Here is a 213,464-nt window from a genome sequence, read left to right as displayed (position 1 = left end):
TATGTGTTTTGGGGCCTGTTTGGACCAAAGTGGGAAAAAAAAATCTGTAAATCAATTCTCTAAGGAGGTGCTGAATGGAAAGAGAAGCAAGTTAACTAAGAACACTCCAGATTCTTTATGGACTGCCATTATATCACAAGAATAAGTTAAAGATTGGGTTTCCAAACTTTAAATCATAAAAGCGGCCTAAATTTTTCCATGATTTTACAGTTTGCATAGTGTTCTCATAGAATGCTCCATTTGATCATGGGGCAAGAAGCCTAAGAACTTATAAAATCAAGGCTGTCAGATGTTTGCAACAAAAAATAACATTAAAAATAAAACTGACTTCTGATGTTATTTCAAAACCGAGTCTGGATAAGAGGTAACTAAAGGCGTCCCAAAAAGTGGGATGTAAATTTCAGCATGATCTGTTAGTGCTTTGACTTCTTTAAATCTTCATCTCAACAAGAGGTTATCTTACTGCTGTTCCTGAAACTCCCAATTCAACAAATATTTGTCGAGTCGCTAAAATGTGCAAGGACTATGCTTAGATCTAGGAATAAAAACGTGAACAAGGAAGACAATAGCCATGGAGCTATAGAGAAACAGTGTTGAATATAATTAATATATTTCTATTTTAATTTTTAAAAATGCATCATGTGTAATATCTTCTATGAGGCTTTATTTGGCGTTACCTAGAACACAGCCGGTGGAGGCGATAAGCCCTTCTGCGTCCCCACTGGACCTCGCCGTGTTTCCTTTCGAGTATCCAGCATACGGATCTGCAATTATTTGTAGATATGTCTGCAGTGGACATCTGTTACCTATGCTCCGGCCGGGATCGTTTCTTCTCAGAAACTCCTTTCTCCACTTTTTAGGGCTGTCAGTGACACGGCCTCCACTCCTCCCACACATAGGGGAGGCACCAGATGCAGGCTGACCCCACAGCCGGGCTGGATATGCGACCCAAGCAGCGCTCCCTTTGGAGGTTTGATATGGACCCTGGAAGAGAAAGAATTCATCTCTTCCCCTCAAATTACTAATACTAATATCACAGACACGTAGAACTTTGGCTCCACAGGAGAATCTAAGAACCCATTGGAGAGCAGAGTTGTGGGATGAAGAAAGACTCAATCCTGATGATACACTTGAAGCCTGAATCCAGAGGTGCCTGAAACCCCCATTCCTGAAATTCCCAATTAAAAGAACCAAATATACTATTAACTTAAGCTTGTTAGATTAGTTTTCTTATCACTTAAGCCTGGGTAAGTCCCAGCTGACACTGTATGTGTCTCCTCTATGAGAATGTGAGCTTCTAGGAGCAACTATGAGTAAGGCCTAATTGGCCCTGATGTTGACCCGCTCTCATAGCACGAGTAACGCCCAGATGAAAGTGCTCAGCTTCTAGAACAGGTGCATGTAATCCTAGGTCCACAAACTCGTAGGAGGATCCATGAGAAGATGTGTAAATGCGGATATTTCAGGTGAAAAAGTTAATACCTGTCATCAAAGTATTGCTTGGAGTATCAAAGATGCTCAAAGGAATCGCAGACCAAGAAAATTCAAGAACTCTCACTGGTGTAAAAGCTGTGCTTAGCAAACAGCCTGCTTTCACTAATAGCAGTCATCACACCTGGACACACAGAGCCAGGGGAGAAAGAGCTTTGCTAGAGCTTTCAAAGTCTAGAGGACGCAAAAGCTTTCTATATTTCAGATAAAATGGAACAAACAAAAATGGTTGGTTGGTTGGTTGGTTGGTTGGTTGGTTGGTTGGTTTTTGTATGGGAAGATGCCTTCTGGTTTGTTCTTCTGAGCCCACAGAGGGATACAGCTGGGGAATGTGAGAGAAGACAAGAAATCCAACCCCTCTGGACCCCAGCCCCTACCCCATACCACATGACAGAAAGCCTCCTGGGCTCCCTCCCAATCCAGGGGATCCCTTGAGCACTGACTAAATCTAATTCTGCTATTCATCTCTAGCTTCCATTAGTTTGTCTTTATTTCCTTTTTGTGGTGATGGTGGTGGCAGTAAAATACTCATAACATGAAATTTACCATCTTAACCATTTTCGAGTGTCCAGCGGCAGAAGTACATTCACATTGTTGCACAACCCTCCATCCCCAGAACCTGGTTTCCTGTGACTGTCATAACAAACATTACCAAAAATTTGATGGCTTACAACAACAATTTATTTGCTCACAGTTCTAGGGGCCAGAAGTCCAAAATCAAGGTGTCAGTGGGACACGCTCCCTCCAAAGACTGTAGGGCAAAATCCTTCCTTGCTTCTTCCAGCTTTTGGTGGCCCCAGGCATTCTTTGGCTCCTGGCTTTATCATTCCTATCTCTGCCTCTGTCTTCCCATGACCTTCTCTGACTCTAGGCCTTCTTTTCTTTCTCTTATAAGGACATTTGTCTTTGGATTTAGGGACCCTCCTCTGGGTAATCCAGGATGATCTCATCTTGAGATTTTTAACTTAATTACTTTTACAAAGACTCTTTTTCCAAATAGGTCATATTCACTGGTTCCGAGGGTTGGGACATGGACATAGCTTTCTGGGGGCCACAATTCAATTCACTGCAGCTGGGTTACCCCAGAAGCAAATACAATATGAGGGCAGTGACCCCAGGAAGCACCAACAGGAGAGTGGGAAGTGACAGGGAGGAGAAGGAAGCCAATACAGAATGCCCTAGTAAGCAAGTTACTACTGAGAAACCAGTAGTTATCCCTTCCATAGGGAACCTTGGGGAGATGGCACAGAACACACCTCAGGCCTATCCCACCTGCAAAGCAAGGAATCTCTTGTCATTGACTGAAGGCTGTCCCCAGGAGCATTAACTCCCTGACATTTGTCTCCCTCACACTCAGGCAAAGGGAAAGATCTCAGAGACAGTCATATATATTTATAATAAGACACCATCTTCGCATCCTAAAATGCTAGTGCCTCCCAGAAGTGGGTGGGGCACTGATAGTATCTGCCACTAGGCAAGTCGGGAAGTTTCCACTTTATCATTTAAATCAAATTTGAAGAAGGAGCTACTAGAGTTGTCCACTGATAGATCATTAAAATAATATTTGTTGGAAGATCACTAAGGGATCTGGGGCATAAAGCTGAGAAGAATGTCAAAGAATTAAGGGCATTAGCATGTAAATTACTTCCAGTCTCCTTTGCACATTTATTTGGACAAAGTCAATCATTATATATATTGATTACAGATACATACGAAGATATGATTTTAAAAATGGAGTAAGTAGGAATATGGGCTATTCCTCAGCATGAAGTATTTATCACTGAATACATGAACCAAGAGTTTATTTTATTTTATTTTATTTTATTTTATTTTATTTTATTTTTTAAAGATTTTATTTATTTATTTGACAGAGAGAGAGACAGCCAGCGAGAGAGGGAACACAAGCAGGGGGAGTGGGAGAGGAAGAAGCAGGCTCCCAGCGGAGCAGGGCTCCTGATGTGGGGCTCGATCCCAGGACCCTGGGACCATGCCCTGGGCCAAAGGCAGACACTCAATGACTGAGCCACCCAGGCACCCCGAACCAAGAGTTTAAAAGGCCAATAATATTTTACTTTACATTGAATACTTTTGAAAATACATAGCATATTTACTTGTTTTTAACACAGAGCCTTAGTGGCGCTGCAGATTTTTAAATTTCTAATTTCAATTTATGTAAGTATTTTTGTTCTAGAGAATTAAGATACTGTGATCAACACAAAATGGAGAATTTGGAACACAAACATAGGTTTAAAGAGAAAAAAAGTGATGTATAACGTCCTGCTGTTAATAAAGTATACTTGTTTACTTTTTTTTTTTTTTTAGTGGATGAATTTAGATTTCCCTGGATAAGGGTAAAAGAATGATGTTGTTTTATTTTAAAACATAAGAATTTGTAAAACCCAGGAAATAACATCCTTTGCAATTCCATATACGTACAATGAAAACTTTCATAAGTCACCCTAAAATTCTTTTAGGAAGCATATGAACTAACCTCTATATCCAAATCCCAAACTTCCAGGAGAGAGATGGCCCCATGTGGGGCAGATATTTCCTGTGGTGGAATCCACTGTGGCCAGTGAGCTGGGGTCACAGCCCTTGCTGTGCACTCACCAGCGGCCACAAGGGGTTGGGTAATACCTGATCAATAGTTTTCAGGGAAGGGGATGGTACGGTAAAAAATCTTGACTACCTAAGGAAGGTTTTTATTTAGTATGAAAATTTTTTTATGCATAGAACCCTAGTGAACTGATTTTTCTGCTTAATCCATTCTTTTATTTATTTTTTTTTAAAGATTTTATTTTTATTTATTTGACAGAGATAGAGACAGCCAGTGAGAGAGGGAACACAAGCAGGGGGAGTGGGAGAGAAAGAAGCAGGCTCATAGCGGAGGAGCCTGATGTGGGGCTCGATCCCATAACACCAGGATCACGCCCTGAGCCGAAGGCAGACGCTTAACCGCTGTGCCACCCAGGCGCCCCCTAATCCATTCTTTTAAAGAAAAAAAAATTTTTGAGGGAATGGACTGTGGCCACTCAGAAATATATTGGCACCAACTCTCTGAAAAAAAGTCTCTGAGGCACACTGATTTTCAGCAACAATCAAGGGTGCTGGATGTGCAGTCAGCCCCCACCACCTCCGTCCCCACTTAGGTTGAGAAGCAGGTCAGCGGTTTGTTCATGGAGGGAGACACTCAGAACATGAAGTACCCCATCAGCCTCCCGCATGTAATAAATTTCCATCCTTCTTCCAGGCAGCGGTCCAATGTGTATTTTAGGTTCCTTCTTGAGCATCTGTTTAGCATCGCTACCTCTTACTTCATAAGCCAACCTATATTTTGCTCTTATATTTTTAATCAGGTTGAGTAATGCAGCTACCAGTCTAGGACAAAACTGGACTGATTTGCTGGGACTATGAATAACGCAACAGGGAATAAAAAGGAAACACGTACAGACAGTGTGTCTCTGGAGAGGTTCACGAGATTCTCGGAGGCACATCGGGCTCCAATTCAGTGTTTCTCAGGATTTCAGACATTTTTGTACTCTCTTCATGAATTCTGGTGTATCCACTTACTACCTGCCCTTAAAGAAAGAAAGAAAGAAAGAAAGAAAGAAAGAAAGAAAGAAAGAAAGAAAGAAAGAAAGAAACAGCTGCATTGAGATATAATTCACCTATTTAAAGTGTACAATTCTGCATTTCTAGTATATGCACGGGGTTGTGCAACCATCACCATAATCTAATTGCAGAACATTTTCATCCCCCACAGAAGAAAGCCCATATCCATTAGCAGTAGCTCCCCATTCCCGGCACACACCTACTCCCCGGCCCTAAAGAACCATTAATCTACTCTGTGCCTCTAGGGATTTGCCTATTCTGACTTTTCATATAAGTGAAATCATAAAATTTGTGATTGGCTTTCTTCACGTACATAATGTTTTCAAGTTTCATCCATGTCGTAGCATGAATTAGTACTTCAATCCTTTTTATGGCCAAATAATATTTCATTAAATGTATATATCACTGTATTAGTCAGAGTTCCCCAGAGAAACAGAACTGACATAATATGTATATATATATATAGAGAGAGAGAGCAAGATTTATTTTTAAGGGATTGGCTCATGTTTGTGGAGGCTTGGTGAGTCCAAAATCTGATGGAGTAGGCTGACAGTCTGGAGATCCAGGGAAGAGTTGGAATTTGAGTCCAAAGGCGGTCTGCTGGCAGTATTCCTTCTTGCTCAGGGCAAGTCAATCTTTTATCTTATTTAGGCCTTCAACTGATTGGATGAGGCCCTCCTACATTTTGGGGCTTAATCTGCTTTACTCAAAATCCACCAATTTATTTTTTTTTAAGATTTTATTTATTTATTTGTCAGAGAGAGAGAGAGAGAGAGCACAAGCAGGGGGGCAGCAGGCAGAGGGAGAAGCAGGCTCCCCACCGAGCAAGGAGCTCAATGCGGAACTCCATCCCAGGACCCTGGAATCATGACCTGAGCTGAAGGCAGATGCCCAACCAACTGAGCCACCCAGGCGTCCCCACCAGTTTAAATGTTAATCGCATCCGAGGCACTGGGTGGCTCAGTCAGTTGTGGACCTGACTCTTGGTTTCAGCTCAGGTCATGGTCTCAGGGTTGTGGGATCAAGCCCCACATCAGGCTGCAGGCTGAGCACAGAGTCTGCTTGTCCCTCTCCCTCTGTTCCTCCCCCTGCTCTGTCTCTCTAAATAAATAAAATCTTTTTAAAATAAAATAAACAGAAATAAAAAACAAATGTTAATCACATCCAAAAAATACCTACACAGAAATATCCATAATAATGTTTGACCAAATATCTGAGCACCATGTCCCAGCCATGTTGACGCATCAAATTAACCATCGCAACCACGTTTTATTTATCTACGCACCAGATGATGGGAAATTTGTGTTGTTTCCACTTTTTGTCATGTACAAATGCTTGTGTGGACATATGTTTTCATTTATCTAGCAGTGAAATTGCTGGGTTAAGTGGCAACTCCGTGCTTAAGATTTTGAGGAACTGCCAAACTGTTTCCCAAAATAGTTGTGCCATTTTACATTCCCACCAGCCATGTATGAGGGTTCCAATTTCTCCGTAAGTTTGCTAATACTTGTTATTATCATTTTTTTTTAAAGATTTTATTTATTTATTTAACAGAGAGAGAGACAGCCAGCGAGAGAGGGAACACAAGCAGGGGGAGTGGGAGAGGAAGAAGCAGGCTCCCAGCGGAGGAGCCTGACGTGGGGCTCGATCCCAGAACTCTGGGATCACGCCCTGAGCCGAAGGCAGGCGCCTAATGACTGAGCCACCCAGGCGCCCCTGTTATTATCATTTTTACTATAACCATCCTAATAGGTGTGAAGTGGTATCTCATTTCCATTTCCCTCATGACTGATGATATCAAGTCTCTTTTCATATACTTATTGACTGGCCTTTTGCATGTCTTCTTCAGAGAAACAACTAATTCAGATTATTTGCCCATTTGTTAATTGGGTTATTTCTCTTTTTATTATTAAGTTGTAAGAGTTCTTTATAGATTCAGAATACAGGTCCTATATCTGATAGATAATTTTCAAATATGTTCTCCTATTCTGTGGGTTATTTTTTCATTTTCTTGATAGTATTATTTGTTGCACAGAAGTTTTTACTTTTGGTGAAATCCCATTTATTCATTTTTCCCTTTGTTGCTTATTCTCTTGGCTTCATATCTGAGAAGTGACGGCCTAACTCAAGGTCTCAAAATCTACTTTTATGTTTTCTTCCAGGAGTTTTAGAGTTTTAGCTCAGATATCTGTGTCTAATTTTGAGTTAATTTTAGTTTTTACGTGTGGTGTAAGGAAGGGACCCAACTGCATTCTTTTGCATGTGGCTGTCTGATCAACCCAGAACCTGAACTTACACACTTTTTTGCCTTAAATCAACTAATCTTTTTATGCAAATTGTCTTAAAAGAACGTGCTATATAGCACTACCGTAAGTGAAAAGCAATTAGAATTTGCCATGAAAAGAACATAAGTATAAATACTCAGAAAACAAAACTACAAAAATACTAAGAAAAAAATGAGAATTTTTGAAAACCCTATAAAATTTCACAGACACAGATGACTACTGAAGCCCTCCTTTCTCATTAGAAAGGGGGGTCAGCAAGTGAGAGGGAAGTAGTGGAGACACACTAACACCAAACCCAGATGTTCCCTGTAAGAAGGACTAATGCAAGGAATTAAAAAGGAAACCCTTGGGGCACTTGGCTGGTTCATTCCATTAAGTGTCTGCCTTCGGCTCAGGTCATGATCTCAGGGTCCTGGGATCGAGTCCCGCGTGGGGGGGGGTCCTTGCTCAGCGGGGAGCCTGCTTCTCACTCTGCCTCTGCCCCTCCCCCAGCTTCTGCTCTTTCTCACTCATGCTCTCTCTCTCATATAGATAAATAAAAAATTTTTTAAAAATTTTAAAAAGGAAACACACTGAGTGATTCGAGGTGAATTGGGCCTCCCTGTGAATGAATAGGTGAATAGGTATTCCTGAGGACCCTCAGCCCAGATCCCACCCTGTGGGAAGTGCTTCTCTGTATCACTAGCGCCGCAGGAATGGAAAGAACCGTGTTGGGGAGAGCCGGGATTTGATCCCAGGCTCCTCACTGATTCCTGACTCTCAGCAAGTTACTCAGCCCATCGCACTTTGTGGGTGAACTGTAGATAATCTCTTCCCAGGGTGGTATGAGGACTCGGTTCCACAGTACGTGCAAGGCAGTCCAACATAGGTAAGCATACGGAACAGTGAGCGCCCTCTTGGCATTCTTGCCACTTCCAGAAACACTGAGAATCCGGTACTCAAGCACTGTGTCCCAAAATGCGGCTAGAACCCCCTGGAAGAGGAGGGTGACTCCATTGCTCACAGTTTGGGGATCGCTCCCATACACCTGCCTCGGTCTCCTCACTTCTGCTCTGACAGACCGGCCTTAGTGAATGTTCCCCGCTGAATCTGAATCCGATCCATTCCTCAAGACACAGCCTCTGACAACAATTCCCAAGGTCATCGTGAGATTCGGGGAATTTGGTTTAATGAATGACAGGGAAAAAAAGCCAAAAGCCCAGAGAATCCAAACACACCGCCCGAGTTCAGCTTTCCCAAGGGCAGCGGGGGCGGCTGTGGTGCCCCGTTCTCTGCCTCTTCCCGACCGCTGGCAGCAGGTACTAAGAAGCAGAAACGAGACGCAAAGACCGTCCGTGGGCTGCAGAAGGTGACGAGGGGAGGCGGGGCTGGAAAATCCCAACTAAGAATAATCAGCCTCTGAAAAACCGCAGGCTGATTCATGCCGTGAAGGGCTGCTGAGTGCCTTCTGAGACTGCGCCAGGCACTGTGGGGTACCGATGCAGGAGGGGGTGCAGGAACCCCAAGCGAGAACCTCTCTGCCCGGGTGGGGAGACGAACTGCCCGTCATACCTGCACAGGAGAGGTCCCAAGATGTGACATCTGGTCTGAGTTCAGGGGAAGGGTAAAGAAAGAGTGGCTGGTGCGCTAATGGAGGAAAGGGAGCGGACGAGGGATGGGGGGAGGCTGGGCACGAAGGTTCACGGGGGGACTGAGGGTGGGCAGGAGGCGGGAGACGGCAGAACGGAAGCAGAACATTATGAGCTTGGTGTTTTCTTTAAAAAAAGAAAATCAATTCATTCCTTTGTCCCCCTTTGGGTCCTGTATTTCGGATTCAGGTTGGCAGATGGAATCCTAACCGTAGCCCTGAGCCTACATGGTCTTCTAATTGGCAATTGTTAATTAAGAAAGCTACTGACAGATGAGAGAAGCAGCGAATGGAGGTACAAGGAGCAGATAAAATGCTCATCAGAGCTGTTGAAAACTGACTACGCAAATCCAGGGGCTGAAAATATTCGGAAGAACAACTCCTACCGGCTTGTCCTTCTGCAGGAGCTTGCGTGAGAAATGCACCCTCGTACCCGCACTGCTGTGCATTTTGTATCCACGAAGGTGTCCCTACGGGATTGCCTGTGACAAGTCCCCTCGGAAGTGGGTGGCCTTTTCAAGTTTGCCGCTCTCTTCTGTGTTGTGTAAACTTTAATCGTTACATGCGGGGTGGTCATGGTATGGTGCTTAGAGAGGGGGAGAAAGCTGGGTGAAAGGACAGGATGTCTGGAATTTCCTTGACATGTTCCAGGAAAAAAGGGGTGCGGGAGATAAGCGCCATGTCAGATGGATGTGGACCCAATTTCTCAGTTCATTTCTCTCAGTTGAAGTGGGGCCATCAGTACATGAGGGTTGTTATCCTATTCTGTCTACTTGTGTGTGTATTTGAGAATTTCCATAATAATTTTTTAAAGATTTGTTTATTTTAGAGAGAGAAAGAGAGTGTGCACCCTTGTGAGTGGGGGGCGGGGCAGAGGGCGAGAATCTTCAAGCAGACTCCCGGCTGAGCTGGGAGCCCAATGCGGGGCTCGATCTCACGACCCTCAGATCATGATCTGAGCTGAAACCAGAACTCGGATGTTTAACCGACTGACCCACCCAGGTGCCCCTGAAAATTTCCATAATAATTGTTAAATTGCCTATCACAGAGCTAGATTTACCAAATTGTATTTAAAATGTACTTAAAAGTCATTTGTTACCCCTAAAATATTTCAAGTCTAATTTGTTCAACAGAAGACCCTTAACACTTCATCCCCTCCGCTTAGCCAAAGAAAATTAATAAACTGATTACTCTGGTACGTTCTCTGTTGGAAGCAATGAGTTGAGAGATCATTTTATCTGTCACATCTTGGAGCAGAGAACCAGAATATGGAGTGTGGAGGGGTGGGGTAGGATGTGGAAGGTTCAGGGAGAATGTGGAAGTCAGGCTGAGTTGTTTGGGTTTTATAAGTTTCCAAGAATAAATTGATGTTCTAAATTGTAAGATGATGTAACAACATTGCCAGTTTTTAAAAGGAAAAAAAAAAAGTCACCCATCATAATCCTACCGCTTCCTGCTGACACCTTCCAGACTTCAACCCGAGGTAGACATAATTTACACGGCAGCAGTCAGCATCTTTGCCTTGTGAACATTATGCTAAGTGTGTTCCAATGATTCAATACAGCCTTCATAATTGGAATTTTAATGAGGGCCTACGATTCTACTTTTTAAACCATGTTTCTACCATCAAGTATTTTAGGTTGTCTTTGGGTTCAGTTTTTGGTTTTGTTGTTGTTTTGGCTAATTCTAGAGATCATGCATGAAAAACGTTTAGCACAGTGCCTGGCGTATAGTCCTTGTGAGGGTTAATTTTAGGTGTCAGCTTGACTGGGCGAAGGGATACCCAGATGGCTGGTGAAGCGTTCTTTCTGGGTAAGAGATTAACATTTGATTCAGTAATCTGAGTGAAGAGATCGGCCCTCACCAATGTGGGTGGGCACCCCCCAATCCACTGAAGACCCACTTAGAACAAAAAGGCGAAGGAGGGAGGAATCCCGATCTCTTCACTCAGACTTCCCTCATTCGGCATGCAGATCTGGGGGATTTCTCAGCTTTCACAGCCAGGTGAGCCAGTTCCTAGAATAAATCTCCTCTTCTGTCTATCTATCATCTATCATCTATCTATCTATCTATCTATCTATCTATCTATCTATCTATCTGACTATCCATCTATCTTTCTTATTGCTTCTATTTCTCTGAGGAACCCTGACTAATACAGTGCTCTATAAACAGTTTCTATTATCGAGAATGTTAAATAAATATCTTTATGAATGCATTTTTTATAAAATAACTATTTTATAATAATAATAGTCCATGTTCACTGTAAACAAAACAATCTGGAAAAGTACAAAGAAAGTCAACATGACCCCGTGCTAACATACATAGACATGTGTACCTGCAACACTTAGAGGCATTCAAATATACGCAATATGATATAAGAGGATTGTTATATATGCTGTTACGTAAGTGGCTTATGTCCTTAAACACTATGCAGTGGAACTCCTTTCTCATCGGTATAATTGTCCCCATCATTCTTAATGGCTGTGTAATGTTCCACCACTCTGACCACAGTTATCCTACCAATTCCTTATTGACCAATATTTAGACTGCTTCCCTATTTTCAATTTTACAAAAATAAGTTTAAACAGCTCTCTTTGTTTCCAATTAGTTATTCATGATACATTCCTGGGAGTGGGATTCATGGGACTTTATGTCACAAGATCATTTTTACACAAGAGTAAAAATAGCTGGTGGGAGGGCATCCCTCTACTGAAAGAGAGTAAGCCAAGTTCTGTCCATCTTGGAGATGACAAGCCAGAAACACAACCCAACATCCGTTACTCTCTCTCTGTCTCTCTCACTTTATCTCTGTCTTTCACACACACACACACACACACACACACACACACACACACGCACAGACATGCGATGTTGGTGGAAGAAAAGCACCCTGCCCTCAGGCTGGCATATGACCTGCAGAGCAGCACTTGTGATGGGTTTCATTGTTAATTAGGACCCTCACAAGCTAGTCTTGAGTGTTTCATAATATACTTTGGGCAGCGTCAGTGGCAACTCTAAAGACCAGTAGGAAATTGGAAGTGAAAAAAGAATTATTAGCAATAGACCATTTATATTTCAAACAACAGTAACCATGGATAAGAGAGCAACAAACCAGAAACTGAGAGCCTTGAGATCTTTACCTGTCTCCATATGTCTCTGAATTTGGTTTCTTTCTTGTTTTCATCCTCTGAGCACCCAGGTGCTGTGAGAAAAATAAGGATGCAAGGTTAGAACCCATGACTTGAATTTTCCAGACTGGCTCCAATTTTAAATAATCACACACTGTGTAAAACCAGAAATCTGTGCATATTCACATTTTAAAAATATGAAATATTCCTTAAAGATATTGAATTTTTATCCTCTTATAATCTTCTTCATATAAATATTCACAACTTTTTTTTTTAAGATTTTATCCATTTATTTGACAGAGACAGCCAGCGAGAGAGGGAACACAAGCAGGGGGAGTGGGAGAGGAAGAAGCAGGCTCCCAGCAGAGGAGCCTGATGTGGGGCTCGATCCCATAACGCCGGGATCACGCCCTGAGCCGAAGGCAGACGCTTAACAACTGCGCCACCCAGGCGCCCCTAAACATTCACAACTTTTAATATGCTTTATTTATAAGGTTTCGTCTGGCTCTTTGGTTCGGGACACATGGTCACTGTATCAGGGACAGTGTTGATCCCTGGCACTTGTGGGTATGGGAGGATTGCAATCCTCACCTCATGTGCAAAGGGCTTTGAAGAAGCAATTGCCTCTTTGGGCTCAGAAGCTACCTTGCAGACAAATAAAAAAGAGGAGACTCCAACATTTACTAGACTACAGGTAACAGCTCTCATGTGCAGAATGTTGCCAGGCAGGTCACAATCACATCAGGCTCTCACCGCAGCACTGATGAGACACGGTGGATAAATGACCTGCCCCAAGTCACCCAACTTTGGGTGCATCACCATACCTGTCTTACTCCAAAGCAGGTCCTTTCCTCAATGCGTTACTCTCAGATCACGTGCCGGGAAGAGATTTGTGAAGAACCAGGAAGATGTGGCTCTCACATAAAGCAGCAGCGAATGGTCTCCCGGGAATCTCTTGCTACTTCCCTCCGGCAGGCTCATCATCTCCTATCCCACTGTTGTCCAGAGCAGAGGAACTCCACATCAAAATTGGTTGCTTTGTTTCAAAGGGAGCTTTGAAAAAGTGCCCGTGCCCAGGCCCCACCCAAATCAATGGAATTAAAATAACTGGAGGGAGGGTCCCGAGTGTGCTTTATAAGCTATCAAGTGGTGAGCAGCTGAGCGTGGAGAACAATTGTCCCAGGGCCAAACATGGTAGTTCTCTGCCCAGAATGCACAGGTTCTTCAAAGAAGTACTTCCCAGCTTCCAGCCCAGGTCAGTCAATCCGAATCTCTGAGTGTGGTCTTTAGATGAGGTCACTCAACAGTCTAATGTAGGGTATTGTTAGAATTGCCATACTTTGTAAGTCTGTTTGCATAAGTTGACTTGTGGGATATATTTAGGCCATTATTACACACTGCTAATTAAGAAAAAAGAATCTGTGTGAGGAGCCCTGGATGGGTTTCTTAAGTTCCACAGAGGATGGCCATGCGCTGCCTGGTGGGAGCTCCTGAATGCAGCATTCTGTTTCCTTCAGCGTAATATCCTTCAGCGTAATAGAACACGAAAGGCCTCAGGGGTCCCAGGAGGGCTGGGGGGCTGGTCAGAAGTTCCTATTGTCTAAAAATACATTCCTCAAGGCACAGTGAAAACCCGCCTTACTCTGCAAAACCCATGAGGAGCCCAAGTCCCGGTGGGAAGCCCTGGCAAGGTACCTCGGGAGATAGAGAGATAGTGGTCATCAGAGCACACTCTGACAGGCTTCGTCCTCACTGCAGTCCTGTGAAGAAGGTACGATTGCCCCATTGTAGAGATGAGAAAACGAAGCCAGAGAGAGGTTAACTAACTTGCCCAAAATCGTACGGCTGCTAGGCAGCACAGTCGGGACTCAGATCCAGACAGTGACGCTCACCCCTGGGCTCACGCATCTTACAGTCCAGGAGTGGTGAGGAGACTTGCATCCAGATAAGGCCCCCCTGAGGTATAAAACATGATAAACGCGGCATGAGAGGTGCTGTAAGGGGGCTCCAGGTGTATTTGGTGTAGATGAACTTCATCAGAGGAACCAGGGAAGCCTTCAGGGAGGCGGTGGCTCCGCAGAGAGCCTCGAAAGCTTAGTGGTCCTCAAACTCTGCTCCTGGGAGGTCTGGCCACATCTTCGTCTCCATACGAGTGTTCTGCCACTAAGATGGAATAATCGCAGCCTCAGACCATTGGTGGGAAAATTAAGCAACTAATGGTGTTTTTTCCATTTCAAGTTTCTCCGTTACAAATTTTCCTAAAGCTCTGATGCCTGCGAACATGTATGTGCTCATAAGTGAGAAGAAATAAAAAAAGAATATGTAACAAATGAATATTCATGAAAGTCATAGTCAATCCCCCGTTCTCCCGCCTGTTTCGTCTGCTGGTTATCAGCGGTTGCCAATGCACATTATAGAGAGAAGTCAGTTATCATTTCTGCTGATACAGCGATTCCTTCTGTTCGGGGTGGAATCAAATAAATGAGATTATTACAAGGCTCTCAAGTATTCTGACCCGGGCTGCTCGTCCCCGACTAAGGTGAGGACCTCCACTGATTAGTGCCACGTGCTGCTGACCAACTGCTTTCACCCCACAAAGACAGATGAAGACGAGGGGCAGGCATCTCAGAACCCAGGGAATACGAGTGACTCCGTCCCCCTGGTGATAGCAGCTGATGGACATCACGCTTGGAAAAGGCTGTGTTAGGTCCACATGACTCTCCGATGCCCTGGGGACCATGGGCAGCTGTGCTGTGACACATGCCTCGGGGTCTGCAGACAGGCTTTGTGGTGAGGCTTAAAGGCAGACCTGGGGGGGAAGGAGGCAACCTGGAATCTTCCCGTGCATGACAACAGGCAGCTAGATTTGCATATATAAGCCACCAGGTTATTCTTAGATGTGGAACAAGTTGGACGAGTGCATTAAAAGGCTTGGTTCACTTTTGGGCACCTGGGTGGCTCCATCGGTTCAGTGGCCCACTCTTGGTTTCAGCTCAGGTCATGATCTCAGGGTCCTGGGAGGAGTCTGCTTGTGGATTCCCCCTCTCCCTCTGCTCCCCACCCCCACTCACGCGCGAGATCACTAAAATAAATAAATAAATAAATCTTAAAAAAAAAAAGGCTTGGTTCACTTTTGTCCCACATTCAAAACTCTCATTGTCTAGACTTCTGAGCCCAGGAAGAGAGCCAAGTTCACTAAATGGTGCACAGAACCGTGGCTGCTTCCTCCCTCTAATTAGGAGAAGGCTGCCCAGCATAACTTCCCCTGGGCTCCAGGGGACTTCCTCTGCGCCAGGGGAGGTACCCGTGGGGTCGCCAAAATGGGTCTGACACAATCCTCGTCTCTGAGGGCCTTCCGGCTTGAGAATACTGAACCCTGGGGTTCTGCTCACCTTGGTAACTCTCCGCAGTGCAAAGAAGGAGAAGGGAGGGAGCGACCGGCCTGAGAGTGTGTTCTTCCACTCAGGCCAGGACCGTCTGCCACACAAAACTCCCCCGCCCCAGCAAACCGCGGAGCAGTGGGGGCTTTCCACATTAACAGAGGCTGCTTCTGGAATATGTAGTCTCTACCGAGGGCAGCTATCAGGATATATGGAATCAGAAATGTACATATTCCACAACTTCTCACACATGGAAGCCATCTAATGTCCAGGAAACAATGAAAACATAGAAAACAACTCAAGCCCTTCTAAGGTGGTTCTTGTAATTCTTAAGGAATCAGAAAAGTAAATAAAAGTGGAAAAGTTTGCCCTCCAGTGGGGAAACGATGAACTAACTGCATACTTCAAATTGTTCCAGCAACACAATGTGAGCCCTGAAACCACATGTAAGTGCGCTAACTGGGAAATAAATATGTCAGGAGACAAACAGGAGCCACCATCATGGGCTCAGTGTGGGCCCGGCCCTCAGGGAATTGGCTCTCTTGTTGAGACAACGAGCCTGTAAACACAAAAGAGCCAGACCAGTCAGTAAGACACGTGATTACTCAGCATCCTGACAGAGAGGCAGGAACATGAGGCAAAGCTGGAAGGAGTAGGTTTGAATCCTGCTCTGCTACTGAAAAGCTGTGTGGCCCTGGGAAAAGCTTGTTTCTCTATTGGCTTTAGTGTCCTGGAAAATGACGGTGCTAATGCCTCTCTCACAGGGCAACTGTGGGGGTCAAATAAGATTAGTGACAGCACTTCAGAACAGGAAGCATGATGGGTACTTACTTTGTGCTGAGCTCTGGGCTTCACACTCAGACCAGCTCGGGACCTTAAGGAGCTTACAGTGAAGCTCAGTGAATGGAGAACCCAAAGAAGTCCCCACCTGCTAGCCCGCAGAGCTGCCTTACAAAGGGATTTGAAAAAGGCATCCCTCTGGGGGGCTAACTTGCAAAAAGATGCCCCTGTGGGAAGAACTATTAGACAGATGTCACTGGTATGGTAGCTACTAGCCATCTATGGCTATTTAAATTTAAATTAAATAGAATTTAAAATCCAGTTCCTCAGACACATTAGCCATAGTCCAAGTGCTCAATAGCCACATGTGGTCAGGGCTACCAAACCAGACATTGCAGACCTGATAAATGGACAATAGATGAGAGAGACAGAGAGAGACAGACAGAGAATAGATAGGAACAGTTTCCAATTCTTTGCCCCTGTTTTGTTTGTTTTTTGTTTTGGGGCTTTTTCGGGGGGTCGTTTTGTTTTGTTTTTGATCTCCTACTCTTTTTCTGGTTTCAACTGAGCAGTTTATATGGTTTTATTTTCTCTTTTCTTAGCATATTAATTATACATCTTTTAAAAATTTTTAAGTGGCTGCCCTAGTGTTTGCTATACACATTTACAACTTATTTATTTATTTAAAGATTTTATTTATTTATTTGACAAAGAGAAACAGCCAGCGAGAGAGGGAACACAAACAGGGGGAGTGGGAGAGGAAGAAGCAGGCCCCCAGCAGAGGAGCCTGATGTGGGGCTCGATCCCAGAACGCCAGGATCACGCCCTGAGCCGAAGGCAGACAGACGCTTAATGACTACGCCACTCAGGCGCCCCTACAACTAATTTAGCGTTCTCTTTTTTCAGGTTTTATTTTAATTCCAGTTACTTAACATATAGCCATATTAGTTTCAGGTGTACAATTTAGTGATTCAACACTTCCATACATCACCCTGTGCTCATCACAAGTGCCCTCCTTCTTAATCCCCATCACCTATGTCACCCATCCCCCCACCCACCTCCCCTCTGGTAACCAGCAGATTGTTCTCTATAGTTAAGAGTCTGTTTCTGATCTCTTTCTCTCTTTTTCCTTTTGTTTCTTTGATTTGTTTCTTAAATTCGACATATGAGTGAAATCATATAGTATTTATCTTTCTCTGACTTATTCTGCTTAGCATAATACTCTCTAGCTCCATCTATGTTGTTGCAAATGGCAAGATTTCATTCTTTTTTATGGCTGAGTAATATTCCAGTGTGTGTGTGTGTGTGTGTGTGTGTGTGTGTGTGTGTGTGTGTATGTACCACATCTTCTTCATCTGTTCATCAATCCATGGACACCTGGGTTGCTTCTATATCTTGGCTATTGGAAATAATGTTGCTATAAACACAGGATGCATGTATCCCTTTGAACTAGTGTTTTTGTATTCTTTGGGACAACTAATCTAACTTTCAAGTAACACTACACCACTTCATGGGTAGTGCAGGTAGCTTATAAGAGAGTATTCCCAATTCCCCCTCCTGTCTCTTATGACACTGTTGTCATTCATACCACTTCTCCGTAAGATATAATCATCCAATATGCTGTTGCTCTTATTATTCTGAAAAACCATTATCAGATCAATTAAAGATAAGAATTAAGAAACAATTAATAAAAATTATTCAAAATAAGAAAAATAAGACACTGTATTTTACCTTCATTTATTCCATCTCTAACACTCTTCTTTTTACATAATCTAAGTCTCTAACTTATATCATTTTCCTTCTCCGAAGAATTTTTTTTTAATTTACTTATTTATTTCTTTATTTGACAGAGAGAGAGACAGCCAGAGAGGGAGGGAACACAAGCAGGGGGAGTGGGAGAGGAAAAAGCAGGCTGCCAGCAGAGGAGCCCGATGCGGGGCTTGATCCCAGGACCTTGGGATCATGCCCCAAGCCAAACGCAGACGCTCAATGACTGAGCCACCCAGGCGCCCTCCTTCTCTGAAGAAGTTTTAACACTGCATATGAGACAGGTCTACTGGTGACAAATTCCCTCAATTTTTGTTTGTCTGGGAAGTCTTTATTTCTCCTCTACCTTTGAAGGATAATTTTATTGCATACAGAATTCTTGGCTGGTGGGTTTTTTCTTTCAACACTTTAAATATTTCTTTTCTTTTTTTAAAAAAGATTTTATTTATTTATTTGACAGAGAAATAGAGAGAGAGAGAGAGAGAGAGAGGCAGGCAGGAGAGGGAGAAGCAGGCTCCCCACTGAGCAGAAAGCCCAATGTGAGACTATCCCAGGACCCTGCGATCATGACCTGAGCCAAAGGCAGACGCTTAACCGACTGAGCCACCCAGGTACCCCAAAACTTTAAATATTTTACTCCATTCTCCTCTGCTTGCATGGTTTCTAAAGGAATGTCTGATGTAATTTTTATCCTTGTTGTTTTCAAGATAAAATGGGGTTTGCTTTTCTCTGATTTTTTGTAAGATTTTCTCTTTGTCTTTTATTTTCTGCAGTTTGAATATAGTTTGGTTAAGTGTAGTTTTTTGTTATTTATCTGAATTAGTATTCTCTGAGCTTCCTGGATCTGTTGGTTAGTTGTCGGTCATTAATTTTGGAAAATTCTTAAAACAAAGAACAATGGCAATGGAAAGTTACAGATATGATACATAATAATCCAACTACATTAATAATCACTTGAAATGTGAATGGCCTAAACATACCAATTAAAAACAAACTATCAGAATGGATTTTAAAAAACAAGACCTTATTATAGGCTGTGTATAAGAAATCCACTTTAAATGTGAAGACACAGATAGATTAAAAGTTAAGAGATGGAGAAAGATATACCATGCTAACATTAATTTTTAAAAAAAAGGTGGAGTAGCTACATTAATTTCAGACAAAACAGACTTCACAACAAGAAAAATTAGCAGGGATAAAGGAAACATCACATAATGATAAAGGGGTGAATTCTCTAAGAAGATATAACAATCCTTAATTGTGTATGTGCCTAACAACAGAGCATCAATATACAGAAGCAAGAACTATAGAACTACAAGGAGAAAGAGACAAATCCACAATTATAGTTGGAGATTTCAACGCCCTTCCATCAGTAATTGTCAGATACAGCAGCCAGAAAATCAGGATATAGTTGAATCCAACAGCATCACCAGTCTGCTGGATGTGACATTTATAGATTACTTCATCCAGCAACGGGAGACTATACGTTCTTCTCAAGCTGACGTGGAATATTCACTGAGACAAACCACATTCTGGGTGATAAAACACACTTTAATAAATATTAAAAAATGGAATTCACACAAACATGCTCTCAGACTACAATGGAATAAAATTAGAAATCAATAATAGAAAGATAGTTGAACAATCTCCAAGTATTTGGAGATTAACAAGGCACTTCTAAATAACACATGAGTCAAAGAGGAAGTATCAAGAGAAATTTTAAAGTATTTTGAGCTAAATGAAAATACAATTTATTCAAGTTTGTGGGATGCAGCAAAGCAGTGCTTAGAATGAAATTTATAGCACTCTGTGCATATATTAGAGAAGAAAGATCCAAAGCAATAATCTAAGCTTCTGAGAAAACTAGAAAAAGAGCAAAAAAAAAAAAAAAAATCCAAAGTAAGAAAAAAACCAAAAACAAGACATAATAAAAATTTGAGCAGAAATCAATGTCATTGAAAATAGGAAATCAATCAATGAAACCAAAAGGTAGTTCTTAAAAAAAAAAAATCAATAAATTGATAAACTTCTAAGCTGGCTGACCAAGAAAGAGAGAAGACAGAATGTTGCTAACAGAAATAAAAGAGAGGCCATCACTACTGTTTCCATGGACATGAAAAGGATAATAAGGAATACTATGAACAACTCTACGCCCACAAACCTAATAAACTAGATGAAATGGACCAATTCCTTAAAATATGTGGATAGATGATGGGAAGATAAAGGACCCTCGTGACTACATTGAGGGCCCACTCTAGTAATCCAGAATTATCTTCCCATCTCAAGATCTTTAATCACACCTATGGAGTCCTTTTACCATAGAAAGCAACATATTCCCAGGTTTCAAGGTTTAGGACATGGCCATCTTTGGGCAGGGGGAGGGGCTATCACACGGTCCACCTACCACACCTGAGAGTGAGTGGAGAATTTTTTAAGTGGCTAAGAGACAGTATACTGGGAAACCAAGAAGGAGCTCTGTGAGCCTGGAGCCCACTAATCTACTGGCATCAGTCTATGAAATCGGATGATCCTTGTTAGCAGCCTTGGGGTGGCTGAACAAGTTGAATTCAACGAAGGTTGGGATTTTTTCTTGGCCTGTGGGATAGAGGAAAAATGGAATGGGACAGCTGTTGACAAGAGTTTTGAACTGATGGACCTATAAAGCAGAGAGAGATGGGTGGGAAAAGCTATTCAGGAGAAGCCACGGGAGGTTGCAATGAGGTGAGACAGCTATGGAAGGAGTAACCAAGTGAACGGGTTGAAAAGAACAGGAGATCGCAGTTAGCGTGACTTGTGTAAGCTATTTTAGAAGTGAAAGTTTCTACCCATGACAAGGAGGGTATGTGGCCAGGGGACTGGTTAGTTTGACTAGAATGAAGATGAAAATCACTGAAGTAAAGGGGATCAAGGAACTGAGAGGCCGGTGTCGTGTATCAAAGAGATGCTAAAACCACCCAGAAGTTCAGCATGATTGGAGAGAAGAGAAAATCTGTGAGTCAGAGAGGTGTACAAATGACAGCAATAAGCAGGGGTCTAGGATAAATCAGCTCCGTGACAGTCATCTCAAAGAAACATAGGTTTCTGTGCAATAGTAGAAGAGTAATGGGCAGAAGGAATTGTGAGTGAAGATAATGTGAACCCCCTCTCTCCAAATACATGGTGAGAAAATAAACAGCCCCCACTTGAAACGGCTGCTTAATGGAGAGCTCAAAGTTTTCAGTTAAGGTCAAAAGATAAAGGGGAAATGTTGAGAGAAGAAACTGAGGATGGATAGAACTGTGGTGACCATGGAGTGGAATATTTTCAGATTAGGATAAGTTGCAAAGAATACAAGGAAGAGACATAAGGGAAGCTTGGCTGAGGACAAGAAAACAGATGGGGATGAGAGTATGGGAGAGAACAAGCCAGAGGGGCTTATGCCTTAAGTGGTCACGAAGAGACTGGCCACAGATCTGCCAAAAGTATTAGTCCCAACAGATCCCTGGTGGATCTGCCGGGTGAAGGTGAGGGGGATAGGCTTTCAGGCTTTCAGAATTCAGCGACGGCCCAGACAGGATTCCTTTCAAAGGCAGTCCTAGTCTTTGACAATTAGAAGAACTCCAGCCAGGCTTAAATCAGCTGTGGGGTGTACTGACCATAAGGCTGTGGTTTCAGAGGTTCCCAAGAGCCAAAGGCAACACACGATCAAACGCAGGTGCTATGAAGACACTTTAGCAACTTGAAGATAACAACAGTTATCCGGAAGTGCCAAATCCCAACATACAGCCAAAATTTAAACAAAAATTTGTGTTCTAGAACTAATAGATACACATGCAGGGGAATGAGGTAGGTAGGGTTAAATAGGCACACTGCCAGTGATTAAGACAATTTTCTTTAATAAACAGTTGAGAACCAAATCTATTACTGAGACTATATAAGCAGAAATTATTTCACAGATAAAAACATATCAGACTTCACTAACGATTTCTTAGGACAGGAGTCACTAGGCGCTGAAACCTGTTATAACTCTTATACTAAGTTTCATAGTTGCTTAAATCTGCACTGTCCAAATGTTTTTATTCTATAACATATTAAAGAACTTGGGAGACACACTGCCAATCAGACATCTATTAACAATTCTTACCTCAAGACCCGGATGGACCCTTTCTAGTCCTTCCGGAATGCTCTTCACTCAAATATCTGATCTGCAAAGCCATTCGAACATCATTTCAGTAGAAATGCCTTCTTAGTCCATCCTACTTAAAAACAGTAAGCCATTCTCAATCATTCTACTTGATACACAGTTTTATATACATAATAGCTTAGGAAATTATACGATTTATCTTCAATAACTGCTCCCTGCTTTTCTTTTGTCTGCTTCAGTTTTTGAGTGGAAGACATGTGTATTAAAAACTCCAACTATAATAGTTGATATTTCTATTTCTCTCTCTAGTTTTCTGCTTTTGCTTAAGGGTATGTTAAGTGCATATAAGTCAGTAATAGATATATACTTTGTGTTTTTTTAATTGAGATATAATTGACATATATTAGTCTCAGGTGTACAATACGATTTTATATATATATAATATATATATAATATATATATATAATCACAATGTCTAATTAACACTCATCACCATAAACATTTTTACCATTAATTTTTTACAGTTTAATTTTTAGCATTAAAAATGTTTTTTTAACCAAAGTACAGTTGATCCTTAAACAATGCAGGGGTTGGGGGAATTGTCCCCATGCATGGCTGAAAATCCTGAAAAAACCCGTATAACTTCTGACTCTCCAAAAACTACTAATAGCCTACTGTTGACCAGAAGCCTTACCAAGAACATGAACAGCTGATTAACACATATTTTGTACGTTATATGTATCATACATTGTATTTCTATAATAAAGCTAGCTAGAGAAAATATTAAGAAAATCATAAATTAAATATTTACAGTACTATACTGTATTTATCAAGAAAAAAAAATCAATGTATAAGCAGACCCATGCAGTTCAAACCCATGTTATTCAAGGATCAACTGTAATAATGTCTCTTTGCCATATTTTGCATTAAATTCTATTTTATTTGGACTATTATTCTACGTTATTCTGGTTCATATTAGCCTGCTATTATCTATTTCCATCCTTTTATTTCAATTTTTCTAAATGTCTCTTGTAAACGATTAATACAATCAGAATCTTCTAATTGGTTATTTAACCCATTTATATTTATTTGTAATCAGTGCTACATTCAAATTTCTGCCACCTTATTTTCCGTTTACTATAATCTTTCTTTATTCCTTTCTGCCTCTCACTAGATAAACTAAGTTACTTCAATTTAAAAAAAAAAAAGATTTATTCATTTATTGGGGGGGAGGGCAGAGGGAAAGGGAGAATCCTGAAGCAAACTCCCCGCTGAGCACAGAGCCTGACTTGGGGCTTGATCCCAGGAGCCACTCAGGAGCTCCTTTTTTATTTATTGTATTTATAGAGTGTGCATGCACATGAGTGGGTTGGGGGGCCGGGCAGAGGGAGAGAGAGAATCTTTAGTAGGCTCCATGCTCACCAAGGAGCCCCACTCGGGACTTGCTCTCATGACCTGAGATCATGACCTGAGCCAAAATCGAGTCTGACTCTTAACGGACTGAGCCACCCATGTGCCCCACTCAAAGATATCTTTAAATACTATCACATTCTAGGCTAATTTGGTTGGATACAAAATTTTAAACTCAAAGGTATCATTCTTCAATATTGGGGAAAAAACCCGCCTTCTTCTATTCAATGATGCTTTTGGTAAATCTGATTCTCTTTCCTTTGAGAATAACCTACTCTTTTTCTCTGTAAACTTTAAGACTATTCTCTTTCTTTGATATTCTAAACTTCCACTATAATCAACACTACTCTCTATCTTCACACCATGCCTGTTTTTTCTTCATGGTAATTACCACTACCAAATATTATATCCTGTATTTGTTTCTTCCTCCTCCCCACTAGAATATAAACTCCATGAGAACAGGACTTGATTTTGTTCACTACTGTGTATGTCATACCTAGAATAGTGTCTGAAACATAATAGGTACACAATACACACTCAATTATGGTTCTTTACCCTCTAGGATTTGCCCACTAAATTCATTCAGTTCCTCAAGAAAGAAATCACAAGAAACCCAAAGCCAAATTCTTAAATTACCAGACTCTGCTTTGTATCTTTTCTTTTCCTATCTGTTCTGATAACCTTGGCAGGATTACCCAGGACAAAGGACTTCTCACTTTTCTCTTGAGACTAGAGATTTCTCTAAGTACCAAGGTTCTCAGATGCCTCTCTAAAGGAAATGTAAAGGGCCTCTGCCAAGGTTGGAGGCAGGGTGGAGGTATGAGGTGGGGGAACATGACACACCCCTGCCTCTCTTAACTAAAAAGGATCCCTGCCCCTATCCCAGGTTTATATGATATTTATACTCAAGGTGGGATGGGAGTAGGGAGAAGAGATACCACCTCTATACACTGACTCAGACACTACTGGATTTCACCCTTTGTCCTGCCTTCCAGACCTTGAACCCAACTCCTCACATTTCAAGTGTATCTACCCTATAACTCTCAGAAACTTTTAAATGATCCCAATGAGATACTTTTTAAAAGACTGCCTCTGAAAAAAATAAAAATAAAAAAAGACTGCTGCTGCCAGCATGATTTCCACATTATGATTAATGGGAATCATTTATGCAAGCGGCATCTTGCTGAAAGTAACATAATCAATTACACGTTTGCCAGGATCACTTCGCGATAAAGACTGCCAAGTTCTACAATTATTCAAACACTAAAACGAAGTCAAGCTGCTGTGGCACCAGCATTAATTGGTAGGTGTTTATTTTTTAATAACCAACTTTCTTTTTTATGAACTTGTAAGAATTAAGACGATTTTTTATTCCTTCAAAGAAATAACATATTGCAAAAATATTTTAGGTGAAATAACACAAAACAAATAAGCAACTGTGTACAAAATAATTTATTACAGCATTATATAGGATGGCATTATTTTACAGTGAGTTTTTTTTCCTCAACAATTATGAATCTAAATAGCTTAGAGTGAAGGAAAACCATTTTAATTAGAATGGCTTCTCTAGATAAAATCTCCCTTTTTGAATTCATATTTGCCTTAAAGGATAGTATTAATATTAGACATATTTACACAGTTCTCAAAGATATATACTGAATGATTCCATTACTGTTTTCTGCACAAGATAAAACAAAAACCTATACTCCCCCCAAAAATATTGCTCAACAATGTTTTATTAGTTAAACTAACAATAGTTTAAATTCTCATTTTGCTGATACAAAAACGTATTTAATAGTCAATGCATGGCTATAAGAGTAAGAATGTTTGCTTATAATCTGTATTTTTCCCTATTACTCTCCCTTGAAGCACACCACTTAGATATAAACTACTTGTTAAAACGCAAAGCAATTTAGTCAAGATAGCAGAATTCTTACCCATGGGTCTTTAAAAGACTGATCTAGGGATATGCAACAAATTTACCAGTGAATTTCCATGATGAAGAGGCAAACCAATCCCCACATTCTGAATCATCTACGTAAAACTGGAGTACCCTTACTCAATAGAAAGTACCCATTTTCATGGATATTAAAAAGGAAATGGTAAATCATTAAAAAATTAAGGTGGAAAAAAGGGCAAACTGAAATAAATTTTAAAATAAACCTCCATGTCTGCCAAAAAATAGTTTCATATTGTTTTTAACATACAGTTTACACTTTAAAACTGATGTGCTTTAATTAAAAAGCAAGCAAATAAACAATAATACAACAAACCAATAACAGATCAAAACACAGATTCTGAAACCAGGATGTAAAGAAAATAATACAGTGGAGCTGTATACAACTTAGCTTAATAAGAAATTATATTCACGATACAGAAGTGACAGCACCCATCACAATGCTGATAATCTGAAAGTTTAAGAAAACTGTACAAGTATAAACAGGTAATTTTTAACAGATGTTTATGTAAATTGGCAGAGTCAGATAAAGGACAAAATAAGTTTATAGAATACTCCATTTAAAAATTCTATCCAATTATTTCATTTCACGCCTATATTAAAATACACCCTGAAAAGGAAACCCTGACCGGAATTCAGCTCTGAGTCTTACAGGAGTCAACTTTCTATGGGATTTCAAATTTCGTTTGCCAAGACTTCATAGTTAGCTGTATGGTTGAGTGCCACACTGTGACTGTCCACCTCGTTCACACCAGGCAGGAAAGCGGAAGTGAAAGGAAGCAGGTTATGACAGGCCACCCTGTATTCTTCATACTGGGAATTACAGTGCCCAAAGCTGCCATCAAGCAGTGCCTCGGAAACCTTTAGTAAAGTCTATCAAAAAAGGTGAGAATAAAATAATTTTTAGGAAAAAAGGTTGGTTACTAATCATTGTAATAATCAAAAGATGCAATGTGTTAATTAAGGAAAAGAAAACTGGCAAGGCCTCGGTGTAAAATAACTTCTTGCTACCCGCAGAAAGTACACACCTCAAAACAGGAACATTTTATCATTTTTATTTTTTAATTTAAATTCGATTAGTTAACATGTAGTGTATTATTAGTTTCATAGTAGAGTTCAGTGATTCATCAGCTCCACACAACACCCAGTGCTCATCATATCACGTGCCCTCCCCAAGGCCCCATCACCCAGTAACCCCAACCTCCACTCACCTCCCCTCCAACAACCCTCAGTTTAAAACAGGAACATTTTAGACATCAATTCTGCAAAGTCTTAAAAAAGTAAAATTCTAATACTTGACAAAGTGACTCTCTGAAACTGATCACTAATACGAAAATGTCCTTTATTAACCACAATAGTTCCCATTTACTGAGGGCTTACTATGCACCAGGCAGGGGCTAAGCCCTTCGCAGTGTAGTGTTTAAGTCAGTCAACCCTTCCACCAAGCAGGTAAGGTAAGTGGTACAGACATACCCCGTGTTACTGCGCCTCACTCTATTGCGCTTTGCAGATACTGTGTTTCTTATAAATTGGGGCTTATGGCAACCCTGTGTCGAGCAAGTCTACTGGCACCATTTTCCCAACAGCATTTGCTCACTTTGTGTCCCTGTGTCATATTTTGGTAGTTCTTGCAAATATTTCAAACTTATTCGCTATTATTATATTTGTTATGATGATCTGTCATCAGTGATTACAACTCGCTGAAACCTCAGATGATAGCTGGCATTTTTTAGTAATAAACTATTTTTTAAATTAAGGTATATGGATTGTTTTTTTACACATAACACTACTGCACACTTAACGGACTACAGTATAGTATAAACATAACATTTATGTGCACTGGAAACCAAAAAATTCACTGGACTTTGTTGTGCTATTCACTTTATCAGCAGTGGTCTGGAGCCGAACCCACAGTATCTCCCAGGTACGCCTGTATTTTCATCCCCATCTGCCTAATGTGTGTGACACAGACCATAACCAGCAGAACTGAGATCCAAATCCAGACAGAACTCTGAAGGTCCACTCGAGAATTATGCTGTAAAGACACGTGTTTTGTCAGAGCACTCAGTATCCAAAAATTCGCACAAATCAGTCTGAAAAACCTTACCTTTACATTTTTATCTTTTATAGTTTCATCCAATCTAGTGGCAATAGCAATTGCTTTCTCTTGCCTTGACTTGTCCAGAAAATACATCATTTTAGCACCTGAAATACCAAGACACTACAAAATGAGTGAACTCCTAGATCTTAAAATTGATTTGATTGACATCGACCAATGACTTAAATTAGGGTTCCAAATGTTTAATCAGCAGTGGGTTGGAGCTGGCTCCTACCAGGACTTGGAAGCCCAACTCCCAATTCAGTGACATCCTATTGACAGACTGGGGCCACAATGGGAGTGTTTACATTATGGCAAAATACTACAAATCAGGGTTTCTTCTGTCACAAAGAGATGGTTGTCAAGCACTTACAAGGAGACCAGATTTAACAACTGCCCCTCCCCCTAGAAATGCTGAAACTCAAAATATAAATATGCGCTACCCTGTAGCATCATTCAATATTTCAGCTAAAATCATTTTTTAAATTTGATACCCTCAAATAAAACAACTAAGGAACAAATTACTGCCACAGATAAGTGTGGCAGAGGGACAAAAGGAAAATGCTTGCATGTTCACAAAGAAAATACGTAATTTAAAAAAATTTTTTATCCCTATTCCTATGTAATTTTTTTCTGCATCCACTAAAATGATCATATGGTGTTTACCCTTTCTCTCTCATTGATGCCATGTTTCACACCAATTGATTTGCAAATATTGAACCACCCTTGCAACCCAGGAAGAAATCCCCCTTGATCACAGTGAACAATTTTTTAATGTATTATTGAATTCAGTTTGCTACTATTTTGTTGAGGATTTTTGCATCTATATTCATCAGGGATATTGGCCTGTAGTTCTCTTTTTGTACTGTCTTTATCTGGTTTTGGTATCAGGGTAATACTGACCTCATAGAATGAATTTGGAAGTTTTTCTTCCTCTTCTATTTTTGGAAATAGTTTGAGAAGAATAGGTATTAACTCCTCTTTAAATATTTGGTAGAATTCACCTGTGAAGCCTTCCCTTTCACAATGGAGATAACAGGTATTCATTCAATTAATAACCTCTTTCTCCATGTCTGTGTCTCCTCTATCTCCTGGTCCATATTCTATGCTCATTTTTCTATTGGGCTTTTATCAGTTTATATTGTTTATTGTTAGTTTATGCTTTACATATATTATTAGCTTTTTATCAGTTGCATATCTGTAAATATTTTTTTCCAATTGGCCTTTTGACTTTCTTTTTTTAATTTTTATTTATTAAGTAATCTCTTCCCCCAACATGGGGCTCGAACTCACAACCCTGAGATCAAGAGTCACATGCTCTACTTACGGTGTTTTTATTTTTATGTAGCAAAAATTACCTTTTCCTTAGAATTTCATATATTTGGGAAGGCATTTCCCATAATAACAATAAAGAAATGTTTTCTTTCATTATCCTGTATTCTTGGAAGAGAAATTCTTATCTGCCCTTACTACCAAGAAGTTGTAATTTTTCATAGGAATTAATTTTTCTCCATAGACCTCAGAATCAAGAAGTTTCCCTTTAGAACAAGAAAACTTAGGTTGAAATATTTAAATATATGGCTTACTGTAGGAGCATAGTTTTTTATTATGTACTTCACTTTGTCCCCAATTCATTTTCCACAATCTTTTGTTCAGTTTAGCATCTTATCCATCCATGCCATTTTGTCATTTTATGAATTTGTATAAACTGCCTAAAATCCTTCCTGTAACAGGCAGGACAGAAATAAATCCTCAAAATACAAAATACGCAAAGTAGTAAAAATACAAGAAAAAAATAAATCACTCATAGACCCAAAATGTGAAGGCAACCACTAAAGTTTCCATATGTATTTCTTTTCAGCCTTTATCCCATGTAGGTGTTTTTGGTTTGTTTTTTTTTTTTTTTACATAGTTGAGATTATGTTGTATGTTAATTCTGTGTACGTATTACAAAATTATTTACCCGTCATTACAAATTTTTTGAATAAACATCACTTTATAGGACTGCCTGGTTTTCCATTTCATTACAAACCAAATACTATTTCCCCTCTTATTAGACATACATGAAATTTGTTTCCATTCTTTTTCCCACACTCACACACAGTATTTCAGGTAATATCTTTATAGTTAAAGCTCGATCTCTGCTTTGGATTAACTCTTTAAAATTATTTCTAAAAGTATGACCACAGCAAAAAGTCACAGATAAATGAAGCTCTTTCTTTTTTTTTTTAAGATTTATTTTATTTATTAGAGAGAGAGAGAGAGAGAATGCATGCACATGAGAGAGTGGAGGAAAGAATCTGCAGCAGATTCCCCTCAGCGCAGAGCCCTGTGTCGGACTCAATCCAGGACCCTGAGATCAAAACCTGAGCCAAAACCAGGAGTCAGACACTCAACCAAGAGCCACCCAGATGCCCGGATGTGAAGCTCTTACTAAGGATGACAGACTGCTTTCCTACATGGCTCGGCCAGTTTTACACTTCCAGCAGCAAAATACAAGCGTGCTTAGTCACCATGTCTTTACCACACTTTCATCTCCTTTTTCCAAACAAACAAAAAAACCCGTTCTTAATTTGAAAGATCAAAAATGGTATTGTGTTCATTTCTTTTTCTATGATAATTTGAAAGGCTGAATATCTTTCCAAACTTTTATTTTCATCACATTCCTACCTTTTCCATAAATGTTTAACCCTGGGAGTCACACACTGACCTGAAAGCAGATGCTGAAGAGAGGTAGCATTGTGTTTGAGAAAATCCTCATTAAAACTTTCCAAATCCTTGTTGACAAATATTTTCTGCATTTCTTGAGATAGAACTTTGCTCACAATGTCTGGAAGATTACTATGATTAGACACTATAAAAACAAAACATTTGGAATTTAAAATTTTTTAAATCTGTCCCATGAAACAAAATCAACTGAAATACATTTATATTTATTATTAAGCTTGATACATCTTACATAGTAAAATACTGCTCCTTTGGAATATAAATACATTCGAGCTTAAAAATGCACTAATTTCTAGCATACCTCTGCTAGCATGTTTAATTTATAGATGTACCATAAATATTATCCTTTTTTTGCTTTATATTATTGCAAATCTCTTTAAGATTTTGACTGCTGAAGACAGTCATATTCTGGTATGTCTGAAGACTATTGACCTGTCATATATGCTTTTACGTTAATATTACCTTTTTTATACTTACCAGATTTAGAAAATTTAATTAAACATTCATGTAACCATGGGTGATTACTGTTGATGGCGAAAGCTCGTTTGACAGACTGCAGCATTAACAGGAACTTCCCTGTGTCATAAAAAAACATAAAGGTAACAGCATCAATATTTATGTATGTTATTTTAGTCACTTTACTCTAGCCTCACTTAAATTCCAGTAACAAAACGTTACCTTTCCTGTAACATTCATGAGCAAAATTCAAAGCTGACTTTGGCTATCAAAGACAACTTTTATTTTTTAAAGAAAAGCTTGAAATGATGTAGAATTGAATGCTTCAGATAAACAATTTGTGTGACTGTTCAAACTATTCTCAAATTGGGTTTGATCATAATACTCTAACTGATTGCCCTGTCAAGTTTTGAGCAGCAAAGGAAAAAGGGATTGGGAGCCTTTATGGAAGGCTGAAACAGAACTCTAACAAACGAAAAGAAAACCGATTCAACTGATAAAGATTATACCGAATATAAGGATTAAAAACTGAATTCAAATTATTACCTTTTCTAAAATATATTTCAAATGCTAATAGATGAGTGTCAATGTTATCAGCAACAAGGTTCTTTAGAGGTATAAGGAACTTTACAGCTTCTTCTAATGGATTTTCTATCTATTTTGAAACAGAAAGGAAAATTACTACATTTAAAAACAGCTACACAAGTTAAATTTCCCCCAAACCTCAAATTAATACATATCTAAAGTAATTTACAGTTCTCTTTATATGACCAAATAAGAAAACATTTTAAAACTATCATCTGTAAGCAAATTCAAAATAGTCAATAATTTCAAAATGGAAATAGCTCTATTGTTTTTTCTGACTATAAACTCAATATAATCTCATAAAACTCCAAAAAGTCCAGGAAGTTATTCCATAGACTTAAGGAGATGGGAGACCAAATACTGACTGCCCTTATTCTTGAAACACTTCAAATAAGGAGGCAAATACAACTGCATCATGTAACTGGAAAAATGACCAATTTAAAATCCTTGTACTAGATTCCACAGTAAATAAACCTGAAAGTTAAGTATTTCCCTAAATCTGATCCCTAAATAGCTACAGAAACTTTGAGAAAATCCCAGAGATGAAATGCTTTCTCTTTGTAGCTAAAACCTATCAAGATATATAAAATGTTTCCAAACAGATAATTGTCTGGCTGCTGTTACCAAATTACCAAAAATCTAGTGTTAATAAAGCAGCACATATTTATTATCTTGGCAGGTCTGTGGGTTTAAATTCCAACATGAGTCTCACTGGGCTTAAAAATCAAGGTGCCAGAAGGACCACATGCCTTTTGGAGGCTCAGTTCCCTTTTGAGCTTCTCAAGGCTGCCCACAGTCTCCCTTTGTGGCTCCCTCCTTCCCTCTTCAGAACCAGTTAACAGAGGGCTGAGTCCTCCTCACAGCACTCCAACCCCCTCTCCAGTCTTCCTCTACTTTGAAGACCCACTGTGATTATACTGGGCTCAGCCAGGTAACTCAGGCTAACTTTCTTATTTTAAGGCTATCTGCCACATTAATTTCCCTTTGCCGTGTAATGTAACGTATTCGCAAATTCTAGGATTTGGAATGTGGCCAGATTTAAAGGGCCACTATGCTGTCCACCACCACAATTCTATGTATAATTTGCATTAACCAAAATTTCCACATTATCACTCAAAAATAATTGACTACTATCATAATGACCTTGAAATATTACAAAATGGCTTCTGATCTCTAGATTTAATTAAAACACGTTTATGACTAGAACAGAACCAAATAACACAAATCCTACAAATAAAGACAGTAAATTCATCTCACCCTTTCTAATTTTTCAGGTATAAGTTCTTCTTTGAGACCACTGGCTTCTTCTTCTTCATCATCTCTTTTTTTCTTTTGATTTTTTTGTTGACGTTCCCTTTCTGCATGCTTTCTCTCTTCTTCCAGTTTAGCCTTTTTCTGAGCTCTTCTTTGCTTACTGAGCATTTTCTTCAACTCTTTGGCTGACAGGTTTTCTATAAATATCCAAATACCCAAATGAATACAAATTCTAAATCAAGGTTTCCGTTTTCCTCACTCTCCTGCAATACACAGTATTGTATTAAAGCAATACAGCTTTAAGAGGGGAAAGGTGGAAGAGGCAAGGATACAGACGCTTTTAGAAAGTATATTCCCACTGCCTAGCACACACCCCGGCACAGAAGGCAACCGGCAAATACTACATTGACTAAAATTAATCAATTCTAAAAAAATAATAAAAATAAATTAATAATAAAATAAAATTAATCAATTTTGGCCCAGTTCCGCCTCCTACACAATACACGACTTGAGGCAAACATCTTGCTAAGTCTCAAGTCCCAATCTGCATACAGTGCGGTGAGGACACCAACGATCTTCTTGGAATATATCAAGAATAAGTGAGACAGTGCATTTACACACACTTGTGATCTGTTCAGAAATTTGCCTCCATGCTACTATTCTCAAATATTTGTAGATACGAACATTTTTGTGAATAAAAAGCTGTACAGGTGTTCTCACTGGCACTATTATTTTCAATCAACTAGGCACTAGAAGTCGTAAGAATATGTATTTTTCCCAAAGGGTCTCACAGCTATTTAAAAACAAAAGAAAAACAAAGCACCCAGACATTTCTATTCTTCCCCAATTGGCCTTACTGAAGATAAAAATAAAAATGATTGCAGGGAGTCTGGCAGGCTCAGTTGGTAGAATGTGGGCCTCTTGATCTCGGGGTTATGAGTTTGAGCCCCACGTTGGGTGTAGAGATTACTTAAAAAAAAAAAAAAACTTTAAAATAAATAAATAATTTTTTTAAAATGATTGCAATTCCTCCATTAGGGCTATTTAGAAGTATCAGCTACAGAATATGATCCTGCTGACTTTTTCTAAGCACCTCCCTCCCTCCACCCATCATTTTTTTAGCATATAAGCAATCTGATGTCTTCACATCCATTTGATAATATGCTTTTCTATATGTTGTTTACGCTAATGACATTCTTAAATGTAGTGTTCTTTTCAATTCTTTGAACGCAAGTTTCTTTTCAGTTACCTGAATTTATTTCTTGTTGTTTGCTCTCATTGGTTAAGGGGTTATCATACAATTTCAAGTATATTTCAATCGCTGATCTAGCAGCCTTGAAATAGAAGGCATGTCTTCTGAGTATATCTTCTAATCTCAAAAGGTCAACATAGGCACGGAGGGTCATCTTTCTCATGCAGTATGTATGGAAGTCAAATTGATCATCGGTTATCTCAAAAAAATGCTTTAAAAAAAACCACAAAATTATCCCTTACATATATTTCAATAATGTCCATTTTTAAAAAGAAAATCATAAAAAGCCCGAAATACAATGTAACAGTCACAATTCCACTTAGTTGCCTTCTCTACTGGGCAGTCCTTAACACTACAAAGGACATCAAACTGTTCTTTGTATTCAACTTAAGTTTCTGTTACAACAATCCTTGGCCATTCCCTATAAATCATGTTTTGTGACGATACTCAATTTCTGTGTAATAAGTTAGATGACCAGATTTTTTTAAATCCTGAAATCAGTACATATTCATTTTTTGCTCTAAGGAAATATTTCTCCTCAGTATTCCCCCAAATCAGCATGGCAGAGTAAAACAGAGCTCTGAATGAAGGTCAAATATATATAGGTTCACATTAAATGTTTACAAATCAGACTGTTCTACTCAACTGTAAGCTCTCCGAGGGTGAGCCCTGTCATCTCTAACCCCACTGCCTGGCATAGGGACTAACATTCAATAAGCACAATTTTTGCCAACTGAAGAGAGAAGATGCTTATCAGGCATGTGTGACCTCTTAATGTCCTACAGCCTGAAATATTTAATCTACGTTAGGAATAAAGAAATCTATATGGCCAATTTCATAAAGTTGTTAAGGAATCAAATAAGATATTCTAAATTTCATTGGACACAGAGCATTATGATTTTTTCTCATTCAATAAACTCCTATTAATCTACCAACGTTCCATTTTAGCAACTATTAATCTGTAGTCTATGTATAAACAAACATAGTAACATTTTCCTAAGGAGAGAGTTCAAGGCTTTCATTCAATTCTCAAAGGGTCCATGGCCCCAGAAGTTGAAGAACTAATTCCTTACATGGGAAGAAGACAATTAACATCCCTACTTCAAAACTATGTATCCTTTTATATTCTTTCCTACACGCATCTCTACATCTTCTTTCTTTTCCCCTATTTTAGCTTCTCCAAAAATACATAGAAAAATGAATGATTCAATACACAAAGCCATTAAGCTCTTCTCCTACTTCACCTGCCCTGTCCTAGGAGCCAAAGTAACTCACTGTGCAGAAGACACATGAGTATTTGTCCACATTATTTCATAATTTTAGTTGTGTTGGTAATTAGAAATACTCTATACACAGAATTACATTAAGTACCTGATATTTTAAGGGAAGAATTCTAAGATAAAAAGAATAAGAGTACACAATGTGGAGGGGGGAAAATTCGAAAAAATGAACATTTAACATTAGTTGATAACTTTAAGAATCATGCTTTAATAGGTGGTATTTGAAAACTGCATTCCTCTCATTAATAAGACAAATCAACTCTCTTATAAGAATTAACATGAACTTGTTTTTTTTAATCAAAAGATTACATATTTCATAATGCTCTTCATGGTTAACGTAAATCAAGTTATGTCTAGCACCGTAAGATCTTAAAATTCAATACAACTGAGGAAAAATGGCAGGAATACAAAACGAGATGATAACATCTAAAAGATTACAGGACTTTTTTAAAGTTGAGAAACATTTATGTGTAAAAAGGCAGACCCAAGTTTCAAGAGACACTCTAGCAGCTTTAGCAGACACAGATTCTAAGTCAAGTCTTAGAGGGAGCCGTAGGGAACCACAAACAGTTAAGCCGCCTCTTTACCAGTAACAGCCCACAGGCTGCCTCTCTCCAGTTAGTCTTCGGTACATAGGGTAACCAACTTATCCCAGCTTGCCTGGGGCTCTCTCAGTTTTTCCAATGAAGCCCTGCGTCTTAAGAACCTGCTCTGCCCCAGGCAAACCTGGATGTTGGTCACTCTATAGTAAGCTAACGACGGTAGACAGGATATGGCTAGAGTACGTTAGAAAAACAAAATAATTTTGCTTTGGGAAGAAATGCTATACGGCAGAACACTACTTAGAAACAACTAATCTTAGCTTTTCTTTTTTTTTGATTTTTAATTTTGGAATAATTATAGATTCAGAGCAAGTTACAAAGGTAACGTAGAGATATCCTGTATACTCTTCTCTCAGTTTCCCCTGTTAAGTTATATCCTATAAACAACAGTATGAGAACCAAAAAACTGACATTGGTACAATGTGGGTATATAGTTCTATGTGAGTTTACCACATGTGTAGATTAATGTAACTACCACTATAATCAAGACACAGAACTATTCCATCACTACAAAAATCTCCCTTATCTACCTTGGGGTGATTTTTTTAAGTCTCCAGATTTCTAAAACACAGAAATCTACTAGCTGACACAAACAGGTGTAGTTTCCCTATACTTTACCCAAACAATAACACAATATGGTCACCTCCCAGCTTCCTGCAGAAATTAGATACCCAAATTTTAACATATAGCTCAGGCTTTTAACCCAATTTTCCCCTCATCATAAACTACTAGTTCTTTTGGGGTAGGGGGAGGGTAATGCTGGCAGGAATTGCTTAACTTGTCAAAATTAGGCTTGAATCGAAATAAGACAAGTCAGTGGAGAATTAAGAAATGCTATTCACAGCTTAAGAGTGTGGTTTCCTTTAAGAATTCCCTATTAGTCCCTCTCATCTCACCCAGATGCTCCCACTCCATTACTTCTCAGAGTTCCTGGAGGAGACCAACAAGAGCTCATATCCAGAAAGACAACAAAAACCTCTGACTCAAAAAATAATAACCAGACCAACTAGAGCAGTATGCAACTCCATGCGCCTTATAGAAAATCGGTCATTATGAAGCATGCATCAACTGGATCAAGATTAAGATGCACTGGAAGACCAAGTTATGAACTGCCTATCGGAAGTTCTAGATCTTCTCATAAAGTTTTTGAAATATGTATTACTGCTCTGTTTCAGATATAAACCAGCACACTAAAATGATGAGAAACTAATCACCTGGAAAAAAAGGAAAAGAAAGAAATTCTTAAAAGATAAAATAGTTTAAAATTATTCTGAACACAAGTTTATATCCAATATTCTGAAGATTGTTGTTTTGTTTTGTTTTTAATAAAACTCAAGCCCTAAAGTGATTGGGCTGGACTTCATAACCTTTATATATAATCCTAAAATCCTCTGAGGGGGGCAAGATGAAAGCAAAAAAAAGTACTACACTGGACCATTCCAGAATTGTAACATTTTAAATCCAATTACTAAAAGCTCACAGAAATACATCATAGCTGAAACTGCCCTTGAAGAGAGAATTCTTGAATGAATTTTTGAAGGCAGAAGAAAGGCCTAGCCCTTATTTGAACTTCTATCTGTATTTGTTGAAGGTGAAGGTAAACTGCAAAGTTTTATTTTTGAAAGGTGCTCATTTCTTTATTAAAATACTTAAAATCCAGGCACAAAAGCAACTCATGCAGATACTTATTATAATAAATCTATGAATTCTGTAATTACTCTTAAATCCTCACAAATTATATCATTGAGAATTCTTTTAGATTACATAATTTTTATTAGAAATGAATTTTAGCATTAGTAAATATTTAATCACCCTATTTGTACTAAGCATTCACATTTCTACATACAACCACTAGAAGAGTTAAGTCTTCCTTACTTTTACTACGAATTACTCACTATAAAAGACTAGCTTACAAGTGACATAAGAATAGGCTCTTTTTTTTTTAATTTGTGTCTAGTTTCTTCTGTCCTCAAGCATTTAACAAATTTGAAATAAAAACAGTAAAGTTTCTAGCAATAATTAGTAACATGAACAGAGGGTTACAAATTCTACCATATTTTAATCTCTGATAGCCAATGATTTTCTATAATTTTTTTCTTCAAAAATGCTTTCTATCAGTCAAATCCTATTTCTTGAACTAGACATAGTTGATCTGACACTACAGAATTCTATTTCATGTTACTCAGCCCACATCACTATACATTTAAGGGAGAGCATAATCTAAATGAAAGTAATGGAAGAGCTATTCATCATATTCTAACAATCCTCAATAAATATCACAAAGGAATATGTAGTCATTAATGCTGGGAGGAGCGGGGCTGCAGCTGGAGATATAACGATCCTAAGGATGTGCAAATTTCACTTTCACAGAAAATCTGATCAATGTCTAGCTGCGGTCATGCTGGAATCACTGACGCGTAAGTACCTAGCAGCTTCTTCATTCAGGAAACAATCTACTGCTCACTGAGAACATCTGGTTTATACAAATCTCTTTCCTTAATAACGAGAAGAATGTGTCTGAAGTACTAGTCATCTAGGAGTGTTGAAACAAGCTGGTGATCTACGGTGTTATCACAGAAATAAGAGCCGGATTTAAACGAGAATGCTTGGATATTGCCTCAATATTTCACGTATCACCTGAGGGCTTTATAACCTTCAAGGACAAGATGAGGATTTTCCCCAGAGATATAGCCATGAAGCCCAGGCCTAAAAAGAAAACAGAGAAACCCAAAACCAAACAAAAACCTAGGTTATTTCTAAAAGGGCTGAGGTAGAATCCTCATTCCAGTTCCCAGCAAAAGCCACCCCCTAAGACGGAGCCTTTCTTCTGGGTCCCCTCAGAAGTTTCACACGGGGAAAAAGGCCAAAGTGACTGCGGAGTGCAGACATCAGGCTCACCTGACTGCGGCGCCTGCGGCTTTATACTGCGTCAGCATGGGAGCAGTGGCGCCGACTGAGCCCACAACTGAGGGCTGCTGAGGACTGCCTCAGGCGTGCTTTTGTGGCTCTTTTCCTCCTGTTGTCCATTTGGAAGGAGAGTGCTTCAGAGATGACAAAGAACAGGAAAACAAAATTCACACAAAGGAAAAGAAAAGTCCCCTCACTAAGGCACATCACACATAATCCTAAAAGCAAGTAATAAAATAAGCCTGCAAACGAGCCACAGACTGCTGTATGAAGTCTCGGACGTGAGAACAAGTGTCCTGGGAAGACAAACTGGAGAGAGGCTGACTACAGAGCAGATCCTGACGTAAACGGGAAAGAGGTGGCCATGAGCTTGTGTGTCCTTCTGGGCCAAGTGAGGAAATCAAACAATGGCCCGATTACGAAATGCAAATTTTGAATATATGTTAATAATAGCAATAATGGCTTGACAAGTCAATCTTTTCCTTCTTCCCTCAGACCAAATTATGCAGACGTGTCACAATCATAACCATTTGAGGATCAAAAAAAACCAATCATCTATTCACAACCTCTGAGTGTCTGAAATGCTAAAGATCCAGATTTTTTTTCACAATGAAGTTTCCAAAGTAGTTAGAACAGGTAGATGATCCCATGTAGAAATCAACCTGCCTTTTTCGTCACCTTACAGGAGAAAAATAAAGTCAAAATTCTACAACTTACCCTTTCTACTTCATGGCATTTTTTCAAGGCATCCCCGTACCTCCCCAGACGCTGGTAAGCTGAAATGCATTCAGTTTGAAACCACATACACTGCATTTCATTTAGATTTTCCATGGCAGATGTTCCTTCCTGAAAAGGAAGCATTCAGAAATATAGGAAGCAAACAATAAAAGAAATCCTAAAATCCTCATTTTCTCTTTTACAACTATGGCTACAAGTATTATTATGCCAATAAATAGCAATAAACAAATATCGCAAGGTTCTTCCAAAGGCTCCTGCTGATTCAAAATTACATAATGTCTTATTCACCCAGCTCTGTCGGGGTATTCAACACTACCAAAAAAGACCCCAGATTGCTGAAGCTAAGTTTTAAACACCAAAACTTTTATTTAAACCATTTAAGACAGGGGCTCCTGGGTGGCTCAGTCGGTTAAGCGTCTGACTCTTGATCTCAGCTCACGTCTGGATCTCAGGGCTATGAGTTCGAGCCCTGTGTTGGGCTCCACACTGGGCGTGAAGCCTACTTAATGACTGAATGAATGAACCACTTAAGACAGTAATGCTATGAGGCAGTGCCTATCTTTTTCTTTTTAAGCAAATGCTGTTTAACTTTGCCTTGCTGGCTCAAGGTCACTATGATGTACACCCATTATTGCAGAATCTGTTAGGAATAGTTCCAAGCCTGCTTTCCAGGTTCCCAGTCTCCTCCCTCCATCTTGGCCTATCGGTTGATACTTTCTTCGTGTCCATGTGTCTGCTTCCTGTTCCATGCCAACTCCTCTCATTTGCAGTGGGCTGACAAAGCCAAATAAGGGTATTTGTGAAAAATACTTGCTACCTCGGGTTCAATGAGAATTCTGAGCTGTGTAAGACCTAAAGCACCTAGTTTCAATGGAGGGCCACTGAAGCTTTGTCATAAGTTAGAAGAGTTATTTCAAACGTATTTTATGTGACCCCCAGGGAAGATGGTAAAGGTACACGTACATAAATAATTTCAGTCTTCAGTTCTTTTCACACTCATTTTTGGGTGCCCAGTTCAATTTTCAGCATTCTCATTAAAAGTGTAAAAACTGGTTCTCTCTCAGTGAATGGAATTATGGCTGTATGCTATTTCTTCCTTATGGTTGTACATATTTTCCACTTTTTGATAACTACATATTTTTGTAAGAAACCTACATTACTTTTCATTTGAAAATCTTTACTAACTAGAACTGTCCAGCTGGAATCAGCAAATCTGTACAAAACTCTAAAAAAACTGTGAGAAATCTACAAGAAGAAAATGTGCCACTTCACTGACTTACTAGCATCAGGTAGAATCCCTTATAATCAGACATAAAGTGACTGTTGAAGGTTAGCAGTCTTCCTCTCCTGGCTCAGTGGGCTATCCACCACACATTAGGACCATGCCTGGCCAAGGAACGAGGGGGCTGAACAGAAGCAGCTCTCCATTCGGCAGGACAACTTGTCAAGAGTGGATGACCAGACGAAATTCTGACAAGTCAGCTGGATCACAAATTTCAGGGACTCCTCTCCTCAAACAGCCAACCCTTCCCCTTCTTCCTCATTTTGTGGTGCCTTTTCAGACACATCCTGGCTGACTGTGGCTTGGGGTGTGTATGTGCATGCTGGCTTTTAAAATCACTGGACTTCTTCAACTTAAGAAGTTTGGTATATTCATTTTACTTGCACTTCCCTTCTAATCTCCGCTCTGGCCTTCCGGGTGGTTCTCTCCTGCACCAACACCGCTGCTTTTACATCTATTCTGGTACCATCTTCCCATCTCTAAAGCTGTGCTGCAGTGTGAAGGGCACGGAGGAGTCTGAACCCCAGCACTATGTACCATGTGATACCTTCAGAGCCTCAATCACCTTGCTGCAAAATGCCAGACACGTGGTTCAGCGCTACACGAACATAAACACTACCATGATTTTCCTCATTTTGTTATTCTTTCTCCTAACCTGATACCCATCATTCTTGCTGATGCTTTCCCCCTACATCTACCATTTTGCATCTATTGATCCCATGGCGTGTGAATCTCAGAAACATCAGTCACTGTAGTTTCTTGCTCCTATTACAATTCTAAAACATGAGTTTTAGTGTCAGAGACCCCTAAGCTGGAATCCTGGCTCCAAAATGAATGACCAGCTGGGTGATCTCCAGCTAGCACAGTACCTGATCACTCTAAATATTTTCTTAACTATAACATAGGAGTAATGATATTAGAGAACTGGTAGGATTACATGAGACTATGGATATAAACTACTTCGCTCAGTGCTTAATAATTGTTAAAGCTACTAGTTCCCCTCACAAATGGTATACAGATTATTTGCATTACTCTAAATATGAGACAGCAGAATTCAGGCAGGTTCAGATGAAAAAGCCATTTTTCTGATGAGTGAGAGACAACAAATGGTCTATAGGTAGTAGCCTTTAATGAAAATTTAAATGTGTGAGATATAGAGATATATACATACACATATTCCATACACACACACACACACACACACACATATCACACACTTAAATTTTCATAAAAGGCTACTACCTATAGGCCATAATAAATATACATATATTTCACATATGTGATATATATACATATATATGAGATATCTGTATATTTGACAGATTATTTATCAATACCTACTAACACCAGACTTACAAGATGAGACCTTATTGTTTCCCTGATTACTAATGAAAGCATCTTTTTTGGTCATTCCATTTTTCACTTCTGTGAACTAACTATTCACATCCTTTGCCCATGGTTCTCTTATCTTGTCTTTCTCTTACTAAGGTTTAGTGTGTGTGTGCATTTTTATTTCTAGGAAAGTCTTCTAAGTAGTGAAATGTTCACAATAAAAGCTCAAGCTAGTCTGTGACTTCTAAATTATAGGAGGTTTTGATAAACACCCTGACACAACCAGAATCTAGTTAACATGTACGGAAGGTGGTACACGGGGCTGCATTAGGAATACCTTAGTATCACAGGGCACAGTGGTAGCTTACTTTCATCTAAAATCACTTACTCACAGACACCAGCACTAAAGCCCTCCACTGTGTACGTAATGTGGGTTTAGAGGTAAAAATTATTTATTCCCAAGTATCTTCATTAAAAATTGGAAATTAAACTTGGAAACACGGTTTCCTCATTATGCCTCAATGTCACAATTCAATGTGTATTAAATAACTATTTCAGTGAATTCTTTGTGGAGTTCTTTATAAATTCTTATTCCATCATACGGATTGGAAATACCTTCTCCAATTCTATGGTCTACCTTCTCATTTTGCTTATGGTTATTTCTTTTTTTTTTTTTTTTTTTTAAGATTTTATTTATTTATTCGACAGAGACAGAGACAGCCAGCGTGAGAGGGAACACAAGCAGGGGGAGTGGGAGAGGAAGAAGCAGGCTCATAGCGGAGGAGCCTGATGTGGGGCTCGATCCCAGAATGCCGGGATCACGCCCCGAGCCGAAGGCAGACGCTTAACCGCTGTGCCACCCAGGTGCCCCTGCTTATGGTTATTTCTGTTATAGGTAAACTTTAATTTTAATACGGTCAAATGTATTAATTTTACTTTTACATGTGTTTTCAATGCCTTAAGAAATGCTTCCTACCTCAAACTCTAAAGATAAATTATAATACTTCTTTAATCAAACTGGAACTGATTTATGTCCAGCAAAAGAATGTCATTTTATTTTTGTCAATACAAATAACTAACTGTGCCAGCAATGTCTTTTCATCTCTGATTCTGAAAGCATCTCTGGCTATATACCAAGTTTCCAAATATGTGTGAATCTGCTACCTGGTCTATTAGTCTACATATATTTTTAACTATAAACTTATTATTTTCATAACAACACAGAAAGTTCACATGGTAAAAGATATGTAAGGATGGTGAAGGAGGGAAAGGGAAAGAATAGATGTTTAGCCCAATAATTTTGGAGAACTTAAATTCTAAAACGTCAGAGACTATAGTCTACAAATGTTAGTTCTTTTTTTTTTTTTTAAGATTTATTTGATAGAGAAAGAGGGATAGCGTGCCTGTGCGCATGAGTGGGGGGAGGGGCAGAGGCAAAGAGAATGTCAAGCAGACCCTGCACTGAGAGTGGAGCCTGATGCAGGGCTTGATCTCAGGACCCTGAGATCATAACCTGAGCCGAAACCAACAGTTGAAGGCTTAACCGACTGAGCCACCCAGGGCGCCCCCACAAATGTTAGTTCTACATAGAAAGAACTCTATGAGCAGTTCTGAAACAACTGCAAGAGAGAAATTAAAAAGTAGCCACAAATTACTGAGACAAAAGAGCTGTAAATTAAATATTACACATAAGCACCGAAGTCTGGCATATTGTTTATTTGTGCATAAAAGTATTGTGCTCCTATCTTTCAACCATCCACCACCAGAAGCGCACACACACACACACACACACACACACACACACACACACACTCAACCACAGTAAGAAACCACCTAGGACATGATCTAGATGGGATTAACACAAATAGTAACAAAAATGAATTCTTTTGAACTTTAGTGGCAAACTTCACAAATCATCATAGAACTGAAGTTTAATTTTACTAACTCAGAAAAGTATATGCTCACGTATGGTATTTCCTACCCTTGTGAACTTGGAGCACATTTCCTCTGCTTCTTTTATCATATTTGCTCGAAGCATGTACTTTGCACATTTGGAATTGATGAATCTATCAGCTGTGTCCAAAGACTGTGCTTCATCCATCCACTTTGCAGCTTCTTTGAGATTACCTATGTGCTTTAAGAAATAAAGTATTAAGGAAACCACAGTATTTATGATTAAGAGATTATGGGTGAATATAAATTTTAAAAGTTGATAAAGACAAACTAGAAATTTGGTACCATATCTATCAAATTTATCTAGAAATCTTTGGATAAATTATAATTCACATTTACTAAGATATGTATCAAGGGATTACCACTGATCATACACTGATTATACCACTATGTAACATAAAACCCTAGGATTATTAGAGTCATAGAAATAGATTATCAGGGTCCCCTAGAAGTTATTTTTCATACAGAAAAAACTCCAAGGGTTCTTAAAGTGGCCAAATTCATCAACTATTGAAAAACATGACTAAGATTTTACCTTGTAAATTTTTGCTTTCATATAGAATAATTCTATTAGAGTTGGAGTACTAGCAATTGCAGCATTAATATAATCCAAAGCCAAAGAATACTGCCCAAGTTTATCAAAGTGCTGTGCCAGGAAATACTGAACCCAGAGCAGTGTTGTTGGGGGTTCCTTCTCCCCATTCTCTGCAAGCAAACAAACATAAAATTACTATAGAGAAGAAGGCAAAGTAAAGCAAATCACATACTTTCCCCTTAATGCATGATGAAATTAATAATTGCTATAAGAATAAGCAGTAAAACCCCAGAAAAACAACCAGTTTCAACAGGGAAAGGTAGGACTTCATGCCATAAAGTTCAAATAGTAGCAGTCAGGCAGAGAAACAAGATACTGGTTTCATAGGCTTCTAACCCCTACCTCACTCCGAATAAACCGTCCTGGGGTTAAGAGGTAAATTGGTCTAACTTTATGGATTCTCTGGCTGAGAACGCAAGGCAGCAGGCCCAGGAAACTCAGGGGAAACAGCTGGGTGAAGAGAAGTCCCTAACTATCACCGTGAGACTCCACACAGGCAAGACCTCCCAGGGCTTTGCATTTCCTAGGTCTCAACTCTACATCAGGGGAAGCCAAAGTTGAAGTGTATGAAGAGACCTCCCTGACAAGGTGGAATGAACCCTACTATGTGACAAAAGCAGTCACACACAGTCAGCTGAGCTCTATTCTGTTCCCCATTCTGAACCTCGAGCTATACAAGAGTAGATAAGAAATACTAAGCTCTCAAAATGGATATCGGCAGGGAAGACATATAGATCTGAAATTAGGAAGAAAGAGGAGAAAGGAGAATTTAACAAAAACCACAGGAAAAAAAAAAAACAGGTTTCCTAGTTTCCTAGACTAGCTAATCAAATGAAAGAACAATGTGAACACAGAAATTAGCATAAATTAAAACAATAAATAAAGGAAAGAGATAAGCATTTATCTTGTTCCTTTTATATAAACCATATTTCAGGGGAACCAAATATTTGATGAGGGCAAGTTCATAAATTTATAAGAAGAATTCTAGGGGCGCCTGGGTGACTCAGTCAGTTAAGCATCTGCCTTCAGCTCAGGTCATGATCCCAGGGTCCTGGGATCAAGCCCCATATCGAGCTCCGTCTGCCGCTCCGCTCCCCCTGCTTGTGTGCTCTCTCCCTCTCTCACTCTCTGTGTGATAAATAGATAAATAAAATAGATAAATAAAATCTTAAAAAAAAAAGAATAATTCTGGTTATTAAATGCAGGGGGAAAATGATTCGAAAGAAATAAGGGATGAGGCAATGGTCCTTAGGGGCTGCCAAAATCATCAGGTAAGAGGAGCTTTTTAACTAGCAGATCAGGGTGACCACGTCTGAACCTGGATCAACATAACATCACAAAGAGAAACACCCAAAATATCTTCTGGCTCCAGATGTGAGACAACAGGAAGTACAAAGCATCACGTAAGAAGTATTCACAAGAAACCTGGATCTAATCAAGCCTATAAATCTAACTATAAGTTTACAGGAAATATGGAGAGCAAAATATATTAAATAATACCAGGAGAAAGCGATCAGCCAAATCCATAATATGGGCCATTCCGTAAGACAAATGACCTTTCAACAAATGGCATTTTTTTTTAAATGGGAGGGGAGGCTACTGCTCAAGATTAAAAGACTATCAGACTATCAGAGACATAAAGTGTAGACCTTTGTTGGAGCCAGATTCAAATAAACCAATCATACAGAGACATTTTTTGAGGTCCCTGGGGAAGCTTGCATGTGGATTGGGTGTTAGGTATTATATATGAGCGTTAATTTGTGTGAGATAGCACCATGGCTGCATCTTCTGTGTAAGTGTTTCAAACCGTTAGAGATGCACGCTAAGGTACAGACAGGTAAAACAGGATGTATGCCTTAAAAATACCCCAGAAAAGAAAGTAGACAGAATATAACTTCAGATAGGACTGGCAAAATGTTGGCCACAGGGACTGGGTGATGGGGACACAAGAGTTCATTCTGCTATATACTTCTATGTCTGTTATTTCATTATGAAGTTTGTTTCAAACTAACAAAAACGAAAGGGCAATAACATGTAAAAGACTCATGAAGAACTCAGACTAAAGTTACCATCTGCATGACTGAAAGCATTCTAGAATGTTTACTCAACTAAGATGCCTTGATTTACATATGTCCCTATAAAGAGAGAAACGAAGGACCACATCATACAAAATTTAAAGTAATAAAAGAGTAGAAAGAACAGAGAAGTAGGAACTTGGGAAAAATGGGTTTCAATATAAACTAACTGTATGATCTTAGGCAAACCCCTCAACCTCTCAAGTCTGCTTACTCATGTTAAAACAGAGTTAACTCCCACCTTAAACTAAGCAAGATTCGAAGTGCTCTTTTCATTTTATTCACTAACCCAAAACTATTTAGTAAATAGGTATCATGTAGGACATACATAAAATATAAGCTAGTTTTATCATAAGTGATTAAAAATGGATTGAAATGAGTAATCAAATTCCAATTCAATCTAATTTAAACTTACCATAAGGGCTAAAAAAGTCACATGTTTTAAGAGAGGCTTCATAATTCGTAACAAGCTCCTGGATTATAGAAATCTGTTAGAGAAACATAGTTTTAAATTTTTTAAATATTTTATTGAAGGTATTTATACATACTGTGGAGTATATTAGATTTGGAAACAACGTAGAGGTTATTTCAGGACTATAAATTAATTAAACTACTAGGGTGTCTGTTCCCCCCAGCATCCCCCATGTGAGAGGAAAGCAAGAAAAACACAGAGAATATACTGTTCTCTTCATTAAAAGTAAAAGAGAATCTCATTAATTTCTCATCTCAACAAGTAGGTTTGAGTTTTCGAAGGACAAATTATCAATAATTACTACAAAAACTTTTTTTTTGCCAATAGTTTATTTGCCTTTTGCTTCTCACTGTTATATTGTGAAGCTGTAAGCCATTATATGTTCAGATTTTCTAAAGCTACTCATAACAAAAAAGTCAAGTGAAATGATCCAAATGACACGTGATTCAATGGAAAAGGTTACGTAAACTCCTAACCAGATGTTTACACTCCCTTTACTTTAGTGATCATTTTGATGAACAGATTTGCATTTCAGTGACCCCCTCAAGTAGGACTGAAAAGCGATAAGCCACACTTGTAACGTGCTCTGCCCTGAAAGTGGCAAACAAAAAGTGACAAAAATTAGAAGTGCAAGAGAAAAAAAAAACAGCTAATATATACAATTGGTTTTAAATGCCTATTGATGTTAACTGTTCAGAATGAATTGGAAAATATAACTATCTTATTTGAGAATTTCAAAAGAGTAAAGGTCTAGGGCTCCTGGGTGGCTCAGTTGGTTAAGCTTCTGCCTTTGGCTCAGGTCATGATCCTGAAGTCCCAAGATCAAGTCCCCCATGGGGCTCCCCCACTGAGCAGGGAGCCTGCTTCTCCCTCCGACCTCCCCCCACTCCATCATGCTCTGTCTCTCTCACTCTTTCTCTCTCAAATAAATAAAATCTTTTTTTTTTAAGAGTAAAGGCTTAAAAATGAAGGAAATCCATTAAAACTTTTAATAGTATCTGACCAATGTGGTATTATTTTAATAGTGATAATTTTTAAAGTTTTCTAGTTTTAAAACATGGGATACCACTAATACTACCAGACAAAAAGAACATACCAGATGGGAATGACAGTAAGAAGCCCGTAACTGTTACAAGTGCTTTACGTGTATTAAAATAATAATTATAGTAATAGCCAACCCTACATGGCATCATTGTTTTAGCTACTTTACTTGTATTAACTCATCCTCAAAAGAACCCTATGAGGTGCACACTATTATTAACTTGATCTTACAGACGAAAGGAAAAGAAAAATAAGCTGAAAAGTGTACCATGGTGAAGCCAGAATTTAACCCAAGCAACAAGGCTCCAGAAAGTAGCTTCTAACTTCTTGCTGTATCAATGAGTGGATGAGACAAGGCACATTTATAACTAATCGGGCAATTCTCTTGGACTCACAGGGATACATTAAGACTAGAGACTAATAGTAGGACAGGAAACTTTCCCTGATCTGATCAGTTTTAGTGCACAAAACACCAAGTGGTGCCCATTAAATCAGCCAGAGCATGGAAAACATAAAATGATCTCTGTAAATGATATGACCTTACTTGTAAAACCCCTAACAATTCCATGGCACCTGGATGGCTCAGTCAGCTAAGTGTCTGATTCTTGGTTTTGGCTCAGGTCATGATCTCAGGGTCATGGGATCGAGCGCTGCGTCAGACTCTGTGCTGAGTGTGGGGCCTGCTTAAGATTCTCTCGCTCTCTGCCCTTACCCAAAAAAACAAAAACAAAACAAAACAAAAAAAACAAAACAAAAAAACCCAAAACCCTTAACAATTCCAAAAACAACAAAAACTGTTAAAACAAATGAATTCAGCAAAGTAACAGGATACAAAGTCAACACACGAAAGTAACAGGATACAAAGTCAACACACAAAACCAGTTGTATTTTTATACAGGAACAATGAAGAACCTAAAAAAAAACTACAAAAACAATTCCATTCACAATAGCATCAAAAAGAAGAAAATACTTAGGAATCAACTTAACCAAGGAAGTGAAAAACTTGTATAATGAAAACTACAAAATGTGGCTGAAAGTAGACACAAATAAATGGAAACACATCCCATGTTCATGGATTGGAACATTTAATACTATTAAAATGTCAATTCTTGTCAACTATACTTCAATAAAAAAAATTTTTAATGTCAATACTACCCAAAGAGATGTACAGATTCAATGTGATCACTATCAAAATCCCAATAACACTTTGTGTGTGTGTGGTTTTTTTTGCAGAAATAGAAAAGCCCATCCTAAAATTCACATGGACTCTCAAGGGACCCAAAATAGCCAAAACAAAGCTAAAAGAACAAAACCAGAGGACTCACACTCCAGATTTCAAAACTTACTAGAGTAAGTTATAGTACAGTAATCAAAACAGTGTGAGAATGGCATAAAGACTGACATAGGGACTACTGGAATATAACAAAGAGCCCAGAAATAAACTCCCACATATATGGTCAAATGATTTTTGACATAGATGCCAAAACAACTCATTGGGGAACAGACAGTCTTTTCCCAAATTGTGCTGGGAAAACTGGATACCCATACACAACAGAGTGAAGCTGGACCCTTACCTAATACCACATATAAAAATTAACTCAAGAACCTAAATGAAGGACCTAAGAAAATAAAACTCTTAGAGAAAACATAGGACAGAAGTTTGATGACACTGGATACAATGATTTCTTGGAGATGACACCAAAGGCATGTTACAAAAGAAAAAAGACAAACTGGACTTCATGAAAATTTAATTTTGTGCATTAAAAGGCACTACACAGAGTAAAAAATGAAAAGAAACCCACAGAATGGGAGAAAATATGTGCAAATTGGATAAGAGACTAATATCCAGAATATATAGAGAACTCCTAAAACTCAATAACAAAAACACAACACACTTCAAAAATGGGCAAAATACTTGAATAGACATTTCTTCAAAGAAGATATAAGAATGGCCAATCAGCATGTGAAAAGATGCACACCACCACTAATCATCATGGAAATGCAAACCAAAACTAAAAGGAGATACCACCTCACACCCAGGAAAATGACTACTATCAAAAACACAGAAAACAACTTTGATGGGAACACAAAATGGTACAGCCGCTCTGGAAAACAGTATGGTTACTGCCTCAAAAAACCATGACTAGAACCACCAAATGATCAGCACTCCACTTCTGGGTATATACCCAAAAGAAGGGGAAACAGGGTCTTGAAGAGATATTTGTACACTCACGTTCACAGCAACATTAGCCACAACAGCAAATGTGAAAACAACCTAAATGTTCATCGATGGATGACGGGATAAACAATATTTGGTATTTACACACAACTCAGCCTTAAAAGGGAAGGCAGTTCTGCAATATGCCACGACACGGATGAAGCTGGAGTACACTATGCTACATGAAATAAGCCAGTCACAAAAAGACAAATGCTATGATTCCACTTACATGAGGTACTCAGAGTACGCAAAATCATAGCGACAGAAAGTATAATGATGGTTGCCAGGGGCTGGGAGAAGGGGAAAATGGGAAGTTATTGTTTAATGAGTACAGAGTTTTAGTTCTAGAAGATGAAAAGAGTTCTGGGGATGGATAGTGGTGATGGCTGCATAATAATGTGAATGTATTCAATACCAATGAACTGTGCACTTAAAATAGTAAGACAGTAAACTTTATGTTTATGTTTATGTGTATTTTACCACAATAAAAAACAAACCAACCAACATGAGATTCTTGAAGTGTGCTCCTCAGAGTATTAACATCATTAATGTTTGCATTAGCAACACCTGGTAATTTGTTAGAGATACAAATTTTTTACCAAACCCCAGATTTACAGAATCAGAAACTCTGGGCCCAGCAATCTGTTTTTAGCAAGCCGTCCTGTTAATTCAGATACACACTAGAGATTGCAAACTGATATACATGTTACCCACAAAATCTACCAACTATCATTATAAGACAAAATTAAAGGTAACAGACATTTTTAGCCTACCATGACCAATCCCACCCCAACAATCTCACTTAGAATATCTGTAACTTTGAAACTTTCCAGGCTTAGACTTCAGTATTCCAGTTTAATTTACGGAGGCAGTTATTTTTTCATGAACTCACAATGCCATCTATTGGTAGCTGAAAAAACTGCAGCTAGAGCAGGTTTTAGGTAAAGGTGTAGTATCTTTGAATTTCTAGGGTAAAACATAATTTGTTTTAATAATTTAAAAAGTACAATGAAACATATACTGAAATTACACATAATTCTTTAAAAGGAATATAAAAAATACTGAACAAAACAGATCTCCAGCTTCAGGACTTCACAATAAAATCTGATTAAAGAAAAAAAATCAAGATAATCAAAGTCCACATGGAATCACCTAAATAAAAAAAGTGGAGAACACCAGCAATCCTGGTTCATTAGGCATACTTCTTTAATCTAAAAAATCTGGTTTCTAATCACTAACTTAGTAGTAAAGTGAAAATTAATTTTCCAAATTTGTCTATGAAATTAGTCTAAAGAATTTTATTGAGATATAAGGACCAATTTCAAGCTTACTTACCCTTTATATCTCAATGAGGAAGTAAACTTAACTCCTTTTTTATAAAACTTAATATGTAATGGATAATTTCTTGAAAACAGTATTTTGCCACTGCCATTAAATCAAGAAATCCAACCCACTTGAGTTCGTTATCTAAGATCACAATAAAAACTTAAAAGCCTCAAAATTGGCATTTTTTTTCTAGTTTCTTTTTTTTTTTATTTTAATGTGTTTTTATTATATTATGTTAGTCACCATACAGTACATCCCTGGTTTCTGATGTAAAGTTCGATGATTCATTAGTTGCGTCAAAATTGACATCTTAAATTATAAAGCCAAAATTTTTTATGAACTGAAAAACTTCCAAGTTCAACCCCCTTCTCTTGATTTAAATGTTTGTGATCAGGACTGAAGCAGCTTTATTTTTGCTCATAAAATCTAACTTGAGCAAATACTGTGACTACTGTAATTTCCTGAAGTATGGCCCTTGACCTGCTTTTCTTATGTGCAAGTTTAAAGAATTATTAACCTTAAAGGCAAAGTTCTAGAACGCCATATCCAATACACAATTTTGCACAATACAGATTTTTTACATACACATACAAATCACATGTCTAAAATAGTTACCGCAACACAAAAGCTACTGAAACTTTTTGGGTTTTACCCAAATTAAAAAAAACTAATAAGCACAATAATTTATCAACAAGTAACAAAACTGCTAGATTAACTTCCAATAAATGTATGATTGGTAGCGACAATTTTGGTTTTGAAGGAGCTAATCACAGAGATAAGTTGTCCAAAAACTACGACATTAAAATTAAGGAGTCTCCTGCAGAGATGAGGTGTGAGGATGGGGATGGTAAGATAAGGGAGGACCAGTTCTTGAACATCTTCTCTGAATCAACAAGCACTTTACAAATTTTATCATTTAATTAAAACACACATCAACCTTTAAGTATTGTCTTTTCCCAACTTTAAGATCCAAAAACAGACTCAGGTGATTGCTCGGACAAATAGTGATAGAATCAGGATTCCAAATCAGGCCTGGTTCCAAAACAATGCTCCTTTCCCTACACCAGTATTTCACAAAGTGTAGTGCATATAGTACAATACAAGATGATTATAATTAACTCAACAACTGAAATTTAAGTTTTATTTTTGCTTTATGTGTTTTATAAAAAATTATATTAGCACAAACCCATGGTTTTATGAAAAACAAAAAAGCAATCAAATTTAGTGAAAAATATGAAGTAAATTACACTATCAGTGTTACCTAGATTTGGTAAAAATCATGAGGGAGCTTAATAAATGCACGTCAGCAGACATTATACTATACTGTGAGGTCTTCCTAGGTAGGAAAAGCACTTGCTTTTATTTTCCTCTCCCCAAATTTAAAACTCTTTTTAAACAAAAAACTCATTCACATACATAATTATAATTATCATTAACTGTTGATCAGAATGTCTCAAAAATACCGGTTGGGGTGTTCTCTTATACTATTACCACTGCAAATAATGCCTTTTGGAATTTTTAAAGAAAGGGATTGTTTGACTCCCTTTTTTTCCTTTTAGTGAGAAATCTGTAATTCTCACAAAGATACATATATTCTTAATGTAGCTCTTCCATTACTTAGAGCATCTAAAAAAAAATTCCTTCATACTGCCCCGATGCAAATCAAATTTGCTTTCTTTAGTAATTACGCCCATATCACCTTCTAAAAACCTTCCAGTTTTCTGAAAGTAAATATGAAATAAAGCATTTTAATTTAGAATTTTACTGGACCATAACTGTGAAAGTTATTATTATACTGATGACAGAATCCTATTATTTTTATAATGTTATTCAGGTTCATTTTTTTCTAATTTACCTTCACAGCCGAAGTTAGATAGGAGATAGGTGTTAATTTTACACCTGCCTGAGTTACTTAAGAATAAAGAAAGAACCAAAGATACCTTACAGATAATGCACTCCAGGATTAAAATCCAGTATACTCACTACCCCTACCCCTACCAACAAATTATAGGTATCTCCCAGCCACAACAACCAAATGATTCAATACTTCTCATAAAAATCTTCCAATGAAGTTCATTCTCATTTTTCACCAAACAAGAGGCCAAGTTTTCTCTTCGTGCCCACTGTCTCCAGTTTCAAAAGGACACACATGGCCCCGTAAGTCTTTCAATGAGAAAGGATCTTGGACTATATTCATAGTATGGGCACATTTAACCTGAGAAAGAAAGGTCTTCTGGTAAACAGCCTGCCTTCCCTTCCTGTGTGTGGATAGCCATACACTTTTTGTTGTGACACTGAGGCTTTATCCTCTCAGAGGCTCCAGGGCACTGATACCCAGCTTCAGTGGAATCAAATGGACCTGTAACAACCTACACAAAACTTAATGATGATTCACTGTCTCCACTCAAGAGTCTGACACAGTGAATGGCTAGAGAGGAAAATGAGAAAATACTTTCCATTATAGGTGAGAAACGAAGTCCAAAATTAATCTGTACCTCCTTAGTCATTTTGGTTCCTTTAAGACACTAAACACACAAAGAATTATACAGACTATATAGCCTTGACAGCTGAACTAAAATTAAATAATAACTGATTGTATTAATAACTTTCTGTGCAAATACAGATCTTTACTGTTAGAGAAAGCCTATTTTTCTCAGTCATTAATCAGCAAAGTAAAAGACAAAAGTATAGAACACTAGAACATGTTAGGAAAAAGACACTGGAAAAAGGCAAGCAAAATAAACTTAAAACAAGCAGAAGTAAAGACATAAAAAAGATTAGAGTGAAAATCAGTGAAGTAGAAAAGGGGTCAACAAACCCAACTTGGCTCTCTGAAAAGATCAACAAAACTGGCAAACCTTTAGCAGACTGACCAAGGGAAAAAAAAAAGACTCAAATTATTAAAATTGAAAATGAAAGAGGAGACATTATTACTGACTTTACAGAAATAAAATGATAGAAGAATATGATGAACAACTGTATGCCAATATTGGATAACTGAGAGGAAATGGACAAATTTCTAGAAACACAAATTTCAGAAACCAAGTCAAAAAGAAATAGAAAATATGAATAAACCAATAACAAGTAAAGAGTTCTAATAGGTAATCAAAAACTACCCATAAAGAAAAGTCCAAGCCCCAATGGCTTCACTGGTAAATTCTGCCAAATATTTAATAACACCAATTTTTCATAAACTTTTCAAAAAGAAGAGGAAACACTTCTCAACTCATTATAAGGCCTTTATTACCTTAATACCAAAACCAGACAAAAACCTCACAAGAAAACTAAAGATCAGTACCTCTACGGAACAGACCCAAAAAATCCTCAATAAAATACTAGCAAATTGAACCCAGCAATATATAAAAAGAATTATACACCATGAGCAAGTGGGTTTTATCCCAGTAATGCAAGGTTGCTTTAACATCTGAAAATCAATTCATGTAAAACATCATAGCAAGAGAATAAAACACACACACACACAATCATCTCAATAGACAAAGAAAAAATATTTGACAAAATCCAACACGCTTTCATGATAAAAATGCTCAGTGAATTAGGAACAGAAAGGAACTTCTTCAACATTATGAAGGGCATATACACAGAATCCATGGTTAATATGATATTTTATGGAGAAAGACGATATGTTTTCTCCTAAGACCAAGAACAAGACATAGATGTCCACTCTAATCACTTCTACTGACCAGTGTACTGGAGGTTCTGAACAGGGGAATTAGTCAAGATAATGAAACTAAGGGGCACCTGGGTGGCTCAGTCATTAGGCATCTGCCTTCGGCTCAGGGCGTGATCCCAGGGTCCTGGGTTCGAGCCCCACATTGGGCTCCCTGCTCCGCTGGGAGCCTGCTTCTTCCTCTCCCACTCCCTCTGCTTGTGTTCCCTCTCTCGCTGGCTGTCTCTCTCTCTCTGTCAAATAAATAAATAAAATCTTTAAAAAAAGAAAGAAAATGAAACTAAAAGAATACAAAATGGAAAGGAAGAAATAAAACTTTCTACTTGCAGATGACATTATCTTGCACATAAAAATCCTAAGGAAAAGGAAAGGCAGGGGGCACCTGGGTAGCTCAGCCAGTTGAACGTCTGACTCTTGGTTTCAGCTCAGGTCAGAATCTCATGGGTCGTGGGATTAGGCCCCATTTACAGCTACATGCTCAGCATGGACTCTGCTTGAAGATTCTGTCCCCCTGCCCCTCCCCCATTTGTGCATGCTCACTCCCTCTCTAAAATAAATATATAAATCTTAAAAAGAAAACGCTTAGAAATCCATTACACCAACTATCAACAACGTATAATATATTAATAAGCAAGTTCAGCAAGGCTGCAGAATACTAGATCAATATAAAAAAATCAACTGTATTTTACATACTATCAATAACAATCTGAAAATAGAATTAGTAATTCCACTAGAATAGCATTAAGAACAAAATACTTAGAAGTAAATTTTACAAAAGATGTACAAGACTTGTATACTGAAATCTACAAAATATTGTTGAAAGAAATTAAAGAAGATAATGAATAAATGGAAAGACATCTAAAGTTCATAGACTGAAAAACTTAATACTGTTAAGGTGATCTACAGATTCAAAGCAATTCCTATAAAATTCCAGCTGGTTTCTTGTAGAAACTGAAAAGTTGATTCTAAAATTCAAATTAAAATAAAAGGAATCCTGAAGCATCAAAAGAATCTTGAAAAAGAACAAACTAGAAAGATTCATACTTCACTTCCTAATTTCAACCTATCCCAAAGCTATAGTAATCAAGACAATGTGGTACTAACATAAGGACAGACATATAGATTAGTGAAATAAAATTGAGAGTCCCAGAGATGAACCTTCACTGTGGTCCATTTATTTTCAACAAAACTGCCAAGACCTTTCAATAGAGAAAGAAGAGTCTTTTCAACAAAAGGTGCTGGGAAACTGGATAGTCACATGCAAAAGCAGGACTCCTGATTCACACCATATACAAAAATGACCTCAAAATGGATCAAAGACCTCAATGAAAGAACTAAAAATATAAAACTCTTAGTAGATATATATTAATCTTCATGACCCTAGATTTGAAATGGTTTCTTAGATATGACACAAAATCTCAAGCAACAAAAGGGAAAAAAGATAAACTGGACTTCATGAAAACTATAAGTTTTGTCATCAAAGGATACTTCCAAGAAAGTGAAAAGACAACCCACAGAATGGTAGAAAATATTTCCAAATCATTTCTCTGATAAGGAACATAAATTTACAATATACAAAGAACTCTTACAACTTAATAATAAAAAGACAAATAACCCAAAGGGTCTGAATGGACATTTCTCCAAAGAAGATTTACAAATGGCCAATAAGCACATGAAAAGCTGTTCAACATCATTGGTTCATCAGGGCGATGCTAACCAAATCCACAAGAGATGACTTTACACTCACTAGGATGGCTATAATCAAAAGCCAAATAATAACAAGTGGATTATTGGTGAGAATATATAGAAATCAGAATCCTCATATACTGCTTGTGGGAATGTAAAATGGTATAGTTACTTTGGAAAACAATCTGGCAGTCTTTTTAAAGTGCAAACACAGAGTTACCATTTGAACTAGCAATTCCATTCCTGGGTATATATACCTAAGAGAAATGAAAACGTACATGTAGGGGCACCTGGGTGGCTCAGTCTGTTAAGCATCTGACTTCGGCTCAGGTCATGATCTCAGAGTCTTGGGATCGAGCCCCGCATTGGGCTCCCCGCTCAGCAGGGACTCTGCTTGTCCCTCTCCCTCTGCCTGTCCCCCTGCTCATGTGTGTTCTCTCAAATAAATAAAATCTTAAAAAAAAAAAAAAAGGAAATGTACACGTAAAAACTTGCACACAAATATTCACAGCACCATTAGTCATAATAACTAAAAGGTAGAAACAATCAACGTGTCCATCGACTGCTAAAATGTGGTATAGCCACACAATGGGATATTATTTGGTGATAAAAGAGAATGAAGTAGTCATTCATGCTACCACATGGATGAAAATATCATGCTAAATAAAAAACAATAGAGTATGAAAGCTCACATATTATATTACTCCATTTGTATGAAATGCCCAGAACAGAAAAATCCATAGAAAAAAAAGTAGACTAGTGGTTACCTAATGTTAGAGGGGATGGGATTTCTTTTTGAGGTGATGAAAATTTTCTAAAATTACACTGTGGTGATGGTTACAAAACTCTGAATATATTAAAAATCACTGAATTGTACACTTCAAGTAGGTAGATATGTATCTCAATAAAGCTATTAACAACAACAAAAATACTGGGGGGAAGCTACTGGTATCTAGTTGGTAGAGGCCAAGGACACTGCTAAATATCCTATAACGCTAAGGACAGTCCCCTATGACAAATTATCTAGCCCAAGAGGTCACTAATGGAATTCTTTGCTGTGGAGCTGTCTTGCACATTGCAGAACGTTTAGCAGCATCCCTGGCCTCTATCACCACAGTGGTGATAACCAAAAATATCCCTTCAGGAACAAAATCCCCTCCCTCATTGCAACTTGAGAAATACTGCCCTAGAGAAAGAGGACCTTCCAAACTGTTTCTAAAACAATAGATGAACTTCCCTAATAGAAACAAAGATCAACAAACCTTGTTATATTACATTTTTAACCTCTTTATGTTAAAAAAAAAAAAACAACTATATCCATGGGAAAGCAAACACAAGAAGGTAAAACATTTAAGAGTACCTAACGCTGGTGAGGGTACAGTGAACCTTCCACACACACACACTGGTAGTGATAATACAAACTGGGGTCTAAAACCTCCTAGAAACCGAAGTACAACGCTTATTGAGAACCACAAAATGTACATACCTTTTACCTGTTAGTTTATTCTAAGAATTTGTGAGAAGGAAACAGTCCTGAGTAAAGCTATGTGTTCAAAGTTATTTATAATGTTTTTTTTTTTTTTAACAGTGAAAGCTTGGAAAACCAAAGGTCAACAATGGAGGTATGACTCCGATAAAAGAGCATGCAGTCATCAAAGAGGAAGATAAGACTATACAATAACACATAAAATGCTTACGAACTTGCAGGGGGAAAAAGGAAAAACAAAACTTTATGGTCAAAAATTATTACAGCTACATACAGATACCACAAATAAATTCACAGGGGAAAAACCCTGACAGGAATTACACAAAAAATGCTCTCCCTGCTTCTAAATTGCATATGCACAATTTAAAATGCTGCAGACATTTTAAAAATACTTTTTTTTACAATTGTACTACATCCTGGGCTAACTTCAAAAGATTATTTTATTTTCATGCTACCTGACTTGGATCATTCTTTAAGACTTGGAAGTTTATGAAACCATAATTGTTTATCAGCCTTAATCTCTTCTAAGTACCTCCTCCAGAGTTCAAATGCAGTGTTCAGCTAAAAGACTGGTTAGAAGTCAATTTTAAAAACACCCTTAGAAGTCACAAATACATGTGACCAAAACTATTTGAAAAGCATTTCCCATGCTTGTACATTTTTTCTTAGCATACTAAGTTCTGATAACCTGAACTCAATTTTCTGTGGTTTAATTCAGTACTCAAAAGCACTGGGTAAACATTCCTGTTTCAGGCTTAAAAATAACATTAAAGAGATGTCAAAGGTTCCTATATAAATTAATACATTCTCAGTGCCTTCTTTAAAAATGCAATTTCCATGCTGTATAAAATACCAACAAATGCTTCACATCTTTAGGATGGTAATTTGGGGTCAATACCGGAGGGATTTTAAAAAAAGAAAACTCTGGGGGCTCCTGGGTGGCAGAGCGGTTGGGCGTCTGCCTTCGGCTCAGGGCGTGATCCCGGCGTTATGGGATCGAGCCCCACATCAGGCTCTTCTGCTATGAGCCTGCTTCTTCCTCTCCCACTCCCCCTGCTTGTGTTCCCTTTCTCGCTGGCTGTCTCTATCTCTGTCAAATAAATAAATAAAATCTTTAAAAAAAAAAAAAAAAGAAAGAAAAAAGAAAATTCTGGGGCGCCTGGGTGGCTCAGTCAGTTAAGCGTCTGCCCTGAGGTCACGATCCTGGGGTCCTGGGACTGAGCCCCACATCTGGCTCCCTGCAGCAGGGAGTCTGTTCCTCTCTCTCCTATTCCCCCTGCCTGTGTGCTCTCTCTCTGTCAAATAAATAAAATCTTTCAAACAAAGAAAAGAAAAGTCTGTGCCCCTTGTGAAAACTGAGAGAGCCCGTGAATGCTCAATGGCCTAAGAGGAACAAATCCTTTAAAGAGCACTGTATTCAGAAGCTGCTGCAAGATGTTATTACAAAAGTAGTACAGGTGTCCCGGGCTTTTCAAAAGCTCACACCTCTCGTGATACCACTTCACTTTTACCAAAGACCGATGTTGGAATCTTTGCTTTCACAAAAAAAGGCAAAAAGTGAAAACAGTGCTCAGGATTTGTTTTGCAGTGAGCCCGTATAGGCATCCCGCACTCTGAACATCTAGAGGGACACCACCAAGCCCAGTCTCTCAGGAAGGACACTCAGCATCAAGTCACCATAGATGTGAACTGTGTCTGTAAGCATTTGTGCTTTATCTCAATTTATTTTGTGTATCTGTTAGCAAGATGTGTCCTAAGACATTAGAAAAGCCAAAGAAAGGTCATTTTTGGGCCTGGGAATATCAAAAAATTTTCAAATATAAATTAATGTTCAAGAGATTCTCCATATAAATTAATGCCAATTGCTCTTCAAACTTTACACCATTTCAGCTTATGAGAAATTTCATAGGAACGCTCTACTTTCAGGTGGCAGGAGAAACCTGTATTCAAACTCACACATGTAAGTTCTCTATTATTTCTGACGTCTCATCTCACCTTTCTTCTCTCACCCTTGCCCAAAAGAGTAAGGGAGGAATTTTGGCAAATGTTATTTTAAATAACTTACAGAAATTATTGGTAGGCACTGTTCCATGTTTTCACATGAATCAAACACTATTTACCAAAAAGTGACAGCAGTGCTACTACAGTCAAATAAAGCATACTACAGACATTAACGAACTAGAAACTTTTTAAAAAATATAAATGACACCTTTTACTTATGGAGCACTAAATATTATCAGTTGTCCCATTTTGTTTATGAAAACTGCTTCCCCAGAAAAGAAAGTGTCAATCAGTTATACCACCTATCATTGACCTTGTTTTCAATATTTTATATTCACGATTACTGCTAGTTTACAAATTATGGGTAAAAACTAAACTCATAATTGACAGGTTTCACTACAAATATTTTAGCACTTCTAATAAAATCTTCTCTTTATCCACTAGTAGCTTTCAGAAATTCTGACTACAGAAAAGAGCACAAGACTTTATACCTTAAGAAAGAGAAAACAATGCCTGGAAACAGAAGTATAACTTGTTTTCTATTTGTTTTTAATTTTCCAATTACCTAATTTAAGACCTATTTTCAAGTGCCTATTTTCTAATTTTAAAGGTAGAAAAATATTATTCTCCTTATGCAAGAATGAGCCAAAACTATCCTTATTTATTAAAATGTTGCTTACTAGTTAAAACTAATAATACTCTGTAGACCAAATGGCATTTTGTTGCACTAACTCAATTATCTAAGCTCTAACATTAAAAGCATGCAAAACAAACTTTAAAAATCCAAAAACTATGAAATAATACATCATGAAATACTTAAATATAGACTTCTAGTGTCAATATCAAATTTAAAAGTCTACAAGAAAAGTATACCCATTAAAAACAACAACCTTTATAATCTTAGTGCTTTTATAAAAGCCTTTATTCTGTAAATTTCACAGATTGACATTTCCTTTGATAGTATTTATCCTACATACATATATTCATCTATGATTAAACTAAGGTGAATATATTACTAGAATAGAGAAAATTATTAAATCATAGCATATTATTTACATGGAAATCTTTCTATCATAAGTTAGTAAAAAGATTATAGCAAAACTGAATAAAGACCAAATTTTACCTTTTCTGTATTGTAATATAAAGATTTCAAAGTAGTAAACAAGGGTGGGCAGCCTTTACTGAAGTTAACCCTCAGGAACTTATCCATTAGTTCTCTAAATTTTTCACCTAGAAACAAAAGTGTACTTTGTTATACTTCAGTTGATGCAAACAGTTCTCAAAATGATTTTACAAATAAAAATAAAGCTCCCTCAAAAATAATGATCCCCCATCCTATTTTTAAACCCAAAAGTCTGTCAGCATTATTACTTGATGGTTACCACCAAAAAAGGATAATACTAAATATCTTAGTTGGCAACTCTACTTTTCCCTAGATCTAGGTTTAAAATATCTTCAAAGAACACTTCAAAAGAGAAGTAAACAAAATGATTGTGCAGCTTTAAGTAGAGGAAAAAGTTACTTACTATCCATTCTGAATATAGTCCCCATAGCAAGTCTCCTTCCTAATCTCACTGACTAGCACAGACTTAGTCCTCATTTGCAGATACTTTATAAAGCACTCTGCAAACTATAAAAAGATTCTATTGTAACCAGCACTATATTCAGTTAGCAGCCAAAATATCTTTTTAAGCACGAAAGCAGAATTTGAAATGTTCTCCAAATCAACTAGTGCTTACTTCAATACTCATTCCGCAATCCTCTTTCAAGCACCCGCCATGTGTCAGGCACTGTTCTAGGTATTAAGGACAGAGCCGTAATTAAAACAATTAAAATAAAATCCTACCCTCATGGAACTTAACATTCCAGTGGGTAAGATGGATAATAAGTAAAATAAACTTTTATTAGACATTAGACTGAGCCCCAGAGCATTTTAACATTAGAATTAAAATAAATACCCTATTTGCAACATCAAGTAAATAATTCTATTATTGTTAAACCCTTACAAAAAAACTTGGCATCACTTTCTGGAAGCAGAAAAAATTGGAAAAATTTTAATTTTAAATACAACATGACCTTTAACTTAGTTAAAGCTTTAACTTTTTTGAGAGGAAGAGTTAATATATAAGGACATGGATTTGTTCACTCATTTTTAAAAAAAAAGATACATATGTCATAAATGGCTTCATCTAAAGTAAAACTACTGAAACTACCTCTTAAGGTTTTATTATGAATCACAACACTTGACAAAAAAATACCAACAAGCCTAAGTGTTTCTTTTTATTTGTTGTGACTGGTTTTATGAACAAAACATGCGTACTTGATATAATTTGATGTCATAAGAATTTGAAAAAGATTAAATTTTATTGAGGGGAAGGAAAGTTTATCAAAAACAGGTTCGACATTCGTTAACTCAAGTTACTATAAAGACTGTTTTTAGATAATCTCTAATCTTTTATTAGATCATACACAAAGTGTTAAGTGTTTTGAAAATCAGATTACCAAGACAACACAAAATTTCACTCTGGGTTAAATATATATCACTACTTCTTTAAAACTCAAAAGTAGTTCCAGAGCTCAAGTCTTTCTAGCACTTTCTCTGACATAAGGCAAAAGTTAACAATATTGTGGTGGACAGTGAGATGCAGGTACTTAGAGAAATGTGCATTCTTCCACCTCCTATGTGTGTGACCCTGGGCAAGTAACCTGTCCCCTAAAATCGTCACTTTCCCCATTGCAGGTGAGGGCAACAACGCCAGCAGCCTCAAGACTACTCCTGCGTGGCTCAAACCAGATCAGTACATAGCAGTAAAAAGAGCGTCCAGCATAAAGTAACCACTCAATAAATGTCTATCGTGAGAGGCCTTGATATCTGACAGCTACTGTATTTCTATAGTTAAGAATCTCTTCCTGGGGTGCCTGGGTGGCCTAGTCAGTTAAGTATCTGCCTTCAGCTCTGGTCATGATCCCAGGGATCCTGGAATCCTGGGATCATGCTCAGTGGGAAGTCGGCTTCTCCTTCTGCCCCTCCCCCCTGCTCGTGCTTGCTCTCTTTCTCAAATACATAAATAAAATTAAATCTTAAAAAAAAAAGAAAGAGTCTTTTCCATATTTGCTGACATCAGCTGAGAAAACAAGCATTTTATCTTCATGGCTATTCTCAACTCCTCTTCTTGGTCAACTTTCTCAGTCAATTCGGACCACCCTGGCAGACTGGAGTTAAAATACAATATACTCAACTCTCGATTATCCATAATACTGAAAGCCTCATCTCCCCTTAAACTGTTATTTAGACTGTGCGGCTACGAGAAAGAAGGAGGGAGTTCTTTCTGTGGGAATATAAGTACAGATACAGAAGAGAAAAACCAAGCGCACAGCAATCTATGCTATTACCACTTTTGAACAGAGGAGGGAGAAAAAAGGACAGCTATACACAAACCCTCACCTCATACATTTTTGCTTGTATATGCACAATTTATTTATGCAAGAATATGCTACTTACTGGTAACAATGGCAGCCTCTAGAGAAGTAAACTTGGTGGTTAGGGGATAAACAAGAAAAAACTTTGCACTTAAAAACCCTTTTATAATCTTTTATCTGGAACTGTAAGAATGCATTACCTAAACAAGAAGCCTACAGATAGCTACTCAAATGCTCCGTCACACACTATATTCCAAAACTACTTACCATTGCCCATCTCATAAATGCTTTCTTTAGGCATAAGAAAAACCCTTTCACAAAAACAATCTTCTTCCTAGTTATTTTTAAATGATTTTTAGTAGCCACACCCCCTCCCACGCCAGTCCTTCCTTTAGGGGAAAAGACCATCACTCATTATGTGCCTGTTTAGCATTACAGCTTTTTACCAAACAGGTCATCTGTCTACAGATGCTATGCTAATTCTTCTCTGGATGTACAGTGTGGATTCAAATAAAAATTGCTGTCTCAAAATCCACTGCTAAAATAATTAACACAATCAGCAAGATAAGACTGTATGATTCACTGGGAATTTATTCTAAATAATGGAGAATGTTCCCACTATAAAAAAGAAACGATAATTATGTGACCTGATGGAGGTGTTAGCTAATACGCTATGATACCACTATGGTAATATTATAATGTATAAATGTACCAAATCAACAGCTGTACACCTTAAATTTATATAATGTTATAAGTAGTATATCCGAATGGAGCAAAATTTGATTAGAAGCTTGTATTTAATACTCTGGAATCATCTCCCTCCCTCGCTCACCTGCATAATAAAACAGAAAATGATGAATTAAACTAGTTCTTTGGAAAAGTAGCTATATTCCTGCATTATTTTCACAGCACTTAGTGTTTTAGGCTGTTGGAAAATCTACCTAGGACTACTGTGTTCACTACTCAATAGTTTTAAGCCTTTTAATCTAAAAACTGAAAAACCTTTTTTTCAAAACTTTCACCTTACATTCTCAAGTTCCATCATGTTTCTTTGATAAAAATCTTATTGCTTTTGATAATGCCAAGATATCTTTCTTATTATACATAAAAATATTTCTAGAGAGGCAAAACACCATGAAGGCTTCTACACAGGTATAATTAGGTATCCGTATAATTTTATTTATGCTCACTGGTGCTTTGTAAATCCGTATGTGTTAGGACCTCACAGTGATGTCGATCTTGAAGCCCACACCATCAGACCCTTCAACTGAGCCCCATCTTGTATAAAGATACCTTTAGCATTTCAAAGACAGAATGCTCAGAGGGTCCAGGATAATTCCACTTAAACCGAAATCGCACTCTACAATCCACAGTTGGTTCCAAGCTGTCTTTCAGTAAAAATATATTTCCTATCATGTACTAAGAGCTTTCAGCAAACTTTCTGAACTATGAAAAAAATTGGGGCACTATAAATTTGAAGCTCCATGTTCCATAAAGGAACAAGAGACCTAAGATATCTTGTTAATAATCTTAAAGTTAAATGAGATTTCTTTCTTTCCTAGGAGTCAAATGAATGCATTTGAAAGCTCCAAATGAACAGAATATCCCCACTCACAATGTGACATAAGACACACACAGACTGATTTAAAAAAAGAAGCCAGACACAAAAGGCCACATATGGTATGATTCCACTTCTATGACATGTCCAAAACAGGCAAATGCACAAGTTCAGGAAGTAGATTAGTGGTTGCCTGGTACTGGGCGTGCGGGGAGTGGCCGCTAACGAGTGTGAGGTTTCTTTTGGGAGTGATGAAAATTTTCTGAAACCAGAGAGTGATAATGGTTGCACAATTCCATGAATACACTGAAACACTGAGCTGCATACTTTAAAAAGTGAATTTAATGGTATGTGAATTATATTTCAAAAGCTGTTATTTAAAAAAAGACATACAGAAACATGGGGCCAAGCATCTTCAATAAAACACTTTTACTATGGGAATGCTCCTCCTTGCACAGGAGATCCCATCTCAGAAATTCACAATGCATGTATCAAAGTTCTAACAAGTCCCCAAAGTTCTAACAAGTCAGAAACCTAACTGCTGGGTTCAACCCAAAATTTCCCCAACTCACTTGACTGAAGAGTATCTCAGCATAACAGTTACCCTCCCCACTGAGCCTGATACTATCCACTTGAGCTTAATGTTCCCTGAAAAACACCAGGGAAATCTGCTTTCAATATTTCATAAAGCGGAAACAAAAATGGGAGGATCAGAAGAATACTATTTATCATCTGAGATGCACCAGCGCACTAAGATGCACTAGTGGAACATGAACTGTTTACAACAAACTCGTACCAACTGTCTAACATAATACATTTCTAACAGGTACTTCATATATTTTTAAAGTCAATCAACTAAAAAACTTTTCAATTTCCACGAACCTTTTGATAAAGAAAATTATAACCCAATTATTTAAATATTTCCACTATAGATGAAAATTCATTAGAAAATATACTGCCTCCTCACCCCATGCCTAGAGTAGATTTTTTTCAGTTGCATTAGTTTTCTAGGGTGACTTGTATCAAAAGACATTCGAGAAGTCCCAATAAATAATAATCTATAGCACTTTCAACTAAAAATAGAGACAACTTTAAGAAAAAGGCACAATTTTCTATAAAATCATCAAAAAGATATTAACTACCTGAAGAACGAATATACTTTTACCTCCTCTACAGCCCCAAAGCGAAGGGGTTCCACTGCCTGCACCACTTGGATCCAGGTCATGAATATACTGCTCTTCAATAAAAGCGAGTCGCAATACCTGCCACAGGTATTTACATCAAGTACAAAAGCAGGGAGGGGGGTTGTTTTGTTTTTCTAGAGATACAAAATACATGGAGCTCTCTAAAAACAACAGCATGCACAGGCAAATTTCAGGACAGCGGACAACTTTGAGAGAGGGCCTTCAAGGGAATGGCGATGTTCTTCAACACTGTGGCGGCTCACCACGCTTTCTGTGAATTTATGCTCTAAAAAGAAAACCTAAAACTTCAAAACTTCTACCGCTTAAATCACAATACCTCACATGTAATTTGTCATCAATTCCAGGGCACTTAATTTATCTTCTAAATCTGGTGTTTAATATTTAAAGTCACGTAAGAAAAACAATCTTATATAGATAACTTCTGATACTTGAAACCAACATTGAGCTACACGCTAAACACTCTTATTAACACATGCACAGTAAGTTCACAACTCATCGTTCCCACCCCCAAGACTGGTGTAGATGTAAAGTAAACTCTGTACCAGAAACAAGTTTTTTAAATGTGAATGATGTTGAATAACAAATAATCAGTGTTACAAAAGATATCCTAATATTACCTGGGGCAAGATTCAAAGGTAATCTTCTAGGTGAAATTGCTCTGGGGTGCTGCTTACTAATTTCTTCATAAATCTGAAGCCTCTCTTCTAAAGTGCCTATTATCAGTAAATATGTGTGAGATTCAAAGCATCAGAATTTTATCTATGATAAAATGCTAATAAACGTTAAAAATCGTTATAAATAAAGGTTGCATTGTCAATATTAAAGCTGCGCTCAATTTTTTTAAACATTAAAAACACTGGTGGTGAAATAATATGATCAGCAAAACACCACTTTAAACCCAATCTCCACAGGAACCCAAAACTTCATCACAAGGGAGTCTACATCCAACTCAAATCATACGCATACAAGACACAAAGACTCAAGATACACAGCGCTTCTCTTACATTCCTTAGTGCACAACCCACGGAAAGAAAGTGCTCCTTTGTAACTTTTGTTACACAACTTCTCTAGCTCGGTGAAGCCTACACACATCCCCAGAAAAGGCTGTAACGCTTACTGATTAGGTTTCAGCATCAAGAATGTCAATGTTTTATAGTTTAAAAAATGAACTAAATTTTTAAGGTAGCTTTGACACTTAAAATCTTCAATGTAAATCCATTAAAAAGAACCCCACTAGTACAGATTGTTTAAAGTGGCAATTATTTCTCCCTGTAAATACAATGATATAAAATATACTTCTAAAAGAGAGTTGTGTCTTCCCTCCCAACCAACCTAATTTTATAGCACTCAATAGAGGATCTATATATAAACTACATGTTACTCTGCAATAACAACTTGCAAAGTATGATCTGGGTCTACTTCGTTATTCTAAAATAATATCCTGCATAATTTTCAAAGAGAGATTATATGCATTATTTCATATAAGCAATAAGGCAACTTACAGGATAATTTTAAGAAAAAGCAAACAAACCTGATTTTAAACTATAAAGTTTTTAATTGATTTTAATTCAGAAAACAGAAATATTATTGTAAGAACGCTTGATGCTAGCGATCAAGGTATCTCTGTACTAAGTGCAGTGTTCACTATCAAGATTATAAATACAATACTTAAAAAAGTAATGTTTGATTTTGTTTAGACTCTTTCCTTCCCCCAGTAGTATGTTTTGGAGCTCCAATGTGCTGGGATTCAAAATCTGGGATATAGGAAAGATAATTTTCATATTCTGTCAACAATTTGGAGACTTCAAGAAATATCAAGGACCCTTATACTAAAATTTACATGAACACTATATTTTTTTTACACGAAGACTATTTGCTGCATATTTTAAATAAGCAGGTCTCATATTTAGGCCTACTCTTAAGAGAATAAAAAAAAATTCTCCACTATACCAGATATAACAAGTCTTACAAATGTAGTAAAATTAAGACAAAACCAAACCATTTCAACGCCCTATTTGAAGTCACAAGTTGGAGCTCCAGAACTTACCATGGGGGAGAAAAGGTCCTAAGGAACCTAAAAAGATAAAGTAATGTAATTAGTTTTGTAATCAATACATTTTATAGTAAGCATGGATCTTGACATGGAACATATACTCATTTTACTAAACATTTAAATACCTGTGTTATAAACTACATGTCAGTAACTGATAGTTTAAAGAAAAACATTATAGTTATCTCACCTTTCCAACCTTCAAACATATGACTTTTGTCCTGATTTTTAAAAAACACAAATTATTGATCTAATTCATATTTTAATTTTCATCATTTTCTTAAAAACAATTTAAGGGAAAAAATTAATGATTTGTGATACTAAATTTTAAACACAGAAAACCTGGATTAATCTGTAACAGTGATTAGGGTACAACAAATTTTTCTCATAGCTCATACTTCTATAAATGAATATGAATAGCTACCTATTTTTACCATATTTTTTAAATTTAAAAGTTCTGCTGTTTCAACCCCCTTGAGCCATATTTTCATAATTATTTCAGCCATGTTTTTATCCAAGTAAATCTATTAGGACTATTACTGCTCTTTTCATTTAATTATGAGAAAATTTGGAAAAATACTGCAGATTTCTAAAAAGGACAGGTTACCTAATTTGAAAAGAAAATATGTAAAATGTTGCTCTACACAAATTAACCTAGTTTGAAATTAAGAGAATAATTTGCATGTTGATGCTGTACACTACATACCCTCAGCAAAATTTCTTTGGCCTAATTCTTATGTTTAAAGGCTGAGGGTAACAAACCTCTAATTCTTTAAAAAATATTAAATTTCCCAGAGAGGGAATGCTCGCTTTCTTCCCCAGTCTCAAGTTAGTATAAATTGGTAACATTTTGGGGGGTCAAGGAACTTAAAATTATCTGTGAGCATTTGTCACTTAAGTATAATCAAATATCTAAATTCCTCTTCACTGCCATGTTTAACCCATGATCTTCCTAAATGGAAAAATAAATGCTTTTTTGTCCTCAAATATTATTACAACTGTGCATTTACTTCAAATACTGGTTAAGATTAGGTAGAGGAGAAAAATCATTACATACTAAGTTGCAGAGCTCTTTCCAAGCCTTCATAATAACACCAATTTTCTGCATTCCGATCAATCAAGTTTTTGAATACTTCACTGGCTTCTTTTAATCTTCCCAATTTCAACAGCATTTCCCCTAAAATTAAGTTTAAATTCACATTCATTTTACTTAAACATTAAATACCTTTCTGATCTCACAGATTTCACTAAGCGTTATTAGCATAATAGATGTTTACGAAAGACAGAACCTTATGTGCTTCCCTTTGGGCATGTTGCATTTTATACAACTAAACACAGATTAATTCACAGCTTGTCTTCAGAAATGAACCTTCATTTACACATTCGATTATACTAACATTCATTTCTGGCTCCCTTCTGCACCCCAAATATACAGATAGGATATTAAGTTCTTAGTGAAAATATCTGTATTGTGCACATTTTTATATACTCTTTAAGATTAATTAAAGACTCCCTCCACAGATTGGTAAATAATTCTAATTGAAACATCCCTATATTCCTACTGCTAGATTTGAATGTATTCTTCCTGATCAATTCATATATTAAACAATTCTCCATTCAATTCTCATAGTTTCCTTTAGACGTCACTAAAATTGGAGAAGTTTAAATCAGTAAAACAAAAACCTAAGTACCACTTTACAGCAAGAAACCACACAAATCAGGTTCACATGTGGGTTGCCCCTAAGGTTCAAATCCTTTTACTAAGCCACACAAATTGAAAATAGGCACGGGAGGGGCACCTGAGTGGCTCAATTGGTTGAAGGGCTGACCTGACTCCCCCCAGGGAATCTGCTGAAGATTCCCTCTCTCCCCCTCTCCCCCCATACTCTGCTCGTGCAGGCGCGAGCGCACTCTCTCAAATAAATAAGTAAATCATTAAAAAAAAAAAAGAAGAAGAAGAAAAAAGAAAGTAGGCATCGGAAATGAATATTTAAACTTCTCAGATATAATGGAAAGCACATCTAATCCAAGATAAAAGGGAGATTCTCAAAAAAGGATATATCTCAACTTCCTATCGCTAAGACTTTCCCTTCCCCAAAAAATCTTTTTCAAAGAAATAACCCTTTGAAATGTCTTCAATGTATTATTTCAGGTTTTATCATCTTGGAGGAGACAATATACTGAAGTAGTTATTATATACTATTATTTTACTATTTATATATATTATTCAAGCTCTAGAGGAAGACTAACCAGATGTAATTTCCGGTTTTACCAGTTTCTCACACAAAATTCCCATGTTCACTTACCTATAAAATATCAACTATCTCAGTCTGCTTTTGTGATAAATGAATTAATTTAAAGGGGTTAGCACAGTGCTTGGTACCAAATGAATATACATAAATGTTTGCTACTTAAAACTATGAACATGCCCAACTCCTCCAAAACTAAGTTCTGGCTAGTCCAATTTTTACTCTAATTACCCTAGGTAAATAAACAAAAATGTATTTTTCAATTCTAAAAACCTTTGTTATCTGCTTCCACCACAGGCAAGTTATTACTAGAGGAATACACAGAACAAATAAGCACAATTGCATATGCATAAGTTAGTGAAAATCTCTAACAACTTTTTTAAGTTTATTGAAGAATCTTTAATATGCTAAGGACTACAAAAGACATAAATGTGTAAATATTAAAGGTCTCTGGGCCTGCAAAGTTCACTGAAAAAATTAAAATACTGTAACTTGTCTCTATAAGCAGTATAAAGCACTGGCTTTATACTCAAAATGATGACTCCCAAATTACCCTCACTAGCAACATATGGACGAATGTGGCTACATGGCAACTCGCAGACTTTTTAAACAAGAATTGATCTCATACATCATATCCACTTCTTACTCACTGCATTCTGTATTGATGTTAACTAGAGACAAAAAGCAACCTGAGCTAAGATTTAATTTAAAAAACAGCGATAAAACATCAGAACGTAAAAATAATTGTCATTTTTCTTTGCTCCTATCAATTATAAGTGATAGAAGAAAGAAACCAGAACATTAAATTATTTATCCCCATTTTACCAATAGTTTGAAAAATAGTGTTGTTTAATAGCCAAATTATGGAAAGAGTCCAAACATCCACTGACTCCAGAATGGATAAAGAAGATGTGGTCTATATACAATGATATTACTCAGCCATAAAAAAGAACGAAATCTTGCCATTTGCAATGAGATGGATGGAGCTAGAGAGTATTATGCTAAGTGAAATAAATCAGTCAGAGAAAGACAAATACTGTATGATTTCACACATCTATGGAATTTAAAAAACAAAACAGATGACATGGGGGAAAAAGGCAAACCACAAAGCCGACTCTTAACAACAGAGAACAAACTGAGGGTGGCTGCAGGGGAGGTGGGTGGAGGATGGGTTAAGGGTGATGCGGATCAAGGAGAGCACTTGTGATAAGCGCTGAGTGTTGAATCACTAAATTCTACACATGAAATTAATATTACACTGTATGTTAACTAACTGGAATTTAAAAACGGGAAAAAATAAAATATACATAAAATAAAAAGCATTGTCAATATTAGCATTATTCACAAAAATTAAATCAGTAAGTTACTATACATTATCTGGAAGAGCAGAGTATAGCAGTTACAAGTAAGAACACATAAAAAGACATGAAGAAATCTTGAATTACTAAGTGAAAGAAGCTAATCTAAAAAACCTACATACTACATGATTCCAACTATCTGACATTCTGGGAAACGCACACCTATGGAGACAGTCAAAGGATCACTGGTAGCCAGGAGTTGGGGGCAAGGAGAAACAAAGAGAGCACAGAGGGTTTTTAGGGCAGTAAAACTACTCTATATGACACTACAACAGTGGATATATTTCTCAAAACCTAGACAAGAGTGAACCTTAATGTAAACTGTAGACTTTGGGTGGTAATTACCTGTCAATGTGGGGATTCAATAATTGCAACAAATGTACCATTCCGGTAGGGGATGTTGACATGGGGTGGGGGAAGGCAAGCTGTGCATGTGCAGCGACAGAGTATACGTGAAATCTCTATACCTTCCACTCGATTTTGTTGTGAACCTAAAATTGCTCTACAAAAATAAGGACTATTTAAATAATAAAAAAAAAAAAGTAGGGGTGACTGACTGGCTCAGCTGGTAGAGCATGTGACTCTTAACCTTGGGGTCATGAGTTCAAACCCCATTTTGGGTGTGGAGTTTACTTAAATAAATAAATAATAGGGATGCCTGGGTGGCTCAGTCAGTTAAGCGCCTGCCTTCAGCTCAGGTCATGATTCCAGGGTCCTAGGATAAAGTCCCACATCAGGCTCCTTGCTCAGTGGGGGGCCTGCTTCTCCCTCTGCCTGCTGCTCCCCCTGCTTGTGCCACTCTCTGACAAATAAAATCTTTAAAAAAATAAAATAATAAAGTAAAAAAAAAAAAAAAAAAAAAAAGGACTCTGAGGCCAGGAAGATGTGTTTAGAAATTAACTTTACCACCTAAAAGGCAGGGTGACTTTGGGCAACTCCTTAACCTCTCTAAACTTTAGTTTCCTCAACTATAAATGGGGATAATCTACCCACATTAGAAGTGCTAAAAAATTAAATGAGGGGCGCCTGGGTGGCTCAGATGGTTAAGCATCTGCCTTCAGCTCAAGTCCTGATCTCAGGGTCCTGGCATTGAGCCCCACATCAGCTCCCTGCTCAGTGGGGAGCCTGCTTCTCCCTCTCCCTCTGCTACTCCCACTGCTTGTGTTCTCTCGCTCTGTCAAATAAATAAATAAAATAAAATAAAGAATCAAATGAAATAAAGCAGTTTAAGCAATTACCATACTCTGAGACACAGGAAAAGTAAATAAACATTAGGTATTATTTTTATTAAGCTTTAGAAGTCCTGCAACTATATGAAACTTTAGTTTTAAACTAATTATTACTTTAGTTGGATATTTTATATAGTACTGCTCAGAGAATGGTAACTGATAAGCAAAACTTTGTTTTAAAAAAAAAATGTGCTTGACCCATTTTTAACAAGCTATTTATCAGGATCCTGCCTTCGTACTTGGCTAGCCCATATTGAAAATAAATGAATCTTGCTTTTATGATGACCCCAGTGTCATCATTTACTATTCTCATTGTAATTTATTTATTTATTTATTTATTTATTTATTTATTTATTTATTTATTTATTTCATGGACACATATTTGGGAGAGGGGAGAGGATATGAAGGCAGTATAACATGCTGCCTAAGAAAATGGAATCTGGAGTCAAAACCCCTAGACTCAAATCTAGTACTACCAAGCTTACTTAGCTGTATGACTGTGGGCAAATCACTTAACCTCTCTGTTCCTCAGCCCCTCAACTCTAAAATGGATGTAACAACCATACATAGTATTGTTGTGAGGATTAACTTAATAAACAATGATTAAACAATAAAAATTTTTATTATATACCAAGTCTTATTTAAACGTGAGAGCAGAATAAAGTATATAATTTTTGTTCTTTTCTTTAACTGAGGCCGCTAAAAAAGAAAAAGCAGGTCAACCTACCTTTAATTTCTTCCACCAAAAGTTTATCACATATTTGTTTCTCATATGTTTCTATATGTTCCAAAGATTCCTGAAAAAGATCTGCCTCTCTCATCACTTGATTCTGGTATAATATCAGTTCACTATATTCATAGTCTATTTTGTTGGGAGGAACCTGAAAAAAAAAAAAGAACAAATTATTTTATATATATAATTATATAAAACAGTTAAAGACCTTTAGTTTCTTTCTCAGGAAAGTCATTCACACAGACTAAAAGAAGTAATTACAAATAGAAGAGTGATTAATACATTCTTTAAAACAAACATAAAGATGGCATTTCTGCCTATGGCAAAGTAAAGATTCAGGTCAGCAAATCCTATAACCACAGAAAAGTATGAAAATGGTTAAAATTCTAAAGAATCTACCAAAAAAACTACTAAAATAAAAAAGTTTAGCAGGGTGACAGAATACATGATCAAAATACAAAAATCAATTATACTTCCATATACTAGCAACCAACAACCCAAAAGTAAAACTAAAATAATTTCATTCATAATAACATCTAAAAGAAAAAATATTTAGGAATAAATTTAGGAAATAAGACCTATACACAGAAGACTGAAAGCATGCTGTGAGATATTAAAGACCCTTGTAAATGGAGAGACATTTCAAATCATGTTCATGGATCAGAATATTCAATACTGTTTTGATGGCAATTTTCTCCAAATTGATCTACAAATTCAGTGCAATCCCTATCAAACTCTCAGCAAGCTTTTTTTGCAGAAATTGACAAGCTAATCCTAAAATTCAAATGGAAATAAAAGAAACCCTGCATAGCCAAAAGAGTCTTGAAAAAGAACAATGTAGGAGGACATGCATTTCAAATTTCAAACCTACTATAAAGTAACAGCAATCAAGATAGTGTGGTATTGGCACAAGGAAAAAGTGGAATTAATAAACTACAGCTTATTTATATAATGAAATACCAAACGGCAGCTAAAAATGGATAAACTGGGGTACCTGAGTGGCTTAGTAGGTTAAGTAGCTGCCTTTAGCTCGGGTCATGATCTCAGGATCCTGGGTTCAAGCCCCCTGTCGGGCTGCTTGCTCAGTGGGGGAGTCTGCTCCTCCCTTTCCTTCCACCTCCCTCCTCTCCCCCCCACCGCTCATGCTCTGTTTCTCTCAAATAAATAACATCTTTAAAAAAAAATGGATAGGGGCGCCTGGGTGGCTCAGTGGGTTAAGTGTCTGCCTTCAGCTCAGGTCATGATCCCAGGGTACTGGGATCCAGCCCCATGTCAGGCTCTCTGCTCAGCAGGGAGCCTGCTTCTCCCTCTCCCTCCTGCTTCCCCCTGCTTGTGCTCTTGCTCAAGCTCTCTCTCTCATTCTCTGTCAAATAAATAAACAAAATCTTAAAAAAAAAAAATGGACAAACTATCCCTACATGGGTATCAACACACATATATCTCAAGACATGTTGAATGAAAAAAGTGCATATGGTTCATGTCAATTTTTAAATACACAAAATAATAGTTTGTAACTTTTATGGACTTAAACATAACCTAAACATGACTAGGAACAATCTATACCCATTTCAGATTAGTGGCTACCTCTAGGGATGTTAGAGACCTTTACAGCTACTTCTGCAATATTTCTTTAAAAAATAATAAAACTTAGAGAAATTGTGGCAAAATGTTAACATCTATTTATCTCATGATGCACAGTATATGTTTTTTTATTTTTCTATTTTGCATATGTATTAAAATATATTAACATGCTTATATAAAACATAAAGCAATATATATGAGAGAAATAATTCCCACAATCACAAAACTATTTTCATATTTTTGTATTCTTTTCTTTGTCTTTTGAATGTCATCAAAATAAGAGTATAAAAATATTCATATTATTTATTTTGTATCAAGAATTCTGTTTTAATTTTTCTAATTATTTCAAAAATTTTTCAAGTTTTTCCATAGGTCCCAAAGACTTATCTATTTTTTAAAAGATTTCGTTTATTTATTTGAGAGAGAGAGAGAATGAGCAGGAGGGAGGGGGAGAGAGAATCTGAAGCTGACTCTGTGCTGAGCAGACAGCCTGACGTGGGGCTCAATCCCATGACCCTGAGATCATGACCTGAGCTGAAATCAAGAGTTGATGCTTAAGCAACTGAGCCACCCGGGTGCTCCCATAGGTCCCAAAGACTTTAATGCACAATTGGGAATTGGGGTATATAGTAGTCAACAACTACTCAACAACTTGTGCAGGTAGGAGAAACAGTTAGAATAAAGTTCTTACTTGCTGAGTTTGTCTAAATTCTTCCAACAGTTTTAGTGCCATATCATAATCTTTTAGCAAATGGTATGCAATGGCATATCCAATCCAGGAAGCACGCTGTGTTGGACGCAACTGAAGAAGCTGATACCTAGTCTCCTAAAAAAATTTAAAAAATAATAAAATAAAAAACCGTCTTTTTACTTTAACTTTCTCTAAAATATTTATATTTTACCACAGAGCTTTAAGAAAACAATTTAATGCCTTTAATTCCTTTCTAATAAATTCAATTAACAAACACCAGTTCCCAAATAAAAAAGAAATACTTTTTATGTTAAATTACTTAAGTTCTAGAATACTCTGTAATGCTCCTTGTAAAGCTGTCACTGAAAAGCTGACCTTGGGGCCCATGCTTTTGTGCTGCTTTATAAAATTACCTTTATATAAATTACCTTTATAAAATTACCCTTATATAAAATTACCTTTATATACCAATTTCGTTTGGTAACTAAACATCTTAGAAGAGACTAAGATACCTTTTTATTTAACTAAATTCTGCTGTTTATAAAATCACTACATGAAATTATAATGTATTTATTACATTGTTACAATAGGCCCCAGAAAGAGGTTGGACGCAGCCAGGGCGGACCGGACCTTTCTAACAGAACACCACTGCTGCCACTCTAAGACAGCTTCATATCTATGACATGAGGGAGAAAACCCCAGAAATTCTACCATGGCTGCCCCAGAAGAACTCGAGTATCTTCACCAGCAGAAAATGCGCCCTCCCTACAGCGCCCCCACCTCTTCATAGCTCGTATTCGCCTCCAAGTTTTAGGCACATGCAACTGCCTGGAGGAACAAGGTCTCATGAAGAACGCTAGCTGCAATGAAGTTGTGCACATGTAGTGTTTCGTTTCTGTTGTGGGAATAGGCGCCCAGTGAGTCCTTCCACACTATATGCCACAAGGAGTAACATGATTGGATCATTTGAAGAAAAAGATATCTTTGAGAAAACAGCTTAGACAGTCTCACCCCTCTGCCTTTGTGTGCCTGGTTCTCGCAGGCCTACGACATTCAGCTGTGTCACTCCCATCTCCCTTCTACACCACTGCTTCTCTGTCACTTCCCTCCTTCATTAAAGTCTGGGTCAGTTGTTTTCTCTCTGCCAACTCCTGCCACTATCCTGTTACCAGTGCAACACTGTCGAGCAGCCATGCCACAACCCAGTATTTTAGAATCCTCTTTCTTCATCTGTAATGATCTCCCTTGCCCTGCTTCGGGGACCCACTCCCACAACCACACCCTAGATCTTACTGCCACCCAGAAATCATAAAGTCAGATAGCTCACCCTCTGGCCAACACTCTCACTCAGTGACATTTCCTACCCTGGTTCTGGGCTACCACCAGTACCTCTGGTTCCTTAGGTCCTTCGCGTCTAACCGCCAGCTCTTGTATCTTCATTTATTTCATTACCCCTCTGAGCAAGCACTGTCTTGCCAACATTCTTAATTTCCTTGCCTCATTCCTACAGATAATTATTTTAACTCCACCACACCTGGGCTAAAAGAAAAACCACACGATCTGGAAGAATGACACCATCATTAAGCTCAGCAGCACACCTGAAACCTCTGTACAAATCTAGGCACCGGGCATAAGGATTTATGTGGCAGAAGACAAAAGTAAGCAGCAAATGAAAGAACTTCACTTATTTAAAGAGAACTGTTAAGAGCTGGTGGGCTCCTTCACATGAGAAAGGGAGAGAATTCCATTGTGGACACAGTGAAGTTAGGGTACTTAGCGGAGTAAGTACATGGGGATACCCAGCAGAGTTGAAGATGCCAGTGTGAAGAGGTCGGGACCACAGAAAGACTGCATTACAGCAATCCTTCCCACATTATTTTATATTTACCAACCCATAACAGAGAAAACTACTTAATCCCAACATTTAGATTTCAGTTACAAAAGCTCTATTTACCAAATCTGTAAATGTCAAACCAGCAAAGAATCTAGTACAGCATTTACACATTGGAGATAATCTAGTTTTTAAAAAAAGCATTAAATGAATACACAGTTACCTTTTTTTATGATCAAGGATGCATTTCTACAATTATTACTGGGGAAGAAGGTCTCAGGTGATTTTCCCCTTCTACTACAGACTATAATGAACATAATTTCAGCCTATGCTCACCTCATTCTGAACTCCCACATTTTTAAATTATGCCTATTGTAAACACATGTACACTTAAGACTAAAGTACTTACTCGATAACCTTCAAGGTCTCTCATTTGGATCTGCAACAGAGAGAGATCCCTCAAAATTTGTAGATTATCTTTATCTAACTTGAGGGCATTTCGATAACACTTAATAGCTTCATCATACTTCTTATCAGAACGCTGCAAGAGTCCATACACATGCCAACCTACTAAGTTAAGGAAATAGAGACATTCAAGGATACTAGAATATACTATGCTACATACCTAATATAAAGCTTACCTTAACGACGTGGTATGTTGTCTGGAATTTACTTCAGAATAATCTGGGGTCAGAGAAAGGGGGACAGTGAGGGGGTGGTAAAAGATGAAACCAGATTAGCCCTGACTGACAGCTATTAAATTACTGAAGCTGGGTGATGGGCACATGGCGGGCGGGGGGGTGTGTGTGTGAATCACTCTATGCTCTCCACTTATACGTGTTTAGAATCTTCCATTATGTTTACATAACCTTAGAAAATTCTTGGTAAAAATTCTTCACATTCCCTACCCTTTACCCCCTCACTTTCCCACCCCAGCACCTCAACGGTCACTTATTCTTCATTATATATACAAAAATTGCAATTCTCTCTTCAAACTAGTTTATATTCAATCAATTCTAAAACAACATGTAATCATCAGTTAATTCACCAGTGATACTAAAAGACCACAAAAATGAAGTTTTTATTTACTGTAAATTAAAGTCTCAGCATACCCTGGAGCCAAAAAAACTATCATACTTACATGCCCTCTCACTTCATTCTGGGGTAAGCACTGAGATAAAGAAATAAGTATTTAGTATTTAGAGAGACTCCTAAGCTAAACATGTGAAAACACTACCTAGACTACTGATGTTCAATACCGACCAATAGCTAGATGAATGAAATGTAAAAAATTAAGAAAAGGGCAACATGTAAAAAGACTGCAAGTAAGCACACGGATAGGCAAAACGGAAATGAAAATCAATTCCGATGATCTACCTTTAACAAAGTATTTCTGTTTTTTCACAAACTGAGATACCAGCCAATGAAAAATACAATAAGTATCTAGTGAAGTAACAGCTATGTCCCTGTGCAACAGAAACCCAACTGAAGAACTAGTATCATACTTAATACCAAATAAAACCGCTTTAAAAGTTTTTTTTTTCTGAATTTTTCTTCCAAAATGTCTAAAACAAAGTTTAAGGAACACAAATTTTACTATACAAGTAAGTCATTTGGAATGACAGGAAAGTATCAGTCGGTTTATGGATATGTAAGAAAAAAATGGGTTTCAAGTCACAGATCAGTTACTTTTCTCTCACACTAAGCATAACTGAAGTAAATACATAAAGTACAAGGATTCTCTATCAACTACTGCAATAAACAAACAAGGGGTAGGGAACAGAAGAAACTATTAGAAAATGTTGATAATTATTGAAGCTGAGTAATGGTACAGAGTTCATTAAATTCTCTCTTCTATGCCAAATTTTCCATAGTAAAGGTCTGTTTTTTCCTAAATTAGAAAACCCTACTAAGTGGAAAATAAATGAAATAATAAATTTCAATTACTGCAAAAGGATACAGACATGGCTCTTCACATCATTACGAAGTCCTTTACGAACAAATTCATATGCTTCTTCTTTTTTTCCTAAACAGTTCAATGTCAATCCTTTCATAGCCAAAGTCTCTGAAAAATATTTTTTAACCTCTATTTACACACAAAGAATTCAAATTATTCTCTTAGCACTATTTTTTTAATTCTCAGTATGATTTTAATACGATATCCGCCAATGCTTGTACTATTCATCTTTTCATTCACATAGTTAGAACTTCTCCCCAAATACAGAAAGTAAAACTACACGTAAGTATCTATTAAAGCGTAGCCTGAGTCCTTTTCTGAAATCCCTAGGCTGGAACTGAGTTCCTCAAATGCCTTCTGCCCTTTAGAAGACTGTACAAAGGGGGCCGGGATTATTCTGCTGAAGGAAAGTAATACAGTAGACGCCCAAGTCCTGCTGTGTTAAATCTATTGCAGTAGCTCCAGGGCTTTCATCCAAGATCAGTTCTAATCATCATCCGATTTATACCCCATAAAAACAATCTACCTTAGCAAAGAGATGCACATAATGTAAAAATCAGGTTATTCAATATTGGAACACATTTTATTTTTGGCAATACGTTTATCCCAACTAATTCTGGTTAGGCTAATTAACATCAGTTTGCATTTCAAGAGTGTAACACTGAACTGCAGGAGTGTAATCCAAGAATATATTTAAGACAGGTAATGAAAGATGCCTTAGAATAAAATAATTCTCTGAATAAATCCACAAGAATTAGACAAGCACAATGGTTTACAAATGATCTCCGTGGGCTCTGGTTGTCAGAACATGGTGATCCAGCAGTCCAGGCCCCTATACACATCTTCATTTATCTGTTTTCATACAATGAACTTCCTTATATCCTGCCACGTGGGTAAGGATTCCATAGAGAAAAAACTTGTAAATAAGCTTTACGTTTCTCAAATTTAATGAACCGGATTTCTTTCCATTTCCTTCAAAGAATGTTTTAAATGTTATTTGAAAGCTGAGCACGGTCAGCCTACTTTCCCAATAAGATGGTCTCAAGAATTATCCATGTCTAATCTTCAGAGACCCACAAGTGGTGGTGCTCTGCTGTAGGACCATAACTAGCATGTCTGACCTTATCTGTCCTTCAGACAAGCACTGGTCACCAGCGGGAAAAGGATGAGACAGGCAAATACAGACCTAGTAACACCAGTGCTGGAAAAACAGCTCAAGATAAACAATCTAATGGTAAATCAATAGTGTCTAATTTATTTATAGATAAAGCTCAGCAGATACATTAAGAATGACATCTACCAGAGAATAAAATACATGTGACTGTATCTTCATACTACTTCTGTACTGGAGATATCCTCATTTCATACATAAGAAATAGAAGCATAAACTTAAGCTCTACCCAAAGTAATAGATGAAATGAGGTCTCTAAAAGTACTGTTATATACTCTAATTATTCCCCAACAGATCAACCAACCACTTCTCATTTAAAGTGAAGATGGTGCACCCACTAAGCATAATAAAAGGAAAGTAACCTAGAACAAGACTGATACGATGCATGACTACAAATGTTTATATGCTCTAATAGACAGCTACAAGGCCACGGAATCTGGAAAATATTCTTCTTTCACTGTTAGCAATCTTATCTAGATGTCTGATTCTGGAATTAGAGTTCCCCAAAGCAGTCTCTCACAGAAGACACAATACCTCCATGTTCAGCAAATTTTGGATTCGAAAGAATCATCTTGCAAAACTTGAGGCCATTTTTGTACTGCTTCTGTTCATAGCATTTCTGTAAAGAAATATGAACAAAAATTATTTAATAAAATGAATATACAGGAAGCAACTTTTCTTTGCATTGTATAAATTCTAAATTCAAGATCCAAAATCAGATCTAAAACATATGTGATGGGAAGGTGTTGTATCAATTTCTACCACTTATAACACAAAGTATATTTTCATTACCTACTTCTTGCCAAGCTGTTCTAGTACAAGAATTTTCACTTTTATAGAAGAAAAGGGAAAAAAGAAAAGGGAAAAAACTCACTTAATAAACAGGGAATTTAACTGTCAGCCACTACTGCTATAACTTTTTAAAATTCAAAATCCAAAAGCAAAAAATATGTGCTAACAACACAGAAAAATACTAGAAACTGCATCATGTCTTTGCTACTTCAAGAATGGAACAAAGGCATACACACACACACACACACACACACACACACACACACACACTCAGGGGCAACTACTACATGTCCAGATAAAACTGGTTATATCTCATAAGTATCCCTCAAGGTTAGTGTCATTACCTCCTCCCTGCAGATGTAGAAATTGAAATTTAAGAGTTCATAAAATTTATTTATAAATAGCTCAGCCTACTTGCAAACTCTGGTCTGATTCCAAAGACCATGATCTTTCCATAACTAGGCTAATATGAGTGTGAGCAACACCTTTCTTCCGAAATACCACCAGCCAGGCTAAGTAATCAGCACCTGTCCACCTCGGCCATTGATCACAAGAACATCTCATCATCTTCCATTTACCCTCCCACTTATGTTGCCATGGGTTTTCTTTCTAGTACTCAACATGCCAAGTTTGTGCCCACCTCGGGGCCACTGCATGTGTGTTCCTACTACTTGAAATGTTCGTCCCCAGATGTTCCTTACCAGCAGAATTTCACGTATCACCTGCCTGACCACTCTATCTAACACTGCCGGCCTCCCTCCCCCACACACATATTCTCTATCATGTTACTCCATTTTTTTTGTGGAAATTGACAAGCTAATTTTATTTTATTTTATTTTTTTAATGTTTTTTTATTATATTATGTTAGTCTCCATACAGTACATCCCTGGTTTCTGATATAAAGTTCGATGATTCATTAGTTGCGTATAACACCCAGTGCACCGTGCAATACGTGCCCTCCTTACTACCCCTTTTCTACACAGCACTATCATTCTCTGAAATTCTTATTTGATTACTTACTTAGTGTCTATCTTTCTTTTTTTTTTTAAAGATTTTATTTATTTATTCCACAGAGAGAGAGACAGCCAGTGAGAGAGGGAACACAAGCAGGGGGAGTGGGAGAGGAAGAAGCAGGCTCATAGCGGAGGAGCCTGATGTGGGGCTCGATCCCAGAACGCCGGGATCACGCCCTGAGCTGAAAGCAGACGCTTAACCGCAGTGCCACCCAGGCACCACGAGTGTCTATCTTTCTCACCATACTGTACGAGCTCCATGAGAACAGAGATCTTGTCTATTTTAGACGCTGCTGCATCCTCAGGGTCTACACAAATTAGGACTGCTCAAAAAATAGTCTACTAGGTTCAAAGCAAAACAGTACCAGCAAAGAAGGAAGAAATGATTGATTGTTGCAGAAGATGTGGAGGGGAGAATTAGAAAAGTGTTCGTAGAAAAAAATGTTTAAATTGAGGCTTCTTGACTGAATCTGGGGAAGGTAACCTAGTAGCTGGGAAACAGGATGGGAGAGAAACCTGAATTTTGAACCATCTGAATATATTCCCTATTCCTAAAATATTTAAAATAAAAATAAAGGGGTGCCTGGATGGCTTAGTCGGTTAAGCGTCTGCCTTCAGCTCAGGGTCCTGGGGTCAGAGCCCCATGTCCAGCTCCCTGCTCACTGGGGAGTCTGCTTGCCCCTCTCCCTCTGCCCCTCCCCCCACTGCTTATACACTCTCTTACTCTCTCTCTAATAAAATCTTTAAAAATAAAATAAAAATAAAAAATAGTGTTGACTATAGGGGTTCATCTGACAAATGACAAGAAGAAAAAATGAAGCAGAAGGAACCACTGGCAAACAGGAAAAGAAGAGAAATATGGTTTTTTTCTGACTTACTAAGTGATCTCAAAATACTAATTATACTACCAATAACAGTAATAATAATAGTTAATACTTTTTGGAAACATTTACTAGTTCAGGCACCACATTCACTTAATCCTTATTTAAATCCCAGGAAAGCCTGTGAAATACAGGTTATCTCCATTTCAGACGGAGAGAGTGAGGCACACAGTTACTGAGTTTACCGAGCTAGTAATTGTCAGAGCCATAATTCAAACCGGGTTGTCTGTCCCTAGCATTCAAGTACACAGGTTAAAGAAAAATGTTACGCTCAGTAAGGAATATAGTATATTCTTAGTACAAAAGATAAAAGTGTTAAGTTCAGTTAGGAATATATACTTAGTACAAAAGACAGATTCTAGTTTCAACTTTGCTACTAACCAGATAGAGAACCTTAGACACTTAGTCATTTACCATTCCTGAGTTTGATTGTTTCATTCGTAAAAGAAAGCAAGGAGTAGCTCCAAAATTCAACAAAACCTAAAGCTAATAGCCAGTTTGGAGAATAAGACAGGCACGTACAAGCCGTGCAGAACATGTAATAAGCTAACTACTAAATTTGAATGGATGCGTAAGTACATTCATAAATCATTTTAAAACATTTATTGTTGGGGGGGCGCCTGGGTGGCTCAGTTGGTTAAGCATCTTTCTGCCTTCAGTCAGGTCACTTCAGGCTCCCTGCTCAGCGGGGAGTCTCCTTCTCCTTCTCCCTATAACCCTCCCTACCCCCTCCTGCGTTCATGCACTCAAGCAAGCTCTCTCAAGTAAAATAAAATAAACACTAAAAAAAAAAAAATTATATATATATATATATATTTACTGCTGGTGGCAGAGCACTTTGGTCCACCAACCAAACTTGAAAAATAATTTTAATAAAGAGACTTTGTCAGGGAGTTATTGTAGCAAAATTCTACCCACATTTATTGTAACTGTGAGATGCTAAAATCATTCACTTTGCCAGCACCCTCCTAAATTCATGTAACCTTATAACAAATATTACATATCCAGAGAAAAACATGTTTAGCATTTCCCAATTTATTTAGGGATAAAGTTAACTCAACAGCAGCTGTAACTTTTAGTAACTAGAGTATAATAAATCATGTAATTGTTTTCTTGTAACTTACTGATAACACGATTTGAACTAGAAAATACCCAATAGAGTGAAAATAAGTGTTCTGTCATCCTTTAGGGGTAATGTCAAATGTACTTAAATTCAAACAACTTATAGATGAACCTGAAAGGGGCAAAAAGTTCACTTCTCCAAATCCACCCTGTGAAATAATAAGGGTATGGAAAAAAACAAAACTAAAATAACAAAAAATATATACAAAGCCCAATGAAGCAATCTGCCACAATGCTTTAATTAGAATTTTTTTGTTTTATACTTGTGTCTCATTATTTGCTCAACACTAAGGACCATCTAAAATTAAGACTTAAAATGTTAATCCCATCTACTATGTATCTTTTTAACATTTGGAATAGGGAGCATGAAGTTTCTACTGGCTTGAAACAGAACAGCTTCTGTGAATTCTTACCTACCGCTGATAATACTTAAAACTATTCTAAACTTAGTATTTTATTTATAGTAAAGGTAAGCATATAGTCATATAACCAACACAAGCTCAAATAATAAATTCACTCAAAATCTAAACACTTTCATTCAGATGAAATGACAGACTTTTAGAAAAGGCACTATGTACAGCAGCAGTTTAAAATCCACAATCTCCAGTGCATGCTTCGAAAAGCAAAGGCATGTTGCCTCTTCTTCCTGAAAGAACGGAACCTGGGAAACGAGGGAAGGCACCGGGGACACTGGCACACAACCTACAGAAAAACTCTCCCGGCTGGGCAGCCGTCATCTCTACCGGATCATTATTCAGGTTTCTGCTTGGAAACAAAGTAAAGGCTCCCCTCCAGAGTAAAACCAGCCAACCCGCGCGACTTTGCCGAGTCAGGGCCTGAACGAGTTCAAAGCGATCAAAGAGCTGTGTTCGACTTTGTAACTTGGAAATGCAGTTCAAGTCGCTTACTCGCTTCCTAAAGAGGGTAAGTACGGTACACCAAAAACATGCAAACTCTTGCGAAGGGAGGCTTGGCTTCCTAGGGTTTAATTTTCCCATCACCGGTGTAAGTCGGAGCCCCACTCCACCATAGGATCACCCCATCTTTAGCAGGTATCGGCGTGCGCTATGCGATGGGTTAAGCACCAAGCAGTCAATGAGCACCTGGCCGAGGGGAAAAAAAACAGACGGGAGGATTGGGGGTGGGGGGTGTGCACGGAGGTCGGGATTCTGGCCGCAGGGAGCCGCGGAGGCCACCGGGGCCACCCGCGAGCCGACGCGCCCTGGCCCAGAGGGACTGCCGAGCGCGGCGGGGGCGCGGCGAGCGGCCGCAGAGGGACGAAGCGCGCGGAGGGGCGGCCGGCCGACGCGGGGAGTTCAGGTCGCCACGGCTCGGAGGTAAACAAAGAACGGAGCCCGGGCCGAGCCCAGCCCGCGCAGGCGCCACCGCCGCCGCCAGACCGCTCGCCGCACCGGGCAGGGTCGGGAGCGCGGCCTCGGCCACTCACCAAGATGCGCTTGAAAAGGTTGCTCTCCTTGGGCGGCAGCTGCACGTTCGGCATCGCGGCCGGCGGGGAGGACGGGTGCTCGGGCGCTGCGTTTCGCTGGGGGTGGGCGCCAGGGCGGGCCGCTGCTAAGAGTCGGGCAGCGGGCGATGGGTCAGTTCATGGCCTGGAGTTGCGGCCGCTGGGCAGGGATGGCAATGGGAAGGGAACGCGACCCGGACTGGGAACTCTCCGCTCCCGCGCGGCGGACCGGCAAGCGGCGGCTGCTGCTCCCGCGCGCAGCAAGATGGCAGCCGTAGCCAGTCCCCTCGAGCGGGGCGGTGTGCGCCTGCGCCGGGCGCCCCGCGGGCAGAGGTGGCGGGGGACTCCCGGGCGGCGGGACCGCGGTGTGCAGTGTTGGGTCGCTTCTGTCACCGGCACCTCGGCGCCCCTCGTAAGTCACCGATTGTACTGTGCTCTGATTGCTAGGCTTGTGGCCCGAGAAAATGTGAGTCAGACTTTTTTGGTTTCTCGCCACTCCGGAACTTAAACAGTGCTTGGGCTCAAACTACATTTTTGATTCAGGACGAACTTGTTTTCCTTCTTTTTCCCCTCCACTTAGATACTGACTTTGAGAGGAGCCTTCTTTTTTCATTGCGGACCCAAGACAGATTCACAACGCATGTGAGGTCCTTGGATGGGCCTTGAAGTGGACTAATGTGAGACCATTTTTGAAATGTCAGGAAAAAAAAAAAAAGAAACCCGCCAGCAGTTTAGAACACCTGACATTGGCGGTGAACATTATGATGGTTTTATGGGGCCACTAAGACTCCAAGTCTACCTACCCTTTCTCCTCAGAAGGTTCCCCTTCATAAAAGCCATATAATAACGAGAGAAACAATATTCAAACCCAGGATCTTCCAGCTCTGGGACACTGTCTGTCATACCTAAAAAGAAGCTTAGTGATAGAAATGTGTGAGTCTAGAAAGACGCGCGTATACATCGATGGCAAGCATAGCCATGCATACGATGTTGGTTTAATATTAAGGAATATGTAAATATTAGGTGCATAAACTTATTTATACATGTTCTGGATCTTAGTTTGTGCATATTTGTGTGACTACAGTGGGATTGATGCGTAATTTTATTGAATGGGCTGTAATCAGAGCTGGGTTGGGGCTTATTTGAGCTTCCTTTTAGCCTGAGTTTGTTTGGAGATGGAAGAAGGTATCACAGGAGTCTTTTAAAGTAGGGAAGGGCTGGCTCTGTCGGTGGACCTGTGTGATTTTTGATCTGGGTGTTGTGAGTTCAAGCCCCACCTTGAATGTAGAGATTACATATACATACATACATACATACATACATATTTAAATTAGAAAAACAAAAGAGAGACAGGACGGTTATTAAAAGGGGGGTAGGTTCAGAGGGCCCTGTGTGTTCTGGGCAGACCCTGGGCTCCTCAAGCTACTAGAGAGGAGTTGGCGAGGAGAGCTTCATGGGAATTCAGCTGAGCTGCACCTGAACTGGTTGGTGATAGTCTTTTAGACAACAGAGCAGGACAGAGGGTGTTCTCAGCACCCTCATTCCCAACTACTTCTGTAGTTCTTACCCACTGTTTGCTCACCATGCCTTTACTGATTCCTGAAAATTCTTTGGCTCCCTACTTATCTACATTCTCAGGAGCAAAGGGTTAATTGTGGGAAAAGCTGAAGCTTCAGTACTCCAATTAGGCCATCCCATGACTCTCACTGGACATGGACTTTTCTGGAATGTACCTCATTCAGCCAGCTCAAACTATTCTACCTCACCTCAAGGCCGATTTCGAAATGACAAATTGAAAAAAAAATAAGAGTGGAAAAAAGCCTAGTGCCAACTGTAAATATTTTGGAGGCAAGTAATGTTTATCTTTTACGAAAGTTTCCGTGGGCCTAGTACAGCCTGACTCATTACAAATCATTAACTGTCCCCATTCTCTGTGGTAGCTGCTGGATCTCCACCACAGCCCTGCCACTAAATCAGGCAGCCTGCAAGGGTTCTGCATTTGCACTCAGCAGCTTCCCACCCGCTGCCAACTTCACCCCTTCCCACAGCCGCCCCAGCATCTCCCAGCAGTGCAAAGGAAACCTGCAATCCCAAACACTGAGAAGCGGGTAGTTATAAATACTCATATTTAATAGTTTCCTCATCTGCCTTGCACGCACCATGACATGGGATGCACGCATACCTGGTTGCCTACATTAGGGTGGGAGTGAGAGGAGAGGTGAAGACTTGGAAAGAATGCCAATGGTAGGGGCGCCTGAGTAGCTCAATCCCTTAAGTGTCCGACTCTTGGTTTCAGCTCAGGTTATGATCTCAGGGTGGTGAGATCAAGCCCCCCATTGGGCTCCATGCTCAGCAGGGAGTCTGCTTGAGTTTCTCTCTCCCTCTCTTTCTCCCTCTGCCCCTCCCCCTGTGCACGCGCGCACACACACACTCTCTCTCTCAAATAAATAAGTAAATCTTTAAAGAAAAAAAAAAGAATGCCAAGAGTGTTACTGGGAGTTGTCAGTGTAAGCCTTAGAGCGTGTAAAGGATGTAATGCATGCACAGTCAGAAAGCCTGGATTAGCCAGTGGCTATAATTTTATTACTGACTTCCTGTTTAGTCTGGAGCAAATCTTATTTCTACCTTTCAACAGAAAATGAGGTTATAATAACATTATTGTATTCTTTCACAGCAGGATTGTGTGAATGTAATGCCTTTTCATTTCTAAGCCCACACGGAAAAAAAAAAAAGGACACATGCATTGTAAATCTGAGTTTGCAATCTCTCAGGAAGAATACTAAAGCCCAGTTGGGGGCCTCATGGGCCTCCACCAAATGTTGCTTCCTGGTGCTTCAGGCAGGGTGTACCTCCTTTATAAAAATGCACACGGTACAATAATAGCAACAACATCTATGAAGACCTTTTTGCATATATGATATGGGCCAGTGATTCTCTTGCTCAGCTTAGTAGACCCAAGGAAAAAAGAATCTAGAAAAGGATATCCTCCACCCCATATACACAGCGTATCTTATAGAACTAGCTGACATAGTTTGCGGCTATTCCTACAACCAATTGAACCATGTAATTAAAGGCTGATGGGAAAAGAACTCATCAGGTTGCATAATGCATTACACCTCAGATTCCCTAATGTGTCTAGTTCTGGAGAAAGCAAGAGTACTTCATTCCTTCCTGGAACTCTTGATCCCATCTCTTTGGCAGTTCCTGAACTTTATTCATCAGTTGCTCCCCTTGCTGTTTGCATTTTCTCCCTCCTTAGATAGCTTGTATTTTAATGGGAGGAGACAAACAAACACATAAATCAACAAGATTCTCCCAGACTGGGAAGTTCTAGGGAGGAAATAAAACAAGGTCATGCAAGGGCAGTGGGGTTTGAGGGAAGGACTACTTCAAACCACGCACTCAGGAATGATCTCTGGGAAGGTGATACCATGTGAACAGACCTAAAGAATGAGAAGTGAATTAACAAGGAAAAAGCTGGGACAGCATATTCTAGCTGAAGGGAACCACATTCAAGTGCCCTAATGCAGGGACAGGATGGGTATGGTCAAGGCATATAAGGGACAGGTAAGAACTTCAGTTTCAAGGAGGTGACTGGATGGTGGTGTGTGAGATGAAAAGCTGTTCAGTTGAAAACTTAGGCCAGCTAGTGCAGTAATGGCCATCTCAGGCAATGTGGTTTGGTTTGGTTTGGTCCTAAGTTCAGCAGGAAGCCATCAAAGCACTTTAAGCAGAGAAGTGGCATGATCTGATTTCGTTTTTAAAAGGTCTCTCTGCGGGCACCTGGGCGGCACAGTCAGTTAAGCACCTGACTCTTGGTTTTTGCTCAAGTCATGATATCAGGGTCAAGGGATCAAGCCCCATTTCCGACTCTACGCTCAGCTTGGAGTCTGCTTGAGATTCTCTCTCTCTCCCTCTGCCCTTCCCCCTGCTCGTACGCATGCACGCACACACACATGCATTCTTTCTCAAATAAATAAATAAATAACATCTTTTAAAAATAAAAAATGTAGGGGTGCCTGGGTGGCACAGCGGCTAAGCGTCTGCCTTCGGCTCAGGGTGTGATCCCGGCGTTATGGGATCGAGCCCCACATCAGGCTCCTCCGCTATGAGCCGGCTTCTTCCTCTCCCACTCCCCCTGCTTGTGTTCCCTCTCTCGCTGGCTGTCTCTATCTCTGTCGAATAAATAAATAAAATCTTTAAAAAAATAAAATAAAATAAAAATAAAAAATATAAAGGTCACCCTGGGGGTGCCTGACTGGCTCAGTCCATAGAGCATACAACTCTTGATCTTCGGGTCATGAGTTCAAGCCCCACATTGCGCATAAAGCCTACCTAAACACAGACACAATTAAAAGGTCACTCTGACTACCTATGGAAAATGGACAAGAAAGGTAATGAGGTTTCTTCTGGAAAAGTGGTAATTCTATTTGTTCTTTAAGATTTGGCTTCTGCGTCCGACAATCTTCTGAAATGTCTGAAATCTCAAGAATGTATTTGTTCAATACTTAATTACTGAGACAATGTGACAGGCAGTCTTCTAACAAACAAAACATCTACCCTCATGAAGCTTACATGTTAAGGATCACCTAGCGGCCAACTCTAACCATTTTTTTCAGTCCGCGGTGGACCACCCTGTCCTCCTTAACTTTTCCGCCTTAGGTCATCAAGGCCCTGACGAATCCTCGGTTTTCTCCTCTTCCCAGTCACTCTGTGGGTCCTCCATCAACTCTTCTTCCTTCTCCTAAACATTGGTTGTCTAGACAACTCTGCTTTCTTTTTCAACATCAGCAATAAAATGTATTCATCGAGTACCTGCTATTCACCAGCAAAACCAGCAGAATTAATAAATCCTCCTGCTCCCATAGCTTCCATTATTAGCACCAAGCCAATTTCAAATCTGTCTCTAGTTTCAAGCCTTCTTTAGATCTCCTAGCCTCTATTCCCACTTTGTGAAAGAGCTCCATCTACAGGTCTTCCAAGCGTTTTCTACTTGGACATAAAAATAAAACTTACCTTCCCATCAAACCAGTCTAAGTCCTGACTTCTCTATTTTTGTTAATGACAGCACTCCTGTAGTTAAAATTCACCTCTGACTCTTATTCACCATTCGCCACATCCAGTTGCCTAGTCATGTAGATGCTAGATCTGTTATGTTTCTTCCTTTCCTCCCCTGCTTCCCAATCCCTCTCTACCTTAAAACTAAATACTGCTGGGGCACCTGGGTGGCTCTGCCTTTGGCTCAGGTCACGATCCCAGTGTTCTTCAGCGTTCTGGGATTGAACCCCGCATCAAGCCCTGCATTGAGCCCTGCATCGGGCCTGCATCAGGCTCCTTGCTCAGTGGGAAGCCTGCTTCTCCCTCTCCCACTCCCCCTGCTTGTGTTCCCTCTCTCGCTGCCTCTCTCTCTGTCAAATAAATAAATAAAATCTTTAAAAAAAAAACCCAAAAACTAAATACTGCAAAAACCTCCTAACTAGTGCCTCACTTTCAGTCCCTTCTCTCCATTTCATTTTGCACATTGCCTGTAGATGTGTTGATGTGTCGTTTCTTTTCTTTTCTTTTCTTTTCTTTTTAAAGATTTTATGTATTTGACAGAGAGACAGCCATCGAGAGAGGGAACACAAGCAGGGGGAGTGGGAGAGGAAGAAGCAGGCTTCCAGTGGAGCAGGGAGCCCAATGCAGGGCTTGATCCCAGGACCCTGGGATCACGCCCTGAGCCGAAGGCAGACGCTTAATGACTGAGCCACCTAGGCGCCCCTGATTTTCCATCCAAAAATCTAAATGGAGCTCTCAGTGTATCAAAGCTTTTTTTTCCATCTTAGGGTATCAAAACTTCCAGTGGCTCCCCATTATCTAGAACTCAGTTTATTCCCAGACTTTTCTTTCTCTTTGCTCCTACAGTTACCTTATATAGGAGGGGAACCAGTGGCTATAACAGGTCCAGTATTTCCAAACTCCATACTCTTGCTCAACCTGATAATTAGATATTGTTCTTTCACTGCCTGAATATGTATTTTTTTTAAATCCTTCGTCTCAAATGTCATGAGTTTCATAAAATCTTTCCAAGTCTTTCCAGTGGATCTGATCTCTCTTTTCCATGAATTTACATAGCACTTTGTCCTTCTTTTATGCCTGTCTTACTGTTTTATGTTTTATAAATTGTAAGTTGTCTGAAGGCAATGGTTGTCAACCTTGGCTGCACTTTTGTATCACATTAAGAAGCTTAAAAAACTGATGCCCGAGTCCTATCTCCGGAAATACTGATTCAGTTATGGTGGGGTGGAGGTTGGGTTTTTAAAAATCTTCCCAGATGATCGTAATGTACAACTAGAGTTGAGAACCACTGCTTCAAGGCATCCCCTCCTAATCCAGGTTTAAACATGCCTCCCGTTCATCTTGAGGTTAAATTCAGATAAGGCACAAAAACAAACAAAAAACTCTCATCACCAAAATTCAATTTGGAATAATAGGTAAAAGCCACAAATTGCTGATGGGCCCACAAACAGTAGATGTGGTCTAGAATTGGCATCATTTCAAGCCTCTGGGTCAGCACAGAAACATCATGACACAAGAGTTCTCTCAAAACCACTGTCAGATTTCCAGACATCTCACTTCTGTTGTAGTCGTGTTTATTTGTTTGTTTGGCTCTCTGCTTTCTCTACAAACTCCTCCTCCTTGGTTCTCTGTGCCATACTTTCCACTGGGCTTCATCCTCAACCGCTTTATCGAACACTCCCTTCCTTCTCGTTTGAACTGCCACCCAACCCTTCACCAAGGACCTTGTCTCTCACTTTGCATCTTCCTCTCCTCACATACCGTAAATGTTGATGGGGAGGGGAGAATCAGCATTTTCCCCATCCCACTACCTCTCCCAAATCATAAGTCTTCACCTTTATGTAAGGAAAAGGAAATTTATTTTGAGCCTATACCCACCAACTCTATCATTCTCTCTTCCTTTTCATCTTGGTCACTTTCCTCCACTCGTTCGTTTGCCCACTGACAGTAGTTGTCCTTTCAACTTCACTCATAGTATGCATCTACTATGATTTCTGTGTCCATGTGGATGATTCAAAATCCTAGGCTTTGATAAACTGTGGCACATCCAGACAATGGAATATTATTCCATTCTATATTCCATATCCATTCATTCCAATAGAATTCCATTCTAAAAAAAGAAATGAGCTATCGAGCCATGAAAAGACATGAAAGAATCTTAAATGCATTTTACTAAGTGAAAGAAGCCAGTCTATAAAGGCTGCATACTATATGATTCCAACTATATTACATTCCATAAAAGACGAAACTATTGAGACAGTAAAAAGATCCATGATTGCCAGGGGTTGGGGAAGGGAGGGATAAGTAGACAGAGCACAGAGAAGTTTTAGGGCAGTGAAAATATTCTGGACGATACTATAATGGTAGATACATGTCATTATACATTTTTCAAAACCTAGAGTGTTTTGACCAAATTTTGAGTCAGCAACACTTCCCCTACCTCTCAAATCAGAAATTCTAGGAATCTACTATCCTATTTTTCTAATTATTTTTAAATTACAAGAGATTTGCCAATATTCTCTTAACTCCAAGGAGACTTCCTACAGTAGGTGTGACATACCTGTTATTGGAGATGAGATCCCAGCTTGTGGGATTAATAGTCTGTCAGTGTAACATTGAGAGAAGTCTTCGTTTATTTATTTATTTGAGAGAGACAGAGTGTGTGGGGGGAGGAGCAGAGGGAGAGGAACAAGCAGATTCCGTGCTGAGCGTGAAGCCTGACGCAGGGCTCGATCCCATGACCCTGGGACGCTTAACCGACTGAGCCACCCAGGCGTCCCTTGAGGAGAAGTCTTTTTGCCATTGCACTGAAGCTCCAGGATCCTGCCTTCAGCATGAAGCCAAGAGTTATAGCTCTCAGAGGGTTGTTCTATATACATCTGTAATTTCTGATGACAGTGACTCCAATCAGATTCTTTTGGTGACAATCAACATTCTGATGACAATCTCCTATCGCTCTTTCAACAAACACAGTGATCGAGCACCCATCTGCACCCATTATTTTCTTCTTTCTTCTCAGCAAAAGCAGTGCCTTCTGGCCTATCCAGAATTAATTCCTCCATCTGTGCTTAGAAGGGAATACATTTCTACCTTCTTTGGAGACTACTTCTCTCTCCTTATTCTCCTTTCTCTTCTTAATTACTGTAATCATTTAGGGGCGCCTGACTCCTGATCTTGGAGTTGTGAGTTCGAGCCCCACGTTGGGGGTGGAGATTACTTAAATATATAAATTACTGTAATCATTTCATAATAACTGTTATTGAACACTTACTCTGTGCCAGGCATTTTATGTAATGTGCTATATTGTATTTAATCCTCATGAAAACCCAATGACAAAATTACTACTATCCTACTTTTACGAATGAGAACAGAAGTTTTTAAAAAAGTAAATTTACATTAAATTGCAAAACTGAGAAGTAAGGGCCACCTTGCCAAAGCTCTTGCACTTAGCCACTCTGCTAAACTGCCTCCTGCCGCTAGTTTCCATAGATTCTTGACCAACCTCCTTCAATTATTTTCAAGGCCACCTACGTTCCTGGGCTTCTGGCCCTTTTTTCCATTTTCAAAGCCAACACCATAGATTCTTTCTCCTCCGACCTCTGCTTCCTCCTCACATCTTTGCTCTGACTCTTAACTCCACCGCCTCTCTCATAAGGACTCTTGTGATTACCCTCACCAAGATAATGCAAGGTAGTCTCCCCATCTCAAGATCCCTAACTTAATCACATCTGCAAAGTCCCTTTTTGCCAGGTAAAGTAACACATTCGCTGGTTCCGGGTATTCGGATGTGAACATTTTGCCAGGAAGCGGGGCATCATTCAGCCTACCATGTGATCTTGGTAAACTATACTTCTAATGACATTTAAGGCTTAAAATCTTTCCGTGGCTTTTAGGAGAAAGCTGAGCCTCTTTACCTAGGTACGTGAAGCCCTTTATGATTTGGTTCCTGCCTGTCTTTATAACCTCATGTCTCCTCACTCAGCTAGACTGCGCTACAGGTCATTTCTCAAGTTCTCAGTATATATATCTGTGATGTCCTTCCGCTCTGTGCCTCGCTAACTCCAACTTGTCCATCAAAACTCAGATTAAACATCATCTTCCCCCAGAAGCCATCCCTGCTTGCTACTCCACTTCCTCCACATTCTCAGAACACTCAGCACTCTCCTCTCTTATAGCACTCTTCACACTGTGCTGAAGTCGTGAACTTATTGGTCCATTTCCTCCATGAGACTGAAGTTCGTCTGGATTGGACACAATGTCTTATTTGACTGTGTATTCTCTGTGCTTTACAGTTGGTGCTCAAAAGCGTCTCTGTTGAATTAATCATCTTCCTGTAGCACATAGCATCGCATCTTACAGATAGCAGAGTCAAAAACATATTAGTTAAAAAGAACTGCAGTTATTTTTACCTCCTCAATATAGAAAGATAATTTATTATCTTATACAAAAGATATTCAGAGTTTGGGATTTGTATCCTGTTCCCCAGAACTATAAAATCCAGTATGAACAATGCATTGCTAAGTATAATACAAGGAAAGATCTAGCAGCATCACAAGAGATGTCATTGAGATGACATGGGAGCTCAAAGGGAGGCAGAACTAACTGTGATTAGGTGGATGAGCTAATCTATAAAAGACAATGATAGCAGGAATGACATCTGTTCTCACCACTGAACACCTAACACTTAGCAGCATGCTTGGCACATAGTAGGTATTTGATATGTGCCGGTTTGATGAAGACTCTTCCAATGAATTGCACTCCAGACAGAGAAATTAATGTGGTGAAGAAAAACCGTGAGGCTTTGAAATGGGCAAAAAGATTATGGGACAGTTCTGCTGAGTGGACTTTTTCCCCCTGCCTTCAAGTTATTTTTTAACTCTTTTAAGTTGGAGAAAACTGCTAACAATACAAACGATTTTTGTCCCTAGCAAAGCAAATTGTGCATGATGGCAATGCCAATTGTTATTGCCTTGTATATATTGACCAACTTTTCATCTTCTTTTTTTTTTAATATTTTATTTTGGGGGCACCTGGGTGGCTCAGTCGGCAAAGCATCTGCCTTCAGCTCAGGTCATGATCTTAGGGTCCTGGGATAGAGCCCTGCATCAGGCTCTCTGCTCAGTGGGCAGCCTGCTTCTCCCTGTCCCTCTGCCACTGCCCCTGCTTGTGCTCTCTCTCTCTCTCTCACTCTGTTAAATAAATAAATATTTATGTAATCTCTATAGCCAATGTGGGGCTCCACCTTACAACCCTGAGATCAAGAGTCACATGCTCTACCAACTGAGCCAGCTAGGTGCCCCAAGTTTTTCATCTTCTAACAAATTCATTTTAGCATTCCTCATGGCATATTTATGTCTTCTCTTGGGATTTTTTCTTTAGTTATAACATCTTCATTCATCCATAATTAATTAAAATTTTTAACAGGTGTACATCTCATATCTCTACAAGGATCATAGTCTTACCTTTAAAAAATATCATTAGCAATATGAACACAAAGACGAGTTTGAAAGTGTGTTTTTGGGAAATAAGGAGTCATCTGGTTGAACTGAAGCATGAGGTTCTTGGAGGATATCACAGTGGAAGAAGGGCTAAATTAAAGTCAGATGGTGCCGAGCCGGGTGGGGGCGGGGGATGATGAGCCATTAAGTGAAACAGAAAACGGGGCAGAAACGAGGTCACAGTGCAGCCCAGCCATCTTGGTTCTTTGGCCAAGATACTGTCCCTTGGGCACAACTCAGAGCAAGTCATCTAGCCATGCTGTGCCTGTTTCCTAAACTCAGCTTTGCAACTGAATCTACTGCATAGGGATGTTGTGAAGATTGAGTGAGTCACTTAATGTAAGACATTTAGAGGATTACTTGATAAAGAATAAGTACTTGGTGATAGTTAACCAGTGTACTATTGTTACAGTTCACAGTCTCTGTCTGAAGTAGTTGGATGCACAGGTTTTCAAACTTCGGAATATTTTGGATTTAGAAAGGAAAATGTGTCCACTGTATGTGGCATAAGACTGTCAGTGGAATCTGTGCTTAGCACCCTGTAATCCAATACGTAAATATTTCTTCGGTAAAATATACGAATATTTATTCCAAGTGAGATAGATACAGATATAAATAGCCTCATAACAGTTCAAGTCAGGATTGCTTGCTAAATTGGTTTGGGTTACGGGAGGTTTGCCCATCAAATAATTTACCAAAACTTCAGTTTTCAGAGATTTTTGAATTGAAAATAAGGGTTTTCAGAGCTTTGGGGACTTGGGAATTGCAGACAACTGTTATATTACTGAAGTAAGAAAAGATCAGATTGAAATAGAATTTGGAGATCCTGGAAGTTGTTCAGAAAGCAAGCTTTTGAATTTGATCTCCTCTCCACTTTGGCAAAGTTGCATTTTTCCTTTGAAAAATGTCAAAGCAAGTGTGACCAGTAGTTGAGGAGGGCAAGTTTTATAACCAAACTCAAGGGGTTCACTGCTTAAGATGCATTAAATTGAACAGGACCCAAAGAAGTGTCAAAAGCAAAGAACTTTTTATTACTTGTTACAAGTAAGGAGACAGGGCGATAGCTCTCAAAGCACTGTCTCCCCACAGGGTTAGTACAGGAAGCTTTTACTCAGCATATCGGGGGCAGGGGTAGGGTGCTTGCAGAGGCACTATGGTTCAATTGCGCATGCCTAGCATGTCAACACACTAGGCATACACTGTTTGTTCAAAAAAATGGCAGAAAACTCCACCCATGGAAGATCTTAATATTATAATGAGCTAAAGCTACCCTCAGGACAGCTTGAGGTCATTTGAGCAGGTCCTCAGCCCCAATCCAGCTCTAACAAGCTCATGTAAGGGGCTATCAGGTTAAACACCTCGTTGGGTATCTCCTTGGCTGAAACTGTTGGTTCTGCAAAACAAAACACATTCCATCCCTGCTTTTGTCCCATCCTCCTCCTCCCTTCTGCTTTTGGCTTTCAACCTTCAGCTTTGAGTGACATCCCATTGCATCCTAGCTAACATTTTCTCTTTATAACAAATGAAGAAGGGATGATACATATCACCGTTTTGCAACCTCTAGTGAAATAATGGATCTAGGCAATGAAGAGCTTCCAGTATCATTTTCAAAACGCACAACTATGTATTTTGCACCTTCCTTTGGAAGTATCTAACCCACCTATAAAGTCCTTTTGCCTCCAAAATTGGACCCTGAATCTGATCAAGCCAGTTTATAGGAAATACAGGTAACAAAGGAACATGATAAACATTGCAACACAATGGTAGGAAAATCAGACCGTGTGAAACTCCTCAAGGCAAAAGATCTGGTTTCTTCAACAAATATATTGCAAGGGGGAAAACGGGGGCGGGGGACTGACAGATTAAAACAAACCAAAAATGTAGCAAGAAACTGCAATCTGTGGGGATGCCTGGGTGACTCAGTTAAGTGTCTGCCTTCAGCTCAAGTCATGATCCTGGAGTTTTGGGATTGAGCCCCATGTCGCGCTCCCTGCTTAGCAGGGAGTCTGCTCCCCCTGCCCCTTGTGTTCCCTCTCCCTTACTCACTCTCTTTCTCAAATAGATAAAAATCTTAAAAAAAAAAAAAAAGACTTTAATGTTTATGAAGGGTATTTGAATACTACTGTTAGGAGAAAAAGATGGGAAAATAAAATTTACTGAAACAAATATTTGAAAATATACAATTCTAAACCACAGTAAATGATTTAAGAATTATATTTAGCCTGAAATTTAGGATGATGTCTGGAAGAGATGAAATCACTAAGGAGCTTTAGGAGAGCTTGTCAAAGCTGACTTCAACCTAGGCAAGGGCCAGTTCAGGGCTGAGTAAAGGGAGTTTTCAGGATCAGTTTGTCGTTGACCTTCCTTTGCTTTTTTTTTTTTTAATAATAATAAAAAAAGAGTAGATTGACCTTCTCTTAAACGCTCTCTGAAAATGCTGAGTGGTCTAGTTTCCATATCGCCAGCAGGTGGCGCATTTTTGGCCTTTTTCCCCCCCAAGCTAAGAAAAATTTGAGAATCAGTATGAAATGTATGAAAAGAAGAAATGCTGCCTTGTCATCCTTCATATTCTGCTTCTCTCAGGGAAAATACTTTACAAGAATACAGGTAGAATCATTTTTGTTTTGCTGTTTCTTTTCCACCTTAGCGAGGGCTTGAATTTTGTATTAAATTGTCAAATAATTCCTAATTTCACTTTTTTCTGTGATAAAATACAGCTAATTAAAATCCCAAGTGGCTGCCAGTCTTCACACTGCGGGATGCCTCAGAATGTAGTCAAGACCCTAAACTCCAGTGAACCAGAAAGCCAAGGTGCCTTTCACAGTGCGCTCTGACCCATTGCGTTTTATGGCCTGTGTCCTGGGATTTTATGTTGCTTTCGGTGCCCCTGAAAGTTTCTCAGGTGGGACCAAAGGTTTCAGCTTAGCCTGGAACAATCTCTCCACCCACCCTGGTCCAGCTTCCTGAAGAATGTCCAGGGCAGAGGAAACCGTGGTGCTCTGCCTCCCTCAGGGAAAGCCCTAAGTGGATGCTTTCTGATGCGAAATCCCTGCCACGGATCAGCCTTCCTAGGATAGACACAAGGGTGTCCTCAGAATCTTTGAAACGATCTGGAGGTCTCTGAGTAGAAGCGAAGTGAAAATCCCGATTCTCTACCCCTTTGGAATTTGCTAAGTTTGCTGTAAATGATCTGAAAAATAGCTGCAAGTATTTTGTTGTTTGCTCCAAGGCAGAGGAAAGAGACATAGGTCATTTCATTTCTAAAGGAAGACCCAATTGTCAGTGCCCCTTACACACACGTTCATAATAGAAACTTTTATGAGATCAACTTTATTGTGAGAAGTATCTCAGAAGTAGGAGCTCTTGTTGCTAATTTAATCATATGCTTTTATTTTCACTGAATCAACCTTTTTATTACTACTTCTAGAAAAATGTTTCATGCAATGTATCAGACTCTTTGGAAGTAGAAGTTAACTTCATAAAACAATTCAATAATAATAATTCCCATAACGCTTTTCAAACAAACATTAAAGAATGTCCTTCTGGAGGCACCTGGGTGGCTGAGTCAGTTGAGGGTCTGACTCTTGATTTTGACTCAGGTCAGGATCTCAGGGTTGCTGAGATCAAGCCCTCTGTTGGGCTCACGCTCAGCAGGGACTCTGCTTGTCCTTCTCCCCCTGCTCTTCCCCCACTCATGCTTGCTCTCTCTCGCGCGCTCTCTCAAATAAATAAATAAAATCTTTTTTTAATGTCCTTTTTGTTTCTTTTATAGCTGTCTTGTTTACAATAATACTCATCACAAAACTTCGGGAAATCCAGAATACAACAAAAAAGAAAATAAGGATTACCTATAATTCCACTGGACCTTTAAATATATATGCATTACATATGTTTGTTTTAAAGTAGTGTTCATGCCCAGCATGGAACCCAACATGAGGCTTCAACTCATGACCCTGAGATCAAGACCTAAGCTAAGACCAAGAGTCAGATGCCTAGCCAACTGGACCACCCAGCTGCCCCATGCATCATGTTTTTAAATGGAACTCAGTTTGCTGAGTTGGGTTTTCTTTGTATCCCTCTTCCACCTCCCTAATTTTTTTGTTGTTTGCGGAGTCTTTTTTTTTTTTTTAACAATGTCTTTCATTTAATGATGGATTGTGGACATCATTGCATATTCATAGATATAGATATACCACATTATATTCTTTTTAAAAAAGCATGGAGGAGGAAGCAGTATTTATAGTACCAAGCATAAATGTTTTAGGGATTTTTTAGAAGATTTTATTTATTTGTTGGAGAAAAAGAGAAAGAACAAGCACAAGCAGGGGGAGCGGCAGGCAGAGAGAGAAGCAGGCTCCCTGCTGAGCAAGGAGCCTCATGCAGGACTTGATCTCAGGACCCTGGGATCACCACCTGAGCCAAAGGCAGACACTTAAACGACTGAGCCACCCAGGTGTTCCTTTAAGGATTTTTTTTTTCGAGAAATAAAATACATAAAGTGCATAAAGTTTCATGTGTATCATAACGTTTCATGTGTATCCCAGTAAATTTTTACATACATAAATGTGTAAGTTTGCTTGGGCTGCCATAGACTGAGTGGCTTAAACAACAGAAATTTATTTCTCACACTCTGGGAGGCTGGGAAGTCCAAGATCAAGGTGCTGCTGGCAAGGTAGGTTTCATCCTGAGGCCTCTTTGTCTTGGAGAAAGAGAGAGAAGAGAGAGCTCATACTCACAAGCTCTCTGATGTCTCTTCTTATAAGGGCACAAATACCACTCGATCAGGCCTTCACGTTTAGGACTCATTTAACCTTAAAGGCCCTGTCTCCAGTGCAGTCACACCGGGGGTTATTTTCAACATGTTAAATTGGGGGGCACACAATTCAGTCCAGAGCAGTAAGGTTATCTTTTAAGGAGAATAAAGCTTAAATACTATATTACTTAAGTTATAGATCTGCATACACAAATCAAAATAAAGAATTAAATGATGTCATTGGGTAATTTAGAAGAATGATTTTTGTGGGTCCTTTGGAACTTGTTCCCTACTGGAACATAAACTCCATGTGGGCAAAGATTTGTGTCTTTTCTATCCATTCCTGAATTCTCATGTCCAGAACACGGTGAGTAGCATATAACTGGTGCTCGTTATTGAATGAACAATGGAATGTTTTCTTTTGTCCTTTCTTTTTTTGGAGGATGGAGGCAGTATCAGAGCTTAGGAGCCATAAAACATTAAGACACACTGCCTTGATTGAATCTCAGTTCTATTATTTACCAGTTCTTTTACCTTGGACAAGTTATTTCAGCTCTCTGTGCCTTAGTTTTCTCTTCGGCAAAATGGGTATTTTAGGGTTGTTGTAGTAAGGATTAAATTAATTAATAGGTTTAAACCATTTAGTACAGGATTTAATATATCCTAGGTAGAAGTAAATACCTTGAAGTAGATAATGTTAGATATTTACATTTAGGGTTAATTGTCCTTTTTATATGCAGTCACAACCTAAGAAAATAGCCTGTGAAATCAGTTATATGGGATGAAGTTTGCCTTGGCTTTTGATGAAGAAATAGTGAGACACAGCGATTATCTGACTTGTGATATTCAAAGTAAGGCAATATGTTTGCATTTTCCTGAACTGTTTATTAGTTGGATTTTCACAATTATTTAATCAGTAGTTTACAAGTTATGAACCTAGTTTGAGCCCCTAAATTCTGTATATGCATGCAACATCTGTAAGGTCATTAATTTGTAGATTATACATATATCTTTTGGATGCTGTTATGATTTTTAAAAATACAAAGTTATATTCTTCTTTAGTTATTAGGTATTTTCTCAAGCAGTGGAAGCTGAATGTATAGCTATTAACATGCAGAATCCCATGGGGGAAGTGGAAAAAAGGAAAAGAAATAAAAAAAAAAACAAAAAAAAAAAACCATGCAGAATCCCTTAATCTGCGAATAATGAAAAGGAAGTCGTCAAAATAAAATAAAATAAAAATTGAAGAACCACTGCTTTAAAAAAACAAACAAAAAAACCCCCACTGCTTTAGTGGCTCCATTATATAATTTCCATATTTAAGTAATTCTTGTAATTTCATATTACTATATTGTAAATCTTGATCTCCTAATCAGAATTGTAGAGAATCTCTCTCCTTCGTTTGCCTGTAACTATGAAACCAAAGGTCCACTTCTGGCCCTGGGCATAAACTACAACTCCCAGGATTACCGGGGGAGAGCTCCCGGAAGTTGTAGTTCGTTCTACATTCCGCCACCGCCCACCCTACCTGCCCTGTCGCAACCCGTGCCCTGGGCTCCGACTCCGGATGAGTACAGCCCGTGGTCATCTCCTTGGATTTTCTTTATTGCTTTGTAACTTTTTTTCTTCCTCGATTTGTCATTTTTCTCTCGTGTTTCCCCTGTTAGCTGTTAGGCACACCCAAGGACGACTACTCAGGAGAGATTGAGAGCAAGTGTTAACCCGGAAAGAGTGAACCCGGAAGTGAAAATGATTCAGTGTCTGTCGGACTGAAATGTAGCAGGTCACAGAGGGTTCCGGCTTCAGAAAGGAAAGCTGTCGTCCTTTTTCTCTGGTATTCACAATTACTTTTTTCTCTTTTTTGATCTTAAAAAGTATTTTTCCGCCATTTTTTTCCCGTGATGCCTCGATAGGATAACTCCGTATACTGAGTATGTATATTCACACGGCTTACACGTGCTACTCTAGCTCAGGCTTAGTGTCACTTCTGACCTGCCCACTCTGAAAATTGTTCCCAGAGTATCAAGAGTAATGCTACTACTGCGGTGGGTGATGGAGAAGCCTGGCCGTGCTCAGGTATAGGTAACCCTAGCGATTAATCGTCTTGGTTTGGGGTTTTTTTTCTTAACATTGAGGTTCATGACCTTAAGAGTTACTCATTCTACTACTGTTTCTAGGATGGAAATTTTAGCGAGAAGTGTTGTAACAAAAATAGCATTCCTTTGGTTTTTGTCCGTTTTTTCAAATGGACACACTTCTCTGATGTGCTTGAGACTAGATGTAACGACGCACGAGAACTTCTGCTGAAGGACTGTAACATGTGGCTGCTGGGCATGGGCGCGTTCTGTCACGGTCTTTTTCCAAGTGTGCTTCAGATGTTAAAGCTCAGTGGTAGAATCCTGAAAAATCTGAATGTTTTGGAGACCATTCTGAATATTTTATTTTCTAGAATATTATGATATTCAAGTTAGCTGACTTAACAATGATCAAATGAGTTAACATATGAATGCACCTCCCAGCATAGTAGGAACACTGGAGACAATAAAGGTTGATTCTCATAAAATTTCGACCCTTATTTCAACTTTGAACCTCAGAATTTTAGGGGCAAAGTGTTTTTCCTAAAATGCTTTTATCTTTTCCCTTCCTTAATAAAACTAGTATGTGCTTTTGTTAGCTTTTGATTGTGCCTGTTAGAGGGGTGAAGAACAGGAAATTAGTGTACACAGCCAGTTTCACCTAACTTGTAATTTTTTAAAGTGACTATTTTTTCTTGATTGTGACAGTAATACATGCTGTGTGTATAGAAAAATTAAAAACACCAAGAGGTAGAAAAAATAGAAAGCAAGCAAAGGGTATCCACAATCCGACAACTAAAGAGCATCTTAACATTTTGGTAGGTTTCTTTTTTAGGTGGTTTTTTTTTTTCCCGAAAAAAATATTCTGTTTACCTTTTTTGCATGTATACCATATATCATAGAAATTTTTGAAAACCTAATTGAGGTTATATTGTTTTGCATTCTGCTTTTTTCACTTAATACAAATATTGCCACTGTCCCTTTTTACCGGATCTACTTTCTTAGTCTTTTAATATCTGAAGTTTTCCTCCTTTAGGATCTTAGCTGAAAGGGAAGCACCAGATTGCAAATTTGAGAATGGAAAGCATTGAGCTCTGAACAGGCAAACTGTATTCTAGTATGAGCTCTGTCTCTGTCTGGCTGAGTAAATAATCATGATTAAGTTACTTGACTTCCTTGGATATCTGGATACCTAAAATTAAAGAATTAAACAAGAAAACAGTTAATATTGCCTTCAAACTTTAGAAATTTATGAATATGTGAACCACTTAAAACTTGCATGATTATTTCATACCTTTCAAGTGCTTGTTCACATACTCAATTCTAGATCCTGGATACTTTCTAGAAAATAGCTGATTTAACCCAGTCTGTTGATGTATTTATTAACTATGCTCCTACTCATTTGCCATTGTTAATTATATACATTGAGTGAATAGAAAATGGTGCTATCTTCATTTTTTTTTGTATGTTATATTCAGAGGTATGAAGAATTATTTTCCTTTTATAGATTATTGAATTTTCAGACTGTGTTTGGAGCTGGCTGTGCCCATGAACTGAACAAGATTTCTTGAGGCTCCTTCCAGCTTTTGTATTTGTAGAGTTGATTTTTTTTTCAGATTGTGTTTATTATGTTTCAGATGCTGAGATGAATCGTCACCTGTGTGCTTGGCTTTTTAGACATTCATCTCTTAATGGTGCCCGCCAGTGCCACCTCCACCCCCAATCTCATCAATTTACACAGATCCATCTTGATACAAGGCTGTGGATTTTTAGACAAAACAGGACTCCCATTCTCCATCATCTGTTAAATAAGAATTGCCCCAGGAGATATTGTCATCAATCCAAGATGCTGTGGAAGCATAAAGCACTACAGAAATATATGGAGGACCTGAATAAGGAGTACCAGACGCTTGATGAGTGTTTGCAGTGTATGCATGTGAATGAAGGGGACCGGAAGTCCTTAAATCGAAGACATGCTGAGTTGGCACCACTTGCAGCCATTTACCAAGAAATTCAGGAGGCCGAGCAAGCAATTGAAGAATTAGATTCAATGTGTAAAAGTAGGTAAAAGATATGTGTGTGTAAAAGATGTGATTGATTTTATAGGTTAAAGCTTCATTGAATGCAGTCTTTTAAAAAGCCTGGAGTGGATACACTCTGTACTCGGAGAAGACAGGATTCCACTCTGGGTGTTTGATGTATTTTGGCTACTAAAAATCAACGACTAAGAGATCAAGCTTCTCGTGGTGCTTGCCAAGAAATTTTAGGGTCTAGGAGACTGAATATTGACCTTTACAGAAGCTTTAATTTATTTTGTTTTTTTTTAAGATTTTATTTTATTTATTTGACAGAAAGAGAGACAGGCAGCGAGAGAGGGAACACAAACAGGGGGAGTGGGAGAGGAAGAAGCAGGCTCCCAGCTGAAGAGTCTGATGTGGGGCTCGATCCCAGAACGATGGGATCACTCCCTGAGCCGAAGGCAGACGCTTAACGACTGAGCCACCCAGGCGCCCCAGAAGCTTTAATTTATTGAGGAGGCCTTTACTGAGCACTGTCCTATGTCCATAGTAGAAACACAGAAATACAGTTCCTACCCCATCAAAGGGCTTATAGGGTCCAGGTATTATTTCATCATCCCAGAAAGAACCCTGCACCTTGTAGGCACTTAGCCCAGTTCCCCCTTCCCTACCAAACCGAGACAACTGGTAATCTACTTTCTAGATTTACTTATTTCAGGCATTGTATATAAGTGGAGCCATATGTCCTTTGTGACTGTCTTCTTTCATTTAGCATAATATTTCCAAGTTTCATCAATGTTGTAGCATGATTTTGTACTTTATGTCTTTTTATTGTGGAGCTATATTCCATTGGATGGATCTACCACATTTTATTTTTTTTATTCATTCATCACTTAATGAATATTGAATTGTTTACACTTTTTGGTTATTATGAACGATAGTGCTACAATTGCCTATCGTAACTCTACGTTTAACCTTTTGAAGAGTTGCCAGACTGTTTTCAAAAATGGCTGCACCGTTTATACTCTGCCCTTTTGATTGTTGCTATCCTAGTGGGTGTGAAATGGTATCTGATTGTGGTTCTGATTTGCATTTCTCTGATTAATGATGTTGAGTATCTTTTCATGTGCCTGTTGGCCATTTGTATCTCATCTTTGGATAAATAAGATCCCTTGCCCATTTTTAAAATGAGTCATCTGTCTCATTATTGAGTTGTTATTATAGCCACAAATTCCTTATTAGATATATGATATACAAAACTCAAAACTTTTCTCCTATTCTGTGGGTTATCTTTTGAAGTACCATAATTTTTTAATTTTGCTGATGTCAAATTTATCTTTTTTTGTCTTGTTGCTTGTGTTTTTGGTGTCATATCTAAGAAACTGTTGTGTAACTGGAGGTTACAAGGGTACATCTGTGTTTTCTTCTGAGAGTTAAATTTTTTAACGTTACAATTAATTCTTTGATCTATTTGAATTAATTTTATATATGATATGAGAGGTGTTTATTTTTAGTTTTGGTATTTCTTAATGATGCTATTGCCTTAACATTTTTTCTCATATGAAGATTTTCCAAAATGTACAGAAGTTGAGACAAAAGCACAATGGACTAACCTGGGATTCAGCATTTATCCAGATAGTACTATAGGCTTTTGGTTTCTAAACTTTCTTCTGTGCTCCATCCTGTTCCATTACACTTGAGAGTGTTAAGCAATGTCAAGGCCAGTCACAGTCATACCTGTAAAGTTCTGGGTTTCCAGAAACTTACATTCCTACTTTCTGTTGGTGGTAGCATGAGTTTCTCACCTATGTTTAATGAGGATTTTTTTTTTTTTTGCTCTTTTGCATTATGCCACTCAAATTTGTGATTAATTAGTTTTGGGAAAGTTCTTTGCCTATTATAGGAGCTTACTAAGTGCTTTCTAAATTAAATTGACATAATCTCTTTCAGGCTTGGTTGTATCACCAGTATACAGTGGTGTATACATTGTTATCACCAGTATAATTGAGATTGGATTGGGTTGTTTCTGAAGTCTCTTCTAGTCTAAAATTCTGCTATTCTGTAGTAACAGTGATAAAAGCAACATATACTATCCTACTATGTGCCGGGCACTAAGCTAAGTATTTTACAAATATTATCTCATTTGAATATTCACAATAATCTTATGAGGTAGGAATTATTATTAATGTCCACATTTTATAGATGAAGAAACTGAGAGCCTAAAATGCCAAAGGTCACTCAGCCAATCAGGCAAGGAGCAAAGATTTGGACCAAGTCGGTGAGATTCCACAGCCTGTCTTCTTATCCACTGCGCAATGAGTCCAGTTCCAGTAGAGTCTGCCTCTGTAGTGTACCTTTCATGAGTCCCCTTGTATTCTTTCTGCTAATTTATATCTTTATTATATCTCATCCTGGATAATTACAATATATTCCTAATTTGTCGTGCCACTTCCAGGCTTTCCCAGTCCCAACTACAACCTTAATCAGATTACTCCCCTGCTCAAAATTTTCAGTAGCTGATTGCATATAAATTTAGATTTCTCAATTTGGTATTTAAGAGCCTCTGCAGAAGGGCCCCTGGGTGGCTCAGCCAGTTAAGCTCTGACTTCAGATCAGGTCATGATCCTGGGGTCCTGGGATGGATTGTGCCTCTCTCTCTCTCTCTCTGCCCCTCATCCACCCCCCTCTCATGCTCTCTCTCTCTCTCTCACATAAATAAATAAAATCTTTAAAAACAAAGAGCCTCTGCAAAGTGACACCAGCCTCTCTGTATAGTTTATTAATTCCCTTTGCATATGCTACCTTCCAAGAAAAGTAGATAACTTGCTGTTCCCTGAATATACCCATGTCATCCCATATCTGTCTTTGCACACATTGTTACCCAGAAATTTTACCTTGCTAACATTCATTTCACTTATAAAGTGTGGCTTGGATGTCATACTTTGACTTCAATCCCCTCTGTAAAACAAAAATGTTACCTTTCTTTGTTTTGAATTTTGATCCTTTATGATGTAATTGTCTTAACTTCTGCCCCTTCCCTCATTATCTGTTCCTCAAAGACAGAACCTGCATCTTACTCATTTCTGTATTTCCTGCAGCACCAAACATAGGATATAATAGACTCTCGAATCTTTCTTGATATAATGAAATTGAATTAGGTTAGATTTCACACATCAATAAATAATAAGAGGCCACAAAAATAATTTTATGTGACTGCAAATCAGGTTTTTCTGATATCTTTGACCCAACAGGTACCTCTATGGAGTAATGTCAGCCTAGTTTCCATTCCATAAGTGCATAATATGGGGCCACTAGTGATATTACAATTTTGCAACAGATGATCCATAATTAGAATTTAGTTCAGATGGCATCTGTCCAGGAAGCCTTCCTCAAGTGCTAAGGTCCGGGTTAGACCCACTTCTTTATTCCTCCATGGCACTGCTCTATCGCATACTGTAATCATGTGTACATGTCCGTCTTTCCCACCAGATTGAGCCACTTGAGGCCTGGAACGATGTTTTATTCATTCCTGTGTCCCCAACAACTAGCAGAGTGTCTGGTGTGTAGTAAGTATTAGATGCTGAAAGTATGAATGAGGCGTAGAATCCCACCAGATCTTAATGACTTCCATGACAGGGAAGAAGTTTCAAGAGCCTTCTCTGTTTTATATTTATGATTTTTTATTTCTGTTTTCTTCTTTACTATTAAGAATCAAACATTTCTACATCAGCTTGCAAGCGTCACCCTAACAAATTGAGTCTAGGTATCTAGAACAATGGAGTCAAAGGTTATGAGATCTACTGTCTCTCATTGTTAGCTTTTTTGTTGTGAGTTCCAGGATTTAACTTTTTGCTTTTGAAATGATGTTTAAAGGACCATTGTTTCCATAAAGCAGAGGTTACAAAGATGTTTTGTTTGACTAACGTGGTGTTTTTAAAAAATGTTTACTAGTTATAAATATTTCAAGAGATATCAAAATTTTAAGAGTTCTTATTTCTGACTTTGGGGGAAAAAAAAAAAAAGGAGGCTCCAGCCCTGCTGGGTTACCCACAGTGTCCTGAGTAATGGCTGCTTACCTTTAAGACAAGAAGTGGTCACTCCAGTTTACTCCAAAACCTACCTTATTTGGGTTTATGTTTGATTAACCAGTCCTTTTTCAAACTTGTTTTATTAATTAGTTCTAGACATTCAGATCATAAACTCTTTGGGGCAATGATCTTACTTCTTTCCACACTGAGTTTTTTTAGACATGCTTCACAAGTACATATTAATTAATATTCTCTATTCTAACTGTTCTTTTGTATAATCCCTCCTTCACAACTGAGATAAAACTTAGTAGACAGAGATTAGGTAGCTAGTTAAAAGTAAGTATTTAAAAACATTTATAATTTTTGTTGATGGTTTGTAGGTCTAAATAAACAAGATGAAAAGCAGTTACAAGAACTCGCATTGGAAGAGAGGCAAACCATTGCTCAAAAAATCAATATGTTATACAGTGAGGTACGTTTTAGGAGGTAAACTACTCAATTGTGTTAATATAAAAGAATACTGTTTTACTAGGCTATACTTTGGTGTTCAAAATATTTTCCAAACACCAGTTTATTAAATCTTCTTTTATGATAAATGATTAAGCTGGGTTTAGTACTGTAATTTGCTACAGATTGAGATTGAAGCCATTGGGGTGCCAAAGAATAAAACATCACCTTCCCCCTTACCTCCATGAGAAACTATATTCCAAAGCTGTTAACTTGCCAGGCAAGGAGACAGATGCTGGTAAAGAAATTTAGTTCACCAAGAGGAAGAATCAGGGGTTTTTAAGCCTTAGAAAAGGGGAGTGGTTCATAGTGATTTTGTTAATTAAGGATTGAAAATTTGCTTTCTGAATAGAATGGAGCGAATCCAAAGATATAGACACAGTTGGTTCATACAAGTCTTTAGCTCCTTGTAGTTCAGTGGATGATTTGTCTAAAAGACGATGAAAAACACAGCACTGTATAGCATCTATATAGCTTATTCCCTTCTGTCCAGTTTGCCATTGTTCTGCCTTCAGTCTCCCTACTCTGGGAATCCATAGAGGGGCTTGTTGAGGGGAATGAGGGGGAGGTATCAGTTACTGTTACCACTGATTTAACCAGCAAGTCAAAGGCAGAAGTAGGGTGTCAATCTTGGTCTGATATTCCCTCCCACAGACTATCATTCCTAACAGAGATGGAGTATTTCAAAAATTGGCGGTAGGGAGAGCCATGACACATAGGTAGTTTGATTTGAAAAACTTTTTAGTAATAAATAAAAAATAAAATTGCACCCCTTTTTTCTTTAGAGGGAAGCTAGTTACTTTATTAGGAAGCCCCTTGTTTTGTTGTCACGGCTCAGAAACTATTTGGGCCTTATCCTGGGAGTCCTCAACATATTCTTTAAGCAGAACAGCTCTACTGAGAACACAGGGCATGACCTGGGGCCCACTGTCATCTGTGGCAGGAAAGAATACACAATCATATGTAAAGAGTCCTCATTTTCTCCAAGTGAAGACTTTCAAAGCTTTACTTCATTCATTACATGAAAGAAGCTACTGTTCAGAATTAATAAGAGGCAAAATCTGAAAAAAATTGAATGGAACACTCCAGACTTTGATTTAAACTTGGGCATTTTAGAAAATTAAGATAATCTGATAACATTGTGGAGACTACCCGGACAAGTAACTCCATTGTTAGTATGAATTGATCACTTATTTTAGGTCTAATGCAGTTTACTTATTGTAGCGTTTAGTGACTAGAGCTCATGGGATGCTATATGATTTTGTTAATTATTGATTTTTTTTTAATGTTTGGAGGTCTTTTGTCTAAAATCAAGCAACAGTATACTGTGGAAAATATATAGACACACAAATGCTGATTTTTTTTCTCCCTTTTCAGCTTTTCCAGAGTCTAGTGCCAAAGGAGAAATATGACAAAAATGATGTTATTTTAGAGGTAACATCTGGAAGAACTACTGGAGGTCAGTTAAATAATTTTATTGTAAATGATCTAAAAAAATACTTAAATTTTACCTTGGTTTGACACGCTATAACTTTAAAAGTCCACTAAATGTGTTTCACTAGGGAAACAGTTACTCCTTATTTCTGAAGGGACCTGTGCCTAAGATGCCTCTCTTAAAAAAATCTGTGCTGACTGAATATTTTTTGCATTTTTTAGGTGATATCTGCCAACAGTTTACTCGGGAAATATTTGACATGTACCAGAATTATTCAAGCTATAAAAACTGGAAATTTGAACTCCTGAATTATACACCAGCTGATTATGGTAGGCATATTTGAGGATTTTGTCCATAGATGATGCTGAAAATTATTTTACCTCTGATCTTGATTAGAACCCTATTGTCCCATTTTTTAAAAGATTTTATTTATTTTTGAGAGAGAGAGAGAGAGCGTGCACACATGAGTTGGGGAAGAGGCAGAGGGAGAAGCAGACTCCCTGCTGAGCAGGGAGCCTGATGTGGCACTTGATCCCAGGACTCTGGGATCATGACCTGAGCTGAAGGCAGGAGCCCTCTGTTGTCCCATTTTTTTAAAAACATTTTATCTATATCTACTAAATGCTGTTATGCAGGCTCATCAATCTCAGCAGCTTTATTATCGTAGAGGTCTTAACTTCAAGAAGAGAGTGGGAGGTAGTGAAGGAAGGGATGTCTGAATTAGAGAAAATTTCGCTGGAGAGGATAGATATATACCTTGCCTTGAAAATCATTGTTCTCTGTATTCAAAGAAAAATACATTAAAGTTTTTTGCTCTAAAAAACTTTATCATTTATGTGATAACAATCTGAAAGTATTATCAATTAAACTAAGTGGCAAATGATATATTCGATTTTTTTTAAATTCTTAAAATTTTTTTTAGAGAGAGGGGAGGGGCAGAAGGAGAGGGAGAGAGAGAATCTCAAGCAGGTTCCACCATCAGCGCAGAGCTCGTGACCTGAGCTGAAATCAAGAGTTGGATGTTTAAGCAACTGAGCCACCCAGGCACCCAAACTTCTTAAATTTTTAAAATCTCGAAGGTTAAGTGCACATAACAGAATAATCTTTCCCAGGATCTGGTCTGCCAGTGTTCCAGCCTTATGCCTCTCCTCATCACTCTGCCAAATCCATTGAAATCATTCTTCATAAAGGATTTTATGAACTTTTTTTAAGCTCTCTTTTGAATATATTCCATCTGTCTTATATTCTTATCATTGTAATGTTGAAGTTAAAAATAACCTTCTCCCAGGGCCCCTGGGTGGCTCAGTCAGTTAAGCAGCTGACTCTTCATTTTGGCTCGGGTCATGATCTCAGGGTGTTGAGATCAAGCCCCAGTGGCGTGGAGTTGGGCTCCACATTCAGCGGGGAGTCTGCTTCTCCTTCTCCCTCTGCCCATCCCCCTGCTTGTGCTCTCTTTCTCTCTCTAAAATAAATCAATAAACCTTAAAAAAAAAAAACTTCCTATTTCATGTTATCTCATAAAATTTTTTCTCACATTTTTATTCTCTCAACTTCTTTATTCATTGTCCTTATTAGCATTTTTTTCTATCTTCCCTTTTAGCATCTTGTGTGAGTTTCCTGACTTTGCATCTATTCTCCTTTTTTTGATTTTTCAATTTTTATGGAAATGCAGAAAAAGTTAATCATTTGTCTTTATTTTTAAGACACCACTCTAGTTGGGCTGATAAAAACTTACACAGTATAAATAATAGCAAACAATACAAGTCCTTAAACTTTTATTTAATTTTTTAAAAAGATTTATTTATTTTAGAGAGAGAAAAAGAGAATGAGCAGGGGGAGGGACAGAGAGAGAGGGAGAATCCCAAGCAGACTCCCCCTGAGCACAGAGCCCAACACAGGGCTTGATCCCACAATCCTAAGATCATGACCTGAGCTGAAACCAAGAGTTGGACACTAAACTGACTGAGTCACCTAGGCACCTCAAGTCCTTAAACTTTTAAATACTCAAATTATACTAAATCAGAACATCTGATAGTAATTCTTTTTTTCCTCACTGTTTTAAGCCGCATGAAAGTTTTTTTCTTCTTGTTTATACATTGATACCCAATAATAAAGTAGGAAAAGTGGGGAAAGAGGATTAAAGTAAGTTAAACAATGCAGAAAAATGAAAGCCAGTATCTAGAATAAGTAAGCTGTGCTTGGTACAGGTTTTATTTTATTTTATTTTTTTAATTTTTCATTTTTTTTAAAGATTTTACTTATTTGACAGAGAGAGTACAAGCAGGAGGAGTGGCAGACAGATGGAGAGGAAGAAGCAGGCTCCCCACTGAGCAGGGAGCCCCATATGGGGCTCAATCCCAGGACCCTGGGATCACAACCCAAGCCAAAGGCAGATGCTTAACTGGCTGAGCCACCCAGGTGTCCCTTGGTACCAGTTTTAAATATGGCCAGTGGTCAGGGAAGAGGAATTGAGAGCAGAGGGAAGAAATAACCAGAGCAACCACGTGATGGTGGGAAAGACCTTGGTGTGTGTGTAAGACAATGAAGAAGCCAGTTTACCCAGAGCGTATTTGTGATAGGAAGACATAGTAAAAAGTGAAAGATTTATATGATCACAAGAGAAACCGGAGTATATGATGGGAAGACTAAGGAAATGAGTTCAAGGGGGTAGAGTTTGAACAGCCTTAAAAGCAGAACAGGCCCTGATTGTTGGAGAGTAGAGACCTATTGAAGATTTTATCAGTAAGCATGTGATTTGGGAGCTGGGGTAGTGCAGTCGGTTAAGTTTCCAACTCTTGGTTTCGGCTCAGGTCATGATCTCGGGGTTGTGAGACTGGGCTCCCCATGGGGCTCTGTGCTCAGTGTGGAGGCTGCTTCAGACTCTCTCTCCCTCTGCCTCCCCACCTCCCCACTCGCTTGCTCTCTCTCTCAAATAAATAAATAAATCTTTAAAACAATAAGCACAGATTTGAGAAATACATGTCTTAGGGAGATTATTTAGACAGCAGTGTGCAGAAGGGGTCAAGAGGCTAGATTTAAGGCTGCATGAGAGGTTATTAGAGTGATCCAGGTATGACTAAGACTTAACCTGCAGCCGGGGCGCCTGGGTGGCGCAGTCGTTAAGCGTCTGCCTTCGGCTCAGGGCGTGATCCCAGCGTTCTGGCTTCTCCGCTAGGAGGCTGCATCTTCCTCTCCCACTCCCCTTGCCTGTGTTCCCTCTCTCACTGGCTGTCTCTCTCTCTCTCTCTATCAAATAAAAAAATAAAATATTTAAAAAAAAAAAAGACAACCTGCAGTAGACCTGTGGCAGACCTTCAAAGGGAGAACGGACAAAAGAGAGGCCAGTGCTTGCCCCTGTGTCCTGCGTGCAGTGTAGGTGATCTGATCCTCAGCAGCCCTGTGAGATAGATAGTAGTTATCCCATTTTACAGATGAGGAGCTGGGCTCAGAGAGTAAGTGACTAATCCAAGATCACACAGTTAGTAAAGGCAGTCCTGGGATTGAACTTAAGTTTGTCAGATCCAGAGCCAACTACCTCCCAGTAGTCTGTTCTAACACAAACAAGATGAGCCACGGGGATTCTAATCTTCCTAGCCAGAAAGACTGTGGTATTCATTCAGGTTGGAAAGCAGAGCCCATTCGGGAAGAATAACGTAAGTTGTTTTTGAATTACTAATTCTGTGGTTATGGTGAACACCCATTTAGAAATATCCAGTAAATGCTGAAGTTGTGTCACCAGAGCTTTGGTGAGAGAGCAGAATGAAGGAGAGAGATTCAGTAGCCGTTAGCGCAGAGGTAATGTCTGACGCTGAGAGAATATGTGAGGGAGAGTCTAGGGAGAGGGAACATTCAGGGTGCCAAACCTTAGGGAATCCCAAATTTAGAAAGACTGACTCATTGGCAAAAGAAAGAGAGGAGTCAGATAAGCAGAGAAAGGGTGAGGACAGTATAATAGTATGGAAGCTAAAGATGAGAGAGTTTTAAGGGGAATATAATCAGGAACAGCAGCATTTTGGGGCATCTGCCTGGCTCAGTTGGTAGAGAATGTGACTCTTCATCTCAGGGTTGTAGGTTCAAGCCCCACGTTGGGTGTAGAGCTTGCTTAAAAATAATAATAAAAATCTTTAGAAACAGCAGCATTATAAAAGAATAGTGGCAAATGTCAGCAATTACCTCTCTGTTATTTTGAATCCAGTGTTTAAGAATGAAAGATGAACTCAGTAATAACAGGAAGAGATTCTATTCCAGGGACATAGAGCAGCCTAAACAATCCCTAGACAATGGTTGGGAAACCTTTTTATATAGACTTGCTTACTGGCAAAATAAAATAAAGATACTTTAAAAAGTAAAAAGGACAGGGGCACCTGGGTGGCTCAGTTGGTTGAGCATCCAACTCCTGGTCTCAGCTCAGGTCTTGATCTCAGAGTTGTGAGTTCAAGCCCTGCATTGGGCTCCACATAGTGGGCATGGAGCCTACCTCAAAAATAAAAAGATTTTTAAAAAATTTTTAAAAATCAACAGGACTGTTTTTTAAGGAAGGAAAAATTTAAATATTTTACTCTTATACCTTTAAAATTAAAGACCAGGAATAAACCTCTACTCATTAAAATTAGAAAATGATATTTAAAATTGATTTATTTATAATCAGGAGAAGAAAATGATATGAATAGGAAGACTAACATAGAGAAGGGGTGAAAAGCACCTACCTTATAAAATGTGCATACTAAATTTTAGATAGATAGATAGATACACATATATATTTTTTAATATTTAATTGAAATGGAGAGGAACTCACAGATTCACACAGCACTGAAAGCTAAGGTTGAAAAGAAACATACTTTCAGGCAAAAATTCATGCATCAGGTGACTTAAAGCCTTGTAGTTTTGTGATGGGAGGTACAGATAGGGACAGTACTCAAACATTCCATGCATAGTCCTAAATGATTACGAGATAGTTTTTGTGGCAGCAGGGGAGGGGATTAGCTCTGGGTATGTAGTATAGGTCCAACACTGTTATTCTCTGTACCTGGCATCTGATAAATTGAAATATCTTCCAAGTTAAAGGGATTCTGTGAAATGTTATGTTATCTCCTCCCTCCCAACAGATTGATGTTTATAATTATGTTTTGTTATTTTCTGCTTGCCAGTTAAAGTCAGGGAGAGGTTACTTCAAGTAATTTGGTGGTTAATTTTACGTGTCCAGAAGACATACTTCTTACCACAAGTGTGAGAAATAAATTTGGAAGGGGAGCACTGGCATCCTTGAAGAGCTCTGTGATGGCTTTTCTCTGTGGGCCAGACTTGACAGTGGGAACTCTGGTAACTGAATTGGGAAACGTAAATGCTCTGGGGGTCATTGGATTTCAGGGTGACGAGGGTCAAGGGGTAGCACTCCACAGTCAAAGGCCAGGTGGGTGTGGTTACTGCCAGGGACGGCAGGGCCAAAGCAGCAATTGGAGTGGTCTGACTTGTGCAGCCGTGTGCCATTGGCTAGTTGATCATGGTGCCCCTAGAAGTAAAATAGATAGGAAGCCTAGTAAATTCTTACCTATCTGTATGAGCAGAAAAGTTCGAGATCAAGTGAACAGAAATGTAACTTTAATCATAAAAACAAGTCATGACCCCTCAATCAGTTCTCAGACTTGAGCCAGTTTGTAGGCTGAAATCCCTTGAATATAGGGGAGGCTGGATCCCCTTGAGAAAGGACCCCAGAATATTGCCAAATATTTATACTGTTAACCCTTCTCCCAGCCTTATTCCAAAAGGTATCTGTGGCCTTTTCCCAGGGTAATTGTGCCTTGGAGAAATGGAAATAACCAGACTTTGCAGGGATGCTGGCTCTGAACTGATACTAATTCCAGGAGACCCAGAACATCTCTGTGACCCATCAGTTAGAGAAGGGGTTTGTGGAGGTCAGGTGATGAATAGAGTTTTAGCTCAGGTCCCTCTCACAGTGGGCCCAGCGGGCTCCCAAACCCATCCTGTGGCATTTTCCCCAGTTCTGGATACATAATTGGAACAGATAGCCTCAGCAGCTGGCAGAATCCCCATGTTCTTTTCCTGACCTGTGGAGTGAGGACTGTTATGGTGGGAAAGGCCAAATAGAAGCTACTAGAACTGCCTCTACCCAGGAAAATGGAAACCAAAAGCAATACTGCCTTCCTGGAGAGATTGCAGAGATAAATGCCACCATGAAGGACTTGAAAGATGCAAAGTTAGTCATTCCTACGCCATCCCCATTCTACTGGTTTTTTTGACCTATAAAGAAGGTAGATGGATCTCAGTGCATGACAGTGGATTATTATTAGCTTAACCATCTGGTGATTCTAATTACAGCTGCTATACCAGATGCGGTTTCATTGCTTGAGCGGTTCACACCCCCTGGCACCTGGGATGCAGCTGTTGATCTAACAAATGCTTTTTTCTCCATACCCATCAATGAGGACCACTGAAGGCAGTTATCCTTCAGCTGGCAAGGCCAGCAGTGCACCTCACTGTCCTCTATCTCAGAGGTCTATCAACTCTCCTGCTTCCATCATAATTTAGTTTACAGGGATCTTGATCATCATTCTCTTCCACATGATATCGAACTGGTCCAGGAGAGCCAATGATACAGTTGCAGTTACTACTGATACTTACTGATGGTAAAAGTCAACACTGCTAAACACTCTACAAGTGTTTATCTCAGTTACTCCTCACAGCAACCCTTGGAGGGAGGGGGGTTGAATTCAGGGCTATGTCGTGTACGTACACATGCCTGGAAGCACAGCTCACATGATCTGCAATGTGAGTGGCTTCTCATTCAGGTATGCAGTGCTGTAGCCCTAGTTATAATTACCATTTACAAAAAAGGAAACCAAGGCATGAACAAATGAAGTAACTTGCCTATGGACACACAACTAGGAAGAAGAGCTTAAATTTGAACCCAGGCAGCCTGAGATTGGCTCTAGTAATCTGTACAGTAAAGCTGCAGCCTTCTCCTTTTAGGTCATAGAAATTCAAGTATGTGTCCTCAACATGAAGTAGGTAAAGAGAGTAAGGGGAATAATTTTAAAAGTACAGAATGATGGTGAGATGGAAAATTTCAATTGTTGTGGCCTCCCTCTGACTCAGTTTTTGGGTATTTTTCATAATTGAACATCTTACTGTACTGAGTGTGAATGGTAAACAATTATATTTTTCATATCATCTGACCCTAAATGCTTGTCAGCTTCTTTATCTGGTATCTAAGAAGATAAACAGTAATCTGTTCTATCGCTGGAGGAAGACTGGCTCTGTTGGACTTAATTTTTTTTAAGATTTTATTTATTTATTTGACAGAGAGAGAGAGAACACAAGTAAGGGGGAGCGGCAGAGAGAGAGGGAGAAGCAGACTCCCCACTGAGCAGGGAGCTCAACGTGGGGCTCAATCCCAGGACCCTGGGATCCTGACCTGAGCTGAAGGCAGACGCTTAACCAACTGAGCCACCCAGGCATCCCTGTATTGGACTTACTAAGAGACAGTAGGTCAATCTCTGATAAGGTACCTTCCTTAGGCGTTTTCTAGGGTAATCTAAAACTATGCCCAATTTTTATCTACCATGCTGACTTTTTTTTTTTCTCAGATTGATTTATTTGAAAGAGGGAGAGAGAGCAAGTATGTGTGAGTGGGAGGAGGGAGAGAGGGAGAGGGAGAGAAGAAGACTCCCGGCTGAGCTGCGGGCCCGACGCAGAGCTCAATCTCATGACCCATGAGATCACGACCTGAGTTGAAACCAAGAGTCAGACAATGAGCTGACTGAACCACCCAGGTACCCCCACCGTGCTGACTTTAGAAACCAAGTGGGTTCGATCTGACATCATAGCACTGTGTCTTCATTAGAAGCATATTAGGAACATGACAGCAGCGGTAGCAGCATAATTAATGCAAAGAAAGGAAGTTTGAGTTAAGGATTTTATAAGCAGCAAAACTGACTTATGAGTGTAAGAGTACAAACTTATCAATATGCAAGAATTCAGGAAACACTTTTCTCGTCGTCCCTTTCTGAGGAATCTACTAGAAAACAGGACTTTAGATAGCTAAAATATGAAGTATGGACATAAGGAGTCGGGGTGAACATCAAATATGTGGCTACCTGTAGAACTAGGTCTATCTGGGTGCCTGAGTAACTCAGTCGGTTAAGTGTCTGCCTTCGGCTCAGGTCATGATCCCAGAGTCCTGGGATCTAGTGCCACATTGGGCTCCTTGCTCAGCAGGGATCCTGCTTCTCCCTCTGCCTCACCCCCCCACCCCCGCTTGTGTGTGCTCTCTCTCTCTAATGAATAAACAAAATCTAAAAAAAAAAATAGACTAGGTCTATTTGAGGAGTAAGAGGGAAGAATACAGTATATAACAACTATAAGATCTGACAGTATAGAGTTCAGCCATTTGAAAAATGGGGGAAGAACAGGAAGAGCATATGCAAAAAGTTTTAATGTTTTTAGTAATCATGTTGTGGCAGAACTCATATTGTTATTCTGAGACTGTTGTTGTGTACTGTGGAATAAAGTAGATGAGTCCTTATAAGATATTCTAATTGTAGTATCTTTGTCGCTGAGAACCAAGATTCTTGGTATAGAAGACAAGAGTGGTAAAAGAAAAAGCCGTCATCTTGAATTTACACTGGAAGTACCAATTGTCAAAAACTGCACATGGTCTGAGATTTTACCCTGCTTGCAAGCTAACAAGTTAGTGTGCCACAGTTTCATGGGTCAGAGTTGGAGGACAGTTTATTACTCATAGAAACAGTAACTAGAATATCAGCATTTTTGTGCTGGTCCCACGAGTCCCAGGTCCTACAAGGCAACTTGAAAGCCAGATGATACCCGCCTATGCAGTAGATTTCATTATATGAGAGGAATTCTGAGCTTAGGGATCTCTGATTTTTTTTTTTTTAAGATTTTTTTATTTTAAAGAAAGAGAGCGCATGAGTGGGAGGAGGGGTAAAAAAATTGAAGTATTATTTCTCTCTGAAAGGAACCAAGACTTCTTGGAGAGATCACTGATTCCAGGTCTGGGGCAAGAAATGTTCAGGATAATCCTGGAATATTTTGTTATACCATAACAAGAGGCATGTCAAAAAGAACTCAGAAATTAACCGGAAGAGGCTCCTGCTGGCCAAAGATGGATAAGTTGAGCCTCAATCCTAGTACTTGCATTGGTTTAAATGTGCTAGGTGTATTCAAATCCTTGAATTCATAATAATATTTTAAAAAATAATTGGTCATCATCAGATGATTAACCCTAATTCATTATATTGCAAAACACATATATTGGTAAAATGGGTAAGGGAACAGAATCAAGCATTTATCCTGCCTTTCCTGTATAACTCTAGTCCAGGGTAATCAACTAGTAGACAAGGAGAAATGTCTCTTTATAAATTATTTTAGCTAATAATACGTGACAAAGAAATTACAGAATTAGACCATCACTATTTTATAACCCATGGTACATTAAACATCAAAGGCTGCCAAGACCATAAAAAGAAAGAAAACAGTCATTATGCGCCTCCTGTAGTCTTGCCAAGGAGCTCAAGCTGGTGTCTGATCCGGTCTCTGGATCCATCTGCCAAATCATAGCTGGTACAGAGGGTAGTAGAAGAACACATTGAATTAATTGCACCAAGAGTATGCAGTCAGCAGATTCATACTGCTGGAAATTTTACAGGTCAACATCCAGGTTCCTCAAGAGACAATTTGTACACAACAAAAGAAGTGGGTAATGAACGTATAGATTAAAAGATTTAAAAGACATCAGACTTTAAGGGGCACCTGGTTGACTCAGTTGGAAGCACATGCGACTCTTGGTAATGGGGTCATGAGTTCGAGCCCCACATTGGATGTAGAGATTACTAAAAATAAATAAATAAACTTTAAAAAAAGAGGACGTCAAACTTTTTTAAATGGACAAGACCAAACTGTAGCACATTTGGGTAATAAAACTATAACAAAGGAATAAAAGTCAGGATCATAGTTACTTGTGAGAAAGGGAGGGGATTGTAACTGGAAAGGAGCACATGGGAGAGCTTTTGGGTGACTGGCAAAGTTCTTTTTCTTGATCTTGTGGTCATTAAACCATTTGATTCATGTGGTTTTTTTTAATGTCTGGATGTTATTTTATAATAAAAAGGTTTAAAAAAAACATGTCCGGTAAGAAGAGACTAGCCTAGGCATTAAGATTTTTTTTGTGCTTGTCTTCACACTCTACAGATAAGCAGTAGCTAAATTTCAATAGGTTCTTGACTTGGAAGGACCTATAGAGTTATCCAGCATTATTAAATTGTTACGTTGTTGAACATCCTTTTACATAGGCACCGTATCAGCCTAAGATTGCAGAGGGCAGTTCGATGCAGAAAACATCCCAGTATTTTTTCTAGTAATATTTTTATTTAAAAAAATTTGTCAATTACAGAAAATTTGGAAACAAAAAAAGTATAAAAAGTAAAACAAAAAATACATTGTTCTTCTGTTCCCCGGAAATAAGCATAAATAATGTTTTGGTATATTTCCTTTTGTATATGAATACATTGACATTGGGAAAATACAGTTTTGTACCTACTTTATGTTCTCATCTTTGGCTCTATCTTACATTCAGGCCTGAGATTAAAGGTATTTAAAATCCAGATCCCTTTCAAAGTAGAATTCATTAACATTTTTGGATTTCATGTTCCTAGGTGGGCTGCATCACGCAGCTGCCCGAATTTCTGGTGACAGTGTCTATAAGCATCTCAAGTATGAAGGTGGGATTCACCGAGTTCAGCGAATCCCTGAGGTGGGCCTGTCGTCAAGGATGCAGCGCATTCACACGGGAACCATGTCTGTTATCGTCCTCCCTCAACCAGATGAGGTAACCTCACCTGGAGGCATTGAAAACTTACTCTGACTTAATGGCTATTGTGCCGAGAAAGCTTAGCTTCTAGCAAACTGTGATTTTGAGGGTTACACATGGAACTTTGCAGTCTCTTGGGAAATCCTTAATTCTTTCCCAGGTAAAGCTGCCCTGCTGATGCCTGACCAAGGTATTTTGTTTTGTTTAAACAGAAGCCAATTCTCTTCGTAAAACAGAATTCACAAAGCTTTTAAAATGTTGTTGCTCAAGTTTTATCCTAAGAAAAATAAGATTTTCACAGATAATTTGTTGAGGTCGGTGATAGAATATCTATATTGGGTCTATGTCTTATTGAATACAGCCATATTGCCTATATTTTTTTCCTAACTTTTTAAAATTTTATTTTAAACATACAGAAAATAGAAAGAATATCACACTAAAAATTTATATAACCTTCACCTGGAGTCAACACCTGTTTACATTTTGCCACATTTGCTGGATTCCTATGTGTGTGTATATATACATTTTTTTTAGTAACTATAAAGAATATAGTAGAGGGGTGCCTGGGTGGCTTAGTTGTTAAGTGTCTGCCTTCTGCTCAGGGTGTGATCCCAGCGTTCTGAGATCGAGCCCCACATCAGGCTCCTCTGCTGGGAGCCTGCTTCTTCCTCTCCTGCTCCCCCTGCTTGTGTTCCCTCTCTCGCTGACTGTCTCTCTTCCTGTCAAATAAATAAATAAAATCTTTAAAAAAAAAATAAAGAATATAGCAGACACTGTGAGACTTTATCCCTCAAATCTTCAACTTAACATCTCCTAAGAATAGGAAATTCTTCTACCTAAACAATACCATTATCTGTCCATTGACTGATGAATGGATAAAGCAGTAGTGGTGTATATACACAATGGAATATTACTCAGCCATCAAAAAGAATGAAATTTTGCCATTTGCAACTATGTGGATGGAGCTAGAGAGTGTTAGGCTAAGCAAAATAAGTCAGTCAGGGAAAGACAAATACCGTATGATTTCACTCATATGCAGAATTTAAGAAACAAAACATGAACATAGGTAGAAAGAGAGAGAGGGGCAAACCATAAAATAGACTATTAACTATAGAGAACAAACGGACGGTTGCTGGAGGGGAGGTAGGTTGGGGGTGGGCTAAGTGGGTGATGAACATTAAGGAGGGCACTTGTGTGATAAGCACTGGGTGTTGTATGTAAGTGATGAGTCACAAAATTCTACTAAAACTAATATTACACTATATCTTAACTGAACTTAAATAACTTAAAAAATAAAGAAATAAGTAAAATGGGTATAATACCTCCAACCCCATAATTTTTCTTTTTTTTGGTGGGGGGGGGAAGGACAAAGGGAGAGGGAAAGAGAGAGAATCTTAAGCAGGCTGTACACCTAGCATAGAACCCAATGTGAGGCTTGATCTCATGATGCTGAGATCATGACCTGAGCTGAAATCAAGAGTTGGACACTTAACCACCTGAGCCATCCAAATGCCCCAACCCCATAATTTTTCTATAGGGATTAAATGAGACACTAAGGGTTATGCACTTATATCCGGGAACCAATAGATTGGAGACCTTTGTATAATATCAATAATAAGATTGAAAAATCATTTGAAAAAAAATGCCATTATCTATGAAAATCAACCATAAGCCTATAATATTATTGTCTAGGAAAAACTCCTGTGCGTCTGTGTACTCACAGAATACTTCTCCCCTGTAAATGTGTCACGTTTTTTGTCCTACCAAGCAATTTCTTCAATTCTCTGTGGACACCAAGTAGGTGTCCTACAATTTAACTCAATTCTGACACCATCTATCGGGGAATGGCATCAGACCCCACAGGCTAAGAGCTCGGCCCCACAAGACTCCGCCCCTCCCACTTCAGAGGCCAATCACAAGACCAGGTTGTCACCTGTGCTTCCATCCGAGGGCTATGAAGTGAGAGGTTTCCACAACCCCCTCCTTGGGCTCAGTAATTTACTAAAGTGGTTTATAGAAATGAGTTAGTACAAAAAGTAGTTTATTACAAAAGATACAAATCAGAAATAGCCAGATGGAAGAGACATGTAGGGCAAAGTACGTAAGAAGAAGTGTAGAGCTTCCGTACCCTCTTGGGGTGCCACCCTCCCAGCACCTCCACATGTTCACCAGCCTGAAAGCTCTTTCAACCCTGCACTTTCAGGATTTTCATGGAGGCCTCCATACATAGGCATGATTGAAGGAATCATTGGGCATATGGATTAATTTGACCTCCAGTCCTTTTCTCTTCCCTGGAAGTTGTGGGGGGGTTGGTTCCCGTGACAGCCCCTATCCTGTAGTTACTAGAGGCTTTCCAAAAATTACCTTTTATTAATACAGACTCAAAAAGGGGCTTGTTATGAATAACAAAATACCTTTATCACTCTTATCACAGGGAATTCCAAGAGTTTTAGGAGTTCTGTGCAGTTATTTTGAAGCTTTTTTTTTTTTTTTTTAATCAGGATCCCATCAAGTTTCACACATTGCCATTAATTGTTATATATCTTTAAGTCTGGGACAGTCTCCCAAATTTTTCTTTTTAAGATTTTGTTTATTTATTTTATTTTATTTTATTTATTTATTTATGAGAGAGAGAGCACACAAGTATCTGTGGGGAGGAGCAGAGAGGGAGGGACAAGCAGACTCCCCACTGGACATGGAGCCTGATGAGGCGCTCAGTCCCATGACCCTGAGATCATGACCTGAGCCAAAATCAAGAGTTGGACACTCAACCCACAGAGCCACCCAGGCACCCCACAACCTTTTTTTTTTTTTAGTGACATTAATTTTTTGAAGAGTCTGGAGCCATTGTCTTGTAGAGTGTCCCACATTCTGGATTCCTTTGTTTCCTCTTGGTACTCTTTAACTTTTCCCTTTATCTCATTGCATTCAGGTCACACGTTTTGAGCAGGAATGCTTTAAAGGTGTAGTTCTATTCATGTTGCATCTAACCAGAAAGCACATAATATCAGATCGTCTCACTCTCAGCGAAGATTAAACATGGTGACCACAAGATTATCTCCATTGTAAAAGCATATTTTTCTCTTTGCAGTTACTGAGTAATCTCTAGGATACATATAGCCTATTTCCAACAACTTTTCTTCCACGATCTTAACATCCATTAGTGATCTTTTTTGCCTGAATCAGTTATTTCGTTTGGTGTGGAAGATGGTGATTTTGTAACTCTGTCATTTCTTCTGTATTTATTAACTGGCATTCTCTTCTGTCAAGAACTTTCCTCCCTACTACCTTCTCTCCTCCTTCCTTCTTGCTTGCTTTCTCTTTCAATTCACCTCATCATAAACTCAATATTGTTTCATCTATTGAACTCATTATAGACTTACACATTTGTTTTTTAAATTCTGTGGGTTATAATCACTGTTGGTTTTGATGTTCAAATTTGTCCCTGATTTGGCCAGTATTAGCCTTTTTAGGGCAGTCGCTTTTGAAATGACCCCATCAATTTTTGAGCGTATCCTTGCTTTCTGGTATAATTCGATATCCTAAGCCCACCTTCTGCCTTTCTGCCTCAGACTTGGAGTCAGATCTCATTTCTTTCAGTGAGAAATGTATCCAGAAATCAAGATCTAGGTACTAGGTGTGCTCATTATTACTAAAATGTGCTTACATTTAGATTCTTCTGTGGACAGAGCTAGGAGATACATATGATTTTAACACTGGTTCAAATTATTATTACCTACTCAAATTTAACATTACAGGGAGTTTCCCCCCCCTCACCATCTTGCATTTTATATCTCTTTCCACTTAGAGTAAAAATTTTATTTCTTAATCACATTAATATATTTACTTTTTTTCCTTATTATATAGCATATATAAAAACTGTTTTAAAATTACTTAGTAAACTGAGTAATGTTTAAGATTTCTGTCCTTAGAATATAGTCCACCAAGAAAGCATAGTCAGGACACGATGTTCAAAGACCATCTGAAATAGTGTTTTTCTGTGTGGTTATGATATCATTATGGTAAATATTTTGATTCATAGGTTTCTTTTCCTATTGAATATTAGGATTTGATTTTTCCTTCCTCTTTTATTTAATTTCATTTTTGGTGTACGGAATCATTTACGTCATTTGGAAATCAAAGCTATTGAGTTGTCTTGCTTCTCTCCTTAATCCTTCCACTGTTCTCACCCATCCCCTTATTCTCTTCATGTGCTTGAAAATTAAACCCATGTAGTGGAGTTTGATTTTCATGAAAGAGCGAAGTCTTATTATTCTCTTAATTGACATTTAAAATTCTTTGTATATTATTAAGTCACTGTTTCTTTGTTCAGAATTTCCCAGCAGTCATTAGGTAGTTTCTATAACATTTGGGAGAATATGACATAGAATATACATATATTTGCTATAGAACTGTTTAATATACTGTAACCACAAAAAATGGGAAATTGTTCTTTATCTCTTTAGTGTTTATTGAAATTTTAAGGTAGCCGACACTGGCGTATTTTATCAAAAGCTGAATAATCTCTTTTTTTCACAGTATAGTACATATTTTAGAGAAAACGAATAACCATGCTGTACATTAGATTCTAAAACTGACCGTTATTACTATGCTTTACAAAGAGAAGAGTCATACTTGCTGTCATTCATGCAAATGAATGATAAATGTGAAATAAGATGTTAGTTCTTCCCTGAAAAAGTGTATTTTGTAACTATTTGTGTGTGTGTGTGTGTGCATGTGTACGTATACATGTTTATATACCTATGTATATTTCTGTATCTATGTATCTTACGTAGATTATAATCTTAAAAGTAACCCATCCAAATCAATCAATAAACAAAATTTAAAAACAAGTAACCCATTCTGGTAGACTCTATTTCCTTTATTTTAGAAAGAGAAAATGAGATTCAGAAGTGTTGGGTGAACTGCCTGAGGCCACTTCACTACCAGAAGCCAGAATTGGGGCTCACAAACCCGTCCAACTGACCCGAGAGCCAGAGCTTCTTGTACTATACTGCTCTGCCCCCTCCTGTCTTCATTCTCTGGTCAGACTGAAAAAAGAAAGCAAAGTGTCACCTTATTGGACATCAGCTGGGAATGAGCATGTATAGAACAACTTGGATTTTTTTGCTTCCCTGCACTTGTTTGCTAGTTACTGTGAGAATGCTGCAATAATTGATTTTAGAGAACAAATAAGGTGGGTGAATTTGCAAATACATAATCAGGGAATAATGAGGATCAACTTTATGTATACACACACACACACATGCACACATACATATATATAGAGAGAGAGAGAGTATATTTTCTATCCTGTGGCTTTGTGGGATAATGGATGATGAAACTTGAACGATTGCACAACTCAGTGATCTCCTAGCATCATAAGTCAGTGTCAAAAAATAGCATCCATTGAAATAGGGAGTTTACCGTTCTTTCATTGGTATGAGCTATTTCTTGGTCTAATGGCTATGACTTAGAACAAAAAAAGTTTATTTGAAAAATCTTGAAATAAACTTACTATTAAAGTGTTTGTTGAGTGTGGAATTGACTTCCGTTGTCCCTTTTGCTCTAGGTAGATGTGAAGGTGGACCCCAAGGATTTGCGAATAGATACATTTCGAGCCAAAGGAGCAGGAGGGCAGCATGTTAATACAACTGATAGCGCGGTCAGACTTGTCCATATCCCCACAGGTAATCAAGTCTGTTTGCGTTTGTACTTTGGACCCGTTTTTAAGTCTTATAAAACTATTCAACATTGAGAAGAAAATGGTTTTGTGTTAGTGTCTCATTTCTTGCACAGACCCTTTCAAAGGTGACACTGGAGTCATGGGTCTCAGGTCCCCAGTGTGTTCACATTCCACTTCTGTTTGCAAGAGGCACCTCTCTCAGGATGCAGACGCTGAGCGGACCTATTCAGAGAAGCGGCCCAGGTATATTGGACAGCAGTGAGCAACCAGAGGTGTCTCAACCTAAAAACAAACACGAAAGCAGTCCTGGACATGACCCTGCAATGGCACTTTTGTCCTCTTATAGACTGACCCCTGGCTCCACTAGTCTGTGATGCGTTAATACTGGTGTTTTAATATAGGTAATTTTGGTATACTATGAGGTAGATTTGCAGCCCTTTCAGTGATTTAAATACTTCTGTCATTTTTCAGATTTTAAACTAAATTTTAAGCTTTTAAAATTTCTTTCCTTTTTAAAATTAATTTTGATGTTATTAAATTTTAAATGGTTTTAAAGGCCAGTGGGAAAGTCCTATAACAAAAATCAGCAGCTCCTTGCACTTCTTTTTCTTCCCCTTCCCTCCTTCCTTGACCCTAAAGCCCCATTACCTACAGGCAATCAGTTTAAACGCTTAGCTATTTTTTCTGGTAATTACCTTGTGTATCCAAATATTAGGCATATCTTGCTCTTCTGATCGACTAGTTGTAAGATTACATACATATTGACTTCTTAATGTAGTAGATGAAGACTAGGCTCTCATAATATCCTCTTTTCCTCTTCCTAATATGTTTATATTTTGGCAAAATTAATCTTCACTACTTTCATGTAAAGAGTAAGTATATAGTGTTCACTGCTGAGCCAAGCAGCATACAGGTAACCCACCGCTTTTCAAAAATTCACATGAAGCTGCTTCACTTTTATGAAAGACCTACATTATACCTGTTCTCACCAAATCTAAATCTGAAATCTAAAAAGGATTTTCATTTTTACAAAAAAAGGTGAAAAGCAAAAATAGCGTTCAGCATTTATTTTGCAGCTAACTGTTGTAGAAGCTTGGCACACCCTGGGCAAGGAGAGCCACCCCGCCCCAGCTCCTTCCCTGGAACCATATCAGCATCTCAGCTTCAAGCTGCCACAGCTTTGAACTCTGTCTGTGAGCATCTGGGCTCTATCTCAGTTTATTTTCCCAATTTGTGCATCTGTTAGCAAGATGTGTTTTAATAACAGAGTTTTTTTTGGGGGGGTCTGGGAATGCTCAAAAATTTTTCCATATAACTTAATGGTAAGTGCTCTTCACAGTATTTCAGCCTATGAAAGATTTCATAGGACTGTTCTACTTTCTGATAGCAGGGGAGACTTACACTGTGATTTCATTTCCTAGAGTTAATCATTACTTCATTGTTTTTACATTTGCTTCTCTTAGACTCTGAGTCTTCCTTGATCTTCCAAAAGCTCTGTAAAATGAAATTAACCCGATTTTCTACAGGGCTAACGCAGGTGGCAACACCTCTGATAGAGCTCTCCCTTAATCTGCTCTCATCTAGAGCGTTTGCTCTCCAGGGCTGCAAAGCAGAGATTGTTCTGGACACTGACAGGGAATTCCCTTTGACCCTATTCTGTGTTAGATCCTCCTGTTTCTTGGATCCCATCTCATCTCTCTTAGTTTGTACCTTCATTTTAGTGAAGTCCTTTTTCAAGTGGTTTCCTGAGAAAAGATGCATGAGACATACGTATTCTGAAAATAGCTTTATTCTAACCTCAAACTTCACCAACCATGAATACTTGATTGGAAATCATTTCCACTTAGAACATTTAAGACTTTTGTCATTCATCATTTTTTCTTTCTTTAATTTTTTAAAAAATATTTTATTTATTTATTCATGAGAGACAGAGAGAGGGAGGCAGAGGGAGAAGCAGGCTCCCCATGGAGCAGGGAGCCCGATGTGGGACTCGATCCCAGGACCCTGGTATCATGACCTGAGCCAAAGGCAAGTGCTTAACCAACTGAGCCACCCAGGCACCCATATTTCTTCTTTAAGTAGGCTCCTCGCCCAGCATGGAGCCCAATGCAGTGCTTGAACTCGTGACCCTGAGATCAAGACCTGAGCTGAGATCAAGAGTTGGACGCTTAACCAACTGAGCCACCCAGGTGCCCCTGTCATTCATTGTATTTGTTGCTTTCAATATGGAGACTCATGCCTTTTGTTTTGTTTTGTTTTGTTTTGTTTTGTTTTGTTTTGTTTTGTTTTGTTAGAGCGCAAGCAGGGGGAGCAACAGGCAGAGGGAGAAGCAGGCTCCTCGCTGAGCAAGGAGCCTGATGTGGGACTCGATTCCAGGACCCTGGAATCATGACCTGAGCTGAATGCAGATGCTTAACCAACTAAGCCACCCAGACATGCCAAGTTCTGAAATATTTTCTTCAATAATTTCTTATTTACTGTTTTCTTTGTTCTTCCTGGAATTTCTGTGAGTCAGATGTTAGACCTCTTGGATTTATTGTTTGTCTTCTTTTTTTTCCTTTCACATTGTCTATCACTTTGTGTTTTAGGTTTTTCCCCCAGCACTTCTACTGAATTTTAAAAATTTGTTCTTTTTTTAAATTTTCACAAGCTCTTTTTTAATTCTCAGAATTGTCCCATTTTTATAGCATCCTTTTGTTATTATCGATTCATTTTTCTTTTTTTATTCAAATATATTAATTTTTGAAGTTTTTTTCTGCTTCCTGCAATGTCTCCATTTTCTTTGAGTTTATTTTTTTCCGTTTCACTCGTACTTTCTGGTTAGGAAGGTCTAGGAACTCTTTGTTGTCTATGTCTATACATAATAAGAGTGAGGTTCTAAAAGCTCTGAGTGCTTGGGTGCCACTTACCCGCTAGTAAGTTTCACTGTAGGGCAGTTAGACGATTAATTAGCTTTTTTATTAGGGACTACCAAATGTCAATGTTTTCCATGTTTTCACTTGGATAGTTTGTTTTCTCCTGAGTAGGACCCTGAGATGTATCCTGAGATACCTTTAAGAGTAAGGTCAGGGTCTCACCATTCAATAAATAAATTTACTTATTCCTCTTATTTTCAGTCCCAGTCTTATACTTACTCATCTTTGTACCAAGTCTCAGGTCAAACTTCCCTCATTCAGTTCTCCAAAAACTATACCTTCTGCCTCCTACAGATCAAGGGAGGGGACTTAAACATCTACTTCAAGACTTTCTGTTTTTAGCCCCCAACTTGTGAAGTACCTGGTGTCTCAATTGCTGAGCCTTTCTGGTACTCAGCAGGGCAAAGAGGCTAGTTTGTAGTCAGCTCTCCCACTACAGGGAATTGCGTTTAACCTTCCTCCCCACTGCTAGGTCATCTACCATTCTTCCATATGCTTTCCGCCTTTATATATGTTGTTTGGGGCTGTGTGCATCACCTGTTTTTATTTTGTATTTCTGTTTCTCGTTCTTGTTGTTTTAGTGTGATTTATAAATGAGGAGGCCATCTTGAAGTCAGATGTTACCTTTAAATTTTAAAATTCATTTTCAGCCAATTATTTTGGCTTGTACTGTTTATAATAGCAAATGTTAATGTAACCTAAATATCCAGCAACAGGGTAATTTTATAATCTCTCTCAAGTTTTCTTTGATTTTTATTCCATAAGAAACTGTAAAAACTGAGAATATGTACATAAGCAAAAGAACAGAAAACATCTATAACCATTCCCAATAACCACTCTTGGTATATATCTTTGGTGTATTGAATTCTTTTGAATTCTTTTCTTTGCATATAGAAATATATCCTTTCTCACTAAAAACGAGGTGATAATTTTTGTAACTTACCATAATTTACCTAAGAAATCCACAAATTTTTGGATACTTAGAATGTTTTACCTTAACCTTGTATTGCAGGATATTATTCTAAACTGTCCAGAATAGTAATAATGAGTCGAAGCTGAATTAGAAATTAAAATGCGAAAAAGTCAGGTAAAAGTGATAAAAATTCTGATAAAAATGAACCAAAATATTTTAAAACCTACACTCTTGTGCAGCCATAAATAATGACTTTACAAAAAGTGATCAATGTTTTTGTTGCCAAACTTACCTTGGGCCAAATTAGTTTTTAGCCACTTAGATCTAGTTCTTTGACTTAAAAGAGGCCTTAGAGTTTACCCTCAAACCTTCCCTTAGGCAATGCATTACAAGGGGTACTGACTCTTATGAATCCATGTTGTTATGAGCAAGTGATTTCTTGAGTCAACTGTGTACTTGGAGGTTTACTGTGATTTCAGCATCTATTGCAAAGAAAACTCAGCCTTTTTTCTATTCTGTCCACTCCACGTCTAAGGAACTATGTCCCTGCTAGACTTGAAAGTGAGAGCTGTAGGTCATTCTTCCATTCCCCTCTTACAAATGGACTCTGAAGACACATTTTTTTCTAACCTACTGCTTCAATAGAACTCCAGTTTTCAACCACTGGAAGAATGGTACCATGGGGTATGGTTAAATGTTTGTTCAGGGAAAAGTTACTTTTTTTTGGGTAAATTTATCAAATCAAGGTGAAGACATTAATATTTTGTGCTTTCAAGCAAGCTTTCTAGTTTCTTACCAGTTAGTGAAAGTGGGCCTCTGTAATTCTTACACTGTATTCCTTCATCATCATAGATTATGGATAATACCTAATTCTTCCAAATCAAATTTAATTTTTTACTTCATTTTGTACTTGTAAGATTACAGGATTTTTATTTAAGCTTTGATTATGTGTAATTTCTTTCAGCTAATCTAAGAACTCATCAACTGAAAGACCCATCACTTTTTTTTTTGCTAGGAAGAACTATAAAAAACACTACCAATTAAGCTATCATAAGCCAATGAGTGTAAGATGCATCTCAAGTTCAGAGATGTTCATCTTTTTTAATGAGCTATTCAGAATAAATATGGTATATTTGTTCTCATTTATAATTGAAAATCTTTTAAGTAATAAATGTAGTTATTTAGCAAATATATATTAAATACCCAATCAGTACTATTGCTACCTGGAATTTTGGAATCTCCTGTAGAGTACTGAAACAACACTGAGAAAAGTTTGTTTGTTTGTATTTCAAAGCCCATTTACAGTTTTTTAACAACCCCAGCATCTTATTTCAACAGCTCTTCTATTATTCAGCTTACCTCCCCCTACCCTAATCCTCTATTCCTAAGGAATACATATGATTCAATACTCCTCTATAGAAAGTATATTAAAATATATGATCAAGTGATTCCCTTGGGAATTACTGAGCTGGTGAGAGTTTCAAGCTAAAAATTCCGACCTGAGCCACTGGATAGCGCCAATGTATAAGCAAAGCTTCCTGCCAGTGGGCTGAGAAGAAGAGGAATTTTAAGGAAAGCTTATGAATGTCTAGCCGCCTTGAAATGAGTATTTTCATATCCTTTTGGGTGGTGAAAAAAAAAAAATAGCAGATCCAGGACAGCTCCAGGCAAATGCCTGAAGATGAAAGCAAGTTGGTGCCCTAGCCCAAATACAAGGCTTCAGTAAAGCAGTCAAGAATAAGCTAATAGGGGCGCCTGGGTGGCTCAGTCGTTAAGCCTCTGCCTTCAGCTCAGGGCATGATCCCAGGGTTCTGGGATCAAGCCCCGCATCGGGCTCCCTGCCCCGCTGGGAGCCTGCTTCTTCCTCTCCCACTCCCCCTGCTTGTGTTCCCTTTCTCACTGGCTGTCTCTCTCTCTGTCAAATAAATAAATAAAATCTTTAAAAAAATAAAAAATAATAAGCTAATAGACTGATGAATCACAGACCTGTACCCCTGAAACAAATAATATGCTATATGTTAATAATAGTAAAAAAAAACCAACTGTATAAAGCAGCAGTAATAGTACCTTGGAGGGTTAAAATTTAAAAATATCATTAACATTCAAAAAAGAAAGAATAATAGAGGTGAAACCTAGGTGTTTCTGCTAAAAGTATTAGCAGGTGTAGATTGTAGCTTATTTAGACAGAGTGAAAACATAATTTGGAGAGTAGAATTTTGTTTGGGGACAGTAGAATTTTATAGGAATTTTTAAAGTCTCCACCAAAATAGTTGCCACTATATCAGTTCAGCTGGCCTAAGCTAATATGGTTTTTGGGTTTTGTGATTCAGAAAGAAAAGTACTTTTCACCTCTCATGTACCTGAGAGTGGGATTGGACACAGACCTTCAGAGGGGGAGCTACAAAGTTAAAAACAGCACAGCCTGAAATTTCAAGGGTCACTATTTCAGGTCTAGATTTGGGCTAGTAAGTGGGCTACACAGTGGGTGAAACCCACCCAAATCCAGAAGTTGGCTAACAAAAACATGCATGATTAGATGTGGGTTTAGTTGAATTTAGAGCCCAGACAACCGAGAAACATTCACTCTAAACTCTTCCTTGTAAAGAGTTTTGTTTCTCTTCGTCGGTTTCTATGTACAACAACAATATATACAACATCTATATATTGATCCTTGAACAACATGGAAATTAGGGGTGCTAACCCCCCCAGCCCCTTGCAGTCAAAAATACACATATAACTTTTGATTACCTCGAAACTTGACTACTAATAGCCTACTGTTGACGAGAAAGAAACCTTACCAATATCATAAACAGTGATTAACACAGATTTTGTGTTGTATGTATTATATACTGCATTCTCTTTTTTAAAGATTTTTTTAAATTTTTATTTATTTGTTAGAGAGAGAGGGAGGTAGAGGGAGAAGCAGGCTCCCTGCTGAGCAAGGATCCCGATGCAGACTCCATCCCAGGACCCTGGGATCATGACCTGAGCTGAAGGCAGACGCTTAACTGAGCCACCCAGGTGTTCCCTATATACTGCATTCTTATAATAAATTAAGCTAGAGAAAAGGAAATGTTATTAAGAAAATCAAAAGGAAGGAAAAATACATTTATAATACTATATTGTAAAAAAAATCTGTGTATAAGTGAACTTGTGCTGTTCAAACCTGTGTTGTTCAAAGATCAACTGTACAGTCATTTTTATTTTTTTCTATTCATTTTATTATTATTTTTAAGTCCAGTGTAATTAACTTACACTGTTATATTAGTTTCAAATATATAGTGTGTGTGTGTATATATATATGTATAATATGTATACATAATTTAACAATTTTATACATTACTCAGTGCTCATTACAATAACTGTACCCTTAATCCCCGTTACCTACCTGCCCTCTGGTAACCACCATTTCATTCTATATATTTAAGAGTCTGTTTTTTCGTCTTCGTTTTTCTTTGTGTGTTTGTTTTGTTCCTTAAATTCCACATATGAATGAAATCACTGGTATTTGTCTTTCTCTAGCTGACATTTCCCTTACCATTATGCCCTCTACATCCATGTTGTTGCAAATAGCAAGATTTCATTCTTTTTTTAAATTCTTTTTTATGGCTGAGTAATGTGCCATTATGGATATGTTATATATATAAATATTTTTCTTTTTCAAATTTTTATTTAAATTCTTGTTAACATATAGTGTAATATTGGTTTCAGGAGTAGAGTTTAGTGATTCATGTCTTACATGTAACACCCGGTGCTCATCACAACAAGTGCCCTCCTTAATGCCCATCACCCATTTAGCCCATCCCCCGCCTACTTCCCCTTCATCAACCCTGTTTGTTCTCTATCATTAAGAGTCTCTTATGCTGGGGCGCCTGGGTGGCGCAGTCGTTAAAGCGTCTGCCTTCGGCTCAGGGCGTGATCCTGGCGATCGGGGATCGAGTCCCACATCAGGCTCTTCCGCTGTGAGCCTGCTTCTTCCTCTCCCACTCCCCCTGCTGTATTCCCTCTCTCGCTGGCTGTCTCTCTGTCACATAAATAAATAAAATCTTTAAAAAAAAAAAGAGTCTCTTATGCTTTGCATCCCTCTCTTTTTTTCCCCTTCCCTTATGTTTATCTCTTTTGTTTCTTAATTCCACACACGAGTGAAATCGTAAGGTATTTGTCTTTCTCTGACTGACTTATTTTGCTTAGCATAATACTCTAGCTCCATCCACGTTGTTGAAAATGGCAAGATTTCATTCTCTTTGATGGCTGAATAATAATATTCCATTGTGTATATATATATATATATATATATATATATATATATATATATGTGCCACATCTTCTTTATCCATTCATCTGTTGGTGGACAGCTGCGCTCTTTCCATTGTTTGCTTATTGTGGACATTACTGCTGTAAACATTGGGGTACGTGTACCCCTTCCACTCTGAGTTTTTGTATCCTTTGGGTAAATACCTAATAGTGCAATTGCTAGGTCATAGGGTAGTTCTGTTTTTAACTTTTTTGAGTTGTGAAAACATACTGTTTTCCAGAGTGGCTGCAGCAGCTTACATTCCCATGAACAGTATAAGAGGGTTCCCCTTTCTCTGCATCCTCACCAACATTTGTTGTTTCCTGACTTGTTAATTTTAGCCATCTGACAGGTGTGAGGTGGCATCTTATTGTGGTTTTCATTTGTATTTCCCTGATGCCGAGTGATGTTGAGCATCTTCTCATGTATCTGTTGGCCACTTGGATGTCTTCTTTGGAAAAATATCTATTCATGTCTTCTGCCCATTTCTTAACTGGATTATTTGGCTTTTTGGGTATTGAGTTTGATAAGTTCTTTATAGATTTGGGGTACTAACCCTTTATCAGATTTTTGCAAATATCCTCTCCCACTCCATAGGCTGCCTTTTAGTTGTGTTGATTGTTTCCTTTACTGTGCAGAAGCTTTTTATCGTGATGAAGTCCCAGTAGTTCATTATGCTTTTGTTTCCCTTGCCTTTGGAGACGTGTCTAGTAAGAAGTTGCTATGGCCAGGGTCAAAGAGGATGCTGCTTGTGTTCTTCTCTAGGATTTTGATGGTTCATACATTTTGAATTTATTTTTCTGTATGGTGTAGGAAAGTGGTCCAGTTTCATTCTTCTGCATGTGGCTGTTGAGTTTTCCCAACACCATTTGTTAAAGAGACTCTTTTTTCCACTGGATATTCTTTACTGCTTTGTCAAAGATTAGTTGACCATATAGTTGTGGGTCCATTTCTGGGTTTCCTATTCTGTTCCATTGATCTATGTGTCTGTTTTTGTGCCAGTACCTTACTGTCTTCATGATGACGTCTTTGTAATATAGCTTGAAGTCTGGAATCCTGATGCCTCCAGCTTTGCTTTTCTTTTTCAGGATTTCTTTGGCTGTTTGGGGTCTCTTCTGGTTCCATACAAATTTTAGGATTGTCCTAGCTCTATAAAAAATGTTGGTGTTATTTTGATAGGGATTGCATTGAATGTATAGATTGCTTTGGGTAGTATAGACATTTTAACAATGTTTGTTCTTCCAACCCATGAGCATGGAATGTTTTTTCCATTTCTTTATGTCCTCTTCAATTTCTTTCATAAGTATTCTATAGTTTTCAGAGTACAGATCTTTCACCTCTTTGGATAGGTTTATTCCTAGGTATCTTAGGGGTTTTGGTGCAAGTGTAAATTTCTTTTTGATTTCTTTTGATTGATTTCTTTTGAAATCTTCCTTGATTTCTTTTTCTGCTGCTTCATTATTGATGTGTAGAAATGAAACAGATTTCTGTGCATTGATTTTATATACTATGGCTTGCTGACTTCTCCTGTATCAGTTCTAGCAATTTTTTGGTAGAGTCTTTCAGGTTTTCTACATAAGAGTGTAACATTATCTGTAGATAATGAAAGTTTAACTTCTTCCTTGCTATTTGGATCTTTTATTTCTTTTTGTAGTCTGATTGATGAGGCTAAGATTTCCAGTATTACGTTAAATAGTAATGGTGAGAATGGATATCCCTGTCTTCTTCCTGACCATAGATGTAAACCTCTCAGTTTTTCCCCAATGAGGTTGATACTAGCTGTGGGTCTTCCATATCTGGCTTTTATGATGTTGAGGTATGTTCCTTCTATACCTACTTTGTTGAGGGTTTTTAATCAAGAATGGATGCTGTATTTTGTCAAATGCTTTTTTTTCTGCATCTATTAAGAGGATCATATAGTTCTTTATCCTTTCTTTAATGTGGTGTATCACGTTGATTGATTTGCAGATATTGAACCACCCCTGCAGCCCAGGAATAAATCCCACTTGGTCGTGGAGAGTAATCCTTTTAATGTACCTTTGGATTCAGTTTGCTAGTATCTTGTTGAGAATTTTTGCATCTGTGTTCATCAGGAATATTGACCTGTAATTGTCCTTTTTAGTGGGGACTTTGTCTGGTTTGGGGATCAAGGTAATGCTGGTCTCATAGAATGAGTTTGGAAGTTTTCCTTCCATTTCTATTTTTTGGAACACTGTCAGAAGAATAGGTATTAATTCTTCTTTAAATGCCTGGTAGAATTCCTCTGGGAAGCCATCTGGTCCTGGACTCTTATTTGTTGGGAGATTTTTATTTATTTATTTTTTAAGATTTTTATTTATTTGAGAGTGAGTGAGAGAGAGAGAGAGAGCATGAGCAGGGAGAGGGGCAGAAGGAGAGGGAGAAGCAGGCTCCCCACCAAACAGGGAGCCCAACTTGGAGCTATATGCCAGGACCCCAGGATCACAACCTGAACTGAAGGCAGATGCTTAACTGACTAAGCCACCCAGGTGCCCCTTCTTGGGAGATTTCTGATTACTGATTCAGTTTTGTTACCTGTTATAGGTCTGTTCAAATTTTCTATTTCTTCTTGTTTCAGTTTTGGTAGCTTGTATGTTTCTAGGAATTTGTCCATTTCTTCCAGATTGTCCAGTTCATTGGCATATAATTTTTCAGAATATTCTCTTATAATTGTTTATATTTCTGTGGTGTTGCTTGTGATCTTTCCTCTTTCATTCGTGATTTTATTTATTTGGGTCCCTTCTCTTTTCTTTTTCATAAGTCTAGGTTGGGGCTTATCAATTTTATTAATTCTTTCGAAGAATCAGCTCTTAGTTTCGTTGATCTGTTCTACTGTTTTTTGTTTGTTTGCTTCAATATGGATTATTTCTGCTCTAAGTTTTATTATTTCCCTCTTCTGCTGACTTTAGGCTCTATTTGCTGTTTCTTTTGTAGCTCCTTTATGTGTAAGATTAGGTTGTGTATTTGAAACTTTTCTTGCTTCTTGAGATAGGCCTGTATTACAATATATTTCCCTCTTGGGACCACCTTTGCTGCATCCCAAAGGTTTTGGACTGTCATGTTTTCATTTTCATTTGCTTCCATGTATTTTTTAAAAATTTCTTCTTTAATTTCCTGGTTAGCCCATTCATTCTTTAGAAGGATGTTCTTTAACCTACATGTATTTGTGGTCTGTCCAAATTTTTTCTTGTGGTTGACTTCAAGTTTCAAAGCATATGGTCAGAAACTATGCATGGTATGATCTCAGTTTCTTCGTACTTGTTGAGGGCTAATTTGTGACCCAGTGTGTGATCTGTTCTGGAGAATGTTCCATGTGCACTCGAAAGGAATGTGTTTTCTGCTGCTTTAGGATGGAATGTACTGAATATATCTGTTAAGTCCATCTGGTCCAGTGTATCATTCAAAGCCCTTGTTTTCTTGTTGATCTTCTGCTTAGATGACCTGTCCATTGCTGTGAGTGGAGTGTTAAAGTCTCTTACTGTTATTGTATTATTATCAATGAGTTTCTTTATGTTTGATATTCATTGATTTCTATTTGGGTGTTCCCAAGTTGGGGGCATAAATATTTACACTTGTTAGATCTTCTTGTTGGATAGACCTGTTTATTGATATGGTGTCCTCCCTCAGCTCTTGTTACAGTCTTTGATTTAAACGTTAGTTTGTACTCTGACTTTCTTTTGATGTCCGTTAGCATGATAGATGGTTCTCCACCCCCTCACTTTCAGTCTGCAAGTGTGTTTAGGTATAAAATGAGTTTCTTCTCTCTCTCTCTCACTCTTTCTTGCTCTCACATAAGTAAATAAAATCATTAAAAAGGGGAGGGCTCCTAGGTGGCTCAGTTGGTTTAAGCATCTGCCTTCAGTTCAGGTCATTATCCCAGGGTCCTTGGCTCGAGTCCCACATCGGGCTCCCTGCTCAGTGGGAAGTCTGCTTCTCCCTCTCCCTCTGCCCCTTTTCCCTGCTCGTGGTCTCTCGCTCACTCTCTGTTTCTCAAATAAATAAATAAAATCTTTAAAAAATATATAAATAAATAAATGAGTCTTTTTAGGCAGCATATAGATATGGGTCTTATTTTTTTATCCATTCTAATACCCTGTGTCTTTTGATTGGAACATCTAGTCCATTTGCATTCAGAGTGATTTTTGATGCGTACGAATTTAGTGCCCATTGTGTTACCTATAAAGTTGGTGTTTCTGGTGATGTTCTCTCTTCCTTTCTGGTCTTTGTTGCTTTTGGTCTTTTTTTCCCCACTCATAGAGTTCCCTTTAATATTTTTTGCAGGGCTGGTTTAGTGGTCACAAACTCCTTTAATTTTTGCTTGTCTTGGAAACTCTTTATTTCTCCTTTTATTGTGAATGACAGCCTTGCTGGATAAAGTATTCTTGGCTGCATATTTTTCCCATTCAGCATGGTGAATATATCATGCCAGTGCTTTCTGGCCTGCCAAGTTTCTGTGGACAGATCTGCTGGGAACCTGAGATGTCTTCCCTTGTAGGTTAAGGACATTTTTCCCTTGTTAATTTCAGGATTCTTTCCTTGTCTGTGTATTTTGTGAATTTGACTATGATATGTCTTGGTGATGGCCAGCTTTTGTTGAATTTAATAGGAGTTCTCTGTGCTTCTTGGATTTTGATGTCTGTTTCCTTCCCCACATTAGGGAAGTTTTCAGCCATAATTTGCTCACGTAAACCTTCTGTCCCTTTTTCTCTTTCTTCTTCTCTGGGACTCCTATGATATGAATGTTATTATGCTTTAAAGAGTCACTGATTTCCCTACATCTACATTCATGATCCAACACTTTCCTTACTCTCTTCTTTTCAGCTTCATTATTTTCCGTAATTTTATCATCTACATCTGTATCCTGTGCTCGTCCATCCTTGTTATCGTTATTACATCCAGTCAGTTTTGCATCTTGGTTATAGCATTTTTTACTTTAGCCTGACTAGTTTTTTTAGTTCTTTTATCTCTGCGGTAAGGGATTCTCTAGTGTCTTATATGCTTTTCTCAAGCCCAGCTAGTATCCTTATAATTGTTTTAAATTCTCGTTCAGGCATCTTACTTCTGTCTGTATGGATTAAATCCCTGGCTGTTACTTCTTCCTGTTCTTTCTTTTGGGGTGAATTCCTCTGCCTTGTCATTTTTGTCTAGGTCACTTTTTTGTGATTGTTAGGAAAGCCTGTTATATTACTGCTCCTGAGAGTAGTGGCTATATTAAGAAGAGGTTCCCACCCCCACCCCACCCCAGCAAGGAAAAGAGGTCCTATACTGTCTTGGGCCTAGTGATTCAGGAGGTGTTTCAGAGCGTGCACTCTGCTGTTGTGTTTTGTCTGCTCCTTCCCTCAGGTCAGTCCTCTGCAGTTTCTCCTTGCCTACAGTGAGGGGTGTTTGGACCTTGTCCAGTGTGTGGCAAGTTTTAACTAGCTGTGTTTTGGTCTGCTTGTTATAAGAAGCTAGATCCAGGGGTCCCTGGGTGGCTCGGTGGGTTAAGCGTGTCTGCCTTTGGCTCAGGTCATGATCCCAGGGTCCTGGGATCAGGCCCCACGTCAGGCTCCCTGCTCAGCGGGGAGCCTGCTTCTCCCTCTCCCTCACCTTCTCCCCCTGCTTGTGCTCTCTCTCTCTCTCTTTCTCTCTCCCTCTGTCAAAAAAATAAATCTTAAAAAAAAAAAAAAAGAAGGTAGATCCTATTTCCCCTAGAGCTAAAGCTTTCCAGCACTATGTGATCAGTAGACTTGGTGCTTGTAAGGGGTCCGTGCTGGTCTTCTGGGGTGGGGCCTGCTGTGCTGATTCTCAGGCCAACTTTCCCTAGTGGAGACACACATGCAGGGGGAGGTGGTGGGGTTGGGGAAGCTTGGTGTAAGCAGCTTCAGCCCCCACTGGGTGGCACTGTGTTGCTCACTGAAGTCAGTCAGTGCTGATGGACAGGGGAGAAAATTGCCTTTCCCTGCACTCTCTCTCTCCTGGAGCAGGGAGTTTGCACCAGCACTCTTCAGGAAGTCCTCACAGATGAGCAAACAATCACCCCTCCTTGTCCCTGGCGTCCGTCAGATCCCTGCCTTCACCCTGTTTGTATCCGAGCTGTTTGCGTACTAGGCAGCACAATACTGCTGTGTTTTATCGCAGGCACATGGCTGTGTTTCAGAACTCCAAATTGTAGGGATCCACACGCACAGACCCACACTGATCCTCTTGGGGAAGGTCTGGCCACACTGGCTACTGCTGGTTTGTCCCAGAAAAGCAGTCACACAGCCGCACAGGGGTTTATGGTAAAGCACAGCTGATCGCCAGCATCCAGGTTTGTTGTGCTCAGCCAGTGTCTCTGTTCCTATGGAGGGAACAGGGACACACATTGGCTCCACTAGTTCTTCTGTCCCCAGAAAGGCCATGCCACCACGCCCAGATGCACTCCAAAAAGGGGAGTTCTTTCTACCCATATGACCAGGGGATGCTCAGACCCCACTGCCCACTTCCAGGGCTCCACCCTCCTTTCCCACCAAAGTACCACTAAGCCTGCCAGCCACAACCCCATCGATGGCACAGTCTTCTAAAACTTCAGACTTTGCGCTCCGCTGCTTATACAAACGAGCAGTAGTCAGCCCCTCCACTTTTCCCTGTCACTGGTTTTGGGGAATAGGTTTTTTTTTGTGCAATCCCCTGCCTGTTGCTTCTCTCTCTCTCCCTCACTGTCTCACTCCTTTCCCCATGATCAGGGCTCCCTTCCCTCCGAAGTACCCCCAGCTTTTCTCTCCCCCAAATCAACTCTCCACTACTCCCACCTTCCATGAGGTGGCCGTTTTTCTACCTGTAGATGTGCAATTTGTGCTCTCAGTCCTCAGATCAATTCCTTGGGTGTTCAGAATGATTTGATATTTATCTAGCTGTGTTCGAGGGATGAGGCAAGCTTAGGGTCCCCCTACTCCTCTGCCATCTTAACTCCTAAATATATACCTTTATAAATCTATACCCATATCTTCTTTATCCAGTCATCTATTTTTTTAAGGTTTTATTTATTTATTTGAGAGAGTGAGAGAAGGCAAGGCTGACTCCCTGCTGAGCAGGGAGCCCCATGCCCCTGGGATCATGACCTAAGCCAAAGACAGCCGCTTCACCAACTGAGCCACCCAGGCGCCCCCTATCCATTCATCTATTGATGGACACTTGGGTTGTATAAAGTCATTTTTAAAACATCAGCTCTGTGTGAATTTGTGGCTTAAGGGGGGAAAGCTGAGTGCTCCTTGACTAAAACAGAGAGTGGAGCAGCACTGCCTGGGGGTGGGACCCTGTGTTGGGCTGTCTGTCCGAATGAGCTGGGAGGGAGAGGCAGAGCTGTGGGAATGAAAGTATGTGTAACCATCTACAGATGCTACTGCTTCCAGTCTTCGCATCTGAAATATCTCCTTCAGATCTCAGAATCGAAATAGCCATCTACTGCTTTTATCAGCATGATTCAGGTACAGTTTCTAAAGTATGTGAAGTCTGAATTGTTTTTAATCCTTTGTGAGCTTTTCCTGATTAGCCTTTCCTCCTTTAGAATGTTCCTGAGGCCTATCTCTTTTTTTTCCAGTTTTATTGAGATAACATTGGCATCTCAGTTCTATCTTAATTTGGCTTCTGGAGGCTACAGTTTACCTCTGATCCTTGTTATTTTTCAGGGCTTGTAGTAGAATGCCAACAAGAACGATCACAGATTAAAAATAAAGAAATAGCTTTGCGTGTGTTGAGAGCTAGACTGTACCAGCAGATTATTGAGAAAGACAAGTGTCAGCAACAAAGTACTAGAAAACTGCAGGTAAGATATATTGTATAATAATAGCTTTGTGGGGCACCCGGCTGGTTCAGTCAGAAGAGCATGTGACTCTTGATCTCGGCGTCATGAGTTCAAGTCCCATGTTGGGTGTAGAGATTGCTTAAAATAAAAAATAATAATAATATCCCTGCACAACAGTCATCATTTTATGTAGAAAATGTAGCATTTGTTCTTGATCAAATGGGAATATCTTATAGCATAGGGAAACATGCTTATTTGTAAATAAGCAATAATTTCATGCATATGGACTAACAGATTATGGCTACATTTGGATGTGCCAGTTTGAAAATGAACAGATGAGATATGTGTAAACTCAGAATTCTTTCCCAGTTGTTTCCCTCCAGTGTTTGTATCATGACTGTTTTGAGAGGAGATTAGATTAAAAGATAAAATAATTCTCTGGAAATTAAGAGATTTGCAGATTTTTTATTTAAAAACCTGTGCTTTTTTATTAAAACTCTGTGGGATCAAAAGTAAATGGCACTGCAAAAAACTGGTAATGATGATTGTTACTGATGGCATATGGGGAGGGGGGTAGAAGAGAGATTTATTTCCACTATATATACCTTTTGTACTTTCTGAATTTTGTACTATATATAGAAAATGTCTAGTATTATTTATTCAAATATGTAGATTAATGCTAAGCAAAATGAGTAAATGTCATTGTTTTAAGTAAACAAATGTTAGGATTTTAAATCCTAAAAAATGTAAAGTTGGTCTTTGAGAGAGGTTGGAAGAGAAAGTAAAATAAGTGCTTTTGTGTTGTTTGCAGATGGGTATGCTACACTAAATCTGGAAAACTTTGTGGCCTTTTAGGAGAATGAATTATATAAACTTAACCATTAATTATTCTTTTTTTTAATATTTTATTTATTTATTTGACAGAGACAGCCAGCGAGAGAGGGAACACAGCAGGGGGAGTGGGAGAGGAAGAAGCAGGCTCCCAGCAGAGGAGCCTGACGTGGGGCTCGATCCCGTAACACTGGGATCACGCCCTGAGCCGAAGGCAGACGCTTAACGACTGAGCCACCCAGGCGCCCCCCATTAATTATTCTTTTTGCCTAGATATCCTGATCTTCTCACGCTTTTGCCCTTCTAGCTTTTCATACCTACATTCTAACTTCCAAGTAGTGAAAGTGACAGGATTAATGGAATATTAATCCTCTGTGGTAATCCTAGGTTGTTGTCCAGCATCAGTGTATACAGTTGCAGATAGGAATGCTCATTAACAAACCATTGCTTCTTGGCACATAAGTGATAACATAAACACGAAGAACTCAGTGACATTTGAATTAATAAAAGACATTGGGATTTACTTGCTATTTGGCATTTTAGTACCAGATGTTTCACACAATAATTTTTAAAATAAGTAATTCAAGATTGGCCTGGTGAAAATTGTGTGTGTGTGTGTGTGTGTGTGTGTGTGTGTCCTCTTTAGAAATTTCTGGTTTCAAGCACCAAAAAGACCTCCATGCCTCCCAATTAACTTGTCCATCTGTGTGAAACTTTTTAGTAGGTATTTCTAATGTTTAGAGAAGTTTTTGCTTCAACTAATATGTAAAGTAGCTTTTATAAGGAAGGCATTATGCCAGGTTCTCAACGCTGGCTCCATTTATCTCCTAAAGAAATTTGTATATGCCTCAGGCCCCAGCCCCCAAGAGTCTGACATAATTGATTTGGGTGGGAACCTGGGCATTAATATGGTGCTTTGGGATAGTAGTTTCCATACCTGGCTGGTTGCAGAATGGATGGCCTGGGAAATGTTCCAAAAATCCATAATCCCTGATTTGGTATATCCGAGATTGGATTTTAAAATCTTTAATTTTAAAAAATTCTCCTGATGGCCAGCCATATTTAATTTAGTTTCATATCATTTGCCTGAGGGGTTAAGAAAATAACTTACAGAAATGTCTTTCTGTAGTGAAAGGGAGGGACACCTGGGTGGCTCAGTCAGTTAAGCGGCTGCCTTTGGCTCAGGTCATGATCCCAGGGATCGAGTCCCGGCATCAGGCTCCTTGCTTAGCAGGGAGCCTACTTCTCCCTTTGCCTGCTGCTCCCCCTGCTTGTCCTCTCTTTCTCTCTCTCTTTCTCTGGCAAATAAGTAAATAAATAACTTTTCTATTGTTTTAAATGAGAGTGAGTGAGAGAGGGTGCTGTGCTGGGGAGGTAGTAGAGATGAGGAGATTAAGAACACAAATAACCATAGCATAAGGCAAAATGTAGTGTGCTGTGAAGAAGATTCCAAGTGTAAGGGGTTTCAAAGGAGGACATTCATCTATTTCAGTTGTTGCTAGCTGGAAAGGTGGGCATGTTGGAGTTGGGGGGGGCATCCCTGGAGAGGATATCCAAGCTGAGTAAGCAGACACGCCCACAGTTGTGATATGGTAGAATAGGTGGCATGATAGCAGTTCACATAATTTTCAGAAATAATGCTGGGAAAGTTGGCTACATTGTGAAGTGCTTTGAATGCTGAGTTGTTTTTGCTTAGTAGACAAGAAGAAACGAGAGAAAAAGATTGATCAGAAAGCTGTTTTAGGCAGACTAAGCAGGGCAACAGATATAAGCAGAGAGATGGAAGATTCAGCAGGAGATTTTTACAGGAATGAAGGTGAAAAGTAATGAGCTCTTGAATGATAGAAATGAAGAGGGCAGGACATAACAGGAGACCCTTAGACCACTGGGGGTGGGCAGGTAGAGAATACAATGAACTGAAGGTGGTTCCTCCCCCAGTGTGTGTCAGAGTCTGGCACGTAGAAGTAAGCTCCTGTGAGGTGTTACTTGAGTTGTGGGATGTCAGTTTCCCACTGGGAACCAAGGACACGTGGTGGTGCCATTTATAGAAGCAGGAGGAAGAACTGCTCGGGGCGGGGGGGGGGCAAAGATAATTTCGTTTTAAATATTTGGAGTTTAAACTACCAGAGAGACATCCATTCTTATTCCATCACTTTACAAAGCTGTAGTCTTTAACATTCAGTTCTACCCATTCTTGTTCCTTGTCACTTTGTATATGTGACTTTAAAAAAAAACAAACTGAAACTGGGGGCCCTCGGTGGCTCGTTGGTTAAGTGTCTGCCTTCGGCTCAGGTCATGATTCCAGGGTGCTGCGATCAAGTCCTGCGTTGGCTCCCTGCTCAGCAGGGAGTCTGCTTCTCCCTCTCCCTTTGCCCCTCCCCCTTCTTGTGCTCTCTCACTCTAATAAATAAAACCTTTTAAAAAAACTAAAACTGTTACAATAGAAAAGTCATTTATAAGTATGTTTTCCATTGTAATAAAGGTAATTATAAAGTTAAAATATGAATTGCCTTTTTGTTATGGCACAGGTGGGAACAAGAGCCCAGTCAGAGAGAATTCGGACGTATAATTTCACCCAGGATAGAGTGACTGACCACAGGATAGCATATGAAGTTCGTGATATTAAGGTAATATAACTTAATATGCTTTATGTGCCTTTGCTTTTCAAAGAAAGCGTACTCAAATTCTAGAGGGTTGTGTCTAAAATATTACTAAGTAATTTAAAATTTTTAAGCCAGTTTAAGGTAGTACCCCCAAAGAGGCAAGCATTCATATTAGTTTGTTGGTAAGAAATGCGGTCTTAGTGCCACCTTGAAACAGTTCTCTTCGAACTCCAAATTCTTTGCTGTGCAATCACAGTGTATTAAGGTATATTCAGTGTACATATGTACACTGTATCAGATTTCTATTGCTGTGTAACAAATGACCATGAACTTCTTGGCTTAAAATAATATTTATTATCTTATTATAGTAGGTTAGAAATCTGGGCACAGCAGAGCTGAGTTCTCTGTCCTTGGGTCCTAAAGACCACCCGCAGGTTGCTTGCTAAGTGGCCCCTCCATACACCCTCTCCCACTTTGAATCTCTTGTAGGAATGGCTCAAGCCTTTTTAAGGGCTCACCTATTTAGGTCAGGCCCACCCCAGTAATATTCCTTTTGAATGACTCAACATCAACTGATTAATATCACTGGAGTGATATTCCATCATATTCACAGTTTCTGCCTCCACGTAAGAGAGGGAATTCTGCAAGGTGTGTACACCAGGGGGCATCTTAGAGCTCTACCTACTGTGAGGAATTCTTCATGAGATTCAGGAGTTGTAATTATGCTATTGGGGAAGGACCCTGTCAACATGGTTTGAACATTAACCTAACTAAATCCCATTTGGCCAGACCATTGGCACTAATACATTAATGATGAAGCACAGGAAAATTCCCCTTTTGTTTCCCCTGAAGGGGAAAATGAACTGGTTCTCATAAAGGACTGTGTACAAAAGGCAAGAGGTAGAAGGTTTTGATTTTTTTCCTTGAAGTCATGTGATACCTAGGGCTTCTTTCACTTGATTCTGTCCCATTCTGTACTCAAAATACCAATTTTACAAGGGAAATGTTTGTGTTTTTAAAATATTTAAAAATTTCTGTGTACCTTATGCTACTTCCTCTGTCTTCTTAGCAATTTAAGACTGTCTCAAATAGGAACATAATAGCCTTGTCAAAAAGGAGAAAATATTTGCTAACTTCCCTTTCCTCAGGAAACACACAGTAATAACCAAACATGTTTGGCCATATTGTTCTGATTACACCATATTCTTTCAGTTGTTTTTCTGGTAGTGGTGATGGTTTTCCCTGAGACCGCTGCATTCTTACGACCGGTAATATTATTTAGAATAGCCCTTAGGTCCCGAGTTAGTATTCAGTCTTGAAACAGAGGCAGGTTAAGTGGCTTTTATAGTTATAAAATATCTGGCTTTGGCCTGAATGCTAACATGTTATTACTAACCAAACTAACATGCCAGATTCAGAAATAATTAGGGAAATTATATTTGTGTGCTCTCATAATGACTAACCAGCCCATTGGAAAGAAAAAAAAAAATCCCGAATTAGTGAAAGGAGAAAGTTTGGAAATGTCATGAAAAAAAATGTAGTAAAACATTAAAATCTGTATGAAGGACAGTGAAGAGACTAATAGGAGTGAGTAACTTAGGAACAGAATAGTTGTAGATGAGGCACGAAAAGCGATAAGGGCCCTAACCCTGGGTGCAACAGCTACAGGACAGAATGGAAGGAGTGGAGAGGGAAGCAAGTGGATGTCTGCAGGACTCAGCGCAGCCAAGTTCAGCTCTGTGCCTTTATCTTGGAGCCTGACCTGCTCCCTACTCCATTTACATAGTTCTTGATGAAGCTGCTCTGCTCTTACAGGATCATGATTCTGACCCAAGACAATACTTGGTTTGTTGGGGAGGAAATCTGAACAAGCCCCCACCAATGAGTTCCTTCCTAGCATTTTAAAACCAGACACAAAGAGGACCATTTTCTCAGCTAAAACTGAAATATGTAAAATGTATAATAGGTTAGAAACCACATTTCCAAACCACAAGGGGAAGGCAATGTTCAGTAGGAGATGAAGCTGATAGTGAAAGGAGCAGAAATAGAACTGGATGGAAAGAATCTTGATGATATTAATCCCCACATTCATTTATTCCTGTGGCCAGCTTCATTCCCAGGGTGGTGGCAATAGCCTTTCCATTCCTATCCTTGGGTTCTATGAGATCACTTCGTATTCTTAGTTTGAGTTCTCTTGTAGGTAATTTTTAAATTTTTACTCATCTAGATCATAAGCACAGACTACCCTGTAATATATTGTTTTATGTTTTTATTATGTTTCCTAAAGTCCTTGTGCAGATTCCTTAACATTAGCCTATGTCCTGCCCTGTATTCCTCTTGCCCTGGAAATTTCCCCTTGCCCTTTATACTTGTACTTTGTTTCTCTGCCTTTCTTCATCCTGATTCTTTTGACTGAAATGCTCTGCTTGTCTGTATTTGGAGAAATAACTGTTCTTTTTTTTTTTTTTTTTTTTAAGATTTTATTTATTTATTTGACAGAGACAGCCAGCGAGAGAGGGAACACAAGCAGGGGGAGTGGGAGAGGAAGAAGCAGGCTCCCAGCAGACGAGCCTGATGCTGGGCTGGATCCCAGAACGCTGGGATCACGCCCTTAGCTGAAGGCAGATAGATGCTTAACGACTGAGCCATCCAGGCGCCCCGGGAGAAATAACTGTTCTGTTTTTAAGATCTAATGCAAACTTGTTCTTCCTTCCTAAACTCTTCCCTGATGCTACCATTCTTCTTAAAATTAACTTTACAGCCCTCACTTGTGTCTTTTTAATTTCTTGCACTGATTGTGGTGCCTAGCTCTCTCATTAGATTATGAGCTTCCGAAGATTAGGAACCCCAAGTCCTTCAACTTTGGTCTTTGTATCTCTGGCACTCTGATTAATCCAATCAAACTCTAAATGTGATGTGATTATCAGTTAAGAGTGCTAATCCTTTTAACATAATTTCCAAATGATGAAATTACCTTGGCAATACCACGATAATTTGAGCTCTGGGCATGCTGATTTTATAAGCAATTCTCCACACTATGCTCAAAGTGGTATAAATTTTAATTTTAAAACTTCATCATAGGGCTTTTGCTTTACTTTTAAAGTTTAATTGAGGCTTAAATATATGCTGGTGTTTTGTGGAATACAAAGATAGTAAAACATCTTTTCCCCTACAGTTTAACTTGAAAGATGAATGTATACACTTAACCTAAAATTCAACTTTAAGGGAGCGCCTGGGTGGCTCCGTCGGTTAAGTGTCTACCTTCAGCTCAAATCTTGATCCCAGGATCCTGGGATGGAGCCCTGCATCAGGCTTCATGCTGAGCACAGAGTCTGCTGGAGACTCTTTCTCCCTCTAGCTCTGCCCCTCCTCCCTGCTCTCTCTCTTTTTTTCTCTCTAAAATAAATAAAACCTTAAAAAAAAAAAAAAAAGATCAGCTCATGCCTAAATGTTCTGTGTTCCAGTTGCTGGCATAGAAATATTTCCATTAATCCAATGTCTAGATTTTGAACATTTCTAAAATATGAGACTGTGCTGATTCACTGTTCCCAACAACTCTGTTACACAGAATTTCTGTAACACAGGAGAGGTACTAAAAGTTATTATTTCAGTGCCTTGTAGTGGTGAACTGTAGAGAAAACTACAGGGAAGTTTGACAACACTTTTCACCCAATAGACTTACTTTGGGGTAAACATAAGAGCATTTATTTTTCTGAACTTTTTATTTAGAAATTTACAAGTATATATGTTTGAAGACTGGTTCAGTACACACCCTATCCCTAGATGCAGCAGTTGTTAACATTTGCCTTCTCTTTCTCTTCTATCTCCTGTGTTGTCAGTGAACCATTTGAAAGCAAGGTGGAGACCTCAAAACACTTGTCCGCTAAATATTTTGGCATAAATTTTTGGTCACACAGGTCTTCTAGATTTTAAAACCGCCATATTTCCAATTTAAAAAGAAAGAGAACTAGTATAAGCCACTTACAGATTAAATAAAATCTAAATTTAAAGGTTGGCATCAGAAGTGTGAGCGGGGGGGGGGGGGCGCCTGGGTGGCACAGTCGTTAAGCGTCTGCCTTCGGCTCTGGGCGTGATCCCGGCGTTATGGGATCGAGCCCCACATCAGGCTCCTCCGCTATGAGCCTGCTTCTTCCTCTCCCACTGCTCCTGCTTGTGTTCCCTCTCTCGCTGGCTGTCTCTATCTCTGTCAAATAAATAAATAAAATCTTTAAAAAAAAAAAAAGTGTGAGCGGGAGTGGTCCCAGGAGGTCCCAAGAATTTGGCGAGCAAAGATTGGCAGGGAGCGTGCATGCAGGTTAAAGTGGCAGCAAAGATGCCTGGGGTGTTGGTTGAGGCATTTCAGTCTTTTTTGCCCCTGGGATATAATGTGTTATGAATACGAAGGGTGGAATTTTCAGGACAAGAGTAACAAACCTGATCTTTTCTAGGGAACAAAAGGAGAAGGGATTCGGCAAACATATCCTCCCAAAGATGGTTTGTGATCCTAGAGCCCTGTTGTCAGGAACACCAAGCAAAGGAATTGTAAAGAGAAATTCAGATCTCCTTTGTTTTGTTGTCTCCAGAGTTGTTGGGAAGATCCAGCTCCCAGAAGATCGCTTTTTAAACAAAATGCTAATGTAAACAATTAAAGAGTAGAAGTCCATTTACTCTTTTGGATTCACTTTTTATGAGAAGCCACTATAACTGGGGATCCTCCCAAGTTAGCAAAGTTGTTCACTGTATTATGGAACCACTTTTGTAATCATTCTTGCAATTAACTAATGACTGTACAGAAACAAAGTAAATATACATTTAAATTCTTTGCTTTGTTTCTCCTTTATTTCTAGTAATCAGGTTTTTATAATAACTCTTTTACCAGGAATTTTTATGTGGGGAGAAGTGTCTGGATCAGCTAATTCAGAGACTGCTTCATTCAGCAGATGAAGAAGCCATTACTGAATTTTTGGATGAAAACCTTAAATCAGCAAAATAAATGCGGATTTATTATTTATTATTACATAAATGAAATGGACCTATAACAAGAAGCAGCTGTTCATAAAGTACAGCTAAAATTACACAGTATGTACAAATATATTTTTTAATGAATAAGTCACATCTCTTGACCTAAGAGCTTATAAAGTACAGTCCAGCTTTTCAAGCAGAAAACAAGCATGCATTGTTGAAAAGAGAAATAAAGTATTGAGAATTGATTAGGTGATACAGGTTTATAAACTTTGTAAACCCCCATTTCAAGAAAAAGTATTGTTAATCATGTTCAAATTAGGCTTTAAACTGCTACTTTTAAACAAAAAAATAAGTAAAAATTAAGGGGAATAGGACTCAATAACAGTGAGCATGTATCTCCGGGATACAGGTCGTAGTGCTCTTTGAGAATGGAACGAATTCTATACTGTATAAACCACAAGCCAATATATAAAGTGAACTGTCTGCTTGGCATTTATTTCTTGTTTGGCTTAACTTATGAGCATCAACAGATGTAGTGTAATGTGACTAATTCTCTATGCCTGGTTTTGTGCGGTGATGTACACAGAACCCAGTCCTTATCTTACAGAGTTTCCGGTTGGGTGACAGAGCCAAAACAGAAACCACCAACTCAAATACCGAGTGACATGGTGTATTTAGTACTTGTTCTCAGGAAGTTTCTTGAGTGAAAAAGCAAGGGGTTATTATTTTAGACATCACTTAGAAGGAAATTATGTGCCTAGGAAAGATGAGCTAAAATAGAGTTTTAAGACCAATGGAATTAGGAGGTAAACATAGAAGTGAAAATTTCCCCCCAATTTTTCATTTTGAAATTTTTCAAGCACATGGAGAAAGTTCTTTAAATAAGTTTTAAGAAATAGTGCAATGAACTACTAGGTATTTACCCAAAGGATACAAGAATACAGATTCGAAAGGGTACGTGCACTCCCATGATTATAGCAACATTATCAACAATAGCCAAACTATGGAGAGAACTCAAAGAATAGATAAAGAAGATGTGGTAATATATACAATGGACCATCAAATAGAATGAAATCCTGCCATTTGCAAGGACGTTGATGGAGCTAGAGAGTATTATGCTAAGCAAAATCAGTCAGAGAAAGACAAATACCACATGATCTCAGTCATATGTGGAATTTAATTTAAGAAATTAAGAAAACAGATGAACATATGGGGGGGGGGGGAGAGAGGGAAACAAACCATAAGAGACTCTTAACAATAGAGAACATTCTGAGGGTTGATGGAGGGAGGTGGGTGAGGGATGGGCTAGATGGGTGATGGGCGTTAAGGAGGGCATTTGTTATGATGGGCATTGGGTGTTGTATGTAAGTGATGAATCACTGAATTCTACTCCAGAAACCAATATTGCATTGTATGTTAACTAACTAGGATTTAAATAAAAATTTGAAAAGAAAAAAGGGAAATAGAGCCAAACCAAAAAAAAGAAAGAAAAAGTAAGAAAGCAAAGCAAGCAAGAAAGAGTGCAATGGACAGTATATACTTTGGAGTTCTACTATTACCATTTTGCTACAGTTGTTGTTTTTGCTGTCTCTGAATACATACACATACGTGTTGGTGGTTATTGGACCATTTAAAAGTTGGTTGCAGACCTTGTAACACCACACCGAAGTATCTCAGCATGTCCTAAGAATAAGGACGTTCTCCTACAAAATCGTAACTCCATTATTACACTTAACTGTATAATAACAATAATTATTATATAATATGATCTAATATCTATCACATATTAAAATTTCTTCAGCTATCCCCAGAATGTCTTTTTAGCTGTTTTTGTTTGCCAATTTTGTGTAATCCAGGATCCAACTAAGATTCACACGTTGTATTTGGTTGTGTGCCGTTAGTGTTTGGATTAACCCCCTAGCCTTTTTTTCCATATGATGTTGACCTTTTGAAGAGTCCCACAAGGTTGTTTTATAGAATGATCTACATCCACATTTGTCTGGCTGCTTCGTCAAGGTATTGGTAACTTTTATTCAGCCATTCAATGTACTATAAAGTAATACTAAATCTAAAAATTAATTCAGTTAACATATTTGGCAAGACTACTTCCTAGGTGATGTCAAATTCATAGTGTATTGTATCAGGAAGTTCCACTATTAGTGGTGCAGAGTTTGGAAACTGTCAAATCGCTCCAATATAATGGTACATGTTCTTTGTAATAATTAGTATGTAATCTATGGGGTAATATTTTGGCATTATGTGAACATTAGATGCTTCTCAGATGGCACCAGTGATCCCATTTTTGGCATTCATGCACCTGTGTAATCTGTTTCCCTTGAGCAGGAGCTGGATTTGTTGACTATCTTCTAACAAATAGGATGAGATAGAAGGGGTAGGATTGTCGCTTCCAATATTAGGTTATAAAGACTTGTCTCTGGCTCTGCCTCTCTTTTCTGGCCACACTGTTGCTGGGTGGACTGGGGAGACCCCCAGGCCCCAAGGCCTCCACCCAGCCTGTCTCCAAGTTGTCACCAGAGACTCTTGGTCTCGTCACAAGAAAGAATTCAAGGACAGACCAGACACGACGGTTGAGCAGTGCAAGTAGGAAAGTTTATTAAAGTGAGAGTACACTCTCAAGATGTGAAAACAGGGGAGCTCAAAGGAAGCTGGTGGAATATTTATTACTTGGGGAGGGGATTTGGGGGGGAGCAGGTTTTCGTGCCTTTTCTCCCTTACTTGGTCAGGATTTCTGGCCTTTGTCTTGGGCCTGCCTGGTTTGATCCAGCTGCTTCTTGTCGCTTTGTTTTTGGAATGCTGCCAGGTTTCTAATTCTCGCCCCATATCCCCATAGCTAGCCCTAACTCCCACTTGGCTGGCCTGCAGGCATCCTGTTAAAACCTAACTTAACTTCCTACTCTAACAACACTGGTGGAAGCAAGATGATGTGAGCAGCTCTGTGGAACTTGTACCGACAGTTCTCAAGGAACTAAGATCGGCCAGCTAGGACATGTATGAACTTGGAAGCAGATCGTTCAGCCCTAGTGGTGTCTTGAAATGATAGTGGTCCTGGTCAACAGCTTAACTGTAATTTCACAAGAGAGCCCTTGAGCCAGAGGCACACCACTAAGCTGCTCTAGGATACCTGACTCTAAGAAATTGGGTAAATTAATGTTCTTTGCTGCAAATTTGGGGGTAATTTGTTACACCAAGTTGTATGTAATGAATTTACCCAATGGCCTTTCATCTCATTGATTTAACATCAGTTAATGATTCTTGCTTTGCCCAAATCAGCTGTTCCACTGCTAGTTCAAAAATGGTGTTCTTGTTCTTTCTACGTTAATGGCTGGCATTCTTTAAAGAAAGCTTTCCTTTGTTTTTTCTCTCACTTTCTGTAAGTTGAGAGGTAATTTAATCCTATTTGGATCAATATCATTATTATTTCCCCAGGGGTAAGCATTGCCCTCTAAAATAATTGATGTCTCTGGAGAATCTGATTTAATTTAAAATAACATTCAATTAAATAGGGAGTTTCAGGGTAAACATTAGAAACTGATTTTTATTGTCAGGTAGTTCACGTAACAGAAACATCCTGGGGCGCCTGGCTGGCTCAGTCAGAAAAACATAAGACTCTTGATCTAGGGGTCATGAGTTAGAGCCCCACACTGGGCATAGAGATTACTTAAAAAAAATAAACTTAAAAAAATTTTTTTAAAGAAACATTTATCCAAGGAAATGTAAATTAAAACACTGCATGAATCAAGGCAAAGTGAAGATAGTCTAATTTGCTGTATGATGTCAAATGTGAGATCACGTGTCATTTTTAAATTTTTTTTTCAGAAAAAAATCACTAAATACATAAACCTCAGAACATGATGTCTGCAAGGAATTCATAATTTAAGAAAGTGAAAAATTGTAAGGGGGAAAGCAAGAAAAAGGGGCATTGATTTGTTCTATTCATTCATTTGATGGTCAGTATTAACATTCTATACCTGGCAAGGAAGGGCAGGCTCTAAGAGGCAATGAGGACACAAGGAAAAGTGCTTCTTCAGCCTAAGGGAGGCTCTGCCTTCCTGGAAGGAAGTCCAGAGCTTCCTACCACCACCAAGGTCTTTGCCCTTCCTTTGTTCTCCATCTCTGGCTTTACCTTAAAGCACACACTTTATTTGGAGGGAAAAAAATCAAAACAAAAGTTGGAACTAGGAACCTATAAAAATCTTGGGTAATGTTTTTTCTCAAACTTCTGTATATGTACAAATCACTTGGGGATCTCGCCATAATGCAGATTTTAATTCAGAAGGTCTGAGGCCTGTTGTTCTCCATTTCCACAATTCATTTCATTTCTGCAAGCTCCCAGGTGATGGTGGGTACTTCTGACTCACAAACTGCACTTGGAGTAGCAAAGATCTAGGATATCTGTTATTCAATGAGTACTTTCAGGTGTTATACATATTATTTTTGTATAGCGAGTTTCATTGTACAGATTAAACTTGTAATCCTACTTCATGCAGATAGACCAATTTATCTCTCAAACTATGAAGATAAAGTTGACATCTTTTAACTGTTGGTAGAAGAATGTTAGGAAACAACTTATAAGCCAGTGATAAATCAGGGTGCTTGTAAAAAATTTGAAAAGCCAAAGTTTATTGCCTCATATGCACAGCACCTTTAGAATACCAAAGAATAACAAAGTTTATTTAGAAAATAAACTTAGAGATACTTTTAATTGACTTTAAAATTTAGTCAAGGGATCTAAGATCAACAAACTACTAGAGTCAAGAAACTGAAAGAAACTATCTTTAAAAGCATCTTACTCTTGTGTTAGGGGTCAACAGTGATTAGGAGGATTTGGAGGGGGGTGCTTCTGGGATGCTGGTAATGTCTTATTTCTTAACCTGAGCAGTGTTACACAGGTATATTCATTTTGTGATAACTCATTGCATTCATGGGGCGCCTGAGTGGCTCAGTCAGTTCATGTCATGATCCTGGGGTCCTGGGATCAAGTGCCACACCAGGCTCCCTGCTCAGCTAAGTAAATAAACTCTTTTTTTAAAAATTCATTGCATTTACAATTTTATTTGTTCTCTTTTCTGTACGTGTGATATACTTCAAAATTTTTAAATAATAAATTTAAAATTGTTTCAATTTAAAACAGATTTGAAACAAGTTAGTTGCTACCAAATAATGTGGAACACAAGTCACGTCCAAGGCTGCTCACTCACTAGGCCCTCTCCAATTGAACAAGAGTGGACCCATCAAAAGCTCGTATAGTAGCCAATGACTAATGGCAGTGCAAGTTATTTTGGATATAGAAATAAAAGAGTGAACAGTTTGTAGACTATTTAAAAATGAGAGTGAAGGGGCGCCTGGGTGGCTCAGTCGTTAAGCATCTGCCTTTGGCCCAGGGTAGGATCCCGGGGTCCTGGGATCGAGCCCCACATTGGGCTCCCTGCTCAGCTGGGAGCCTGCTTCTTCCTCTCCCACTGCCCCTGGTTGTGTTCCCTGTCTCGCTGGCTGTCTCTCTCTCTGTCAAATAAATAAATAAAATCTTTAAAAAAAAAAATGAGAGTGAAGAACAATACAGATGGGGCCCAGAATGACAAACTAGCGGCCCCGGAGTGCACACAGGACCTGAATTAGAGGTTGTGGAGAGAAAGGGGCTATACTTTCACAGGGTGGGAGGAGGCAGCAGTGGAGACTTACTTATAAATGACGCAAAGCCTAAATTCTGGGGAGGTGAGTGAGTGCTGTGTTTGGGTGGGCTTCTTTATGAAACAAAATGTGTAAAGTTTGCCATAAAGAACAAACAAGTGAAATACTATATACAGTACAGTGGTTAGGATGAAGGGGTTCCAGAACGCAGAGTACTCAGATGCATGGAAACCAGTCTGCAGAAACAGAACTTCAAGAAGTCACACACACACACACACACACACACACACACACACACACACACACGATGTCAATCAGGAGCAACATTCAGAGGAGAAGATGAGAGGGGTTGCCCCAGGAAAGAGGATGTCTGATCTGTAAGAGGAATGTTGAAGTCATCCAGAAATGGAAATGGTGGCAGTACCAGTGAGATGCCTCAGCCTCCTCAGAGGAAAAGGGCCAGAGTAGATCCTGCTACTGGAAACATGAACAGAGTTGAAGTTAAAGATTGCTGAAGAACTAAAACCATGGATTGTTGGGGCTCCTGGGTGGCTCAGTAGGTTAAGCGGCTGCCTTCTGCTCGGGTCGTCATCTCAGGGGCCTGGGATTAAGTCCCGCGTCAGGCTCCCTGCTTGAAGGCGAGTCTGCTTCTTCCTCTCCCTTTGTGATCTCTCTTGCTGTCACTCTCTCAAATAAATAAATAAGAAATCTTTACTAAAAAATAAAAATAAAAACAAATTTTTTAATTAAAAAAAAAAAACAACCATGGATTGTTAATGACTGAGGCATAATTACCAGGCAAAAATACCTTCCTGTCAAGAAGAATATGGATTCCATTGTAAAGGATTATGCAAATTATAAGAAATCTTGAGGAAACACAAAAATAAGGACTAGGCTGTTAATGAAGTTGTGGCAGGAATCTAAAAAGTTGGAATGTAATGTTGGGCTCTCAGCTACTCTACAAATTTGGAAGACCCCAGTATATGAATTCCTCAAAGATTGCCCTGAGTCACCTTTGTCACACATATATGGAGTGCCACATTGAGAACTGGACCATTGTTGACTGATACGCCTCTAGATGAAGAGATTCTTAATGACTGAATGATCTTCACAATTTCCTGGCAAAGATTTCCGCAACTTTATTTAGTGCCAGCAATTATAAAGTGGCTCCTAAGAGAAGGTATAATTTATAGTAAATTAAATGCACAGATCTTAAGAGACAGTTGAGTTTGGCAATTGCATATGCCCATATAACCACCAACCCAAGCAAGAAGAGGACATTTGCATCACCTCTGAAACTTCCCTTGAGTTCCTTTCCAGTTGGTCCAGCTATCTGCCAAAACCCTTTCCCCAACAGTGGCAGCCTCTAATATGATTTTTTCCTTCTGATATGAATTATATTCACCATAACTTACTTTCACTATTCTGGAACTTCGCATACACTGTGCACTCTTGTATATCTGGCTTCTTCAGATCAACATAAAAGTTTTGAAACCTCACATTGGCATATATCAAAGGTTGTATCTTTTTATTTCTGAGTAGTATTACACTATATGAATATACCACAATTAATTTTTTTCATTCTCCTATAGATGCACATGTGGATTGTTTCCAGTTTTTGGCTATTACGGATAAGGTACTATGAACATTCTCACACAAGTCTTGTGGACATATGTTTTAATTTCTCTTGGGCAAATAAATGCTTAGAGAAATTGCTGAGTGTTCAACATCCGAAGAAACTACCAGTTTTCTAAAATGAGTATACCAAACTATATTCCTATTATTAGTATATGAAGGTTCCAATATCATCACCAACATTTAGCATTTTTGACCTTATTGAGTTTAGCCATTCTTGTAGGTATGCAGTGTTTTCTCATGAATTTAATTTGCATTAATCTGAGGATGAATGACATTGGGCAGCTTTCTCATGTTTTTAATGACTATTGTCATTTAAAAAAAGTATTACAAATACTTTTTAAAGTTTTATTTATTTAAGTAATCTCTTCACCCAGTGTGGGGCTTGAACTCACAATTCCAAGATTAAGAGTCACATGCCCTACAAATATTAATTAATTAATTAATTGCAGGCTATGGCTTGTCTTTTTATTTTTTTTCACTGCCTTTTGATAGGCAAAAGCTTGTAATTTTGTTGAAATTCATTTTATCATTTTTTAATGATTAGTGTTTTTTGTGTCCTAAAATGTCTGCCAACCTCAGAGTCAGAGATAGTCTTCTATATTTTCTTTTAGAAGTGTTATAGTTTTCACTTCTCTGTTTAATGTTAAGATCCATTTAGAATTATGTGTGTGTGGTATAAGCTAAGGGTCAAAGTTCTTTTTTTTTCTTTTTTTTACATTGTGAACTGGTTGTTCAACACCATTTGTTGAACAGACTTTCCTCTTCCCACTTAATTGCAGTGATACCAATGCTGGGTTTCTAAAATGTTAAATTCAATTCCTCAGTTGCACTAGCCACATCTGAAGTACTCAAGAGCTACCTGTGGCTTCCAGCTACCTTATCAGCACAGAGAGAAAAGTTTGCAGCATCACAAAGTTCGTGGCAGCACTGCTCTAGACCTTAGGGCACGGTGCCTGCTAAATACTTTGGATTGTGTAAAAAGTAATCTAAACCAACTAACAGAGGGCAGATATAAGGAAGTTAAAAATCAATCACTGAACTGATATGTATTACCTAAGGTAGTCAAATTCAGAGAAGGTAAAATTGGTGGTTACTAGGGGGTGGGGGAAAGAGGAAAGGAGAGTTACTGTGAATGAGTACAAAGCTTCAGTTCTGCAAGATGAAAAGAGCTGTGGAGATGGGTGGTGGTGATGGTTGCAAAACAACGTGAATGTAGTTAATGCCAGAAATGTACTCTCAAAGAATTGTTTAAAATGGTAACTACTGTATATTTTACCCATATAAAAAAATTGTAATTGCTTTTCCCCCAGCTGTGTTAGCGTAGGTGAGAAAGCAATCAGTGTTACTAATGACCTCATTCTCTCAAGTATATCTAAGGGATACCCAACAGCCCTAACAGAGGAGATACTGGAGCCCAGAGCCCTACTTAATGTCTCTATCCCGAAATATTTCCAGTAGAAGTTCTTCAGCTAATAGGACAAGAGAGCAAAACAATTTGAGTTATTCTCCCGGCATGTGTTATTCACCCATCAATGTAATACTGAAGATTTCATTAAGTTATGGTAATGCATGATAAGCTAGTGGCAAGAGCAACCTGCTTTTTTAAGTAAAAGTTCCCTTTAAAAAAAAAACAAAACCCAATCTCTAAGCACTTGATTTTGATGATTTAACTAAGAATATTGACCAGTACATATATAAACACTTTTGTAAAGGATAGATTGAACTATATTAATTCAAAATATTAGGGCATGCTTGAATACAGAGTTTTGAGGATCTTGTGCTTTTGTACAAGGTCTGTGTGTTTACATATTTTAAAACTCCCTTTTAAACTCCTTGATAAAGACAACTCTATAGCCTTCGATTGATTTTTGGAAAAGTAGTCAAATGAGCAGTATTAGACGACTCGAAAACACTCATATTGAGAGCTTATGAAAATAATCTTGCTCCGCTGGAGGAAGTATTGATTTGGTGAGATGTCGAGACCCACCTGTGTAATACCCCTGATCTGCTTTTTTGAGGCCACCTATAAATGCTGTTCCCTAGGACCTCATCTTTCTCTAAGACATCCTAATGAACCCATGGATATCGTTTAGTATTGAAAATATTGTAATAACCTTCAGAACCCTTCAAAAGAAGCAACATTAAAAACTGGAAGTTTTCTTGCAGAAATTGCTCATGGTCTCACATGTTGTGGGTACCTTTTTTTAAAAAAAATAAATTTAAATAATTTTAAATTTAAATAAATAAATTTAAATATTTTTTTAAAAGCTAACCAAGATTGAATCTTTATATTCTAGGCACGGTGTAACCATGTAATTATTCTAATCAACAAATACTTATTGAAGTGCCCTATGTCCTCTGCAACTTATTCCATTCTCACACAATCCCATGAAAATTATTATCCCCACTTCTTCACAAAGAGGGAAAAGTCTGAGAGAAGTCTCACAATTAACGAATACTAAGACGGCGATTTTACCCTGGAACTTCAAAGCCAATCCTCCAAACCAACAAATCCAAGAAAATTAACGCTTTCAAATTCTGTTAGCTAAAACAGTCCGCCCAGGAAACCTCGCGATATTACTCAAACTACTACTCCCAACATGCATAGCGGCTTCTGTCCGTCGGCTTATCCCCTTGAGTCTGGAGGGCCCCGGCATGCCTCGAGGCGCGAAAGGCAGCCTGGGAGTCGTAGTTCTCTTGGACGCCTACCGGTCTTGCCAGCGCGGCAGTGGCGGCTCTCTCGGTTCCGTCCAGCGGGTCCTGTAAACGAGCTGAGGCGAGAAAGGGCGCGGAACTGGAAGAGGGTGAGTCAGACACTGTCTACGCGATAAAGGGAGGCGGCACCGCGACGCAGGGCTGAGTTGAGTAAGTGCGGCCCCTGCAGTCTATTCAGGGACGCCGCGATCTAGCGTCAGCGAGAAAAGGGCGAGGAGGAGCCAGAGCCCGGTCCTTGCACCCATTCGCGCCCTCGTACCCCGCCGCCATCTCCACTATGCAGTCCCGGGAAGAAGCTCCGCGCTCTCGCCGCTTGGCCAGTCCCCGCGGCGGGAGACGACCCAAGAGAATTTCCAAGCCTTCTGTTTCGGCTTTTTTCACGGGCCCGGAGGAGCTGAAGGACACGGCTCATTCTGCAGCCCTCCTGGCACAGCTGAAGTCCTTCTACGACGCGCGGCTGTTATGTGATGTGACCATCGAGGTGGTGACGCCTGGCAGCGGGCCGGGCACTGGCCGCCTTTTTTCCTGCAACCGTAACGTGCTGGCTGCCGCGTGTCCCTACTTCAAGAGCATGTTCACCGGTGGCATGTACGAGAGCCAGCAGGCGAGTGTGACCATGCACGATGTGGATGCCGAGTCGTTCGAAGTGCTAGTCGACTACTGCTACACCGGTCGAGTGTCACTAAGTGAGGCCAACGTGCAACGCCTTTACGCGGCGTCTGACATGTTACAGCTCGAGTATGTGCGAGAAGCCTGTGCCTCCTTCCTAGCCCGCCGCCTTGACCTGGCCAACTGCACCGCCATCCTCAAGTTTGCCGACGCCTTCGACCATCACAAGCTGCGATCGCAGGCCCAGTCCTTTATAGCCCACAATTTCAAGCAGCTCAGCCGAATGGGTTCAATAAGGGAGGAGAGTCTGGCAGATTTGAGCTTGGCTCAGCTACTGGCTGTCCTGCGTCTGGATAGTCTAGACATCGAGAGTGAGCGGACCGTGTGTCATGTGGCAGTGCAGTGGTTGGAGGCAGCTCCTAAGGAGCGGGGTCCCAGCGCTGCGGAAGTCTTCAAGTGTGTCCGCTGGACGCACTTCAGAGATGAAGATCAGGATTACCTGGAAGGGCTGCTGACCAAGCCCATTGTGAAGAAGTACTGTCTGGACCTTATTGAAGGGGCCCTGCAGATGCGCTATGGTGACAAGTTGTACAAGTCTCTGGTACCAAAGCCAGATAGCAGCAACAGCTCTGTTGTACCCACAGCAGAAAATCCACCGCAGAGACTGGGTATGTGTGCCAAGGAGATGGTGATCTTCTTTGGACATCCCAGAGATCCCTTTCTCTGCTATGACCCATACTCAGGGGACATTTACACAATGCCATCCCCTTTAACCAGCTTGGCTCACACTAAGACTATCACCTCCTCAGCTGTCTGTGTGTCTCCAGACCATGACATCTACCTGGCCGCTCAGCCCAGGAAGGACCTGTGGGTGTATAAGCCAGCCCAGAATAGCTGGCAGCAGCTCGCCGACCGCCTGCTGTGTCGGGAGGGCATGGATGTGGCCTACCTCAACGGCTACATCTACATCTTGGGCGGGCGAGACCCGATCACCGGCGTTAAACTGAAGGAAGTGGAATGCTACAGTGTTCAAAGGAATCAGTGGGCATTGGTGGCTCCTGTACCCCATTCCTTCTATTCCTTTGAACTAATAGTGGTTCAGAACTATCTTTATGCTGTGAACAGTAAGCGCATGCTCTATTATGATCCTAGTCATAATACGTGGCTGAACTGTGCTTCTCTTAAACGTAGTGACTTTCAAGAAGCCTGTGTCTTCAATGATGAGATCTATTGTATCTGTGACATCCCCGTCATGAAGGTCTATAACCCAGCCAGGGGAGAATGGAGGCGGATTAGTAATATTCCCTTGGACTCAGAGACCCACAACTACCAGATTGTCAATCATGGCCAAAAGTTGCTCCTCATCACTTCTACCACCCCTCAATGGAAAAAAAACCGGGTGACTGTTTATGAATACGATACTAGGGAAGACCAGTGGATTAATATAGGTACCATGTTAGGTCTTTTGCAGTTTGACTCTGGCTTTATTTGCCTCTGTGCTCGTGTTTATCCTTCCTGCCTCGAACCTGGACAGAGTTTCATCACTGAGGAAGATGATGCACGGAGTGAGTCTAGTACTGAATGGGACTTAGATGGATTCAGTGAGCTGGACTCAGAGTCAGGAAGTTCAAGTTCTTTTTCTGATGATGAAGTCTGGGTGCAGGTGGCACCTCAGCGAAATGCACAGGATCAGCAGGGTTCTTTGTAAATATTTTGAAGCACTAAAATGTTTCTACTGCTATGGAATGTATCTTTAAAAGATTTCCTTTTCCTGAAAAAAGAAAAATGTTGATTAGGACTGCAGATTTGGTTTAGAAAGGGTAATGTTTGAATTACTAATGTAATGTTACAAAATTTAAACAGTCCATGAAATCAACCTATACAATAATTTACTGTGCTAAAAGTCGAGATTAAAATATGCAAAAATGAACTATATAATTGATTAGAATGCTTGGTGGTTTTTTTCATTGTTCAAGTATTTGTTGCACCAGTGGATTGTTTTGGTTAGATACACTCTTTATATTTTGATTATCTACTTTAGTCTTCTGTTAACTTTTTAATTCTATTTAGTGCCACAAAGAATTTAACTTTTCAATTTTTATAGTAGAAAATTGGACTAGAAATTGTTGGTAGGGTTCTGAAGGTTTATATTTTCCTTCAGAATAATGAAAGTAGTAGATTTCCCAAATTTTGAACTAGCCAGTTTTTAGTATTATAAGTTAGTGTAGTTTGTTAAATTTGGTTTGGTTTTCTCCCCTTCTGCAAAGAAAAAAATTTGGATACATATATATGATATAAAATGGGATTTCATTTTGATAATGTGCAGAATCGTCTTAAGAGCTCACTGAAAGTAAAAAAAAAAAAAATCAGGATTCTACTGCTTTAAAAGAAATTTCACTTTTAATTTTGGAATATAACGTGTAGTTGCTAAATGTGACCATTTTTCTATTTTAAAAATCATCCATTCTAGTAGTGTCACCGATTAAACACCCTTCTAAACCAAAAAAAAAAAAAAAAAAAAGTAACTTGCTTTGTAAGACCATATATTTCATCTATACCTTATACATGCTTCATTGAATCAAAGGAAAAATCCTTTTTTTCACTGGATATGATTGAGTAATGTAAATTTTTATCTATTGGTCATGCCTAGTCTTACAAAATTTATATGCTTTCCTAAAATATTTGGGCTGTATAGTTTTGGTGTTCATCTTAGAGGATTCTTCAGCAGGAAGTGGTTTATTCTTTACTGTTTTTGTGAGGTAATACTGGTTTTGAAAATAAATTTAAGCTAAAAGTGGTATTTATTGAGATCAGTAGTTACTGCGTCTATCAACTATCAAATCAAGTGCCAGCAGAGAACTTTAAAACTTCAAGCTGTGTATGGAACTGTTTTGTGTAGCATTAAAATGTTTTGTCAAGTTTTGTAAGTCACTGTCTATGATTATCATCTCAGAGTTATTTTTGTTTTTGTTTGTTTTTTGTTTTTAATAATAATATTTTTTTATTATATTATGTTAGTCACCATACAGTACATCCTTGGTTTTTGATGTAAAGTTCGATGATTCGTTAGTTGCGTGTAACACCCAGTGCACCGTGCAATACGTGCCCTCCCTACTACCCATCACCAGCCTATCCCATTCCCCCACCCCCCTCGCCCTGAAGCCCTCAGTTTGTTTCTCAGAGTCCATAGTCTTTCATGCTTCGTTCCCCCTTCTGGTTACCCCCCCTTTCTTCATCCCTTTCTTCTCCTACCGATTATCCTAGTTCTTATGTTCCATAGATGAGAGAAACCATCAGAGTTATTTTTGTATTAAAAATTGACAGTTAAAGAACCTAAGTGGATGATGGCATTTGGGGCCAATAGTGAAAGTATGTTTCCTCTAAAATATTTCCCTAGCAATGGTATACATGGTTATTTTATTAGGATATTTGTATCTGTTCTGTATTTCTCTGTGAACCATGCTCCAGTCTTTGTTTTTTGTCTTTTTTGTTTGTTTGTCACCATAAAGTAAGGGAAAGTCCAGAACTAGAAACTAAATCACACAAAATTGATATTGTTAAATACAGAGAAATGGAGGTGCTTACCTTTTAAGGGTCTGTTAATACATACGATTGTCACAATACATATCCATGATAAATGGCGTACATATACAGATGCTTATAGTCTATACGTTTTTCTATACCAGCTTAGAATCCTCTTTTTGCATCTTTGTTCAAAATGTTAATTCCTCTTATATGTTTATTCTCTAGTGACTGAATGCTAACACTTCTTACACCACATCAGAGTACCGAGGAGTGTGCCCCAGAATAGGGAACTGAATTTTGAATGAAAAAAAAGAGGGAGAGACAAAAGGATTAAACACACACACACACACACACACACACACACACACACACACACACACACATGTTTTCTTAGCCATTTTGATTGGGCATCTGAAGAGTCCATAAGACATTCCTGTTTAACATTATTTCTAATGAAATAAGATTCTTGCTCTAGCAATGTGTTCTTAAGAACGTGTTCCCTCAAAACAGTAAATACGCTTTAGTGGCCTAAGGCTAACTTTTGTTCCATTTGATATCAGGGATATTAAAAGCACTGGTCTCAACTTAGAAGGCGATTTCTTAATAGTGTTATTTTTTGGCCACCCTTTCTTCTCCAGTAACTTCTTGTCGATAGCTTTTTGTTTTGTAAGATTGAAATAGAACAGTGCTGATCTCAACCAGATTATCCATCTGCAGAATTACAGTATTTAACTGATTGATAAAAGACAAATTCTGCAATTTGTCGTTTTCATCCTTTAGTTAAGTATAAGCTAACTAACAGTAATGTCGTGGTTTAAAAAGAAGTTTTTTGGGGAAGACTTTGGTTTCATGATATATTTGTGAATTAGGGGATAGATGTTAACCATTATTTTATAGATAAGTGATTTGTATATGGTTAGTTACAAATAAAAATGGCACTGGAACCCAGGCCTTCTGACCTCTTAATTAGCATTTCTGCTAAATGTATAAAACCCTTGCTTGTGCAGTGAGTGACACAACCAGCAATGTTGAAATCCTTTCTTGACAGGAAAGCAGCTTTGTCTCAGTTTTACAATTAATTGACACACCTTTTAGCAAATACTCAATATAATATTGTTTGCGAGGCTATCTTTGTGTAGGATTTAGAAGGATCTTAATTGTTTTTTTGTATCTTTGTGCCTGTAGTCTGAAAAGCTCAGAGAACCCAAATTATTTTAAATACTTATACAATTCAAATGATAAGTGTTATTGGCATTTTCAGAAGGATGAAAGACTAATTTCGCAAATAACTTGCTTAATTTGGGTTTAGAATTAAATTTATAGTTCTCTTCTTCTGTAGTTGCAATGTTTTTTCTGTTTTGTACCTGGATCTTATTGAGAATCTGATGAAAGCTTTTGACTCATTCCCCAGAAAAATGTATATGTTCATGTTTTTATAATTTCAAGGGTGTTATGACACTTCTGAAGTTCTTCCACACACCCAGGATAAGAATACTTATGACAGAGTCCCAAGAACACTCTACAAAAAGGAATTCACCTTTTTTCACAAGGCATATTGCTCAAATGTTTATAAGAGGGAGAAGAGTGTTATTATGTCATTCCTAAAATAGAGCTAAATAAATAATATACATTTACCATCTGAAAGGGATGTGAATATGAAGGGGTACCTCAGAACTGAGACAAAGTTGACATTTTTGCAGTTCAAATTTCTCCTTGATGATTAACACAAGAATAGTTATGTAACTAAATGTGATTTAAAGAAATGAATCAAAAAAATTTATCAAATGAGCTAATCTATTTCAAATCTTTGAAACTTGAAGAGTTATGCATATGTGTAATGCATATGATTACTGTCTAGGAAGACTGTATAATGAGAATGCAAAGCAAAATACAGGTTCCAGATGTTTCAAACTGCCAACATCACAGCTGTTTGTTAGACATACACTGAAGTGGCGAGAGTTCTTTATCTCATAATGACCAGCTCAACAGGTGGTTGGAAAAGGGCATTTAACCATAAGGAATCTATTTACAATATAATCAATTTGCTGCTCACTGCTCATTAAACTAGGAACCGGTGCTTTGCCTGACGTCATTTTTGCAAATTGGGCTGACATGAGGAAAATGTATAAAACATGACAAATGAGTCGTAAACTAAAATTATTTAATTGAATTTGTTTTAATGTTCATAAGCTGGAAATATGAAAAGTTTGCAGCTCTCTATCAGTCCACTAAATTTTAAAAGAAAGTTTGTCTTTGAAATCCTAAAGTGTGGTAGCCAGAATGTGGACATCTCTAATGTGCTTACATTTGAACTGTTGGAATCATTTTAAGTTGTGTGCTTCTTAGGTGTTTTACTTTGCCTCTGTCCTCGCATCAGATCTCACACACATCTTAAACGCCTTTTCATCATTACAATTAACTTTAAGAGAATATTCATTATAGCAAATATGATAAAGCAGGAAAGTATTAAGCAAAATTGTTCCTAGAAAATGTGACTAGTGATCCTAAGAGAATTGATAAGCTATATTTAGACCCATCAAGATGGTTAAATATATACAAACCAGTTTTTTGGGTTTTTTTTATTTTTGTTTGTTTAGTGAAGAAGAAAAAACAGTGTGTACAGAAATTGCCAAGTCTTAGAGTACCAGATAGGCAATAGGTTTCATGCCCTTTCTCTGACTCTGAGCCATTCTGTTACCCGTTATCTATTCCATCAGCTGCAGTTCCTTGCTTCTTTAACCTTATGGAATAACCATGGTCTAAGACACAGGGAGAGTAAGGGACAGACATTGTTGCATACCATTTCCCCCATTTTGAGACATATTTTCTCAGTAACCATTCCTACTCTGGACAGTCACCTCTCCAATGGGATCAACCTTTTAGAGTCTCACCTCCAAAGCAATTATAGATGCTTGAAACCACCATAATGGTGGGGGAGAAAACTATTCCTTAATTCTGGGGTAACTAGCAAATAGCAATGGCTCTCACTTCAAGGCACAGTTCTGGTCAGAGTCTCCATGTCCTTATGGCTGTCTTTGTGTAGAGAAGATACCAGGGGTGATGTTTTCCTCTCATCTTATGCATTAGTTATGATCTGTGTGTGATTGTATGTATGTGGAGACCCTATAGTTGTTTTAATAAGATAGAAGATTCTCAGATAAATCCACCATCTGTTATGTCTCCCCTCATCTAGAAAGTCACCTGAGAACAGGCTTTCTGCTATCCCTATAGTGTTCTGGTCCACATGGTCCAAGCTGGTTCACACTCATGTCCATGAGGGAGAACTATATAAGGAAGGAAGGGGAAGAAAAGGACACAAGTGTGTACATCACTTCCAGTCACATGACACTGGCCAGGTCTTAACCATATAGCCACACCTAACTGCAAGAATGCCTGGGAAAGGTAGTCTTTATTCTGGGTCAACATGTATTGAGTTAAACTTTACAGGTTCCTTCTTGTAAAATGCCGAGGAAAGATATTGTATAAATGGCAATCTCTGCTATACCATTAGTCAGGCTAGATTTTATGACATGGCAGCCAAAATGATTACCAGGACACCCAAGACCCACATCCTACCAGGCTGGAAACCCCAATGGAAAGAGGCAATATTTTCTGATATCTCTGGCAGATAATTCCTGGAGGACCTAGGACTCTGGTTAGCCACTTATAGATGGTCACTTGTAACCAATGAAGTCGGGGGACAGGAATGTTGAGGAAGACTGATGAGGAAATGACCGATGAGGAAATAACCTCAATAAGGAATCATAGTTCCTGTAGAGACAGAGTTCCAATGATGGGAATGTCCAAGTGACAGCATGTATGTTGTTTTGATTGGATCCAGCATAGGAGGGGAGGTTGGGAATGGGAACAAGCTGGCAATGTTGTTTAGCATCAGATCTTGGAAATTTAATGTGCCGTGCCAAGGAGTTGACTGTTTTTGCATACAGTGTGAATTCACTGAGAATTTTTAAGGAGGGACTTGACACAATTGAATTTGTTTTCTTGAGATTCGTCTTTTGACTGTATTGACAGCGCAAGACTGTGGGGGCAAGAACAGTTAAAGGAATGCTGTTGGAGTCCAGTGAGATGATGCAGTCCTCAGGAGAGTCAGTAGCTGTGGGCTTGATGAGGAAGGAGCAGACATGAGAGGTTGAAGAGATTGAGTTCGACCTGTAATTCTATGTTTGGGGATGAGGGAACTGTAGGGTATATGAGAAAGGAAGGACTATAGGCTATTTCCCAAGATTCTTGCTTAGCTATTGTGTTTGTGTGTAAGCCAAACTTCTGTGCCAAAGAGACCCTAAGATAAAAGATGGAAACGTGTTTCTCTCCATTGAGTCCAGAAGTGAGCAGTCACATGCTGGCAAGGTGGTTCTGCCCAGTAAGATGCTTCATGAGCCCAGGTTCCTGTATCGTTTTTCCCCCAGCTCCTAGTTAAGTCATCCTCATTCCCATAGGCAAAGCATACTTACCAGAATTATATCTATGTTGCATCCTGCAGGAAAGGGGAAAGAGAGAAAATGCAAAAAATTCCTTTTTCAATGGACTTTTACATAATTTTTCCACTGGGGGGAATTTAATCATACCACCATACCCAGCTGCAAGGTGGACTGAGAGATAGTCCTTAGAGAGGTAGCTCTGTGACCAGCTGAACTCAGTGTTCTATTACTAAATAGACTAGTAAGCTAATATATTTTAATATAGCCATGTCCAGGCTTCCTGTATTCAAATGCAGACAATTCACAACACCATGCAGGCTTTATTGCCGTGATGGTTGTTTCAAATCTCCCTAATCCTCCTTCCACAATAAATTCACACCCAAAAGTTAAATTCCATGTAATCCTAAATAATGATTTTTCACAAACAAATGTGCCCCTGAGATGCCTTTAACACACACACACACACACACACACACACACACACACACACACAAACACACACACACACACACGTCACATCCTTGTTATTCAATTCCGTCTCAGCCAAGACAAGTATTTCTAGTATTGGCAGAAATTAAGCCTTCAGAGTATCAGGGTTCTCTCCCTGAAGTCCTAAGCTCTTTCCCACTCCCCTCTTCTCTGGGAACCTATGGCTGACAACTCTCACTAGTACTAAGAGGAAAAAGAGGAGAATGAAGAGGGGCAATTAGCTGACTCTGTCACGGTTGACTAAGTGGATAGTGCTGTCAATGAGTTTGAGAATCTAGGTGTCAGATCAGATTTGGAGACACTAGGAGATGCATGTGGCGTCCCATGTCACAACAACCTCTGATTTCAGCTGCAGCGATGGCAGACACTCCCAGACCACGATAACAGACCACTTTGCTTTTCTGGCTTGAGGCTTTCTCTGAAAGATCATTCTCTTGGGCAATGCTCTTGCAACAGCACGAGAGTTCAAGGGGAAGTTAATGCCCCCAGGGCAGTCCTTAAGCAAGAGAGAATGGGAATTGGTAGATATGTGCTGCAGGATCCCAACTTTAAGAAAGAGGCAGCTCTGAAATGCATTCTGTATGGATCCTCAGATGGTCCCTTGCTGGATTGAACCCCAGGCTCCCACAACAGTAATCAATTCAGTAACACCTCTTCCCTGTGTCATTTTCAGGGTATGGCCAACTGGGTCACACCACAGAAACGATTTGGCCCTTGGAAGGTCATTGGTGGTATTTTGCAAAGAAGTTTCAATCTGAAGATTTGCTTGGGGGCAGAAGCCTAGAAAGAATGAATTAGAATGAGTGAAATGAAGCTTTAATTAGCCATCTGCCAAATAGGGTTTATCTAGCCACGAAAGGGCACAAGCAAGTTCAAGCCTCACAGCCCTTCTTGTAACATGACAACAAAAAACGTCATGTCTTTATAAAAATTGTGCTGCCAAAAATGTTCGTCCTGAATCTACTTAAGCCATTAGAACAAACTTCCATTTTACAGGAGAGACCCACCAGAAGGACGAAGTAAAACCTCTGTGAGGAAGCGATCAGCCAAATGCAGAATGTGGGACATGCATCAGGAAAACTAACACAATGTCAGCAGTACTCTATCTTCCCTCACATGGTAAGATGTGAGGAAGTGGAAGGGCAGGTGTGGGCTACTCTTTGGAAGGGAATGGACAGTACCTAGTGAAGGAGGTTGTGTTTCTCGTTGCTTTGAGCCTTCAACACTTTCAGAGGCTCAGGCAAAAATCCATTGAGAGAATAATGAGGAGCCTGGGCCCAGAAGCTCAGGGGAAGGGAGGAGACGGACCCAAGCTCAAGGGTCAGGATCATACTGGAACAGGAGCCACGACCCTTCTTCTTCCAAACCTGGTGGGAGAAAGGGAGGCTCATTGAGCTAGAGATGAAGTTGTTAGCTCCTTCTTAGAGTTAGGATGCAAGGTTTTCCGCTGAAAGAAAGGGAGTGGCTTGGAGGAGAGAGTGTCTAATCACTGGTAAGCTTCCTGAGTTAAACTTTACAGGTTCCTTCTTGTAGGGATAGGGTCTACTTCATCTTTATATCTCTCATAACACCAATCAAAGTGCCCTGAACAGAGTTGAAAAAAAATTTAAGACTGGAGGTGTTACTGTAAAATAGGACTGAGTATGTCCTAGATCTTAACAATATAAGATATAGTACTAAAATTTTTATTTTAAGAATAATCCTTAAATAGCTTGAATTTCTGTATATTGTTCTTGATCACTAGGTGATTCTTGATTTTTTGTCCTTTAGAGTAATAGAATACTAGAGCCCACTTTTCTTATTTAAACCTGAAGAACTTTAGGGGAACCTGGGTGGCTCAGTCTGTTAAGCATCTGCGTTCGGCTTGGGTCATGATCTCAGGGTCCTGGGATTGAGTCCCACATCGGGTTCCCTGCTCAGAGGGAAGTCTGCTTCTTCCTCTTTCCCTTCCCCCGCCCCCTGCTCGTTCTCAATCTCTCTCTCTCTCTCAAAAATAAATAAATAAAATATCTTTAAAAAATAAAATGCACAGTATTATTTTAGTGTTACATTATGCTTTTATTTTTAATATTATATTTGGTATTTATACTATTTATAGTATACTATTTTTAGTATTATATTTTGATCATTTCAGTACAGATATACTTCAATAATCTCGAATCAGGGCATTGAGCTAACTTAATAAATTTCAAAGTTTTCTTATATTAAAATTCACAGTTATGATATTAAATATGTCAAGGTAACGATAAAGTGCACTTTCTCAAATACTACTTCTGTGTACTCACTGAATACCGTTTGAATGTAAGTGTGAGAAGCAATAAAACAGTCTAAATTTGAATCAATTTGCACAGTATCAAGGTTCAGATTTAAAGATATGATTGTCACCTTATTTCAAAATGCAATAAATTTATATCAAAAAGTCTACACATTTCTCATCATGAACTTTTGAATTACAGCTCGAATCAAAACTAAAATAGCCATATGATTTAATGCTTGTGGTCTCTGAAATGTCAAGAACTTTTAATTTAGTCAGTTTCTGATTTTCTAGGAACTCAGGTCCTTTCTTTGTCCCATGTTGACTGTCTGCTGGCTCTGTAAATGTTCAAGAGAAGAGACAGGATGGAAAGCTGGAATCAGCCAACTGAATTGCTTGTCAGGAGACTCAGAACATTTGGAGAAAGGTGAGGCACAACAAAGTGTTTAAAATAAGATCTCTGTAAGCTAAGGGTCCTATTAGTTTTTCTCTATGTGGTTGTCCAGTTTTCTCAGCAAAATTTGTTGGAAACTATTCTTTCCTCATTGGCCGTTCTTGACTTCCTTGTCAAATATTGACTGACCTTATATGCAAGAGTTTATTTCTGGGCTCTCTATTATGTTCTACTGATGTATGTGTCTCTATTTATGCCAGTGACATACTGTTATAATTATTATAGTTTTGTAATACAGGCACACCTGGATTTACTGTGCTTTGTTTTATTGCACTTCGTAGATATTGTGTTGGGTTTTTTTGTTTTTTTGGTTTTTGTCTTTACAAATTGAAAGCTTTTGACACTCCTGCATTGAGCCAGTCTATTGGCATCATTTTTCCAACAGCATTTGCTCACTTTATGTTTCTGTGTCACATTTTGGTAAATATTTCCAAATTTTCATGATTATATTTGTTATGATGGTCTATAATCAGTGATCTTTTAAGTTACTATAGTAATTATTCTGGGGTACCACAAACCATACCCATATAAGATGGCAAGCTTAAGGGCACCTGGGTGGCTCAGTCATTTAAGCACCAACTCTTGATTTCTGCTCAGGTCATTACCTTAGGGTTGTGGGATCAAGACCCGCGTCAGACTCTGCCCTGGGTGTGGAGCCTGCTTAAGATTCTCTCTCTCCCTCTCCCTCTCCCTCTGCCTCTCCCACTGTGTGCCCTCTCTCTCTCTCAAAAAAATGAAATAAAAGATGGCAAGCTTAATGAATAAAAGTTTTATGTATTCTGACATCCACTGATCTGCTGTTTCCCTGTCTCTCTTCCTCTCCTTGGGTCTCCCTATTCCCTGAGATACAGCAATATTGAAATTAGACCATTTAATAACCCTATAGTGTCCCTAGGTCTTCAAGTGAAAGAAAGATTTGCATGTCTCTCACTTTAAATGAAAAGCTGGAGCTCATTATCATTAAGTACAGCAAGGAAGGCATGTCAAGAGCCAAAACAGCCCCAAAACGAGGCATCTTGCACCAAACAGCCTAGTTGTGAATGCAAAGGAAAAGTTCCTGAAGGAAATAAAAGGTGCTACTCCAGGGAACACAACAAATGATAAGAAAGTGAAACAGCTTTATTGTTGAGATGGAGGAAGTTTGAGTGGTTTGGATAGAGAATCAAGCCAGCCACAACATTCTCTTAAGACAAAGCCTAAACTAGAGCAAGGCCCTAACTCTGTGTAATTCTAGGAAGGCTGAGAGAGGTGAGGAAGCTGCAGAAAAGCTGGAAACCAGCAGAAGTTGGTTCATGAGGTTTAAAGAAAGAAGGCTTCTCCATAACGTGAAAGTGCAAGGTGCAAGGTGAGGCAGCAAGTGCTGATGGAGAAGCTGCAGCCAGTGATTCAGATCTGGCTAAGATCATTAATGAAGCTGGCTACACTAAGCAACAGATTTTCAGTGTAGATTAAAAAGCCTCCTATTGGAAGAAGATGCCATCTAGGACTTTCATAATTGCTATGCTTTTATAAGCACAGCCTTTTCCCTCCTCACTTCCCTAACCCTTGCCAAACCTAGTCTGTAATCCATATCTGTAGTTTTTTAATTTAAAGAATGTCGTATAAATGGCATCATATGGTATGTAACCTTTTGAGATTTTTTTCATCCAGTATAACTCTCTTGAGATCTGCCGAAGTTTTCTGTACATCAGTAATTCACTTCTAGATGTAGACATTCCAAATGGCGTAGTAACAATCCCCCCAAAATCTTCCCCTCCATAAAAGCAAGGAAAACACTAGCAAAAACTCTTAAAATAAATTTATTAGAACTATGGAAATTAACTAAAGGCCAAGAAGTGTTCATTCAAGAAAAACAGATGAATCTTGGTAAGAGCAGTAAGCCTTGTGACATTTTAACATGCCCTAATCCCATCCTTCTCACCTCAGCTTTATGGGAGCCTTAAAATTCAACAGCTTCACAACTACGGTGCCTGTAAAAACTAGCGGTTTAGCAGCCACTGGAGGAGACATAATGGATTTGGAGATCCCTAAAAGCCCTATCCCCAGAGATTTGCTTCTCTCATGGCTCTTCTAAAAGCCCCATTATCAGCACTTGTCTTTATTTGACCTATTTCAGAGTACACTCTATGAAAAAAGCTTGACATACAGGGCTTTTGTTGGAAAAAAAAAAAAGTCAGTGACAAAACAAAAGGAAAAAATAAATAAATGGGTCTTAATAAAAATTAAAATTTGTGCTTCATATGATACCATCAGTAAAATGAGAAGACAATGTAAAGGGAGAAAATATTGGCAAATTATGTATTTGATAAGATACTTGTGTCTACTACATGTAAAGAACTTACACAATTTAGTAATAAAAGTACAAACAACCCAATTGAAAACGGAGAAAGAATTTCTCCAAAGAAGCTATACAAGTGCCAACAAGCACAAGAAAATACGCTCAACATCAACAGTCATTAAAGGAAATGTAAATCAAAACCACTTCACACCCACATGGATTGCTAGAATCAAAAACAAAATGAGGGACGCCTGCCTGGCTGGCAGCGTCTGCGGGGCTTGTGACTTCTGATCTCAGGATTGTGGGTTCAAGCCCCACTTTGGGGGTGAAGATTACTTAAAAATAAGTTCTTCAAAAAAAAAAAACAAAATGAAATAAATAGCAACAACAAAAAACTTGAAAATAACAAGAGCTGGGAAGGACATGGAAAAAATGAAATCCTCATAACTGCTGGTGAGAATCTAAAATGGTGTAGTTGCTGGGGTGCCTGGGTGACTCGGTTAAGCATCCAAATCCTGATTCTGGCTCAGGTCATGATCTCAGGGTTGTGAGATCAAACCCCGTGTCAGGCTCAGTGTGGAGTTGGCTTGAGATTCTCTCCTTCTCCCTCTGCCCATCCCCCTGCTCATATTCTCTTTCTCTCTCTCTAAAATAAAGAAAATCTTTTTTTAATAATAATTTTTAAACTAAAAAAAATTAAAATGGTGCAGTTGCTTTGGAAAACCATTTGCAGTTCCTCAAAAAGTTAAACATAGAGTTACCATATGACCCAACATATCACTTTTAGGTATATATCCAAGAGAATTGAAAACATATATGTAGAAAAAACTGGTACACAAATGTTCATAGAAGCATTATTCATAACTGACAAAAAGTAGAAAAAAAACAAATGCCCATTAAGTGATAAATGGATGAAAAAATGCCAAGATCAACACCATGGAGTATTATTTGGCCATAAGTAGAAACAGAGTTCTGATACACGTTATGACATGGATGAACATTGAGAACATTATGTTAAGCTAAAGAAGCCAGACACAGTGGACACATATTGTATGATTCCATTTATTTTTTTAAAAGATTTTATTTATTTGTTAGAAGAGAGAACACAAGCAGGGGGAGGGGCAGAGGGAGAGGGACAAGCAGACTCTCTGCTGAGCAGGGAGCCTAATGTGGGGCTCGATCCCAGGACCCCAGGATCATCACCTAAGCCAAAGGCAGATGCTTAACCAACTGAGTCACCCAGGCACCCCCATGTAATTCCATTTAAATGAAATATCCAGAATAAGCAAAACCATGGAGACAGAAAGGAGAATGGTGGTTACTGAAGACACAGGGGCTGGGCATATGGAGGGTCAGGAGGAAATGGATATTCATTGCTAATAATTAGTATGGAGTTTCAGGGGGCAATGAAAATATTTTGAAATTTGTGGTGATTGTTGTACAACATCTAAATAGTTTAGATATCTAGTTGTTTTTGGTTTAATTTTAAGTAGGCTGCACAGCCAGCACAGAGCCCAACACGGGGATTGAGCTCATGACCCTTAGATTAAGACCTGAGCTGAAACAAGAGTCATACACTTAGCCCAGACACCCCTAGATATCTAGTTTTTATATCATGACTATAGTAAAAATGAGTAAATTGTAAACTTTAAAAGGATGAACTTCACGGAGACTTCTGAGGAGGATGGTGAAATGGAGGATCCTAGACTTACCTTGTCCCTTGAAGACACCTAAATAACACCCCCATCAGTATCAATAACCCAGAAAATGACCCAAAGACTGGGTCAGACTGGCAGAACAGTCTCTCCACAGTTAAATGTAGAAAAAAGACCACACTGAAGAGAGTAAGAAGGGAAGAGATGTGTCTAGGAGCCACAGTCTCTGAGAGGGAGGGATGCCACTAGGTGAAAAGAGGGGAGAGGAGCAAACTGCCACCAGGTCCCCCAGGCATAGGGGCTCACACTGGAAAGACAAATCCCTAAAACCTTTGGCTTTGAAAACCAGAGGGGACTAACATCAGAAATTCTTTTTTTTTATTTTAATGTTTTATTATATTATGTTAGTCACCATACAGTATAACTCTGTAACATCAGAAATTCTTATGATCAGTGTGGCTTAACACCTGGAACTTTCGGAGACTTCTCCAAAAACATCTGACTGGTGGGCAGGTGCCATTTTCCTCCCCCACCCACCCCTCAGCCTAGATACATGGACATCTGTGGGAACCAGCACATCACCAACACTTTTCACCTAGCTTTGTAACACTGTGCCCCACCACCACCCATGTTCTCCTGCACACACACATCCTCCATCCCAGCCATTATGAGAGTTTTCCCAGATGGCTGCAAGGCCCCTCCCTCAAAGTACCAGCACGGACCTTGCTAATTGCATGTCTTGACCTTGTGTTCTCCTGCAGACCTTCCCCTCCAACGTGCCCTTGGCAGGAGTCAATCCAAAGCAGTGCCACAAACTTGGCATTGGGCAAACAGCCCTGACAAGGGCCAGCACCATTCCAAAGTGACTCCTGCCTTGGGGAGAGAAGATAATCCCACATACAAATCTAACCGAGGTCCCACCAGTGGGCTGGAGGCAGACATCTGGTCTAACTGCAGGTCATACCCACCAACAAGAGCTGCTCAAGGGATAACACAGAGAGAGCACCCTGCAGTTCAGTGCTACTGTAGCTCTGGCAAATGTCTTGTCTGACTCAACACAAGGCCAAGGCAGCCCTAGACTGGACCACTAACAATGCAGGTCTGAAATCTTGCCCACAAAAGGCAAAGAAAACCATTGCAAATGACTGGACTTAAGGCAAATGCTGCTCAACCACAACAGTATTGTGCATGTAACACACATAGAAACCCCCTAAAGTATCAGGTTCTGGTGAACAGAGGACATTGTACTGCAGGGAATGGCAGGATCTCTTTTTCATAAAGTCACTATTTGCAAGAGGAGACATAACTGACTTTTCTAATACATAGAAGCAGATACAGAGAATTCGATAAAATGAGGAGACAGAGGACTATGTTCCAAATTAAAGAACAGGACAAAATAATAATAAGATAGCTAAATGAAACAGAGATAAATAATATGCCTGAGAGAAATTTTTTTCCAGATAGAAAGTAATGGTCATAAAGATACTCACTGGATTTGAGAAAAGGGTGGAGGACCTCAGTGAGACCCTCAACAAAGAGATAGAAAACATAAAAAAGAACCAGAGATAAAGAACTCAATAACTGAAATTTAAAATACACTATGGAAAGCAATCAAGCTGAACAGGAGAGAGAAAACAAGAATTATAAAAAAATGAAAATAGATTGAGGGAATTCAGTGACACCATCAAGCATAGTAAGATTCACATTATAGGGATCCCAGAGGGAGAAGATAGAGAAGAGGGGCAGAAAATGTATTTGAACAAATAATAGCTGAAAACTTGCTGAATCTGGGGAAGGAAAAGACTTCCAGATCCAGGAGGCACAGAACCCAACAAAATCAACCCAAGGAGGTCCACACCAAGACACATAGTAATTAAAATGGCAAAAAGTAGTGATAGAGAGAATTTTCAAACTAGCAAGAAAAAAGAAATCAGTTATATACAAGGGAAACCCTGTAGCCTAACAGCTGATTTATCAGCGGAAACATTGCATGCCAGAAAAGAGAAGCATGGTATATTCGATGTGCTGAAAGAAAAAAACCCATATGCTGCCTACAAGAGATTCGTTTCAGACCTAAAGACACATGCAGATTGAAAGTGAAGAGATAGAGGGACACCTGGGTGGCTCAGTTTATTAAGCATCTGACTCTTGATTTCACCTCAGTTCATGATCTCAAGGTCATGGGATTGAGCCCTTCATTGGTCTCCATGCTCAGCACAGAGTCTGCTTGCCCCTTTCCTCTGCTCCTCCCTGCTCAATGCTCTCTCTCACCTCTCTGTCAAATAAATAAATAAACAAAATCTTTTTTTTTTAAAGTGAAGGGATGGAAAAGCATTTATCATGCAAATGGAGGTGAAAAGAAAGCCAGGATAGTAATATTTATATCAACAAAATAGACATTATGACAAAGCCTGTAGCAAGACAAAGGATACTGTATAATCATAAAGGGAACAATCCAACAAGGAGATATAACAATTGTAAATATTTATGCACCCAACATGGGAACACCCAAATACTTAAAGCAGTTAATAACAAACATAAAGGAAGTAACAGATAGTAATAACATATTAGTAGGAGACTTTAACACCCCACCTACATCAATGGATCATCCAGACAGAAAATTAAAAAGGAAACAGTGACTTTGAATGACACATTGGATCTGATGAATCTAATAGATATAGTATGAACATTCCATCCTGAAACAGCAGAATACATTCTTTTCAGATGCACAAGGAACATTCTCCAGGACTGATCACATATTAGGCCACAAAACAAGTCTCAACAAATGAAAAAAATCAAAGTCATACTGTACATCTTTTCCAACACCACTGCTATGAAACTAGAAATCAACCACAAGAAAAAATCTGGAAGGAACACAAATACACAGAGGTTAAAAAACGTGCTACTAAAAGATGAATGAGTCAACAAGAAAATCATAGAGAAAATTAAAAAATATATTAAAAATATATAAAAGCAAATGAAAATGAAAACACAATGGTCTGGATTCTTTGGGATATAGCAAAAGCTGACAGAAGTTTATAGAAATACCGGCCAACTTCAAGAAGCAAGAAAAATCTAAATAAACAAGCTAACCTTACACCTAAAAGAGATAGAAAAAGAAGAACAAACAAAACCCAAAACCAGTAGAAGGAAGGAAACAATAAAGATTAGAGCAGAAATAAATGAAATAGAAACTAAAAAAATAAATGAAACGATCAATGAAACCAGAAGCTGGTTCTTTGAAAAGATCAACAAAATTGATAAATATTTAGCAAGACTCACTCAAAAAAAGGGGGGGGGCATGCCTGGGTGGCTCAGTTGGTTAAGCACCATGAGATCGAGCCCTGCATTGGGCTCTGCACTAGGCATAGAGCCTGCTTAAGATTCTCCTCCTCCCTCTCCCTCTGCCCCTCCCCCTGCTTGTGCTCTCTCACTCTCAAAAGAAAAAAAAAAAATTAATAAAAATTTTTAAAAAGAGAGACAACCCAAAATCAGAAATGAAAGAAAAATGATAACCGACACTACAGAAAAATAAAGGATTATAAGAGCTAATTATGACAAAATATATGCCAAAAAATGGGACAACCTAGAAGCAATGGATAAATTCCTAGAAACATGTAACCTCCCAAAACTATATCAGGAAAAAAGTAGAAAATCTGAACAGACAGATTACCAGCAATTAAATTGAATCAGTAATCAAAAATCTCCCAATAAACAAAAGTCAGTAAGGTCTTGGGATACAAAATCAATATACAGAAATCATTGCATTTGTAAACACTAATAATGAAGTAGTAGAAAGAGAAATTGGAAGAACAATCCCATTTATAGTTGCACCCAAAATAATAAAATACATAGGAATAAACTTAACCAAGGAGGTGAAAAATTTATGCTCTGAAAATCATAAAACACGGATGAAGGAAATTGAAGATGACACAAACAAATGGAAAGATATTCCATGAGCATGGATTAGCAGAACAAATATCTTTAAAATATCCATTTTACACAAATCAATGTACATATTTCATGCAATTGCTATCAAACTACCAACAACGTTTTTCACAGAACTAGAACAAATAATCTTAAAATTTGTATAGAACAATGAAAGAACCTGAATAAGAAAAAAAGAAGAATAAAGATGAAGGTACCACAATCCCATATTTCAAGATATACTACAAAGCTGTAGTAATCAAAACAGTATGGTACTGGCATAAAAATCGACATAGACCAATAGAACAGAATAGAGGCTCAGAAATAAACCCACGCTTTTATGGTCAATTAATCATTCACTAAAGAGGCAAAATATGCAATGGAAAAAAGTCTCTTCAATAAATGGTGTGGGAAAACCAGACAGCTACATGCAAAAGATTGAAACTGGACTATTTTCTTAGACCACACACAAAATATACTCACAATGGACAAAAGACCTAAATGTGAGACCCGAAACCATAAAAATCCTAGAAGAGAACACAGGCAGTAATTTCTCTGACTCTATCTTAGCAACGTTTTTCTTTTCTTCTTTCAGACAAAAAAAATCACAGTATTTCAATAGTTCAAAGTGCAAATACAGCAAGTCAGTTCACATCTCAAGATACAGTTTAAAGTATAATGAAAATTTGTTATACAAAAATGAAAGGGTAAATAGCAGAAATAAAGCTCAATTTAAAAAAAAAATTCGAGTAACCTGAAAACCTTTAGACTAAAATATTCCACTTACTACAATTCAGAAATGCCTTAATTTATAGATACCTGTAGTAAAGTGCAATCCCAAAAGATTTCCCAAAGAAAGAGAATCACCCCAAACCAGTCGGCTCAGGACAAGAGTGAAGTTCTCTGGCTATTCCTGATTTGGCAGACTCACTCACACTGTCAATTGTTATGATTCAACCCATGTTGCTTTGAGTTTAGGCAAATTCTAAAAAATATTTAAAGTTCAATAGGAGGCCAACACCCTACTAAGAGTTTCGGAAATGGCCACTATATATTTAAAAGATTTTAAAGACCAATTTCAACCTCAGGCCTGTGGTACTACTGGGGGAAAGACATAGGTTAATACTTCCTCCATTACTTAAAACCTTTCTGTACGGTTAGCAACATGGCCTTTACAACTTCCGCATGAAAATCGTACTTAAATATGTATTTACTTTTTTCTACACATACAGAACTTTTATGTAAAGTAGAGAAAGTTCCCACTAGAAAGATAATTAAAGATTGTTAATGTTCTTTGTATCACTTAGCAGCCAAGACACATGTTTATTTCTGCTCTGCAGAAGCAATGTTAGCTGCTCGCTCCAATTCAGGAAAGTGTATCTTCAGGAAGGTTTAGATGAGATATTTATTCAGTCTTTTTCTCAGTCTTCTTCATCTTTTCATTGCAGGCAACAAATTGAGAGTCTATTCTGAAAATTCTATCTCACCATGTAAATGTTGAAGCGTAGTTTCTGATGAAGTTCCCTGTGGTGGAAATCATGATGCCAAGAACCAGCATAGCATAGAAAGGGATCAGATTTAAAGAGTTGAGTGGAATGTCATAACCACTATGGACATCGTAGTTTCTATCAAATGAATAGTCACCCACGCCCAAAGGAGAGTGACGTGATTACATAAAAGCATGATTCCAATAAAAAATCCAGTTCCAAGAATCAGAGTTTCCAAGGGATGTGCATATTCAGCTTCCATTCCAAATAGAGCATGAAACTCATGATGAACTTTATGAATATATTTATATATTCTTTTGTGATGTAAGAGCCTATGTAGGAAACAGTGCCAGGTATCCTCAACCACTGCATAGCCAAAGCATCTTGCCAAAAGCATATACCATCTTGGCATTCTTTCCCAATCATAAGGTATATTAAAATACTCTGTAAAATAATAAGTTCCACAGATCAAAGGAGGCTGGATACAAAAGTGATTAAAGAGAAGTACTTTAAAGCATTTCCACTGGTTTTCCATGTTTCTGGTTTATCCTTTTGAACTTTGTACTTTTTCATGGAAGGTATGAATTGAAACAAAAATTCAGGTAAACAGAACAAGAAATAAAGGACCTCACGAACTATCAAGGATCCCCAAGTTGCAATCTGGAACTTTATATAATTATTCAACATATAGTTTCAAACATTTTTAAATTGTTCTTCTAGAGGGTTCTCAGGTAAAAGTGAATCTACATACTCCATAGCCAAGGATGCTGAACTAAAGATGCTAATACTTTCATTTGTTGCCATTTTTTAAATCTCTGCAGAAAGCCTTAGAATTCTGGACGACTGTGAGGGAACTGCGGGCCACCGTCACCCAGGCTTGGCCAGGTTCTGCAGCCTCGGAACCTGCCTCTCCATGTTGGGGGCTTGCAACATTTTTCTAGATATACCACCTGAGGCAAGGGAAACAATAGCAAAAATAAACCATTGGGGCTATATCAAAATAAAAAGCTTCTGCACAGCAAAGGAAACAACAAAACTAAAAGCCTACTGAATCAAAGAATATGTTTGCCAATGACATAGCCTATGGTTAGCATCCAAATAAAAAAGAACTTATACCATTCAACATCAAAGAAATATCCAATTGGGGGGAGGAGTTAAGATGGTGGAGTAGTAGGAGGACCCGATGCTTACCTTGTCCCTCAAACCACTAGATAAATATCAAATCATTCCAAACACCCAAGAAATCGATCTGAGGACTGAGAGAACAAACTGCACAACTAGAGGAAGAAAAGAGGCCACATTGTGGAAGGCAAGAGGGGTAGAGACATGATTTGGGGGACAAAAGAATCACGCATGCTGCAGAGTGGAAGGAGCCCTGATCACAGAGAGATGAGAAAGAGAAAGAGAGAGCAATGTGCAGGGAATTGCACAAGAAAAACACTTCCCCAAAAATCATTGATGGGGAAAGCGAGAAGGGCTGATTACAGCAAGTTTTGCAAGCAGTGAGTCAAAGACTGAAGTTCTAGAAGCCATTGCCAGGCAGAGCCTACAGGGCATAGCAGTCCTTCTGTGGAGAAGTAGGGCAGAGGCCCGGGAGTGGACAGTGTGGTCTGAGGATGCCCTGGGTTACATTGGGACAGTTCCCCTTCTTGGAGTGCATTTAGGAGAGGTGGCCCTGCCTCTCAAGGGACAAAAAAGCCAGTGGGTGCCATCGCACTGCCCCATTCATTAGCACATGAGCAGAGACACCTGCTGAGGGCACCTGGATGCCGGGTTTTTGCTACACTTTACCATAAACTCCAAGCCCCTGCGAGTTCATGGAATTGTCTTTCTGGATCAAACCGACATCAGCCACAGTGCAGGGAGACCTTCCCCCAGAGGATCAGTGTGGGTCCAGGCTGAGCTGGGTGCCTGGGTTTGGAGTTTTGAAACTCAGCCTGTGCACCTGAGGTAAAACAAAGGAGCACTGCGCCACCAGGTGGGCAGAAAGCTTGGATCCAGACAGGGTTAAGACAGGGATCTGAGGAATGCCTGGGACACACGAACGGAGGCTGTTCATTCTTCTGTGAGGGATTCCTGAACAATGGCAGGCACAGACTACCCTCTCCAGGGCAAGAGACTGGGCTGATGTCATTTTCCCCTGTCCAGCAACACAGAGGGACTTCAGTGAGCAGCACAGGACCCACAGTGGAGGCTGGAGCTGCTTACACCAAGCCCTGCCCACCGTGTTCTGAAGGTCCTTTTTTTTATTAGGACATGTGGGCCTGAGAGCCCTCTCCCAAAAGACCAGCACAAACCCACCACATGCACCGAGTCTACTAACTATAGAGTGCTGCAAAGCTTCAGCTCTAGTGGAAATAGGATCTAGCCTCTTTTAACAAGCAGACCAGAGCACACCTATTTAAAACTCACCATACACTGGACAAGGTCCAAACACTCCCCACTACAGGCAAGGAGAAACTCTTCAGAGGACTGACCTGAGGGAAAGAGCAGCCAAAGCACAACAAAGTACACACAGCATATACCAGAAACACATCCTGAAGCACCAGACCCTGGCATTACTCTCAGAAGCAGGAAACATAACAGCCTTCCTTATGCACAGAAGACAGAGACATAGACAAAATACCAAGACAGAGGGATTCATCCCAAAAGAAAGAACAAGAAAAGGTCATGGCCAGGGATCTAATCAAAACAGATTTGAGTAATATGCTTGAACCATAATTTAAAACAACAATCATAAGGATACTAGCTGGGCTTGAGCAAAGCATAGAAGACAACAGGGAGTCCCTTACTGCAGAGATAAAAGACCTAGAAATAAGGGGCGCCTGGGTGGCACAGCGGTTAAGTGTCTGCCTTTGGCTCAGGGCGTGATCCCGGCGTTCCGGGATTGAGCCCCACATCAGGCTCCTCTGCTGTGAGCCTGTTTCTTCCTCTCCCACTCCTCCTGCTTGTGTTCCCTCTCTCGCTGGCTGTCTCTATCTCTGTCGAATAAATAAATAAAATCTTTAAAAAAAAAAGACCTAGAAATTAGGCTGAAATAAAAAATGCTATAATCAAGATGCAAAACCAACAGAAAGTAATCATCAATACATCCAGAATGGAAGAAGCAGAGGAATGAATAAGTGATTGAGAACACAAAATTATGGGGGGAAATGAAGCTGAAAAGAAGAGGGAAAGAAAAATATTGGATCATGAAGGTAGGCTTAGGGAACTCAGCAACTTCATAAAACTTAGTAACATTCATATTATAGGAGTTCCAGAAGAGAGAGAAAAAGGGGCAAAAGGTTCATTTGAGCAAATTTCTGAAAACTTCCCTAATCTGGAAAAAGAAACAGACATCCAAATCCAGGAGACACAGAGAACTCCCATTAAATTCAACAAAAGCACGGCCAACACCAAGACATATTGTAGTAAAATTTGCAAAATACAGAGATAAGGAAAAGATTCTGAAAGGAGCAGGGAAAAGAAGGGAGGACAAAAAGGTTAGATCTACCCACAGAAATGTGGCAGGCCAGAAGAGAGTGGCATGATATATTCAACCTGCTGAATGGGAAGAATATGCAGTCAAGAAAACTTTATCCAGCAAAGCTGTCATTCAGAACAGAAGGAGAGGTAAAGAGTTTCTCAGGAAAATAAAAACTAAATGAGTTCATGAACACTAAACCAGCTCCAAAAGAAATATTCAAGGGGATCCTTTGAGTGGAAAAGACTAAAAGTAACAAAGACTAGAAAGGAACAGACACAATCTACAGGAACAGCGACTTTACAGGTAATACAATGGCACTAAATTCATATCTTTCAGTAATTACTCTGAATGTAAATGGACTAAATGTTCCAGTCAAAAGACATAGGGTATAGGAAAGCATTAAAAAACAAGACCCATTGATATGCTGCTTATAAGAGACTCATTTTAGACCCAAAGAAATCTCCAGATTGAAAGTGAGGGGGTGGAGAATGATTTATCATGCTAATGGGCATCAAAAGAAAGCTAGAGTACTTTATCATACTTATATCATGAGTATATCAAACACACCAGATTTTAAACCAAAGACTGTAACAAGAGCTGAAGGAGGGCACTATATCAATAAAGGGCTCTATCCAGCAAAAAGATCTAACAACTGTAAATATTTATGCTCCCAACTTGGGAGCACCCAAATATATAAATCAATAAATATCAAACATAAAGAAACTCATTGATAATAATACAATAATAGTAGGAGACTTTAACACCCACTCACAGCAAGGGACAGATCATCTAAGCAGAAGATCAACAAGGAAATAAGGGCTTTGAATGATACCCTGGACCAGATGGACTTAACAGATATATTCAGAACATTCCATCCTAAAGCAGCAGAAAACACATTCTTTTTGAGAAACATGGAACATTCTCCAGGGCAGATCACATACTGGGTCACAAATCAGGCCTCAACCAGTACAAAAAGATTGAGATCATACCATGCATAATTTCCAACCACAATGCTATGAAACTTGAAGTCAATCACAAGAAAAAATTTGGACATGCCACAAATACATGTAGGTTAAAGAACATCCTACTAAAGAATGAATGGGTTAACCAGGAAATTAAAGAAGAAATTTTTTAAAAATACATGGAAGCAAATGAAAATGAAAACATGACAGTCCAAAACTTTAGGGTGCAACAAAAGTGGTCCTAAGAGGGAAGTATATAGTGATATAGGCCTACCTCAAGAAGCAAAAAAAGTCTCAAATACACAACCTAACCTTACACCTAAATGACCTAGGAAAGGAACAGCAAATAAAGCCTAAAGCTAGCAGAAGAAGGGAAATAATAAGGATTAGAGCAGAAATAAGTGACATAGACACAAGAGAAAACCAATTAAAAGGTGGGCAGAAGACGGGGGCACTTGGGTGACTCAATTGTTTAAGTGTCTGCCTTCAGCTCAGGTCATGATCCCAGGGTCCTGGGATCGGGTCCAGTGCCGACGTCCAGCTCCCTGCTCAGTGGGGAGTCTACTTCTCCCTCTGCTCTTCCCTCCGCTCATTCTCTCTCTCTCTCTCAAATAGATAAATAAAATCTATTTTAAAATGGGCAGAAAACACGAACAGACATGTCTCCAAAGAAGACATACGGATGGCTGACAATGAAAAGATGCTTGACATCACTCATCATCAGAGAAACTCAAATCAAAACCCAAATTAACAACTCAGGAAACAACACATGTTGGTGAGGATGTGGAGGAAGGGGAACCCTTTTACACTGTTGGTGGGAATGCAAACTGGGGTGCACTCTGGACAAACACACACACAATGGAATATTATTCAGCCATTCAAGAGGATGAAATCTTGCCATTTGCAATGATGTGTATTATGCTAAGTGAAATAGGTCAGTCAGAGAGAGACAGATGCTATATGGTTTCACTCATACGTGGAATTTAAGAAGCAAAACAGATGAACATATGAGAAAGGAAAGAAAAGTAAGATAAAAACAGAGAGGGAGGCAAACTGAGGTTTGGTTGAGGGGAGGTGGGTGGAGGGAAGGGGTAAATGTGTGATGGGCATTAGGGAGGGTACTTGTGATGAGCACTGGCTGTTATATGTAAGCGATCAATCACTGAATTCTACTCCTGAAACTAATAATACACTATGTGTTAACTTACTTGAATGTAAATAATATCTTTTTTTAAAAAAAGGAAAAAATGAAATGAATTTCTTATAAACAATATATGATTATGTCATGTTTTTTATTCACTCTGCTTATCCGTATCTTTTGACTGGTATATTTAGACGATTTGCATTTAAGATGATTATTGATATGTTAGCATTTAAGCCTCCTATTTTATTATTTCTTCTCTCTTTGTTTTCTCTGGTTCTTGTTCCTCTTTTTCTTTTATCTTGCCTTCCTGTGAGTTATTTGAACATTGTTGGGGATTCATCTCTATTTACTTGTAGTATTTTTGAATGCATATATTTGTATGTTTTTTAGTGATTGCTTTGGTATTAAAATATGCATATGTGTTGAGACACCTGGGTGGCTCAGTTGGTTAAGCGTCTGCCTTCGACTTGGGTAGTGATCCTGGGGTCTTGGGATCAACTCCTGAATCAGGCTCCTTGCTCAATGGGAAGCCTGTTTCTCCCTCTGCCTGCCTCTCTCTCTGACAGATAAATAACTAAAATATTTTTTTAAATAAAATAAATAAAATATACATATGTGACATCACAGTCTACTATAATCAACATTTTACCATTTTGAGTGAAGTGTGAAAACCTCACTTCCACTTAGGTCCCTTTATCCTCCCTACTTTTAATCATATTATCTTGAATATCAGATGGTATTATAATTTTTTTAATCATCAAATACGATTTATAAACATGATTTATAAAACATACTGTTGTATAATTAATAACATACGTTTGTCTGTATTCATATTTCTGGTCTTTCTCTTGTTCCGTCTTCCTTCCTAATACTAAAAGATACTTTCTTTTATCATTTCCTTCCTCTTTTTTTTTGTAAGGTTTATTTATTTATCAGAGAGAGAGAGAACAAGCACAAGCAAGGGGAGTGGCAGGCAGAGGGAGAAGAAGGCTCCCCACTGAGCAGAGAGCCCACTGCAGGGCTTGATCCCAGGACCCTGGGACCATGACCTGAGCCGAAGGCAGACGCTTAACTGGCTAGGCCACCCAGGTATCCTTCCTTTCTAGTCTTTAAGAATGGATTTGCTAGCAACAAATTCTTTTCTTTTTCTTTCACCTGAGAATGTCATTATTTCTCCTTCATTCCTAGAGGATGGTTTTGCTGGATGTGGGCTTTGCAGTTCATAGTTCTTTTCTTTCCATATTTAAAAAGTGCTGTGCCACTTCTTGAACTCTACACAATTTCAGATAAGAAATCCACTGATGGATTGATATTGTCCTATAGGCAATCTGTCATTTCTTTCTGACTTTTTTCAAGGGTTTTTGTCTTCAGTTTTAAGAATTTTTTTAAACAAGATTTATTTATTTTATTTTTGAGAAAGAGTGTGCAAGTGGGGGGAGGGCCAGAGGGAGAGAATCTCAAGGAGACTCCCTGTTGAGCTAGGAGCCCAAGGCAGGGCTCCATCTCACCACCCATGAGATCTTGACCTGAGCCAAAGCCAAGAGTCCGATGCTCAACCTACTGAGCCACCCAGCTGCCCCTAGTTTCAAGAATTTTAATTATGGTGTGTCATGGAATGGATTTATTTAGGTTTATCCCATTTGGGGTTTGCTCAGCTTCTTAAATATGTAAACTTCTGTACAAATATGGGAGTTTTTCAGCATTTCTTCAAAATTTTTTTCAGTCTCAGTCTCTTCGTCCCCTCATGGGACTTTAACGATACAAATTTTGGCTGTTTTGTCATTGTCCCACAGGTCCCTAAAGCTCTGTTCATTTTTTCCTCTAGTTTATTCTTCTGTTTTTCAGATTGGGTGAATTCTACTGATCTTTCCTGAAGGACACTGATTCTATCTTCTGTTATCTCCACTATAGTTTTGGGCCCATCCAGTAGAACAGTTGTTTTGTTATTGTATTTTTCAATTTTATAATTTCCACTTGGTTCATTTTTTATAACTTCAACCTCTATGCTGAGATTCGATATTTTTTCCCAGTCATTTCAAGAGACTTTATAATAAGTTACTAAAGCAATTTAATTTCAACTTATGATACATATATGTTGACTTCAGTTGATTATCTTATTCAAGTTAGGATATTCTTGGTTCTTGGTATGACTGATACCTGTTATGGTATGTTGAACATTTTGTCTATAATATTATTAAACACTAATCTTTATTGATAATAGTAAACATCATATTATATACTACATATATTATTTCATTTAAAAGGGTTTTTTTAAAGATTTTATTTATGCATTTGAGAGGAGAGAGAGAGAGCGTGTACAAGCAAGGGGGAGGGGCAGTGGGAGAGAGAGAATCAGACTTCCCACTGAGAAAGGAGCCTGATGTAGGGCTCAGTCCCAGGACCCTGGGGTCATGACCTGAGCCGAAGGAAGACGTTTAACTGACTGAGCCACCCAGGCACCCCCTGTTATTTCATTTAATGAGACTAAGATATCTGAAGACAAATTTTGCTGAAACTTTAACAATTTGGATAAAAATCACAACCAAATTCACAGATGCTTGTGGAAAGATAGAGAACTTGGAGGAAATATGAAAAGGTTAGGAGTGGAGATGAGGGTCATGCTGTTATTTGTTTTTTTTTTTCTTAGCATATATTGGATTGAATATATTTTCCCCCTTTCTAGTTCTCTGCCATCTCATAAAAGATAAAGAGAAAACCTCTCAATGCCTTTTTATAGTATGATAAATGCGATTTATAACAGCATAATTATTTCAAAACTGAAAATGCTGTTTGATCTTCTGGGAAAAATAAATATATCGGAATTAACTTGTAGCTCTGGAGGTCAGTGGGTTGCTATAACAACCAGAAAAAATGGTGCAATAATAGCTCTCTCCCTCAAAGATAGGTAATTTACTAAAGGATGAGATCTGTAAATGCAGATGTTTGTTATATAAATGCAAACAAGCACCAAACACATTCATTTATTTCTTCAATAATAAGCACCAACTCCATGCATGATGCAATGCTAGGAACAGGTGAAAAAAATAGACATGGCCTTGCTTATGATGGAGTGCACATCCTAATGGAGGAGACAGAAAACAAAGAGTATATATATATATCAATACACTAAATATTTCCAACATGTGAGAAAACCCCTATAGGAAATAAAGCAATGGACCCTGATACTGGACAAAGCAGAGAACTGCTGTTTTCTCTAAATTCCTGTACAGAATATGGATACCATAAATGGTGACTTAAAGTGTATATGAGCTTAGTTAAGTGAAGAAATAGAGAATGGAGTCTTACAGGCTGTTTATAAAAATTATCTAAGAAACAAAACTGCTAACTGAAGCATTATTATTATTTTGGCTCAAATTCCTCTCAAACTGGGTGGATTCAACATGAGAATAAGAGATGTTTGTGTATTTTAAAAATTGATATTTTTTTTCATATCAAGCAATCATTCTTTTATTAGTAATAGGCAAAAATTGGCAACAAATCTAAATGCCTTTCAGTAGGTGAATGGTTAAACAAACTGTGGTACATTCAACCTATGAAATACTATTCAGCAATAGGAAGGAAATAATTATTTTTTTAAATTACAGCTTTATTGAGATATAAGTTCACGCACCATAAAATTCATCTTTTTATTTATTTATTTATTAAATTGTAAATAAATGTATTTATTAAAATTTAATTAACACAGTGTTGTATTAGTTTCAGGTGTACAATATAGTGATTTAATAATTCTGTACACTACTTAGTGCTTAACATATCAAAATACCTGCACTCTTAATCCCCTTCACCTATTTCACCCATCCTCTATCCACCTCCCTCCTTATAATGATCTGTTTGTTTTCTTTAGGTAAGAGTCTGTTTTTTGGTTTGTCTCTTTATTTCACCCTAAGTTCATGTGTTTTATTTCTTAAATTCTACATATGAGTGAAATCATATGGTATTCATCTTTCTCTGACTTATTTCACTTAGTACTATACCCTCTAGACCCATCTAAGTTGTTGCAAATGGCAAGATTTAATTCCTTTTTATGGTTGAGTAATATTATATATATATGTGTGTGTGTATGTATATATATGTGTGTGTGTATATATATATATATATATATATATATATATATATATATATATATATATATATCCCACCTCTTCTTTATCCATTCATCTATTGATGGACACAAGCTGCTTCCATAATTTGGCTATTGCAAATATGCTGCTATAAACACAGGGATGCATCTATCCTTTCAAACAGTGTTTTCATATTCTTCGGGTAAATACCCAGTAGTGGAGTTACTGGATCATATGGTATTTCTATTTTTCATTCTGAGGAACATTTATTCTGTTTTCCAGCGTGGCTGTACCAATTTGCATTCTCACCAATAGTGCCTGAAGGTTCCTTTTTCTTCACATCCTTGCCAACACTTGCTATTTCTAGTGTTTTTTATTTTAGCCATTCTGACAGGTGTGAGGTGGTATCTCATTGTGATTTTGATTTGTATTTCCCTGATGCCGAGTGAGATGAACATTTTTTCATGTGTCTGTTAGCCATTTCTTTGTCTTCTTTGGAAGAATGTCTGTTCATGTCTTCTGCCCATTTCATGACTAGAGTGTTTTTGAGGTGTGTTGAGTTTGATAAGTTCTTTATAGATTTTGGATACTAGCCCTTTATCCAATATGTCATTTGTATATATCTCTAGGTTGCCTTTTAGTTTTGTCGATTGTGTCCTTTGCTGTGCAGAAGGTTTTTATCTTGATGAATTCCAAATAGTTCATTTTTGCTTTTGTTTCCCTTGCCTCCGAGACATATGTAGTAAGAACTTGCTGCCGAGGTCAAAAAGTTTGCTGCTTGTGTTCTCCTCTAGGATTTTTCTAGATTCCTGTCTCACATTTATGTCTTTCATCCATTTTTAATTCATTTTTGTGTATGGTGTAAGAAAGTGGTCCACTTTTATTCTTCTGCATGTGCCCGACCAATTTTCCCAACACTGTTTGTTGAAGAGTCTGTCTTTTTTCCATTGGATGTTCTTTCCTGCTTTGTTGAATATTAGTTGACCATAGAGTTGAGTGTCCATTTCTGGGTTCTCTATTCTGCTTATTGATCTATGTGTATGTTTTTGTGCCAATACCATACTGTCTTGATTATTACAGCTTTGTAATGCAGTTTGAAGTCCAGAATTGTGATGCCTCCAGCTTTGGCTCTCTTTTTCAACGTCGCTTTGTCTATTGGGGTCTTTTCTGGTTCTATACAAATTTTAGAATTGTTTATTCCAGCTCTGTAAAAAATGTTGGTGTTATTTTGATAGGAATTGCGTTGAATGTGTAGATTGCTTTGGGCAGTATAGACATTTTAACAATATTTGTCCTTCCAATCCATGAGCATGGAATGTTTTTCCATTTCCTTGTGTCTTCCTCAATTTCTTTCATGAATGTTTTATAGTTTTCAGAGTACAGATCTTTTACCCATTTGGCTAGGTTTATTCCTAGGTATCTTATTTTTTTTTGCGCAATTGTAAATGGGATCAATTCCACTTTCTGCTGCGTCATTATTGATGTACAGAAATGCATCAGACTTCTGTACATTGATTTTATATTCTGTGACTTTGCTGAATTCCTGTATCAGTTCTAGCAATTTGGTGGTGGGGGGGAGTCTTTCAGGTTTTCTACATAGAGTATCTTGTCATCTGTGAAGAGTGAAAGTTTGACTTCTTCCTTGCTGGTTCAGATGCCTTTTATTTCTTTTTGTTGTCTGATTGCTGTGGCTTGGACTTATAGTACTATGTTGAACAACAGTGCTAAGAATGGACTTCCCTGTCATGTTTCTGACCTCAGGAGAAAAGCTGTCAGTTTTTCCCCATTAAGGATGATATTAGCTGTGGGTCTTTCATATATGGCCTTCATAATGTTGAGGTATGTTCCTTCTATCCCTACTTTCTTGAGGGTTCTTATCAAGAATGGATGCTGTATTTTGTCTAATGCTTTTTCTGCATCTATTGAGAGGATCATGTGGTTCTTATCCTTTATTTTATTAATATGGTGTATTACGCTGATTGATTTGTGGATATTCAACCACCCCTTGCAGGGTGGAATAAATCCCACTTGGTTGTGGTGAATAATACTTTTAATGTACTATTGGATTGGATTAGCTAGTATCTTGTTGAGAATTGTTGCATCTGTGTTCATCAGGGATATTGGTCTGTAATTTTCCTTTTTAGTGGGGTCTTTGGTTTGGGGATCAAGGTAATGCTGGCCTCATAGAATGAGTTTGGAAGTTTTCCTCCCATTTCTATCTTTTGGAACACTTTCAGAGGGATAGGTATTAATTCTTCTTTAAATATTTGGTAGAATTCCCCTGGGAAGCCACCCGGACCTGGACTCTGTTGGGATATTTTTGGTTACTTATCCAATTTCTGTGTGGGTTATGGGTCTGTTCATATTTTTTATTTCTTTCTGCTTCAGTTTTGGTAGTTTATGTTTCTAGGAATTTGTCCATTTCTTCCAGATTGCCTAATTTGTTGACATATAGTAGCTCATAATATTGTCTTATGACTATTTGTATTTCTGCAGTGTTGGTTGTGATTTCTCCTCTTTCATTCATGATTTTATTTATTTGGGTCCTTTCTCTTTTTTTTGATAAGTCTGGCTAGGGGTTTATCGATTTCGTTAATACAGTCAAAGAACCAGCTCTTAGTTTTGTTGATCTGTTCTACTGGTTTTTTTATTTCTGTATCATTTCTTTCTGTTCTAATCTTTATTATTTCCCTTCTTCTGCTAGCTTTAGGCTTTATTTGCTGTTCCTTTCCTAGGTCCTTTAGGTGTAAGGTTAGGTTGTGTATTTGAGACTTTTTTTGCTTCTTGAGGTAGGCCTATATCGCTATATACTTTCCTCTTAGGACCACTTTTGTTGCACCCTAAAGTTTTGGACTGTCATGTTTTCATTTTCATTTGCTTCCATGTATTTTTAAAAAATTTCTTCTTTAATTTCCTGGTTAACCCATTCATTCTTTAGTAGGATGTTCTTTAACCTACATGTATTTGTGGCATGTCCAAATTTTTTCTTGTGATTGACTTCAAGTTTCATAGCATTGTGGTTGGAAATTATGCATGGTATGATCTCAATCTTTTTGTACTGGTTGAGGCCTGATTTGCGACCCAGTATGTGATCTGTCCTGGAGAATGTTCCATGTGTCTCAAAAAGAATGTGTTTTCTGCTGCTTTAGGATGGAATGTTCTGAATATATCTGTTAAGTCCATCTGGTCCAGGGTATCATTCAAAGCCCTTATTTCCTTGTTGATCTTCTGCTTAGATGATCTGTCCCTTGCTGTGAGTGGGTGTTAAAGTCTCCTACTATTATTGTATTATTATCAATGAGTTTCTTTATGTTTGATATTTATTGATTTATATATTTGGGTGCTCCCAAGTTGGGAGCATAAATATTTACAGTTGTTAGATCTTTTTGCTGGATAGAGCCCTTTATTGATATAGTGCCCTCCTTCAGCTCTTGTTACAGTCTTTGGTTTAAAATCTGGTGTGTTTGATATACTCATGATATAAGTATGATAAAGTACTCTAGCTTTCTTTTGATGCCCATTAGCATGGTAAATCATTCTCCACCCCCTCACTTTCAATCTGGAGATTTCTTTGGGTCTAAAATGAGTCTCTTATAAGCAGCATATCAATGGGTCTTGTTTTTTAATGCTTTCCTATACCCTATGTTTTTTGACTGGAACATTTAGTCCATTTACATTCAGAGTAATTACTGAAAGATATGAATTTAGTGCCATTGTATTACCTGTAAAGTCGCTGTTCCTGTACATTGTGTCTGTTCCTTTCTAGTCTTTGTTACTTTTAATCTTTTCCACTCAAAGGATCCCCTTGAATATTTCTTTTGGAGCTGGTATAGTGTTCATGAACTCATTTAGCTTTTATTTTCCTGAGAAACTCTTTACCTCTCCTTCTGTTCTGAATGACAGCCTTGCTGGATAAAGTATTCTTGACTGCATATTCTTCCCATTCAGCAGGTTGAATATTTCCTTCCACTCCTTTCTGGCCTGCCAGGTTTCAATGGAGAGATCTGCTGCTAACCTTATGTGTCTACCCTTTTGGGTTAAGAACCTTTTGTCCCTAGATACTTTCAGAATTCTCTCTTTATCTGTGTATTTTGCAAGTTTTGTTATGATATGTCATGATAAGAAACTCATTTCAAATTCAAGGACATAGCTAGGTTAAAATAAAAGAATGTAAAAACATATACTATATAAATATTAATTTTTAAAAAGCACAAGTGGCTACATTAACATCTGAAATAGTAGATGGTAGAGCAAAGAAAATTACTGAAGTAGAATGGAGGTGATAAAAGGAAATAATACATAATTAAAATATATACAGACTAGGAAGAAAAAATGATCTAAAATGTGTATGCATGAAAAAACAGACCTTTAAAATACCTGAAACAAAAAATGATAGAACTGAGTGAAAAAGTAGGCAACTCTACAGTTATCAGTAGGGAATTCAACATGACCTCTCAACAACTGATAGAATTACTAGGTAGAAAAAAAAAAGACAGTCTCTTCAATAAATGGTGCTGGGAAAATTGGACGGCTACATGCAAAAGAATGAAACTCGAGCACTCTCTCACACCATACACAAAGATAAACTCCAAATAGATGAAAGACCTCGATGTGAGACAGGAATCCATCAAAATCCTAGAGGAGAACATAGGCAGCAACCTCTACGACATCGGCCACAGCAACCTTTTTCATGACACATCTCCAAAGGCAAGAGAAACAAAAGATAAAATGAACTTGTGGGACTTCATCAAGATAAAAAGCTTCTGCACAGCCAAGGAAACAGTCAAAAAAACTAAGAGGCAGCCCACGGAATGGGAGAAGATATTTGCAAATGATACTACAGATAAAATACTGGTATCCAAGATCTACAAAGAACTTCTCAAACTCAATACACGAGAAACAAATAAACAAATCATAAAATGGGCAGAAGATATGAACAGACAATTTTCCAATGAGGACATACAAATGGCTAACGGACACATGAAAAAGTGTTCAAAATCATTAGCCATCAGGGAAATTCAAATCAAAACCACACTAAGATACCACCTTACGCCAGTCAGAATGGCAAAAATTGACAAGGCAAGAAACAACAATTGCTGGAGAGGATGTGGAGAAAGAGGATCCCTCCTACATTGTTGGTGGGAATGTAAGTTGGTACAGCCATTCTGGAAAACAGTGTGGAAGTCCCTTAAAAAGTTAAAAACTGAGCTACCCTATGAACCAGCCATTGCACTACTGGGTATTTACCTCAAAGATACAGACGTAGTGAAGGGAAGGGCCATATGCACCCCAATGTTCATAGCAGCATTGTCCACAATAGCTAAATCATGGAAGGAACCGAGATGCCCTTCAACAGATGACTGGATTAAGAAGCTGTGGTCCATATATACAATGGAATATTACTCAACTATCAGAAAGAACGATTTCTCAACATTTGCTGCAACATGGATGGTACTGGAGGAGATAATGCTAAGTGAAATAAGTCAAGCAGAGAAAGACAATTATCGTATGGTTTCTCTCATCTATGGAACATAAGAACTAGGAAGATCGGTAGGAGAATAATTAAAATTTTTATTTAAGGTGGGATGCCGGGCTGGCTCAGTGGGTGGAGCTTGTGACTCTTGATCTTGGGGTTATTAGTTCGAGCCCCACGTTGAGTATAGAGATTACTTAAATAAATAAACTTTAAAAAACAAATAAATAAAATAAGTTTTTACTTAAGGCACCTGCAATGGAAGAGGAAAATAAATCCAAATAAGTATAAGGAAGGAACTAATGTAGAGATCATAGCAGTAACTAATTACATTGAAAATAAGGAAACAATAGGGCAAATCAACAAAATAAGAGACTGGTTTGTTTTAAAATCAATAGAATTGATAAACTTCAGTAAGACTGACAAAAACTAAAAGAAGAAAACACATACTACCAGTATAAGTATTGAAACAAGAGATATCACTACATATGCTGCAGCCACTAAGAAACTCTTAGTGTTTCTAAGAAAACATTACATTCATCAATGTGACAACTTAGAAGTAATGGACTCCTTTTCAAAAACCACAGACTATCAAACTCAACCAAGATGAAATAGATTATATCAATAGCTTTATATCAATGTTAAAAATTGAATTTATTTAAATAGCTCCTCAAAAAAGAAATTTACAGTCCCAGATGGTTTCACTGGAGAATTCTACCAATCATTTGAAGAATTATCACCAATTTTACACAATATCTTCCAGAAAAGGAGAGAACACTTCCCAATTCATTTTGTGAGGGCAATAACATCCTGATATCAAAACCAGACAAGAGAAATACAAAAAGGAAAACTACAGCAAATATCTCTCATGAACATACATGCAAAAATTCTCAACAAAATATTAGCAGAGTGAGCCTAGCAATGTATAAAAAGAATCATGCATTATGAGCAAGTGGGATTTATTCCAGGTTTGCGAGGTTGGTTCAAAATTTGAAAAATCAATGTAATATACCAGATCAACAGGCTAAAAAAGAAAAAATTATATGATCATACGAATTGATGCAGAAAAAGTATTTGTCAAATTCCAACACCCATTCATGATTTTTAAAAAAAATTCTCATGAGTGATATCATGGAAATGGCAGAGTGCGAGGATTTAAGAATCCATCTTTCCACTGAAGCAACCAATAAGCTGACAAAAACTGACAGATTCAACTTCTTTAGAGTTCTGGAATCTAAGCAAAATTTTCAGCAATCAGGAAAGTGCATATGAAGAAAGAGACTGATAAACTTCAGTAAGAAAACGTTATGTTCTTATTTACCCACCTATCATCCCCATTCCCCAGCTAAGTGGTGGCTATGGAAATGGCAGCTTGAAATCCAGTGCACCTTGCTGATGCTATGGAGGCAATATAGACCTTGTTCTCAAAAAACTGTAGTAATGAATTTTGGTCTGCCTGGTAATCAGCATAGAGGCTGACCTTCGTTTTACCCCCACTGGGCTGGAGCAACTATCCAGGAGACATGTGACAAAAAAAAAAAAAAAAACATTTAAAGGTATCTAACACTCATAGTCACCCGAGTCAAGAAACAGCAGAGGTAGCAAGGCCTGGGAAGATACAGAGCTTGAAAAGGAAGACGCTGTGGAGGAAGATTCTTGGGGGAATAATGGTTTTGAGGGGCTACTGTGTATACCATGGAATACAAAGTTCAACATACATGCCTAGGGCCAGCTGTTTTGTCAGAAAAGATTTGAGATGACCATTGGCTTGCACCTCTGGCTGATTTTTGAGCTCCATACAAACAAGAGGTAAAAGCTAAGGTGTTGAAGGAGTGCCCTAGCTTCGATTCAATCTACAAAGATCAGGTGAGTATTGTCCTTTTACCTTTGACATCAGATGTTTAAAGAAATCTGTCAGCCTTCTCAGCTGACTGCTGAAATAACAGAAAAGAGACTTCAGTGACTACACATGACGCCAAACAGTCTTTGCAAAATGGTTTGGAAAAGTCACTAAACAAGAAAGACAACCGCTCACTTCAACAATCAACAACAGAAAACCATGGGGAAGAGGAGATTCTGATTTCCAGAGTTACCACATTATAATATTCAAATGTTTGGTTTTTCAAAAAAAAAATTACAAGACATGAAAAGAAACAGGAAATATGGTCCATTTGCACACACACAAAAAAAACCTGACATAAACAATCTCTGAGGAAACCCAGACACTGATACAGTAGACGAAAACTTTAAGCAAGTATCTTAAGTATGTTCACAGAGTTAAAGGAAACCATACACAAAGATATAAAGGAAACCTGGAAAACAATATATGAATAAAATGAAAATATCAATAAAGATGTAGAGATTATAAGATGAAACCCAATAGAAATTCTGGAGCTGACAAGTAACATAATTGAAATGAAAAAGTCTCTCGGGGGTTTTAACAGCAGATTTGAGAAGGCAGAAGGAAAAAAATCAGCAAACTTGAAGATAGGACTATAGAAATGACGTATTCTGAAGAGAAGAAAAAAGAAAAAAAATTAACATAACCTAAATGATCTCTGCAACACCATAAAGAATACTAACATTCTTTGGGAGTCCCAGACAGAGACAAGAAAGAGAGAGAGAGAAAAGGGGACAGAAAGAATACTTGAGGAAATAATGGCCCAAAATCTGGATTAAAGATTGAATCACAGGGATGTACTGTATGGTGACTAACATAATATAATAAAAAATATTATTATAATAAAAAAAAGATTGAATCTACACATCCAAGAAGCTTAATGGACTTCACATAGGATAAGCTCAAAGAGACTGACACTGAGAGCCAAAATTTTGAAACACGAAGATGAAAAGAAATTTGAAAGTAGCAATAGAGAAGCAACTTGTCACATACAAGAGCTTCTCAATACAATTAATATGCAATTTATTATCAGGAACCATGGAGGCCGGGGGTGCCTGGGTGGCTCAGTCGTTAAGCGTCTGCCTTCGGCTCAGGGCGGGATCCCAGAGTCCTGGGATCGAGCCCCACATCGGGCTCCCTGCTCTGCTGGGAGCCTGCTCTTCCTCTCCCACTCCCCCTGCTTGTGTTCCCTCTCTCGCTGGCTCTCTCTCTCTCTCTCTCTCTCTCTCTCGGTCAAATAAATAAAATAAGAAAGAAAGAAAGAAAGAAAGAAAGAAAGAAAGAAAGAAAGAAAGAAAGAAAGAAAGAAAAGAAAAGAAACAAAACCATGGAGGCCGGAAGGCAGTAAGATAACATATTTTAAGTACTGAAAGGAGAAAATAATTGTCACCTGATAATTCTTTACCTGGCAAAACTTGCTTTCAAAAAGGAGAGAGAGAGGCACCTGGAGGGAGCAGTCGATTAAGCAACTGACTCTTGGTTTTGCTGGGGTGGTGATCTCGGGTGGTGAGATTGAGCTCTTTGTCCAGCTCCACACTCTGTGGAGTCTGCTTCGAGTTTCTCTCTCCCCCTGTCCCTCCTTCCCCTAATCTCTCTCTCTAAAATAAATAAATCTATTTAAAAATGAGAGAGAAATTAAGACATTCACTGATAAACAAAAACTGGAGTTAGTTGCTCGCATACCTGCCCTACAGGAGATGTTAAAGGGAATCCTTCAGGCTGAACTGAAAGGACACTAGATGGTAACTTGAAGTCATACCAAAAAATAAAGAACTCTGGTAAAGATAGTTACATAGGTAAATATAAAGCCAGTATTATTGTATTCTTTTAATGGTTTGTAACACTTTCTTTCCTCCTATATTATTTAAAGCCCATGCAGAAAACAATACTTATAACTCTATGCTACAAGGCATGCAATATGTAAAGATGCCGTTTGGGACTATAACAACACAGAGGACAAAGCAGTATGGGAACAGAGTTTCTGTGTGCTATTGAAACCAAATTGGTTGGGATGCCTGGGTGGCTCAGTCAGTTCAGTGTCTGCCTTCGGCTCAGGTGCTGATCCCAGGGTCCTGGGACCCAGTCCAGCATGAAGCTCCCTGCTCAGCGGGGAGTCGGCTTCTCTCTCTGCCTGCTGCTCCCCATGCTTGTGCTCACTTGCCCTCTTGTGCTCTCTCTCTCTCTCTCTGACAAATAAATAAATAAAATTTTAAAAAAAGAAACCAAATTGGTATCAATTCAAACTTGATCGTTATAAATTTAGCACATTAACTGTAATCACTAGGCTAAACATATGGGAAATACCTACAAAATAAACAAAAAAGAAATCGAGGAAGAAATAAAAATGTTATACTAAAAAACTAATAAATCAATTCAAACAGCATGTTAAAAGGATTATACACCATGACCAACTGGGATTTATCTCAGGAATGCAAGGGTGATTCACGGTAGGAAAGTGAGTGTAAAGTATCACATTACTAGGACAAAGGGGAGAAAAAACCCACCCTATCATCTTAATAGAAACAGCAAAAAAAATTGAGAAAATTCAACACCCTTGTATGTTATAAACACTCAGCAAACTAGTAATAGATGAAGAATTTTCTCAATATGATAAAAGGCACTTATGAATATCCTGCAGCTTATACTATGGACAGAACTGTGTCACCCAAAGCTCATATAAGATCAAGAACTAACTCTTAATGTGATGGTACTTGGAGGTGGGCTTTGGAGAAGTAATTGGGACTAGGTGAGGTCTTGAGGATGGGTTCTCGTGATAGAATTAGTGGCTTTATAAGCCGAGAAAAACAGAGTGAGTAAGCATTGTTAGGACAGGGCTATGGCCCTCACAAGCAAGAGGGCTCTCTGAATGAGCTGACACCCTGATCTTGGACTTTCAAGCCTCTAAAACTGTGAGAAATAAATGTCTGCTGTTTAAACCACCTAGTCTATGGTGTTTCATTATAGCAGTCAAGCAGACTAATAAAGCTATTATCATAGCCATTGTTGAAAAACCAAAAGGTTTCCCTCTAAAAATCAGGAACAAAACAAAGATGCTCTCTTTTACCACTGCAATTCAACATCGTACTAGAAGTTGTAGTTAGAACTGTTAGGCAGGGGGAAAAGGCAACCAAATTAGAAAGACAAGTATACTAACTCTTTGCATATTAAATGATTGTATATTTAAAAACCCCAAAGAATCAAAAAACTACTAGCTCAAATAAATAAATTTAGTAAAGTTGCAGGATAGGAGATCAGCATACAAAAATCAGTTGTACTTCTATGCACCAGGCATAAAAATCCAAAAAGGAAATTAAGAAAACAATCATTTACAATAGCATAAAAAAGAATGAAATTTAATTAAAGAGATAAAATACCTGTACACTGAAAAGCCATAAGACATTACTGAAGGAATTTAAAGAAGACCTAAAAAAAATGGATAAATTTTATGTTCATGCATTAGAAGAATTTATACTGTTAAGGTGCTAATTATCTCAATGTGATCTATGCATTCAATGTAATCCCTATCAAAAAATCAGTTGCCATTTTCACAGAAATGAAAAGGTGAACCTTTAAATTCATATGAAATTGCAAGCAGTCTGAATAGGCAAAACAATATTAAAAAAGAAAAACAAAGTTGGAGAACATTTGTGCATCAAAGGACATTACCAAGAAAGTGAAAACACAACCTATAGAATGGGAGAAAATATTTGTAATCATTCATTTAATAAAAGTCTAGTATTGGGGCACCTGGGTGGCACAGTCGTTAAGCGTCTGCCTTTGGCTCAGGGCGTGATCCCAGCATTCTGGGATCGAGCCCCACATCAGGCTCCTCCGCTAGGAGCCTGCTTCTTCCTCTCCCACTCCCCCTGCTTGTGTTCCCTCTCTCGCTGGCTGTCTCTCTCTGTCAAATAAATAAATAAAATCTTTAAAAAAAAGTCTAGTATTTAGAATATGTAAATAACTCTTTCAACTCCATAACAGAAAGACAACCCACTTTAAAAATAGGCAAAAGAGGGCTGCCTGGGTGGCTCAGTTGTTGGGCGTCTGCCTTCGGCTCAGGTCATGATCCCAGTACCCTGGGATCGAGCACCGCATCAGGCTCCCTGCTCAGTGGGGAGCCTGCTTCTCCCTCTCCAGCTCCCCCATGCTTGTGTTCTCTATCTATCTCTGTCAAATAAATAAATAAAATCTTTTTAAAAAATAGGCAAAGGGACTTGAATACAAATTTCTCCAAAAATGATTAACAAATGGATAACAAGCATATGAAAAGATACTCAATATCAATAGTCACTGGGAAAATGAAAAAAAAATTTTTTTAAAGATTTTATTTATTTATTCGACAGAGATAGCGACAGCCAGCGAGAGAGGGAACACAAGCAGGGGGAGTGGGAGAGGAAGAAGCAGGCTCATAACGGAGGAGCCTGATGTGGGGCTCGATCCCATAACGCCGGGATCACACCCTGAGCCGAAGGCAGACGCTTAACCGCTGTGCCACCCAGGCGCCCCTGGGAAAATGAAAATTAAAACTATGATGAGATACCACTTCATACCCATAAGTGACATTTTTTAAGAAAAGGAAATTAACAATTGTTGGTGAAGATGTTCAGAAATTTGAATCCTAATGCATTACTAGTAGGAATGTAAAATGGTTCAGCCTTTGAGGAAAAGAATTTGGAAGTTCCTCAATAAGTTACATATAAAATTTTCATATGACCCAGCAATTTCACCCCAAAGTATTATACCCCAAAGAACTGACAGAGGAATTCCAAGAAATACTTGTACACAAATGCTTATAGCACCTCAATTTACAATAGCCAAAAATTGGAGACAACCAAAATATCCATCAATAGAAAAACAAATGGATAAACAAAATGTTACATACACATACCACAGAATATTATTCAGGTGAAAAAGAGAATGAAGCACTGATATATACCACAACATGGATGAATTTTTAATGCCATTAAATTGTTCAATTTACAATGGTTAATTTTGTTATGTGACATTTGCCTCAATTTTTTTTAAAGAAAAACAAAAAATAAAGAAAACACTCAGCCAATTAGGAATAGAAGGGAATTCACTCAACTTAAACTTGATAAAAAGCCGCACCCAAAACACCCTACAGCTAACATCATAATGATGAAATATTGAATGCTTTTTCCCTAATATCAAGAAAATGTCAGGAATGTTTTCTTCACCATCTATACAACATAATAATGTAATTTCTAGCCACTGTGATAAGTCAAGAAAAAGAAAGAAAAGGCATAAAATTTAGATTGGAAAAAATAAAACTGTGTCTATTTGTCTATTTATAATGATTGAAAATCCCAAGGACTCTAAAAATATTTCCTAGAACTAATAAGTCAATGGCATTTCTGTATACCAAAATGAACATGCAGATCCAAAATTTAAAAACACAATATCGTTTTTTTAATGGTAAATATGTGAGGTGATGGATGTGTTAATTAACTTGATAATTTGGATAAAGTGGTAATCATCTCACAATATATATGTATATCCAATCATCACATTGTACACCTTAAATATTTACAAGTTTATCACTTATACATTTATAAACCTGAGGGGGAGCACAATCCCATTTACATTTACCCCAAAGAAAGCGAAATGCTTAGGTATACACTAAACAAAGCCTGTAAAGTATGTTGAAAATCACAAAGTGGTGATGAAGAGAATTAAGACTGAAATAAATACAAAGCCACACTGTATTCGTGGATTGGAAGATTCAAAATAGCAAAGGCATCAGTTCTCCCTAATCAGTCTATCATTTTAATGCAATTCTTATCAAAATCTTGGCATGGCTTTTTTTGTAGACACAGACAATCTTATTTTAAAATTTATATGGAAAAAAATAAAATTTAAAATTCGCATGGCCCTAGAAAAAAACTGCTGTGACAAAAAAGAAAATGGGAGAAATTACTCTATCTAATTTTAAGGCTTACTACATAGCTGTGGTAATCAAGACAGTGTGGTATTGGCAAAAGGATAGACATATAGATCAATGAAACAGAATAAAGATCCATGGAATAGAAATAGATTCACTCTAATATTCTCAAATGGTTTTGACAAGTGTGAAGCTGAGTGGTCTTTTAACCAACTGGTGCTCTACCAATTGGATATCTTTAAGAAGGGCAAAAAATTATCCTCCAGTCTTCTCATTCCACATGTAAGGAGCTTAAAAGTCACAACTCCCTCCTAACAACAAGGAAAAAGATGAACAAATTGAAAAACAACTCTTCTTAGATCTGTAAGGGAAGTGAGATACAGGGCAAACTATCATCCCCCAATAAACAGAGATGCACTAAATACTACAGCACAAACCACCATAGGAATCAGTGCGGGGGTAGGAAAACCTGAAAGAACTGCTGGAGGCTAGGTATGGGCAAGTCCAAGAGTTTAAAAAAACTTCAGGAGAGCCAGTCATAAAGGGGACCCCTCACTTTTGTGACTTTTACCTCCAGGAGCTGGACTAGGCTCTCACAGTAAATAATGGAGAATTCCCTTGTGCATCTGGCAGAAGGAGATGAAAAAGAATTATTTTGAAATATGCCAGATTACTCTGTTAATGGTGAAGGGTCTGCCCTCTGGAGAAATTGGTTAACCACAGCCTAACTGACCTAACAGAAGAGAAACACCCAACTCCATTCAGCGCTCACCTTCCATGTGGGAGAAGGGAAACACCTAACTCCAGCCCACTCTAGCCATTCTATCCCACTTAGGGAGAAGAGAAACAATAAAAAACACTTTTGAAGATCACCTTCAGAGGTATAGGCTCACTAAAAGATTGAGACCTCTTCACAGGACTATAGAATACTACCATCTACCCGACACATACACACCTTACCACCACATTGCTACGGACCTATTTACAACTGTTTTCTTTACCCAGTGTATCATGTCTGGCTATCGAGGAAAAATTAAAAGGCATACTAGAAGGCAAAAACCACAATTTGAAGAGACAAAACAAGTATCAGAAACAGACATAGCAGGGATGTTGAAATTATCAGACCAGGAATTGAAAAACACTATAAATATTCTAAGGGCTCCAAAGACAAAGTAGACAGCATGTAAGAACTGAAAGGTAAAGAGATGGAAATTATTTTTTTATTATTATTAACATATAATGTATTATTTGTTTCAGGGGTACAGGTCTGTGATTCATCAGTTTTACACAATACACAGTGCTCACCACAACACATACCCTCCCCAATGTCCATCACTCAGCCACCCCAACCCCCACCCTCCCTCCACTCCAGCAATTCTCAGTTTGTTTCCTGAGATTAAGAGGTTTGTCTCCCTCTCTGGTTTCTTCTTGTTTCATTTTTTCCTCTCTTCCCCTATGATCCTCTGCCTTGTTAAGAGATGGAAATTCTAAGACCCAAAATGAAATGCTAGACATCAAAAAAACCATAGGAGAAATAAAGAATGCCTTTGATGGGTTTTTTAGTAGACTGGACACAGCTGAGGAAAGAATCTCTGAGTTTGAAGATGTATCAGTAGAATTTTGAAAACTGAAAACCAAAGAGAACAAAGATGGTGGGGTGTGAAGGGAGTGAGAGGATAGAATAGAATATCCAGGGACTGTGGGATTACTACAAGCAAGGTGTAACACAGACATAATGGATTTAATCCTTTGTTAGCTTTGTAATCCTTTTCAAGTTAATTGTGCATGGGTCCAATTTCATTCTTTTGCATGTTGTTATCCATTTTCCAACACAAATTATTGAGGAGACTATTCTTTACCCATTATGTATTCTGCCCTTGTCAAAGATTCATTGGTCAAATATGCAGGGGTTCATTTCTGGGCTCTCTATTCTGTTTCATTGATTTATCTGTCTTTATGCCAGTACCATACCATTTGTAATATATAGTTGACCCTTGAACAACGTAGGTCTGAGGGACTTGTATATACAGAATTTTAAAAATAGGGGCGCCTGGGTGGCACAGCGGTTGGGCGTCTGCCTTCAGCTCAGGGTGTGATCCCGGCGTTGTGGGATCGAGCCCCGCATCAGGCTCCTCCGTTATGAGCCTGCTTCTTCCTCTCCCACTCCCCCTGCTTGTGTTCCCTCTCTCGCTGGCTGTCTCTATCTCTGTCGAATAAATAAATAAAATCTTAAAAAAAAAGAATTTTAAAAATAAATACAGTACTGTAAATATATTTTCTCATCTTATGATTTTTAATAACATTTTCCCTTCTCTAGCTTACTTTATTGTAAGAATACAATATATATATAATATTAAAAATATGTGTTAATTGACTATGTTATTGGTAAGGCTTCCAGTGAACAGTAGGCTATTAGTAGTTAAGTTTTTGGGGAGACAGACGTTATACTCAGATTTTGACTGCACAGGGCACTGGCACTCCTAACTCCGTGTTGTTCAAGGGCCAACTGTACTTTAAAATCAGGAAATATGATGCCTGCGACTTTGTTCTTCTTTTTCAAGATTGCTTTGGCTATTGGGGGTCTTTTGTGGTCCTATACAAATTTTATGATTATTTTTTTCTATTTCTGTGAAAAATGCCATTTGATAGAGATTGCTTTGAATGTATTGATTGCTTTGGGTGGAATAGACATTTTAACAATATTAATGCTTCTAATCCCTGAACTTGGAATATCTTTCCATCTATTTATGCCTGCTCAAATTTCTTTGATCTGTGTCTTATACCTTTCAGTGTTCAGATCTTTTGCCTTCTTGTTTAAATCTATTCCTAAGTATTTTATTGTTCTTGATGCTATTTTATTTTATTTTTAAAGATTTTATTTATCTATTTCAGAGAGAGAGAGTACACAAGCAGGGGGAGACAGGCCGAGAGAGAGGGAGAAGCAGACTCCCCGATGAGCAGGGGGCCCGATGTGGAGATCAATCCCAGGACCCTGAGATCATGACCTGAGCCAAAGGCAGATGCTTAACCGACTATTTGATGCTATTTTAAATGAAATTGTTTTCTTAATTGCATTTTAAAATAGCTTGTTAGTATATAGAAATGCAACTTTATTTTTTACAACTGATTTTTGTATGCTGATTTTGCATCTTGAAACTTTATTGAATTTGTTGGTTAGTTCTAACAGTTTTTTGGTGGAGTCTTTAGGGTTTTCTATATGTAAGATCATGTCATCTGAAAACAAAGACAGTTTAACATCTTTCTTTCTAATATGGATGCCTTTTATGTATCTGATGTGGATACCTAATTGCTCTGGCTAGAACTTTCAGTACTATGCTGAACAGAAATGGTAAGTGTGGGCACTCTTGTCTTGTTCCTAATCTTAAATAAAATGCATTCAGCTTTTCAAGATTGAACGTGATATTAGCTGTGGGCTTGTCATATATGGCTTTTGTTATGTTCAGGAACATTCCTTCTATCCAAATGTGTTGAAAGTTTTTATCATGAAAAGATATTGGATTTTGTCAAAAAGTTTTTTAGTATCAGTTGAGATGATCATATCATCTTCATCCTTCATTTCGCTAATGTGTTGTATCACATTTATTGATTTGTGTATAAGCCAACCTTAACTGGCTTATATGCAAGGGATAACTCCCAGTTTAATTATAATGTATCATATGTTTAATGTGCTTGGAATACAGTGTGCTAGTATTTTTTTAAGTATAGTTGACATAATGTTACATTTGTTTCAACATAGTGATTTCACAACTCAGTATGTTATGCTATGTTTGCTAGCATTTTGTTGAGGAATTTTGAATCTATGTTCATCAGGGATATTGGTCTGTAATTTTCCTTCCTTATAGTATCCTTATCTGGCTTTGGTATGAGAGTAAAGATGGTCTCATAAAATAAGTTTGGAAATGTTCTCTCCTCTTCAATTCTTAGAAGAGTTTAAGAAGAATTGGTATCAATTCTTTAAATGTATTGCAGAATTTACCAATGAAGCCATCTGGATGTGGCTTTTCTTGTTGTGAGGTTTTTGATTACTGTTTCTATCTCCTTAGCTGTTTCTATTCTGTTCAGATATTCTTTTTCTTCCAGATTCAGTCATAGGTTCTATGTCATAAGTTCAGTCACAGGTCCTATGTTCTAGGAATGTGTCCATTTCTTCTAGGTTATCTAATTTCCTGACTTATAATTGTTCATAGTAGTTTCTGATGATCCTTGTTTTTTCTGTATTATTAGCTGTATTGTCTCCTTTTTCATTTCTGATTTTATTTACCTGAATATTGCCTCTTTTTCCCCCTACTTCATCTAGCTAAAAGTTCATTAAAATTCTGTTTCTTTTAGAAGCCCAGCTCTTACCTTTGCTGATCTTTTTTATTGTTTGTGTGTGTGTGTGTGTGTGTGTGTGTGTGTGTGTGTGTGTGTGTGTGTCTAATTCATTTATTTCTGCTCTGATATTGTTGTTTCCTTACTTTCTACCTTGGGGTTAGTTTGATTTTTTTTTCTAGTTCCTGAGATGTAAAGTTAGGTTGTTTATTTGAGGTCTTTCCTTTTTTTAATGTAGGCATTTATTTGTATAAATTTCCCTGTGAGAACTTCTTGTGCTGTATCCCACAAATTTTGATGTTTTTTCATTTTTGTCTGTCTCAAAATATTTTTGGATTCCCTTTTTGATGTATTCTTTGACCTATTAGTTTTTCAGAAGTGTGTTGTTTAATGTACAGCATATTCATGAGGTCTCAAATTACCCTTCTATCACTGATTTCTTGTTTTATGTTATTGTGGTCGCTAACATCCTATTTATCCTGGAGAATGTTCCCTGTGCACTTGAGAAGAATGTATATTCTGCTGGATTGGATAGAATGTTTGTACATATCCGTTACATCTATTTGGTTTATAGTGTTGTTCAAATTTGCTGATTCCTTCTTTATTTTCTGTCTGGATGATCAATCCGTTGTTGACAGTGGGGTATTAAAGACCCATACAATAACTTTATTGCCTTTTTATTGAATGCTTTTATTTCCTTGTCTTCTTTAACTGCTCTACAACTTCCAATGCTGTGTTGAAAAAGAGTGGCCAGAGTGGGCATTCTTGTGTCGTTCCTGATCTTGGAGCTAAAGTTTTCAGTCTTTCACTGTTGAGTCTATTAGCCATGGGTTTGTCATGTATGGCATTTATTCTGTTGGGGTATGTTCCTTTTTTTTTTTTTAATATTTTATTTATTTATTTACTTGTCAGAGACAGTGCACATACAAGCAGGGGAAGCAGCAGGCAGAGGGAGAAGCAGGCTCCCCAACTCGATCCCAGAACCCTGGGATCATGACCTAAGCTGAAGGCAGATGTTTAGCCGACTGAGCCACATAGGCATCCTGGGTGTGTTGCTTCTATACCAAATTTATTAAGCATTTTTATCGTGAAAGAATGTTGTATTTTGCACTTCTGCATGTTGTAAATGCACTTTCTACATTAATATGATCATACAATTTGTATCCTTCATTCTGTTAATGTAGTGTATCACATTTACTGACTTGCATATGTTGAACCATCCCTTGCGTTTGGGGATAAATCCCACTTAATCATGGTGTGTGATTCTTTTAATGTGCTGTTGAATTCAGTTTGCTTATATTTTGTTGAGCATTTTTGCATCTTTATTCATTGGGAATATTGGTCTGTAGTTCTCTTTTCTTGTAGTGTACTTATCTGGCTTTGATATTAGGATAATACGGGTTTTATAAAATGAGTTTGGAAGTGTTCCTTTCTCTTCAATTTTATGGAACTTTGAGAAGGATTAGCATTAATTGTTCTTTAAATGTTTGCTAGAATTCACCAGTGAAGCCATCTGATTCTGGGCTTTTCTGTGTTGGAATGTTTTTGATTACTGATTTAATCTCATTACTCAATATTGATCTGTTCAGATTTTGTACTTCTTCCTGATTCAGTCTTGGTGGGTTGTGTTTTTAGGAATTTATCCAATTCTAGATGATCCCATTTATTGGCATATAATTGTTTATAGTGGTCTCTTAACAATCCTATGAATTTCTTAGTATCAGTTATAATGTCTCCTCTTTCATTTCTAAGTTTATTTGAGTCTTCTGTTTTTTCTTAATTAAACTAAAGTTTTGTTATGTTTATCATTTATTTATCATTTTGAATTCTGTGTATCATTTTGAAAAAGCAGCTCTTAGTTTCATTGATTTTTTTTCTATTGTTTTTCTGGTCTCTGTTTCATTTATTTCCACTAAGATCATTGTTATTTCCTTCCTTCTGCTAATTTTAGGTTTA

The 213,464-nt window shown here is 38.4% G+C and overlaps 3 protein-coding genes, 1 long non-coding RNA gene and 2 pseudogenes across 21 annotated transcripts; 4 read left to right on the top strand and 2 right to left on the bottom strand.

Moving 5' to 3' along the window:
- Window positions 1-8,635: 8,635 nt before the first annotated feature.
- Window positions 8,636-10,228, top strand: LOC148109361 (uncharacterized). The gene is made up of 2 exons (XR_015725863.1): window positions 8,636-8,736; window positions 9,206-10,228. It is a non-coding gene; the product is annotated as an uncharacterized LOC148109361 (long non-coding RNA).
- Window positions 10,229-25,037: 14,809 nt separating this feature from the next.
- NAA16 (N-alpha-acetyltransferase 16, NatA auxiliary subunit) lies at window positions 25,038-87,180 on the bottom strand. Of its 5 annotated transcripts, XM_045811106.2 has the most exons (21): window positions 86,903-87,180; window positions 82,182-82,266; window positions 80,480-80,584; window positions 78,929-79,086; window positions 76,689-76,823; window positions 74,411-74,564; window positions 69,905-70,024; window positions 68,845-68,871; window positions 67,415-67,510; window positions 61,738-61,844; window positions 47,112-47,184; window positions 44,562-44,731; window positions 44,055-44,207; window positions 39,439-39,567; window positions 33,930-34,143; window positions 32,684-32,877; window positions 31,388-31,496; window positions 30,863-30,961; window positions 30,369-30,512; window positions 27,668-27,765; window positions 25,038-26,433 (listed from the first exon to the last, which is right to left on the bottom strand). In XM_045811106.2, the coding sequence occupies exons 1-21, from the start codon at window positions 86,954-86,956 to the stop codon at window positions 26,236-26,238; spliced, it is 2,622 nt and encodes an 873-aa protein (XP_045667062.1). In that variant the 5' UTR covers window positions 86,957-87,180; the 3' UTR covers window positions 25,038-26,235. The 5 variants fall into 5 exon arrangements, with proteins under 5 accessions (XP_045667062.1, XP_045667064.1, XP_045667061.1 ...); XM_045811108.2 differs by lacking the exon at window positions 68,845-68,871; XM_045811105.2 differs by having other exon boundaries at window positions 26,308-27,765.
- Window positions 86,294-153,624, top strand: MTRF1 (mitochondrial translation release factor 1). 14 transcript variants are annotated; one of them, XM_045811121.2, is made up of 12 exons: window positions 86,668-86,792; window positions 102,970-103,080; window positions 103,897-104,063; window positions 105,982-106,364; window positions 110,731-110,822; window positions 112,235-112,316; window positions 112,514-112,621; window positions 122,984-123,156; window positions 128,711-128,828; window positions 144,614-144,750; window positions 148,089-148,187; window positions 153,043-153,624. In XM_045811121.2, the coding sequence occupies exons 4-12, from the start codon at window positions 106,151-106,153 to the stop codon at window positions 153,154-153,156; spliced, it is 1,137 nt and encodes a 378-aa protein (XP_045667077.2). In that variant the 5' UTR covers window positions 86,668-86,792; window positions 102,970-103,080; window positions 103,897-104,063; window positions 105,982-106,150; the 3' UTR covers window positions 153,157-153,624. The 14 variants fall into 14 exon arrangements, with proteins under 14 accessions (XP_045667072.2, XP_045667075.2, XP_045667071.2 ...); XM_045811113.2 differs by having other exon boundaries at window positions 105,942-106,364; XM_045811122.2 differs by having other exon boundaries at window positions 103,897-104,160.
- A 4,648-nt stretch (window positions 153,625-158,272) lies between these two features.
- On the top strand, window positions 158,273-160,262 carry LOC123801066 (mortality factor 4-like protein 1; annotated as a pseudogene).
- A 2,774-nt stretch (window positions 160,263-163,036) lies between these two features.
- KBTBD7 (kelch repeat and BTB domain containing 7) lies at window positions 163,037-166,539 on the top strand. The gene has a single exon (XM_045811070.2). The coding sequence runs from the start codon at window positions 163,408-163,410 to the stop codon at window positions 165,445-165,447; it is 2,040 nt and encodes a 679-aa protein (XP_045667026.1). The 5' UTR covers window positions 163,037-163,407; the 3' UTR covers window positions 165,448-166,539.
- A 17,584-nt stretch (window positions 166,540-184,123) lies between these two features.
- LOC123801162 (methylsterol monooxygenase 1 pseudogene) lies at window positions 184,124-184,802 on the bottom strand (annotated as a pseudogene).
- Between the last annotated feature and the right edge of the window lie 28,662 nt (window positions 184,803-213,464).

The sequence above is a fragment of the Ursus americanus genome, chromosome 10, assembly GCF_024610735.1.
Source record: "Ursus americanus isolate L20-20 chromosome 10, mUrsAme1.1.p, whole genome shotgun sequence".
Classification (NCBI taxonomy): domain Eukaryota; kingdom Metazoa; phylum Chordata; class Mammalia; order Carnivora; family Ursidae; genus Ursus; species Ursus americanus.
The sequence above is the reverse complement of the archived record's forward strand: the minus strand, read 5'-3'. Positions and strand labels throughout refer to the sequence as shown.

Coding starts and splice junctions, on each gene's coding strand:
- NAA16 (XM_045811105.2), bottom strand. CDS start 86,956: ATGCCGAACGTGCAGCTGCCGCCCAAGGAGAGCAACCTTTTCAAGCGC. Junction 34,144..39,438: donor AATGCCATGAAGTAGAAAGG/GTAAGTTGTAGA, acceptor TTTTTTTTAAAG/CATTTTTTTGAGATAACCGA. Junction 32,878..33,929: donor ACAACAAGAAATAAATTCAG/GTAACTGAAAAG, acceptor GGATATTTATAG/AAAACCTGTCAGCCAAAGAG.
- MTRF1 (XM_045811116.2), top strand. CDS start 105,950: ATGAATCGTCACCTGTGTGCTTGGCTTTTTAGACATTCATCTCTTAAT. Junction 112,317..112,513: donor ATCTGGAAGAACTACTGGAG/GTCAGTTAAATA, acceptor TGCATTTTTTAG/GTGATATCTGCCAACAGTTT. Junction 148,188..153,042: donor ATGAAGTTCGTGATATTAAG/GTAATATAACTT, acceptor CTCTTTTACCAG/GAATTTTTATGTGGGGAGAA.
- KBTBD7 (XM_045811070.2), top strand. CDS start 163,408: ATGCAGTCCCGGGAAGAAGCTCCGCGCTCTCGCCGCTTGGCCAGTCCC.